Consider the following 276,530-nt stretch of genomic DNA (forward strand, 5'->3'; position numbering starts at 1 on the left):
AAAAGTAATTAAATTGACCACTTTCTTATATGCTTCAAATACTTGTTAATAAGAGAAATTAAAATAGTGCAGATAAAGTTGAATCCCCTTCTCCCTACTTTCAGTCCTGTTTTCCTCCCTCCCTCCTCAGAGGCAGTCATTACCATGAATTTATAAGTACCCTACTAGCCCATGTTTTTATACTTAAACTATATCTATATGTTTACATAAAGATTATACTATTTACACAACCACTTTCATGTTGCAATATGCTTTGTTTTCACTCAACATTATTTTCGCATATGTTGATACATACAGATGTAGTTTACTCATTTTATCTGCCAAGTAGCATTCCATTGAATGACAATGGCATAGTTTATTTATCCACTCTTCAGTTGATGGACACTTGAGTTGTTTCCAGTCTTTAACACAAAAAATACTACAGTCATCCTGTTACCTATCTCTTAGTGTACACACGTGAGTCCACTTCTGCATTCATCTTGATTCCTTCCCTAGAACTAGATGAAAAGCAAAGTTAAATCCTTGGTTTCTTGAGCCCTGTGGCTGGGTTTGTTTTTATTCCAGAGCATCCTAATAGTCCACAGCCACCCGACCACAGTGACAAAGATAAGTGACCTCACTGTTCAAGTGTGACCTTGGCCCTCATTGAGGAGGGGTGGGAGCACTGTCCTTCATGAGCCCAGAACCTTAATCAACCATAACATCCTTACACTGGGATTTATACACATCTCAGGTTCTAAAAGTTCATTCAGTCACACAGGTCACGTTCGAGAATAAAAACAAGGTAGCTTATGATTGTGAAACAGGACAATCACAATTTCTTACGTTTTTAAAGACTGGTTCAGTTGCCATCTGTTCCTCCTGTGCATTGTTAATCACTCTTTCCTTAAAACTTGTCCTGAATACTCACCCATGTAACAGCTTCACCTCATCATTCTTCTCAGGGCCCTGTTGAATCCCTCCCCTGTATGTGTAACTAAACTCTGAGGTTCCCTACAGGTCTCTCATTGACCTTTTCTTCTCTATACTCTTGCTGGGCCATCTCATCCTCTCTCAAGATTATAGCTAACATTTATAAGCTCTCAAATATCTATTTCTAGACCTGAATTTTCCCCCCTCAAGTTACTTATAGCCAATCACCTATGACTCTCTGCCTTTCTCTAAAGACACTCTGTGAAAGAAACTTCCAGTTGTTTCCTATATCAGATCTCCCCCTCCTATTTAGCAATAAACAGGTAGGCCCAGGGATTCCTGAAATAAAGATTTCCTAGCCTCCCTTGCAGTTAGGAGTGGTCGTGTGACTAAATTCTGGACCTTAGAGCAGAGGTATCGTATGCAAACTTCTGGAATGTATCCTTAAGGGAAGGAGGGCAGACGCCTGTTTTTTTTTCTGATGGATGGAAGGCAGGCATGAAGCTAGATTTTGCACCATGAGGTGGAAGACATGTACTGAGGATGGCAGCAAAAAGACAGAAGAAACCTGGGTCCCTGATGTCGTGGAGATGCCATACCAAAAATTCTGGAGTACCAACACATACATGAGAAAAATAAAATAAAATGTATGTTTTGGTTTATTTTGTGTAAGCCTCTCTTTGGGGAGTTTTTGACCCTCCAATTGAACCTAATTCTAATACCTCACACAAATCTCACCAGGAACTCTTCAATTCTGGATTTGTAAGTTTAAAAAACAGTCATTTTTTATTGCTTAAGCCAGTTTGAGTTGTATTTCAGTGACCATATCAGTTTTCTAGAGCTGCCACACAAGCTACCACAAACTAGGTGGTTCAAACAACATAAATGCATCCTCTCAGTTCTGGGGGCTGGAAGTCCAAAACCAAGGTGTCAGCAGAGTTGGTTCTTTCTGAAGGCTATGGGGAAGAATGTGCTCCATGTCCCTCTCCTGGCTTCTCATGGTTTAGTGCCAATATTTGTCATTCCTTGGCTATAGATGTATCACTTTGTAGATGAAGTCTGCCTTCATCTTCACATGGCCTTTCCCATGTGTCTTTGTCTATGTCTTTTCTCATTTTCTTGTAGGGCACCAGTCATGTTAGATTCGGGTCCACCCAAAGGTAAGTACGACCTCACTTTAACTTGACTGCATCTTCAAAGATCTTATTTCCAAATAAGGTCACATTTGCAGGTACTAGAGTTTAGAATGTCAACATATTTGGGAGTATTACAACTCAACCTAGATCAGTATGTAAAGCTCAAAGTTAACTTACAGTAACCAGAATCATCTTAAAGAATAGTTACACTACCTGATTCTAAGACTTTTCTATAAAGTCACAATTATTAAAATCGTGTGATATTGGCCAAAGATTGGCAAATAGACCAAATAACAGAATGAGTTCATAAATAGATATACATGTATGTCATTAATTGATTTATGAGAAAGGTGTAAATGCAATTCGATAAGGAAATAAAGGTCCTTTTAACAGCTGTGAATAACTAGCTATCTATACAGAAACATATGTACCATAACACCTACTACACCCTACACAAAAATTAATTTAAGATGGATCATAGCTAAACATAAAAGCTAAAACTATAAGTTTCCAGAAGAAAACAAAGGAGAATATCTTCACAACTTTGATGTATCTTGAGAAATCAGACTACATCAAAATTTAAAACTTTTTCATCAAAGATACTATTTTTTAAAAAAAAAGCAAGTCGTAGGCTGAAAGAAAACATTGCAACACATATATCTGACAAAGGACTTGTTTTTAGAACATGTAAAGACCATTTACAAACTAATAATAATAACAAATAACCTAGTAAAAGTAAAAGATGGACAAAACACTAGAACACACATCTCATAAGAGAAGATATGTGAATGACCAATAAACACCCAAACAGTCAAACCCCGTGATCTAGCGACTCTCCTGCATATTTTCCCAAAAGAAATAAAAGCCAATATAAGAATGAATTTTTATTCATAGTAGTCCAGCACTGGTAACAACCCAAATGCTCATCAACAGAGGACTAGACATACAACGGTGATGTGTTCATACACTGGAACTCTGCTCAGCAGCAGTAACGACAAACTACCGACACACACAAGGACACGGGTGAATCTTAGAAACATTATGCTTGCAAGAGCACTGTGGTAGGTGGAATAATAGCACCTCCAAGATGTCCAGGTTCAAATCTCTGTAATAGCATGGAAAAGGGCCCTTTGTGTGATAAAGGGTACAGACGTTGAGATAGGGAAATAATTCTGAATGAAGTGAGTCCTTAAAAGCAGAGAACCTTTCTTGGTGATGGTCAGGGACACTTGTGACTTAGAGGAATTGTCAGAGACGTTCTGTTGCTGGCTTTGAGGATGGAGGAAGAGGCCAAGGAATTCAGGTGGTCTCTAGACAGGAAAAAGGCTAGGAAAAGACTTTCCCCTACAGACCGCAGAGGGGAAGCCAGCTCTCCCAACATTTTCACTTTGGCCCACTGAGACTGTAGGACTTGTAACCTTCCCCCCAACAACCAGTAAAATAATAAATTTCTGTTGTTTTATTCAGTTAAGTTTAGGGTAATTTGTTATAGCAAACAACTAGGAAACTAATAAGGTGTACTCTTTTGATCCCATTTATATGAACCCAAGTCTAAAAAATAGGTAAAACTGATTTGTCGAGTTCTAAGTCAGAGCTGTAGGGAATGGTTACCTGTAGGGAAGGGCACACCCCAGTGAAGTGGTCGCAAAAGAATTTTCAGAAAATGTCTGTGACTTTATTTGGGTGATGGTTACATGGGTATATACATTTGTCAAAATTCATTGAATTGTACATATGAGACTTAGGTAGTTTACACAAAACAGGCCTCCATAAAAAGTAAATTGAAGCAGGCGCACCCATGCAGGTGGCTTCCCTGATGATTAGGATCTCCTATTTACAGGCTCCCATCTACTCTTTTCAAGGGCAAGCACGCACCCTTGTCACTTGCCAACCCATAAAATCACCATCCTACATCCAAAATACCATTGCTTTGATCATGCTAAAAAGTCCCAGGAAAGCATAGGATTTCTCTGGCAAACAGATGTAACTGGCATCTGTTTGGAGGAAAGAGAAGCAACTCCAGCACCTGACGTGTATCAGACATTTCGCATTCTTCCTATTCAGTCCTCTTGACAAACCCACAAAGGTGATATTAGGATCTCCATTTTACAAATGAGGGTACGGAGGCCCACACAGCTAAGAATCTTTCTGACATGACTCAGCTAACAGGAGACAACACTTCACTCTACATCTGTTTAACTCCCCGGGTTGACCCTTTTTCAATGATCCCAAGTTACCTCCCTCCCATACTTATTCCTTAGACCCTGGCACAGTACCCGGGCTTCCTGGCTCTAATCCACTTAAGCCTGAAAACCTGTGATGGGGGAAGCAGTGTAGCTCCTTCCTTGCCCGGCTAGAGCAGATCCAGGGTAATCGGTCATAAGAAAGAGTTCCTAAAAGTTCTGTGAAGCCTGCTTGGCTAAGAGTGCTTTCATTCAGGGACTTCCAATGACTTATAAGAAACAGAGAGATGAATGTAAGCAGAACAGTCCAAGGTTCAGGGCCTTCTGAAGAAGGCTCAGCTGAGACTGAAAATAAAACCCCAGCTTTTTTCATAATTGCCAAAACCTGAAAACAACCAAGATTCCCTTCAGTAGGTGAATGGACAAATAAACTGGTACAGCCACACTATGGAATATTATTCAACACTAAAAAGAAATGAATTATCAAGTCATGATAAAACATGGAAGAAACTTAAATTCATATTAGTAAGTGAAAGAAGCCAATCTATGACACCCTGGAAAAGGTAAAACTATGGCATAGAAAGACCAGTGGTTGCCAGGGGTTAAGGAAGGAGGGATGAATAAGTGGAACACAGAGGGTTTTTAGGGTGGTAAAACTGTTCTGCATGATTCTGGAATGGTGAATACATGTCATTACACATTTGTCCAGACCCATAGTGTGGGGGCAACTTTGCCAGCAACTCCCCCCGTCCACCACAGATGAAAGTAACACTACCAAGACATGATCTGCTTGGGGAGGAGAGGTGGCCAATCTCTCAGAGAAGAAAGGCTAGGAGCCCCTTCCTCAATGGCTTTTATTGGGTTGTAATACACAGGAATACAGGGGGTAAGGACCAAACAGTAGATAACATTTCAAAGAAATCTGAGGGCTTAGTCTGAGTCAGTGTCTGTCAGGAAAGGGGATTGCAGAAACTCTGGGAGACATACTCATTTCCTGCTCGAACCTTTATCATATGAATGAAAGCACTCTTAACAAAGCAGGCTTCACAGAACTTTTAGGAACTCTTTCTTATGACCGATTACCCTGGATCTGCTCTAGCTGGGCAAGGAAGGAGCTACACTGCTTCCCCCATCACAGGTTTTCAGGCTTAAGTGGATTAGAGCCAGGAAGCACTTCTCCCAGAGGACATGGGGACTTGGGCTATGTCCAAATAGCCAAGGGGCGAGGGTCCATCACTCTCTTCGTTGCAGCCCCCCGAATCCATCCATGATGGCCTCCCAAGTGATGGTGTCTGGCTTAGATTGCCCCTCCTCTGAGGAGTCGTACCTATCTCTGACTAACCAACTATGCACACTGGGGGCAGGGGGAGTAAGCAGAAGCAGCGTTCGCTACCAGAGACAAGCTTTGTCCCCTTATAGCTCGCATTCCTGAGGTTGCTCGCTCATCCTTAGCCATGGGGGGCAGTTACAGCTGCCCAGCATGAAACCAGGCAGAGCAGTTCCCAACACCATAGATTGTACAAGAGTGAACCGCAGTGTAAACTGTGGATTTGGGGTGAGGATGATAAGTCAGTGTAGGCTCCTCAGCAGTAACAAAAGTACTGCTCTGCTGAGGGATGTTGACAGTGGGCAGGCTGTGCTTGTGTGTGAGGGAGGTATCTGGAAAGTCTCTGTACTTTCCACTCAATTTTTCTGTGAACCTAAAACTTCTCTAAAGATTATTTTTAAAAATAATAAATAGGGTCATGTCAGAGAAAACAAGAAACATTTAGAAAAAGAAAAATACCTCAGTATGATTCTTTATAGCTTTTTCTCAATATGATTGACATACAATAAACTACAGATTTAAAGTGAACAGTCTGATGGGTTTTGACTTCTATTGACAAGATAGCGAACATAGGCACCACCCTCAAAGATTTCTTCCTGCCCCGTGACAGTCCTTTCCTGTGCTATCCTGTCCCTACCCCACTCTCAGGCACCACAAATCTGCTTTCGTTTCACTCTAGATTAGTGCATTTTCTAGAATTTTATATAAATGAAACACATAGTATGTAATCTCTTTCTGTAATTATTTAGAGATTTATCCATGTTGTTGTATATCAACAGCTCACTCCCATTTTGCTAAATAATACTGCATTGTATGGATATACCACCTGCTGACAGACATTTGGACTGCTTCTTATTTGAGCTATGACAAGTAAAGCTAGGATACAGCTATGGGCTGATGTTTCTCTTGGGTAAATACCTAAGAGTAGAAAGACTTGATCGTATGGTAGGTATGTGTTTAACTTTCAGCTCTTAAGGGAAGAACAGGACTTTAATGTGATTTTAAACCAAAACAGCCCACAGCATGTCTCAGGCACTTTCCAAGCAGAAGCTTCCCTACAGCCAGGTTCAACAACTTTTTGCTGCCACCATCTGGGGAGCAAAAAGAGAGGAGAGCCATTCCCAGAAATCTATTTCTAGGACAAGGATCTGCTTTCTCTTGCTCTCTTCAGTAATGCTGCCCCCAACCCCATCATATCCACAACCTATAGCCCTTTCAAGGACTACTTACCTCATTTGATTACAAGTGAGGAATTTCAGAGTAATTCAAACCACAAACATAATTCAGTGGGGAGGAAAAGGAATGTGGGCTTAAATCTACTTCTGACCAAATGTAGTATCCTAAGGTCACAGAGAAAGAACTTCAAATGCTAGAAATAAGCTAGCACCCTGTTTACAACCAAAACTAGCTTTGCAAGCTGTAAAATGTGTCAAAGATGTTTTTTCTCTAGTGCCTGGCACACTTAATTTCTCTAGTACCTGGCACATTTAATAGTGCCTGGTATATACTTAATTTGCATTTGAACGAGTGAGTAAGTACATGAATGACTACCATATATATTCCCCTAATTAGTCACAGTAACAGTGAAGATGCAGTTGGTTCGTGGCAAAAGCACTCAGTGAACTAGCAGTCAGAAGACCAGGACTGTGGTACTTACTTGCCTTGCTATTAAACTAGCTATGCACCATGGGCAGGACCTGGAACCTTTCTAAGCCTCAACTTCCTATATTTAAGGAAAACAACCTGGCCTTTTAAGCTTTAGGGACATTTAAATAAGATGACACATGCAAAAATCCTTTATAAACTGTCGGTGTGCCACAAATGTAAAATGCCTGGATGTACAAATTTATTTGCAAATGCATTAGCAAATAAAAACATTTATGCAATATGCCTTTTTCTTACACTGTCTTCTGAAAACTCAAATCTGTCTCATATTAGAGACTTCCGCCAAGATGGAGGCATAGGTGGATGTGCCGTGCCTTCTCACACAACCAAGTTTAGAGACAACTAAATATTAGCAATAGAAAACACAGTCAGAACACGGAAAATTGAACTTTTCGGAAGTCCGTTAACTATAAATTCTTCAGCCCGACCGGTAAGGGGCAAAACCAGCTGCTGGTGAAGCAGGGTTGCACAGGAGGACTCGGTCAGATGGACTCAAGCGCGTGGAATCCAGACGCGCAGAATCCAGGTGCAGGGTTAGACCTAGTGAGCGACCGAACAAGCCACCAGGCCTGCGACCGCGGGGGGAGACAGCGGGGGAGCAGTGCTGCGTGTTGACTGTGGTCGCACATTTGTGCGCGGGTGGACAGGCGAGGGAGTGGGCAGTTAGACCGGGGCCGGCGGGTCCCCGTGGCAGGCGGCAGTGGAGGGTGCAGCCATTTCCCTGCTCTGACCCCACCTCCACATTCAGCGTCATAACTCAGCGACTCTGAGTGGCCCGGCCCTAGTGAACCACCAAAGGCTCTGCTCCTACCCAGCGGTGCAAAACAGTAGAGGGTGCCGCCATTCCCCTGCTCTGACCACACCCCCACATACAGCATCACAACCCAGCGACCTTGGAGTCCAAGGCGCCGCTTCTCACACTTAAAGGACCCAAACAGACCAAAAATGGCGCAAGAAGATCTCAAAGCCCCAGAGCCTATAAATCTAAGCAACGAAGAAATAGCAAAACTCTCAGACGCACAGTTTAAAACACTGGTGATCAGGATCCTCACAGAACTGGTTGATTATACCCACAAATTAGACAAATATATGAAGGCGAAACTAATTGAAATGAATGGAATTGCACAGGACACCAATAGCAATGAAAAGGAAACTGGGACTCAAATCAAAGGAGTGGACCAGAAGAAAGCAAATAATGGCCAAACAGAAAAGAGTCAAGAAGCAAGAATTCAAAGAAATGAGGAGAGTCTTAGGAACCTCCAGGACATCTTTAAACGCTCCAACATCTGAATTATAGGGGTACCAGAAGGGGGAAAGGCACAGCCACCAGTGGAAAACTTATTTGAACAAATAATAAAGGAGAATTTCCCCAATCTGGCAAAGGGAAATAGACTTCCAGGAAATCCAGGAAGCTCAGAGAGTCCCAAAGAAGTTGGACCCAAGAAGGAACACACCAAGGCACATCATAATTACATTAGCCAAGATGAAAATGAAGGAGAGAATTCTAGAAGCAGCAAGAGATAAGGGGACAGTCACCTACAAAGGAGTTCCCATCACACTGTCAGCTGATTTCTCAAAAGAGACCATGCAGCCAAGAAGGGGCTGAAAAGAGGTATTCCAAGTCATGAAATCCAAAGACCTACATCCAAGATTGTTCTATCCAGCAAAGCTTTCATTTAGAATGGAAGGACAGATAAAGTGCTTCTCAGATAAGATCAAATTCAAGGAGTTCATCATCACCAAGCCCTTATTATATGAAATGTTAAAGGGACTTACCTAAGAAAAAGAAGTTAAAGAAACATGAACAGTGAAAGGACAACAAACTCACAGTTAACAACCACATCTAAAACGAAAGCAAACTAAAAGGACAGCTAGATCAGGAGTGGAAACATAGAAATGAAGATCTCAAGGAGGGTTAGCAACAGGGGAGTGGGAGGAGGAGAAGGGGGGAGAAGGTACAGAAAATAAATAGCATAGACTGTAGATAGAAAATAGAAGGGGGGGCAAGAATACCATGGGAAATATAGAATCTAAAGAACTTGAGACACATGGTCATAAACTAAAGGGAAGGTGATGGTGGGGATGGGGGGTAAGGTGGAGGGGAATGAAAGGGGGAATAGAACAACTGTAACAGCATAATCAATAAAAAAATAAAAATAAAAAAATCTGTCTCATATTTAGCATGACATTGTTAGTGAGTTAAGGAAGATCAAATTTTTGCCAACCATAGTAAACCAAGAAGCTGAACCACAAAGAGGTTAATTGAACTTCAAAGATCACACTTGGAATCATTTTTCAGACAAATCCGAAGCAGGCCTTACTTCCTGAGGGCAAGTTCATGTCCTTTGTCTACACAATTCCCCCAGTGTTGCTCTCCACTCTTGTACAACTGACACTCCCAAGTCTGGAGACTGGCTTAGTAAATCTACCTGGAAAGTGAAAGCTAATTTCTTCCTCACACCACAGAGGATTATTAACTTCTGTGCTTGATTATTTTGTAAGTGTGTTAGTTAAATCTTTTCAGATAAAGACCACCTAGTTCAAATACGCAGTCCAACATTATTAGAAGAAAATAAAACTAACAGCAAGAGATTCTTTCTGACACTGTCAGAAGAAAAAAAGAGACTATAAAATTTAAAATTCTTCAGAATGGGCCAGATCCTCATCTGACAATTCCTTGTCCTCCCCTGCCTCTCCCCACTACTCAGAATTAATTTAGGATGAATACCTTATTTGGGTTGTGGTTGGAGAACATCATTGTAGATGTGAAGTGGTAAATCATGACCTCCTAAGGACTAGACAGTGGATTCTCCATCTTCTGTATTCCAATGAGATTATTCTTCCCTGTGTTCTAACACAGGTGCTTACATGACTAGGAATTAATAAGTGAACAAACACACAAATGAGGCTTTGTGGAGAGAAGTATAGAGAAAAATGCAAATTTCCCTTTCCTTCTGAATAGCATCCTTCACCAGAATCTTCTGGTAGAGGAAACTTTGAGATCACCATACTAATTGCAATGATACACAAATAAGGCAATGATACGTTTTCAAAAACAAAAAAAAAAACAGACCAGCTACAGGGGTTCCCAGGGCTGTAGAAGCAACACTTCTCATGACCCACCCCCCACTCACCCCTTCACTACTCCAAGTGAGAGAAGGAATTCATCGTCAAACTGTCCCCATCTCTCCCTACATGATACATTTGTCCTCATGAAATACTATTCAAGGTGATCTTTTAAAAAAATATTCAATGATCTCTGAATTTTTATTGGCCTCCTACACCCCCAAGGGGTGCTCCTCTTCTACTGCCTTTGATGCCTCATAACTTTGGTGTCATTGACTGGAGACACCACCTTGCTCTCCACAATTCTGCAGGTGGTGGTCTTTTGGATGGATTGTATGGAGTGGCTGTTGTCCATGGCATCACCAAGATTTAAGTCCTCCCCTTCTTCCAATAGGTGGTGGTAGGTGGCAATCTCAGCCTCCAGCTTGACCTTGATATCAAGCAAAGCCTCCTATTCCTGTGCCTGGCACTGTCCCTCTGCCTACACCTGGGCCAGCTCTGACTCCAGGTACAGCAAGATCCCATTGAGCTGTTCCATCTGCCTAGCATAGCAAGTCTCCACTCCCTCAGGCTGTTCTCCAAACTGGTCTTCAGATTTCTCATCAAATCCAAGTCGATCTCCAAGAACTGCACCGTATGTCTTAGGTCTGTGAGTGTCATCTCAGCTTCTCTTATCTCAGTGGTCTTAGAGGTGACCACTGTGGTGCTCTCGTCAGTCTGCTGGGACCAGTACTTGTCTAGTTCCTCTGGGTTCCTCTGAGCCATCTCATCAAACTAAGCCTGGATGTCCACCATGATCTTGCCAAGGTCCTGAGATTTGGGGGCATCCAACTCCATGGTCAACCCAGAGTTGTCAACCTGGCTTTGTGGATCATTTACTTCCTCCTTATTGTTCTTCACGAAGAGCAGTTCCTCCTTAAGAGCCTCAAACTCCGTCTCCAGCTGCAGCCAAGTGACATTGATGTCATCAGTGACCTTTCCAAGGCCATTGATGTCACTCTCTGCAGATAAGCACATGGCCAGCTCTGTATCATACTTGACTCTCAAGTCATCAGGAGCAAGTCAGACATTGTCAATGTGCAAAAGGACATGGGCATTGTCCACAGAACTTGCAAAGATCTGAGCCCTCAGGTCCTCAATGGTCTTGCAATCATACCCCAAATCTCCAGCCTGGGGTTCCTTCTTCTCCAAGTGTTCCAGGATTTTGCTCTCAAATCTCTAGGTTTCTCACCCTCTCTAGGTAGGAGGCCAAGTGGTCATTTAAGCATTGCCTAGCCTCCTTCTTGCTCTGGGTTCCTCCTGTGCCTTCCAGGCCCCCAGTCATCCCCACAGCCAGGCCCCCGGATCTCCAGCCACCCCACATGCTGGTGGAGTGGGACTTGGAGATCCAGAAACCCGAACCCCTGGTACCACTATAGACACTGCACACATTGCTGGCCAACCAACCCGGTGGCTGAGCAACTGCATGGAGCCCAGGGTCCAGTAGTTTAGTGGAGAAGCTGAAGAAGATGCTGAAGTTTATATCCAGGAAGGAAGGCAAGAAGCCGAGACTCAGGTTGAAGCAGCAGTCAGAAGTACCTTTTGAGAGGAAAATGTAGTCTAACTAAAACTTTTTTTAAATCAAGAGTTTGGGTAATTTTGCAAGAAAAAGACACATTGAGGGACTTCTGGCCAAGATGGAGGCATAGGTGGAAATACTGTACCTCCTCGCACAACCAAATTTAAGGACAACAAAGATTTAGAAAGAAAAACACAACCAGAACAGACAGAAAAATTGAACTGTACTGAAGTCCAACAGCAAGGAACCATTCATCCAGACCAGTAAGAGGGACAGAGTCAGTGGCCGGCAGAGAGGGGTCGCCACAGGGAAAAGCAGTGACTGTCAGACTGACCCAGGTGCGCAGGCAGCAATTGGCAAATCCTAGGCACAGGGTGGCAAAGAGCAGACCCAGTGAGGGTGTAAGGTGGCTGGCTGAATGCGGTCACACATTCACACACACATAAACCAGGTGAAAAAAAAACGAACGGTGAGATAGACCGCACAACCCAGGGCCTCAGTGATGGGAATTAAAGCCTAAAAGCACCAACTGAAAAAACTTTCAGGGGTTGAGGTGCCTGGAGAGGATCCTAGCCTCACAGGAGAGTTCATTGGAGAGACCCACAGGGTCCTGGATTGTACACAAGCCCACCCACCTGGGAATCAGCACCAAAAGGGCCCAGTTTGCTTATGAGAAACTGCAGAAGGGACCAAAATCCAAGAGAGAGCAGAACAAACTCCATTGCTCCCTCTCTGACCCCACCCCCAGTCACAACCCAGCAACTGGGTTGACCCCCCCTGGTGAACACCTAAGATTTCAACCCTCATGTGTAACAGGCACAAACAGACCAAAATATTATATCTCAAGCAGAAGAACAGCTCAAAGCCCCAGAGCCAATACTTCTAAGCGACCAAGAGATAGCCAACCTATCAGATGCACAGTTCAAAACACTGGTGATCAGGATATTCACAGAACTGATTGCTTTTAGTTGCAAATTACATGAAAAAATGAAGACTCTGCTAAGTGAAATGAAGCAAAATGGACAGAAAACCAACAGTGATGGAAAGAAAACTGGGACTCAAATCAAGGGAGTGGACCAGAAGAAAGAAAGAAACAACCAAACAGAAAAGAATGAAGAAACAAGAATTCAAAAAAATGAGGAAAGGCTTAGGAACCTCCAGGACATCTTTAAATGTCCCAACATCCAAAAATTATAGGGGTACCAGAAGGGAAAGAGGAACAGCCATGAGTGGAAAACTTATTTGAACAAATAATAAAGGAGAATTTCCCCAATCTGGCAAAGGAAATAGACTTCCAGGAAATCCAGGAAGCTCAGAGATTCCCAAAGAAGGTGGACCCAAGGAGGAACACACCAAGGCACATCATAATTACATTAACCAAGATGAAAATGAAGGAGAGAATCCTAGAAGCAGCAAGAGATAAGGGGACAGTCACCTACAAAGGAGTTCCCATCACACTGTCAGCTGATTTCTCAAAAGAGACCTTACAGGCAAGAAGGGGCTGAGAAGAAGTATTCCAAGTCATGAAATCCAAAGACCTACATCCAAGATTGCTCTATCCAGCAAAGCTTTCATTTAGAATGGAAGGACAGATAAAATGCTTCTCAGATAAGGTCAAATTCAAGGAATTCATCATCACCAAACCCTTACTATATAAAATGTTAAAGGGACTTACCTACGAAAAAGAAGATAAAAAAGATGAACAGTGAAAGGACAGCAAACTCATAGTTATTAACAACCACACCTAAAACAAAAGCAAACAAAGAGGATAGCTAGATCAGGAGTGGAACCATAGAAATGGAGATCACATGGAGGGTTAGCAACAGGGGAGTGGGAGGAGGAGAAGGGGGGAGAAGGTACAGAGAATAAGTAGCATAGATGGTAGGTAGAAAATAGACAGGGGGAGGGCAAGAATAGTATAGGAAATGTAGAAGCTAAAGAACTTGTGACACATGGATATAAACTAAAGGGGGGAAATGGTGGAGGAGGGGTGTGCAGGGTGGAGGGGAATGAAGGGGGGAATGGGACAACTGTAATGGCATAATCAATAAAATATATTTAAAAATTTTTTAAAAGAAACAATGAAAATAAGTTCTATGCTGTCAACAAAGTAGAAAAATTTAGTGTTCAATAAAACCTCACACTGTAATAGGGTGCAGCCAAAACGGAGACTCCAAATAGGGATTTGTAATGGGATCCAGAACTCAAGGTGTCCAGGAAATATTAGAAAGATATAGAGCGTGTGCTCCCCTCCACCAGGTTTGAGTTGGGGCAAGGGAAACATGGAGTAGGACCATGCAGAACTATTTTGTACAGCCACAGCTTTGTAGCTAACCTCTTGCATGGTCATTTAACATATCTATAACTTTTAACTGGTTGCATAGATATGTTAAATAGTTGTGGCCCTGCTTTGAGACAGGGGGATGGAAGTGACTTCCACCCAAGATGTAACTGGGAGGCAACTCCCCTGGATGCAGCACCTGTGTGAGAGCTTGGAGATGATTGGCTTTATACCGTGGGGCCACACCTGCCCAGACTTACTGTGGCAGTCCAGAAAAGCTGAAAGAATATAGGAATGCTGGCAGGCATAACTGATTGTAGGAGGAATCAGAAATGGGGCTGCAGAGAAAGATTGGCACTGGGGATTTAAACCCAGGCATGGCAGCCATACTAGAAAGAATCACGCAGCTTTGGCAGAGTGGGGACCTCAAGGCTTTGGGGTGCTCCCTTTTGCCATGTGGCTTAGGCAGCAGGAGAGACTTTGCCTGGAAGAAAAGGAGTGAAAGGACTTTTGCTGGTGGGCCCTGAGAAAGTGCCACATAGCTTTGGATTAACTGGACATCATGTCAGCAACACAGCTAATGGTGCTCAGAGCCCAAATCAGGGACTTCTACTTCTTTTCCGGAGGTACGGAACCTCAGACTAGGGCAGAGGTGGAAGGAAGGACTGTGTGCATCTGTGGGTAGTCTAAAGGACTTAAGTATTTTAATGAAAATATTAAATCACTACTCTAAGTCCATGTATAGCTTTTAAATAAATAATTCCTTTCCTTTTCACAAATCTCTGGCATTGAGAGATGTCCTTCCTCTGGCAGTGGGCAAAACGAACCTAGTGGGGAGGACCCCCAGAGAAAAAAGGGGGCCCTTTTGTTAATAGTATATCATATACTGCCCCTTGGGTCTGCTCTGTAACAACACTATAAGTAGAATATAGTAACTTATGCTAAGTGGGAGAAAGAGGTCAGTGTGAGTACAGAAACTTTAAGCTCTCTCACTGAATGTGGCTCAACCCAGCAGTTGTTCTTAGATCACACTAGGACTTTGTTTTCTAATTTCATTAAATGGGAAAAGGACTCCTTGGAGAGTTGCTGATTAACTGTCTTAGGAAAGGGGAAAAATCACTTTGAATCTGGAATATCTTGTTTCCAGAAAGCAAAGATGCTTTTAAAAAATATCTGCATTTAAGTAACTCAGAGCAGGCTCCCGCCGGCCACGTGAGGGTAATGTAGGTATCAGCATCTTTGCATTCAGTGTAAGCTAATTGTCCTCACATTTGAGAAAGCATCAAACACACCTAAGTCCTCCAGAGTTTCTGATTCAGTAGGCCTGGAAGAGGGCCCAAGAATCCATATTTCTAACAGGTTCCAGGTGAAGCTGCTGCTGCTGGCCCAGTGACTGTACTTTGAGAACCATTGTATAACTTATCTTAATTGAGCTAGGTGGGTCTGTGAGCATCTGTGAGTTTGTTATGATACTCAACAGAAAAAAAGTCAATATAAAATGTATAGAAAGGCAGTTGTAAAAAAATTACATTTATTAATATACATGGATGGCTGTATCTCCTTTTAAATATATGTTGGTTTATAAGGTATAGTTCTTTTAAAATCTGTAAGCAATGAGTGGAAATCCACAAGTTAATGAAACAACTCCAGGAAAAGTAGGAACTGTACCAAAGCAGGAAAAAAATAATAACATGGTAGAAAGGGGTCTAGTCCTCAATGAGCACCAGTAACGCACAATAACCGAGCAAAATCCTATGTTCCAAGATGATGAACTAACAAAATGGCCCAACAGGAGAGTTAACTCTTTTCCTCATACCCTAAAAAAGAACACCTCTCAATGCTTCACTATGTTTGAGATGCTCATAAGGCAGCAATATATTTTCAATTAAAATATCAAACAAGGTTAACATATCATAATGGTAGTACAGTTTCTTCAGCAATTCTGGCCATGTGAAGCATAAACTGATTTCATTTCTGAGGAAGACATCAAGTTTCAATAAACTAAAATATATGAAAAAGTAGTAGAAAATTCCCATCAATGAAACAAGCTGCAACTTAAGTATAACAGGCACTTAGTTAATGACTTGGGTTTACGTTGTCCTGGATTGTGAAACCAAAGTGAAGTCTCAGCCAAGAACCCATCTGCTGACCACACAGCTCTAATTGTGTCCTGTTTTATTTTTACCTTTAGAATCTCTCATTCCTTCAAACTGACATTTTTTAAGTTGTTTTTGTTTGTGTTTGTTTTTTCACTCCTACGCTTTCTATCTCTGCTATTCTATCTGGAATCCATGCCTTCCTATGGCTCTCTGACCATTTCTGCCGCTTTTTCTCTTTCTCTGTTTGGTTTGTTTTCAGTCGTTTCTTTTCAGTTTGTTTTCTATAGCCATTCACTGCTATATATTTAAAATAGTGTATATATCTTATGGTGTTTATATTTTATCTCTTAAATCCTACATACTGCTTATAACCGATAATCATATGATTAATTTCCATATCTTAAAATATTGGTTTTTATTTTAATGGGTAGGTGAGTAAATTGCAATTTAATTCCTCATTTTTAACATTTAATTGTGTTCACTTTTTCACTTTTGTAGAAAGATACTTTTTTATTTAGTTATTTTTCAAGTACAGTTTTCTGTCTATTTCTCCCATCCCAGCTCACCCCGCTCCATGCTCCCCAACTCCCTCCCATTTCCACCCCCCTTAGTTCTTGTCCCTGTGTCCTTCATACTTGTTCCTCCAAATCCCTCACCTTTTTTTCCCCTTAAATTCCCTCCCCTCTCCCCTCTGGTCACTGTCCCCTTGTTCTCTATTTCAGTGTCTTTGCTTTTATTCTGCTTGTTTGTTTTGTTATTTAGCTTCCTGTTAAAGGTGAGATCATATGGTATTTGTCTTTCAGCACCTGGCCTATTTCACTCAGCATAGTGCTTTCCAGTTCCATCCATGTTGTTGCAAAGGGTAGTAGCTCCTTCTTTCTCTCTGCTGCATAGAATTCCATTGTGTATATGTACCACAAGTTTTTGATCCATTCATTTACTGACGAGAACCTAGGTTGCTTCCAACTCTTGGCTATTGTAAATTGTGCTGCTATGAACATTGTGGTGCATAGGTTCTTTGAAATTGATGTTTTAGGATTCTTAGGATATAATCCTAGCAGTGGAATTGCTGGGTCAAAAGGCAGGTCCATTTTTAGTTTACTGAAAAAATTCCATACTGTTTTCCATAATGGTTGTACCAGTCTGCAATCCCACCAACAGTGAACTAGGGTCCCCTTTTCCCCACAACCTCTCCAACATTTGTTGTTTGTTGCTTTGTTCATGATAGCCATCCTGACTGGTATAAAGTGGTATCTCATTGTGGTTTTAATTTGCATCTCTCTGATGGCTAGCAATATTGAGCATCTTTTCATGTGTCTCTAGATCCTCTGTATGTCCTCCTCGGAGAAGTGTCTGTTCAAGTCCTTTTCCCATTTTTTAATTGGGTTGTCTTTACTTAGAGCCTTGTAAGTTCTTTGTATATTTTGGAGATTAAACCTTTGTCTGAGGTATCATTGGCAAATATGTTTTCCCATATACTTGGTTGTCTTTTTAATTTAATAGTTTTCTTTAGCCATGCAGAAGCGTTTTATTTTGATGAGATCCCATTTGTTTATTCTTTCCTTTATATTCCTTGCTCTAGGGGACATACCAGTAAAAATGTTGCTGTGTGAAATATCTGAGATTTTCCTGCCAATGTTCTCCTCTAGGACTTTAATGGTGTCACGGCTTATATTTAAGTCTTTTATCCACCTTGAATTTATTTTGGTGTATGGTGTAAGTCTGTGCTCAAGTTTCATTTTCTTGCACGTAGCTGTCCAGTTCTCCCAACACCATTTGTTGAAGAGGCTATCTTTACTTCATTTTATGTTATTGCCCCCTTTGTAGAATATTAGTTGACTGTAGAGAGTTGGGTTGATTTCTGGGCTCTCTGTTCTGTTCCATTGGTCTATGTGCCTGTTTTTATGCCACTAGCAGGCTGTTTTGATTACAGTGGCCTTGTAATACAGTTTGATATCAGGTATTGTGATCCCTCCTACTTTGTTCTTCTTTCTTAAAATTGCAGATGATATTCATGGTCGTTTATGGTTCCATATAAATTTCTGAAGTGTTTGTTCTATGTCTGTGAAATATGCCATTGGTACTTTAATAGGTATTGCATCGAATCTGTAAATTGCTTTGGGTAGTATGGACATTTTGATGATGTTAATTCTTCCTATCCATGAACACGGTATGTGTTTCCATTTGTTTGTGTCTTCCCTGATTTCTTTCTTCAGTGTTGTGTAGTTTTCTGTATACAGGTCTTTTACTTCCTTGGTTAGGTTTATTCCCAGATATTTTATTTTTGTTTTTGCTATATTGAATGGAATTTTTTTCTTGATTTCTGCTTCTGCTGATTCATTGTTGGTATACAAAAATGCTTTTGATTTCCGGATATTGACTTTGTAACCCGCTGTTTTGCCAAATTCACTAATTAGTTCAAGCAGTTTTATGGTAGAGTCTATAGGATTTTCCATGTACACTATCATGTCTTCTGCAAACAGTGACAGTTTTGTTTCCTCCTTTCCTATTTGAATGCCTTTTATTTCCTTTTCTTGCCTGATTGCTGTTGCCAAAACTTCCAAAACTATATTGAATAGAAGTGCTGAAAGTGGACATCCTTGTCTTGTTCCTGATCTTAGTGGAAAAGCTTTTAGTTTCTGCCCATTGAGTATGATGTTGGCTGTAGGTCTCTCATATATGGCCTTTATTATATTGAGGAATGCTCCCTCTATTCCCACTTTGCTGAGTGTTTTTATCATAAATGGGTGTTGTACCTTATCAAAACCTTTTTCCTTGTCTATTGATATGATCATGTGGTTTTTGTCTTTGCTTTTGTTTATGTGATGTATTACAATTACTAATTTGCAAATATTAAACCATCCTTGCATCCCTGGGATGAATCCCACTTGATCATGGTGTATGATCTTCTTGGTATATTGTTGGATGCGATTTGCCAATATTTTGTTGAGAATTTTAGCGTCTATGTTCATCAGCCATATTGACCTGAAGTTCTCTTTCTTTGTTTTGTTTCTATCTGGTTTTGGAATTAGGATGATGCTGGCTTCATAAAAAGAGTTTGGGAGTTTTCCATCCTTTTGGAATTTTTTGGAATAGTCTGTGAAGAATAGGAGCTAGCTCTTCCTTAAATGTTCTGTAGAATTCTCCTGTGAACCCATCTGGTCCAGGGCTTTTGTGTGATGGGAGTTTTTTTATTACTGCTTCAATTTCTTTTGCTGTTATTTGTCTGTTCAGATTTTCTGCTTCTTTTTCATTGAGTTTTGGGAGATTATATTTTTCTATAAATGTGTCCATTTCCCCTAGATTTTCAAATTTCTTGGCATACAGGTCTTCATAGTAATTTCTTACAATCCCTCCTATTTCTGTGGTATCAGTTGTAATCTCTCCTCTTTCATTTCTGATTGTATTTATTTGTGTCCTCTGTCTTCTTTTCTTGATGAGCCTACTTAAAGGCTTGTCTATTTTGTTTATCTTTTCATAGAACCAACCCCTGGATTCATTGATTCTTAGCATTGTACTTTTAGTCTCTATGTCATTTAGTTCGCGTCTGATCTTGGTTATTTCCTTCCTTCTGCTTGCTCTGGGCTGTCTTTGTTGTTGTTCCTCGAGTTCTTGCAGGTGTAGAGTAAGGTTGTTTGTTTAAAATGTTTCTATCTTCTTTAGGTAGGCCTGTATTGCTATGAACTTCCCTCTCAGGACTGCCTTTGCTGTGTCCCATAAGTTTTGGGTTGTTGTGAGATCATTTTCCTTTGTTTCCAGAAACTTTTTGATTTCTTCCCCAATTTCATTCTTGACCCATTCGTTCTTTAATAGCATGCCATTCACTCTCCATGATTTTGGGTGTTTTGGGTTTTTTCCTTTGGGGTTGGTTTCCAGTTTCAGTCCCTTGTGATCAGAGAAGATGCTTGGTATGATTTCAATTTTCTTGAATGTGTTGAGGCTCGTTTTGTGTCCTATTGTGTAGTCTGTCTTTGAAAATGTTCCATGTGCATTTGAAAAGAATGTGTATTTAGCTTCTTTGGGATGAAGGGCTCTGTATATATCAGTTGAGTCCATTTCATCTAGCGTGTTGTTTAATGCCACAATATCTTTGTTGATATTTTGTTTGGAAGATCTGTCCATTTTTGATAGTGGGATGTTAAACTCCCCTACTATAATTGGGTTGCTGTCAATATCATTCTTGAAGTCCTCTAGGATTTTCTTATTATTTGTGTGCTCCTATGTTGGGTGCATATATATTTACGATGTTAATGTCTTCTTGGTGGATTCTTCCCTTGAGTATTATGAAGTGACCTTCTGGGTCTCTCTTTATGGCCCTTTTTTTGAAGTCTATTTTGTCTGATATGAGAATTGCTACCCCAGCTTTCTTTTTTTTTTTTTTTTCTTGTACGTTTGCTTGGAAAATTTGTTTCCAGCCTTTCGCTTTTAGTCTGTGATGGTCTTTTGTCCTGAGGTGGGTCTCTTGTAGGCAGCATATGTGTAGGTCATGCTTTCTTATCCATTGAGCTATTCTGTGTCTTTTGATTGGAGCATTTAATCCATTTACATTTAAGGTTATTATTGATAGGTACTTATTCATTGCCATTTTTGTACCTGTGTTCCTCTCTGTCTCTCCCTTTTCTTTCCTTTCCTCAAAGCAGTTCTTTTAGTATTTCTTGTAGGACTGGTTTTGTGGAGGCATAATCTTTTAGACTTCTTTGGTCTTGGAAGCTCTTTATTTGGCCTTCTATCTTGATTGAGAGCCTTGCTGGGTAAAGTAGCCTTGGTTGTAGGCCTCTGGTTCTCATTACTTGGAATATTTCTTGCCAATCTCTTCTTGCTTGGAGTGTTTCCATTGAGAAGTCAGTGGCTAACCTTATTGGGGTGCCCTTGTATGTTATTTCTTTTTTCTCCCTTGCTGCCTTTAAGATTCTCTCTTTGTCTTGGAATTTTGCCATTTTAATGATGATGTGTCTTGAAGTGGGCCTCTTTGGGTTCCTCTTGTTGGGGACTTTCTGTGATTCCTGGATTTGTGTGACTTTTTCATCACATTAGGAAAATTTTCTCTCATTACTCTTTCAAATATGTTTCCTATCCCTTGTTCTTCTTCTACTTCTGGTATTCCTATTATTCGGATATTATTACGTTTCATATTATCTTGTATTTCTCTTAATCCCTCTTCATTCTTTCTGAGCCTCTTTTCATTTTCCTGCTCTTTCTGTGAGATGTTTTCTACTTTGTCCTCCAACTCGCTAATCCAATTCTCCGCCTCATCAGTTCTACTTTTGAAACTTTCTACTGTTTTTTTCAATTTGGAAATTGTATTCTTCATTTCCTCTTGTCCCTTGCTGATAGCTTCTATTTCCTTTTTCATGTTGACATAGTTTGTGGTGAGATCATTGTAACTCCCCTGTGTTTTCTGGTAGCTCATTGTGAGCTCTTTGAACTTCCTGATAACCAGTGCTTTGAATTCAATATCTGACAGTTGATTAGCCTCTATTTCATCTAACATTCTTTCTGAAGTTTCTGCCTTTTCTTTCATTTGGGGATTGTTTCTTTGTCTTCCCATTGTTTGTGAGACTCTTCTTGTTAGCCTCAGCTTCTAAAATTGATGTGTTCTGACTCCCTGGGTTTATGTTGTGAACTTCTGTGGTATAATACCTATGAATTTCAGTGGTGCAGACTCCTTCAGGTATCTTGATGTTCTCCATTTTCACCTACTCCTTTTATCGTGTATGTGTAATCAGTTGGAGGGGGATGCAAAATGGTTTATGACAGCAGAAGAGTATTTTATAATATTTACAGTCACAGCTGGTAGAGAGGAGATAGGCGATCTTTAGACTATATATAGTGTTAACCATATTCTTCAACCCAACTTGCCACTTTTACGAAAGGATGGACAAAAGATAAGCCTCTTGTTGGGGAGGGAAGGCTTGTTAGTTGAAACTAGAAAGCAGTGAGGTTGCAAATGGTCAGATTTTGAGGTAAGGTGAGTGTAAGGAACAGTAAAAAGGTGTAGTGTGTGAGCAAATAGAGTTAATCACTACACTAATAGAATTCAGGGACCTGTACAATGGGCTAAGATCTGGGAGATGGGTTGTGAAGTATTTACAGTTGTATAGATCAGCTATTATTTACACTAATATTAGAGCAGCAATCATATAACAAACTTTATTTGATCTGTCTGAGTAGGGGGTATAGAGCTTTGGGTAGTGTGCTAAAGGAAAACAAGTGGCATGGAGTATAGTGGATCAGCAAAACACTGTGGAGGAAAGAACAGGGGAAACCTGTCTAATAATACAATCTAACCACCCAAGACTAAGAAGCCTATACAGAAAGAGGAGGAATACAGAGGTACTATTAAAATATAAAAGAAGTGAGAACAATGAAAAAATATGCAGCAACTCGTGGCTTCTCTGCTATAGGAAAGTGAAATTTGTCTCTCTGTCTCTACTGTTGAGATGCCCCCTCTTTGGTCTTACTCTGGTCTTTTCGCAGTTCCCAGTTGTTTGTGTCTCTTGTGGGTAAAAGAAAACAAAGCAACAAACAAACAAAAAGGCAGGAAAAGGGAGGTAAGAGCGGTAAGTTTGAGAGGAAAGGAAGAAGGACTAAAACAGGGAAAAATAAAGGAGAGGGACAAAGTATAGAAAGATAAAGCAATAATAAAATTTAAAAATATATAAGATTAGTAAACAAACAAAAAAGTTACTAAAAAAAGGGGGGGGAAATAATAACAACAACAACAACAAAAACCCTTCCCTTGTTTGTTTCAAACTGTCCAGACCAGTTTTTCTGGTTGCAGCAGTTTTTCTGGTTTCTCTGTGGGCTGGGATGCCGGTGCAAGTGCGCGCACCGGCCAGGCTACCAGACTGGGGTGTGGGCACCTGCACACTCGCCAAGCTGCTTGGGTCCCATGGGTTCTGGTAGGGTCCTTCCCAGTCTTGTGGCGGGGACTCAAATGCCTCCGCTTTCCCCCCTGACTCGCCGCAAGGCCGGGTGGAAAGAAAACCAAGCGGCCGTGGCAGGAGAACACCTCAGTCCACTTTCAAAAAAAAAAACAAAAACAACTCTCCAGACAGCCTGCCTCTCAGCCCAGCCCAGTCCCCAGCCAGACCAGTGATGTCAATGCGCCTCTCAATTCTCCCGGGCTGGCAACCACAGAGTCTGCAGTTGAACATGGCCCTCTGTCTTTGCAAGCAGGCAAAGCAGACAGGTCTCTGCCCAGTGTTGTACAGTTTTGCTTATATGAGGAGTGGGGGAGCTCCTGGCCCATGCTGGCGGCCACTGCGGCCGCTGGGTGCCCAGGCTCTTGTGGCAGACACCTCTTGTGCTGGTCTCAGACCAATGGCTCTGGACCCTGACCATAGAGGCAGCACCGGGGCCTCCTGGCCGGGGGTGCCAGCCTCCACCGCTGCTTTGTCTTTACTCTGGTCCCCTGAGACTCCACTGACCTGCCGCTGTCTAGTGTTTCAGCATCCATCACAATCTCTGGTCTTTTAACTTCATAAATGCTGGTTAACTGATGGTTTATTGAGCTGTTTCTCTGTAGATCTGCCAGGATTTTCACCCACTAGTACGGGAGCTAGAATCTGCTCTGTCCTACTCCGTCACCATCTTCCCAGCATCCCCCAAAAGATACTTTGATAAATAGTCTAGTAGCCACATTTTTAGGCATATCCATGATTGCTTCCTTAGAATAAATTCATACATATATTCATAGAATAAATTTGTGTTTACTCATAGAATAAATTCATAAATTGTTGAGTTAAAGATATAAAATTCTAAGTCAGTATGCATTTTCAATTACAACACAACAATTATACCAATTAGAGTAGAACTTTCTGCAAAAAACACAATATTATCACAACAGTTAATTTCCTTTACATATTGTCCCACAGAACAATCTTCACAAATAGTAATACTTTGAGCTGTTTTCCTGAAACAATACTATGAGCTCACATTTTAACAATCTGATACTAAAGAAGTAACTACTCTTCGAAATGTCACCTTTATTAAACCAATGCCAAGGGCACCTTACAATGTAGTGCCTGTTTTATGAGAGCACAGTTGTTTGATTTCTAGGTTTGTGTAGGAGCCTGGGGCATTCCCATCCTCCTTTATGCTCTGATTCTCCCTAGCAATGCTGACTAAGGCAATGTTGCCAGATTTGGCAACCAGCAATTTCTGGCTTTTCCTAAAACTAAAATCACCTTTGAAAGGGAAGAGATTTCAGACCATTGACAAGATTCAGGAAAATACAACAGGGCAGCTGACAGCAATTGGGAGAAGTGTGTGAGGTACCAAGGTGCCTACTTTGAAGGGGCACTGAGGCATCATTGTCCTGTGCACACTGTTTCTTGTATCTTCTTCAATAAATGTTTCTTTTTCATACTACATGGCTGGATACCTTCCGGACAGACCTTGTACATGCTCCATTTGATAATGGGACAAAGAGGCTGCAAATTCACAAAAATCAAGCTATCAGATGTTTATGACAAAAAATAATAACAATAGAATTGAAACTGAGTCCTAGTGTTATTTCAAAGCCAAGTTCCTGTAGATAAGAGAAAGCTAAAGGCATGCCAAAACACGGGACATAAATTTATGAGCATGATCTTTTTGTGCTCCAACTTCTTTAAATGTTAGTCTTTTTTTTTTTAATGGGGAAACTTGGGGACAAGCTGGGTTGTGGTGAGAGCTATAGCTAGAACAGGTGTAAGCCAAGGGGAGTCCTGGGAACAAATCATGGAGCTGGTGTGCACTTGGGTCTTGGGGTGCACTGGAGCAGCCTGGGGTGCACTGGGGCAGCCTTGGCTGCCTGGCTAGAGTGCCTGGTGCCTAGATTGTGCTCCTACTTGATTGATCAAGATGTGGGGAAATGTAACAAATGGCAACACTGGAGAGAGTTCCTGCAGTGCCTCTACCATTTAGCACATGTTCTAGAGTTAGTAAATGAGTTTCCTTCCCATAGGTTCTAGTTGCCTTTTTTTAAGGATACTTTTTTAAAAATACATTTTTTATTGATTATGCTATTACACTTGTCCCATTTTCCCACCTTTATTCCCTTCTGACCTGCACATCCCCTCCCACCTACATTCCCCTTCTTTCGTTCATGTCCATGGGTCATATATATAAGTTTTTTTTTGCTTCTACATTTCCTATACTATTCTTAACCTCCTCCTGTCTATTTTCTACCTACCATCTATGCTACTTATTCTCTGTACTTGTCCCCCCTCTCTCCTCCTCCCACTCCCCTGTTGCTAACCCCCCCATGTGATCTTTATTTCTGTGGTTCTATTTCTGTTCTAGTTGTTTGTTTAGTTTGTTTTTTTTAGGTGTGGTTTTTAGTAACTGAGTTTGCATCATTTTACTGTTCATATTTTTTATCTTCTTTTTCTTTGATAAATCCCTTTAACATTTCATATAATAAGGTCTTGTTGGTGATGATCTTCTCTAACTTGGCCTTTTTTGAGAAGCACTTTATCTGATCTTCCATTCTTTGCTGGATAGAGCAAACTTGGATGTAGGTCCTTGCCTTTCATGTCTTGGAATACTTCTTTCTAGCCCCTTCTTGCCTGTAAGGTCTCTTTTCAAAAACTAGCTGACAGTCTTATGGGAACTCCTTTGTAGGTAACCGTCTCCTTTTCTCTTATTGCTTATAAGATTCTCTCCTTCTTTCTAATCTTGGATAATGTAATTATGATGTGCCTTGGTGTGTTCCTCCTTGGATCCAACTTCTTTGGGACGCTGAGCTTCCTGAATTTTCTGAAAGTATTTCTTTTGCCAGATTGGGGAAGTTCTTCTTCATTATTTGTTCAAATAAGTTTTCAATATGTTACTCTTCCTCTTCTCCCTCTGGTACCCCTATAATTCAGAAGTTGGGACATTTAAAGTTGTACTACAGGTTCCTAAGCCTCTGCTTTTTTTCTTTTCTTTTTTTTGGGGGGAATTCTCATTTCTTCATTCTTTTCTGGTTGAATGTTTATTTCTTCCTTATAGTCCACATCATTGATTTCAGTCCCAGTTTCCTTCCCATCGTTACTGGATCTCTGTACATTTTCCTTTATTTCACTTAGCATAGCCTTCATTTTTTCCTCTAATTTGTGACCATATTCAATCACTTCTGTGAGCATCCTGATTGCCAGTGTTTTGAATTGTGCATCTGATAGGTTAGCTAGCTCTTCATCGCTTAGTTGTATTTTTTCCAGAGGTTTGATCAGTTCTTTCATTTGGGCCATATTTTTTGTCTTGACACACCTGTTATGTAGTAAGGGGCGGAGCTTTAGGTGTTCACCAGGGCAGCAACCCTGGTGGGTTGCTGTTTGTGGGGAAGGGGTCCAAGAGGGAACAATGCCACTTGTTCAGCTCTCTGCCTGTTTTCAGTCACTTCTGCCACTACCCACAAGCAAATTGGGCCCTTCTGGTGCAGATTCCCCAGTGGGTGGGCTTGTGTATGTTCTAATGCCCTGTGGGTCTCTGCAATGAACTCTCCTGTGAGACTGGGAGTTTCTCCTGATGCCATCTCAACCCCCACAGGTGTTTTCAATCAGAGGTTTGAGGCTTTACTTCCCTAAGCTGGAACCCAGGGTTGTGCAGTCTGTTTTGCTCCCTGGCTATTCCTCTCGGTTTATCTGCTCACAAATGGATAGCCTGCTCCACCAGTCACCACCTCACCGGGTCCACCAGCTGCTGCCTTGCACAAGTCCTCTCTATTGGCTGCCTGTCTCAACCTGTCCAACTGGTCAGGATGAATGTTTCTTCTTTAACTCCTTGGTTGTTGGACTTCTATACAGTTTGATTTTCTGTCAGTTCCAGTTGTTTTTTGTTTTAAAATTGTTTTTGGTTATGTGAGGAGGCCCAGTGTATCTACCTATGCATCCATCTTGGCTGGAAGTCCTAAATGTTAGTCTCAACAGAAGGTTATCTTACTGTTCTATGAAACTCCAATTCAACAAATATTTGTTGAGGTACTAAAGTATGCAGGCACTGTACTTGGATCTAGGAATAAAACAATGACAAGAAAGACAATAAACAGCCATGGCTATTAATAAACAACATTTAGTAAAATAAACATATTTCCATTTCAATTTTGAAAAATTGTATCATGCATGATATCTTTTATGGAGCTTTACTTGGCTTCACCTGGAAGGAACATCCAGGAGAGTTGATGGCTCCATCTGTGTCCACACTGGACTTCGCAGTGCTTCTTTTGTGCTATTTATCATGCTCACTTGCAATTATTTGTGTACATGTCTTCAGCAGTCATCTGTTCCTTTGTTCCTCCAGGATATTTTCTTCTCAGGAAGTCTCTTTTCCTCTTCTTCTAAGGTTGTTAGTTACATGGCCCCACCTTGCTCACCCGAAGGGAAGCACAAGGTGTAGCTGGTCTATAACTCAAGCAGAGCCCTTTTGGAAAGCTTGATTGAATCCTGGAAGAGAAAGAATTTGTCTCTCCTCCTAAAATTACTACTGTTAATATGAACACCTACATCTTTGCCTCCAGGGAAAAACCTAAGAATCCAGAAGAGAGCAAAGGTATGAGATAGAATTCCAATGATACCCTAAGCCTGAATCCAGCAGTGCCTGGAGTTCTCAGTTAAAAAAACTAGAAACTTGGTTTTTTTACTTTTAATTTAAACTTTGTTGGATTAAGTTTTATCACTTAAAACTGGGAAAGTCCCAACTGATACTGTGTGTGTTTGTGTCTCCTCTATGAGACTGTGGGCTTCTAGAAGCACCTGTGCTCAAGGGCCTAATTTGCACTGACATTGAACTGGTGGCAGCTGCTCTTGTAGCAGGCATATGTGCAGATGAAATTGCTCAGCTTTTAGAGCAAGTATATAAAACCCTAGGTCCACAAATTTTAGAAGGATTCATGAAAGGATGTTTCTACACAGATTTTTCAGGTGAGAAAGTTAATCATCATCAGAGGCTCAATGGAATCTCAAACTCAGCCCTGTTTTGGTGGTAGCCATGTTTCCATCATATCTGGAAACATGGAGTCAGAAAAAGTTTTACTTAGATTTTTCTTCAAGTCTAGAGAATGTAAAAGCTTGCTATATTCCAGGTAAAATCAATTCATGTCTGCTTGTTTTGTTTTAGTGAGTGAGGATGCTTTCTGGTTTGTTCTTCTAAGCCCACTGAGGGACACAGCTGGGAAACGTAAGATAAGATGAGAAATCCCCCGCCTTGACCACCATCCCCATACCACATCACAGCTGACAGAAGCCCTCCTGTGCGCTCTCCCAGTCCACGGGATCCCTTGAGCACTGGCTAAACCTCTCTAGCTTCCGTTCTTTTAGTTTATTTCCTTTCCTTTTTTTGTTGTTGTTGCTGTGATAAATACCTATAACATAAAATTTACTATCTTAACCACTTTTAGGTGTGCAGTTCAGTGGCATTAAGTATATTTATACGGCTGTGCAATATCACTACCACCCTCTCTAGAAATTGAGTTTCCTGTGGCTGCCACAACATACATTACCACAAAGTTGGTGTCTTACAACAACAGAAATGTATTTGTTCATCATTCTAGAGGCCAGAAGTCCAGAATCTACAGGGATGTGCTTCTTCCAAAGGCCCTAGGGGGAAATTCCTTCTTGCCTCTTCCAGCTTCTGGTGAATACAGGTGTTCCTTGGCTTGTGGCTGCACTCCAATCTCTGCATATATCTTCACATTGCCTTAACTTATCTCTGTGTCTTCTCCTTTTCTTCCTTTTATAAGGCCACTTGTCTTTAGATTTAGGGCCCCTCCTCAGCGGTAATTCAGAATGATCTCATCTTGAGATTTTAATTTGTACATTTACAGAAACTTTTTCCAAATAAGGTCATATTCATAGGTACTTTGGGTTAGGACATGGACATATCTTTTTGGGAATCACAATTCAAGCCACTACAGCTGACGCCGCAGAAGCATTGCCAAGATAAGACTTGAGTGTAAATGCTAAATTAAGGAGGTGATCCCAGGAAACACCAACAGGAGTGTGGGAAGTGATAGGAAAGAGGAGGAAGCCTATATAGAGTGTTTTCATGAGCAAGTTACCGCTCTGTGAGACATGACTCACCTCTTAGGGAACCCTGGGGTAGAACATACCTCAGGTATTTGTGTTCAGAATTTCATTTGTCACTGACTGAAAGCTGTTCCCAGGACCATTAATTCCCTGGCACTTGTTTCCCTCACACTCATGCAAAAAAGAAAGATTTTTTTTTTAGAAAACTATATAACATTATATAATGCCTTGGGGGGGTCAATCCAACAAGAATATATAACCCTTGTAAATATATACATACCCAACATAGGACAGTAATATGTCATCATAGCAGAACATCATCTCTGTGTCCTGAAATGCTTAGTTCCTCAGAGACATGGGCAGAGCATTTACAGCCTCTGCTCTATGGCTGTTCACTTCACTGATTAAAGAAGGAGCTACTAGAGGAGTGGAGGAGATAGAAAGAGTAGATTGATGTTACACTCACCTCCTCCCAAGAGCAAATTAAAATTACAACAAAAATATTAAGCAATTGATCTGAATAACCAACTGAAGGCTAGCTGAAAAAGAGTCTTATAACTAACAATTTACAGAACAAACCACAGGGAGACTAGTAGGAAGAGTGGAGACCAAAAAGGACTGGCCCTACTCCCACAGGTGGGCAGTGGCTGAGATTCCAAAGGGATATCTCAGCTGCAAAGTCCTCAGCTGAGGACTGTGGGCTCTCAATTACACAGTGGGCTCCTCATCCCAGAGCACCCCAGCCAGGATGAAGTGCACTCCCATAACATCCAGATGTGAAAATCAGCAGGGATTCTGTCTACCAGGGAGACACCAAAGTTGACTAAAGACACAGGCACCCTCTTAAAGGGTCAACACACAAAATCTTATTCACAGCCACTCCGCCTGGGATCTGGCAGAGGAAGGGTAGAGCAGATTAGAGTCATCTGAGAAGAGACTGGGATTTGTGATTTGGGGGTGATAGCTGAAGGGACAGCCATCAGGACCTCTGTGTACAGACTAAAAATAAAAAGATAGAAAAAGATGTTTTATGCAAATGGAAATGGAAAAAAGACCTGGGATAACAATATTAGACAAAATAGACTTCAAAACAAAGGCCATGACAAGAGGCAATGAAGGACATTATATAATGCCTTGGGGGGGGGTCAATCCAACAAGAATATATAACCCTTGTAAATATATACATACCCAACATAGGAGCACCTAAATATATAAAGCAAATTTTTATAGACATAAAGGGTGAGATAGATAGTAACACAGTTAAAGTGGGGAATTTTAACTCCCCATTGACATCAATGGATAAAATTTCCAGACAAAAAATTCATAAGAAAACAGTGGCCTTAAATAATACACTAAATCAGATTAATTTATCTGATACCCTAGAAGAAAACATAAACAGTAAAATTCCTGACATTTCTCATAGCAATATTTTTTCTTATATATCTCCTCAAGTAAGGGAAACAAAAGGAAAAAACCAATGGAATTACATCAAACTAAGATCTTTTTGCACAGCAAAGAAAACCATCAGCAAAATGGGAAGACAACCTAATGAACAGAAGAATATATTCACCAATGATAAATCCAAAAAAGGATCAATATTCTCTTTCAGTATAGTGAGCATGAATTTTCTATTTGGTAAAGAATGTTCATACAGCGCTTTATTTGTTTGTTTGTTTATTAGAGAGAGAAAGGAAGGAAGAGAGAGGGAAAAAAACATTGTTTTTTTGTTCCACTCATTTACGTACCCATGGCTTGATTCTTGTAAGTATCCTGATCAGGGATCAAACCCACAACCTTGATGTGGTTAAGACCTTTTAATATATTTAGTTTAATGTTGTTTCTCTGTTGTGCAGTATTATTACTGTGTGACAGAAAGTGCTGAAGGGGGGAACAAAAGTGTCATGGTTGGCAGCATTATTATAGCAGCTTGGAAAACTTAGATCTACAGGAGCAGAACTCCAGTTCAACCTGATAATATGATGTTTGTGCTAGAGCTTTCTGGTACCACTGCCCTGTAAACAATATTCACTCAATTTTCCCCCTTTTTACTTTACCAAACTACAGGTAAAGAAGACCCTAATTAATATGAAATAAACAAAAATAATTATTGTTTTTAAAAGGAGCTACTAGAGTTGTCCACTGATAAATAAATATCTGATGATATATTACTAAGTAATTTCTGGCATAAAACTGAGAGAAGTTCAAGAAATTGAGTAACAATATGCAAATTACCTACAGTCTCCTTTGCACACTTGTTTGGACAAAGTAATTCAGTATATATATTGGTTACAGGTATAAACAATATATAGCCGATAAAAATAAGGATATGTCATATTTGTCAATATTTATCATTGAATACATGAACTAAAAGTTTAAAAGGCCAATAAAATTTTACTGTCCATGAATGCTTATGAAAATATGTAGCATATTTAACTTCTTTTTAACATACTGAGAGCTTTATGCTCACTGCAAATTTTTAAATTTTTAATTCCAATTTACATAGGTATTTTTATTCTGGAAAAGTAAGATAGCCTGGTCAGCCCTGGCCGGTGTTGCTCAGTTGTTTGGAGCATTGTCCCGTGAACCAAAAGTTCATGTGTTTGATTTCTGGCTGGGGTACTTACCCGGGCTGCAGGTTCTATCCTTATTTGGGGCACTTGTGGGAGGCAACAAATCAGTGTTTTCACTCTCTGACATCAATGTTTCTCTCTCTCCCTTCCACTTTCTCTAAAAGCAATGAAAAAAGGTGTCCTTGGGTAAAGATAAAAATATATATAATGTGATAGATTAAAAAATGGAGAATTTGGAATTTAAACATAAGTTTAAAGAGAAAAAGAGTAATAAAAATATCCAGCTGTTAGTAAAATACTTTTAAAAAATGAATGTTAGGTGGGTGAATTTAGATTCCACTGGATAAGAGAAAAGAGAGTGATATTATTTTATTTTAAAATGTAAGAATTTATGGAACCCAGGAAATAACATCCTTTGAGATTTGAAAAGATTTTAGAAGTCATTCTAAAATTTTGGGGGGAAGCATATTAACTAATCTCTAAATTCAAATCCCAGATTTCCAGGAAAGAGGGTCTGATTGGCCCAATGCGGATCATATATCTTCCCCTAGTGGAATCCATTATGGCCAGTGAGGTAGGGTCACAAGGCTTGTTAGCCATTCAGCAGAGGCTACAAGGGATTGAGTAGTACATGATCAATAGTTCTCTAAAGCCCTGGCCAGGTAGCTCAATTGGTTAGAACAGTTTCTCAATATGCCAAGGTTGCAGGTTGAATCCCCTATCAGGGCACATATAAGAATCAAACCATGAATGCATAAATAAATGGAACAACAAATTAATGTTTCTCTCTCTCTCAAAAAGAAAGACAAACTGTAAATTTAAAAAAATTTTTTCAGAGAAGAGGATGGTACCTAAGAAAGCTTGACTACTTAATGAATGTTTTTATTTAATATGCAAGGTTTCTTTCTTAAAGATTTATTTATTTTTAGAGAGAGCAGGAAGGAGATAGAAAGACTGGGAGAGAAACATTGATCAGTTGGTTGCCTCTTGCACACCCCCAACTGGGGACCTGGCCCACAACCCAGGCATGTGTCCTGACCAGGAATTGAACCCCTGAACTTTCAGTCTGCGGGACAACACCCAACCCACTGAGATGCACCAGTCAGGGCAGCAAGTGTTTCTTACATATAGAACCCCAGTGAACTTATTTTTACACTTAATCCATTCTTTTGAAAAGTTTTGTTTTTTGAGAAAATGGACTGTGGCCACTCAAAAGTACATTGGCACCTACTTTCTCAAAAATCTGAGGCAGACTGACTTTCAGAGATAATTAGGGAGGCTGGGTGTGCAGCCAGCTGCCATGTGTTGGTTTGTTTCCATGTGGGATGAGAAGCAGCTCAGGCTCTTTGTTCAGTGAGGGAAACAGTCAGAACGTGAAGTATTGCATAAACCTCTCTCAAGACATAAATTTCCTTCCTCTTTTCAGGCAGTGGTCCACCGTGCATTTTAGATTCCTTCTTTAGCATCCATCAGCTTCCCTACCTCTTATTTCATAAGCTAACCTATATTTTGTTCTTATATTTTTATTTTTTTATATTTATTTTTATATTTATTTTTATTTTTTTTAATTTATTTTTTAAAATTGATTATGCTGTTACAGTTGTTCTATTCCCCCCTTCATTCCCCTCCACCCTGCCCCCCATCCCCACCATTACCCCCCTTTAGTTTATGTCCATGTGTCTCAAGTCCTTTAGGTTCTATATTTCCCATGCTATTCTTGCCCCCCCCATCTATTTTCTATCTACTGTCTATGCTACTTATTTTCTGTACCTTCTCCCCCCATCTCCTCCTCCCACTCCCCTGTTGCTAACCCTCCTTGAGATCTTCATTTCTATGTTTCCACTCCTGATCTAGCTGTCCTTTTAGTTTGCTTTCGTTTTAGGTGTGGTTGTTAATAACTGTGAGCTTGTTGTTCTTTCACTGTTCATGTTTCTTTAACTTCTTTTTCTTAGATAAGTCCCTTTAACATTTCATATAATAAGGGCTTGGTGATGATGAACTCCTTGAATTTGATCTTATCTGAGAAGCACCTTATCTGTCCTTCCATTCTAAATGAAAGTTTTGCTGGATAGAGCAATCTTGGTTGTAGGTCTTTAGATTTCATGACTTGGAATATTTCTTTCCAACTCCTTCTTGCCTGTAAGGTCTCTTTTGAGAAATCTGCTGACAGTCTGATGGGGACTCCTTTGTAGGTGACTGTCCCCTTAGCTCTTGCTGCTTCTAGGATTCTCTCCTTTATTTTAATTTTGGCTAATGTAATTATGATGTGCCTTGGTGTGTTTCTTCTTGAGTCCAACTTTTTTGGTACTCTCTGAGCTTCTTGGATTTCTTGGAAGTCTATTTTCTTTGCCAGATTGGGGAAATTTTCTTTTATAATTTGTTCAAATAAGTTTTCTACTGGTGGCTGTGCCTTTCCCCCTTCTGGTACCCCTATAATTCGGATATTGGAGCGTTTAAAGATGTCCTGGAGGTTCCTAAGACTCTCCTCATTTCTTTGAATTCTTGCTCCTTGACTTTTTTTCTGTTTGGCCATTATTTGCTTTCTTCTGGTCCACTCCATTGATTTGAGTCCCAGTTTCCTTTTCATCGCTATGGGTTTCCTGTGGAATTCCATTATTTCCATTAGTTTAGCCTTCATATGTTTCTCTAATTTGTGGCTATAATCAACCAGATCTGTGAGGATCCTGATGACCAGTGTTTTAAACTGTGCGTCTGAGAGTTTTGCTATTTCTTCGTTGCTTAGATTTATCTCTGGGGCTTTGAGGTCTTCTTGCGACATTTTTGGTCTGTTCTGGCCCTTTATTTATTTATTTTTTTTTATTTTTTTTTATTTAGTTACTTTTCAAGTACATTTTTTTCCCTTCCCCCCCCCCGCCCGGTCTCCCCCTCCCTCCCATTCCCCCCCACCCCCAGTCCTCAACTCTGTGTCTTTCATACTTGTTCCTCAAAATCCCTCCCCCTTTTTCCCCTTAAGTTCCCTTCCCTCTCCCCTCTGGTCGCTGCCCACTTGTTCTCTATTTCAGCGTCTTTGTTTTTATTCTGTTTGCTTGTTTGTTTTATTCTTTAGCTTCCTGTCAAAGGTGAGATCATATGGTATTTGTCCTTCAATGCCTGGCCTATTTCACTCAGCATAATGCTTTCCAGTTCCATCCATGTTGTTGCAAAAGGTAGTAGCTCCTTCTTTCTCTCTGCTGCATAAAATTCCATGGTGTATATGTACCACAATTTTTGGATCCATTCATTTACTGATGGGCACCTAGGTTGCTTCCAACTCTTGGCTATTGTAAATTGTGCTGCTATGAACATTGTGGTGCATAGGTTCTTTGAAATTGATGTTTTAGGATTCTTGGGGTATAATCCTAGCAGTGGAATTGCTGGGTCAAAAGGCAGGTCAATTTTTATTTTTCTGAGAAAATTCCATACTGTTTTCCATAATGGTTGTACCAGTCTACAATCCCACCAACAGTGAACTAAGGACCCCTTTTCCCCACAACCTCTCCAACATTTGTTGTTTGTTGCTTTGTTTATGATAGCCATCCTGACTGGTGTAAAGTGGTATCTCATTGTGGTTTTAATTTGCATCTCTCTGATAGCTAACGATATTGAGCATCTCTTCATGTGTCTCTGAATGTTCTGTATGTCCTCCTTGGAGAAGTGTTTGTTCAAGTCCTTTTCCCATTTTTTAATTGGGTTGGGTGTCTTCTTAGAGTGGAGTCGTGTAAGTTCTTTGTATATTTTGGAGGTTAAACCTTTGTCTGAGGTATCATTGGCAAATATGTTTTCCCATACAGTTGGTTGTCTTTTTAATTTAATACTGTTTTCTTTAGCCATGCAGAAGCTTTTTATTTTGATGAGATCCCATTTGTTTATTCTTTCCTTTATATTCCTTGCTCTAGGGGACATATCAGTAAAAATGTTGCTGCGTGGAATATCTGAGATTTTCTTGCCAATGTTCTCCTCTAGGACTTTAATGGTGTCACGACTTACATTTAAGTCTTTTATCCACCTTGAATTTATTTTGGTGTATGGTGTAAGTTGGTGCTCAAGTTTCATTTTTTTTGCACGTAGCTGTCCAGTTCTCCCAACACCATTTGCTGAAGAGGCTATCTTTACTCCATTTTATGTTACTGCCCCCTTTGTCGAATATTAATTGACTGTAGAGGGTTGGGTTGATTTCTGGGCTCTCTGTTCTGTTCCATTGGTCTATGTGCCTGTTTTTATGCCAGTACCAGGCTGTTTTGATTACAGTGGCCTTGTAATACAGTTTGATATCCGGTATTGTGATCCCTCCTACTTTGTTCTTCTTTCTCAAAAGAGCAGCTGCTATTCGGGCTCGTTTATGATTCCATATAAATTTTTGAAGTGTTTGTTCTATGTCTGTGAAATACGCCATTGGTACTTTAATAGGTATTGCATTGAATCTGTATATTGCTTTGGGTAGTATGGACATTTTGATGATGTTAATTCTTCCAATCCATGAACAAGGTATATGTTTCCATTTGTTTGTGTCTTCCTTGATTTCGTTCTTCAGTGCAGTGTAGTTTTCTGCATACAGGTCTTTTACCTCTTTGGTTAGGTTTATTCCCAGATATTTTATTTTTCTTTTTGCTATATCGAATGGGATTTTTTCCTTGATTTCTGCTTCTGCTGATTCATTGTTTGTATACAAAAATGCCTTTGATTTCTGGATATTGACTTTGTATCCTGCTGTTTTGCCAAACTCATTAATTAGTTTGAGCAGTTTTTGGGTAGAGTCTATAGGATTTTCCATGTACACTATCATGTCATCTGCAAACAGTGACAATTTTGTTTCCTCCTTTCCTATTTGGATGCCTTTTATTTCCTTTTCCTGCCTGATCGCTGTGGCCAAAACTTCTAATACTATATTGAATAGGAGTGGTGAAAGTGGACATCCTTGTCTTGTTTCTGATCTTAGTGGAAAAGCTTTTAGTTTTTGTCCATTGAGTATGATATTGGCTGTAGGTTTCTCATAAATGGCCTTTATTATATTGAGGAATGTTCCCTCTATTCCCATTTTGCTGAGTGTTTTTATCATAAATGGGTGTTGTACCTTATCGAAAGCTTTTTCTGCGTCTATTGATATGATCATGTGGTTTTTGTCTTTGCTTTTGTTTATGTGATGAATTACATTTACTGTTTTGCGAATGTTGAACCATCCTTGCATCCCTGGGATGAATCCCACTTGGTCAGGGTGTATAATCTTTTGGATATATTGTTGGATGCGATTTGCTAATATTTTGTTGAGGATTTTAGCGTCTATGTTCATCAGCGATATTGGCCTGTAGTTTTCTTTCTTTGTTGTATCTCTATCTGGTTTTGGAATTAGGATGATGCTGGCTTCATAAAAGGAGTTAGGGAGTTTTCCATCCTTTTGTATTTTTTGGAATAGTCTGTGAAGAATGGGGGTTAGGTCTTCCTTAAATGCTTTGTAGAATTCTCCTGTGAATCCATCTGGTCCAGGGCTTTTGTGTGATGGGAGTTTTTTGATTACTGCTTCAATTTCTTTTTGCTGTTATTGGTCTATTCAGGTGTTCTACTTCTTTTTCATTGAGTTTTGGGAGATTATATTTTTCTAGAAATGTGTCCATTTCCCCTAGGTTCTCAAATTTCTTGGCATACAGTTCTTCATAGTAATTTCTTACAATCCTCTCTATTTCTGTGGTATCAGTTGTAATCTCTCCTCTTTCATTTCTGATTGTGTTTATTTGTGTCCGTTCCCTTCTTTTCTTGATGAGCCTACTTAAAGGCTTGTCTATTTTGTTTATTTTTTCAAAGAACCAACTCCTGGATTCATTGATCTTTAGAATTGTACTTTTAGTCTCTATGTCATTTAGTTCTGCTCTGATCTTAGTTATTTCCTTCCTTCTACTTGCTTTGGGCTGTTTTTGTTGTTGTTCCTCGAGTTCTTGCAGGCGTAGAGTAAGTTCATTTGTTTGAAATGTTTCTGTTTTCTTAAGGTAGGCCTGTATTGCTATAAACTTCCCTCTCAGGACTGCCTTGGCTGTATCCCATAAGTTTTGGGTTGTTGTGAGATCATTTTCATTTGTTTCCAGAAACTTTTTGATTTCTTCCTAATTTCATTCTTGACCCATTCATTGTTTAATAGCATACTGTTCAGTCTCCATGATTTTGGGTGTTTTGGATTTTTTCCTTTTGGGGTTGGTTTCCAGTTTCAGTCCCTTATGGTCAGAGAAAATGCTTGGTATGATTTCAATATTCTTGAATTTGTTGAGGCTTGTTTTGTGCCCTATCATGTGATCTATCTTTGAGAATGTTCCATGTGCATTTGAAAAGAATGTGTATTTAGCTTCTTTGGGGTGAAGAGCTCTGTATATATCAGTTAGGTCCATTTCATCAAGGGTGTTGTTTAATGCCACAATGTCTTTGTTGATATTTTGTTTGGAAGATCTGTCCATTTTTGATAGTGGGGTGTTAAAATCCCCTACTATGATTGTGTTGCTGTCTATATCTTTCTTGAATTCCTCTAAGATTTTCCTTATATATTTTGGTGCTCCTATGTTGGGTGCATATATATTTATGATGTTAATGTCTTCTTGGTGGATTTTTCCCTTGAGTATTATGAAGTGACCTTCTGGGTCACTCTTAATGGCTCTTTTTTTGAAGTCTATTTTGTCTGATATGAGAATTGCTACCCCGGCTTTTTTTCTTGTCCGTTTGCTTGGAAAATTTGTTTCCAGCCTTTGATTTTTAGTCTGTGATGGTCTTTTGTCCTGAGGTGGGTCTCTTGTAGGCAGCATATGTGTGGATCATACCTTCTTATCCATGACGCTATTCTGTGTCTTTTGATTGGAGCATTTAATCCATTTACATTTAAGGTTATTATTGATAGGTACTTATTCATTGCCATTTTTGTATCTGTGTTCCTCTCTGTCTGTCTCTTTTCCTTCCTTTCCTTAGAGCAGACCTTTTAGTATTTCTTGTAGAGCTGGCTTGGTGGCAGCAAATTCTTTTAGACTTCTTTTTGTCTTGGAAGCTCTTTATTTGGCCTTCTATCTTGATTGAGAGCCTTGCTGGGTAAAGTTGCCTTGGTTGTAGGCCTCTGGTTCTCATTACTTGGAATATTTCTTGCCAATCTCTTCTTGCTTGGAGTGTTTCCATTGAGAAGTCAGTGGCTAACCTTATTGGGATGCCCTTGTATGTTATTTCTTTTTTCTCCCTTGCTGCCTTTAAGATTCTCTCTTTGTCTTGGAAGTTTGCCATTTTAATGATGATGTGTCTTGAAGTGGGCCTCTTTGGGTTCCTCTTGAATGGGACTCCTGTGAGATTCCTGGATTTGTGTGACTTTTTCTTTTGTCAAATTAGGGAAATTTTCTCTCTTTACTCTTTCAAATATGTTTTCTATCCCTTGTTCTTCTTCTTCTCCTTCTGGTATTCCTATTATTCGGATATTATTACGTTTCATATTGTCTTGCATTTCTCTTAATCTCTCTTCATTCTTTCTGAGCCTCTTTTCCCTTTCCTGTTCTTTCTGTGAGATGCTTTCTACTTTGTCCTCCAATGTTCTGGCCCTTTAAATGTGAGAAGCAGCGCCTTGGACTCCCAGGTCACTGGGTTGTGACGCTGTATGTGGGGGCGTGGTCAGAGCGGGGAAATGGCGGCACCCTCTATCACGGAGGCAGGTCCAACCGCCCACTCCCTCAGGCCGCCACAGCAGTCAACACGCAGCACCGCCTCCCCAATGTCTCCTCTGCAGTCGCTCACCCGGTGGGTCGCTCGGTCGCTCACTAGGTCCAATCCTGCGTTTGGAACCCCTGCGTCTGGATTCGCGTGTCTGGATTCCGCGCCCGGTCCGACCGAGTCAACCCCTCACCAGACGCCGGTTTCGCCCCTTACCAGTCGGGCTGAACAATTTGTTGTTAATGGACTTCCGAAAAAGTTCAATTTTCCATGTTCTGGTTGTGTTTTCTGATGCTAATATTTAGTTGTCCCTAAACTTGGTTGTGTGAGAAGGCACGGCACATCCACCTATACCTCCATCTTGGCGGAAGTCTTGTTCTTATATTTTTAATCAGATTGAGTATTACAGCTACCAGCCTAGGCCAAAATTGGACTGATTTTCTTGTGACTATGAATAACACAACAGTGAATAAAAAGGAAACATGTACAGACAGTGCATCTCCAGGGAGGTACATGAGATACCCTGAGGAATGTCAGTCTCCGATTCTGTGTTTCCCTGCTTCAGACATTTCTGAACTCATGCTATGAGTTTTGTTATATCCAGTTAGAGCCTGCATTTTTTAAAAAATAGCTGAATGGATATATAATTCATCATTTAAAGTGTATAACTTAATGTTTTTGATATATTCACAGAGTTGTGCAGTGATAATATAATCTCATTTTAGGACATTTTCATCCCCCACAAAAGAAAGTCCATACCTACCAGCAGTCACGTCCTATTTCCCCACTCCTACTCCCTAGCGCTAAGGAACTATTCATCTACTTTATGTCTCTATGGATTACCTACTCTGGACATTTCACATAAATAAAATCATAACATTTGTGACTGGATTTTCATGTATGTAATGTTTTCAACATTCATTCGTGTTGTAGCATGAATTAATACTTCATTTCTTTTTATTAGTAAATAATATTCCATTATATGCATTTACCACTGTATTAGTCAAGGCTATCCAGAGAAGTAAGACCAATAGGTTATGTATGTGTATGTATAGAGAGAGGAGAGAGGAGGGGAGAGGGAGAGATTATTTATTTTTAAGGAATTGGCTCATGTGATTGTAGGTTTGGCAAGTCCAAAATCAGATGGAAGAGGCTAGTAGGCTGGAGTCCCAGGGAAGAGTTTCAGTTTAAGCCCAAATGTTGTCCACTAGCAAAATTCCTTCGTACCTGAAGGAGGTCAGTCTTTTGTCCTATTCAGGCCTTCAGCTGATTGAATGAAGTCCACCCACATTATAAAGGGTAATCTGCTTTACTCACGGCTCACCAATTTAAATGTTAAATTATTTTTAAAAAATAGCTCCAAAGAAACATCCAGGATAATGTTTGACCACAGTCCAACCATCTTGGCACATCAAATTAACCATCATTTGACTTATCCATGCATCAGGGGATGGAAATTTGTGTTATCCCTGCTTTTTGCTTATTATGACCTGCTATGAATATTCATGTACAAATGTCTTTATTAATCTAGGAGTGAAATGACTGGGTTAGGACTTCTAGCCAAGACAGAGGCATAGGTGGAAACATTGTCCCTCCTCACACATCCAAGTTTAAAGACAACAAAGTTTTAGTAACAAAAATGCAACCAGAAAATTGAACTGTGTGGAAGTCCGACAACAATGAACCATTCAGCCAGACCAGTAAGAGGAGTGGAGTCAGCAGCTGGCGGAGCGGGTCACGCAGGAAAAAGTGGCCGGACCAACCTAGGCGCATAGGCAGTGGTCTGCAGATCCCAGCTGTGGGATGGCAATGGGCAGAGCCAGTGAGGGCGCAAGGTGACTGGCTGACTGTGGTCACACATTCACACTTCAGATAAACCAGGCGAAGGAGTGAGCAGTGAGACAGACCGCTCAGGCTAGGGCCCCAGCCACGGGAATTAGAGCCTAAAAGCACCAATTAGAAAAACTTTCGGGGTCCAGATGCCGGGAGAAGCTCCTAGGCTCATAGAGAGTTTGTTGGAGAGACCCACAGGGTCCTGGAGGGTGCACAGGCCCACACACCCAGGAACCATCACCAGAAGGGCCCAATTTGCTTGTGGGAAGCAGCAGAGGGGACTGAAATCTGAGAGCAGAACAAATGCCATTGCCCTCTCTGGCCCTGTCCCCACATACAGCATCACAACTCAGCAACTGGGTTGCCCTGCCCAGGTGAACACCTAAGGCTCTGACCCTCATACATAACAGGCATGAACAGACCAAAACATTATGGCTCAAGAACAGTGCAAAGTCCCAGAGCCAATAAATCTAAGTGACAAAGAAATAGCCAACCTATCAGATGTACAGTTCAAAACACTGGTGATCAGGATGCTCACAGAACTGATTTTAGTCACAAATTAGAGGAACAAATGAAGGCTAAACTAATTGAAATGAAGGGAAATGCACAAGAAACCAATAGTGATGGAAAGAAAACTGGGACTCAAATCAAAGGAGTGGACCAGAGGGAAGAAAAAAATGACCAAACAGAAAAGAATGAAGAAACAAGAATTCAAAAAAATGAGGAGAGGCTTAGGAACCTCCAGGACATCTTTAAACATTCCAACATCCAAATTATAGGGATACCAGAAGGGGAAGAGAAAACAGCAATAAATGGAAAACTTATTTGAACAAATAATAAAGGAGAACTTTCCCAGTCTGGCAAAGGAAATAGACTTCCAGGAAGTTCAGGAAGCTCATAGAGTCCCAAAGAAGTTGGACCCAAGGAGGAACACAGCAAGGCACATCATAATTACATTAGCCAAGATTAAAATGAAGGAGAAAATCCTAGAAGCAGCAAGAGCTAAGGGGACAGTCACCTACAAAGGAGTTCCCATCACTGTAAGCAGGTTTTTCAAAAGAGACCCTATAGGCAAGAAGGGGCTGGAAAGAAGTATTCCAAGTCATGAAATCCAAAGACCTACAACCAAGATTGCTCTATCCAGCAAAACTTTCATTTAAAATGGAAGGGCAGATAAAGTGCTTCTCAGACAAGATCAAATTCAAGGAGTTTATCATCACCAAACCCTTATTATATGAAATGTTAAAGGGACTTATCTAAGAAAAAACAAGATAAAAAAGATGAACAGTGAAAGGACAGCAAACTCACAGTTATTAAGAACCCCACCTAAAACAAAAGCAAACTAAGAGGTCAGCTAGATCAGGAGTGGAACCATAGAAATGGAGATCACATGGAGGGTTAGCAACAGGGGAGTGGGAGGAGAAGAAGGGGGGAGAAGTTCAGAGAATAAGTAGCATAGATGGTAGGTAGAAAATAGGGGGAGGCCAAGAATAGTATGGGAAATGTAGAAGCTAAAGAACTTGTCATGCATGGACATGAACTAAAGGGGGAAAGGTGGGTGGGAGAGGGTGTGCAGGGTGGAGGGGAATGAAGGGGGGGAATGGGACAACTATAACGGCATAATCAATAAAATATATTTTTAAAAAAATGACTGGGTTAAATGGCAACTCTATTTAACATCTTGAGGAACTGCCAAAATTCTTTTCCCAAGCAGCTGCACCATTTTACATTTCCACCAGAAAAGTGTCAGACTCCCAATTCCTCCAAAACTTTGCTAATACTTGTTATTATTTTTTATCAGCCATTCTAGTAGGTGGGAAGTGGTATCTCATTTCCATTTCCCTGATGCTATCAAGCCTTTTTTCACATGCTTATTGATTGGCCTTTTGTATATCTTCTTTTTAAAAACAACATTTTATTCATTTATTTTTAGAGAGGGGGGAAAGGAAAGAGAAAGAGAGGGAGAGAAACATTGCTGTGTGAGAGAAACATCTTGATCGGTTACCTCTTACACACCCTGCACTGGGGATCTTGCCTGCAACCCAAGCACGTGCCCTGACTGAGAATCAAACCAGTGACGTTTTGGTTCACAGGCTGGCACTCAATCCACTGAGTGACACCAGCCAGGACTGTGTATCTTCTTTGGAGAAATACCTATTTAGATTTTTTGTCCATTTGTTAATTTCTATTTTTAGCAAGTTGTAAGTTGTTATTTATGTGTTTGGAATACAGGTCCCATATCCAATGTATAATTTGCGAACATTTTCTCCCACTCTGTTGGTTGTCTTCCCATTTTCTTGATGATATCATTTGAACACAAAAGTTTTTACTTTTTAAAAAAAAATTTATTCATTTATTTTTAGAGGGGAAGGAGAGAGGGAGAGAAATATCAATGTATGGTTGCCTCTCATGTGTCCCCCGCTGTGAACTGGCCTGGAACCGAGGCATGAGTACTGACTGGGAATCGAACCGTGATTGTCTGGTTCACAGGCCCACACTCAATCCACTGAGCTACACCAGCCAGGGCAAAGTTTTTACTTTTGATAAAGTCCAATTTATTCATTTTTTGTTATTGCTATGCTTTTGGCTTTATATTTAAAAAACATTGCCTAGCCAATGTCTAAAAATCTAGTTGTAAGTTTTCTTATAAGGGTTTTATATTATAGCTCATATATTTGTGTATAGTTTTGTATGAAGAAAGAATCTTACTTCATTCTTTTGCATGTGGCTATCTAGTTTATCCAGCACTTGAGCTTATACTGTTATTTACCACATTTGTCCTTAATTAAACTAATCCTTTTTATATAAGTTACTTTAAGAGAAAAGGTTATAGCACTACCATAAGTGTACAACAAATGTAATTTGCCAAAAAAAGAAGAGAATATAAATACTAAGAAAACAAAACAAGACTAAAGTTTTACAGATATACATGAGTGTTGAAGGCCTTTTTTTCTTTAAAAGGGGGATGAGAGAGTGTTAGAAAGGTATTAAGGATATACCAGCACCAAACTGCGATGTCCCCAGGTAGAAAGAATAAAAGAAGGATTAAAAAGGAAACGTTTGTCTCCCTCAGTACTTTGAGGGGATTTAGGACTTTTCTATGAAAGAGTAGGTAAGTAGGGAATTTCCCTCAGTGTGGATCCTACCCTGTGGGAAACATTTCTCTTTATCACTAGCAACAAGAGTAATGGAAGGAACCTGGCTGGGGCGGGAGCTCACCTCGAGTGATCCCAGGTTTACTACTTATTACTTGGCCTCGAGGAACTTTGTTTGCTCATCTGTAGAAAAATCTCTTCCTAATGAGTGGTAGGAGGATTCAATACAATATATGGAAGGCAGTCCGACATAGGGTAGGCATACAGAAATATGAGTGCCCTCTTGGTGTTTTTGCCACTTTCAAAAAAATAGATAATCCAATACCCAAGCAGCATTCCCCAAAATGTGGCCACAGGCCTAGCAACATCAGAATTCCCTGAATTCTGAAGAGGAGCCACACCAACTCGGTGGCTCTATTGCACACAATCTGGGGACAACTCCCATAGACCTGCCTTAGATATCTATGGCTTCTTTTACTTCTGTTTTGACAGACTGGCCTTGGTGAATTTTCCCAGCTGAATGTGAATCCATCCCATTCCTGAAGACACAAGCTCTGACAACCACTGCCAAGGTAATTAATTCTCAGGACTTGGGAATCTGGTTTTACGAATGACAGCAGAAAACAACTAAAAGCACAGAGAATCTAAACATACCACCAAAAGTCCAACCTTCCCAGAGGCAGTGGTGGTTTCCATGGTCTGTCCCATCTCTTCTCTTGCCAACACCTAGCCACAGAAACACATTGCCAATGCCATGTGTGAGCTACAGAAAGGAGGGGTTAGGCAATCCCAATTAAGAATAATCAGTTCCTGAAAAATCGCAAGCTCGTTCAACGTCATGAAGAGCCCTTCCTGAGGTTGTGCCAGGCATGTGGGGTACAGATGTGTGAGGGGATACAGGAACCTGCACCTAGAACCTCACTTTCTGGGACAGGGAGATGAGCCACATGCCATGTTAAATATCTACACGGGAGAGCTCCCAAGGCATGACATGTAGTGTGCATTCAGAGGAAGGATAAAGAGTGGCTGGTACACTAATGAGGAAGGGGAGGGAGCATATGTTCCAAAAGGGGAATGGGGGAGGCTGGAGAGCTGAGGTACTCAGTGGGACAGAGAGTTGGGTGTAAGAATGGACACAGAATATTATAAACTTTGTGTTCTTTCTTTAAAACAACCAATCAATTCCCTTTTCATTCGCTATATAGTTCCTGTTTTTCTGATTTCAGTTGACAGATGGAATCGTGAATGTATCCTTGAGCCTACATACTCTTTCTAGTTGGTGGTTGTTAATTAAGACAGCTACTGACAGATGAGAGAAGCCATGGATAAGGATGCAAGAAGTAGACAAAATGCCAACTAGATCTAACTGATTAGATAAATCTAGTGGTAGAAAATATTCAGAAGAAAGGAATTCCCAGTAAAGGAATTTCTAAGAGTGCTTGCTTGACTTTCTGTAGTGGTTTGCCTGGAAAATGTGTACCTGTAACCATCCAGTTGTGTAGTTTGCATCCATGAAGTTATCCTGACAAGACTGCCTCTGACAAACCCCCTTGGGAGCATGTGGCCCTTTAAAGTTTTTGTTGTTTCCTGTTTTAATCTCAAAACCTTATGTGTGGGGTGACAGTGATATGGTAGTTAAGAGAGGATAGAAAAGCCAAGTGAAAATTTAAGATGTCTGGAATTTCATATATGATATTCCACAAAAAAGGAGTTGGGGGTACACCAGAATGGGCGAAGCCAATTAGCAGCCACTGAGGCAAAGTCAGCAGACATGGGCCTAATTTTTCAGCTTCTCCCCAATTCATCTCACTCAGTTGAAGCTGAGTGATGGGTACATGGAGGTTTGTTTTTCTATTCTCTCTACTTTTGAATATATTTGAAATTTTCCATAATAAATTTTTGTAATTTCTTAATTGATTATCATGTAGCTAGATGTACCAAATTGCATTTAAAATGTACTTAAGAGCTATTTGTTACTTCTAAATATTTCAAGTCTAAATTATTTTGTTCAACAGAAGACCCTTAAAACTTTATCTTCATCTCCTCCTTCCATGCAAAGAAAAATTTATAAATTGATTACTCTGGTAAACTCTTTCCTCAAAGCAATGAATTGGGAGATTTCATTTTCACTATAACATCTTGGAGCAGAGAAGCACAGTGTGGGGAGAGAAAGGGTGAAGCAGGCTAAGAAGGTTGGTACAGAATGTGGAAGTTGGATTTTCTGAGTTTGCAAGAATAAATTGATGTTTTAAAATAAAAGATGATACAACAACATTAACAGTTTTGGGAAGAAAAAAAGTTACCCATATTATACCACTACTAACATTATTTTATTTAAAGGTCACACAAGGACTTCCGCCAAGATGGAGGTATAGGTGGATGTGCCGTGCCTTCTCACACAACCAAGTTTAGGGACCACTAAATATTAGCATCAGAAAACACAACCAGAACACGGAAAACTGAACTTTTCGGAAGTCCATTAACAACAAATTCTTCAGCCCGACCAGTAAGGGGCGAAACCGGCGTCTCGTGAGGGGTTGCACAGGAGGACTCCGGTCGGCCGGACCCAGGCGCGGAATCCAGACGCACGGGTTCCAAACACAGGATTGGACCTAGCGAGCGACCGAGCAACCCACCGGGTGAGCGACTGCTGAGGAGACAGTGGGGAGGCGGTGCTGCGTGTTGACTGCGGTTGCCTGTCTGCGGGCGAGCGGACAGGCGAGGGAGTGGGCGGTTGGACCGGGGCCTGGCGGTCCCCGTGGCGTGCAGCAGTAGAGGGCTCCGCCATTTCCCCACTCTGACCACGCCCCCACATACAGCGTCACAACCCAGCGACCTGGGACTCCAAGGCCCAGCTTCTCACATTTAAAGGGCCAGAACAGACCAAAAATGTCGCAAGAAGACCTCAAAGCCCCAGAGATAAATCTAAGCGACGAAGAAATAGCAAAACTCTCAGACACACAGTTTAAAACACTGGTCATCAGGATCCTCACAGATCTGGTTGATTATAGCCACAAATTAGAGAAACATATGAAGGCTAAACTAAGGGAAATGAATGGAATTCCACAGGAAACCCATAGAGATGAAAAGGAAACTGGGACTCAAATCAATGGAGTGGACCAGAAGAAACCAAATAATGGCCAAACAGAAAAGAGTCAAGGAGCAAGAATTCAAAGAAATGAGGAGAGTCTTAGGAACCTCCAGGACATCTTTAAACGCTCCAATATCCGAATTATAGGGGTACCAGAAGGGGGAAAGGCACAGCCACCAGTGGAAAAATTATTTGAACAAATAATAAAAGAAAATTTCCCCAATCTGGCAAAGGAAATAGACTTCCAAGAAATCCAAGAAGCTCAGAGAGTACCAAAAAAGTTGGACTCAAGAAGAAACACACCAAGGCATATCATAATTACATTAGCCAAAATTAAAATAAAGAAGAGAATCCTAGAAGCAGCAAGAGCTAAGGGGACAGTCACCTACAAAGGAGTCCCCATCAGACTGTCAGCAGATTTCTCAAAAGAGACCTTACAGGCAAGAAGGGGCTGGAAAGAAATATTCCAAGTCATGAAATCTAAAGACCTACAACCAAGATTGCTCTATCCAGCAAAACTTTCATTTAGAATGGAAGGACAGATAAGGTGCTTCTCAGATAAGATCAAATTCAAGGAGTTCATCATCACCAAGCCCTTATTATATGAAATGTTAAAGGGACTTATCTAAGAAAAAGAAGTTAAAGAAACATGAACAGTGAAAGAACAACAAGCTCACAGTTATTAACAACCACACCTAAAACGAAAGCAAACTAAAAGGACAGCTAGATCAGGAGTGGAAACATAGAAATGAAGATCTCAAGGAGGGTTAGCAACAGGGGGAGTGGGAGGAGGAGATGGGGGGAGAAGGTACAGAAAATAAGTAGCATAGACAGTAGATAGAAAATAGATGGGGGGGGCAAGAATAGCATGGGAAATATAGAACCTAAAGGACTTGAGACACATGGACATAAACTAAAGGGGGGTAATGGTGGGGATGGGGGGCAGGGTGGAGGGGAATGAAGGGGGGAATAGAACAACTATAACAGCATAATCAATTTAAAAAAATAAATAAAAATAAATAAATAAATATCATCAGCTGTAGAACAAGTGAAAAAAAATAAAGGTCACACAAAATTTACTCAACTAAAAATGTAAACATAATTAAGTAACCTTATTATCACTAACACGGGTTAAAATCTGCCATGAAATCTGTACAATTATGTGAAGGTAAAGCAGTAAGATTTTCTTAAATCTTTAAGATCTTCACTTAAAGAAAAGCAATATAAAATATTCTATCATATACTTAAATGCCCCAACGCAATTTTCTTTCTATTTATACCAATAAAATTGTTAAATACATCCTGTTATTCTATTTTTGTGTTTTTCTGTATTTATTCCATTACTGTTTGCCCCCTCACAGCACCCTCTCACCACCACTGACTTTCTGACACCTTCCAGACCTGTCCACATGCAGGCAGAATTCACACCTTCTGAACACGATGCTAAATGTGCTCCGATGACTCTCTGCCGCTTTCACAATTGGATTTTGAAAAAGGAGACACAATTCTGTCATATGAATGTGCCATTACTTTTGAGTAGAAAAAATTCTTTTCTACTGTCAAATATTTTAGGTTGCCTTCAGGTTAGGTTTTGTTTCTGTTGTTGTTTGGCTATTATAGAGATAATGTCTGAAAACCATTTAGCACAGTGCCTGGCATATAGTGTGTATGGTGGTTAATTTTACTGTCAACTTGACTGGGCTGAGGGATGCCTAGATGGCTGGCAAACCAATCTTTCTGGGTATTCTATGAGTGTGTTTCTGGAAGAGATTAGCATTTGAACTGGTGGACCGATTACTCAGCCCTGTGAGCAGGCATCTCCCTTGACAGCCTGCACAGATAAAAAGGCACTCTTGTTTCTTGAGCTGGGTGATCCATGTTTCCCTGTCCCAGGACATCAGAGCTCCTGCTTGTCAGGCCTTTAGCCTCAGACTGAATTATACCACCAGGTTTCCTGGGTCTCCAGCTCACAGATGGCAAACTGTGTGACCTCTCAGCCTCCATAACCATGTGAGCCAATTCTGATTTAAAATAATATATTCTAGATAGATATGTAGATAGATAGATAGATAGATAGATAGATACCTCCCATTGGTTCTGTTTCTCTAGAGAACCCAACTAATATAGAGCTCTATAATTTTTTTCTATTATAAAGAATGTTAGACTAAATATCTTTATGAATGTAATTTTTATAAACTATATTTATTCTTAATAATCCATGTTTGCTGTAAATAAAACAATACAGAAAATACAAAAAAGTAAACATTATCCAATGCTAACACATGTATACATGTATATATGAAGGCAGAGATGTGTAATATGCTATATGTCATGTATATGCAATAAAATATATATGGGATGTTATATATGCTATTATATAACTGGCTTATCTCATTCAACAGTATGCCATGCAAATCTTTCCTCATCATCGTTATTAATGAATCTGTAATGTTCCGTTGCACACAGCACAGTTATCTTATCAATTTCTTATTATAGATATTTAAACTTACTCTTTTTTCAATTGTATAAAAACAAACTTACAGAGCTCTCTTTGCTTCTGATAATTTATATAATAAATTCCCAGGAGTAGGACAAGTTTTAAGTCACATGATCATTTTACAATTGTAAACAGAAGAGTACAATAGCTGATGGGAGGACACTCGTCTACAGAGAGTAAACCAAACCAAGTTTTATCCATCTTGGAGAATGGCAAGCCAGAAACACTCCCCGACACCTGCCACACACACACACACACACACACACACACACACACATACACAAGACATCCTGCCCTCAGGCTGACATATAGTCCGCAGAGCAGCACTTGCAATGGGTTCCATTACTAATTAGGGCCCTCAAAAGCTAGTCTTCAGGATTTCAGAACTTGTATTGAAAAGGGTGGATTTTGGAAATGATAATGGTAACTCTAAAGATCAGTAGAAAATTAAAATTATAAAAGACTTATTAGCAAAAATCATTTAAAGTTCAAACAATAGTAGAGATTGTAGATAAGAGAGAACAACAGACCAGAAACTGAGAGCTGTGGGATCTTTAGCTATCTCCACAGAGCTCTGAATTTGGTGTGTGTCTCTCTCCCTCTCTTCATTTTATGAGCACCAGGGTGCTGTGAGAAATACAAAGGTGCAGGTTTAGAATCCCCTGGCTTGAATTTTCTAGGCTGGCTCCAATTTGAAATAATCATATACTGCATAAAAACCTGAAATCTGTACATCCTTACCTTAAAAGAAAATTATAAAATACCACCTAAAGTCATTGAATTTTATCCTTTGATAACCCTTAAAATAAATATCCATAATTTTTAGTAAATTTTATAGGGTTTAGTCTGGCTCTTTAGTTCAAGCAACACAGTGAATGTGTCAGGAACAGTCCTCACCCAGGGCACTTCTAGGCTATGGGCAGAGCAAGTTGGAGGCTCTGATTACAACATCCACGTCATGTGGAAAGGGCTTTGATGAGGCAGTTGCCTCTTTGAACACATATGTTTTTACCAGTTACCTTGCAGAGAAATAAAAAAGACAAGACCCAAACATTTACTAAACTAAAGCCATAGCCTTCGTGCTAGGCAGGCTGCAGTCAGATGAGATCTCACAGCCACCGATGAGGCACAGTGGACAAATGACTTGTCCAAAGTCACCCAAACTGAAGGGTATAACCAAGCCTGTCTTACTCCAAAACCTGTGTTTTTTTCTCAGTGCACTAGCCTCAGATCATGTGCTGGGAAGTAATTTGGGGAGAACTGGGAAGATGTTCTCAAGAGAAGCGGTGAGTGACCTCCCATGAGTCTTCAGCTACTTCCCGCAGCACTGGCAGCACAGGGTCTGCAGCTCCTGGTTTCCTGATGAGCCTTCTCCCAGAGCTCAGGACCTCAGTGCGAAAGCTAGGTCCCTCTGTTTCTTTAGAGAGCTTTCAGAACGTGCCAAAGGCCAGGCCTCACCCAGATAAATTGAATCAGAAGTCTCTCAGGTGACTTTCATGTGCAGGTAAGGTGGAGAACCACTGTCCCAAAACCAAACACAATAGTTCTCTGCCTGAGCTGCGCAAATTTTTAAGAGAAATATTCTCCAGCCTCCATCCCAGGCCAGTCAAATCAGAATCTCTGAGTGTGCAGTCTTTCAGACTATACCACTCTACAGTGTAGCATAGGGTGTTGTTAGAATTGCTCTACTTTGTGTATCTGACTTCATGACTTGACTTGTGGGATATATTTAGACATTGATAATTAAGGAAAAAAGAATTCCTGTGAGGGGTCTGGTATAGCTTTCTTAAGCTCCCCATATGATGGCTGTGGACATCAGGTAGGGAGTCAGTGAATGCAATGCTGTTTCCTTCAGGGGAACAGAAAACAGAGGGCTCAAGGTCCCAACAGATGTGTTGGCCACAAGGCTCCTATTGTCTCGAAAGAAATTCCTCAAGGCACAATGGAAAGCCACCTTATTCTGTGGAATCCATCAGGAGCCTAAGTCCTGGTAGGAAGCCCCAGCAAGGTGTTGATGGAGATAAAAGATATGAATAATGGAAAATACTGATATGGCACTGACTTGTTCAAGAATTGTTCTAAGTGCTTTTCATGTGCACTCATTTAAAACTTGCTGCAGCCCTATGAAGAAGTTACTATTGCCCCATTTTATACATGAGGAAACTGAGAAATTGATGAACTTGCCAAAGATCATGCCACTGGTAAGTGGCAGAGTAGGGATCCAAACCCAGGCAGTGACACTCATGCCTGGGCGTGAGGAGATTGCAGTCCAATACTGGTGATGAGACAGGCATCCCGACAGTGCCCCAGCACAGTGGAGTGTGATAAATGTGGTGTTTTAAAAAATGCTATAAGAGGGCTCGATGTACATTTGGAACAGATTAGCTTCACTGGAGGAAACAGGGCAGCATTCCGGAAGGTGGTGGTACCAGAGCCGAGTCATGAAAGGTTAGGGCAAGGGCCCTCAAACTCTGTTCCTGAAAGATCTGGGTGTGACTTCAGTTAGACACGAGTGGTTTGCCACTAAAATGAAACACTGGCAAACTTATTCCATCAGGGGGAAAATTAAGCAACTAAAGGCGTCTTTTCCATTTCAAGTGTTTCTGTCACAAATTTCCCTAAATATTTGATGCCTGCCAATATGTACATGCTCATAAGTGAGAAGAGGAAAAAAGAATATGTAACAAATAAATATAAATGAAAGTAACATAAATCCTGCCTAATTCTGTTTCTTTTGTTGGTTGTCAGTGGTTGCCACTTCCTATTATATTGATCATTATCATTTCTGCTAATAAAATGATCCCTTTTGTAAGTGTAGAATTAAGTAGACCAGAATCTTTGCTCTCAAAGTGTTCTTTGACTCCAGGTTCCTCCCCATGATTCAATGAGAACCTCCACTAATGTAAGGCAGCATATGCTACTGACTAAGCCTCTCCCCCATCAGCAAAAATAGAGACGAGATGAGAGCACCTAAGAATCTAAGTTACTCAGTCACCCTGTGACAGTGACTAATGAACATCTGGTTTAGAAGAGGCTCACACGACTCTCAGGTCCCCTGGTAACCATGGGAGAAGATGTGCAATTGTACTGGACATGTTGCAGCAAAGTTTAAAGATTTGTGGGCACAAGGAGAGAACCTGGAATCCTCATGTGCATAATTATGCACAAGCAGCTAAACTCATGTATACAGTTTTCATTGTATTTTAATATGTGGAACAAGCTGAATTAGTGCATTAAAAGGCTTAGTTTACTTTTGTTCCACACTTAAAACTCCCATTGTCTATACTTCTGAGCCAGGAAGAGGGCTGATTTGACTATATGGTGCACAGAACCATGACTGCTTCTACCCCTTTAGTTAGGAGAAGGCTGCTGAAGCATATCTGCTCCTGTATTTCTGTATCCCCGGGGATTTATTTTGTCCCAGGGAAGGTAACTGTGGAGTAAGCAAAATAGGTCTGACATAATCCTTGAAGCTGAGGGCCTTCCAGTTTGAGAATACAGGCTCGTGGGATTCTGGTCAACTGGATAACCTTCCTCCTTCTACATATAAGAAGCAGGCCCAGGGTGATTGTGACCTACCTGAGACCAGTGCCCATTTTTCACTCTTAGATCAGGGCCCTCTCACTTACAAAACTGTACCACTTTGACAAACCACTGAGCAATGAACTTTACACTTAACAAAAGCTACATATGGGATTTTTAATCTCTATGGAGGGCAACTATCAGGACATACTGAATCATTAATTTATATATGACCCACTTTCAACACATAGAAACAATTTCATTTCCCTAAAACAATTAAAACACAGAAACCAGTTTAGGCCAATGTATATAGTAGTTCTTTTAATTCTTAAGGAATTGGAAAAGTAAGTGAAATTAACTTGGAAAGCTTGCCCTCCAGTGGGGAAATAGTGAATTAACCACATACTTCAGAGTTTCAAATAAACAGTTACTGCCCTGAACTACATGTATTGGGTTGGCCAAAAGTCTGTTTCATTTTTTCCATAAAAGACACATTTTTCGTTTTCACCAATAACTTTATTGATTTGGATATTTTGAGTACCAGCTATCTTCCATGTGGTATAACATTGATTGTTCTTAATTAATATGTTTTGGTTTTGTTTTGCATTTCAGTTGCATTTTTATCTTTCTTGAAATAATAAGCAAAATATGCTGCAAATATTGCATATCTTCTTCCACCTTCAATATTAAAATGGCTCCTCAAAAATTCACCAATTTTCAGTCATTAGAACTTTCAGCCAAGATGGAGACACAGGTAAATCCACTTTGCCTCCTTGCACAACCAAAAGAAGGTCAACAACAAATTTAAAAACCAAAAATAACCAGAACTTCCAGAAACTGGAACTGTATGGAAGTCTGAAAGCCAAGGAGTTAGAGAAACATATACCCAGACTGATAGAAGGAGTGGAGACAGGAATTCAGGGAGGAGAGGACTCTCAGCAAGGCAGTGGCTGGAGGACTGGGTGAGGCGATGGCTGGCGGAGAGGGTGGTCCGCATTTGTGTGCAGATAAACCAGGAGGAATAACTGGGGAGTGAGACTACGCAACCCAGGGTTCCAGTTTGGGGAAATGAAGCCTCTAAACCTCTGACTGAAAAACACCTGTGGGGGTTGAGGGAGCAGGAGAAACTCCCAGCCTCACAGGAGAGTTCATTGGAGAGACCCAAAGGGTCCTAGAATATACACAGTCTCACCCACCCAGGAATCAGCACCAGAAGGGACCAATTTGCCTGTGCGTGGTAGAAGAAGTGACTGAAAGCTAGCTGAGAGCTGAGCAAGTAGCATTGTTCCCTTTCTGACCCCTCCCCACATACAGTGCCAGCACACAGAGATGTGGTTTGCCCCACTCTGGCTAATACCTAAGGCTTGCTCCCCTTACTACATAACAGGCACACTGGGACAAAAAAAAATATGACCCAAATGAAAGAACAGATCAAAGCTCCAGAAAAAAATACAACTAAGCAATGAAGAGATAGCCAACCTATCAGATGCACAGTTCAAAACACTGGTAATCAGGATGCTCACAGAGTTGGTTGAGTATGATTGCAAAGTAGAGGAAAAAGTGAAGGCTATGAAAAGTAAAATAAAAGAAAATGTACAGGGAACCAACAGTGACGGCAAGGAAACCAGGACTCAAATCAATGCTTTGGAATAGAAGGAAGAAATCAACATTCAGCCAGAACAGAATGAAGAAATAAGAATTCAAAAAAAAAATGAGAAATTTAGGAACCTCCAGGACATCTTTAAATGTCCCAACCTCTGAAATCATATGGGTGCCAGAAGGAGAAGAGGGAGAGCAAGACATTGAAAACTTATTTGAACAAATAATGAAGGAAAACTTCCCCAATCTGGCAAAAGAATTAGACTTTCAGGAGGTCCAGAAAGCTCAGAGTCCCAAAGAAGTTGGACCCAAGGAGGAACACACCAAGACACATCATAATTATATTAGCCAAGATGAAAGATAAGGAGAAAATCTTAAAAGCAGCAAGAGAAAAGGAGACAGTTACCTACAAAGGAGTTCCCATTAGACTCTCAGCTGATTTCTCCAAAGAAACCTTGTAAGCAAGAAGGGCCTGGAAAGAAGTATTCAAAGTCATGAAAGGCAAGGACCTACATCCAAGATTACTCTATTCAGCAAAGCTATCCTTCAGAATGAAAGGGCAGATAAAGTGCTTCCCAGATAAGGTCAAGTTAAAGGAGTTCATCACCACCAAGCCCTTATTATATGAAATGTTAAAGTGACTTATCTAAGAGAAAGAAGAAGAAATATACAAACAGTAAAATGATAACTCATAACTACCAACAACTGAACCTAAAAAACAAAAACAAAGCAAACAACTAGAACAGGAACATATTCCCAGAAATAGAGATCACATGGAAGTTTATCAGTAATAAGGGAAAGAGGGAGAAGGGGGGAGAGGAATAAAAAGCACAAATGGTAAGTACAAAATAGACAGGGGAGGTTAGGAATAGTATGGGAAATGGAGAAGCCAAAGAACTTATATGTATGACCCATGGACATGAACTAAGGGGGGATGATGGTGGGATGGGGGTACATGGTGGAGGGGAATAAAGAGAAAAAAATGGGACAAGTATAATAGCATCAATAAAATGTATTCTTAAAAATTTAACAATTTTGATAAGTTTTTTAATGCATGCTGGTATGACAGCTGTCATGATACAATCTAACAAAATTGTTTCTAGGAAGTAAATATAACTTTGAAAAGGAATCTGAGCATGGGCCATGGGCTTACCGTGGACCCTGACCTCAGGGAACTGACTTTATTGTTGAGATAAGATTAAACTCCTGCAAGGTCAGCCCAGTGTGTAAGATACTACATGACTACTGAGCCTTCATGATAGAGAACAAAGAACCCAATGAAAAGTTGAAAGAAGTAGGTTTGGATTCTGCTCTACTATTGAAAATCTTTATAACCCTGGGAAAAGCTTGTATCCCTACTAGTTTAGTGTCATATAAAATGAGGATTATAATAATACCTCTTGCACAGGGAAGCTGTGAGGGTCACATGAGATTAGTGACAGAACTTAGTGACTGTAAGCATTCATCAACAATATCATGGACACTTACTTTGTGTTGGGCTCATGCTTCATACTCAAGACAGACCAAATTGGTGGCCTTAGGGAGCAAATAACAAGCTAAATAAATGAAGTACCCAAATAAGTGGGTGAACCCTAGCACATGTAGCTGTCTTGAAGGATTTTAAAAAGGCATGCCTCTGGTAAACCAATTAGAAAAAGATGTGCCTTGTGAGAAGAGCCATTAGACAGATGTTGCTAGCATGGTAGCCAGTATCCACCTGTGGCTATTTAAATTTAAATAAAATACCATTTAAAATCCAGTCCCTTAATGCACACTAGCTACTGTTAAAGTGCTGAATAGTTACATGTGTCCAGCACTACCAAATTGGATGTTGCAGCCTTATCCAGTGTGGCTCAGTTGGTTGGGTGTCATTCCACAAAGTGAAAGGCCAATGGTTGATTACTGGTCAGGGTACATGCCTGGGTTACAGGTTCACTTCCTGATCAGAGTGCATACAAGTGGCGGCCAATCAATGCTTCTCTCTCACATCAATGTTCCTCTCTCTCTTTCTCTCTCCCTTCCCCTCTCTCTGAAAATAAATAAAATCATTTAAAAATAACTGGAAATTGCAGCTTAGACAAATAGTTGGCAGATTAGAATTTTTTGGTCTTCAACTCTTTTTTAAAAAATATTTTATTTATTTATTTTTAGAGAGAGGGGAAGGGAAGGAGAAAGAGTGGGACAGAAACATCAATGCATGGCTGCCTCTCATGTACCCCCCACTAGGGACCCAGCCCGAAACCCAGGCATGTGCCCTGGTTGGGAATCGAACTGGCAACCCCCTGCTTCACAGGCCCGTGCTCAATCCACTGAGCCACACCACCCAGGGCAGGTCTTCTACTCTTTTTCATTAAATTTTCACCCAAGAACACGTTTACTGGTTTTAAAGAGTAAAGGATAGAGAGATACACAGAGAGAAACATCGATGTGAGAGAAATGTTGATCAGTTGCCTCCTAGACATGCCCTGACTGCAGATCAAACTGGACACCTAAGTGTGCCCTGGCTAGGGATCAAACCCACAACCTTTTTGTGTATGGGATGACACTCCAACCAGCTGAGCATCTGGCCAGGAATGGTCTGCTATTCTTTTTGTGTGTGTGTCTTCAAACAGAGTATTCCCAATTCCTCCCTCATACCTCTTATGATATTGTTGTTATTCATCCCACTTATCCATGTGCTAAATAATACAATATATTGCTATTATTTTGAAAAACTGTTTTTTGTTAGATTAATGAAAATAAGAATTTCAAAATAATAAAGGACAAAAAGTAAGAATAGTAAAATGTTTTATATTATCTTCATTGATATCATCTGTAACACTCCATCTCTTTTTATATAGACCTGAGTTTTTATAATTACATTTTATTAATTATGCTATTTCAGTTGTCCCACTTTCCCCTTTCCCCCTTCATCCAGCACCCCCTACTCTCTCAGGCAATTCCCCTACCATTGTTCATGTCCAAGGGTCATGCATCTAAGTTTTTATGCTACTCCATTTCCTATGCTGTACTTTGCATCCCTGTAGCCATTCTGTAATACCAATTTGTACTTCTTAATCCCCTTACCTCTTCACCCATTCACCAACACCACCCCCTCCCATCTGGTAACCATCAAAATGCTCTTCATATCAATAATTCTATCTCTATTCTTCTTGTTTGCTCAATTTGTTTTTAATTAGCAATAACCGTGCCTTGGATAAACCTCATTGGCTACGATATTGCCACTGCGCAAAGCTTCAATTTGTTTTTAGATTCAATTATTGATAGATATGTATTTATTGCCATTAAATTGTTCATAGTTTTGATTTTTTTCTTAAATAAAGTCCCTTAACATTTTATATAATAATGGTTTGGTGATGATGAACTTCTTTAGTTTTTCTTGTGTGGGAAGCTCTTTATCTGCCCTTTGATTCTAAACGGTATCTTTGCTGGCTAGAGCAATCTTGATTATAGGTCCCTGCTTTTCATCACTTTGTTTCTTTCCAATCTCTTCTAACCTGCAAAGTTTCTTTAGAGAAATCAGCTAACAGACTTATGGGAACTCCCTGTAGGTAACTAACTGCTTTTCTTTTGCTGCTTTTAAGGTTCTCTCTTTATCTTTAAACTTTAACATTTTAATTATGATGTGTCTTGAAGTGAGTCTCTGCTTCCATCTACTTTGGGACTCTGTGCTTCCTGGACTTGCATGTCTATTTTCTTCTCCAAATTAGTAGTGTTCTTTCATTATTTTTTCAAATAGATTTCCAATTTCTTGCTCTTTCTCTCCTCCTTCTAGCACCCCAATGATGTGAATGTTGGCATGCTGGAAGTTGTCCCAGAGGCTGCTTCTTAGATGATCCTTATTTTGGGGGATTCTTTTTCCTTCTTGTTTTTCTGATTGGTTGTTTCTTCTTCCTTATGTTTCAAAATGTTGATTTGACTTTCAGCTTCATTCACTCTACTGTTTTTTCCCCTGTAAATCATTCTTAATTTCAATTAGTGTATCCTTCATTTCAGACTGGAACTTCTTATGCTGTTGAGATCCTCACTAAGTTCCTTAAGCATCCTTAAAACCATTGTTTTGAACTCTGCATGTTGTAGATTGCTTACTTCCTTTTTGTTTAATTCTTTCTTACTGGAGTTCTGATCTTTTCTTTTATTTGGGCCATGTTTATTTGTCTCCTTATTTTGGCAGCCTCCCTGTGTTTGTTTCTATGTATTAGGTAGAGCTGCTATGACTCCCTGTCTTGGTAATATGGCCTAATGTATTAGGTGTCCTATAGGTTTCAGTGGCCCAGGCTCCCTATCACCCAAGCTAGGTACTCAAGGAGTACTCTTTGTGTGGGCTAAGTACACCCCCCTCTTGTAGTTAAATCTTAATAGCTGTAGGCAGGTTAACAGAATGGATTTACTTAGGCCAGTCAGTGGCAAGGAGTAGCTATGACCACTGACTACCAACCTCTGCCTTCTGTTGGAAGATCACCTGTGCATGGGAAAGATGGTGGTATTCCGACATGCGCTGCAGCTGTTCACTGAGTACACAGTATGGGAGCTGGCGGCTCACTAAGGCTCTGGAGTATCCTGGATAGTTCAGGCCAAAGTCAGCCCCCACTTGTATTCTGCCTGTGGCCACCCTGCATGAGCTATGAAGCAGTTTAAGATGGCTGCTACTTGTGCTGGTAATTCCCAGGTGAAGCCAAGCTGTGACTCTAAGCTGACTAGTGCTAGTGCTGCACCTGGGGGCCACCAGCAAGTGGTATGGGGGCTGGGAGGTCACTGAGGCTTGCTGTTGCTTGTTTGATAGGATTTAGGAAGTTGTGAAGACAGGTCTACTGTTTATGAATTCCCTCAATTTTTGTTTGTCTGAGAAAGTCTTGTTTCTCCTTCACTTTCCAAGAATACAATATTTTGATGTATATAATGCACAATTCTTTGCCCAAATTTTTGAGGGAAAAATAAGAATGCACATTGTACATGGGTAGTCCCTGAAACACCTTATATCCGTTCTGTTTTGTAATTATTTGTTAAATAAAATTTCTTGTGCCATAATATGTTAAAAATAAACGGTAAAATTTCTTTATGATACACAAAAAACAAGTGTCTAAATATAAATTAATAAATAATTGAAATAAAAAAATTAAATGAATGATTTTTTTTCTGAAAGTTTTGGCCAAAAATGTGGGTGTACATTATACATGGCAAAATATGGTATTTTTCTGGGTATAGAATTCTTGGGTGGTAGGGGTTTTTTTCAACCCTTAAATATTTCACTCTACTCTCCTCTTACTTGCATGATTTCTAAAGAGAAGTCTGATATAATTTTATCCTTGCTTCATTATAGATGTGTTTTCTTCATTTCTCTTATTCCAAGATTTTGTCCTTATTTCAATTCTGCAGTTTGAATATAATATGGCTAGGTGCAGTTTTTTCATATTTACTCTACTTGGTGTTCTTTGAGCTTCCTTTCTCTGTAGTTTAGTGCCTGTTATTAATTTAGAAAAAAATTTAAAACAAAGGATATGGCCAATGACTAGAAAAGTTACAAATATGGACAATATTAATCCAGCTATATCAATAATCACTTTATATGCATTTTGTCTAAATACACTAATTAAAAGACAAAGACTATTAGAATGTATTAAATAAATAAGACCTAACAATATGTTGTCTATAAGAAGCCCACTTTAAATGTAAAGACACAAATAGTTTAAAAGTAAAGAGATAAAATATACCATGCTAACAGTAATTTTAAAAAGCTGAAATAGCTACATTAATTTTAGACAAAGCAGACTTCCAATGAAGAAAAATTATCAGAGATAAGGTGGGGTGGGGGCATTATATAATGATAAAGAGTAAATTCTCCAAGAAGACATAACAATCCTGAATGTGTATGTACCTACCATCAGAGCATCAAAATACATGAGGTAAAACTGATAGAACTACAAGGGAAAATACACAAAACCACTGGTATAGTTGGAGTCTTCATCACCTCTCTATCAGTAATTAACAGATCCAGCAGCCAGAAAATCAGGGTATAGTTGAAGTGAACATCATTATGAATCGAATAGGTCTAATTGACATTTATAGATACAGTGACAACAGAATACACATTCTCTGAATTCACATAGCATATTCACCAGTATAGATCATATTCTGGTGCATTAAACATACTTTAACAAATCTAAAAGAATGAAAATTATACAAAGTATGTTATCAGACCACAGTGGAATTAAATCATTAGCTGGAAAATCCCAAAATATTAGATTAAACAACACACAAAGCAAAGAAGAAGTCTCAAGAGAAATTTTTAAATATTTTGAACTAAATGAAAGTAAAAATAAAACATCAAAGTTTATGTGATGCAGCAAAAGTAGTGCTTACAGGGAAATTTATACCAGTAAATGAAATTTATATCAGGAAGAAAGATCTAAAGTCAGACTTCTGGCCAAGATGCAGGTGTAAGGGGACACACTGTGCCTTCTCACACAACCAAAAGGACAACAACAAATTCTGAAACAAAAAACAACCAGAACTTACAGAAAATCAAACTGCATTGAAGTTCAACAACAAAGGAGTTAAAGAAGAAACATTCATCCAGACTCACAGGAGAGGTGGAGACAGGCAGCCAGGCAGAGAGGACTGGAAGCAAAGTGGCACCAAGTGGGCAAGGTGGTGGCTGGTGGACCAGGCAAGGCAGTGGCTTGCAGACTGGGTGGTCCCACATTCAAGTGCAGATAAACCAGAAGGAACAACTAGAGAGCAAGATAGATCACACAATCCTGGTTTAAAGTACTGGGAAAAAATGACTCAAAGCATCTGACTGAAAACACCTGTGGGGGTTAAGACAACAGTGGGAGAAACTCCCAGCCTCACAGGAGAGTTCACTGGAGAGACCCATAGGGTCCTAGAATGTACACAAACCCACCCACCTGGTAATCAGCCCCAGAAGGGCCCAATTTGATTGTGGGTTGTGGGGGAAGTGACTGAAAACTGGCACAGAGTGGAACAAGCAGCATTGTTCCCACTCAGGCCCCTCCCCCACATACAGTATCACAACCAGTGACTTGCCCCACCTCAGTGAATACCTAAGGCTCCATCCCTTAATATGTAACAGGCATGCCCGACAAAAAACTGAAATGGCCCAAATGAAAGAATAGTACAAAACTCCAGAAAAAATCCAACTAAACAATGAAGAGATAGCCAACCTATCAGGTGCACAGTTCAAAACACTGGTTATCAGGATGCTCCAGGAACTCACTGGGTACTTCAACAACATAAAAAAGACTCAGGCAGCAATGAATGTTGCATTATGTGAAATAAAGAAAAATCTACAGGAAACCAACAGTGACAGGAAGGAAACTGGGTCTCAAATCAATGGTTTGGAGAAGAAGGAAGAAACATTCAACCAGAACACAATGGAGGAACAAAAATTCAAAAAAAATGAGAAGAGGCTTAGGAACCTCCAGGACATCTTTAAACATTCCAACATTTGAAACACAGAACTGTTAGAAGGAGAAGAGGAAGAGCAAGACATTGAAAACTTATTTGAACAAATAATGAAGGAAAACTTCCCCAATCTGGCAAAAGAAATAGACTTTCAGGAGATCCAGAAAGCTCAGAGAGTCCCAAAGAAATTGGACCCAAGGAGGAACACACCAAGACACATCACGATTACGATGAAAGATAAGGAGAAAATCTTAAAAGCAGCAATAGAAAAGGAGACAGTTACCTACAAAAGAGTTCCCATTAGACTATCAGCTGATTTCTCCAAAGAAACCTTGCAGGCAAGAAGGGCCTGGAAAGAAGTATTCAAAGTCATGAAAGGCAAGGACCTACATCCAAGATTACTCTATCCAGCAAAGCTTTCATTTAGAATGAAAGGGCAGATAAAGCACTTCACAGATAAGGTCAAGTTAAAGGAGTTCATCATCATCAAGCCACTATTATATGAAATGTTAAAGGAATTTATCTAAGAAAAAGGAGATAAAAATATGAACCATAAACCCTCTGGTTCATATGAGAGCCCTCCCAACACAGCCACAAAGCAGTGAAATGGGTTGCCCTGCCTTGACAATTACCTAAGATTCCACCTCACACAACTTACAGGTACCTTTTCTACTTAAGCCATGCTACTAAGACAGGGAGTAAAAGCACCTCTACCTAATACACAGAAACAAATACATGGAGGCTGCCAAACTGCAGAGACAAAGACAACAAACTCACAGCTATTAACAACCAACCCTAAAAATAAACAAACAAAAAAAAACCTAAGCAAACTAGAATAGGAACAGAATCACAGAAATGGAGATCACATGGAGGGTTATCAGTGGGGGAGGTGGAGGGGAGAGAGTGAGAAAAGGCACAGAGAATAAGTAGCCAAATGGTAGGTTGAAAACAGACAGGGGGAGGTTAAGAATAATATAGGGAATGTAGAAGCCAAAGAAATTATATGCATGGCCCATGGGCATGAACTAAAGGGGAGGAATGCGTATGGGTGGGGCTGCGCAGGGTGGAGGGGAATAAAGGGGGGAAATGGGACAACTGTAATAGCATAATCAATAAAACATATTTAAAAAAAGATCTAAAGTCAATAACCTGTACTTCTAACTGAAGAAACTAAAAAAAGAAGATCAAATTAAATCAAAAGTAAGCAGAATAAACTTAGAGTAGAAATCAATGTCATTAAAAACAAGAAATTAAGACTCCTGGTCAAGATGGAGGCATAGGTAGACATATTTTGCCTCCTTACACAACCATAGAAAGAATTACAACCACATATCAAAACTAGTAACACCCCCCCAAAAAAAACTAGTAACACCCAAACCATCAGAAAATTTAGCTCTGTGGAAGTTTGACAACCAATGATTTAAAGAGGTCACATTCATCCACATGGGTAGGAGAAATGGTATTGTGGAGACAGGCAGAGAGGCAGTGGTGGTGGCAATGAACCGTAGGTTCCCACATTTACATATGGTGGATGAAAATCATGACAGACACCTTAGGAGCAAGTGATCCCAGCCCCAAGACAGACCGCACAGCCCAAGTTTCCTGCACTGGGAAGATAGATCCCTATTACCTCTGGCTGTAAAAACCAGTGGGGTTTGGCGCATTGGGAGAAACTGCTGGATTTTTGCCACTTGAAGGGCCCAAATTGTCTTAGAACATTTACAAACCCATTCACTCTGGGATTGAGCACTGGGGCATCAGCTGTAAAGGTGCCAGTTGCACACAGGAAGGGGTGAAGTAACTAGAAATGGGGCAAGGGCCAGGCAAGCCTCAGGTGAGCCTCCAGGGTTGCACTGCCCCCTCTCTGAGCCCTCCCAACACAGCCACAAAGCAGTGAAGTGGGTCACCCTGCCCTGACAATTACCTAAGGCTCTGCCCCACACAATTCACAAGTGCTTTTTCTACTTAGGCCATGGTACTAAGACAGGAAGTAAAAGCATCTCTACCTAATACACACAAACAAATATGGGGAGGCCGCCAAATTGCAGAGACAAAGAAATATGGCCCTAATGAAAGAACAGAACAAGACCCCAGAAAAAGAACTAAGCAAAACAGAGATATCCAACCTACAAGATGCAGAGTTCAAAATGCTGGTGATCAGGATGCTCAAAGAACTTAAGTATGGAGACTTCTGGCCAAGATAAAGGCGTAGGTAGACACACTGTGCCTCCTCGCACAACCAAAATAAGGACAACAAAAATTTAGAAACAAAATAACGACAAGCAAATTGAACTGTATGGAAGTCGGATAGCCAAGGAGATGAAATAGACGCATTCATCCAGACAAGTAGGTGGGGTGGAGTCCGGCGGCCTAGTGGAGAGGGTTCATGGAACAGAAAGTGGTGACACCAGGTGCGCAAGGCACTGGTTGGCAGACCCCGGGCACAGGATGACAACTGGCAGACCCAGTGAGGTGGCGATTGAGAAGCGGGGCACCGTGCACAAAACAGCTGGCTGACTAGGCAGTCCCACATTCCCATGCAGATAACTGGGGAGCAAGACAGATCCATGCAACCCAGGGTCCGAGCGCCGGGTAATAAAGCTCAAAACACTGATTGAAAATACCTGTGGGGACTGAGGCCCAGGAAGAGACTCCCAGCCTCACAGGAGAGTTTGTTGGAGAGACCAACAGGGTCCTAAGACACACACAAGCCCACCCACACAGGAATCAGCACCAGAAAGGCACAGTTTGCTAGTGAGAAGTGGCAGAAGGGACTGAGGTCCAACAGAGTGGAGCAAGCACCATTGTTCCCTCTTGGACCCAGCCCCCACATATAGCATCACAACCCAGCAACTGGGTTACCCTGCCCTGGTGAACACCTAAGGCTCCACCTCTTAACATAACAGGCACGACAAGACAAAAAAAAATGGCTGAAAAGGAAGAACAGATCAAAACTCCAGAAAAATACAATTAAGCAACCAAGAGATAGCCAACATATCAGATGAACAGTTTAAAGCACCAGTGATCAGGATACTCACAGAATTGGTTGATTTGAGTCACAAATTAGAGGAACCAATGAAGGCTAAACTAATTAAAATGAAGAAAAATGCACAGGGAACCAACAGTGATAGAAAGAAAACTGGAACTCAAACCAAGGGAGTGGACCAGAAGGAAGAAAGAAACAACCAAGCAGAAAAGAATGAAGAAACAAGAATTCAAAAAAAAAATGAGGAGAGGCTTAGGAACCTCCGGGACATCTTTAAACATTCCAACAACCAAATTATAGGACTACCTACCAGAAGGGGAAGAGGAAGAGCAACAAGTGGAAAACTTATTTGAACAAATAATAAAGGAGAACTTCCCCAATCTAGCAAAGGCAATATACTTCCAGGAAATCCCGGAAGCTCAGAGAGTCCCAAAGAAGTTGGACCCAAGAAGAAACACACCAAGGCACATCACAATTACATTACCCAAGATAAAAATGAAGGAGAGAATCCTAGAAGCAGGAAGAGATAAGGAGACAGTTACCTACAAAGGAATTCCCATCAGACTGTCAGCTGATTTATCAAGAGAACTTACAGGCAAGAAGGGGCTGGAAAGAAGTAAGTATTCCAAGTCATGAAAGACAAGGACCTACATCCAAGATTGCTCTATCCAGCAAAGTTTTCATTTAGATAAAGAGTTTCTCAGATAAGGTCAAGTTGAAGGAGTTCATTATCACCAAGCCCTCATTTTATGAAATATTAAAGGGACTTATCTAAGAAAAAGAAGATAAAAAACATGTATAGTAAAATGACAGCAAGTTCACAATTATTAACAACAACACCTAAGATAAAAACAAAATAAGGAAACAACTAGAACAGGAACAGAAACACAGAAGTGGAATTCACATGGAGAGTTAGCAATAGGGGAGTGGGAGGAGAAGGGGGGAAAAGGTACAGAGGATAAGTAGCATAGATGGTAGGTAGAAAGTAGACAGGGGGAGGGCAGGAATAGTATGGGAAATGTAAAAGCTAAAGAACTTAAGACACATGGACATGAACTAAAGCAGGGGGATGTGGGTGGCAGAAGCTATGCAGGGTGGAGAATAATGAAGGGGGAAATGGGACAACTGTAATAGCATAGTCAATAAAATATATTTTAAAAATAGAACTTAAATATGACAAAACAAATAAATAAAGAAGGAAATGAAGGTTATACTAAGTAAAATAAAGAAAAATTCACAGACAGCCAACAGAGAAAGGAAGGAAGCCGGGATTCAAACCAATGATTTCAAACATAATGAAAAAATAAACATTCAACCAGAACAGAAAGAAGAAACAAGAATTCAAAAAAATGAGGATAGGCTTAGGAAACTATGAGACATCTCCAAATGTGCCAACATGTGAATCACAGGGATGCCAGAAGAAGAAGAAGAAGCACAAGAAATTGACAACTTATTTCAATAAATAATGAAAACATTTCTAATTTGATGAAGGAAATAGACACACAAGTCCAGGAAGCATAGAGAGTCCCAAACAAGATGAACACAAAAGGACCACACCAAAATACATAATTAAAATACCAAAGGTTAAAGATAAAGAAAGAATCTTAAAAGCAGCAAGAGAAAGGTAGACAGTTACATACAAAGGAGTTCCCATAAGACTATCAGCTGATTTCTCAAAAGAAACTTTGCAGGCAAGGACTGGCAAGAAGTATTCAATGTGATGAAAAGCAAGGACGTACAACCTAGATTACTCTATCCAGCAAAGCTATCACTTAGAATGGAAGGGCATATAAAGTATTTCCCAGACAAGGTAAAGCGAAAGGAATTTATCATCACCAAGCCCTTATTACAGGAAATGCTAAAGGGACTTATTCAAGACAAAGGAGAAGACCAAAACCATGAACATTAAAATGCAACAAATTCACAACTATCAACAGCTGAATCTAAAAAAGAACAAACAAACTAAGCAAACAACCAGAACAGGAACAGAATCACAGATATGGAGATCATTTGGAGGATTATCAGCTGGGAGGGGAAAATGGGAGAATGGGGAAAAAGGTACAAGAATTAAGAAGCATAATTGGTAGGAACAAAATAGGAGGATGTTAAGAATAATATAGGAAATGGAGAAGCCAAAGAATTTAAACACACAACCCATGGATTTGAACTAAGGAGGAGAACTGCTGGAGGGAAGGGGGTAGTAGTCTGAGGGGGGCAAAGGGGGAAAAATTGGGACTACTGTAATAGTATAATCAATAAAATATGCTTTAAAAAGGAATAAATTAATAAAACCAAGAGCATATTATTTGAAAAATATCAATAAAATTAATAAAACTGTAGCCAGGATAACCAAGAAAGAGAAAGATACAGATTACTAATACCAGAAATGAAAGGGAGGAGCCATCTCTACTGATCCCATAGACATTAAAAGGTAAATAAAGAAATATTATGAGAAACTCTGCCCACGAATTAGTAACTCAGATAAAATGAAAGTTTCTTGAAAGATGTAAACAATAGAAAGATAGATGACACCTGTAATTACATTTAGGTTCCACTTTGACAACCAAGGATAATCTTCCCATCTCAGGATCCTTAATCACATCTGCAAAGTCCCTTTGCTGCATAAGGTAATACATTCAGAGTTTCCAAATATTAGGACATGGATATCTTTGGGAGGAGTGGCTACTCCTAAAGATATTATTCAGCCTACAACACATACCTGCTGTGAGGCAAGAAGGCCAGGCCAAATAGTGAGTGGAAAATTTTAAAAATAGACATTGAATGAGCCCTGCCCAAGTGACTCAGTTAGTTGGAGCATCCTCCCAATGTGCCAGGGTTGTGGGTTCAATCTCTAGTACGTTGAACCGCAACCCTGGCACACTGATTGTGGGTTCACAACCAGCGTGCCAGGGCACATACAGGAATCAACCGGTGAATGCATGGATGGGTGGAGCAGCAAATCAATGTCTCTCACTCTCTCTGTCTCTCACTCCCAAATAAATAAATTCTTTAAAAGTTGGGAAACAAAGAGTGGACTCACTGAGGTTTGAGACCAGTAATGTACATGCTTCAGTGGCTAAAGAACAAGTTGAACTTAACCACCATTGGCATTTTTTCCCTTGGCATATGGGCTGAAAGAACAATGGAACAAGAAAATTGTTGACAAGAGTTTTTGATCTGATGGAACTTTAAAATCAGGAAAAGGAGATGGGAATAATTGAAGATTGGTGGTAATGCTAATTGGAAGAAAGTCGCGGGAAGTTATGAAATTAAACAGCTACAAAAGGAATGACCAAGTAAGCAAATTAAAAGAAACACACTGTCAGAGTGGCTTTAGTTCATTATTTCAGAAGTAAAAATTTCTCCTGATGAAAAGAAGTGGATGTGGCCAGGGAGTTGGATAATAGATTATGATGAAGATGAAATTATTGAAGCAAGGGCAATCAAGGAACTGAGAACCCAGTATTAATTGGGTGCACGAAATAGATGCTAAACCCAGCTGAATTTCAGCATGGTTGGAGAGAAGAGGTTTGTGAGTCAGAACAGTATATTAATGATAGCAAGAGAGAGGGGTTTGGGATAATACATCCCAGTGGCATTAATCTCAAAGCACATGTTTTTGTAGTGGGGGAAGAGTAATGGGCTAGAAGCAGTGGTTGGTAGTGAAGATACTATGAACCTTCTTTCCCTATACATAGTGAGAAAATAAACAGCCTTCAACTGAAAGGGCTGCATAATGAGTGGAGATCTCAGTTAAGTTTTAAGTTAAGGTCAAAAGATAAAGGGAAATGTTGAGGAAAGAGACCGAAGATGTATAGAACTGTGATAACAATGGAGTAAAATAGTTTCAGAGAATAAGTTGCAAAGAATATAAAAAAGAGGCATAGGGGAGGGTATGGCTAAGGAAGAGAAAACAGAGGTCAGGATGAGAGTATGGGACAGAAGAAGCCAGAGAAGAGTATGCCTGAAGCGGCTACTGAGAGACTGACCATAGGTCTGCCAAGAGTAGATTCCCAGTAGATTCTTGGTGGATTAGATGAGGATAGAGTATCTTGAGCACTTTTATAATTCAGCAATCACCAAGGTAGAATACCTTTCAAAGGCAGTCCTAGCGTCTCATGATCAGAAAAACTCTAATCAGTCCTAAATCAACTAGGAGGTGGGCCAAATATATGGCTGTAGGTTCAGAGGCTCCCAAGAGCCAAAGGCAACATACAGTCCAATTCAGGTGCTATGAAGACAGTTTAGCTAGTGGAGATAAAGAATATTCACTTATCACAATAGTTACCTAAAATGCAAACTCACAAAGTACAGCTAAAATATTAACAGAAATTTGTGTTCTAGAATTAACATCTACACATACGAGGGAAGGAAGACTGGACCATTAGGCATACCATGGTGATTAAAACCACTTCCTTTAACAAAATGTTAAGAACCAAATCTATTAGTGAAACTACCCCCACATCTAAGCAATTTCACAAATAAAACTTTTCACACCTCATTAACTATCTTCTCAGAGGACAGGAGTCATTAGGCACTGAAATTGTTAAAATTATTTTTTTAACATTTTCATTATTTATTTTTAGAGAGAGGGGATGTAAGAGGGAAAAACAGAGGGAGAGAAACATCAATGTGAGAGAGAAACATTAATTGGTTGCCTGTTGCACACCCCTAGCAGGGAACCTGGCCCACAACTCAGGCATGTACCCTGACCAAGAATCAAATCAGTTTGATTCCTTTAAGTTTGCCAGGTGACACCCAACCCGCTGAGCCACACCAATCAGGGAAAAACTGTTATAATTCTTATATTATCATATTTTGCCATGTATATAATGTGTACTTTTTTTGCCCAAAGGTTTGAGAGAAAAATAAGGATGTACATTATACATGGGTAGTACCTGAAATACCTTTTGTTTTGTAATTATTTGTTACAAAAAATTCCCTGTACCATAATGTTTTTAAAGCTAAAATTCCTTTATAGTACAAAAACAAGTATCTGAATATAAACAAATACATAATTTAATTAAAAATTAATATGAAATATTCTTTACCTGAAAGTTTGGGCCCAAAACGTGGGTGCATATTATACATGGCAAAATATGGTAAGCTTCACAGTTACTTAAATCTACACCATCCTGTTTTTAGTCTATAACATATTAAAGAACTTGAAGAAACACACTGTCACCTAATCATCTATTAATCATTCTCACCTCAAGACCTTGAGCCTTTAATCCTTCTAGAATGATCTTTCTACAAGTATTCGACCTGCAAAGTTTTTCAATGTCATCTCATTAGAAATGCCTTCTTGGCCCATCCTATTTTAAAAAACTAAGCCCTTTGCAATCATTTTATTTGGCACAAGGTTCTACATGCCAACTAGCTAAAGCTAATGATAACTTTGCCTTGAATAACTGCTCTCTGCTTGAATTTCAGTCAAGTTGGTGGAGTAGGTAAATACCATACTTGCCTCCTTTCATGATGACATATTTTCCAATATGGTTCATTCCCTTTTCATTTTATTGCTCTCTTCTTTAGTGCAGAAGCTTTATTTTGATGAAATCCCATTTGTTTATTCTTTCTTTTATGTTCCTTGCTCTAAGGGACATATAGGTGAAAATATTGCTCTGTGGAATAGCTGATATTTTCCTGTCAATGTTCTCCTCTAGGACTTTTATGGTGTTGTGACTTACATTTAAGTCTTTTATCCATCTTGAGCTTATTTTTGTGTATGGTATAAGTTGGTGGTCGAGGCCATTTGTTGAAGAGACTATTTTTATTCTATTTTATGCTTATGCCACCTTTGTCAAATATTAATTGACCACCAGTATTACAAGAAATTTTAAAGGAGCTACTTTAAGAAGGAAAAAAGATTAAGTTATAAAAATAAAATGGCAATAACTACATACCTATAAATAATTACTTTAAATGTAAATAGATTATATGCTCTACTTAAAAGACATAGGTGACTGAATGGATAAGAAAACAACACCCATACATAAGCTGCTGACAAGAGGCCCACTTCAGATAGAAAGACACATAGACTGAAAGTAAAGGGATGTAAAAGATATTTCATGAAAATGGAAATTTTTAAAAAGCTAGGGTAGCAATACTTATATCAGACAAAATGAACTTTAAAACAAATGCTATAACAAGAGACAAAGAAAGATCCAGCAATTCCACTTCTAGCTGTTTATCCAAAGAAATGCAAAACATCAATTCCAAATGACAGGCATCCCTATGCTCATTGCAGCATTATTTACAATAGCCAAAATATGTAAGCCATTTAAGTAAGAGTCCATCAATAGATGAATGGCTTAAGAAATGGTACATATACAATGGAGTATTACTCAGCCATAAAAAGAGCAAAATCTTGCCATTTATGACAACACATACGGACCTAAAGGGTATTATACTAAGTAAAATAAGTTAGAGAAAGAGAAATACCATATGATTTCACTTATATGTGGAATCTAGAAAGCAAATTAAACAAATAAGACAGAAACAAACTCATAGATACCAAGAACTTTTTGACTGTTGCCAGATGGGAGGTGGGTTGGAGAGATGAGTAATAAAGGGGAAGGAATTAAGATGTACAAATTGATTGCCAGTTATAAAAACAGTCACAGGGATGTAAAGCACAGCAATATAGTCAATAATATTGTAAAAACTACATATGGTGTCAGATAGGTGCTAGATTTATCCAGGTGATCATCTTGTAAGTTATATAAATGTCTAATGACTATATAATATTGTATATCAACTGTAACTGAAAAATAATAAAAATCTAAAATTTTTCCCTGCTTAATTTTTCACCTTTTTTAAGGGGGAGAGAGGCGTTTTAAAATCTCCAAGTATAGTTGTTGATATTTCCATTTCTTTACTTGACTGTTTTTGCTTGATATAATTTAAAGCTATGTTAAGTGCACATAAGTGAAAATACATGTTATTTTTTTGTACTTTTTGATATACTTGACATATAACATTAGGTTCAAGTGTATAACAGGATTTGATATTTTATGTATTGCAAAATATCACCACAATAATTAACACCCATCACCACATAATTACAAACTTTTACTGTTAATTTACCATATAATTTTTATTGTTAACATTTGTGTTTTTTAACCAATGTACAATAATATCTCTGTGATATTTTGCATTAAATTCTATTCTATTTGGACTGCTTCTTCATCTTTATTCTTGTTCATATTAGCCTGTTGTATCTATTTACATTTTTTTATTTCAAGTTTCCTTGAAAGTTGAAAGTTCTTAAGAGAGTTTGTTGTACAATCTTTAATACACTCCAAAAATCTGAGTCTTTTGTTAACTTAATTCATTTACATTTTTTGGTAATCAGTGTTATATCAGAATTTCTGCCATCTTATTTTCCATTTACTGTAATCTTTGTTCCTCCTTTCTGCTTCGTCTTAGATAAATTGAGTTCATGTTTCATTTGTCTTACATTTTCTTTCTTATGGTAGTTTTTATAATCATAGTAATATTTATTCAATTTCTTAATCTTTTCAATTACTGTAACTTCCTCTTAACTGGAGAAGTATTTTAGTTCTCTCTTATGTCACAGTCTACATCTCCAACTCTAATCTGTGGGGGGAAAAGGAGTTCTATGGAGAGTAACCTCACAGGGTAATTGTAAATGCCTAGCTGGGTAGGTTAGCTGGGTAGTCATGCCTCGGGCCTATAACTTCAGTAAAAAGTTTTAAGCCAGCTCTGTCCATTGTTCTTGTGCAACTAGGTTAACACACCTTTGAAATACTAGAATACCCGTCAAAGCAAAGTATTAGTGCTCAAGAAAGGACTTACTTTTGTTGTTCTTTAGGAGCAAGCAGCAATTTTTTAACCAGTGTGCCACAAAAAAAATGTTTAAACATGCAATACCTGACTATTTAGTGAGGAGCACTGACTTCTTTTCCCCTACACTGTCAAATTAAAAATAACAACAGCCAACACAACAACAGCCATATGGTATAAATGAATCAAACTTATACCTAGGGTCAGAGTCAGTGGAAGATTTGAAAATGCTACACTGTTGCCTTTAAGGATGGCAGAAGGGACACCAGAAGCCAGAGAATTTGGGACCTCTACATGCTGCAAAAGGATACATTTTTGTGTTATGCAAGGACATGATGTGAGGAGTAACATCAGAGGAATGGCAGCATGAGAAATACTCCAGGTCTCGCCTGTTGAAGTTTCAACAATTTGAACAGTTACAACTCAACAAAGAATTCCCTGCTCAACACACAAAGAGATCTGTGCATTGAGACATCTAAAGGTGGGCAAGTGGAGCAAAAGGGGGAGATGAAAAGGAAGAGGGGAGGAATCTGGTTGTGTCTGACACACCTGTCAGTCAGGAGGAGCAGAGAGACTCAGCAGGCACTGCTGCGGGAGTGAGCAGTACAAGCTGCAGCTGATCCTATATCAGCATGGGAGTCAGGCGGTCAGCATTTCAGAAATAAAGCCATGTAGCCTGGCCACTTCCCCTTAGCTACCCCTTAACCTCCCAGGGCATACCTCCCTTTGCCCATGGTGTTGGGTTGCAAAGCCCATAATCTGCTAATCTGAGAACTATTATTACTGAATTATATTTCTCTTGAGCAAAGTGGGTAAGGGTATAGAGGGGACTCCAGAGAGCACTGAGGTCACCAATACTGGAGGAAACGAGGAAACAATAAAGAAGCTGGCAGGTTCCCCCAACCCTCCCAGCGCCTACACATCATAGCTACACTGATGGCAGCCAGAGACAGTGGGTCAACACTGGGATTTCACAGAGCAAAAAACAAAAATAAACAAACAAAAAAACCCTTGTGATTCAGCATCACCTATTGGAAAAGAATGGAAAGACCTCTTTGTATTAATCTGCTAGAGAAGTGCCACTCACATACAGATGCCTAGACAGAGAAGGAAACCATCAAATACCTGAATAATGAAGGTAGCAAGGCAGACCAAAAAAACTTTTTAAATCTCTGGAAAATAAACAATGACATGGAAATACGGGACATAAATAGCAAAGAATTCAAGATTGCAGTTCTGAAGATACTCCATGAAATGTGAGAAAATACAGACAGGAAATTTAGCGAGTTCAGAAAACAATGAACAAAACAAGTGCTTCACCAAGGAGATTGAAACTTAAAAAAAAAAACAAATAGAAATTCTAAAAATAAAGAATTCAATAAAAAGAGATCAGGAATGAACTAGTGAGCATAGAAAACAGAGCAAACCAAATGGAGAAATAGATCAGTGATATTGAAGATAGAGATATAGAAATGATGAAGAGGGGAAAAGAGACCTGAACATTGAAAAAAATTAAGTTCTACGAGAATTATCTGATTCCATAAGAGCAATATACAAATAATAGGCATACCAGTAGAAGAAGTGAGGGAGAAAGAAACAGAGAGTCTGTTCAAACAAATAACTGATGAAAACTTCTCAAACCTAGAAAAAGAACTAGAGCCTTGAATCCAAGAAGCAAACATAACACCTAGTTCCCTCAATCCAAAGACGCCTTCTCCAAGGCACATTGTATTAAAACTATTTAAAAAATAATGACAAAAAAACTCCTCTCAAAGCAACCAGGGAAAAAAAGAAAGTAGCCTAAAAAGGAAAGCCCATTAGGTTATCATCGGACTGCTCAGCAGAAACTCTACAAGCCAGAAGAGAATGGAACCAAATATTCAAACTACTGAAAGAGAGAAATTACCAGAGAAGAATAATACCCACCAAAGTAATCCTATAATTATGAAACAGAAATAAAGACTTCTTCAGACATACAGAAGCTGGGGAACTCATCACCAGAAGAATTCTTTCTATTGTAGAAAATATTCAAGCAGTTTATTCTACCTGAAACAAAAACCAAAAGGCCACAAATCTATGAATAAGATGACCAGCAAACTTACAGTGAAAACATGAATAATTTGTGACAACAAAAACATAATAGGGAAGGGAGAAAAGGTCTAGGGAGAGAGGGAGGATGGAGATCAAATGCATTCAAAACACAAAGCACTAGTGTATATATGAAGCTTCCTTTTTCATAAATCTAATAGCAACCACACACACCAAAAAACAAACTGAGACACATAGCATAGGAAAAGAGGAAACAGAGGAACAATGTATGAAAAACCACCAAACAAAAACTATAGACAGAAACACAAAGAAAAAGAATTAACAGAGACACAGATCTATCAGAAAACAAAAGCTAATATGGCTGTATAAAATCCTCATACATCAATAATTACCCTAAATATAAATGGACTGAATTCACCAATAAACAGGCAGAAAGCAGCAGACTGGATCAAAAAACAAAACCTAACTATGTGCTGCCTTCAGGAAACACATCTAAGCTGCAAAGACAAAAGTAGAATCAAAGTAAAAGGGTGGAACATGATTCTCCCAGCAAAATAAAATACACAGAAAAGCATGATATTTTGTCAGATGTAAGTAGCCATACTTGTATCTGACAAAATAGATTTCAAGAAAACAAAGGCAACCAGAGACTGCATCAAGAAGACATAACACTTCTTTATTTTATATACATATATACACACGCACACACGCACACACACACACACACAATCAGGGAGCACTGAAATATATAAAGAAACAACAAACAGTAATAAGGGAGAAATAGACAAGAACACAATCATAGCTGGGAACCTTAATACTCCATTGACAAATCTAGACAGGTCATCAAAACAGAAATCAAGAAATAGCAGCCTCTTAAATGACACTTAGACCAAATGGACATAATGGACATTTACAGAGCCTTTTATCCCAGAACATCAGATTATACATTCTTCTCCAAGTACACAAGGAACATTCTCAAGAACAGACACAGTTTGAGTCACTAAACTAGCCTCAACAAATTCAAAAAGACTGAATTATACCAAGTATATTCTCAGACCACAATGCTTTGAAATTAGAAATCAAATGCAAAAAAAAAGACCCAAAATAACACACACACACACACACATACACACACACAGACACTTCCAGCCAAGATGGAGGCATAGGTGGAAACTGTGCCACCTCACACAACCAAGTTTAAAGACAACAAAGTTTTAGTAACAAAAACGCAACCAAAACAGAAAATTGAACTGTACAGAAGTCCAACAACAACAAACCATCCACCCAGACCAGTAAGAGGGGCAGAGCCAGTGGCTGACAGAGCCGGGTCACATAGGAAAAAGTGGCCAGACCGACCCAGGTGTGAAGGCAGTGGTTGGCAGATCCCAGGCATGGGGTGGCAATGGACAGACACATTGAGGGCGCAAAGCGGCTGGCTGACTGTGGTCACACATTCACACTCAGACAAACCAGGCAAAGGAGCGAGCAGTGAGACGGACCACTCAGGCTAGGACCCCAGTGATGGGAATTAAAGCCTAAAAGCACCAATTAGAACAACTTTCAGGGTCCAGGTGCTGGGAGAAGCTCCCAGGCTCACAGAGAGTTTGTTGGAGAGACCCACAGGGTCCTAGAGGGTGCACAGGCCCACACACCTGGGAGCCGGCACCAGAGGGGCCCAATTTGCTTGTGGGAAGCAGCAGAGGGGACCAAAATCTGAGAGAGAGAGCAGAACAAATGCCATTGCCCCTCTCTGACCCTGTCCCCACATACAGCATCACAACCCAGCAACTGGGTTGCCCCGCCCTGGTGAACACCTAAGGCTCTGACCCTCGTACATAACAGGCACGAACAGACCAAAACATTATGGCTCAAGAACAGCTCAAAGCCCCAAAGCCAATAAATCTAAGTGACCAAGAGATAGCTAACCTTTCAGATGCACAGTTCAAAATACTGGTGATCAGGATGCTCACAGAATTGGTTGATTTTAGTCACAAATTAGAGGAACAAATGGAGGCTAAACTAACTAAAATGAAGGGAAATGCACAGGAAACCAATAGTGATGGAAAGGAAACTGGGACTCAAATCAAGGGAGTAGACCAGAAGGAAGAAAAAAATGACCAAACAGAAAAATATGAAGAAACAAGAATTCAAAAAAATGAGGAGAGGCTTAGGAACCTCCAGGACATCTTTAAATGTTCCAACATCTGAACTATAGGGGTTTCAGAAGGGGAAGAGGAAGAGGGACATGTGGAAAACTTATTTGAACAAATAATGAAGGAGAACTTCCCTAATCTGGCAAAGAAAATAGACTTCCAGGAAATCCAGGAAGCACAGAGTCCCAATGAAGTTGGACCCATGAAGGAACACACCAAGGCACATCATAATTACATTAGCCAAGATTAAAATGAAAGAGAGAATCCTAGAAGCAGCAAGAGATAAGGGGACAGTCACCTACACAGGAGTTCCCATCAGACTGTCAGCTGATTTCTCAAAAGAGATCTTACAGGCAAGAAGGGGCTGGAAAGAGGTATTCCAAGTCATGAAATCCAAAGACCTACAACCAAGATTACTCTATCCAACAAAACTTTCATTTAGAATGGAAGGGCAGATAAAGTGCTTCTCAGATAAGATCAAATTCAAGGAGTTCATCATCACCAAGCCCTTATTATATGAAATGTTAAAGGGACTTACCTAAGAAAAAGAAGATAAAAAATGATGAACGGTGAAAGGACAGCGAACTCACAGTTATTAACAACCACACCTAAAACAAAAGCAAACTCAGAGGACAGCTAGATCAGGAGCAGAACCATAGAAATAGAGATCACATGGAGGATTAGCAACAGTGGAGTGGGAGGAGGAGAAGGGGGGAGAAGGTCAGAGAATAAGTAGCATAGATGGTAGGTAGAAAATAGGGGGAAGGGCAAGAATAGTAGGGGAATATATAATCTAAAGAAATTGTAACACATGGACATAAACTAAAAGAGAGGGAATGGTGGGGGAGGGGGTATGCAGGGTGGAGGGGAATGAAGGGGGCAATGGGACCACTGTAATGGCATAATCAATAAAATATATTTAAAAAACAAACTTTGATGAGAGAAAAAAACACAAATATGTGGAGATCAAACAACACACTACTAAAAAATGACTTGGTCAAGGAAGAAATAAAAGGTTAGGTCAAATGATATATGCAGACAAATGAGAATAACAATATGACATACGAAAACTTCTAGCATGCAGCAAAAGCAGTAATAAGAGGGAAGTTTATATCATTGCAGACCTATCTCAGGAAACAACCTAAGATTACATCTTAAAGAAATGAAGACGAACGAAAGCAACCCAAAGTTAGAAGATGAAAGAAAATAAAAGAAATTAGAGCAGAATTGAACAAAATAGAGAAAAAGACTATATAAGAAGATTACTACAACAAAGAACTGGTTATTTGGGAAGAAAATTAATAAAATTAACAAACCTCTGGCTATACTAAGGGAAAAAGAGACTAGTGTGAACAAAATCAGGAATGAAAGAGAAGTTACCACAGATATCACACAGATACAAAGGATCACACTAGAATATTATGAATGCCTAGATACTATTAAATTCAATAACCTGGGGGAAATGAATAAGTTCCTAGAAATATATAACCTTCCTAGACAGAATCATGAAGAAATGGAAAACCTAAATAGAGTGATAAACAGTGAGGAAATTGAAACCATCAAAACCTCCCAACAAGTGAAAGTCCAAGACCAGATGGCTTCACTAGGGAATTTTACCAAACATTCAAAGAAAATCTGATACCTATCCTTCTCAAACTTTTCCAAAAAATTGAAGAAGAGGCAATACTTTTTAACACATTTTATGAGGCCAACATAACCCTGGTACCAAAACATGGCTAGGATGACACTGAAAAGAAAACTATGGACCAAGACCTCTGATGAATACAGATGTTAAATTCCCAAACAAAATACTAACAAATCAAATACAACAATACATTTTTAAAAAATAAATCAAAATCAGTGGGGTTCATTCCAGGGGCACAAGGATAGTTCAACATACACAAATTGATCAATGTAATATACCACTTAGTAAAAGATAAATATCATATGGTCTTATCAATAGATGCAAAAAAGTATTTGTAAGATACAATATCCCTTTTTGATTAAAACACTCAATAAAATAGGAATAGAAGGAAAGTACTTTAACATAATAAAGGCCATGTACGACAAATCCTCACTCTGATCATACTCAATGGTGAAAAACTGAAAGCTTTTCCTCTAAAATCAGGAACAAGACAAGGAGGCCCTCTCTTACCACTCTTATTTAACATAGCCCTGGAAGTTCTAGCCAGAGAAATCAGGCAAGAGAAAGAAATAAAAAGCACTCAAATTGGGAAGGAAGAAGTAAAAGTGTCACGTTTTGCAGATGACATGATTCTGTATATAGAATACCCTGCAGGCTCCATCCAAAAACTATTAGAAAAAATAAATACAGTAAAGTTTCAGGATACAAAATCAGTGTACAAAAATCCATTGTTTTTCTATTGGGTTGGCCAAAAAGTTCTATTATTTTTTTCTGTATGATGGCTCTAGTAGTGAGTAGTTGTTTTTAAATTCATTTGAAACAATTTTGTTAGATCGTACTGTGACAGCTGCCATGTCTGCATGCATTTTTTAAAAAACTTATCAAAATTGGTGAAATTTTGTGCAGCCACTTTAATATTGAAGGTGGAAGAATATATGCAACATATTTGGCATACTATGCTTTATTACTTCAAGAAACGTAAAGATGCAACTAAAACGCAAAAAAAAAAAAAACAAACTTATGCCATAAATGGAGAAGTTGCAGTGACTGATCAAACATGTCAAAAGTGGTTTGCAAAGTTTCTTGGTACTGTTGACATTTGGACAAATAATTTTTTGCTGTGGGGCTGTCTTATGCACTGGGAGATATTAAGCAGTACCCCTACCTCTACCCACTAGAAGCCAATAGCAGGAGATAGCTGACATACTCAAAATATCCAAATCAATAAAGGTATTAGTGAAAATGAATAATGTTTATTTTATTTTATGGAGAAAAACTAAATGGACTTTTTGGCCAACCCAATATGTACTAACAGTGAAACTTCAGAAAAATAAATGAAAAAAATTCCTTTTGCAATTGCATTCAAGAGAATAAAATACCTAGGAATAAATTTAAGGAATGGTGTGAAGGATTTATATACGGAAAACCTACAAACCATTATTAAAGAGCTTGAAAAAGATACAATGAAATGTACAGATATGTCATGTTTTTGGATTGGAAGAATCAACATAGTTAAAATGGCCATTATTACCCAAAATCATATAGAGGTATAATGTAATCCCCATCAAAATCCCAATGTCATTCTTTAAAGAAACTGAACCAAAAAAATTGTCAAATGTGTATGGAACCACAAAAGACCCCCAAAAGCCAAAGCAATCCTGAGGGGGAAAAAAAAAGAATGAAAGCATAGGTATCATACTACCTGACTTCAAATTATACTACAAAGCTATGATATCAAAACAGCATGGTATTGACAGAAGATCAGACATACAGACCAATGGAACAGAACTGAGAACCCAGAAATAAAAGCACATGTATATAGGCAAATAATTTTTGACAAAGGAGCCAAAAAAACACAATGGAGAAAAGAAAGCCTCTTCAATAAATGGTGCTGGGAGAATTGAAAGGCTGCATGCAAAGGAATGAAAACTAGATTGGTTTGTTACCATGTACAAAATCAATTCAAACTGGATCAAAGACCTAAATATAAGATCTGAAACAATAAACTACATAGAAGGGAACATGGGTACTAAACTTACAGACTTCGGTTGTAGAGGACATTTTTTTAATTTGACTCCAAAAGCAAGGGAAGTAAAGGCAAAAAGTAAATGACTGGGACTATATCAAAACCAAAAGCTTCTGCACTGCAAAAGAAACTGCTAACATACAAAAAGGCAAGCAACCAAATGGGAGATGATATGTAAATGACAGCTCTAACAAGGGGTTAATAACAAAAATATATAAAAGAACTTATATAACTCAACACCAAACAATCTAATTTTTAAAAAATGGGTAGTGGACCTGAACAGACACCTCTTCAAAGAAGACAAGCAGCCAACAAGTATACGAAAAGATGTTCAACTTCACTAGCTATCAGGGAAAAGCAAAGCAAAAGTATATCATCTCACACCTGTTAAAATGGCTATTATCAAGAAGACAAATAATAACAAGTGTTGGAAAAGTTGTGGAGAAAAAGGAGTCCTCATTCCCTGCTGGTGAGAATGTAAATTGATACAGCTACTACAAAAAGCAGTATGGCAGTTCCTTAGAAAACTAAAAATAGAGTCACCATATGACCCAGCAATCCTCCTTTTGGGTACATACCAGAAAAACTCAGAAACATTTATTTGCAGATTTACACACCCCTACATGAAGACAACCCAAGTGTCCTTCAGTAGAAATTGGATAAAGATGATATGGTACATATATACTCTGGAATACTACTTAGCCACAAGAAAAGATGAAATACTGCTATTTGCAACAGAATGAATGGACCTTGAGAATATTATGCTGCCCTGGATGGTGTGGCCCAGTTGGATGGAGCATCATTTCATGCAGAGAAATGTTGCAAGTTCAATTCCCAGTCAGGGCATGTACACAGGTTAGAAGTTCAGACCCTGATCGGGGTATGTACAGGAGGCAACTGATTGGTTTATCTCACACAATCAGTGTCTCTTTCTCTCTCTCTCTCTCTCTCTCTCTCTCTCTCTCTCGCTGAAGAGAAAGAATATATTATCCTTGGGTAAGGATTGAAAAAAAGAGAGATTGTGCTAAGTCAGTCAGAAAAAGTTAAGAAACATATAATTTTACTCATGTGATATATAAAACTGAAACTCATAGACACAGAAAACAGTATGGTAGTTACCAGAGGGAAAGGGTCGGGGGAATATTAAAGGGTAAAAGGTAAAGGGGGCCAAATATATACTGAGAACAAAGACTATTTGACTTTGAGGAGTGGGCACACAATGTGATATACATACCAGGTATCACAGAAATGTACACTTGAAACCTCTATGACCCTATTAACTAATGTCACCCCAATAAATTATTTTAAAAATTAAACTTTTTGTCAGATTGGCAAGAAATTCATTTTTTGGTGTGCCACAGAATTTTAGTAATTTATGTGCATCATGAGATGGAAAAAGATGGAAATTGCTGTCCCAAAGTATTTTCTTTCTTAACACGGGAGAGCATGACAGTCCCATGCACTCCAGTCTCTCACACTGGGAAAAAATCGAAGGGGTCAGCACATTCACAGAACAATGGACAAGTCTCGCCCCGGGAAAACCACCTTTGTGATCATGGTACCTCCCCTGCCAGATAACTATCTTCAGTATTTTCTTGAAGGCCCTTGTAAGGCCAATCTTCTGAGGTTTGTATACTTAAAAATATTTTAAAATGTTGTCACCTTCTAATGCTAATTTGGCTGAAATTTTTAATCATTTTTTCTTTCATACTTACATTCAATAATGCTTTTGAGAAATCTGATGTCCAATTCATTCCTTTGAGAAAAGTCTTTTTACCTGTAATGTTTTAAACTATTCTTTGAAATTTTAAAATTTCACTATAACCAACACTACTCTCTATATTCATACTGTGCTTGAGTTTTCTACACAGTAATTAACACTCATATTTTCTCTCTCCCCCCCACTAGAATAGAATAAGGTCTTGGTTTTGTTCACTATTGTATATGTCATACCTCAAAGTCTGAAACAAAATAGGGATCAATAAATACAGATTGAATCATGGTTTTCTATTCTGTAGGCTTTGCCCATTAAATTCATTTCTCAAGAAAAATCACAAAAACCTGAAGCCAAATTCAATTTTCACACTATGCCTTGAATCTTGGTGTTTTGTTTCCAATATGTTCTGGTAAACTTTGCAGGACAAAGGCCTTTTTGGTCTTGAGACTTCTTTTAAGTACTTAATTTTTTAAAAAATATTTCATTGATTATGCTGTTACAGTTGTTTCTATTTTTCTCCCTTTGTACCCCTTTACCCAGCACCCTCCACTCCCTCAGGCAATCCCATGACATCGGGTCATGGGTGTAAGTTCTTTGGCTGCTCCATTTCCTACACTGTATACTACATCCCCACAGCTGTTCTGGAACTACCTATATGTACTTAATACCCTCACCTCTTCACCAATTCCCCCACACTCACCTTCCGTCTGGCAACCATCAAAACACTCTTCATATCCATGATTCTGTCTCTGTTCTTTTTAAGTGCTTGATTAAGATATCTCTCCTTTCTTTATTCTTTCCCTTTACAAAACTAAAAGCGCCCTCCTCCCTTATCTAAAAAGAGATCCCTGACCATATTCCAGGTTTATTCTAGATGTAGGGAAAAAAATAAACACAACCTCTATACACTGACTGACACTACTGGATTTCACTTATCCATGCCACTAACTATCCTGCCTTCTTCCTTACCTTGAACCAAACTTCTCACATCTCAATTGTATCTGCCTATAACTCTCAGAAACTTAATGATCCCAATGGAATACTTTAAAAAATACTATACCTGATTCCATATCCTGGTTATTGCAAATATCACTGCAATGAACACAGGGGTGCTTATGTTCTTTTAAATTGTGTTTTGGGTTTCTTAGGATAAATTCTCACAAGTGACTTATTTCTGTAGTGGCTGCACTAATCTGCATTGTCACCAACAGTGTAAAAGTGTTCTCCTTCCTCATAGAGGAGTGGATAAAACAACTATGGGATATTTACACAATGGAATTCTACTCAGCCATAAAAAAGAAGAAAATTCTACCCTTTGCAACAGCATGGATGGAACTGGAGAACATTATGCTAAGTGAAAAATGCCTGTCAGAGAAAGACAAATACCGTATGGTTTCACTCATATGTGAAATCTAATGAACAAACTGAACTAATAAGCAGCACAGAGACAGACTCATAAAGAGCAGGCTGACAGCTCTGGGGGTGAGGCAGGGTAAGGGGTAGAGGGATCAGACAAGAAGGAAAATGATTCATGAACATGGACAACAGTGTGGTGATTGTGGGGGTGGGGGCAGGGAAGGGAATATAAGGGGGACAAATGGTAATGAAAAATATATAAGAAAAAATAAATTAAAAAAAATAAAAGACTACAGCTGGAAGCACAATTTCACATTAACTATGAACTGCCATCTTTTATGCAAATGGCATCTTGCTGAAAGCAATATGACAAATTACATATTTAGTAACAAAGACTGTCTACTCCTAAAATTATTAAAACAGTAAAAGGATAACAAGCTGCTATAGCACCAGAATATATTGGTGGGTGATTTTTTAAATAAACTGGTAAGAATTAAGATGATTAAAAGTTTTACTCCCTCAAAAAAAACCATTTTGGCCCTGGCTGGTGCAGCTCAGTAGATTGAGTGTGGGCCTGTGAACAGCAGTTCAATTCCCAGTCAGGGCACACACCTGGGTTGCAGGCCAGTTCCCAGCAGGGGACCCAGGAGAGGCAACCATACATTGATATTTCTCTCCCTCTCTCCTTCCCTTCCCCTCTAAAAATAAATACATAAAATCTTTAAAAAAACATTTTGCACAATATTTTGATAGTGTGCAGCAATAACAGAAACACAAATAAGCAAGTGTGTACAAAATAATTTATTATAGCATTATCTAGGTTGACATTGTTTTACAGTGAGTGTTTTTCTCAACAATTATGAATCTAAAATACCTTAGAGTGAAAGAAAATCATTTCAACTAGAACTGTTTTTCTAAATAAAATCTCCCTTTTTGAATTTATATTTGCCTTTAAGCCTTATTATACATATTTACAATTCTGAAAGAAGCATATCAAATGATGTCATTACTGTTTTCTATACAAGACAGAAAACACTATCCCTCCCCCGAAAATTGCCCAACAATACTATGTTTTAATAATTAAACTGAGTTTAAATTCTCATTCTATTGATATAAAAACATATTTAATAGTCAATGTATGACTTTTAAGAATAAGAATGCTTCATTATAATTTGTATTCTGCCTAGTTACACTCCCTTGATATACCACTCAAATATAAACTATTTAATAACACGCAAGTCAATTTAGCTGAGAAAGCATAATTCTTGCACCTATGGGTCTTTAAAACTAATCTAGGGGAAAAAAAGGCTAATCTGGAGACACAAATTTACCAGTGAATTTCAGTGATTAAAAGGCAAACCAATACCCACATTCTAAAATCAACAGGAATTATCATTTTCATGGATATTAAAAAGAAAATGAGAAATCAGAAAAAATTAAGGTGGACAAAAACAGCAAACTAAATTTTAAAATAAACCTCAATATCTGCCAAAGGAGTTCCATATTGGTTTTTTTACATATATTTAACACATTAAAACTGATGTACTTTAATTAAAAAGAAAGTAAATGAACAATAATAAAACAAACCAATAAGGGATTGAAACATGGATTCTAAAACCAGAGCAATAAAAAATATATTTAAAAAAACCAACCCTGGAGTCTTTATATAATTTACCAAAATAAGAAATTGTCCCATTTATGATATAGAAGTAACAGCACCCATCACAATGCTGATAATTCTAAAGTTTAAGAAACCTGTACAAGTATAAACAGGTAAGTTTAACTGATGTTTATGTATACTGGCAGAGTCAGATAAAGAATAAAATAAGCTTACAGAATACTCTGTTGAAAAATTCTAACCAATTGTTTCATTTCATATCTATATACATTCTGGAGAAGAAACTCTGACCTGAAGTCAGCTTTGAATCTACAAAAGTCAATTTCCTATGGGATTTCAAATTTCGTTTGCCAAGACATCATAGTTAGCCGTGTTGTTTAGGGCCACACGGTGACTGCTGACTTCATTCACAGCAGGCAGGAAAGCAGATGTGAAAGGAAGCAGGTTATGACAGGCCATCCTGTATTCTTCATATTGGGAATTACAGCTCCCAAAGCTGCCATCAAGCAGTGCCTCAGAAACCTTTACTAAAGTCTATGGAAACAAAGAGAAACAATTTTTTTTTAAGTTTGGTACTAAAGTCTATTGAAACAGAGAGAAACAAAAAAATTTTTTAAGTTTGGTTAATAATCACTTTAATCAAGATGTAATCTGTTAACTAAGAGAAGGCCAACGAGTCCTAGTCCAAAATAAGTTCTTCCTATCTATAGTAAGTACTTGCCTCAAATAAGGAACATTTTAAAAATCAGTTCTGCAAAGCCTTAAAAAAGCAGTAAAATTCTGATACTTGTAAAGGTGACTCCCTGAAATATATGTAAACTGATCACTAAAATAAAAGTGTCCTTTATTAATAAACTAGCTCCTATATACTAAGTGGTTTCATGTGCCAGGCAGGTAGTAATCACTTCAGTTTATTATTTCGGTTAACCCTTATACCAACTCCATGACAAGGAAGCTAAAAGACATGGGTTACTTGTCTAAAGTGACAGAGCCCATAATAGTAGAACTGAGATTCAAATCAAAGTATAACTCAGAAAGTCCACTCAAGAATTATGTTATAAAGACATGTTTTGTTAGATCATTCAATATCCGTAAGTTTAAGGAAATCAGTCTTTTGAAGAATTTTTAAAATTTTTAATTTTTATCTTAATTGTTGGTCAAGTACAGTTTTCTGCCTTTTACCCCCATCCCAGCCCACACCCACCCAGCTCTCCCCTCATCCCTCCCATTTCCAACACCCCCTTGTTTCTGTCCATGTGCCCTTTATTCTTGTTCCTGCAAACCCTTCCCCTCTCCCTCTGCATTTTCCTCCCCTCTCCCTCTGGTAACTGACAGCTTGTTCTCAATTTCAGTGTCTTTAGTTATGTTGTTTGTTTGTTTTGTTGATTAGAGTCCTGTTAAAGGTGAGATCATAAGGTATTTGAAAAGTCTTACCTTTACATTTTTATCTTTTATAGTTTCATCTAGTCTAGTGGCAATGGCAATTGCTTTCTCTTGCCTTGACTTGTCCAGAAAATACATCATTTTAGCACCTGAAATAGCATGACATTTCAAAATGAGTGAACTCCTGTGGCTACATTTGATCTGATCTACACTGACCAGTGACTTACAATATGATTCCAAGTGGTTAATCAGCAGTGGCCTGGAGTTGGCTCCCACCTGCTCTCTGGAGGCAACTGTCGTATCTCTTCCCACTCCCCCTTCAATGACACCCCACGGGTAGCTTGGGGGCACAATGAAAGTATTTATATTATATCAAAACACTACAAACCAGGCTTTTCCTGTTACAAAGTGATGGTTGTTAAACATTTAACAGGAGACCACATTTAATACTCCCCCCTCCAGGAAATGATATAACTCAAAATGTAAACACAGGTTACCCTGTGGCATTTTTTTAAGTGATACCCTAAAATAAAACATCTAAGAAACAAATAATTACCAGAGTGTGGTAGAGGGAAAAAGGAAAGTGTTTGCATATTCATGAAGAAAATAATTTTTAAAGTTTTAAAGAAATAAAATCCAGTTTATATTTCTCCAATAAATTACATGGTCCATATTCTGTGCTCATTTTACTATTGGGCTTTATTAATTTATATTAATTGTCCATTTATAAGACTCCATATATATTATTAGCTTTTTATCAGTTGTATACAGTCATCCCTCGCTATATTATGGTTCACTTATCACAGCTTCACTGTATCACGGGTTTTTAAAAAATATATATATATCTAATTCTGTATCAAGGAGTTTTCACTATATGGCGGGACTTATATAATATTTATTATTTTATAATAGGTATTTATATAATATTTATTATTTTAATTATTTTTGCCTAAAAAATTTTAAACAATATAAAAAATGTTAATTCACAGCACTGGTCTGTTTGCTCTTCTGCACTGTGCCCATATGGTCCCATATGTTGCACATCTCTCCTTGTCCACTTCACACCAACGTCTGATCGCTGCACGTAGTGTGCTCTGCAGTGTTGTGTTCTTGTGGAATTTTTGTAAAAGTTCAAATTTATTTCAAGCCGTACAATGCCACCCACATGTTCTACGCCTTCTAAGGCTTCTGGCAGTGAATCCAAGCACCAGAGGAATATGCTTACCATCAGAGAAAAGGTGGAACTTCTCAACATGTTAAAGGAAGGCAAAAGCTATGCGGCTGAAGGCCGCCATTATGGGATCTACTGTTTGCTACATAAAGAAAGACGAGACTATTAGGTCTATGGCAACAGTGACTTTTAACAAGACTGCAAAGAGGGTGGTCACTTCCTGCAATAAGGCCACTGTGAGGATGCAGCCCTGTGGATAAATGACTGCAGGAAGAAGATCTCGCTGGATACCAACACCATCCAGACAAAGGCCAAGAAACTTTATGAGAGTCTTGTGGAAAGCATGGACATTCACGACAGTGACAAGGATGATGAGGACAACAATGCAGAAGCAGGACTATCGAGTGCTTCTCCCACGAGACCAACCCCATTCAGTGCCAGCAAGGGGTGATCTGACAAATTACAGAGACACTTTGGACTCAATAGCGTTTCTCTGCATGGAGAAGCTACCTCTGTGGATAAAAAGCAGTGCCAGCAACTCCCCATAACTATGTTCATCACTCGGATGAAGAGATCAGTTACGCCTACGCCTTTAGCAGAAATAGAAGTTAAGGCCCAGGGTAAAGATACTGCACCAGCTGATGAAACGCCTGATGCAGTGGTGCCTTCAGAAGAGCTGTGATGCTCTTCTTGGCTGTGCAGCACATTCATCTCATCGTCATCACTTTCATCGCCACCAGTACTGCACAGCTGCATAATTCATGATCTTCATCACTCAAGTTGGAGTATACTTCACTGGTGAGTACCCATATAGAATTTTGTATGTTGTTAAAATTATGTAGGTTTAAGAGTGTAGAAAGTGTTTAAGAGCATATGAAGTGTTTATAAGAGTGTGGGAAAGGGTTATAGGAGTGTGGGAAGAGTTTATAAAGCCTTAAAACATATATAAATAATAGAATAAACATAACACCACTTTTCAGATTTTCACCTATCTCAAGGGTCTCTGGAACATAACTCCCACGATAGGTGAGGGATTGCTGTATCCGTATTTCTTTCCCATTAGTCTTTTGACTTTACGCTGATTGTATTTTATAAATTAATTTTTAAAGTATATTTTTTGATTAAGCCATTAGTTTTCCAAATTTTCCCCCTTTACACTCCTCCACCCTCCAGCATCCCCCCCCAGTTCATGTCCATGGGTTGTACATATAAATTCTTTGATTTCTGTTTCCAACATCATTTTTTACCTTTCCCCATCTACTTAATACCTACCAATTATGCTTCTTCTTCCCTGTACCTTCCCCCCCCCATTCCTCCCCTCCTTCTCCCCACTGAAAACACTCCATGTGATGTCTATTTCTCTGATTCTATTCCTGTTCTGTTTGCTTAGTCTTTGTTTTTGTTTTTTTTATTGTTTTGGTTCATTTGTTGATAGTTGTGAGTTTGTTGTCATTATACTGTTCATATTTTTGATCTTCTTTTTCTTAGATAAGTCCCTTTAACATTTCACATAATAAGGGCTTGGTGATGATGAACTCCTTGAACTTGACCTTACCTGGGAAAAGCATTTTACCTGCCCTTCCATTCTAAATGATAGTTTTGCTGGATAGAGTAATCTTGGAAGTAGGTCCTTGCCTTTCATGACTTCAAATACTTCTTTTCAGCCCCTCTCTCCTGTAAGGTTTCTTTTGAGAAATCAGCTGATTGCCTTATGGACACTCCTTTGTAGGTAACTTTCCTTTCCTCTTGCTGCTTTTAAGATTCTCTCCTTCTCTTTAATCTTGGGTAACTTAGTGATGATGTGCCTTGATGTGTTCCTCTTTGGGTCCAACTTCTTTGGGACTCTCTGGGCTTCCTGGGAGTCTATTTCCTTTGCCAGATTGGGGAAATTCTCCTTCATTATTTGTTGAAGTAAGTTTTCAATTTCTTGCTGTTGTTCTCCTCTGGTACCCCTATAATTCGGATATTGGAACGTTTCAAGTTGTCAAAGAGGTTCAAAAGTCTCTATTCATTTTTTTGAAATCTTGTTTCTTCATTCTGTTCCAGTTGGGTGTTTGTTTCTTCCTTTTGTTCCAAATCGTTGCTTTGAATCCCGGTTTCCTTCCTGTCACTGTTGGTTCCCTGAATATTTTGCTTTATTTCATTTTGGGTATCTTTCATTTGTTTTTCCATTTTTTGCTCAAGCTCAATCAGTTCTGTGAATCTTTTGACTACCAGGACTTTATATTCTGCATTATCTATCTTCATTGTTTAGCTCTCTTTCTGAAGTTTTGCTCTATTCTTTCATTTTGGCCCTATTTTTCCGTTCAGGGCCCCTGTTAAGTTGTAAGCTGTAAGGAGGCGGGGCCTTACATATTCATCGGGGCAGGGCAACCCTCCTTGCTGTGCTGCAGGGATGCTAGTGGGAGGGGGGCCAGAGAGGGAACAATTGCAGCTTTCCTGCTCATCTCTAGCCCACTTTTCACTGAGCTCTCATGTGAGACTGGGAGTTTCTCCTGCCACAGCAACTGCCATAGTCCACAGCCTGCTCTAAGTCTCAGTTTACTCTTAAGTAGGCCCCACCCAAACAGTCCACCACCTCGCTGCAATTTCTCTCTGTCCAGCACCTTACTTGTCTAGTTGCTCTGTTTGACTGTTTCCTTAATTCTGTGGTTGTTGGAGTTCCATGAAGTTTGATTTTCTGGCACTTGTAGTTGTTTATTGATTTTTTTTTGTTTTGGGGGTTTTTTTGTTTACTAATTTTAGATTGGTTGTTATCCTCCTTTTGGTTGTGCAAGGAAGCAAAGGGTTTTTATATATACCTCTATCTTGGCCAGAACTCCTGACTTTATGGTGATTGTATTTTTATGTGGCAATAATGATCTTTTCTTTAAAATTTCATATGTTTGAAAAGGCATTTTCCATCATTCTACTAAGGAAATGTTGTCCTCCATTATTCTATGTTCTTAAAGAGAAATTCTTACCTGCCTTTACCACCAAGAAGTATAATTTCTCATGTGAATTAACTCTTTTCCATAAATATCAAAACCAAAAAGTTTCCCTTTACAATAAAAAAGCTTAGGTTAAAGTATTTAAATACAATATAAAAGTAGGAGCAGTTATATACTTTTATGTCTCCAATTCCCTTCTATAATCTTTTATTCAGTTTGCACTTATGCCGTCTTGTCATTTTTTTTGGAGGGGGGCTTTATTTTATTTATTTATTTTTACATTTTATTTGGTTATTTTTCAAGTACAGTTTTTTGTCTGTTTCTCCCATCCCAGCCCCCCCGCCCCCCACCTCCCTCCCATTTCCACCCCCCTTTGTTCTCATCCCTGTGTCCTTTATACTTGTTCCTCAAAATCCCTCCCCTTTTTTCCCCTTAAATTCCCTTCCCACTCCCCTCTGGTCACTGTCCCTTTGTTCTCTATTTCAGTGTCTTTGTTTTTATTCTGCTAGTTTGTTTTGTTGTTTAGCTTCCTGTTAAAGGTGAGATCATATGGTATTTGTCTTTCAACACCTGGCCTATTTCACTCAGCATAATGCTTTCCAGTTCCATCCATGTTGTTGCAAAGGGTAGGAGCTCCTTCTTTCTCTCTGCTGCATAGAATTCCATTGTGTATATGTACCACAAGTTTTTGATCCATTCATTTACTGATGGGCACCCAGGTTGCTTCCAACTCTTGGCTATTGTAAATTGTGCTGCTATGAACATTGTGGTGCATAGGTTCTTTGAAACTGATGTTTTAGGATTCTTAGGATATAATCCTAGCAGTGGAATTGCTGGGTCAAAAGGCAGGTCCATTTTTACTTTTCTGAGAAAATTCCATACTGTTTTCTATCCATCTTGTCATTTTTTAAAAGATTTTACTTATTTATTTTTAGAGTGAGGGAAAGGGAGGGAGAAAGAGAGAGAGAGAAACATCAATTGGCTACCTCTCACATGCCCCCATTCAGGGGCCTGGCCTGCAACACAGGCATGGGCCCTGACCTGGAATTGAACCAGCAACATTCTGGCTTGCCAGACAATGCCCAACCTAGCCAGGGCATCATCTTGTCATTTTATAAATTTATATAAATGGCCTAAATTTCTTCCTGTAACAAGGCAGAATATAAATAAATTCTCAAAATACAAAATATATAAAGTAATAAAAGTACAAGAAAAAATAAATCACTCATAACCATAACACCTAAAAGCAAAAATTAAAGCTTTGGTATAACTTCTTTTTAGCCTTTATCCTATGTATATTTTTACATAGTTGATATTATTTTTTATGTTAATTCTGCATACATATTAAAAAGTATTTGCTCTCTTCAAAATAAACATCACTTTATAAAATTACCTGATATTTCATCCTACAAATCTATTACTTCTCCTTATTATTGGACATACATTAAATTTGTTTACATTCTTTTCCCCACACTTACACACATTTTAGTTAACATCTTTGCACTTAAAGTTCTTTTTTTGCTTAGGAATAATTATTTAAAAATATTCACAAAAGACACTACAAAATGACTACAGCAAGACACAGGTAATATGAAATCCTTGCTAAGAATGACAAATTGCTTTCTTAAATGGCCAGGCAAATTTACACTGTAGCAGCAAAATACAAGAGTGGTTGTTAACTACAACTTGACTAAACTTTTTAATCTCTTTTAAATAAACAAATAAAAACTTTCCTAATTTGAAAGATCAAAAATGGCATTGTGCCCTGGCTGGTTTGGCTCAATGGACTGAGGGCCAGCCTGCGAACCAAAGGGTTGCCAGCTTGATTCTCAGTCAGAGCACATGCCTGGGTTATAGGCCAAGTTCCCAGTCCAGGATGCATGAGAGCCAACCACACTTGGATGTTTCTCTCCCTCTCTTTCTCCCTCCCTTCCCTTCTCTCTAAAAATCAATAAATAAAGTCTTTATAAAAATGGTATTGTGTTTATTTACTCTTCTTTGATAATTAGTGAGGTTAAACATTTTTCCAAAATGTTTTAAAAAAATCGCAATCTAACTTTTTCCCATAAACATTTTAACCCTGGGAGCTATATACCAACCTGAAAGTAGATGCTGAAGAGAGGCAGCATTACGTTTGAGAAAATCCTCATTAAAACTTTCCAAATCCTTATTCAAAAATATTTTCTGCATTTCTTGAGACAGAACTTTACTCACAATGTATGGAAGATTACTATGATTAGACACTATAAAAACAAAATATTTGAAATTTTTAAAAATTCAGGTCTGTCCTTTGAAACAAAATCACTTGAAATACATTTATTTAAGTTCTATATATTTTACATAGTAAAAAATTATTGCTTCTTTCAAATATAAGTACATTCTAGCTTAAAAATGTACTAGTTTCCAGCATATCTTTGCTAGCATGTTTAATTTATAATCATGCCTTCATTTAAATACTACATATAAACATTTTTTTGCTTAACATTTTTAAATCTCTTTTAATGTGCACCTTAATGGAAAAAAGCTAAATGGTTACATTTGCTTTTATATAATATTACCTTATTTATACTTACCAGATTTAGAAAATTTAATTAAACATTCATGCAACCATGGGTTATCACTGTTGATAGCAAAAGCTCGTTTGACAGATTGCAGCATTAACAGAAACTTTCCTGTGTGTCAGAAAAAAAAACAAGATCAATATTTATGTATGACATTTTATTCACTTTATTTTAGCCTAGCTTAAAATCCAGTAACAAAGTGCTACCTTTCCTAAAACATTTGTAAGAAAAATTCGAAAATAATTTTGGTTATCAAAGGTAACTTTTATTTTCTTAAGAACACCTTGAACAATCATGAAGAACTGCTTCAGATACATGATTTGTGTGATTGCTCAAACTATTCTTAAAACAGATTTGATCATAATATTCTAATTTATTACCCAGTATAGTTTTATGTAGCAAAAGAAAAAAAGGATTAAGAGCCTTTGTGGAATGCTGAGATGGAATGCTAAACCAAAATAAGTCTAACTAGCCCTGGCTGGTGTGGCTCACTGGACTGACACCAGCCTGCAAACCAAAGGTCATAGGCTTGATTCCCAGTCAGGGCACAGGCCTGAGTTGCAGGCCAGGACCCCAGTAGGGGTCACTCAAGAGGCAACCACACATTGATGTTTCTCTCCCTCTCCTCTCCTCTCCTCTCTCTAAAAATAAATAAATAAAATCTTAAAAGAAAAAAAAGGTCTAACTAATAAGATTATACTGAATATGGTCACCAAAATAACTAAGAATTAAAAACTGAATTCAAATCATTACCTTTTCTAAAATATATTTCAAATGCTAATAGATGAGTGTCAATGTTATCAGCAACAAGGTTCTTAAGAGGTATAAGGAACTTGATAGCTTCTTCCAGTGGATTTTCTATCTATTTTAAAACAGAAAGGAAAATTATTACATTTAAAAAACAGCTACACAAGTCAAATTTCTCCCCAAATTTTATACTAATATACATCTGAAATAATTTTGACAATGTGAAGAAGGAAAAAAACTTTCCTCTACCCTCAAGGTATTTTAGTTGGTCTAATAATCAAGTAAACACGAGACAAATTAACAATAGAAAATGACCAAATTTAATTACATATACAGACACATATGGAAAGGACCCCACATACATAAGATAGTTAGAGACCCCACATACATAAGACGTTCAGAGAGAAAGGACAAATGAGGTACACATGTACATATGCCACTCTAAGTTAAGGATCACCTTGGGGCTTCAGAAAGGAGGAAGGTAAGAAGATCAGATGTTCAATAATTAGTTTGTCCTGCCCTATAGAAAGGTCAAAAAAGGTTATTTCTGATAATGTCCTATTGTGGGAAAGGCCCCTAATTCAAATTCTTTTAGGTAGTTAAGGAAGGAGTAGTTAAAGAGTTCCTCTTAAGCTCACAAGGTCCTGGTTGCATCTAGGCACATCTTGGAGTGACTTGTTCTGAACTCCTACAACACTTCTTTTTATATAACCATGTGGTCTGGAGTAAGGAGGTGCTATACTGTTTTGAATTAATAGCTGGAGTAAAAAACCCACTGGGGTTTTATTATCTGGGAGACCCACTGGGAAACCTGCCTGGAGAACACAGGCAGAGTGAATGGAGCTGTGTGGAGACCTGACTGGAATGCTGAACTGTGACTGGGAATGCTGGGCCGCAGATTTCTGCTTTACTGAAAGCCAGTACCTCTGGCTGGTGTACTCTGGCCTGGGTGGGCAAAGAGGGGCAGAATTATGTATTTTGGGGTGTTTTAAAGGCAGTGGGACTTAACAGCAGAAATCCACCATTATTCTGAATCTGTATAACCTGTAAATAAACAATCCCTTTCCTTTTTCACCGAACTCTTACACTGGGAGTCACACTTCCTGGGGGTGGGTGAACCCCATAGCTGTTCCAGAACAGCATAGGTGGGGTTCTGTAAATTTATTATCTTGCAGTTCTAAAGGTTAGAAGTTCAACACTGGTCTCGCTTAACTTAAAATCATCAAGTGTCAGCCAGACTGCATTCCCTTCTGGAGGCTGTAAGGGAGACTCCATGTTTCAGTGTCCTTTTCAGCTTCCCAAGGCTGCCTTACTTCTTTGGCTTATAGCCACCTCCTTCCCTCACCTCCCTTCATCTTCAAAGGCCATCACCAGGGATGAAGCCCTCACACCACTACTACCTACTTTCCTCCTCTATTTTCAAGGCCTCTTGTGATTTCATTAGGCCCTCCTGGACAATCCAGGCTACTCTCCCTATCTTTAGGCAAGCTAATTATTGGGTTGGTCAAAAAGTCCACTTAGTTGTTTTCTGTAAAATAAGACACATTTTTCATTTTCACTAATAACCATATTAATTTGGATATTTTGAATATGTCAGTATGTCAGCTATCTCCCGCTATTGGCTTTTAGTGGGTGCTAGGGGTGCTGCTGAACATCTTCCAGTACATTATTAAGTCAGCCCCACTGCAAAGAATTACCTGGCAAAAATGTCAATAGTACCAAGAAACTTCACAAACCACTCTTAACATGTTTAGTCAGTCACAGCACCTTCTCCATACACTGCACAAATCTTTTACTGTGTGTTTCAGTTGCACTTTTACCTTTCTTGAAGTAATAAAGCATAATATGCCAAAAATATTGCATATTTCCTTCTATCTGCAATATTAAAATGGCTGTACAAAATTTCACCAATCTTAATTTTTTAAATGCACACTGATATGACAGCTGTCACTATACAACATAACAAAATTATTTTGAATGAAGCTAAAGACAACTAAGTGCTACTGGAGCCATCATACAGAAAAATTAAATGACCTTTCTGGCCAACCCAACACCACCTTGAATTCTATTTACCACCTTCATTCCCCATTGCCATGTAATGTAACACATTCACTGGTTTCAGGGTTTAGAACATGGACATCTCTGGAGGGTCATGATTCTGCCTACCACAACTACAATTCTATGTATATGATGCATTAGCAAAAGTTGCATGCTATCATTCGAAAATAATTGATGACTATCATAACCTTAAAAAATCATAAATGGATTATTTATAAATTTAAATAAAACATTTATGACTAGCACAGAACTAAATAACTTAAATTTTACCAAATCAACATAGTAAATTCATCTCACCCTTTCTAATTGTTCAGGTATAAGTTCTTCTTTGAGACCACCGGCTTCTTCTTCATCATCATCTCTTTTTTTCTTTTGATTTTTTTGTTGACGTTCCCTTTCTGTGTGCTTTCTCTCTTCTTCTAATTTTGCCTTTTTCTGAGCTCTTCTCTGCTTGCTAAGCATTTTCTTCAATTCTTTGGCTGACAGGTTTTCTACAAATATCCAAATGCATAAGCATTCTGAGTAAATGTTTCCATTCTTCCTCATATTCTTGTGCAATACATACGATTAGTATAGCTCTTTGGGGGAAAGGGGGGAAAGGCAACTATTTAAAAAGTTTTAGAAAGTATATTCCTAATGATTAGCACTAAACATGGCACACAAAAGACAACCGGCACATGCTGCATTGACTAAAATAAACCAATTCTAGCCCAGTTCTATCTCCTATACAATACATGACTTTGGGCAAATCATCTCAGTATCAAGTTTCAAACTGTATAAAGTGGGGCTGATAATACCAACTATTCTCTCAAGAGTATATCAATGATACAGACACACTTATGCTCTCTAAACACTGCATACATATTACGAATGAAAAACAAATTTTTCTCTATGAAATATTTTCTCTATAGGAATATTTTCTTAAATATTCCTAAATATTAACATTTTAGTGAATAAAAGCTGTATTATTCTCATTAGCATTATTATTCTCAATGAAGTAGGTACTAGAAGTTGTAAGAAAAATTATTGTTCCCTGTAAGGCTTAATACTATTTTCAGTGACAATTAAAAAAAAAAAAAGAACCCAGTTCACAGACATTTCTATTTTTCATGAATTGGTCTTAGTGAAGATAAAAATAAAAAAAGATTGCAAGTCATTCCATCAGTATGATTTAGAAGCACCAGCTACAGAACATCATCTTGCCAGCCTTTTATAAGTCTTGCCCTGCATTTTTTTTCATACAAACAAAGGTATACTGTCTTCGCATCCATTGACAACATACTTTTCTATGTACTGTTTATGTTAATGACATTCTGAAAATTAGTATTCTTTTCAAATTTTTAAAAATAGTTCCTTGTCAGTTACCTGAATTTATTTCTTGTTGTTTGCCTTCACTGGTTAAGGGGTTATCATACAATTTCAAGTATATTTCAATCGCTGATCTAGCAGCCTTGAAATAGAAGGCATGTCTTCTGAGCATATCTTCTAATCTTAGAAGGTCGACATAGGCACGAAGGGTCATCTTTCTCATGCAGTATGTATGGAAGTCAAATTGATCATCAGTTATCTCCAAAAAATGCTTAAAAAACAAAACGACAAAATTATCTCTTACATTTTGTCAATAATATCTTCTGAAAACCATAAAAAGCCCCCCCAAAATTTTTAAAAATCATAATTTTACTTAGTTGCCACCCTCTCCAGTGTTTAACACTGTGAAGGACATCAAGTTGTTCTTTGCATATAAAGTTTCTCTTTTTACAATTGATGATCATTCAGTATAAATCATGTTTGTGATGAAACTCAATTTCTATGTAATAAGTCAGATTTTTAAGCCTGGAAATGAGTACATATTGATATTTTAGTTTTAATTAAACATTTCTCCTCAGTGTTCCCCCAAAATGAGCATGGCAGAGTTAAACAGACCTCCGACTGAAGGCTAAAATATATACTACTATAGGTTCACACAAAATGTTTACAAATCAGACTGCTCTGCTCAACTGTGAGCCAGCTCTTCAAGGGCAAGCCTTGTAACAACGTCTATCCCCACTGACTGGCAGAGGGCCTAACATAGCAGACATTCAGTAAGCACAATATTTGCCAATGTAAGAGATGAGATGCTTATCAGACATATGACCTCAATTATCTTGAGCCTCCATTATTTTACTTAAGTTAGGAATAAAGAAATCTGTACTGTCAATTTCATAAGGCTATTAAAGATCATATAAGAACATATTTCAAAGTTCATTTTAAACCGTAAACTGCTATACAAACAGAGCATTATGGTTTTCTCTCACTTAATAAGCTACCATTAAATCTACCAATATTTCATTTAGCAAAGGTTCTTAGTCTGGACTCTAGGTATAAACATAGCATTTTGAGGCTTTTATCCAATTCTCAAAGGGCCCATAGCTCCCCAAAAGTTTAAGAACTAATCTTTTACACAGAAAGGAGAAGATTAACTCCCTACAAAACAATTTATACTTTTATTTTCTTCCCTACATGTGTCTCTACCAGTTCTTTATTTTCTCCCACTTTAGCTTCTCCAAATGTATATATTTAGAAAAATAAACTCAATATAGCAATACAGAACAAGCTGTTCTATCACTGAGTTTTCCTCTGTTCTGGGACCTAGTAACTCATAATTATGCAGAGGACACATTAGTAAGTGTCCGTATCATTTGATAATTGTTGTTGTCTTAGTAATTAGAAATACACCATATACAGAATGACATTAAATACCTGAGACTTTTAAAAAAAAAGAATTTTAAGGTAAAAGTACAGTGTGGAGGGAAGGATGTAGAAAAAAATGAACATATTAGTTTGTATTTACTACTTCAAGAATCAATCATGCTTTAATAATTATATTTGAAAATTACACTCTTCCCATCAATAAGACAAATCAATTCAAAATAGTAACAAACTCATTTTTAAAAGATTACATATTTCATAAAGTTGTTCATGGTCCTCCTTATGTCAATCAAGTTATATCTAGCACCGTAAGAATATCTTAAAATTCAATACAGCTGACTAAGAAAAACAACAGTGTCAAAAATCATGGAGATGAAAACTTTTGAGATTACAGGACCTTTCTGAGGTTGAGAAACATTTATGTATAAAAAGGCAGACATAGTTTTAAGAAATATTCCTAGCAGCATTAGTAAATAGATTTTAAGTCAAATCTTAGAGGGAGCCTTTGGAACCACAAACATTTAAGCCTCCTCTTTATCAGTAATAGCCCACAGGCTGCCTCTCTCCAGTAATTGTCTTCCATAAATAGGGTAACCAACTTATTCCACTTTGCCCAAGGCTTTCAGTTTTTCCATCAAAAGCCTTGTCTCAGGAACTTGCTGAGCCCTACAACCCCAGATGTTGATCACTATATAATAAGATAACGGTGGTGGACCAGACTTGACTAAATTAGAAAATTTAAGGTATAACAAGATAATTTTGCTTTTGGAAGAAATGATGTTTACAGAATCCTACTTTAAAACAACTAATCTTGGTTGATTTTCTTTTTTAACTTTTTATTTGGAATAATTATAGATACAGAGGAAGTTGAAAGGTAATATAACGATGTTCTGTACACTTTTCCCTTCGCTTCCCCAAACACAGCCTACATAACTGTAATATGACACTGGTACAACCTGTGTGTACAGTTCTATGTGATTTTATCTTGTGTATATTTGAGGAACTAATACCAAACAATCAAGATACAGACTGTCACATTACCACAGATATCTCCCTTGTACCACCCTGCGGTGATTTTTAGGTCTTCAAATTCATAAAACATAAAAATATGTTAGATAATATAAACATGTAAACAAGTTAGTTTCCCTGAACTTTGGCCAAACAGAAACGTGTTAAGACCACTTAGCTTACTGTAGACTATAGGTACTCAAATTTTAACAGACTGCTCATGCCCTTAACTCAGTGTTCCCCTCATCACAAACACTAGTTTTCTTTTTCTTAGGAGCAGGAGAGTTGTAGTGCAGGAATTGCTCAAATGGTCAAAATTAGGCTTCAATCAAAGTAAGAGAGGTCGGCAAAGAATTAAAAAATGCTATTCACAGCTTAGAGTACAGTTTTTGCCCTAGCTGGTGTGGCTCAGTTGGTTGGAGTGTCATCCCATAACTGAAGGGCTGTGACTTTGATTCCAGGTGAAGGCACATTATCTAGATTGCAGGTTCAATCCTCAGTCCACATAGTCTGGGTGCATACAATCCCCAGTTGGAGCACATACGGGGGACGACTAGTTGATGGTTCTCTCACATCCATGTTTCTCCCTCTCCTTTCCTTTCTCTTTAAATCAGTGAAAAAATGTCCTCTGGTGAGGATTTAAAAAAGAAAAAAGAATGTGGAATTCCCTATTAGGCCCTCTCTTCTGACCCAGATTATTCTACCCATTCCATATTAGTTCCTGGAGCAGACTAATATGAAGTATGACAAAAACCTCTGGCCTTAAAAAAAATCAATAACTAGACCAAAGAGGGTAATCAACAACCCTATGTCCTTTGTAGAGAATCTGCCATTATAAAGCATGTGACAATTTGATAAAAATTAAGATGCACTAGAAGATAAAGTTATGAACTTCCTATGGTTTTGAGCTATCAGAAATCCTGTATCTTATCAAAAAGTTTTAAGGAATATGTATTTTTGTTCTGTTTCATATACAAATTAGCACACTAAAATAATAAGAAATCAATCATCTGAAAAGGGGGAAAAGAAAATTCAGTTCTTGAAAGATAAAATAGTTTTAAAAATTATTCTGAACACAAGTTTATAGCCAAATTTTTTTAAAGACAGTTGTTTTGCTTTCCTTTGAATAAAACTCAGTTTCTAAACATCGGACTGGAATATATATACATCTCCTGTACATACAATCCTATGGCAGAGGGCAAGATAAAGACAGAGGAGTACTACAGTAGGCTGTTCCAGAGTTCTAACATTTCAAATCCAGTTACTAAGAGCTCACAGCAATATGTATACTAGCTGAAACTGCTTTCAGTGAAAGAATTCTGGAAGGAGTTCTTGATGGCACAAGACTTGGGCTTTATTTGAATTTATGTCTCTATTCACTGACCACCTATTTAGAAAGAAAACTGAAAAGTTTTTTAAAGTGCTCATTTCTTTACTAAAGTATCTTAAACTTAGGTACAAAGTAACTCTTGCAGATACCTCTCATAATAAACCTTTAAATTCAGTATTTACTCCTAAATCCTTACAATTATATTATAAAAATTTTTCTTTTAGATTACATTTTACTGGAAATTAATTTCAGAAGCATTAATCAGTCAGAAAATATTTAATCATCCTATTTGTACTAAGCACTCACACTTCAACATATAACTATTAGACAAGTCTTACTTTTGGTATGAATTTGCTATTTTTTTTACTAATGTGTAAGTAATATGCTCTTGCATTATGTTTCTAGTTTTTCCTATTCTTAAGCACCAACAGCAAACCCTAAATAAAGATAGTAAAGAATCTAACAATAACTATGTAAAATGACCAGACAGTGACGTGTACTAGTCAAATCATGTTTTTTGAACTACAAGTACAGTTGATTCTTGAACACAGGTTTTTATAATTAAATATTTTAAGATTTTATTTATTTATTTTTAGAGACTGGAAGGGAAAGAGAAAAAGAGGGAGAGAAACATAGATGTGAGAAAGAAATACCCACTGGTTGCCTCTTGCATGCACCCTGACTAGGAACCAAACCTGCAACCCAGGCATGCTCCCAGACCCAGAATTGGACTGGCAACCTTTTGCTTTGTGGTGTAACACCCAAGAGCCATACAGATCAGGGTGGTTTTTATAAATTTCAAAAATCTGTGTATAAAAGTGGACCTGTGCAGTTCAAACCTGCGTTGTTCAAAGGTCATTCTATTTTTCTATTTTTGATCCCTGATTGGAAATCCACAAATGCAAAGGACAGATTGTAGTTACACAGGATTTTAGACTACACAGTAGTTAGAGCCTCAATCCCCTCATTGTTCAAAGGTCAACTGATCTAACATTACAGAATTTTACTTCATGTTCCTCAGCCAAAAATCACTAAAAATTTAAGGGAAAGTATAATCTAAATAAAATGTAGTAACTGAATAGCTATTAATCATAGTATAACAACTGTCAAAAATGCTAAAAAGAAATCAGTAATATAGCTATTAACATTAGGAGGAATGGAATTGAAGCTGGAGAAGTTCACAATTATAATGATCTTAAGGATACACAGAAAATCTGATAATTTCCAGTTATGGTCCGGCTAGAATTACTGATCCATAAGTAAACAATCTGTCAATTCACCAAGAATGTCCTGGTTAATAAAAATGTATCTTTCCTAATAACAAATAGAATGTTTTAAGTGACAGTCATCAAGTTAATGATCTCTGATTTTATCATAGAAGAGCCTGACTTATACTTCAATGCCTGAATACTTCACTTATTATCCAAGGGCTTTTTATATTTTCAAGATGAGAATTTTTCCCAGAGATAGCCATGAAGCCCAAGCTAAGAATAAAATCAAAACAAAACAAAACAAAGCAAAAACTATGTTATTTGTAAAAGGGCTCATATATAATCCTAGTTCCAGTTCCCATCAAAAGCCACCCCCTAAGGTTTAGCCTTTCTTTTGGGTAATCTCAGAAGTTTCACATGGGAAAAAGGCCAAAGTGACTGCCGGAGAGCAGACATCAGGCTCACCTGACTATGATGCCTGTGGTTTTATACTGCGTCAGCATGGGAACAGTGGTGCCGATTGACCCCAACTGAGGGCTGCTGAGGACTGCCTCAGGGGTGCATTTGTGGCTCTTTTCCTCCTGTTGTCCATTGGAAGGAGAGTGCTTCAGAGATGACAAAGAACAGGAAAACAAAAATTCACACAAAGGAAAAGAAAAGGCCCCTCACTAAGGCAAATCACACACATCATCCTAAAAGCAAGTGATAAAATAAGGCTGCGAACCAGACCCAGACTGCTGTCCAAAGTACTGAAGTGAGAACAAATATCCTGGGAAGACAAACTGGAGAGAGGCTGACTACTGAGCAGATCCTGATATAAAGGGGAAAGAGGCAGCCATCTGCTTGTGTATCCTTCATGGCTAGTGATGAAAACCAAATAATGGCCCGATTAGGGAACAGATATTTTGAATATATGTTACTAACAGCCACGATGGCTTACTAAATTTATCTCTTACTTGTTCCTTCAGATAAAGACATGGAGACATGTTGAAATCACAACCATCTGAGGATCAAACAAAAGCAACCATTTATTCACAACCTCTGAATGTTTGAAAGAATTTTTCACAATGAAGTTTCCAAAGTAAATAAAAGAGGCAGATGTTACACTGTAGAAAAAAATCTGCTTTTTTCATCTACTTACCAGAGAAAAATAAAGTCAAAATTCTATCAACTTACTCTTTCTACTTCATGGCACTTTTTTAAGGCATCCCCGTATCTCCCCAAACGCTGATAAGCAGAAATGCACTCTGTTTGAAACCACATGCACTGCATTTCATTCAGATTTTCCATGGCAGATGTTCCTTCCTGAAATAGAAGCATTCATTAATATAAGAAGCAAATAATAAAAGGGATCCTAAAAATCTCATTTTCTCTTTTACAACTATAGCTACAAATATCTTGACAACAGTAATTAACAAATATACCGAATACTACCAAAAAGCTCCTATTGATTTAAAATTGTACGTCTTATTTATCCAGCTTTGTTGGGGTATTCAACATTCTATATAAAAAAACTCCAGATTACTGAAGCTAGTTTTTAAACAACAAAGCTTCTATTTAAACCACAGGTAGCAAACACAAGGCCAGAGGACTGAATCCGGCCCTCCACCTTGTTTCTACCCAGAAGCAGTGCCAAGTTCCTTGCCCCTAGTTAAGGAAGAGTTACATTTATACAGTCCTGAAATTATATTCGGCCTTTTGAAGGCAGCTGCCCCAGTGAAAAGGAGTTTTACACCCCTGATTTAGACTATTTTAGATAGCAACCCTGTGAAGTACTGCCTAGCTTCTGCTTATTAAGTAAAAGCTAGTTAACCTTTCTTTGCTGACACAGGGCTATGTACATCCACTACTGCCAAATCCATCAGTACTAGGGTCCAAGCCTGCTTTTCCGTTTCCCAGTCCCCCCGCCGCACATTAGGCTTAGGCTATCAGTTGTCGCTTTTTTGTGCCCATGTGTCTGCTTCTAACAGCATTTCCTATTCTATGCCAACTCTTCCCCTTGAAGCTGATAAAATCAAATAACAGAATTTGTTAAAAATGTTTGTCAATTCAGGCTCAGTGTGAATTCTGAGAACAATGTAAGTCATAAAGTACCTACTTTCAGGGCAGGGGCACTGGAGTGTTGCCACATTTTTAAGGATATTTCAAATATATTTTATATGACCCCAGGAAAGATGGCAATGGTATATTTAGATATGTAATTTTAATCTTCAGTTCTCTGTCACACCCATTTTGTGTTATCAGTTCAATTTTCAGAATTTTCATTAAAAGGATAAAAACCGGTTAGGTAAAAATATGAGCGTATTTCATTGTTCTTTATGGTTAGATATATTTTACATTTGTTGATGACTACCTATAAGAAAACTACATTGTATTTCATTTCAAAATCGTTACAAACTAGAACTATACAACTTTCATCAACAACCTCATACAAGAATTTCAAACTGTGAAAAATCTTCAAGAAGAAATCTTCAAACTGTGAAATATGAGCACTTCATTCAATGAACAAGCAGATACAAACTGGTTACTCAAGGTCATTAGCAGTTTTCCTGCTCTGGCTCACTATGCTTATCTATCACGTCAGAGACATATCTGGCCAAGGAACCACTTTGGATAAATGGAATACAAGCTCTCCATATAGCATGGCAACTTGTCAAGAATGGATGACTGAGAGCAATTATGATGAGCAAACTAGATTTTGGTGACTACTCTCAAACAGCCCAACTTTCCCCTTCTTTCATTTCCCTGTGCTTTTTCAGACAGTTGTCTCTGGTTTAGGGTGTGTATGTATGTGATTAGACTTATTACCTAGTTTTAAAAGTTTCGTGTATTCATTTGTAATTGTACTTTACTTCTAATCTCCATAGTGGCTTTCCAGGTGGTGGATACTTTTCTCTACAAACATCACTGTTTTTATATCTATACTTGAACTGTCTTCTAACCTTCAAAATTGTGACTCAGTGGGAAGGGCACTGAAAAGTCTGAGCCCCAACAATATTCACTATGTGACCAAAGATGATTCAAGTAACCTCTTCAGAAGCCCAATCAGACTGCTATAAAATTTCAGACAAACACATAAAAAAAGTGCCACATGAACATAAGCTGCATTACTATCTTCCTAGTTTTTTTCCTCCCAATACTCATCATTCTTGCTAATACTTCTTGCTAACATTTCAACTGCCCCTTTGTATCTACTGTTGATCCTATGGCTTCTGAGCTTTAGAACACTAGTCACTGCAGTTTCTGTTCCTGAAACACAATCCTAAAACATAGGTTTTAGAGTCAGAGACACCCAGTCTAGAATCCTGGCTCCAAATAAATGACTAAGTGGGTGATCTCCAGATGCCACAGTACTTGACCTCTCTAAACATTTCCTTAACTGTAATATGAGGGTAACGATGTCCTAAGATTGTTAAGATTAAGTGACATCATATACATATATATGTAAAACATATATAAAGAATATGTAAAACATATTATTTGTCAATACCTAGTAATGTTCAGACTTACACTTCTTAAATTTAATGTGTACAAAATGGTATCTTATAATTTCCCTGATTACTGTTGAAGACATCTTTCTAGGCCATTCCATTTACCACTTATGTGAACTATTCATACAGTGGTAACTTATGCTCATCCTGAATACCTCACCTGTGTTACATCAGCACAAAAGTCCTCTACTTTGTATGTAATGTGCACTTGGACATACATTTCTTTCAAAGAATCTTAATTAAAATTTGGAAATCAAACTTGCAGCAATGGTTTCCTCATGATGCCTCAATGTTACATTCAATATGTGCTATATAACTACACCAGTGAATTCTCTGGAATTTATTATAAATTCTTTTCTCATTATATAGATTAGAAATATCTTCTCTGATTAATTCTGTAGTTTATCTTCTCACTTCACTATGGTTATACTGTTATACCTTATCTTGATTTTTTAATAATTCTATTTAGTTATTTTTCAAGTACAGTTTTTTTGTCTATTTCTCCCATCCTGGCCCCCCCCCAGCCCCATGCTCCCCTCCTCCCTCCCATTTCCACCCCCCTTAGTTCTCGTCCCTGTGTCCTTCTTATCTTGATTTTTAATAGTCAAGTGTTTCAATTTACTCACATACTTTACACTTGTGGTGTCCTAAGAAATGTTCCCTACCTCAGGCCCTAAAGATAAACTTCTATACCTTCTTCCAAAGATCTAAAAACTGTGCTTTCCATACTTAGATCTTTAATCCATCTGGAATTGATTTGTTTGCAGCACAAGATAAGAATGTCATTTTATCCTTTTCAACACAAATAACTAATTGTCCCAGCAATATTTTTTCATCTGATTTTTAATGCACCTCTGGTGATATACCAAGTTTTCCAATATATATGTGCTTCTGAGCTTTCTATTCTGTTCCATAGTCTACTTATATTTTTTATCATAAACATGTAAAATATTTTTATAAAACAGGAAGTCTATGTTGAAAGGATATAAAAGGACTGCGAAAGACAAAAAGGAAAGGAACAACACTGAGTCCAAGCATTTCAGTGAACTTAAATTCTCAACTGGCACAGAGACCAGTAGTCCATGAACCTTAATTTTACATAGAAGAACTTTATGGACAATTCTGAAGTAACAATGTAAAAGAGAAATTAAACAGCAGTCACAAATTCCTAGCAAGACAAAAGAACTATAAACTGAATATTACACTTAAGTATGGCATATTGCTTATTTTTGCACACAGGTATTTGCTCCTGCTGTTGCTTTTTAACCAACTCTCCTGCCCCCTACCCCGGAAGCACATGTACACACACTGAAATCTCAGTAAGAACCCATGCTTAGGATATGAACCAAATGGGATTAAAAAAATAACAAAAATGAATTCTTAAAAATTTCAGTGGCAAACTTCACAAATCATCACAGAATGGAAGTTTAATGCTATTTCCTACCCTTGTGAACTTGGAGCACATTTCCTCTGCTTCTTTTATCATATTTGCTCGAAGCATGTACTTTGCACATTTGGAATTGATGAACCTATCAGCCGTGTCTAAAGACTGTGCTTCATCCATCCACTTTGCAGCTTCTTTGAGATTACCTATATGCTTTAAGAGATGAAAGTGTTTAAAAAGAAATTACAGTTTATGATTAAGATAATATGGAAGCACTATGAATAGCAACAGTTTATGAAGACAAATTAGAAGTTTGGTACCAGTTCTGTAAAGTTTATCTAGAAATCTTTAAATTAAAATTCACCTTTACTAAGAGTTGAGTCAATGATTAACACTGAGTTCAAAACTATGCAACCTATAACTCTTTAAGATTTTTAGAGTATTAGAAATAGATTATCAAAGTACCATAAAAGTTATTTCTGCACAGAAATAATTTCAAGGGTTCTTAAGTAGCTAAATTCTTCAATTATTAAAAAAACATATCTAGGATTTTACCTTGTAAATTTTTGCTTTCATATAGAATAATTCTATTAGAGTTGGAGTACTAGCAATAGCAGCATTAATATAATCCAAAGCCAAAGAATATTGCCCAAGTTTATCAAAGTGCTGTGCCAGGAAATACTGAACCCAGAGCAGTGTTGTTGGGGGTTCCTTTTCCCCACTCTCTGCAATCAAACAAATATAAAATTATTGTAAGGAAGAAGGCAAAGTAAAGGATATCACATACACTCTCTCCCCCAAATCATAACAAAATTAATAGTTATTATAATAATAAACAGTAAAAACCCAGCAAAAATGACAAATTTCAACAGAAAGAGGTATGACTGCATGCCATCGAGTTCAAAAAGTGGCAGCCAAACAGAGAAAGAAGATGCTACTTTCAAAGGCTTCTAAACCAACCGCCATCTCACTCCAAAGAAACAGTGCTGAGGATAGAAGATAATCTATGAATCCCCAGGCCGGGGGCATAAGGCAGCAGACCCAGAAAACATCTTGGAAAAAAGATGTCCCTCACTACCACCACAAGATTTCCACAAAGGCAAGAACTGCCAAGCTTTGTCTAGGCCTCAACACTAAATCAGGGAAAGATGGATATGAAGAAGATACATTCCTGGTAAGGTAGAAAGAAGTAACCCTATGTGTCAAAAGCAGTCACACACTATCTGCTAAGCTCTACGCTGTTCCCCATCCTGTACCCTCAAGCTACAAAGAGTAGAGAAATACCAAGCTCTCCAATTAGATTTCAGAAGGGAAGACCAACAGGTACAAAATGAGGAAGAAAGGGTGAAAAAAGAGAATTTACCCACACTACATCAGAAAAACACAGGTCTCCTAGACTAGGTGACCAAATAAAATGACAACATGCAGACAAATAAAGGCAAAGAGTTTATCTTGCTCCTCTTCCATGAAGTATAGTTCAGGGAAACCAAATAGCTGATGAGGGCAAATTTTTTACTAATAAATACATGAAATGATTGTATTTGATGAAATGATGTCTAACTAACAAATACAGATGAAATGATAACTTGAATGAAATAAGGGACTAGGACAATGATTTGCATTGACTGCTAAAATCATTAGGTGAGAGGCCAATGAGGAATCCTTTAATGGGCAGATGGCTAACAACATCTGAACCCTGACCAACCTAAACAACATAAAAAGAGAAACAAACAGAATGTCTTCTGCCTCCAGCTGTGATATAATGGGAAGTACCATACATCACGTATCAAGTACTCATATGAAACCTGAATCTAATCAAGTCTGTAAATCTTACTGAGTTTAGAAGAAATATGTTAAATGATACCATGAGAAAGCAAATCAGCCAAATGCAGAATATGGGACATTCCACAGACAAATAACCTGTTAACAAATAACATTTTTTAAAAGGGAGGGGAGGACACTACTCAAGATTAAAAGAATATCAGAGACATAAAAATCAAGTTGGATCCAAATTCAAATAAACAAATTATACAAAGATAATTTGTTAAGATAATCAGGGAAATCTGCACATACACTGGATGTTAAATATTATAGTATGAGAATTAATTTTGTATAAGATAGCACTGTGGTTACATCATTTGCTTAAGTGTTTTAAATAGTGATGTATACTAAGGTACTGACAGGTAAAAATATGTCTGCTTTAAAAATACTCCAGAAAAACTAGACAGAAGGTACTTCAAGTCTAGGAAAATGTTGTAACAGAAGCTGGGTGATGGAGACACAGTGTTCATTATTCTACTTACTTCTATGTCTGTTCTCTTACATGGAATTTGTTTCAAACTAACAAAGACAAAAGAGCAATGACATGTAAAAAACACATGAAAAAAACAGACTAAAGTCAGCATCTGCATGAATGAAAGCAATCTACAGTGCTTTCTACAGTTGCCTTGATTTACATATGCCCCTACAAAAAGAGAAACAAACAAATTTTACAGGATTTAAAGTAAAAAAAAAGTAAAAAGAAAAGTAGAGATTCAGTAAAAGTACATTTCACTATAAACTAACTGCATCATCTCTGGTAAGCCACTCAATCTCTCCAGTCAATTTACTTGTGTTAAAATAGGGTTAACTCCCATCTCGCAATATTATGGATAATTTAAATTAAACTAAACTGAAATGCACTCTTCGCATTTTAAAAATTATTCTTCACAAATTCAAAAACTATTCGGTAAATACCTATCATGTAGTATTTACATAATAAACATTAAGATAGTTTTACTGTGTGTGATTAAAAATGGACAGAAATGAGTAACTAAATTCCAACAGAAACTAATTTAAACTTACCATAAAGGCTAAAAAAGTCACATGTTTTGAGAGAGGCTTCATAATTAGTAACAAGTTCCTGGATTATAGAAATCTGTTAAAAAAACATAACATAGTTTTAAAATTTAAAAACATTTTATTAAAGGTATTTATATTTATTGTGGATTAAATTAAATTTGGAAATAATATACATCTTATTTCAAAATTATAAATTAACTTAACTATTAGGGTGTCCACTCTCCCTGCCTGTAAGTTAATTATATTGTTAAATAAACTTGATTTCCTATTTCAACTTTTTCCTTTTTGTAATGTAAACATTACAAAAATCTAAAAATAAGCAAATATAAAATTAACAAAGATATTTGTTTATGAATCACTGTTAGCATGTCTACAAAATATGAAAAAGTTTTGAAAAGTGTAAGTAAAATTTTAAATGATTCTAGTTGGCTTGTTATCATCAGCAGCCCTGCAAAAAGGCAGAAAGTGAGAATGTGTATCATACAATAGGTTTTCCTACCAAATTCACTTACCTACCTACTAAATAATAAGGTCTGACACATTACTTACTATTTTGTGAAAATGAAATTTAAACACTTTTATTTTCAGGAACATAATTGTTTCTTTTCTTCCCTAGGCCCATTTAAAAACTAAAATTCACTACAGATCCATTGCCATTGAAGAGCAGACCATTTATCACAAAGTCCTGAACAGATTTTTATGTGTATGTATCATAGTCATATATATGTATATGTGAATGTATATGTATGTGTAGCACATATACCATATATGGCTAAAAAGAAACCTCTTCACACTTTCCATAGGTGGTGATGTGAATCATTAGTTTAATTCTGAATGCAAATCAGAGCACCACCCACCAAGTCACATAGTACACAGTATTCAGGAAGCCACTGACCATCCCACTGGCACCAGTCAATAAACAAAACAAACAAAACACTGCTCAGACCTACATGATGTCTTTCTGAGATAATGTTGCATGAATTATGGCATAATTCTCTAGGATACAAAGGCAACAGGGAAATGGGTAGGACTATATACATTAGTAGTGGGGAAAACATGTTAAGTAAATTAATAAAACAACATGAAAAGAATTTACACACAATATAACTTGATTAAAACATGTATGTATAGACACATTCTCAACAAAAATATAACCAAATGGATTAGGGCAGTAGAATATGCGTATTCTTTTGAAACACAGTAATAATGCTGTACTGTTTTAATACTAAGACTTTTAAAATCAAGACTATTTTAAAACAATGATTCTTAAAATCTGAATAGACCCATAACTAGTAAGGAGATAGATTCAGTAATAAAAAAATCTATGAACAAAGAAAAGCCCAAGAACCAATGACTTCACTAGTGAATTCTACCAAACATTTAAAAACACCAAACTTTTCAAAAAAATAAAAGAAGATAAAGAAGGGAACATTTTTAAACTTATTCTATGAAGCAATCATTACTGTGACACCAAAGCCAGACAAAGACATCACAAGAAAAATACTGAACAATATTCCTCATGAATATGGGTACAAAAATTTTTGACAAAATACTAGCAAATCAAATTCAGCAGAATATTAAAAGGATTATGTACATGACCAAGTGGGATTTATTCCTGGAATGTAAGGATAGTTTAACATGTGGAAATTGAGCAATGTAACACAGCACATTAATAAAAGGACAAAGAAAAAAATACATGATCATCTCAACCAATGCAGAAAAAAACATGAAAAAATCCAACACCCTTTCATTACAAAAACACTCAACAAACTAGAAATATAACTACCTCAACATAATGAATGCCATATATGAAAAACCCACAGTAAACATCATACTCAATGGTGAAAGACTGAAAACATTTCCACTAAGAACAAGAAAAGAATACCTCCTTTCATCACTTCTATTCGACACAGCATGGTAAGTTCTAGCCAAAGAAGTTAGGCAGAAAAAGAAAGCCTTTTAACTGTAAAAGGCATTCAAATTAGAAAGAAGTAAAAACATCTTCTTGCAGATGATATGATCTTATTTATAGAAAATCCTGCCCTGGCTGGTGTAGCTCAGTGGATTGAGCGTAGGCCTGTGAACCAAACGATCGCAGTTTGATTCCCAGCCAGGGCACACGCCTGGGTTGCAGGCCAGTTCCCAGCAGGGGATGCATGAAAGTCAACCATACATTGATATTTCTCTCCTTCCCTCCTTCCCTTCCCCTCTATAGATAAATAAATAAAATCTTTTTTAAAACCCTAATGATTCCATTAAAAAATAAAACCTGTTAGAATCAACAATTTCAGCAAAGTTATATGCCAATTTTCTGGCAGTTTTGGGTATTTTTGTTTTGAGGTTAGCTATGATCTTTCTTATGATTGTGCAAGGTAGCAAAGCATATTTACCAATGCCTTCATCTTGACCAGAAGTCGGGCATTTCTATAAACAGTATTTTTTCTTATGTATATCCTCTGGCAGAGGAAACAAAAGAAAAAATTAACAAGTTGACTACATCAAATTTAAAAGGTTTTGAACAGCAAAGGGAACCATAAACAAAACAAAAAGATAACCTACTGAAAGAGAAAAGATATTTACCAATGATACATCTGATAAGGGGTTAATACCAAAAATTCATAATGCAACCAATCCAATTAAAAAATAAGCAGGGACCTGAACAGACACTTCTCCAAAGAGGACATGCAGATGGCCAATAGACATATGTAAAGATGCTCAATGTCATCAATTATCAGAGAAATGTGAATTAAAACCACAATGAGGTATCACCTCATTGTGTAAGAACTGCTATCATCAATAAATCCACAAACAAGTGTTGTCAAGAAAAGGGAACCTGCCTTCACTGTTGGTGGGAATACAGACTATGCAACTACTGTGGAAAGCAGTACAAAGGGTCCTACAAAAAATTTAAATTACTGTCGCTTTATGACCCAGTGATTCTATGTCTCAGCATTTATCCAAAGAAACCCAAAACACTGTATCAAAAGAATATATGCACGCCTAGGTTCATCGAAGCATTATTTACAATAGCTAAGCTGTGGAAACAACCAAAGTGCTCATCAATAGATGAGTGATAAAAAGGCAGTGGTACATATATACAGTGGAATATTATTTGACCATAATAAAGAACGAAGTCTTACTATTTGCAAAAGCACGGATGGACCTAGAGGGTAGTATGCTAAGTAAACTAAGTTAGAGAAAAACAACTCATATTATTTCACTTATATGTGAGCTGTAATGAAAATATAAACAAACAAAGAAATGGATTCATGGTTGACTGAGTTGGGGTTAACAGAACTGGGTGAAAAAGTTGAAGGGATTGAGAAGTACAAACTAGTGGATACAAGACAGTCATAGGGACATAAAGTCCAGCAAAGGAAATATAGTCAATAACATTGTGGTAATTGTCCAGTGTCTCTTGAGTACTGGAAATATCAGGGGGAACACTTTGTAAAATATATGATTGTCTAACCACTATGCTGTACCCCTGGAAGTAATGCAAAATAATATTGAATGTAAACTGTAATTTAAAAAAATTTTTTAATAAAAAATAAAAATAAACATTGAAAACTTTAAAAAATCTACAAGCAACAAGAGTTGGCAAGCGTGCAGAGAAAAGAGAACCTCATCTGTTGGTAGGAATGAAGATTTGTCCAGGTATGATGAAAGACAGTATGGAGAATCCTCAAAATATTAAAACTAGAACTGCCTTACAACTCAAAAATTCCACTTCTGGGTATTTATCCAGAAAACTCAAAACACTAATTCTGAAGAATATATGCACCCCTATGTTCATTACAGTGTTACTTACAAGAGCCAAGCTATGGAAACAACCCAAGTGCCCATCAATAAATAGACAATGGAATCTATACAATAGAATATGACTCAAACATAAAAAAAGAAATCTCACCATTTGAGAGAGCATGGATGGACCTAGAGAGTGTTATGCTAACTGAAATAAATCAGACAGAAAAAGACAAATATGATTTCACTTACATGTAGAATCAAAGAAAACAAACAAAAATATAGTAACAGATTCATAGATATACAGAACAGATGGTTACAAGAGGGGAGAACATAGGGGGGTGAGAAAGGTGAGGAATTAAGAAGTACAAACTGATAGTCACAAAACAGTCCCAAGGATATAAAGTACAGCATAAGGAATATGGTCAATAGTATTGCTAAAAACCATGTAGGTGCCAAGAGGGTAACTGAATATTGGCAGTGGTGGGGGGGGGTGCAATGGGGTAGCTTTGTTAGATACATGACTATCAAACCATTATGCTTATACCTAAAACTAATACGAAATAATATTAAATACAACCTGTAATTTAAAAAAATAAAAATACTAAAAAATAAATTAAGATCTAAATAAATGGAAAGACATCAAATGTTCACAGACTGAAGACTTAATGTTGTTAAGATGGGAATACTTCTCAAAGTGATCTATGGAGTCATGCAATCCCTATAAAATCCCAGCTGGCTTCTTTGTACAAATTGAAAAACTGTTCCTAAAATTTAAGCAGAAATTAAAAAATCTTAAATAGCCAAAAAGAATTTGTAAAAAACCAAACTAGGCACATTCATACTTCCTGATTTCAAAACTTACCCTAGAGCTATAGTAATCAAGATGAATGTACAGATGATGTATGGCAGAAATGTATACCAGAAAACGATATATTTTTATTAATAAATGTCACTCCAATAAATTCAATTAAAAAGAGAAAAAATAGAAAAGATGAGTGTTACTAGCATAAGGATAAGCATACAAATCAGTAGAACAGAACTGAGAGCCTAGAAATGAACCGTTAAATTTTTGGTCCATTTACTTCAACAAGGCTGCCAAGATCTTTTAATAGAGAAAGAATATGATCTCTTCAACAACTGGCACTGGGAAAAATGAACAGTCACATGCAAAAGAAGCTGGACTCCTACTTCATACCATACACAATGATGCATTCAAAGTGTATCAACGACCTCAATGTAAAAACTAAAAGTTAAAACTGTTAGAAGTAACTATTAGAAGTAACTTCATGAACTTGGATTTGGAAATGATTTCTCACATACAACACAAAAGCACAAGCAACAATAGGGAAAACAGGTAAGTTGGACTTCATAAAAATTTAAATTTTGCAAGATGGCAGCATACGTAAACATGGCTCGTTCTCTCACTCAACCACATCAAAATTACAACTATATTATAGAACAATAATCACTAAGAACTGTCAGTAATTGAGTTCAGTGAGGTCTGACAACTACAGAATTAAAGAAATCACATCCATCCAAACTGGCAGGAAGGGAAGAGACGTGGAACAGGCTGGTCCTATATCAACATGTGGACCACAAGTAAATTCAGAGGATAAAAACCTTAAAAGGAATTTACATGAAGAATGTTTTTTTAAATATATGTGTTTTTTAATTTTTATTTATTTTAGAGAAGGGAAGGAAAGGAGAAAGAGAGGCAAAGAAACATCAATGTATGAGAGAAACATCCATGGGTTGCCTTTCACATGTCCCCAACTGGGGACCTGGCCCACAACCCTGACATGTGCCCTGTCTGGGAATCAAAATGGTGACGTTTCAGTTTGCATACTGGTGCTCAATCGACTCAGCCATATCAACCAGGGCAAAGAATGCTCTTAATAGTCTTAAATTGTATATTCATGATTTAAAATGCTGAAGACATTTTAAAAAATACTTTACAATCATGCTATATCCTGAACTAACTTCAAAAGATTATTTTATTTTCATGCTACCTGATGTGGCTTGTTCTTTAGACTTGGAAGGTTGTAAGACCATAATTGTTTATCAAACTTAATGTCTTTGAAATCCTTCCTCAACTGTTAAAATGCAGCCCTTAGCTTAAAACAGGACTCACTGCTGATTACAAATATGCACATTTTGAAATGCATTTATAAGTAATCACAAACATATGTGGCCGTAATTATTTGAGAAGTATTTCCTGTACTTGTGAATTTTTTCTCACTGTACTAAGTCCTGATAACTAAAATTCAATTTTCAGAGTTTAATTCAATTCTTAAAAGCACTTGGTCCTGGGTGTACCTCAGTGGATTGAGCATGGGCCTGCGAACAAAAAGATCGTGGTTCGATTCCCCATCAGGGCACATGCCTGGGTTGCAGGCCAGTTTCCAGCAGGGGCCAGTTCCCAGCAGATGATGCACCAGAAGCAACCACACATTGATATCTCTCCCCTTCTCTCCTTCCCTTCCCTTCTAAATATAAATAAATAACATTTTTAAAAAATTACTTTTAAAAAAAGCAATTGGTAAAATGTCTGTTGTGTGCTTTAAAAACTAAAGAAATGTCAGCTCTGGCCAAGTAGCTCAGTTGGTTAGGGAGGGCATGGACCTGAGATACAAATATTGCAGGGTCAATTCCCAATCAAAGCAAATACAGGAATCAACCAATGAATGAATAAATAAGTGGAACAACAAATCAATGTTTGTTTCTCTTTCTCTCCCTTGCACCCTCTCTCTAAAATAAGCAATAAATTAAAAAATAAGAGCTCTGCCACCTTAAAAAAAAAAGGCCAATGGTTCCTATATAAATACATTATCAGTGCATCCCTTAAAAATGTAAATCCCATACTTTATAAAATACCAACAAATACTTAACACCTTTATGATGGTAATTTTGGATCAATGTTGGAAGGATTTGAAAAAAATAAAAAGCCTATGCCCCTTGTGATAACTGAGAAAAGCCAGAGAAAGTACAGGAAACATGTTCTTTAATGACCATTGTATTCAGTAGTTGCTGCAAGAGTATGTTTGTTATAAAAGCAGTATTCTAGAGGAGAGGAAGATGGCGACGGAATAGGACAGAAGGTACTCCAGCTCCCGTACACGTGGGGGAAAAGCCTGGCAGAGCTACTGAGAAACAGCGGAATTAAGTAATAGATCCACAGCATTTATGAAGTTGGGAGAGCAGCGATTGTGACAGACGTTGAGGTTCAGGTCAGCGGCAGGTTAGTGGTGCATAGGGGAGTTGAGTGGAGACAGGAGCGGTGGTGGCCGGTGGCCGAGGCCCTGCGGCCCCAGGGCTACAGCCGCCGCAGCAGGGCTGCGACCGGCACAGGAGGCGTCCCTCTCGGGAGCAGGGATACCAAGCGGCCCCAATAGGCAACCAGCGTGGGTCAGCAGTGTTCGCCCTCCCCGTCTGACCAAGTTTACACAAAGAACAGAGAACAACTCGAGAACACTGGGCCGAGTTCATCTTTGGATCCTGCTCCTTGGAGGTCGGGGTTCAGGGACACTGGTCTGGGACTAGCGCAGGAGGCCTCCTCATCGGGAGTGGGGGTACCAAGCGGCCCCAGTAAGCAACCAGCAAGGGTCAGCAGTTTTATCCCACACCTCCCATCTGGGCAGCGCAGGCAGAGGCCTGTGCGACTGAATTTACACAGAGCAGAGAGCAACAAAAACAAAGGGCCGTGTTCATCTGCGGACTCTGTGGTTGCCAGCCCAGAAGAATTGAGAGGGCTCTGTGGATGCCAGCCCTGGAGAATTGAGAGGCGCATGGTTGCCACTGGTGTGGCTGGGGATTGGGCTGGGCTGAGAGGCAGGCTGTCTAGGGAAGCTTTATTATTATTATTATTATTATTATTATTATTATTATATTTTTTAAAACTTTTTTTATTGATTATGCCATTACATTTGTTCTATTCCCCCCCTCCATTCCCCTCCACCATGCATACCCCTCCCCCACCATTTCCCCCTTTAGTTCATGAACACGTGTCTCAAATTCTTTAGATTCTGTATTTCCCCTACTATTCTTACCCTCCCCCCTATCTATTTTCTATCTACTGTCTATGCTACTTATTTTCTCTATCTTCTCCCTCCTTCTCCTCCTCCCACTCCCCTGTTGCTAACCCTCCATGTGATATTCATTTCCATGGTTCCGCTCCTGATCTAGCTGTCCTCTTAGTTTGTTTTTGTTTTAGGTGTGGTTGTTACTAACTGTGAGTTTGCTGTCCTTTCACTGTTCATCTTTTTTATCTTCTTTTTCTTAGGTAAGTCTCTTTAACATTTCATATAATAATGGCTTGGTGATGATGAACTCCTTGAATTTGGTCTTATCTGAGAAGCACTTTATCTGTCCTTCCATTCTAAATGAAAACTTTGCTGGGTAGAGCAATCTTGGTTATAGGTCTTTGGTTTTCATCACTTGGAATACCTCTTTCCACCCCCTTCTTGCCTGTAAGGTCTCTTTTGAGAAATCAGCTGACAGTCTGATGGGAACTCCTTTGTAGGTGACTGTCCCCTTATCTCTTGCTGCTTCTAGGATTCTCTCCTTCATTTTAATCTTGGCTAATGTAATGATGATGTGCCTTGGTGTGTTCCTTCTTGGGTCCAACTTCTTTGGGACTCTCTGAGCTTCCTGGATTTCCTGGAAGTCTATTTCCTCTGCCAGAATCGGGAAGTTCTCTGTTATTATTTGTTCAAATAAGGTTTCCACTCGTGACTCTTCCCCTTCTGGTACCCCTATAATTCGAATGTTGGAACGTTTAAAGATGTCTTGGAGGTTCCTAAGCTTCTCCTCATTTTTCTGAATTCTTATTTCTTCATTCTTTTCTGTTTGATCATTTTTTTCTTCCTTCTGGTCCACTCCCTTGATTTGAGTCCCAATCTCCTTTCCATTACTATTGGTTTCCTTTGTATTACCATTCATTTCAATTAGTATAACTTCCATATGTTTCTCTAATTTGTGACTAAAATCAACCAGTTCTGTAAGGATCCTGATAACCAATGTTTTGAACTGTGCATCTGAAAGACTGGCTATTTCTTCATCGCTTAGATCTATCGGTTCTGGGGCTCTGAGTTGTCCTAGAGCCATTTTTGGTCTATTAGTGCCATTAAGTAAGCGGAGCGAAGCCTTAGTTGTTTACCAGGACGGGGCGACCCAAGTCGCTGGCTTGTGACGCTGTGTGTGGGAGCGTGGTGAGAGAGGGAGCAATGGCGGTCCTCTCAGCTAGCCCAGTCCGTCCAGTCACACCACTGGCCCCGGGCCTGTTTATCGGATCGGAATTGTGCCAGCCTGCTGCCCCGCGCAGGCTTCCCTCCTCACTGGTTTATCCGCAAGCAGATGTGCGACCAACCGGAGACAGCCCGCCGCGCCTCTTCCCTGTGTGCTCCCGTAGCTAGCTCGCGATCTGCGCCTTTGGCTGCTCGCGCACCGCGCACCACCCGTTCGGGGATTTTTTCTTGCCAACCTGCTCCGCTGCTGACTTCGCTCCTCTTACCGGTTTAGCTGAGCATTTCGTTGTCTTTGGACTCCGTATTGTCGATTTTCTGTGTGGCTTGATTGTGTTTATTGTTGTTCAAAATAGTTGTTCTTAGATTTGGTTGTGCACAGAGGCAAGGTGGTTCCACCTACATCTCCATCTTGGCGGAAGTCCTATTATTATATATTTTTTGAAAGTGGATTGAGGTGCTCTACTGCGACGGCTTGGCTTGCTTACCACCCAGCCTGGCAGTGAGTATGTATTGCGCCAGAGAGCAAGGGAACCAGGCAGCCTGGTGGGAGAGCAGGCACCTGCATCCCAGTCTGGTAGGCTTGCTGGCGCGCGCTGGCAACCCAGCCCACAGAGAGGTCCTGCTGCAACCACAAAAATCGGTTTGGACAGTTTAAAACCAACAAGGGAAGTTTTTTTGTTTTGTTTTGTGTGGTTTTGGGGGGAGTAATCTCATTTATTTTGAATTTTATTATTGCTTTATCTTTCAATACTTTGATCCTCTTCTTTCCTTTTTCCTGTTTTAGTCCTTCCTCCCTTCTTCCCAAACTTACAGCTTTTTCCTCCCTTCTCCTGCCTTTTTTTGGTGCTATTTTCCTTTGTTTGTTGCTGCATACTTGTATTATTTTTTTTCATTATTCTGACTTCTTTTATATTCTAATAGTATCTTGGTATTCCTCCTCCTCCTGTATAGGCTTCTTAGTCTTGGCGGTTTACATTGTATTATCTGACAGGTCTCCTCTGTTCTTTCCTCCACAATGTATTTCGCCTCTTCTTTTCCTTTAGCACACTACCCGAAGCTCTACAATCCCTATTCAGACTGATCTCATAGAGCTGGTCACAGGATTGTTGCTCTAATACTACTATAAATAATAGTTGTTCTATATAACTGTAAACACTTCACATCTAATCTGCCAGATCTTAGCCCACTTTACAAGTTCCTGAATTCTATTACTGGAGTAATTAACTCTATTTGCTCACACAATACACCCATCTGCTATTCCTTACTCTCACCATACCTCAAAATCTGACTGTCTGCAACCTCACTAGTTTCTAGTCCCAACTCACAAGCCTTTGCTCCCCAATAAGAAGCTTATCTTTTGTCCATCCTTTCGTAAAAGTGGCAAGTTGGGTTGAAGATTACGGCTAAAATTATATATACCCTAAAGATTGTCTATGTCTTCTCTACTGGCTATGATTGTAAATATCATAAAATAATCTTCTACTGTCATAAACCATTTTGCCTCCCCCTCCAACTGATTACACACATACGAAAAAAGGAGTAGGTGGAAACAGAGAACATCAAGATACCTGAAGGAGCCTGCACCACTGAAATTGACAGGTATTCTACCACAGAAGTTCACACCATAAACCCAGGGAGTCAGAACAGACCAATTTTAGAAGCTGAGGCTAACAAGAAGAGTCTCACAAACAATGGGAAGACAAAGAAACAATCCCCAAATGAAAGAAAAGGCAGAACCCTCAGAAAGAATGTTAGATGAAATAGAAGCTAATCAACTACCAGATATTAAATTCAAAGCACTGGTTATCAGGAAGTTCAAAGAGCTCACAATGAGCTACCAGAAATTACACTGGAGCTACAATGATCTCACTGCAAACTATACCAACAAGAAAAAGGAAATAGAAACTTTCAGCAAGGGACAAGAGGAAATGAAGAACACAATTTCCGAATTGAAGAACACAGTAGAAAGTTTCAAAAATAGAATCAATGCAGCAGAAGACAGGATCAGAGAGTTGGAGGACAAAGTAGGAAACATCTCACAGAAAGAGCAAGAAAAAGAAAAGAGGCTCAGAAAGAATGAAGAGGGATTAAGAGAAATGCAAGACAATATGAAATGTAACAATATCCGAATAATAGAAATACCAGAAGTAGAAGAAGAACAAGGGATAGGAAACATATTTGAAAGAGTAATGAGAGAAAATTTTCCTAATGTGATGAAAAAGTCACACAAATCCAGGAATCACAGAGAGTCCCCATTAAGAGGAAAGCAAAGAGGCCCACTTCAAGACACATCATCATTAAAATGGCAAAATTCCAAGACAAAGAGAGAATCTTAAAGGCAGCAAGGGAGAAAAAAGAAATAACATACAAGGGAGCCCCAATAAGGTTAGCTACTGACTTCTCAATGGAAACACTCCAAGCAAGAAGAGAATGGCAAGAAATATTCCAAGTAATGAGAACCGGAGGCCTACAACCAAGGCTACTTTACCCAGCAAGGCTATCAATCAAGATAGAAGGCCAAATAAAGAGCTTCCAAGACAAAAGAAGTCTAAAAGATTATGCCTCCACCAAGCCAGCTCTACAAGAAACACTAAAAGGTCTGCTTTAAGGAAAGGCAGGAAAAGAGACAGACAAACACAGGTACAAAAATGGCAATGAATAAGTACCTATCAATAATAACCTTAAACGTAAATGGATTAAATGCTCCAATCAAAAGACATAGAATAGCTGCATGGATAAGAAAGCATGACCCACACATATGCTGCCTACAAGAGACCCACCTCAGGACAAAAGACCATCACAGACTAAAAGTCAAAGTCTGGAAACAAGTTTTCCAAGCAAATGTACAAGAAAAAAAAAAAAGCTGGGGTAGCAATTCTCATATCAGACAAAATAGACTTCAAAGAAAGGGCTATAAAGAGAGACCCAGAAACTCACTTCATAATACTCAAGGGAAGAATCCACCAAGAAGACATTAACATCGTAAATATATATTCACTCAACATAGGAGCACCCAAATAGGACTTCAAGAATGATATTGACAGCAACACAATTATAGTAGGGGATTTTAACACCCCATTGTGAAAAATGGACAGATCTTCCAAACAAAATATCAACAAAGATATTGTGGCATTAAACAACACCCTAGATGAAATGGACTTAACTGATATATACAGAGCCCTTCATCCCAAAGAAGCTAAATACACATTCTTTTCAAATGCACATGGAACATTTTCAAAGACGGACCACATGATAGGAGACAAAACGAGGCTCAACACATTCAAGAAAATTGAAATCATACCAAGCATCTTCTCTGACCACAAGGGACTGAAACTGGAAAACAACCCCAAAGGAAAAAACCCAAAACACCCAAAATCATGGAGACTGAATGGTATGCTATTAAATAACGAATGGGTCAAGAATGAAATTGGGGAAGAAATCAAAAAGTTTCTGGAAACAAATGAAAATGAACTCACAACAACCCAAAACTTACGGGACACAGCGAAGGCAGTCCTGAGAGGGAAGTTCATAGCAATACAGGCCTACCTAAACAAGATAGAAAAGTTTCAAACAAACAACCTAACCCTACGCCTGCAAGAACTCGAGGAACAGCAACAAAGACAGCCCAGAGCAAGTAGAAGAAAGGAAATAACCAAGATCAGAGCAGAACTAAATGACATAGAGACTAAAAGGACAATTCTACGAATCAATGAATCCAGGAGTTGGTTCTTTGAAAAGATAAACAAAATAGACAAGCCTGTAAGTAGGCTCATCAAGAAAAGAAGACAGAGGACACATATAAACACAATGAGAAATGAAAGAGGAGAGATTACAACTGATACCACAGAAATAGAAAGGACTGTAAGAAATTACTATGAAGAAGTGTATGCCAGAAAATTTGAGAACCTAAGGGAAATGGACACATTTCTAGAAACATATAATCTTCCAAAACTCAGTGAAAAAGAAGCAGAAAACCTGAAGAAACCAATAACAGCAAATGAAATTGAAGCAGTAATCAAAAAGCTCCCATCACACAAAAGCCCTGGGCCAGATGGGTTCACAGGACTATTCTACAAAGCATTTAAGGAAGAGCTAACCCCTATTCTTTACAGACTATTCAAAAAAATCCAAAATGATGGAAAACTTCCAAACTCTTTTTATGAAGCCAGCATCATCCTAATTCTAAAACCAGACAGAAACACAACAAAGAAAGGAAACTCAGGCCAATATCGCTGATGAACATAGACGCTAAAATCCTCAACAAAATATTGCCAAATCGCATCCAATAATATATAGATAATATCATACACTATGACCAAGTGCAATTCATCCCAGGGATGCAAGGATGGTTCAATATTTGCAAATCAGTAAATGTAATACACCACATAAACAAAAGCAAAGACACAAACCACATGATCATATCAATAGACAAGGAAAAAGCTTTTGATAAGGTACAACACCCATTTATAATAAAAAATACTCAGCAAATTGGGAATAGAGGGAGCATTCCTCAATATAATAAAGGCCATATATGAAAGACCTACAGCCAACATCATACTCAACAAAAACTAAAACTTAGGGCAAAAACTAAAAGCTTTTCCACTAAGATCAGGAACAAGACAAGGATGTCCACTCTCACCACTGCTACTCAATATAGTATTGGAAGTTTTAGCCACAGCGATCAGACAAGAAAAAGAAATAAAAGGCATCCAAATCGGAAAGAAGGAAACAAAATTGTCACTGTTTGCAGATGACATGATACTGTACATGGAAAATCCTATAGACTCTACCAAAAAACTGCTCAAACTAATTAATGAATTTGGCAAAACAGCAGGTTACAAAGTCAATATCCAGAAATCAAAGGCATTTTTGTATACCAACAACGAAACAGCAGAAGTAACAGAAATCAAGGAAAAAAATCCCATTTGATAGAGCAAAAACAAAAATAAAATATCTGGGAATAAACCTAACCAAGGAGGTAAAAGACCTGTATGCAGAAAACTACACAGCACTGAAGAAAGAAATCAAGGAAGATACAAACAAATGGAAACATATACCGTGTCCATGGATTGGAATAATTAACATCATCAAAATGTCCATACTACCCAAAGCAATTTACAGATTCAATGCAATATCTATTAAAGTACGAATGGCATATTTCACAGACATAGAACAAACACTTCAAAAATTTATATGGAACCATAAACAACCCCAAATATCAGCTGCAATTTTAAGAAAGAAGAACAAAGAAGGAGGGATCACAATACCTGATATCAAACTGTATTCCAAGGCCTCTGTAATCAAAACAGCCTGGTACTGGCATAAAAACAGGCACATAGACCAATGGAACAGAACAGAGAGCCCAGAAATCAACCCAACTCTCTATAGTCAATTAATATTCTACAAAGGGGGCAGTAACATAAAATGGAGTAAAGATAGCCTCTTCAACAAATAGTGTTGGGAGAACGGGACAGCTACGTGCAAGAAAATAAAAATTGAGCACCGACTTACACCATACACCAAAATAAATTCAAGGTGGATAAAAGACTTAAATATAAGCCGTGACACCATTAAAGTCCTAGAGGAGAACATAGGCAGGAAAATCTCAGACATTTCACACAGCAACATTTTTACTGATATGTCCCCTAGAGCAAGGAATATAAAGGAAAGAATAAACAAATGGGATCTCATCAAAATAAAATGCTTCTGCATGGCTAAAGAAAACAGTATTAAATTAAAAAGACAACCAAGTGTATGGGAAAATATATTTGCCAATGATACCTCAGACAAAGGTTTAATCTCCAAAATATACAAAGAACTTACACGGCTCTAAGTAAAGACAAATAACCCAATTAAAAAATGGGCAAAGGACTTGAACAGACACTTCTCTGAGGAGGACATACAGAGGATCCAGAGACATATGAAAAGATGCTCAATATTGCTAGCCATCAGAGAGATGCAAATTAAAACCACAATGAGATACCACTTTATACCAGTCAGGATGGCTATCATAAACAAAGCAATAAACAACAAATGTTGGAGAGGGTGTGGGGAAAAGGGGTCCTTAGTTCACTGTTGGTGGGATTGCAGACTGGTACAACCATTATGGAGAACAGTATGGAATTTTCTCAGAAAAGTAAAAATCGACCTGCCTTTTGACCCAGCAATTCCACTGCTAGGATTATATCCCAAGAATCCTAAAACATCAATCTCAAAGAACCTATGCACCACAATGTTCATAGCAGCACAATTTACAATAACCAAGAGTTGGAAGCAACCTAGGTGCCCATCAGTAAATGAATGGATCAAAAACTTGTGGTACATATACACAATGGAATTCTATGCAGCAGAGAGAAAGAAGGAGCTCCTACCCTTTGCAACAACATGGATGGAACTGGAAAGCATTATGCTGAGTGAAATAGGCCAGGTGTTGAAAGACAAATACCCTATGATCTCACCTTTAACAGGAAGCTAAACAACAAAACAAACAAGCAAGCAGAATTAAAAAAAAAAAGACACTGAAATAGAGAACAAGGGGACAGTGACCAGAGGGGAGAGGGGAGGGAATTTAAGGGGAAAAAAGGGGAGGGATTTAGAGGAACAAGTATGAAGGACACAAGGACAAGAACTAAGGGGGGTGGAAATGGGAGGGAGGTGGGAAGCATGGGGCAGGGGGGGCTGGGATGGGAGAAATAGAAAACTGTAAATGAAAAATAACTAAATAAATTTTTTTTAATGCAAAAAAAAAGTTATTTATTATTTCTGACTTTCCATCTCACCTTTCTTTCCTGTCACATTTGCCAAAGGAAATATGGCAAAAGTAATTTTAAATAACCCACAGAAATTTTTGGTAGTGACTACTACATGTTTTCCTAAGAATCAATCTCTACTTACTAAAAATCAACAGTACCATTACAGTTAAATAAAGCATACTACAGATATTAAAGAAATATAATTTCTTAGATGTAAATGACAATTTCTACTAATGAGTACTAGATACAATCAATTGTCACTTTTAGTTCATGAAACCTACTGCCATGAAGAAGAAAGTGCCAATAAGTTATACCTATTATTGACCTTGTTTTCAATAGTTTATTATTCACAAATAATATGGGTTGAAGCTAAATAAAATGACACAGGGTTAACTAAAAGCATCATGAAATCTTTTTCTCATACACCAGTAACTTTCAAAAACTCTTAGCTACAGAAAACAAAATTTTAGAACCTAAATAAGAAGCAATGATTTGAAATAGAATTACAACTTACCTTGTATTGTTTTAATTTTCTAATCATCTTTCTAATTTAAGACCAAGTGCCTCTTTTCTCATTGAAAAAAGCAGAAAAGTATTATCCTCTTTATTCAAGAACTACCTAAGTTGTATTTATTAAAATGTAGCCTTACAAGTTAAAACCAATAGTATGAAATGGCATTTTACTGTTGTACTAACTCAATTATTCATGCTCTCTAATTTTAAAAGCATACATAACAAGTTAGAAAGTCCACAATCATACTATAAAAATAATAAATGATTAATCACAAAATAGTTAAATATAGAACTCTGGTGACAATATGTCAAATTCACATAAAAGTATAGCCATTAAAAATAACAACAATCTTTAATCTTTACAGTGCTTTTATAAAGCCTTTACTCTGTAAACTTCAAATTGACATTCCTCTTGATAGAACTTACACCACATGCACATAATTTCAAGTGAATAACATTATTAAAACAGAAAATTATTAAACCATAGCTTATTATTTACTTGGAAATCTTTCTAAACAATTTAGTAAAAAGACTACAGCAAAACTGAATGAAGACCAAAATTTACCTTTTCTGTATTGTAATATAAAGATTTCAAAGTAGTAAACAAGGGTGGGCAGCCTTTACTGAAGTTGGCCCTCAGGAACTTATCCATTAGTTCTCTAAATTTTTCACCTAGAAACAAAAGTGTACTTTGTTATACTTTGATCAATGCAAACAGTTCTCAAAATCATTTTATAAATAAAAATCAATTCAGCAACAATTTTAAAACCCAATCAGCATGATTTCTATCTTTTTACAACCAAAAAAATCTAATACCAAATATCTCAGACAGCAGCTATAGTTTTCCCTAGACCTAGGTTCAAAATAACTTCAAGGAACACTTCCAGAGATAAACAAAACTGTACAGCCTTGAGTAAAAGTAACATACTCTATCCATTCTAAATACAGTCCCCATAGCAAATATCTTTCCTAATCTCAATGACCAGCACAGACTCAGTTCTACTATCAGCAGTCAACTCATAAAGCACTCTGAAGACTATAAACTGATTCTACAGTAATGTGTACTGTATTCAAGCAGCAGCAAAAATACATTTTAAAAAACTAAAGCAGTATTTACAAATATTTTCAAAAGTAACTAGTGATTACTTCAATATTCATTCACTCCACAAACATCTAAAAAGCACCTACTGCCCTAGCTGGTGTGGCTCAATGGACTGACTGCCCATCTGCAAACCAAAGGTCGCCAGTTCGATTCTCCAGGTCAAGGTACATGCCTGGTTTGCAGACCAGGTACCCAGTTGGGGGTGTGTGAGAGGCAACCAATCAATGTGTCTCTCGCATATCGAAGTTTTCCCTCTTTCTCCCTCCCTTCCGCTCTCTGTATAAATGAATGAATGAATGAATAAAATTTTTTATTTTTTTAAAGCACCTCCTTTGTGGCAGGCACTGTTCTCAGTATTGGTGATAGAGCAGTGATTAAAATTTAAAAATCATGAAATTAGTATTTCAGGGGTAAGAAGGCAATAAGTAAAAATAACAACAACAACAACAACATAGGCATTAGATTGAACCCCTGGGCATTCTAACACTAGAATTAAAATATCCTATTGGTGGCAACATTGGATAAATAATTATATAATTGTTAAAACCTTACCAAAAAGTTTTGAAAATGAAAATTCCTTTTTGAAAGTGGAAAAAAAATTTAAATTGTAATATTAAATACAAAGGCTCTAACCCAGATATATGAACTTTTTGACAGTTATATACATACACATATATATATACATATATATATACATATATATATATGTCTTTATATATATATATATATATATATATAAAGACATGGATTAGTCTTCTCATTTTTAAAAAGAGATACATATATGTCAGAAATGATTTTAACCAAAAGTAAGATTAAGGAAATGAACTCTTAAGGTTTCTTTATGAATCACAACACTTTATTAAAAAATACTCAAAGTGGTTATTTCTATTTTTGACGAATCGTACTGAACAAAATATACATATATTCAATATTAGATGTCATAAAATTTAAGAGAAATTTTAACTTTGAGTGGAAAATTTATCAAATATAAAAAACCACATTTGTTAACTCAATTTACTATACAGACTTTTCAGATTATCATTAATCTTTTATTAGAGCATATACAAAGAATAGGTCTTCTGAAAATCACAAATTACCAATACAAAATTTCTCTTTGTTAGCTCTGGCTAGATCTCAGCTGATTAGAGCATCATCCCAATATTCCAAGGCTGAGGGTTTATAATCCCCAGTTGGGGCACATAAAATAACCAACCAACATAAATAAGTAAAACAGGAAATTGATGTTTCTCTCCTCCTCTCCCTAAAAATCGGTCAATAAAAAAATTTTAAACAAATCTATTTGGGTTAAATATATATCATTACTTCCTTTAAAATTCAAAAGTAACTTCACAGATCAAATCTTTCCAGCACTTCCTCTGCTATAAAGCAAGTTAATACTGTAGTAGACAGTAAAAGATGATGTTGCTTACAGAAATGCATAAATCTCCAATTATTCTGTATGGCCTTGTGCAAATAACTGTCCACCAAAAACCTCACTTTCTCCAGTGTGAAAGATAAGGATTACACCACCACTAGTCTCAAGATATTGTTGTATCGCTCAAACAAGTTCAGTATACAGAGATAAGCAGTGTGTATGGCACACAGTAATCACTCGATACATGTTGTCTATCATTATATGCCTTGATATCTGACAGCTATTCTATTTCTGTGGTTAAGAATCTCTTCCATATTTGCTATCATCCACTATAAAAACAAGCATTTTATCTTCATGTCAGAGGCTACTCTAAATTCTACTTCTCAAATTTCAGTCTATGCAGATCACACTGGCAAATTTGATTTAAAATACTACAATATACTCAACTCCCAATTATCCACAACATTAAAAGCCTCTTTTCCCATTAAACTTTTACCTGTGCAGCTATGAAGAATAAAGGTGAGGAAGCTCTTATGTGCTCAAATACAACTAAACTCCAGATAGTGAGTTAAGTGGGGAGAGGGGAGAAACAGAGCAATCTATGTATATACTACTATTGTACAAAAGGGAAGGGAAAATGTATAAATAAATTTGCTGTACATATTTTTGTTTGTATGAGCACAATGTACTTCTGGAACTGCACACCATCCACTGGTAACCATGGCTATCTCTAGGGAAGTAAACTTAGTGGCCAGAGAACAGAGGCAGAAATAAAGACTTTCACTTAAAAAATCCTTTTGTACCCTTTTTTTTTTTATTTTATTTATTTATCTTTAGAGGGGAAGGGAAAGAGAGAGGGAGAGAAACATCAGTGTATGGTTGCCTTCGTGCGTCCCCTGCTGGGAATTGGCCTGCAGGGAACTGGCCTGCAACCCAGGAATGTGCCCTGACTGGGAATGGAACCGTGATTGTCTGGTTCTTGTCTGGTTCGTAGGCCCTCGCTCAATCCACTGAGCTACACCAGCCAGGACTTTTGTACCCTTTTATTTAAACTGCATGAATGCATTATCTAAATAAGCCAACACAACTACTCAACTGTAGGAGACCATTCTGCGTGGCATGGGCCCAGCTGCCAATTGGAGAGGCACAGGACCCACGCCCATGGATAGGTTCTCCCATGGGGAATCAGGCAACCAGGCCTGCAATACACCTAGGCCGCTCTGAGTCTTGCTTTTTGCTAAAAACTCCCTCACCTGGATTTGTGGCAAACATTTACTGCAAATTAACTTCCTAAAATCTGTGCTAACCCTTGACAAGTATAACTGGTTCAACCACTTTTGCCGTTTTCATTTGCAAATATCCCTCTTCTGTGATGCAATTAGAGGCACTGGCTCCTTTGTTTTCTGTAAAAGGTAACCACCTAAAGCAACCTGTGCATAGTAAAAGAGGACCATCATGTAATGTGCCCAGAAAAGCAATAAAAGCTGGTCAGGGCAAGGGCCAAGGCTTCTGCTCCCCTTGAGAGAAATGCCATGCTGCTCCTTTTTCTCCACCGGACTCAGTAGTCCATGTGAATGTCTCATTTCATCCATAATGACTCAGACACTGCGGGCCAGTGTCAGCATCACTCAACTACTCAGTCACACACTGTGTCCAAAAATTACTATCTACCCATCTTACAATTTTTTACCACAGGTTTAAGAAAAACCCTTTCAAAAGCCAAATAATCTCCTTGCTTTCTGGTTATTTTAAAATAACTTTTTAGTAACTCCATAGTCTTTCCTTGGGAGGGGAAAAATGCCCATCAATCATTATATGCCTGCTTAGCATTACAGTTTACGAACCAGTTATGTGACTACATAGATGCTATAATAATTCTCCTAAGATGTGTGGCACAGATTCACAAAAAAATTGATGTCCCCAAAATGACTGTTAAAATAATTTAACATAAACATTAATATGAGACTGTATCTGATTCACTGAAAACTTACTGTATATTATGGAGCATGCTCTCACCTTAAAACAAAAATAATTATGTAACCAGATAGAGGTGTTAGCTAACATTACACTGGTAATATTGCAATATAGAAATATACCAAATCCATAATCCTGCACCTCAAAACTTCTCCAATGTTATATATAAATTACATCTTGAAATAAATAAATGAAACAAAAATCAACAGAGCAAAATTTGACCAGCATTCTGTGTTTAATACTCTCCATTATCTTCCCTCTCTCTTCCAGAGGAAGAGGATTTAATACCTTCCCTCTCTCTTCACCTTGGCCAGTGAAGACTAATAGAACATGATGACTAATTTTTTTTAAAGATTTGATTTATTTTTAGAGAGGGGAAGGGAGGGAGAAAGAGAGAAAGAGAAACATCAATGTGTGGTGGCCTCTGACAAGCCCCCCATCGGGAACCTGGCCTGCAACCCAGGCATGTTCCCTGACTGGGAATCAAACCAGCAACCCTTTGTTTCACAGGTTGGCACTCAATCCACTGAAACACCTCAGCCAGGGTTAATTGTTTAAAAAAGTGGCTGTATCTCTGCATTCATTTCTCAGCACTTAAAATTCTAGGTTATTGGAGGACTGCCTCAGGAATTCTGCTGTATTCACTATACTGTACATATTACAACTTCATAGTTAAAAACTGGAAAGCCTTTTTCAAAAGTTACATCTTGTGTTCTTGAGTCTTATCATGCTTTTCAGAAAAGCTCTTAATTTGTTTTTGATAATGGTGAGATGCCTTTCTTATTACATATATATATACTTTTTTTGTTTCTCAATTTTTTAATTTATTTTATTGATTATGCCATTACATTTGTTCTATTCCCCTTCATTCCCCTCCACCCTGCACGCCCCCTGCCCCCACCATTCCCCCCCTTTAGTTTATGACCATGTGTCTCAAGTTCTTTAGATTCTGTATTTCCCATACTATTCTTGCCCCCCCATCTATTACCTACCTACCGTCTATGCTACTTATTTTCTCTACCTCCTCCCCCCTTTTCCTCCTCCCACCCCCCTTTTGCTAACCCTCCATGTGATCTTCATTTCTATGGTTCTGCTCCTGATCTAGCTGTCCTCTTAGTTTGCTTTTCTTTTAGGTGTGGTTGTTACTAACTGTGAGTTTGCTGTCTTTTCACTGTTCATCTTTTTTATCTTCTTTTTCTTAGGTAAGTCCCTTTAACATTTCATATAATAAGGGCTTGGTGATGATGAACTCCTTGAATTTGGTCTTATCTGAGAAGTACTTTATCTGTCCTTCCATTCTAAATGAAAGTTTTGCTGGATAGAGTAACCTTGGCTGTAGGTCTCTGGATTTCATGACTTGGAATACCCCTTTTCCAGCCCCTTCTTGCCTGTAAGGTCTCTTTTGAGAAATCAGCTGACAGTCTGATGGGAACTCCTTTGTAGGTGACTGTCCCCTTAGCTCTTGCTGCTTCTAGGATTCTCTCCTTCATTTTAATCTTGGCTAATGTAATGATGATGTGCTTCTTGGGTCCACCTTCTTTGGGACTCTCTGAGCTTCCTGGATTTCCTGGAAGTCTATTTCCTTTGGCAGATTGGGGAAATTCTCCTTTATTATTTGTTCAAATAAGTTTTCCACTGGTGGCTGTTCCTTCCCCCCTTCTGGTACCCTTATAATTCGGATGTTGGAGCGTTTAAAGATGTCCTGGAGGTTCCTAAGTCTCTCCTTATTTTTTTTGAATTCTCGTTTCTTCATATTTTCCTGTTTGGCCATTTTTTTCTTCCTTCTGGTTCACTCCCTTGATTTGAGTCCCAGTTTCCTTTTCATTACTATTGGTTTCCTGTGCAATTCCCTTCATTTCAATTAGTTTAGCCTTCATATGTTCCTCTAATTTGTGACTAAAATCAACCAGTTCTGTGAGCATCCTGATCACCAGTGTTTTGAACTGTGCATCTGACAGGTTGCCTATTTCTTGGTCACTTAGAGTTTGGGCTCTGGGGCTTTGAGATCTTCTTGAGCCATTTTTGGTCTGTTCGCACCCATTAAGTATGAGGAGCGGAGCCTTAGTTGTTCACCAGGGCGGGGCCTCCCAGGTCGCTGGGTTGTGACGCTGTATGTGGGGGCAGGGTCAGAGAGGGGAAATAGCGGCCCCCTCAGCTGCCTCTCGCCGCTGGGGCCTGCTCGGTCCTATCTCACTGCCTACTCCCTCACTGGTCTATCTGTGCACGAATTTGCAACCAGTCAACCTGCTGCCCTGTGCCCTCCCTGGGTCCGCCGGTTGCTCACTGGGTCGATAACTGGGTCGCTCACTGGCTCCATCCGTTGCAACCCCACACCTGGGATCCACACGCCTGAGTCCATCTGACTGAGTTTTCCTGTGCAACCCGCTCCGCCAGCTGCTGGCTTCGCCCCTCTTACCAGCCAGGCTGAAGAATTCATTGTTATCAGACTTTCGAAAAGTTCAATTTTCTGTATTCTGGCTGTGTTTTCTGTTGCTAATATTTTGTTGTCTCTAAACTTGGTTGTGTGAGAAAGCATGGCGTCTCCACCTATGCCTCCATCTTGGCGGAAGTCTCACATATATTTTTTGTAGAGAGGCTAAAAACCTTTATGAAGTATTCAGTTTTTCCACAGGTACAGTTAAGTATTTGAACAACTGTATATACATTCACTAGAACGTTGTAAATATATGTATGTTATAACCTCACAGTGATCACCTTTGAAGCCATGACATCAGACCCCTCTACTGAGACCTATCTTGTAAAATCTGATTCCAGAGGATACAGGATGATTCCACTTTAACCTATGCACTTCACAATCAACAGCTGGTTCCAGGCTATCTTTCAATAAAAATACATTTCCTTTCATGTACGGAGAGCTTTTAGCAAACATCACTGACTGAAAATAAATCTAGGCAGTATAAACTTGAAGCCCCATATTCCATAAAGGAATAACAGAAGAACTCTTTTTGTAATCTTAACATTATAGGTTTTTTTCATTTCCTAAGAAGCACGGAAATGCATCTGAAAGTTCCAAACTATGAGAATATTCCCAACTACCATTGTGAAATATAAAACACCCCCTAAAACTCATTTAAAAGAAGGAAAAAACGGCCACACAAAACAGCCAATTATCACAGGGATGAAATGTCCAAAAGAGGCAAAAACATAAGAAAGTAGATTTAGTGCACTGCCTGGTTGTGAGGGAGCATGGTGGGGAGGTTTGAACACTAGGGATTGGGGTGGGTAGGTAGGTGTGACTGTTATTAGGTACAGGTTTCTTTCAGGTGTGAATAAAACATTTTACATTATATTTTATTGATTGTGATATTATGGATGTCCCAATTTTTCAGCCTTTCTCCCTCTCCACCCAGTACTGTCCACTCCCTCAGGCAACCCCCATACCATTGCTTATGGCCATGGGTCATGTGAATAAGTTTTTGGCTACTCCATTTCCCATATTGTACTTTACATCCTTGTGGCTATTCTGTAACTATATATTTGTATTTCTTAATCCCCTCACCTTTTCACCCATTCCTCCCCTCACACCTCCCATCTGGCACCTATCAAAACGCTCTCCAAATCCATGATTCTGTCTCTGTTCTTGTTTTCTTAGTATGTTTTTTAAGATTCAACTGTTGATAGATATGTATTTACTGCCATTTTATTGTTCCTAGTTGTGATCTTCGTTTTCTTAAATAAGTCTCTTATTTAACATTTCATATAATAATGGTTTGGAAATGATGAACTCCTTTAGTTTTTTCTTGTCTGGGAAACTCTTTATCTGCCCTTTGATTCTAAATGGTATCTTTGCTGAGCAATCTTGGCTATAGGACCCTGCTGTTGACTTTGAATATTTCTTGACAATCCGTTCTAGCCTGCAAGTTTCTTTTCAGAAATCAGCTGACAGTCTTATGGGACCTCCCCTATGGATAACTAACTGCTTTTCTCTTGCTGATTTTAAAATTCTCTTATCTTTAACCTTTGAAATTTTAATTATGATGTGTCTTAGAGTGGGCCTTCCTGCATCCATTTTGTTTGGGACTCTCTGTGTTTCCGAAAATTGCAAGTCTATTTCCTTCACCACATTAGAAAATTTTTCTTTCATTATTTTTTCAAACAGATTTATAATTTATTTCTCTTTCTCTTCTCCTTCTCAAACCCCTATGATGCAGATGTTGGATCTGTTGAAGTTGTCCCAGAGGCTGTTTATACTGTCCTTATTTTTTGGATCCCTTTTTCTTCTTGTTCTGATTGGTTGATTTTTCTTCCTTATGTTCCAAATCATTGATGTGATCTCAGCTTTTCCCCCCTCTGCTGTTGTTTTCCTGTAAATTGTTCTTTATTTCAATAGTATATCTTTCATTTATGACTGGATCTTTTTTATGCTATTGAGATCCTAAGTTCCTTGAGAATCCTTCTGACCAATGTTTTGAACTCTGCATCTGACAGGTTGCTTATCTCCAATTTGTTTAGTTCTTTTTCTGGAGTTTTGATCTATTATTTCATTTGGATGTTTCTTTGTCTCATTTGGGAAGCATCCTGTTTGTTTGTACGTATTAGGTAAAGCTGCTTTGGCTCCATGACTTTGTAGTGTGGCCTAGTGTTGTCGGTGTCCTGTAGAGTCCAGTGGCACAGGCTACCCTACCGTTCAAGCTGGGTACTACAGGTTTGCCCTTCGTGTGGGCTGAGTACACACTCCTCTTGTAGTTGAGCCTTGGTTGCTGTAGGCAGATCAATGGGAGGGATTTACCCAGACCAATCAGACCACTGACCATCAACCTTCATCCTCTTTGTAGGATCAGCGGTGCAGGAGCAAGGTGGGGGTGTTCTGGGTGATCAGGCTTGAGATTTCCCAGGTGGTGCAGGCCAAGGCCAGCCCCCACCTTTATTTTGCCTGGAGCCACACTGACTGGGCTATAAAGCAATCTCAGATGGCTGCTACTTATGCTGGGTTTGGTGGTTCCCAGCCAAAGCCAAACTGTGGATCTAGACTAGCTGCTTCTAATGCTGGGCCTGAGGCCACTTAGCAAGAGATACAAGGGCTGAGGGCTTACTCAGGCTGGCTGTTGTTTGTTTAAGAGGATTTAGGAATTTTTGAAGCATGAGCCAAGACCAGCCACTCATATGGAAAAGTCACAGTTAACAGTTTGGGTGGGCCCACAACTTGGGTGGGACTGAGTCTCAGGGAATCTCCAGGGCCAAGCAAAATGTGTTAACCAGGTTAGCAGAGTCTCAGATATGGCACTTGTCTGCTGGCTTTGTGGATCTGTGTGGGGAGGGTTCAGAAAAGGGACCATGGCCTCTGCCCACATTTCTGTCTGGGAGAAAGCTATCTTCCCTGCTCCCATCTTGATGCCAGACATGTCAGCTCCTCCCTGTATGCCACTGGGGCCTTTCAAGCTATCCCAATGCTGGAGCTCTGAGGAAGGGAGTCTGAGTAAGTCCATGTGTGGCTCTTTAATAGGAACTGCTTGGGATTCCAGAAGTTTCTTCCACCAACTCAGTCCCCACTGGTTTCTGCAGTCAGAAGTTGTAGGGACTTATCCACCTGACACCGGAACCCTGTGCTGGGGGGCCTGGTGTGGAGCTGGGACTCCTTGCTCCCTGAATATCTCTCTTGAATTTCTATCTACCACACACCGATGTGAGACCAGCGTATTCCATGTCTCCTCACCTCCTACCAGTCTGGATAGATGTGTTTTCTTTAATTCCGCAGTTGTCAGACTTTCACTCAACTTGATTTCTATTGGTTCTAAGTGATGGTTGTTTTTTTTTTAATATTTTCATTGTAATTTTGATGTGGTTGTGTGAGGTGGCAAGCCACGTTCACTTATGCCGCCATCTTGACTGGAAGTCCTGGAAAATTTTCTTCAACTAGACAGTGACCATGGTGGCACAACTTCATGAATATACTAAATCACTGAGTAACACACTTTCAGAATTGCATTTTATTTTACGGGAATTATGTTTCAATTGTTGTAATGTTTTTTAAAAAGGAGATACAGAAATGAGAGCCCAAGCATCCTCCATGAAACACTTTTATTAGGAAAATGCTCCTCTCTGCACAGTGCATCCCATCTTGGAAATTCACAATGCATACAGGGTAGGGCAAAATATAGGTTTACGAATGGAAAATAATACAATAGTTAATAAATAACAAGAATAAACTCTTGTTTCCTGTACTCACAACTGTAAACCTACTTTTACCCCAACCTTTATACTAAAGTTTCTAAGAAGTCCTTAAAAAACCTGATTTTGTGTTTAATCCAGTTTCCCAAATGCACTTAACTAAAGAACATCTCAATATACCAGTACCCTCCCCACCAAGCCTATCAATACACATTTGGACCTAATGTTCCCTGGAAAACATTAGGAATATCTGCTCAGCATTTCAGAAATACAAAACAAAAAAAGATCAGAAGACTATTATTTATCATCTGTGGAACCTATATGTACCAGTGGAAATGTTTTTAATAAATCTATATTTACTATCTAAACCAATACATTTCTAAGAAGCACTTCATATATTTTGTAAGCCAGTTAATAACTAAAGTGCTTTCAATTTCCATGAATCTTTTGATAAACAGAAATTACAGCCCAATTATTTAAACAAATACATCTTCTGTAAAGAAGAAATCATTAGAAAATACACTTTTTCTTTACCCCATGCTTAGAATAGAGATTTTTTAAAGTTTTATTGGCTTTCTAGGGTCTGACTTGTATCAAAAGACATATCAGAAGTCCCAATAAATAAATCGATATCATAATACTTCCCACTAAAAATAAAAATGATTTTTTTAAAGGTAAAATTTTGTATGAAATCATCAACAAAGATATCAATTATCTGAAGACCTCTCTTCTCCTATACAGTCCAAAAGTGAATGAGTTCAGTTTCATGAAACAACTTGTATTCAAGATCATTAACATACTATTGTTCAATAAAAGCAAACTGCAGAATACAAACCACAGTACTCCAATTCACAAAAAGTTCAAAAGCAAGGGGTTTTTGAATTTTTGTTTCTAGGAATATATATATATTCCTAATATATTTTGTTTCTAGGAATATATATATATTCCTATATATATATATATGGAGCTCTATAAAAAGAATGTCATGATAAAAAGCAAATTTCAGAAAAATGGTTAACTCTAGGGAGAAAGGACCTTACATAGGAATGGTGGTGATTGAATACTGTCGGCACAAAGAACTTGCAAGTCTTTGAATTTATACTATAAAAAGATCCAAAACTTCACATTTTCTACCACTGAAATCATAATACCACATGTGACATTTGTCATCAACCTCAGCAAATTTATCTTCTAAATATTGCATTTAATTTTGAAAGTCACATAAAATACTTTATATAACTTGATAACAATTTTATACATAAAACCAGCATAGCTATACACTGAACTCATTAACATATGCATAGTATATTCATAACTGACCATTCTCATCCCCAAGAATAGTATAGATATAACAAAATAAACTCTATACAAAAACAAGTTTTTAAAATGTAAATAGTGTTGAGTAATTCTGACAAATAATTATTAGTATTACAAAAGATATCCTAATATTACCTGGGACAAGATTCAAAGGTAATCTTCTAGGTGAAATTGCTCTGGGGTGCTGCTTACTAATTTCTTCATAAATCTGAAGCCTCTCTTCTAAAGTGCCTGTTGTCAGTAAATATGTGTGAGATTCAAAGCATCAAAACTTGTCTATGATGGAACACTAATACACTTTAAAAATTATGTTACAGAAATTGCATTAACAACATTAAAGCTGCTCTCAATTTTTATAAGAATAACATTAAAAATTCTGTGGTGGTAAAATAATATAATCAGTATATTGCCATTTTAAACCCAATCTGGAAAAATTTGAAGTTTTTTTTTGTTACAATGGATTCTATATCCAATTCAATTCATATACACAAGATGCAAAGATTCAAGATACCTCGCACTGCATCTTATATTCCTTACTGCAGAACTTATGGAAAAGAAAATGTTTCTTTACAAGAGCAATTTTCAACTGATGTGCTGTGAGAATTTATAAAACATGCAATACGTGACTATGTAGTCAGGAGCACTGACGTCTTTTCCCTTAGATGATCAAATTAAAACATGACAACAGCTGTCCAGTGTGAATGAATCAAAATTATACCTTTTTATCTGTCAGACTGGCAAAAAATATATTTTTTAGTGAACAGCAGAATTTTAGTCATTAGTTTATGTGTGTCATATAACAAAAAATATTTTTCATTTATAAAGCAGTGAAAATACCTGCTTTATAATATATCTTACATAAACCCTCTAGCCCAATGAAGACTACACACATCCCCACAGAAGTTTATAACCCATTGATTAGGCTTAAAGAACCAACACCTTTAAGATCTTGAATGCAAATGTTTCATATGTAGAAGGATACATTAAATATCTAAGGTAGCTTTGACACTTAATATCTTCAATGAAACTCTATTATAAAGAACCCCATTACTACAGATCATGTTTAAAGGAGCAAAGTATCATTCCTCCCAAATACAATGTATAGAGTATACTTCTAACAGAAAGTTGTATCTTCCCTTCCCAAGACCAACCTAATTTTATAGAACTAATAAGAGGCTCTACATACAAACTATATAATACTCTGCAACAACGATTTCCAGATTATAATCTTGACCTGGTTTGCTATTCTAAAACAACATCCTGCATAATTTACAAAGAGACTACATGCATTATTTTACATAAACAATAAGCCAACTTACAGCAGAATTTCCAGAAAAGGCAAAAAACTTGTTTTTAAACTATAAGGTTTAAAGAGGATTTTAATTCAGACCATAGAAATACAATTATTTTAAGAATAACCTTTGGTGTTAGCAATCAAAGTATCTCCATAATAAACTATGAAGTGTTCAGTATCATGATTATAAACACTGCACTTGTCTCATTTTAAGACTCTTTCCTTCCCCCAATAATATGTTTTGGAGCTCCAATGTGGTTGCATTTTTAGAACTTGGATATGTGAAAAATAATTTTCACAATTGGAGACTGCATGGAATATTAAGGACCCTTCCACTAAAATTCAAATAAAGGTTTTTTTAAAAAGCAATCCTCATAGTCAGGCCTAATGTTAAAAAATGACAAGCTGTAAGTATTAACATAATTTTTTCACTACAACAGATATAACAAGTCTTATAAATGTAGTTAAATTAACATTAAGCGAAACCAAACCATTTCAATGCCCTATTTCAAGCCACAAGTTGGAGCTCCAGAACTTACCATGGGGGAGAAAAGGTCCTAAGGAACCTAAAAAAATAAAGTAATGTAATTAGTTTTGCAAACAATACATTTTAGATTAAGTATGGATCTTGACATAAGGATTATAATATATTCATTTCACTAAAGCATGTAAATAATCTATACTATTAACCACATGTACAGTAACTGGTGGTTTAAAGAAAAATCATAGTCTTCTTACATTTCCAACTTTCAGATATTATGATTTTAGTCCTTTAAAAAAAATTTGATGTAACCAAAAATTAAATTTTCATCATTTCCTTTAAAATTTTAAGTACTTTAAAAATTATAATATTAAATCCTAAATAAAAACTGAAAACTTGAATTAATTTATAACAGTGACTGGATACTACAAATAAACTCTTCTTATGGTTCACACTACCATAAATGACTAAGGGTAGCTACGTATTTAGCACACTTTTTAAATTTAAAAAGTTCTGCTGTTAGAACAGCCCTGAGCCATATATTTATCCATAAGTAATATGATTTTAGAAATAATAACTCCTAACAACATCTAATTATGAAAATATTAGGAAAAATACTGCTACTACATATGTCTGAAAAGGGTCAGGGTCATATAATTTTAAAATATGTAAAATATTTTCTGCTACACAAATTAACTTAATCTGACATTAAGAGAATAACTTTCATGCCAGTGCTGTATACTATATACTCTCAGTAAAATTTCTTTGGCCCAATTCTTATATTAAGAGATTGAGCCCTGGCTGATGTGGCTCAGTGGACTGAGTGCCGGCCTGTAAACCAAAAGGTCGCTGGTTCCATTCGTAGTCAGGGCCTATGCCTGTGTTGCGACCAGGTCCCCAGTGAGGGACGTGCAAGAGACAACCAATCAATGTTTCTCTCATACACTGGTGTTTCTCTCGCTCTTTCTCCTTTTCTATCCCTCTCTCTAAAAATAAATAAAATCTTAAAAAAAAAAGGTTGAGAATAACAGACCTCCTCTAATTCTTTAAAAACATTAATTATGACATTTCTCAGAAAGAGCATACTCATTTTCTTTCCCAACTCTCTAGTCTAAATAGGTAATATTATAATCAGTCAAGGAACGTGAAATTATCTGTACACATTTATCACCTAAGTATAAATATTTTAATTAATTTTCACTTTCGTGTTTAACCAGTAATTTTTCCTACACTAAAAACTGAATCTTAGGGCTAACCATATTTGTTCTCAAATATTATTACAACTTAAATTTTATTATACTTCAAACACTAAATGTAGGTAGAGGAGAAAAATCATTACATACTAAGCTGTAGAGCTTTTTCCAAGCCTTCATAATAACACCAATTTTCTGCATTCCGATCAATCAAGTTTTTGAATACTTCACTGGCTTCTTTTAATCTTCCCAATTTCAACAGCATTTCCCCTAAAATTAAATTTAAAGGCACACTCATTTAATTTAAACATTAAATATCTTTCTGATCCCAGAGACTGCACTAAACATTAGGATAATAGATGTTTATGAAAGACAGAACTGGATATGCCTTCCTCTGGGACATACTGCAGTTTATGTAACTAAACATAAATCGATTTACAGCTTGCCTTCAGAAATAGACTTTCATTTACACATTCTGCTATACTAAAATTCATTTTTGGTTCCCTCCAACATCCCAAATATAAACACAGAATATTAATTTATTAGAAAACTCCCCTGCCTGGTGTGGCTCCATAGATTGAGCACTGGCCTGCAGACCAAAAGGTCACTGGTTCAATTCCTAGTCAGTGCACATGCCTGGGTTGCAGGCCAGGTCCCTGGTTGGGGAAGCCTGAGAGGCAACCACACATTGATGTTTCTCTTCCTCTCTTTCTCCCTCACTTGCCCTCTCTCTAAAAATGAATAAATAAAATCTTTTTAAAAAAGAACTAAGTCAGTCAGTGGCTACACATTGACGAGTAAGATTTCAGTTAAGATGGCTGCATAGGCAGGCATGGCTCACCTCTTTGCACAACCACATCAAAACTACAACGAAAATATTGAACAACCATCACTCAGAACAATCAGAAATCTAGTTGAATAGAAGTCTGACAAGTATGGAGTTAAAGAAACCACATCCACCCAGACTTGTAGGAGGGGAAGAGATGTGTAACAGGCTGGTCCCTCATCCATGTGCAGTGGATGAAAATTCAGAAGGTATATCACAGGATCAAGGAGTCCCAGCCCAAACCAGGCCCCCAGCCCCGGGTTCCAGTGCCAGAAAGGTAACTGCCCACAACTTCTGGTGACAAAAACCAGCAGGGATTGAGTTGGTAGAAGAAACTTCTACAGCCCCAAACAGTTCCTCTTAAAGAAGCCACATGGAGAAGACTCCCTCGGACTCGCTCCCTCTGAGCTTCCATACTGGGGTAGCAGCTTGGAAAGCACCAGTGGCATACTAGGAGAAACTATCCCATGTGTCTAGCTAGCATCAAAGTGAATGCAGAGTCCTTTGTCCCTTTTCTAAACCCTCCCCCCCCCATACCCAGCAAGATAGTGCCATATCTGAGACTCCCATCAACCTGGCCAGCACTCAGAACTGTTTAACCTGCCTTGGACATCCCCACAGACTCTGCCTCACCCAACTTATGGGCCCACCCAAACTGCTTTTCCTTATGAATGGCTGATCTTGGCTAAAGCTTCGCAACTTCCTAAATTCTCACAATCAAGCAACAGCTAGCTTCAGTGAGCCACAGGCCTGGCATTCGCAACATCCATCCTAGATTCACACCTTGGCTTTGTGTGGGAATCTCCAAGCCCAGCAAAATTAGCAGCCATCTCAGATTGCTTTATAGCTCAGGCAGGATGGCCCCAGGCAAAACACAGGTGGCAGCTGACCTTTGCTTGCACCACTGGGGAAACCACACAGCCAGCGCACCCAGTGTGCAGTTACAGACCATGTCAGAGCACCACCACCATGACTCTATACAGCTGAACCTCCATAGAGGGCAGAGACTGGTGGTCATAGCCAGTGGTCATAGCCAGACCTTGCAGGTAACCATTGATCTGCCAACAGCAATCAAGAGGAGGGTGTACTCAGACCACACGAAGGGCAAGCCTCAAGTATCCAGCTTGGGTGATAGGGGAAGCTGTGCCACTGGACCCTACAGGACACCTACCACATTAGGCCACATTACCAAGACATGAGGTCAAAGCAGCTTTACCTAACACACAGAAACAAACACAGGGAGGCTGCCAAAACGGTAAGACAAAGAAACATGGCCCAAATGAAAGAACAGATCAAAACTCCAGTAAAAAAGCTAAATGAAGTGGAAATAAGCAATCTTATCAGAGGCAGAGTTCAAGAAACTTGTTACAAGGGTGCTCAAAGAACTTAGTGAGGACCTCAACAGCATAAAAAAGATATAGTCAGAAACAAAGAATACACTATTGAAATAAAGAATGATTTATAAGAAAACAATAAAGTGGATAAAGCCAAGAATCAAATCAATGACTTGGAACACAAGAAAAAACAACCACTTGGAACATAAGAAAAAACAAACAATCAGAACTAGAAGAAAAAGGAATCCATTAAAATGAGGACAGTATAAGCAGCCTGTGGGACAACTTCAAGTGGTCCAACGTTCACATCATAGCGGTGTCAGAAAGAGAAGAGAAAGAGCAAGAAATTAGAAATCTGTTTGGAAAAATAATGAAAGAAAACTTCCCTAATTTGATGAAGAATAGACATGCAAGTCCAGGAAGCACAGAGAGTCCCAAACCAGATGGACACAAAGTGGCCCACTCTAAGACACAACACAATTAAAATACTGAAGATTAAAGACAGGGAATCTTAGAAGCAGCAAGACAAAAGCAGTTAGTTACCTACAGAGCAGTTCCCATAAGACTGTCAGCTGATTTCTCAAAAGAAACTTTGCAGGCTAGAAGGGATTGGCAAGAAACACTCAGTCATGAAAAGCAGGTACTTACAGCCAAGACTGCTCTACCCAGCAAAGCTATCATTTAGAATCAAAAAGCAGATAAAGTGCTTCCCAGATAAGAAAAAACTAAAGAAGTTCATCATTATCAAACCATTATTATTTTAAATGTTAAAGGAACTTATTTAACAAAAAGATCAAAACTATAAATATTATAATGCCTAAAATACATATTTATAAACAACTGAATCTAAAAAACAAATTAAACAAATATGAAGAACAGAGACAGAATCATGGATACACAGAGCCTTTTAATGCTTGACAGATGGGCAGGGGTTGTGAGTAATGAATGAAGAAGTGAGGGAATTAAGAAGTATAAATATGTAGTTACAGAATAGCCATGGGGATACAAAGTACAGTATAGCAAATGGAATAGCCAAAGAACTTATATGCACAACCCATGGATATAAACAATGGTGGCAGGCTACCTGAGGGAGTGGGGAGTGGTGGATGGAGGGCAGAAAAGGAAGAAAAAAATCAAGACAACCCTAATAGCATAATCAATAAAATATAATTAAAGAAAACAAGAGTAAAGTAGAGCAATTAAAAAGGGCTCATGAAAAGATATGAAGAAAACTTAAATGCATATTACTATGTGTAAGAAGTCAATCTCAAAGGGCTGCATGTTGCATAATTCTAAATACACTGACATTCTGAAAAAGGCACAACGATGGAGACAGTACAAAGATCAGTGGCTGCCAGGGTTGGGGGCAGGGCAAAACAAATAGGCAGAGCACACAGGATTTTTAGGGCAGTGAAAGCTAATACTCAGTATGATACCCTAGTGGTAGATGCATGTCATTATTCATTTGTCAAAACTGAGAAGGTGTACAACATCAAGAGCTAACGGCAATGTAAACTATAGGCTTCAGGTGGTAAAGATGTGTTTGTTCAGTGACTGCAATAAATGTACAACTCTGGTGGGAGATGCTGATAGTGGAGGACACGATGAATAAGTAGGAACATACAGTACATGAGAAATTTCTGAACCTTCAAATCGATTTTGCTGTAAAATTAAATCTATTATAAAAAAGTCTATTAAAAAAAATTTTTTAAAGGGCTCCGCCCTGGCTGGTATAGCTCAGTGGACTGAGCGCAGGCTGTGAACCAAAGGGTCGCTGCTCGATTCCCAGTCAGAGCATATGCCTAGGTTACAGGCCCAGTTCCCAATGGGGGCCATGTGAGAGGCAACCACACATTGATGTTTCTCTCCCTCTCTTTCTCCTTCTAGTCCCCTCTCTCTAAAAATAAAACAAAGAAATTTTTTTAAAAAGTAAGTGCTCTGAAGTCAGAAAGATGGGCAAGTCCTTAATATCTCTGAGCCTTAGTTTCCTCAGCTATTAAATGGAGATAGTTAATAGTACCCACATCAGAAGTGCTAAACTTTAAATTAAATAGAACAATTCAATTACCATACTCTGAAACACAGGAGGATAATAGATAAACAAATGTTAGCTATTATTTTTATTAAGCTTTAGAAGTCCTACAACTATACTAAATTTAGTTTTAAGCTAATTATCTCAGCTGGACATTCTATAATAGAGTATTGCTTATGGAATGGGTAATTGATGAACAAAACTTTAAGAAAAAAATGTGCTTGACCCTTTGTTGACGAACATTATTTAACAAAATATTAGAATCCTGCTTTCATAATTAGGCCATGATGAATCTTGCTTTCTTGATGATCCCAGTCATTTACTAGTCTCATTATATTTTACTATACACAGAGATACACAAGTATATATAGATGGATGGACAGACAGACAGGCAAATAGAAAGACAGATAGATAAATAGAAAGACTGACAGACAGAAAAATAGAAAGACTGACTAGCTCTAAAAGCAGTAAAACATTTTGCTTAAGAAAATTAAACCTGGCCCTGGCTGGTGTGGCACAGTGCTGGCCTGCAAAGCAAGGGGTCGCTGGTTCAGTTCTTAGTCAGGACACACACCTGGGTTCTGGGCCAGGTCCCCAGTAGAGGGCATGTGAGAGGCAACCACAGACTTATGTTTCTCTCCCTCTCTTTCTCCCTCCCTTCCTCTCTAAAAATAAATAAATAAAATCATTTTTTAAGAAGGAAAAAAAAAGATAATGGAGTCTAGAGTCAAAATTCCTGGCATCAAACCAGCACTATCCAGCTTACATAGCTGTGTGACTATGGACAAGTCACTTAATCTTTCTGTTCCTCAGTCCCCCAACTCTAAAGTGAATAAAAGAACACCATTATAAGGTTGTTATGAAGATTAAATTAATCAATAATGGCTTAATGATTAATGGTTTAGAATGATGCCTGATACATAGTAAGTCTTATTTAAGTGTTAGAATAAAGTACATGATTTTTGTTTTCTTTAACTGAGGCCATGAAAAAGAAAAAACAGGTCAACTAACCTTTAATTTCTTCCACCAAAAGTTTATCACATATATGTTTCTCATATGTTTCTATATGTTCCAAAGATTCCTGAAACAGATCTGCTTCTCGCATCACTTGATTCTGGTATAATATCAATTCACTGTACTCATAGTCTATTTTGTTAAGAGGAACCTAAAAAAAGAAAGGACCAAATTATCTTCTTTATATAATTACATAAAGCAGTTTCAGATCTTTAATTTCCTACTTTCTCAGGAAAGTAATTCACGCAAACTTAAAAAAGCAACACATGCACAAACAATTACAAATAGAACAGTGACTAACAGCAAAGATTAATACACTTTTTAAAATTTCATTTATTTAGAGAAATGAAGGGGAAGGGGGGGAGAAAGAGAGGGAGAGAAACATCAGTGAGTGGTTGCCTCTCACACACACCCCAAGTGGGGACCTGGCCCACAACCAAGACATGTGCCCTGACTGGGAATTGAACTAGTAACCCGTGGTTTCACCGGTCAGTGCTCAATCCACTAAGCCACACCTACCAGGGCTAATACATTCTTTAAAATGAATGAAGGGGTAAGACTTCAGTATATAGCAAAGCAAATAGGTCCTATGCCCCCAGAAAGTATAAAAATGATTAAAATCCTATGGAATCCATATTTAAAAAATCTATTAGAACTCATTGAAGAATTAGGCAAGGTGATAGAAAACAAACCAATATGTAATACAAAACCCATTACGTTTCTATACACTAGGAGCAAACAACCCAAAATTAAAATAATTTCATTCGCAATAGCATTAAAAAGAACAAAATATTTAGGAATAAATTTAAGAAACAAGATCTATATACTGAAGACTACAAAATATGCTGAGAAAAGTTACAGACCTAAATAAAAATGATGAGATAGTGCATCTATGTTTTTGGATCACAATACTCAATAATATTTTGGTGGCAATTCTCCCCAACTTGTTCTATAAATTCAATGCAATTCCCACCAAACTCTCAGCAAGCCTTTTTTTTTTAAAAGAAATTTATAAGCTAATCCTAAAATTCAGATGGAAATAAAAGAACCCTATGTGGCCAAAAGAATTTGAAAAAGAAGAACAACATAAAAGAACCTATGTTTCAAATTTCCAAGTTAACCATAGTTATAGTAATCAATACAGTGTGACACTGGCATAAGGATATACACATGGAACAGAACGCAAGGTCCAAAATTATGTTTTTATATTCTGGTCATTGATTTTCTACAAACATGCCAAGCCAATTCAATGGGGAAAGGATAATCTTCTCAACAAATAATGGTGGGACAATTAAATATCCATATGTAAAAAATGACCTTACACACACAATTCATACCATACACAAAAATTAATTCACAGTGGATCACACACCTAAACATGAACACTGAAACTATGAAAGAAATCTTAGAAGAACAGAATAAATTCTTTGTGACCATATGCATAAAAGAAAAAATTAGTAAACCAGACCTCATCAAAATGATAAAAGTTTTCTTCTTCAGAAGACACCACTAACATGAGAACTCAAGTTACAGACTGGGAGAAAATATCTGTAAATAATATATCTAATAAGAAACTTATATTACAAATATAAGGAACTCTTACAACTCAGTTGTAAGACTACTAACTCAGTTAAAAATGGCACAAGATTTGAATAGACATTTCACCAAAGAAGAAATATACATGGCTAATAACAACATAAAATGGTCAATATCATTATTTGTCAGGAAAATGCAGAGAAAACATTAAAATAGATACTATTACGCACACACTAAGATAGCTATCATCAAAAAATTAGACAATAAATAGCTTTAGCTGGTGTAGCTCAATGAATTGAGTGCAGCCTATGAACTGAAAGGTCATCAGTTCAATTACCAGTCAGGGCATGGGCTTAGGTTGCAAGCCAGGTCCCCATTTGGGGGCATATGAGAGGCAACTAATTGATGTATCTCTTGAACATTGATGTTTCACTCCCTCTTTCTCCCTTCCTTTCCTTCTCTCTAAAAATAAATAATATTTTTTATCAGACAATAACTGTTGTTGGGGATGGGTAGAACTGGAACCCTCATACATTGCTGGAGCCACTTAGGAAAACAACTAAGCAACTTATTAAAAGGTAAATATATAGTTACCAAAAAAACCCAAGAAATTTCATTCTTAGATATATACCAGAGAGAAATTAAAACATAAGTACACACAAAAATTTGTGCATGGATGCTCATAGCAGCATCATTCATAACAAACTAAAAATGATCCTTATGTCCACCAATTAAATAGACAAGCAAAGTGTGGTATATCTATAATGAAACAGTATTCAACATTAAAAAAGAATGAACTACTAATATATTATCTAATATGGATGGATCTCAAAAAGATTATAGGAAATAACAATCTAGGGACAAAAACGCTACCTTATGATTGACTGCCTTTATATTATTGCATATACATTATTTATACATATGGAGAACTACGTTATTCTGTAAGTCTTCTCTGAACTTGGCTCTGGGCCAGAGATAGAACAAAGGACTAACTATACAAACTCTTTTTATTAATTAATGATAAATAAAAAGAGAAATTCTATCTCTCTAGCAGGTAAAACTACTTTGGCTATCATTTTTAAAAAATACCTTGCTTTCAGAGTGAATGTCAAAGAAAATACTTTCATCGAGAAACTATAAAGAGGATGATTTTAGCAAAAATACTTCCGAAAATCATCTTTCCATAAAAGCAATAAAAAGCTGACAAAAAAACTTCTCAGAATCACCTTTTTCGGAACTCTGGAAATTAACCAAAGGCCTACAGCAACCTGGGGAGCACTTATTGAAGAAAAATGGCTGGATCTTGGTAAGACCAGTGAGCTCTCTAGTGTTTTAACTTGTCCTAGTTCTATCCCATGCTCTCCAGCTATTGATAAACAGTAGCTTTGAAAAATATGGCCCTGACTGGTGTGGCTCAGTGGATTGAGCGCCAGCCTGTAAACCAAAGGGTTGCTGGTTCAATTCCCAGTCAGGGCACCAAAAAAAATTTTTTTTTAACTTTGTATTCCCAGAGCAGCCACCAGAGAGAACAGAATAAAGCTGGAACTCTTTCAAAGCCTCCTTCACAACAAACTAATTAATGGACCCATCAGGTGGGGCCCTGCAAGACCCCACATTCAAGGCAAACTCAGAGTATGCCCACAGTAAAAAGCTTTAGGGGCAGAAGAGGGCCAAAGACTTTTGTCAAAAACAATTATACACAAGTGTTTACCTTTACAGTGTCTGAAGTGATGAATAACAGTCTGTGCGAACAACAGACTAACCAAAAATCTTACAGAAGCTAGGAAATATGATGTCCACAGAGGCTCTGAAAAGCCACACACACACAGAGGTATGTACACGATCAGGAAAGATTTCATGAAACCCTGAGTTCTCACCTCTTGCTGACCTCAACACAACAAACAAGAAGCAAAATCTGACTGAGTGCTAAAGGCATACCCCAACATACCCACAGAGAAAATTAACAAAATTACAAGCTGGTTCTTTGAAAAATTAACACAAAGGACAAACCTAGAATAACCAAGAAAAAGAAAAAAACTACTAAAATAAAAAATAAAAAAGAGGGGACATTACCACAGACCCTACAGAAATAAAAAAGGATTATAAAGAACTATTATGAAAAGTTATAAGCCAACAAATTAGAAAACTTACACAAAATGGACTAATTCCTAGAAAAAAAACACAAGCTACTGAAACTGATTCAAGAAGAAATAAAAAAAGTTGAATAGACCAATAACAAGTAAAGAATAAGTTAGTTATCAATGAACTTCCAATAAAAAAAAAGCCCAGGACCAAATGCCATCACAGGTAAATGCTACCAAATCTCAGAAGAATACCATGTTTCACAAACTTCCCCAAAACAGGAGGGAACACTTCCCAACTCATTCCATGAAGCCAGACACAGACAGCAAACAACAACAAAATGACTTTGACCAGCATGGACCAATGGGTTGGGCATTGTCCTGCAAACCAAAAGGCCACGAGTTTGATTCCCAGCCAGGGCACATGCAGGGGTTGCAGGCCAGGTCCCCAGTTGGGGGCATGTAAAAGTCAACCGATTGATGTATTTCCCACACACAGATATTTTTCTCCCACTCATTCTCCTCCCATTCCCCTTTCTAATGATAAATAAAATCTTTAAAAAAAGAAAAAACTATAGGCAATAGCTATTATCCTAATAACCCTTAACCTCACTAATAATCAAGGAAACACAAAAGAAAAACAGGATATACTTCTCCATATCCAGATTAGAAAAACTAAAAAAGCTGACAGGTGACAGCAAAGACATTGAGGAAATAACTAAAACCTTGCTGGCAGGCATATAAGTTAGTGTCAGCTACTTCAGAGTGATGACAATACTAAGGATAAAAACACACAGCCACAGCTCTGTAATTCTAGTTTTAGGTATATACTGAAGAGAAACTCACAAATATAACAGACAAGAATATTGATTACAGCCCTGTTTTTTAATATAGAGCCATGGACAAACTGACATTTCTATAACAAAAATCAACTAGCAATTAAAAATGGATAAACCAGCTAACCCTACATGTATCAACATAGACATATCTCAAGAAAAGCTGAATGGAAAACTGTATTTTCATAAACCTTTTTAAGTAAACAAAATAGTGACTTTCACGAACTTATGAACATAACGTAAATGCACCGTAATGATTTATACCGATTCCAGAATAGTGACTACCTCTAGGGAGGTATATAGGAGGACCTCAGCTATTTCTGTAAACTTATTCCTTTAAAAAATAATAAAATTTGGAATATGACAAAATGTTTACATCTATTTATCATGTTTTGTACTTTTCTATTTTACATATATATTAAAATGTACTTATTAATGTTCATATCAAATATAAAGCAACATATTTTAGAGAAACAATTCCCACAGTCACAAAACTACTTTTGTTTTTCTGCAGTCTTTTATCACTTAAATATTGCTGAAATTATAGTGTACAAAAATTTTTATATACATTTTGAATTAAGAATTGTTTTTCCCTCCAACCACAGTTTACATTTAATGCCATTTCACACCAGTTTCAAATGTACAGCAAAATGGCCATAAAGCCATGCAGTCTAGGGTATCCCCCCATCTTACCCTGCCACTGCCCCAAGCCTCCACCTGATCCCATACCAGTTATCTCTACATTACTGACCTTATTCTCCATGCAGCAATTTATGTCTCTGTGGCTGTTCTGCAACTACCAATTAGTAGTGCTTAATTCCTTTACCTTTTTCACCAGCCCCCAATACCACTCCCACCTTCCTATAGATGTCAGTCTGTTCTCTGTTATCTATGAATCTATCTTGTTTACTTTGTTCATTAGAGTCCGCATATAATGAAATCATATAGTATTTGTCTTTCTCTGACTGGCTTATTTCACTGAGCGTAATACCCTCTAGGTCCATCTATGTTGTTGCATAACATAAGATTTCCTTATTTTTAACGGCTAAGTAGTATTCCATTGTATAAATGTACCACTACTTTTTTATCTACACATTTACTGATGGGCACTTGAGTTGCCTCCAAATCTTGGCTATTGTAAATAACATTGCAATGAACATAAGGGTACATATATCCCTTGAATTAGTATTTTGGGTTTCTTTAGATACATTCCCAGAAATAGAACCTCTGGGTCATAAGGCAATTCCATTTTTAATTTTCTGAGGAACCTACACACTATTTTCCATAGTGGTTGCACCAAGAAATTACATTGTTTTAACTTGTCAAATTTTTTTCAAGTTTTTTTCCATAGGTCTCAGACTTTAATTTACATTTGGGGGTGGGAGTATAACAGTGCAGCTCAAGAGGGATTTGTAATAGGCTCTGGAACTCAGGGTGTCCAGTAAATATAAAAATGTAGGATATCCTTACCCCCACAAGTCTGAACTGGGAGATGGGACACATGGAGCAGGGCCATTGAGTTATTTCGCATATCAACAGCTGGCCAGCTTCATAGCCAATATGCAAAAATAGATATTTTATATATGTATAACAGCCAGGCAGCTTCACAGATCTGTTAGTAGCTGTGGCCAAGCTCTGAGCCAGGAGGATGGGAGTGACTCTGACCCATAAAGTAACTGGGAGGCAGTTGCTCCTGGTTACAGCACTTGTGTGAGAGCTTGGACATGGTTAGCTCCATGCCAGGGGGCCATGCTTGCCTGGACTAACTATGGCAGCCCAGAGAGGCTAGAAAAATACAGAAGCGTTAGCAGGTGTAGCCAATTGTGGGAGGAGTGAGAAATGGAGTTGCAGAGGAAGATTCCCACAGTGATTTAAACCCAGGCACAGCAGCCATGTGGGTGGGAACCTTGAAGTTTTGTGGGGGCTGACCATAAAATTTTGGGGGCGGCGTGGGGGCTACCTTTACCACACAGCTTACGAAGCAGCAAAATAAGATGTAGCAGACGTGCAGAGCTCTCTCTTAGCTGTTCAGAAGAACGCAGGAGAGATAATGTGGGAAGGAAAGGGGTGAAAGGACTCTTGCTGGTGGGCCATAAGAAGGTGCCACGTGGGTTTGCATTAAGAACTGAATAAAGAAGGGACACAGCTCATAGTCCTGGGAACCTCGGAAGGCCTGCCAGCCGAGCACAGATTACTGGGAAGAACTGGGAACTAGCCAAGCCATGGACTTCTATTTTTTTCCTTCTTGAGATATGGTACCCCCAACTGGCCTGACTGGGCAAAGGGTGGGAAGGAAGAACTCTGTGTGTTTGTGGATGTTCTAAGGAACTTTGGGACTTTAACGAATACATTAAGTCATTACTCAAAACCTGTATAACTTTTAAATAAATAGTTCCTTTTCTTTTCACCGAACTCTGGCATTGAGAGCATTAATTCCTGAGGACAGTGGGTAAGATGAACCTAGTACAGAGAGACCCTGGGAGGAGGGCGATCCATTCAGTAACAGTATCTTGTCCCCTGTCACAGGTCCATTCTGTAACAGGGGCAATACTGAAATCAGCTATTTTATCTGTGAAGGTAGGAAAAAATGTTAAAATTAATTCCTTACTTGCTGAGTTTGCCTGAATTCTTCCAGTAGTTTTAGTGCCATATCATAATCCTTCAACAAATGGTACGCAACAGCATATCCAATCCAGGAAGCACGCTGTGTTGGGCGCAACTGAAGAAGCTGATACCTTGTTTCCTTAAAAAAATAATAATAAAAAATAAAATAATTGTCTTTTTTACTTTTTCACTTTCTTTAAAATATTTATTAAAGCAATACCTTTAATTCCTTTCTAATAAACTCAATTAAAAAATATAAGTTCCACAATAAAATATACTTTTTGAGCTTCTTATCTAAATTACTTAAGTTGTATAATACCCCATCATGCTCATTGTAAAGCTGTCACAAAAACAGTTGTCCTTGGTGCCCATGTTTTGGGGCTGACTTATAAAATCAGCTTTACATAAAGAATTTCTTTTGGTAATTACACATCTTAGAAGACAGACTAAGATAGTTTTTTATTGAACTAAATTTTGCTATTTATAAAATTATTATATGAAACTACAAAGGACTTGCACTGTTACAGTAGACCCCAGAGACAGGATGGACACAGTCAAGGGGAAATGCCAGACATCTGACAGGACTCTGCAAGCAGAAACACCACTGCTGCCACTTTCAGATAGGTCAGTATCCATGACATTATGAACACCAGAAGTTCCACAATGCTGCCCTAGAATAATCAAGATATCTTCACTAGCAGAAAATTCAACCTGCCTATACAGGCCTCACTTCTTTGTTGCTCATACCCGCCTCCAAGTTTTAGGCACATGCAACTGCTTGGAGGAACAGGATCTCATGAAGAACACCAATAGCAATGGAGTTTTGAAAACGTAGTGTTTAGCTTCCATGACTCTGTTGTTGGAATGGGTACCATCCATAGTATATGCCAAAAGGAGAAACATGATCAGATTTTTTTTTAAAAAGGTATCTTTGACAAAAAACTGGGTACCACTCCTCTACCTTCATGTGTGTCTAGTTCCTTTTAGGCACATTAATTTCATATGCCTAATAGCTCTAAGGAATGAGAGTTATTATCACTCTCACTCCTTATTTTGACTATTGCTCCTGTCACTCCAATCCTTTATTAAAGTCTGAATCAGTTTTCCTCACTCTGCCAAATCCTACCATCATCCTAACCAAAGAAACATTACCGATTACCCATCCAACAACCTATCTTCTTAGATCCAAGAGTTCCTCATCTTTAATGAGCTCCTCCACTGCTTTTCAGAAACCCACTCCCACAACCACAGCCTAGACCAGCAATTTTCAACTAGTGTGCCACAAGAATTTTTAAAACATGCAATACCTGACTATTTAGTCAAGTGTACCAATCTCTTTTCCTTTATACTGTCAAATAAAAAAAAATGACAACAGCCAAAACAAAAATAGCTATCCAGTATGAATGAATAAAACTTACACCTATTTTTATCAGATCAGAAAAAAATACATTTTTTGGTGTGCCACAAAATGTTAGTAATTAGTTTCTGTGTGCCATGAGATGAAAAATGCTGAAAATCGTTGCCTTAGGTTGTCAAATAAAAAAGTGACAACAACCAACACAACAATAGCTGAACACTCTGTCTTGAACCATAAATATATAGGTAATAAAATAGAGTTGCATAATCAAGTTGCATCTGACTGGTAATTCTTGGTACCAGAAATTGCCATATATAAGTACAGGCACCTGCCTCTTTAAAAAGTCACTTGGGAGCAAAAAGGGTAGATAATTATCATTTTTTTTGGTGTAGCAATCAAAATTATACCTTTTTGTCAGATCATCAAAAAGTATATGAGTGAGCCACAGAATTTTAGTAATTTATTTACATGTGCCATGAGATGAAAAGGGTAGAAAATCACTATCCTAGGCCTTATTTGCCCAGAAATCATGAATTCAAATATCTCACTCTGGCCATAGTGCCTATGCTGTCAATATTTTTCTCACTTAGTGACATTCCTACCTTTGTTCTGAAGAGGACACCACCGTAACTCTAGTTCCTTGGGTCTTTCACTTATAACTGCTGGTTCTTTTATCTTAATTTATTTCACCCTCCTTCTTAGGAACCACTCTCTTGCCAGTATTCTTAATTTCTTTGCCTCATAGAGAAATATAACTAATTTTAACTCTTGCCATACCCAAGTTGCTAAATACTGCTAATGAAAAACTCCACAATGGTGAAGAATATTTATTATTATTAAGCTCAGCAAGACTCTAGAAACTTCTGTAAAAATCTAGGCATAAGGTATAAAGACCTGTATGGCAGTAGAGGGCAAAAGTAAAAATTAAATGAAAGGAGATTAAGGAGAACTGTTAAGAGTTGAGTTGGTTGATGGCCTCCTTCATATAAGAAAGTAAAAGAACTCCATTTTGAACAGAATGAATTTAGGATACACAGAGATGCCCTGCAGAGTTCAAGATGCCAGTTTGAGGAGATCTGGACTATAGATAGACTGATGTATGGCAATCCTCACATTATTTTATATTTACTAACCCATAATTTTAAAAAAGCTAATTAATCTTTACTTTTAGATTTCAAATATAAAAGTTGTTTACCAAATTTGGTCACGTTTAGTCAAACCCACAAAGACTCTGGCACAGCATTTGCACACAGGAGATAGCCTAATGTTGTAAAAAGCATTAAATAAATAAAGTTATCCTTTTCTGATGATCAAGTATATGCAGTTCTATAACTGTAATTGGAAGAAGGTGCCAAGTGACTTTTCCCTTCTACAGACTATCATGAACAATCAAATCTTCACGAACACATGCTTTTAAATTATATCTATTGTAAAAATGTGTACACTTAACAACTAAAGTACTTACTCGGTAACCTTCAAGGTCTCTCATTTGGATCTGCAACAGAGAGAGATCCCTCAAAATTTGCAGATTATCTTTATCTAATTTGAGAGCATTTCGGTAACACTTAATAGCTTCATCATATTTCTTATCAGAACGCTGCAAGAGTCCATACACATGCCAACCTATTAAGTTAAAGAAATGCAAACATTCACAGGTACTAGAAAATACTATGCTGCATATCCATCTAATATAAAGCTTTAATAAAATAGTATGTTGTCTGAAATTTACCTCAGGATGATCTAGGATCAGAGGGAGGGGGACAGTAAGCAAGTGGTAAAAGATAAAATGAGATCAGCCTTGATTGACAACTATTAAAATTATTGAAGCTGGGTGCTTCAATAATTTTGAGGCACATGAGGGTTCATTATTCTATTTGTGTATATGTTTGAAATTTTCCATAATATTTTTAAAGTAACCTTGGAAAATTCTTGGTAAAATTCTTCACATTCCCTACCTTCTACCCCTCACTCTTCTACCCAAGTACCTCAGTGTTCACTCCCTACGTACTGAAACCAAATATATACAAAAACTGTAATTTTAAAAAAGATTTTATTCATTTATTTAGAAAAAAGGCAATGGAGAGAGAAAGAGAGAGAAACACCAATGTGCAAAAGATACATCGATCAGTCGTCTCTTGCAAGCCCCCAACTGGGGGCTTGGACCACAACCCAGGTATGTGCCCTTGATTGGGAATCTGACAGGAAACCTTTTGGTTCTCAGGCCAGCACTCAATTCACTGAGCCGCACCAGCCAAGATGAAATTATCTTTTAAAACAAGTTTATAGTCAGTCAATTCTAAAACACTAGTCATTAGTTAATTCACTAGTAATATTAAAAACCAACAAGATTAAGTTTTTATTTACTGTAATGAAATTCTTAGCATTTCTTGGAGCCAAAAAACCTGTCACACTTATATGCACTCTCTCTTTACTCAGGAGTAAGCACTGGGATAAAGAAATAAGTATTTACTATTTTGAGAGAACTCTAAGCTAAATATGTGAGAACACTACTAAGACTACTGATATTCAATACTGGCCCGCAAATAGATAAATTAAGTGTAAAAAATTAAGAAACAGGACAATACATGAAAAACTTATGAATAAACATATAGATACGCAAAACAGAAATGAAAATCATTTTAAAAAGCATTTTTGTTTTCTTACAAGCTGGGATACTAGACATAGGAAAATATAATTATGACTATTGGTGAAAATAGCCATGTCCCTGGGCAACTGAAACAAGCTGCAGAACCAATACAATATCATACTTAACACTAAATAAAATGTTTTAAAACAAATTTCTTCTAAATTTTCTTCTTAAATTTCTAAACAAAAGTTTAAAAAATATACATTTTACTATACAAGTTTACTATACAGGTTAAGTTATTTAAAATGATGGGAAAGTATCACTCACTTTATGGAAGTATAGGAAAAACAATGGGTTTCAAGTCACATATAATTACCAAAGTGAGTCTTCTCACCCTGGCCAAGTGGTGCAGTTGGTTGGAGCAACGTCTTGTACACCAGAAAGGTTGCTGGTTCAATCCGTGGTCAGGGCACATACCTTGGTTACAGGTTTAACCCCCCCAGTGGGGGAGTGTCTAGGAGACAATCAGCTGAGAGAGTGAGACCGCTCTCACTCTCTCCCGCTGATGTTCCTTTCTCTTTCTCTCTCACTCTCTCCCTCCCCCTTATTCCCCCACCAATCAATGAAAACGTGTCTTCAAGTGAAGATTACTTTTCTCTCACACTAAGCACAACTGAAGTAAATACCATATATACTGTATAAAGATTCTCTTTAAAATATTCCAATAAATAGAAAATGAGGCATAGGGCACAGATTAAACCAATACTACAAAATGTTAATAATTACTGAAAGTGAGTAATCAATACACAGAGTTCATTAAATTCTCATCTCTCATAATAAAGTTTTTAAAATTTGGATTAGAAAAAACTAGTAAATGAAAAATACACATATGAAATTAAAGTACTCAACCACTGCAAAAGGATACAGACATGACTCTTGACATCGTTACGAAGTCCTTTACGAACAAATTCATATGCTTCTTCTTTTTTTCCTAAACAGTTCAATGTTAAGCCTTTCATAGCCAAAGTCTCTGAAAAATATTTTAACTTCTATTTACACATGAACGTTTCAAATTATCTTAACAGTACTTTAACCTTTGAGATCTGCCATGCTTATAATATTAACCTTTTTAATCCCATAGTTAAAACTTCTTTCCAAAAACTACATTTTAATATTTGCTTAAAGTTTAGCCCAAGTCCTCTCCTGAAATTCCTCAGTGTGAGACTAAGTTGCTCTAGTGCTTATTGCTCTATAGAAGACTCTTTTTAAAGGAGGCTGAGGTTATTCTGCTGAGAAAAGGCAACAGGGCAGGCACCTGAACCCTGCTAAGTTAAATCTACTCCATCAGTCCACACCTTTCACCTGAGATCAACACCAATCAAGATTCCAATCTGATTTACATCCCACAAAACAATCTACCTTAACAAAGAGACATACACAATTTAAAAATAACTACTCAACATTGGAACAGACTGCATTTTTGGCAAGTGTATTCCAACCAATCCTAATTAGGCTAATTAACATTATTTTGCATTTCAAGGATACAACAACACTCAGACTACAGGAATGACAACCCCCAAAAATGTTTAAGGTAGTTAATGAAAGATGGTTTAGAATGAAATAACTGTGAATGATCCACAAGAAATAATCAACAAGGGGATTAGACATGAACAATTATTTTCAAATTGATCTCTGTGGATTCTGGTTTCCAGAACATGGTGATACAGCAATCCAAACCCCTATAACCAAACATTTCTTTTATCTGTTGATACATAAAGAGCTTCCCCACGATTCCATTTAAATAGTGGTTCCCAAGTGAAAAAGCTTGAAAACAAGCTTTAAATTTCTAAAATTTATGAAATGAAGAGCTCTTTCCATTTACTTTAAAGAATGTTGTTACAAAGCTGAGCCAGGTCAGCCTATTTTCCCAATAAGGTAGTCTCAAGAATTACCCAAGCCTAATATTCAGAGATCCCAGTTAGCTATGCTTCGCTATAGGATTATAATTTGCGTATCTAACCTGATCCATCCTTTTAATAGTGGTCACCAGTGAAAAAGAATGAGACAAGCAAACATAGACTTATTAATACCAGACTAAAAAAACTTCTCAAGATAAACAATCTAATAATAAATCAATAGTGTCATATTTATATATATAAGGTCAGCAAATATAAAAAAGATGTCTACCAAAAGACAAAATACATTTGACTATATCTTTATACTACTTCTATATTGCAAATATTGTCCTAATTTCATACATAGGAAATCAAAGAATAAACTTCTAGTCAAAGTAATAGATGAAATCAAGTCTATGAAAATACTAGTATATATTCCAGCTGATCTTCAACTGACCAACCAAACACTTCCCATCTAATAGTAAATCAGACTATACATATATAAACATAATAGAAGTAACCTAGAATAAAACTGATATGAGACATAACTAAGAATGTTAAATATTTATATACTCTAGTAGAGAGCTACAAGGCCATGGAATCTGGGAAGTATTCTTCTTTCACTGTTACAAGTCCTATATGTCTGATTTTAGAATTAGACTTCCCCAAAGCAGTATCTCACAGGTAAGACAATACCTCCATGTTCAGCAAATTTTGGATTTGAAAGAATCATCTTGCAAAACTTGAGGCCATTTTTGTATTGCTTCTGTTCATAACATTTCTGTAAAGAAATATGAACAAAAATTATTTATAAAATTAAGATACATGGAGCAACTTTTCATTGCCATAATTTAACTTCAAGATCCAAAATGAGGTCTAGAAACACGTGATGGAAAAGTCTTATGTCAATTCATATCACTTATAACAAGAAATGTACTTCTCTTTTCTAATCTTTGCCAAATCTAGTGTGTATTTTTCCTTTTACAGAAGATAAAGGAAAAAAGACGCTTAAAAAAAGAAAATTTTTTTAATTTATTTTTTATTGATTATGCCATTACAGTTGTTCTATTCCCCCCTTCATTCCCCTCCACCCTACCCCCCATCCCCACCATTACCCCCCCTTTAGTTTATGACCGTGTGTCTCAAGTTCTTTAGATTCTATATTTCCCATACTATTCTTGCCCCCCCATCTATTTTCTATCTACTGTCTATGCTACTTATTTTCTGTACCTTCTCACCCCTTCTCCTCCTCCCACTCCCCTGTTGCTAACCCTCCTTGAGATCTTCATTTCTATGGTTCCACTCCTGATCTAGCTGTCCTTTTAGTTTGCTTTTGTTTTAGGTGTGGTTGTTAATAACTGTGAGTTTGTTGTCCTTTCACTGTTCATGTTTCTTTAACTTATTTTTCTTAGATAAGTCCCTTTAACATTTCATATAATAAGGGCTTGGTGATGATGAACTCCTTGAATTTGATCTTATCTGAGAAGCACTTTACCCTCCATTCTAAATGAAAGCTTTGCTGAATAGAGCAATCTTGGTTGTAGGTCTTTGGATTTCATGACTTAAAATACCTCTTTCCAGGCCCTTATTGCCTATAAGGTCTCTTTTGAGAAATCTGCTGACAGTCTGATGGGAACTCCTTTGTAAGTGACTGTCCCCTTAGCTCTTGCTGCTTCTAGGATTCTCTCCTTCATTTTCATCTTGGCTAATGTAATTATGATGTGCCTTGGTGTGTTCCTTCTTGGGTCCAACTTCTCTGGGACTCTCTGAGCTTCCTGGACTTCCTGGAAATCTATTGCCTGATTGGGGAAGTTCTCCTTTATTATTTGTTCCAATAAGGTTTCCTCTCATGGCTGTTCCTCTTCCCCTTCTGGTACCCCTATAATTCAGATGTTGAAACGTTTAAAGATGTCCTGGAGGTTCCTAAGCCTCTCCTCATTTTTTTGAATTCTTGTTTCTTCATATTTTCCTGTTTGGCCATTTTTTTCTTCCCTCTGGTTCACTCCCTTGATTTGAGTCCCAGTTTCCTTTCCATCACTATTGGTTTCCTGTGCATTTCCCTTCATTTCACTTAGTTTAGCCTTCATTTGTTTCTCTAATTAGTGACTAAAATCAACCAGTTCTGTGAGCATCCTGATCACCAGTGTTTTGAACTGTGCATCTGACAGGTTGGCTATTTCTTATTCGCTTAGAATTATTGCCTCTGGGGCTTTGAGTTCTTCTTGAGCCACGTTTTGGTCTATTGGAGCCTGTTACATACGAGGAGCTGAGCCCTAGGTAATCACCAGGGCGGGGCAACTGAGTCACACAGTTGTGACGCTGTATGTAGGGGCAGGGTCAAAGAGGGGCAATAGAGGTCCCCTCTGCTGCTTCCGTCTGCTGCTTCCCACCACTGGGACCTGCGCAGTCTGTCTCGCTGCTCGCTCCTCGCTCCTTCGAGGTTTATCTGCTCCCAAATGTGTGCCCGAGAACAGCCTGCCACCTTGCGCCCTCACTGGGTCCACCCACTGCTACCCCACACCTGGGATCTGCCAATGGCTGCCCATGTTCCTGGGTCGGTCCAGGGGATCTTTCCTGCCCAATCCCACTCGCTGCTGGCTCCGCCCCTCTTACTGGTCTGGCTGAAAGGTTTGTTGTTGTCGGACTTCCATATTGTTCAATTTTCTGTGTTTTGGCTACGTTTTTGTTACTAAAACTTTGTTGTCTTTAAACTCGGTTGTGTGAGGAGGCACAATGTTTCCACCTACGCCTCCATCTTGGCCGGAACTAGAAACAGGGAATTTAACTGTCAATCAATGCTGCTACAGCTCTTTAAAATTCAAAGTCCAAAAGCAAAAGCATATATGATAACAACAAAGAAAAATACTAGAAACTGCATTAAAAGCCTTTGCTACTTCAAGAATGGAACAAAAAAATACACAAAATACTGTCTCTACAGAACTTGTTATGACTCATATTAATCCCTTATAGTACCTGTCATTACTGCCACCATACAGATGTGGAAGATGTTCATAAAATGTGTGAGTGACTCAGCTTAGCTGCAAACTCTGGTGTTACTCCAAAGATCATGGTCTTTCCATTGCTTGTCTAAGACAACTCGAAGCAACCTCTTTATTCCTAAATTCCACCAGACAGGCTAAGCAATCAGTGACTGTCCTCTACAACCAGTGATTATGAGAACATCTCATCTCCTTTCACTTGCATGCTCGCTTATGTTGTTATGGTTGGTTTTCTCCAGTTTTAAAGCAGTCGCTATTTATTAATGGACCAGATAACAAAAATAACCAGGGTAGACACCTTAGTTCATCCTTCTAATAAGCCTGTTGATCTAGTCTTCCCTGTTACCAACACATCTACCTTCTACAAAATGGGTGGTCTGTTTCTTCATTCCATCTCATGGAAGAGACAATTTGAAGGGCCAGAGGAAGTGGTTTGCCTCTTTGAAGCATTTTCCAACAGTATGTATCTCATGAATCTGATCCTCCATGCAGGTGATGACATATTTACCAAGAGATCTAGCAATCAACTATGTTATCTTTCAGGGCAATTTGGTTCTTGCTGATTTGTTGTTATGGTTATTCTTTCTATTACTTACATGCCCAGCTTATTACCACCTTAGGGCCTCTGCACTTGTGTTCCTTTTACCTGAAATATTCTCCCTCAGATTTTCCTGGAGCTAGTTCCTTATGATCTCAGTGTCACAGATCACCTACCTGACCACTCTATCTAATATCAACAGCCTCCTACCGGCCCCCAACAAACACATTCTCTATCATATTACTTTATTTTCTACACAGCACTATCAACTCCTGAAATTTCTATTTAGGTGATTACTTATTTAGTATCTTATTATTACCATATTGCAAGCTTCTTGAGAACAGGGATCTTGACTATTTTAAACACCCCTGCCATTCACAAGTTCTAGATAAATAAGCACTGCTCAATAAAACAGCCTACTAAATTCAAAGAAAAACAATACTAGCAAAGGAGGAAGAAGTGCTTAATCTTTGCAGCAGGAGTGGAATGTGGAGAAGAGAACTAGAAAAGTATTAATAGAAAAAAATGTTTATATTAAGACTTCTTGAGTGCCTCTGGGAAGGAAACTTAGTGATTGGGAGAAAAGAATAGAACAAAAACCTGAATTTTGAACCACACAAATATATTACTATTCCAAAGATATTTTAAAGTAAAAATTAAAACATATCTGAGTTTGACTATAGGAATTCACCTGACAAATGACAAGAACAAAAAAGAAGCAGAAGGAACTATGAGGGAGATGAAAAGAAATGAGTTTTTTCCCCAGAAAAGTGGCCTTGAAAGTAATAATCATCACACTACCAGTAACAGAAAAAAATAACAGTTAACATTTATTGGAACCATTTACTATGTGCCAGGTGCGGTTCTGATTTCATCTGTATTTAAATCCCAGGAAAGCCTATGAGATGCATGTTATCTTCATTTTAGATGGAGCAGCTGAGGCAGTTATTGAGTTTTCATGGCTAGTGTCAAAGCCACAATTCAAACCGAGGTAGTCTATCTCCAGTACTCAAGTTAAAGAAAAGTCTTAAGTTCAGTAAGGAATACATACTTGGCACAAAAGACAAATTCTAGTTTTCGACTTTGTTACTAACCAGAGAACCTTACCCACTTAGTCATTTACCATTCCTGGATTTGATTTTCTCAACTGCAAAAGAGAATATGAAGTAGAGCTCGAATATTCAACAAAATGTAATCCCACTGCCAGTTTGGGTAATAAGATAGGAAGGCATAAGCCACACAGATCCTGTAATAAGCTAGCTGGTAAATTTGTATGGCTGTGTTTATATACACTGATAATTAATAAAAATGTACTGTTGTTGACAAAACACTTTGGTCTATCAACCAAACTTAACAATAATTTTATTATAGAGACTTCAATTTGCCATGGAATTTGTTGTAGCAAAATTTACCCACATTTATTGCAATTGTCACATGATGAAAGCATTCACTTTTGCAGTACCCTCCTAAAGTCAAGTAACCTTGTAATAAACATTACATACCCAGATAATAAAATGTTTCGCATTTCCCAATTTATTTGAAGATAAAGTTAACTCAGCATCAGCTTTAACTTTCCTGTAACTAAAGAATAAATCATGAAATTGTTGTTATTCTACTGATAACATGATTTGAACTACAAGTATCCACATATAGAGAAAGTGTTGTCATCTTTTAGGTATGTCAAATGTCCTGAAATCTAACAAATTATAGATGATTTTTCATTAACATATTTCAGATTCCCTAAAAATAAAAAATAAAAATAAATCCACCTGAAAAGGGAACTTCTCTAATTCCATACTGTCAAAAACATAAATGTGTGAAGAAAAAAATTAATTTTTTAGAAAAAAGTATACTACAAAGCCAAGCAAACAATCTGCCACAATGCATTAATTACAATTTTTTGCTTTTACGCTTGCCTCATTTATTTGCTCAACACTAAGCACTATTTAAAATTAAGACAAAGTTTTTATCCGATCTATCATGTAATGCATCGTTTTTTAATACTCTTGAGTACTAAGTGTGAAGTTTCTATTGACTAGAACAGAACAGCTCCTATGAATTTTTATCTGCCGTTGCTAATACTTATAATAATGTTCTATATTCGGTGATTTTAGTAAAGGTAAGCAACAGCTAAGTTACATAACACAATCTCTCAATAATAAATTCACCCTTAAAATCTAAACACTTATGTTCAGATGAAAAGACAAACTAGGAAAAAACAGGTATTTACGATATTAGTTTAAAAGCCACGGTCCCCAGTGTATTATAATATATTGAGAAAAACAAAAGCATGCTGCCTCTCCTCTCGGGAAGAACGGGAACCCCCGGAAAACCTTGAAGGCACTCGGGACGCTGGCCCTCAACCTACAGAAAACAGTGTGTTCTGTAGAGCAGGGCCACTATTCAGGTCACTGCTCGCAGAGTAAACGGGTCCCTCAAGTGCAACAGCACCAGCCAGTTCGTAAAGCAGTTAACCACGTTCTCAAGGCACGGACTGTGTGAGTTAAAAGCAATCAGAATCATGTTCGCCTTCATAATTTAGAAATGCAGTTCAAGTCACCTTTTCACTTCCTAAAGAAAACAGGTAAATAAGAACAGGCTAAGTCTCACCCAACAAAAAGCTTGGCCTCCCAGCGCTCCCTATTTTTGCCCTGGCCAGGATATATCCGAGCCCTGCTCGGATATATACAGGATCACTCCAGCTTTAAGGGGTATCGGGGCGTGCAGTTCAACAGATGAAACACAAATCAGGGAATGTACACCACGCCGAAGAGAGCCTGGCAAAATACACCAACTGCGGAGGACAGGAGGAGGTTGCGGGCCCGGCCGCAAGGCTCCGCAGAGGGCACGGGTACCGCCGGACGCGCCCTTGCCGGGAGTGACAGCGGAGGGCGACGTGAAGTTTCTGGAAGGAGCGCAGGGGCACCTGGGCGAGCAGCCGCGCCTAGGCGAGCCGCGGCGGAGGGAGGAGGAGCGCAGAGGAGACGCGGGCTGTCAGGCGGGGCCGGCAGAGGCGGGTAGTCCGATCTCGCGGGCTCCAACGCAAACAAAGAACAGAACTGGGGGTCCCCCCGGCCCGCGCAGACGCCGCCGCTTGACCAGTCGCGCGTGGAGACCCAGGCTCCCGAGGGGCGAAAGCGCGGCCTCCCGCCACTTACCAAGATGCGTTTGAAGAGGTTGCTCTCCTTCGGCGGCAGCTGCACGTTCGGCATTGCGGCGAGGACTGGGAGGCTGGGTGACTGGGCGCTCCGTTCTGCGGGGTGGGCACCGGGAGGAACTGCTGCCGAAAGTCGGTGCGTGCGATGGGTCAGTTCATTGGCCTGGAGTTTGGGGTGGGCAGATTCTGCTGGGCAGATTTGGCTGGACTTCTGCGCAGCGCTGGGAATGGAAAGAGGAACGCGGACTGAGCAAGGGACCCACAGCTCCTGCCCTGGTTTGGGTTAAGTAGCGGCTGCTCCGCTGCGCTGCAAGATGGCACCCAGGGCCCGCCCCCGCTCGAGCAGGGCGACGTGCGCTTGCGCGAGGCGCTGAGCTGCCCGGGCCTGCGGGGAGCTGGTGAGGTAGGGAGGACGGTGGTGGGAGCAAGGAGTTGTCAGATCGCTCTTGTCTTCAGAACCTTGACGCCAAGAAGGGTTCATGCACCTAGCCCCTCATAAATCTACTCTATTGTGCTCTCATTGTTAGTGTCATGGCCCAAGACAGTGTTACTTACATCGGAGTTAGACTTTGGATTTCTCTCCACTCGAATTTAAAACAGTGCTCCAACTCAAAGTAAATGTTTGATGTAGGATGAAGTTGTGGAGACCAATGAGGTTATTCACCATGTATGTGAGGTCGTTGGGCAGACTTTGACATGAGCTGATGTAAAAGGACGTTTGAAATATCTCAGTAGCCCTGGCTGATGTAGTTCAGTGGATTAAACTTGGGCCTGTGAAGCAAAGGATCGTAGTTCGATTCCCAGGCAGGGCACGTGCCTGGGTTGCAGGCCAGTTCCCAGTGGGCGACACATGGGAGGCAACCACACATTAATGTCTCTCTCTCTCTCTTTCTCCTTCCCTAACCCTCTTTCTGAAAATAAATAAATAAAATATTTTAAAAAAGGATAATATACTATTTCAGCAAGTAAACATGTCATTATTTTAAAGAAAGAAAGAAATGTCTTAGTAAAAGAGTATTCCCAGCAGTTTAGAACACCTAACACTGTCAGTGAGAATTGTGGTGGTTTTATGGGGCCACTGATTCCCCAAGTCTACCTACCCTGTCTCATCAGATGGTTCATCTTTACACAACACATATAATAAGGAAACAAGATTCAAACCCAGGATCTTCCAACTCTGGGACACTTTCTATCATACATAGAAGGTAGAATATATCAAAACAAAAACAAAGCAGGAAAAGGTAAAATAGTAACATAACATATGTGAGTCCAGAAAGATATGGATATGTGTAGTTGACAATAATAGTCATACTGTTAGAGAACACAGGGCCAAGGGGGCTACGATATACAATTACCCAGAGGAACCCCCCCACTAGGTTCGCATTGTCTGCCGCCAGAGGAAAGATGTCTCTCAATGCCAGGGATTTGTGAAAAGGAAAGGAAATGTTTATTTAAAGATATACAGACTTAAAGTAGTGACCTAATGTCTTCATTAAAATATTAAAGTCGTTTAGGATACCCACAGAAGCACACAGTCCTTCCTGCTCCCTCTGCCCTAAACTGGGGTACTGTATCTCAGGAAAAGAAGTAGATTCAGGCTCCTGACACCATCAGCTGTGTCGTCAACAAGGATCAACCTGCGTGGTTTTCCTTGGCAAAGCTGCAAGATTATCTCCACTCTGCCAAGACCGCATGGTTCTCCCCTTAATGGCTGCCGCGTTTTGGTTTAAATCCTCATGCCAATCCTCCTCTGCAGCCCCTTTTCTGACCCCCCCCCCACAATCGGCTACACTTGCTAGCACTCCCATATCCTTCCAGCTTTACTGGGCTGCCATAGTGGGTCTGGGCAGGCGTGGCCCCATGGCATGGAGCCAATCATCTCCAGGCTCTCTCTCATGCAGGCACTCTAACCAGGGGGAGTTGCCTCCCAGTTACATCTTGGGTGGGAGTCACTTCCATCCCCCTGGCTCAAAGCATAGCCACAGCTATTTAACACATCTATGCAACCAGTTAAAGGTTATAGATATGTTCAATGACCATGCCAGAGGTTACCTGCAAAGCTGTTGCTATGCAAAACAGCTTTCCATGTTCCTGCTCCATGTATCCCTTACCCCAACTCACACCTGTTGGGGAGGAGGGGTGAGGACATCCTATATATCTGTAATATTTCCTGGACACCTTGAGTTCTGGTCCCTATTTCAAATCCCTATTTGGGGCCCCCCTCTTGGCTGCACCCTGTTACAATACATACAATGTAGGTTTAATTTTAAGGAATATGTAGCTCTGACCAGTGTGTCTCAGTTGGTTAGGCATTGTCTCACAAAGCAAAAGGTTGCTGGTTCAATTTTGGCTAGGATACATTGCCTGGGTTGCAGGTTTCATTTCTGATTGGGAGTGTGTGAGAGACAACAGATTGATGTTTCTCTTTCATGTAAATGTTTCTCTCCCATGTGAATGTTTCTCTCCCTCTCTTTACTTCTCCCTCCCCCTCTCTGTAAAAATGTTTTATAAAGGAATATGTAAATATTAGGTACAGAAACTTATTTGTACATGTTCTGGATATTGTACATGGTTGTGAGACTACAGCATAATTGATGGATAATTGCATTAAATGGTCTGTAATTAGAGCCAGGTTTCAGCTTATTTAATTTTTTCTCCTCTAGCCTTATTTGAGATGGTAGAGGTAAGAGTTCTAGGAACCCATCTCCATCAGTGTACTAGCTGTCATTCTTGTGAGAGGCTGGGTTTGGCTGCAGTGAAGTTTTTCTGAAGACCCTTTTAGTACATTTGCCCATTTCATGATGGCTGATTTACAAGTGCACCTGCCCACACTGCACTGAGTGTTAAGCAATTTTTGACCAAAAACAGGCATGACTTCCATGCTCCACCCTCCCTATTCACCTGATCTCTGCCTGAGAGATCATTATGTTTGTGTGTGTGTGTGTCTGTGTGTGTGTGTGTTTTTCCCTGATGAAAAAAGTCCTCAAAGGGAAATAGTCTGCCAATATGGAAGGGGTGAAACAAAAAAATGGTAAAAGCACTAAAAGACATCAAGATCAACAAGTTCAAAAACTGTTTTGAGCAGTGGAAAAAACGTCTTCATGAGTGTAGTGCATCCAATGGAGCATACTTTGAAGGTGACTAAAGTTTAAACATGTAAGAATAAATACACAATTTTTTATAAATAAATTCTGGGTTTTGGGGGGACACCCCTTATATATATATACACACATACACACAGTATAGATTACATTGTATTCCTCAATTTAGAACACAGTATGTAAGTTGGAAAACACTTTATAAAGAAAAAAATTTTTTAAACTTTAATGCTCATAATGGTTATTTGAAAACTACTTACGAAGGACATTTGAAGGAGAAAAACATAGGAAATAAAATTATTGAAATAAAGGTTTGAAAATGTACAATTTAAAACCAAAGTAAATGATTTTGGACTTCCAGCCAAGATGGAGGCTTTGGTAGACATACTGTGCCTCCTCACACAACCAAAAGGACAACAATTTAAAAACAAAAAGCAACCAGAACTGACAGAAAATTGGACTGTATGGAAGTCCGACAACCAAGGAGTTAAAGAAGACACATTCATCCAAACTGGTGGGGGACCAGAGACAGGCAGCCAGGCAGAAAGGACACACAACAAGGTGGTGGCTAGAGGACGGGAATGGGCAAGGCGGCGGCTGCCAGCGAGGCAGCAGATTGTGGAGTGGGGCAGGCAAGGCTGCAACTGGCCAGCAAGGCAAGAGCTGGTGGACCTGGTGAGGCAGCAACTGGTGGAGCAGGTGGTCCCACATTGGTGTACAGATAAATCGGAAGAATAACTGAGGAGCTAAACATACCACACAACCCAGGGTTCCAGTGGGGAAATAAAGCCTCAAACCTCTGATTGAAAACCCCTGTAGGGGTTGAGACACTCCCAGCCTCACAGGAGAGTTCATTGGAGAGACCCACAGTGACCTAGAACATTCACAAACCCACCCACCTGGGAATCAGGACCAGAAGGGCCCTTTTTGATTGTGGGTAGCAGGGGAAGTGACCAACAGAGAGCAGAGCAAGTGCCATTCTTCCCTTTGGAACCCCTTCCAGACATACAGCATCACAACACAATGACGTGGGTTACTCCACCCTGGGGAACACCTAAGGGGCTCTGCCCCTTACTATGTAACAGGTGTGTCCAGACAAAAAGAAATGGCCCAAATGAAAGAACAGATCAAAGCTCCAGAAAAAACACAACTAAGCGATGGAGAGATAGCCAACCTATCAGATGCACAGTTCAAAACACTAGTAATCAGGATGCTCACAGAATTGGTTGAATTTGGTCACAAATTAGATGAAAAAATGAAGGCTGTGCTGTTAAATAAAGGAAAATGTACAGGGAATCAATAGTGATGGGAAGGAAACTGAGACTCAAATCAATGGAGTGGATCAGAAGAAAGAAAGAAACATCCAACCAGAAAACAATGAAGAAACAAGAATTCAAAAAAATGAGGAGAGGCTTAGGAACCTTAAATGTTCCAACATCCAAATTATAGGGGTATCAGAAGGAGAAGAGGAAGAGCAACAAGTGGAAAACTTATTTGAACAAATAATAAAGGAGAACTTCCCCAATCTGGCAGAGGAAATAGATTTCCAGGAAGCACAGAGAGTCTCAAAGAAGTTGGACCCAAGGAGGAACACACCAAGGCACATCATAATTACATTACCCAAGATTAAAATAAGGAGAGAATCTTAAAAGCAGCAAGAGAAAAGGAGACAGTTACCTACAAAGGAGTTCCCATAAGACTAACAGCTAATTTCTCAAAGAGACCTTGCAGGCAAGAAGGGGTTAGAAAGAAGTATTCCAAGTCATGAAAGGCAAGGACCTACATCCAAGATTGCTCTATCCAGCAAAGCTTTGATTTAGAATGAAAGGGCAGATAAAGTGCTTCCCAGATAAGGTCAAGTTCAGGGAGTTCATCATCACCAAGCCCTTATTATATGAAATGTTAAAGGGATTTATTGAAGAAAAAGAAGATTAAAAATATGAACAGTAAAATGACAACAAACTCACAGTTATTAACAACCACATCTAAAACAAAAGCAAACTAAGCAAACAACTAGAACAGGAACAGAACCACAGAAATGGAGATCACATGGAGGAATAGCAACAGGGGAGTGGAAGGAGGAGAAATGGGGAAAAGGTACAGAGGATAAGTAGCATAAATGGTAGGTAGAAAATAGGGGGAGGGTAAGAATAGTATGGGAAATGTAGAAGTCAAAAAACTTACATGTATGACCCATGAACATGAACTAAAGGGGCAGAATGTGGGTTGGAGGGGAGATGCAGAGTAGAAGGAAGTGAAGGGGGAAAAAATGGGACCACTGTAATAGCATAATCAATAAAATATATTAAAAAATAAATAAAACCAAAGTAAATGATTTAAGCAAAATACTTAGGGTGATAATGGAAAAGAAACTTAGGATAATGGAAGAGATGAAATTGCCAAGAAGTTGTGAGAGACAATACTAAATGATCTTGTTAACAAACCAGACTTCAAGCAAGGCTAATACTAGTTTAGAGGGAGTTACAAAGATTATTATTGAACTCTTTATTTTTTGAGTAAAAAGAAGGTAGTTGACCTTTTCAGCCCTCTTAAACATCTTGACAGAAAATTGTTTCAATAATGCCAGCAGGTGGCGCATTTCATGTCTTTTTTTTTTTTCAAGCTAAGGAAAAAATTTGAGAACAAGTATAAAAATGCTGCCTTTTTATCCTTTATATCCTGCTTGTCTCAGGAAAAATAATAATAAAATTGAGAAAATAACCTTGGTTTGCTACTTCCTTTCCACCTTAGTGTTACCTTGAATTTTGTATTAAATTGCTAAATAATTCCCAATTTCATTTTTTTCTATAGGAAAATAAACCTGATTAAAATCCCAAGGTATTGCTAATCTTCACATTGTGGGATTCTAACCAAATAAAAATCTAGCAACTTGCTGCTATGAAACTCAATACTCAAGAGGCAAGTGTTGATGTAAAAGAAAGTGGTTTATTTGTAGATGCTGGCCATCTGGAAGATGTGGGACTCATGTCACAAAGCCCAGCTCCACTTCTCAGTGGAGGCAGAGGTTTTTTTAAGGAGGGAGAGGGCAACAGAACAAAGAGGTTAAGGGAGGCGAACATAGTCCATTCCAACAAGGCAAGTGATTGTCCAGTGTTCATCATTCTGGTTTAGTCATCCTGGCTCCACAGTTGAAGGTCAGCAAATCTCCCAGAGCTGGAATGCCTGAAGGTGTTTTGAAACTAGTTCCTAGGATTCTTATACAAACATGCTGTTCATCTATAAGCTACATATTTGTCAGAGTCGGCACTTACAAAAACAATGTCAAAAGAATTGTTGGTTGGGTTACAATTTCCCACTGTTAAAATTTTTCATCATTCCAGGATGCCTCAAGATGTGGTCAAGAGCCTAAGCTCCAGGGAACCAGAAAGCCAAGCGCACTTCACAATGTGCCATGAGCTATATCCCCATAGTGCTATGGCCTATGTGCAGGACTTTATGTTGCTTTGAGTGCCTCTGAAAATTTCCCAAAGATTTCAACTTAGCCTGGTCTTTACACCCACTCTTAATCGGTTTCCTCCCCAAAATTGCCAGGAGCTGAGGAAGTCCTAATGCTATGCTTCTCTCAGAGAAAGCCCTGTGGACAAAAAAAAAAAAAAAAGAAGTTGCCTGGGAAGTAACTTCTCAGGGTGATATGATCATAAAGTCCTAACTGGGCAGGTAGTCACACACAGGCAGTCACGCCACAGGCATATAACTTCTTTAGTAAGAGAGTTTGGGGGGTTGTTTTTTGCTTTTTGCCTATAGTAAGCCCTGTCCATTATTTCTGTACACCTAGGTAAACACACCTTTGAAACATCTCTTCAATATAACATATAATTTTGTTAACTAACCTGTAATCTAGTCTCCATCTTCATGCACTTCCCTCCTTAATTTCAAATGCATAAAAGAAACTGCAAAACTGTATTCTTGGGAGCATTTTAGATCTCACTTCCCAGCATATGTCATCAGTTTGGCTCAAATAAACTTTATAAAAATTCTTTACAGCAGCTATTTTTTTTACTTTTGAGAGGACATTTATTAAAGTTGGGGACAGTGAAACAAGGAAGGGCTTAGGATAGAAGAAGCAACAGGAGAGCCCAGGCAGAGTTGTTTTGGCTCTCTGTAGATGTTATAGGGGGAAAAATGATCACAGGCAGGGCCGCTTTGGCTCACTGGTAAATCCAAGAAAAGTGGGCCTTGGAGACAAGTTCCAGGGCTTAGCCTGAAATGAGCTACTGCTGCCCATTGCTCCCCTGGTTCGAAGTCTTGTGGGGACCCTTAAAGTTTAGGAAATGCTCGCCTTTGAGGGAAGAAAGTCATTGGTGTGCTCCCTGGAGGAAGAGCATGCTATACAACAGCAATTTTCAAATGGTGTGCCGTAAAAAATGTTTAAACGAGCAGCACCTGACTTATTAATCAGGGACGCTGACCTTTCCCCTTAGACTGTCAAATAAGAAAATGACAACAGCCAACACAATAGCTGTCCAGTGTGAATGATAATTTTTTTGGTGTATGCGGAATTTTAGTAATTAGGTTATGTGTGCCATGACATGACAAAGGTTGAAAATTGCTGCTCTACAGCCCGAGGTGGACGCTTTATTGATGCAAAATCCCTGCAGAAGGATACAAATCAACCTTCTGTTACTACTGCAAACATGAGTGTCCTTGAAATCTTTAAAGTGATCTGAGGGTCTCCAAGAGTGAAAATTTGTTAAAATCCCTATTCTCTACTTTTTGGTTTTGGGGCTGAGTTTGCGTTAAATGGACCTGAAAAACAGCCCCACCTATTGTTGTTTTAGATCGCTTCCCTTTGGAAGCGGGGGACAGAGGACATTTAGTTTCTCAAGAGGATACCAAATTGTCAGTGCCCATCACAAATTCATTCAACAACAGCAGGAAAAAAAAAAACATAGTCAACTTTACTGTGAGAAATAGTTCAGAGATCATAGCTCTTATTTGTATCTTAGTCAACTGTTATTCTAATTAAATCAAAATTTAAATTATTTATTCAAATTTTTATCCTGTAATATGAAAGACTCTTTAGAAGTTTTTTTCCAGTTAAAAAAAATTCCCAAATCAATACATGGGTTTTTTGCATCTTTAAAATATAACAAGTAGTTCTGGCCAGTGTGGCTCTGTTGATTGGGCGTTGTCCTGTAAACGAAAGATCAAAAGTTCAATTCCTGGTGAGGGCACATGCCTAGGTTGCATGTTAAGTCTCCAGTGGGACCATGTGTGAAAGGCAACAAATAATGTTTCTCTCTCATGTCAATGTTTCTTTTCCTTCTTTCTCCCTCCCTTCCCCACCAAAATCAATAAGCATGTCCCTGAGTGAGGATAAAGTATAAAGATATCTATGAGGAATCAGTCGGCATCTTTTTTTTTAATATTTTATTTATTTATTTTTCGAGAGAGGGGAAGGGAAGGAGAAAGAGTGGGAGAGAAATATCAATGTATGGTTGCCTCTCAAGCGTCCCCTGCTGGGAACTGGCCTGCAACCCAGGCATGTGCCCTGACTAGAAATCGAACCGCGATACTCTGGTTCGCAGGCCCGTGCTCAATCCACTGAGCTACGCCAGCCAGGGCAAGTCGGCATCTTAATGTTTCTATAGCTGGACAACTTAGATCTTATTTCCTGCTGCACTGTTTCTTTTTCAGAAACATAGATAACATCCAAAAAGTATCTGCTCTCCTGTTTTTAACTGTTGTGGCTCATTCAATCAAAGCAGCTCAATTTGATACAGGTTCATTGTCATTTCCTTTAATAATCAACTGATCTTTCTGGGCTTGAGATACTGAACAAGCAATGCCTGGCCTCATCCAAACCCTACAGATGTATTTTTTCACTCAGGAAATTTCTGACTTCAACAAGAGAACCATTCTCCTGAAGAACAACATTGATGGGGAAGTGAGCATTCACAGACCTCATCTTATAACCGAAGCCCAGTATAACACCATTGATCATGTTCTGTGCATGACTGCAGATAGTTTGAACAGCAGCCAGTTCCATATTATTTCCCCACCATTTGTCATCCCAGAGCCTCTTCTTTTTCTTTCCCAGGAGACTCAGTTCTACACTGATGTAATTACAGTCCTGCAGGGTGCCTCTGGGGCCCTTCACAATAACTGCATCCCTTCAGAGTGACGTCAACATTTCCTGGAATGTTGACAGTCTGGTTGCTGAGGGTGGTCTTCATCCTTGTAGTTGATCAGGCAAAAAGAGCTAGAAGTTATTTAACTTCATAAAACAATTCAATAAAAATAACTTTCATAAGTCTTTTTCAAACATTAAAGAATACATTTTCTTTTATAGCTTTCTTATCCACAATAATACTCATTACAAAACTTCAGGAAATCCAGAATACTTTCAGTGTTACCAAACAGAGGCCAAGGGGGTACAATATACTATTACCAAAAGGACCCCCTACTAGGTTCACATTGTCTGCAGCCAGAGGAAAGACGTCCCTCAGTGCCAGAGATCCATGAACGGGAAAGGAAATGTTTTTTTTTTTTTTAATTTATCCTTAAAGGGGAAGGGAAGGAGAGAGGGAGAGAAATATCAATGTATGGTTGCCTTTCGTGGGTCCCCTGCTGGGAACTGGCCTGCAACCCAGGCATGTGCCCTGACTGGGAATCGAACCGTGGTTGCTTGGTTCCCCGGCCCTCACTCAATCCATTGAGCTACACCAGCCAGGGCCAGGAAATGTTTATTTAAAGCTATACAGACTTAAAGTAGTGACCTAATGCCTTCATTAAAATATCAAAGTCCTTTAGGATACACACACACACACACACACACACACACACACACTGCTTCCTTCTCCCTCTGCCCTGATTTGGAGCACCATAACTCAGGAAAAGAAGTAGATTCAGGCTCCTGACACCATCAGCTGTGTCATCGGCCAGGATCAAGCCGAGTGGTTCTCCTTTGCAAAACTGTGGGGGTCTCCACTGTGGCCAAAGCCATGTGGTTCTCCCCTCCACCAAAGCTGTGGGGTCCCCACTCTGGCAAAACTGTATGGTTCTCCTTGGCAAAGCTGCGGGGGGCCCCACTCTGGCAAAGCCCCGTGGTTCTCCCTCACTAAGGTGTGGGGGGTTGCCACTCTGCCAAAGCTGAGTGGCGATTCTCTGCTAAAGCCGCATGGTGATTCCCCCTACTAAAGGTGCGGGGGTCCCCACTCTGTAAACTTCGTGGCTCTCCCTCCAATGGCTGCTGGTCTGGGTTTAAATTCCCACACCAGTCTTCCTCTGCAGTCCCATTTCTGACTCCTCCCACGATCAGCTATACCTGCCAGCACTCCTGTATTCTTCCAGCTTTACTGGGCTACCATTGTGAGTCTGGGCAGGGGTGGCCCCTTGTCATGAAACCAGTCTACTCCAAGCTCTCACACAGGCACTATCACCTGGGGGACCTGACCCCAGTTACATCTTGGGTGGAAGTCACTTCCATTCCCCTGGCTCAAAGCATGGACACAGCTATTTAACATATCTATGCGACCAGTTAAAAGTTATAGAAATGTTCACTGACCATGCCAGAGGTTAGCTGTAAAACTGTTGCTGTTCAAAACAGCTTTCAGTGGCCCTGCTCCATGTGTCCCTTCCCCCAACTCACACCTGTAGGGGTGGGGGGTGGGGGAAGGGGTGAGGACATCCTATATATCTTTCTAATATTTCCTGGACACCTTGAGTTCTGGACCCCATTCCAAATCCTATTTGGGGCCCCACTCTGGGCTGCACCCTGTTTCATAAGGAGAAAAATATTACCTATAATTCAACCTGACTTTTAAATATATATGCATCACATATGGCTTTTAAAATGAAATAGTTTGCTGAATTTTTGAACACCCTCTTTCACTTAATATGTTGTGGCTATCTTTGCTTATTAATAAATATATCACATTAGTTTCTTCCTTAAAACATGGAGAAGAAAGTAGTATTTATAGTACCAAACGTAAATGTCTTAAGGGATTTTTAAAAATTAAGGAATAACACAAAGTTCATAAAGTTTCATCATTTCAATAAATTTTTGTATATGTGTTTTAGTTTGCTTGGGCTGCCATAACAAAATGTCATCTATTGGGTAGCTCAAACAACAGAAACTTATTTCTCAGAGTTTGGGAGGCTAGAAAATCCAAGATCAAGGTGTTAGCAATGTATGGTTTTGTTTTTTTTTAAGATTTTATTTATATATTTTCAGAGAGGAGAAAGGAAGGAGAAAGCGAGGGAGAGAAACATTGATGTATGACAGAAACATCAATCAGTTGCCTCTTTCATGCCCCCATATTGGAACCTGCCCACAACCTAGGCATGTGCCCTAAACAGGGAATTGAACCAGTGTGACCTTTCAGTTCACAGCGGCATTCAATCCACTGAGCTACACCAGCCAGGGCTGGGAAGGTATGTTTCATTCCGAAGCCTCTTCTCTTGGTCTATAGTTAGTTGCCATCTTGCTGTGTGTTTACATGACCTCTTTGTGCTTGGCAGGGGTTGGGGAGAGGACAGAGACTGACCAAAAAAGCCCTTTGGTGTCTTATAAGGGTATCGATCCTATCAGATCAGGGGTCTACCTTTATGATATCATTTAACCTTAATCACCTCCTTAAAAGCCCTATATCCAGTAGAGTCACAGTGAAGTTAGCGTCCATATATTGAATTTGGAGGTGAGGGTGGGGCACAGTTCAGTCCTTAGCAGTCTGGAGATTAAAGCATTATATACAAGAGTTTTTATATCTACCCACATCAAAATAAAGAAATAAAGGATTTTGTTGTGTAATTTAGGAGAATGATTTGTACGGTCTTTTGGAATTTGTTTCCTATTGGAACATGAGTGCTATGTGGACAAAGATTTTTTTTTCTTTTCTACTCATTGCTAAATTCTTATGTCTAGAACAGTAAGGAGCACATAACTGGTGTTCACTATTTACTGAATGAGTATTTTCTTTCTTTTTTTAAAAAAGGTTTTATTTAACCACCCTGGCTGGTGTGGTTCAGTGGATTGAGTGCTAGCCTGCAAACCAAAGGGTTGCAGGTTCGATTACCACTCAGGGCACAAGCCTGGGTTTCAGGCGAGATATCCAGTACGGGCCACATGAGAAGCAACCACAAGTTGATGTTTCCCTCCCTCTCTTTCTCCCTCCCTTCCCCTCTGTAAAAATAAATACAATCTTTTAAAAATTATTTTAAAAGATTTTACTTATCTGGAGAGGAAGGGAGGGAGGAAGAGGGTCAGAAACATTGATTGGTTGCCTCTCGCGCAACTCTCATGTGCCTCCCCATTGCACCTCTACACGGCGCAGTCCAGGCATGTGCCCTGACTGGCAATCACACCTGACCCTTTGGTTCGCAAGCTGGCACTCAATCCACTGAGCCACACCAGCCAGGGCCCACCCCTTCCTTCCTTCCTTCCTTCCTTCCTTCCTTCCTTCCTTCCTTCCTTCCTTCCTTCCTTCCTTCCCTCCCTTCCCTCCCTTCCCTCCCTTCCCTCCCTCCCACAGATCATTGAGACAAATCGATTGCCATGTCTGCTCTATCACTTACTTCTAGTTCTTTTATCTTGGAAAAATTGTTACTAAAGGTCTCTGTACCTTAGTTTTCACTTATGAAAAATGGGTATTCTAAGGTTGTTGTAAGGATCAAATGAATTTATAGGTTTAAATTATATAGAATAGTATGTAACATGTTGATAGAAGTAAATATTTTTAAGTAGGTAATAAAGATATTCACCTTTATGGCCAGTTCTCCTTCTTATATGTACAGTCATAACCTAAGAAAATATTCTGGGAAGTTGGTAATATGAGATCCTTTTTGCCTGTGCTTTTTAGGAAGAAATATTGAGGCACACAGGTCAGATGACTTGTAAATGTGGTTACTAAAGGTTGTCTCACATTGGAATATTTAAAGTAAGGTAATATGTTTGCATTCTCCTGGAATTATTTGGATTTTTAAATTCTTTACTTAATTGGTCATTTACAATCTATGAACCTAAGGTGAGCTCCTAAATTCTGTATGTGCATGCAACATCTATAAAATCATTGATTTGTGATTTTGGATCACAGTCTATACTTTGGATCCCATTATGACTTTTAAAAATACAAATTTATACACTCATCTAGTCATTAGGTATTTTCTCAGGCAATGGAAGCTGAAAGTACAGCTATTAACATGCAGAATCCCCTAAATTTTTGAATGCTGAAAAGGGGGATCTTCATAAAAGAAATTAAGGAACCACTTTACTGCTTCCATATATAAGGAAATTCTTGTAACTACATTAATATATCGTAAATCTTGATCTCTTCATCAAAACTGTAGATTATATACCCTTCTGGTCCCAAGATTATGGCCAGAGGGATAACAAGGTCACCAAGAATAACTTGGAAGTTGCCAAGGACTTGTTTTAAAGTGTTTTCAAGTCTGACCCAGAACTCTGACATTTAGGAAAAATTAAGAAATAAACTGTAGAAAACTCTTTCATGGATTTTCCTGAACCTGAAAACCAAACCTCCACCTTCGGCCCAGAGTGTGGGAGCACGGCGCCTGTCGGGAGGTAAACTACAACTCCCAGGATTCCTGGGTGGACGCTGCGGGGAGTTCCGGTACTTTCTGCCCTCCGAGCCCACAGCCGTGCACCCCCGCCCCTCCCACGCCCCCTCCCGCACGCCTTGTAACGTAACCCGTGCCTTGGCTCCTGTTCTGGGTGAGTACGCTGTGAGGTCGCTTCAGGGGAACTTTTCTCCTTTTTTTTTCTTTCTGGCTGTCATTCTCTTGTCGAGACCGAGGTGGAGCCGGGAATCAGTGCTAATCCGGAAGAAGTTATCAAGGAAGTGAAAGTGATTCCGTGCCTCTCCGGCTGAACTGTAGCGAGTTAGAGAAGGTTCCGCCTAAGTAAGGAAAGCTGACTTCTTTTTCATTGTAGGTACTCACAAATCGTTTCTCTTTTATGATCTTAAAAAGTCTTTTCTTTCTCCAGTTTATTTTCCGTGTTCCGTCCTTATGGGATTGTTCCCTACACCGAATCACATAGTATGGCTTACACGTGCTGCTCTCGCCCAGGGTTAATGTCACTTCTGTTATACCCACGCTGAGAATTGTTCTAAGAGTTATCAGAGTAATCCTGTTAACTGGCGGGTGGTTGAGAAAACTTGCTGTTCTCAGGTATAGTACTAGAGAGTAATGTCTTGGGTTTTTTTCCCCCGTTAAGGGTTCAAGTTGAGGCTCATGACCTTCAGAATTACTCATTCTACTACTGTTCGGAAAATGGAAATTTTAGCTAGAAATGTGCTAAAAAAAACTGTAAAACTGTTTACTATACTTTTATTTTGTCCCTTTGCAAATAGACACACCTCTGATGTGCTTAAGACTCGATGTAAAGGCACACAGAAACTCCTGGAGAACTGTAACATTTGTAGTTACTAGGCATAGATGTATTCTTCCACAGTCCTTTTCTGCATGTAATTCGGTGTGTTAATGTTCATTAGTAGAACCCTGCAAACTTTGAATATTTTAGAGACAATTCTCAATATTTTATTTCCTCGGTGATAATGTAATGATTTATAAGTTAGTAGATTTATAATGATCAAATGAGCTAATATATGAATGCATCTCCTTGCATAGGGACACCAGAGACTCTAAAGGTTGATTTTGATACATTTTGACCTTTATTTCAACTTTGAACCACAGAATTTTAGGGGCAAGATGTTATTCTTAGAACCTGTCTTAATAAAACTGCAGTGTACTTTTGTTAGCTCTTGATTATCTCTGTTAGAGGAGAGGACAAATAATTATTGTACACAGCCAGTTTCACCTAACCTGTAATTTTTAAAGTAACTTTTTTCTTGATTGTAAAAGTAATACATGCTTAGTATAGGACTTGGAAAACACTAAAAAGTAGAAAAAATAGCAAACAAGGGGTATCCATAATTCCACAACTAGGAATCATCTTAACATTTTGATATATTTAATTTTTAGTTTTCTTTTTAAAAATATTTTGTACCTTTTTCACATTTATATCATATAATGTGGAAAAACTTTGAAAACAAGTTGATCCTTGACCAAAGCAGGGGTTAGGGGCAACAACCCTCCTAGTCAAAACATTTGCATATAGCTTTTAACACTCCAAAAACTTAATTAGTCATCCTGATTACACTTGTTAAATTGATTCTAGGACCCCCACAAATATCAACATCCCAGATGCTCAATCATTGATATAAAATGCTGTAGAACAATGCATGTAGTTGGCCATTTGCCTTCACAGATTCCCAACAATTGATTGAAAATACGTTTTCAGCTGCAGTTGGTTTAATCTATGGACGTGAAATCAGGGGATACAGAGGACTGATTATATATTTATTTGAAAAATTCAAAGTGTAGATGGACCTGTGTAGTTCGTACCTGTATTATTTAAGGGCCAACTGTAATTATCAATCACCATTGCCCTTTATTACCATACCTTCTACTTTCTATTTCTTAAATTATATTTTATTGATTATGCTATTTCAGTTGTCCTTATTTTTCCACCTTTGCTCCCCTCCACCCTGTGCTTGCTACTCCCTCACACAATCCCTCTACCAGTGTTCATGTCCATCGATAATTCATATGTTTTTTTGCTACTCCATTTTCCATACTGTATTTTATATCCCCATGGCTTCTGTAACTACCTATTTGTACTTCTTAATCCCCTCACCCATTCTGTCCCACCCCCCTCCCATCTGGTAACCTTCTGGTAACTAACTTCTTTTCTCTTGATTTTAAGAGTTCTCTGTCTTTAACCTTTGGCCTTTTAATAATGATGTGACTTGAAGTGGGCCTCTTTGCATTCATCAAAACTGGGACTCTCTATACTTCCTGGACTTGCATATCTATTTCCTTCACAAGATTAGGGAAGTTTTCTTTCACTATTTTCTCAGATAGATTTCCAATTTCTTGCTCTTTCTTTTTCCTTGTGGCACCCCTATGAGGCAAATGTTGTCCCAGAGACTGTTTATACTATTCTCATTTGGGGGAGTTGTTTTTTGCTGCTTTATGTTCCAAATCATTATTTTTATTCTTGGCTTCATTCTACTGTTGTTTCCCTGTAAATTGTTTTTTATTTCAGTTAGTGTATCCTATGTTTCCGACTGGGTCATTTTTATGCTGTTGAGGTCCTTACTAAGTTCCTTGAACATCCTTATAAACATCGTTTTGAACTCTGAATGATAGACTGCTTACCTCCATTTCATTTAGCTTTTTTTCTGGAGTTTTGATCTTTTTTCATTTGGGCCATGTTTCTTTGTCTCACCATTTTGGCAGCTTCCCTGTGTTTGTTTCTATTTATTAGGTAGAGCTGCTTTGACTCCATTTCTTGGCAATGTGACCTAATGTAGTAGGTTTCAAGTAGTGACCAGTGGCACAGCCTCCCTATCATCCAAGCTGAGTACTCGAGGTGTGCTGTTTGTGTGGGCTGAGTACGCCCTCCTCATGTAGTGGAGCCCGATTGCTATTAGCAGATCAGTGGGAGGGATTTACCAAGGCCAGTCAGCTGCAAGGTCTGGCAGTGACCACTGACTACCAGCCTCCACCCTCTGTGCAGGATCAGCTATACAAGAGTAGGACAGTGGTGCTCCTTTGTGGTCCCTGAGATTTCCCTGATGGTGCAGGCCAGGGTCAGCCCCCATCTGTGTTTTGCCCCAGGGCACTCTGCCTGAGCTTTAAAGCAATCTGAAATAGCTGCTGCTGGTGCTGGGCTTGGAAATTCTCCAGTGAAGCTAAGCTGTAACTGTAATCAGCCTGCCCTAGGGCTCACTGAAGCCAGCTGTTGTTCAATGGTTTGATCGGATTTAGGAGCCAAGACCAGCCATTGCTATGGAAAAGCAGCTTGGGTGGGCTCATAAGTTGGGTGGGATAGAGCCTCTGTGGATCTCCAAGGTGGGTCACACAGTGTTAGCCAGGTTGATGGAGTCTCAAGATATGGCACCAACCTATAGGCTCTGTGAGGGGAGGGCTCAGCCAAGGGACAATGGCTTCTGTTCACCCCAGGGCCAGACACTTCGGTCTCTCCCTGTATAGCACTGGTGCCCTTCAAGCTGCCACCCTGGTGCTGGAGCTCAGAGGGAGCAAGTCTGAGTAGCTAAGTACATGTGTGGGTTCCCCAAGAGGAACCACTTACAGCTCCAGCGGCCTCCTTCACCAACTCAGTCCTCACCGGTTTTCTCATCTACAAGTTGTGGGGACTTAATCTTCCTGGCACTGGAATCCTGGACTGGGGTGGGGCCTGGTGTGGGTCTGGGACTCCTCACTCCCGAGATATCTTTCCCAAATATTTATCCATGTGGGTGTGGGGCTAGTCCATTCTGCATCTGCACCCCTCCTGCCAGTCTGAATGGGTGCAGTTTCTTTAATTCTGTAGTTGTCAGTCTTCATTCACCTTGATTTCTGACATTTCTGAGTGATGGTTGTTGTATATTTTAGTTGTAATTTTGCTGTGGTTGCATCAAGAGGTGAGCTGTGTCTACCTATGCCGCCATCTTGACTAGAAGCTGAGACCTTCTACTTTCTTTTTGTAAATATTTGAAGTTTTCTTCATTTAGGATTTCAGCTAAAAGGGAAGTAAGTATCTTTGAAGAGTGTGGAATTGAAAATAAAAAGCACTGAGCTCTGGCCCTGGTCCATGTGGCTCAGTTGGTTCAGTGGTGCCCTGTGTCCCATAAACTGAAAGGTTATGGGTTCGATTCCTGGCCATAGCACATGCCTAGGATATGGGTTTGGTCCCTAGTTGGGGCACTTACAATAGGCAACCAATCAATGTTTCTCTCTCTCTCTCTTTCTCCCCCCGTTTTTCTCACTCTAAAATTAATAAGCATGTCTTTGAGTGAGGATTTTTTTTTTTTTTAAAGAAAGGAAGGAAAAGAATAACCCTGAGCTCTGAATAGGGAACCGGAGTTCTAGAATCAGCTCCGTCTCCCTGGCTGAGTGAATAATCATGATAAAGTTACTTGGCTTCCTTGGACATTTGGATACCTAAAATTAAAGAATTAAACAAGAAAATAGTTATTATTTACATCATACTTTAGAAATCTATGAATATAGAGATCACCTAAAGTTTGCATGATTATTTTACACCTTTCAAGTACTTGTTCACACTCTAAATTGTACATTCTGGATACTTTCTAGAAAATAGCTGATTTAACCCAATCTGTTGATACATTTATTGGTTGCACTCCTACTCATTCCTAATTATGTATATTGAGTGGATAAAAAGCAGTGCTTTCTTCATTTATTTTAACACATTCCTTTCAGAAGTTGGAAGAGTTATTTTCTTTTTGTGAGTTATGGGATTTAGGGACCATGTTGGGAACTGGCTGAGACAGTAAACTGAGCAAGATTTCTTAAGGCTCCTTCCAGCTTTATTATATCTGTAGAGTTTATTTTTTTTCCAGAACATGGTTTTTTATTATATTTCAGATGCTGAGATGAATCGTCACATCAGTGTTTGGCTTTTTAGACATCTGCCCCTTTACTGCCAATGCCACATGTACCCCCTTTTTCATCAGTTTACACGGATGTATCTTGATACACAACGGTGGGGTTTTAGACAAAACTGGAATCACATTCTCCAGCCGTTAAGTAAGAATTGCTCCAGGAGATACTGTCATCAAGACACCAGGATGCTCTGGAAGCATAAAGCACTACAGAAATATATGGAGGACCTGAATAAAGAGTACCAAACACTTGATCGGTGTTTGCAGCATATCTCTGTGAATCAAGGGGACCAAAGGCCCTTGAATCAAAGACATGCCGAGTTGGCACCACTTGCAGCCATTTACCAAGAGATTCACAAGGCCGAACAAGCGATTGAAGAGTTAGAATCAATGTGTAAAAGTAAGTAAAAGATGTGTGTGTGTTCAAGTACAGGATCGATTTTCTAAGTTAAACTTCTACTGAACTCAGTCTTTAAAAAGCCTACAAGTAATAAGCTCTGTACTTGGAAAGGATAGGACTCTGTACTCTGGGTGTTTGAAGTATTTTAGTAGTTGTTATTTAGTAGCTGAGAGACTGAACTCCTTGTGGTTCTTGCCAACAAGTTTTAGGGTCTGGGAGACCGACTACTGACCTCTTCAGAAGCTTTAATTTCTTGCATAGGCCTTTACTGAGCACTGTCCTACAGTGCTATATACCAGGGACTCAAAAATACAGTGCCTACCCCATTAAAGGGTTTATTTGGTGTAGGTATTTCATCACCCTCCAGCCATCTCATCCCAGTCCCTCCCTGCCCTACCATCCCTAGGCAACCACTAATCTACTTTCTGTCTCTGTAGATATACTTACTTCAGGCATTTTATATAAATGGTTGAATCATATAGTATGTTGTCCTTTGTGACTGGCTTTTAAAAAAATTATTGACTATAGAAAAAGAGAGCGGGGGGAGAGAGAAAGAAAAAAAAGCACATTGATTTCTTTTTCCACTTATTTATGCATTCATTGGTTGCTTCTTGTATGTGCCCTGAGCAAGGGATTGAACCCACATCTTGGCATATCAGGACAATATTCTAACCCACTGAGCTACCGGCCCTGGCTGTGCCTGGCTTTTTTCCCACGTAGGATAATACTCTAAAGGTTCATCTCTGTTGAAGCCTATATCCATACTTCTTTTTCTATCTTTTTTAAAAGATTTTATTTATTTATTTTTAGAGAGATGGGAGAAAGAGGGAAACATCAATGTGTGGTTGCCTCTCACATGCCCCCTACTGGGTATCTGGCCAGCAACCCAGGCATGTGCTGAAAATTGAACCGACAACCCTTCGGTTCGCAGGCCAGTGCTCAGTCCAGTGAGCCGCACCAACCAGGGTGCATACGTCATTTTTTTTATTGCTGAGTTATATTTCATGGTATAGGTATACCACATTTCATTTTATTTATTCATCACTTGATGGATATTGAGTTGCTTTCACTTTTTGATCATTATGAACAGTGCTGCAGTGAACATTTGTGTACAAGTTTTGATGTGGCCATAGATTGCTGAGTTGTATCATAACTCCATGTTTAACCTCGTGAGGAACTGTCAGACTGTTTTCCAAAGTGGCTGCACTATTTTCATTCTACCCCTGTGTGAGGGTTCTAATTTCTCCACATCCTTGCCTATCCTTGTTATCTTCCCCTTTGATTCTACTGATCCTACTGGGTGTTCAGTGCTATCTCCTCATGACTTTCATTTGATTTTCCCTGCCTCATTAATGATATTGAGCTTTTTTTTGTGTGCCCAATTGCCTTATCATCTTTGGATAAATAACTGTTCAGATCCTTTGTCCATTGAGTTATTTGTCTTTTTAGTATTGATTTGTAGGAGCTCTTTATATATTAGACATAAGTTTTTTATCAGATATGATTTGCAGAAATTTTTCTCTTACTCTGTGGATTGTTCTTTAAAACATTACACTTTAAAATTTTGATGTTGATTTATCTTTTTATTCTTTTGTTGCTCGTGTTATCAGTGTAATATCTAAGAAAATACTATATAATCTAAGGTCACAAAGGTTTGTATCTTGTTTTCTTCCAAGAGTTTTATATATTTTTAGCCCTTACATTCAGGTCTTGATTTACTTGAGTTAATTTTGTTTATGATGTCAAAAGTATTTATTTTTAATTTTAGTACTATTTAGTACTTAACGTTGCTATTGGCTTAATATTTTTTCTCTAAGGAAAACTTTTCAGAATATGCAGAAGTTGAAAGAAGCATAATGGACTAACCTAGGATTCAACATTTATCCAGATTTTGCTATTGGCTTTTAGTTACTAAACTTTCTTCTGTGCTCTGTCCTATTTAATTAAGCCTTAGAAATGTTAAGCAGTATCAAGGCTAGTCATAATTACACCTGTGAAGTCCTGTGTGTTCAGAGCCTTATATTTTTCTGTCTTCTGTGGGTTGCACCACAAATATCTCACCCACACTTACTGAGGATTATTTTTTACTCTTTTTGCATAATGCCACTCAAGTTTGTAATTAATTTTGGGCAAGTTCCTCACACATAATAGGAGCTTACTGAATGCTTTCTACATTGAATTACAATAACTTCTTTCAGCTTTGGTTGTATCATGTATAAGATCAGATTGGATTAGATTGTTCCTAAACTCCTCTACAGTTCTGCTACTGGCTACCTTTACTCTACAAAAATGGAGGCGTTAGCCATGCTGGATTATTCACAGTGTCCTGGGTGATAGTTGCCACCTTTAGACAAGAAGTGGTCACCCCAATTTACTCCAAAACTTATGTTTTGGGGGTTTATATTTAATTAGTCCCTTTTTAAACCCGTTTGATTAGTTACTAATTTCTATAATTACAAACATTCAAATCACAAGCTTCTGGGTCAAGATCATGCTTCTTTTCATACTGGATTTTTTTTGGGAAATACTTTACAAATGCTTGTTTATTGACATTCTCTTAACTATTCTAACTTCTTTTATATAATCTCTTACCTTCGCAACTGAAATAAAGCTCAGTAGTCAGATATTAGGTAGCTATTTAAGAGATTCTCTGTATTTAAAAACGTTTACCATTATTACTGTTGTTGGTTTGTAGGTCTAAGTAAACAAGATGAAAAGCAGTTACAAGAACTTGCATTGGAAGAGAGGCAAACCATTGCTCAAAAAATCAATGTGTTATACAGTGAGGTATGTTTTAGGAGGTAAACTAATCTTCATACATAGTGTTAATATAAAAGAATATTTTTCTCGCTAGATTATGCATTGGTGCTCAAAGTGCTTTCCAAACAGCAATTTGTTAAGTCTTCTCTTACCATAAGTGATTAGTTGGGGTTTAGTGCTGTAATTTGCTATAGAGTGAGATTGAAGAGATTGTGATAGATATCAAAGAATAAAACACTCCTCCACCCCCTAGCAGCAATATTCTAAAATTGAATTTACTAACTTGCCAGGCAAAGGAACACATGCTCATGAAGAAATTTTGTTCACCAATGGGGAGCATTAGGGGTTTCTAAGTCTTAGAAAGGGGGTATGGTTCATGGTGATTGTGTTAATTAAGGGTTGAAAATTTACATTCTGGATAGAATGGAATGAATACAAGGGTATAGAGACAGTTAACACAAGTACTTATTGTAGCTTCTTCCAGCTCAATGGATGATTTGTCTGAAATCATAGAACTGTATACCATGCTCCCCTCTGTCACATTTGCCATCTTCCTGACTTCAGTCTTTCCTACTCTGGGAATCCAATAGAGGAGTTTTTTAGGAGCTGAAGGCGATGAGGTGTTGGTTATTTTTGTCACTGATTTAACCAGCAAATCAAAGATGTCTGACTCTAATATATTCTGTATTATATTCTAATACTCTCTTCCATTACTAGTAGAGATGGAGGATGTATTTCAAAAATCAACAGTAGGGAGTATCATGACAAATATGTGCTTTTAGTTGAATTTGAAAGACTTTTTAGTAATAATACAAATAAAATTCCCTTTTCTTTCTAAGAGGAAAGTTGGTTACTTTATTAGGATGCCCCTTTTTCTTGTCACAGCTAAGAAACTATTTGAGCCTCATCTTGGGATTCCTCAACATACTCTTTAAACAAAGTAATTACTGAGGAGTCAGGGCATAGCCTGGTGTTTTGCTGTCATTTATGGCAGAAGAGAATATGCAATGATGTAAAAAGAAGACTCTCAAAGCTTTACTTCATTCACTAGATGAAAGAAGCTACTGTTCAGAACTAATGACAGGCAAAACCTGAAGAAAATTGAATGGGACACTGTACTTTGATCTAAATTTCTGTATTTTAGAAAATTAAGTTAATCTGATAGCATTGTGGAGAACATCCTGACAAGTAACTTCATTGTTAATGTGAATTGATGACTTATTTTAGGTCTAATTAGGTCTACTTATTAAAGCACTTTAGGAGTTGACTTCACTGGTGTACTATGTGATTTTTGTTAATTACTGAATATTTTTTAATATTTGGGGGTCTTTTATCAAAGTTCAAGTAATAATGGTATATATACCATGGAACATATAGATACTAATACTTATAGTTTTTCCATTTTTTAGCTTATCCGGAATCTAGTGCCAAAGGAGAAATATGACAAAAATGATGTTATTTTAGAGGTGACATCTGGAAGAACTACTGGAGGTCAGTAATTTTCTTAATAAATAGTCCATGAAATAATCTAAATTTTACTTTGATTAGACACACTGTCACTTTAAACATTTCACTTTTGAAGTAGTTAACAGTTTCCTAAGGGGCCTAATTAAGACTGGTTCTCTTGGAAATAATTGCTGACTGAATATTTTTTGTATTTTGTTTTAGGTGATATTTGCCAACAATTTACTCGTGAAATATTTGACATGTACCAAAATTATTCAGGCTATAAACACTGGAAATTTGAACTTCTGAATTATACACCTGCTGATTATGGTAAGTGTATTTGAGGATTTGTCCATAGATGATGCTGGAAATTCTTTTTCCTCTAAATTTGATTATATTCATGTTGTCCTATATTCTGATTTTAATTTTGTTGTTTAAAACATTTTTGTCTTTATTGATTTTGAGAGAGGAAAAAAGAGGGAAGAGGAGAGAAGAGAGAAACATTGACTTCTGTTCACTCATTGGTTGTTTCTTGTATGTCCTCTGACCAGATATGGGACCCTTAACCTTGGTGTGTGTAGTGGGATGACACTCTAACCCACTGAGCTACCCAGCCAGGGCTGTCCCATTTTTTTAAAACATTTGACCTACATCTGCTAAATACTGTGACATAGGTTCATCAGTCACAGTGGCTTACTATAGTAGAGTTTTTAACTGGGAGAAAGGAGTGGGAGGGATTGCATCCACTGATAGAGCTTGAAAAATCTAACATTGTTCTTTTGGTTTGCACTAGGATGCAAAAGGAAAAAATCCCTGTGCTTTCTGCCTGTCTTTGTGGCAGCCCAGATTGAATAGGGGACTACATCTGCCGCAGAAAAAAAAAATGAGTGGGAGGGAGGGAGATATCCTCATAGGAAGGAATATCTAAGTAAGAGAAAATGTCCAGAATAGGTATGTACCTTGCCTGGAAAGCATTGCTTTGTTGTTCAAAGATATAGTAAGGTTGTTACTCAGAAGAACTTTATCTAATTAGAAGATTTATCAGACTAAGTGGCTAATGATTTATCAAATTTTTATGGGAATATAGAAAAGTTAACTTCTCTTTATTTTCAAAAAGCTTCCATTTAGTTGAGCTGGTAAGAGCTTAATACAACATAAACAATAACAATGCAAGTCTTTAAACTTGCAAGTATGTTAACTCTGTTAAATCATATCTTCTGGTAATAATTTTTTTTCATGCTTTTAATTTCTCTGGAAGTAGTTTTCTGCTTGGTTTCACAGTGATACACTGTGGTAGACAGAGGATTATGAATAATGAACCACAAACTATCAAAGTGGAGAAAGAAGATTAATGCAAGTTAAATAATCTAGGGAAATGAAAACCAGTATACAGCATGTTGTGCTTGGTATAGATTTTATTTTATTTTCCTTTTTTAAAAATTATATTTTATTAATTATGCCATTACTCTTCTCCCAGTTTTTCTCTCTTTGCTCCCTTCCACCAAGCATCCCCCACTCCCTCAGGCAGCCTCCACACCATTGGTCATGTCTGTGGTTCATGCTCAGAAGTTCTTTGACTGCTACTCCATTTTCCATATTGTACTTTACCTCCCCAAGGCTATTCTGTAAATACCTACAGGTACTTCTTAATCCCCTTATCTGTTCTCCTGTTCCCCCACATTCCCCTCCCATCTGACAATCATCAAAATGCTCTCTGTATCCATGATTCTGTCTCTGTTCTCCTTATTTGCTTAGTTTGTTATTTTTTTATTCAGTTCACAGTTGTTCACAGGTATGTGTTTATTGCCATTTTATTGTTTCTAGTTTTGATCGTTTTCTGTTTCTTAAATAAGTCTCTTTAACATTTCATGTAGTAATAGTTTCGTGATCATGAGCTCCTTTAGTTTTTCTTGTTCGGGAAGCTCTTTATGTGCCCTTCCATTCTAAATTATATCTTTGCTGGGTGGCAAAGTCTTGGCTGTAGATCCCTGCTTTATCTTTAACCTTCAGCATTTTAGTTATGATATGTCTTGTAGTGGGCCTCTTTGCATTCATCTTGTTTGGGTGTCTTTGTGTTTACTGGTGGACTTGCATGTCTATTTCCTTCACCAAAGTAGGGAAGTTTTCCTTCACTATTTTTTCAAATAGATTTCCAGTTTCTTGCTCTTACTCTTCTCCTCCTTGCACCCCTATGATGTGAATGTTGGAATGTTTGAAGTTGTCCCAGAGGCTGCTAACACTATCCTTGATTTTTGGATTTTTTTTCCTTTTTCTGATTGGTTGTTTTTTGTTTCCTTATGTTCCAAATTATTGATCTGATAATTGGCTCCATCCACTCTACTGTTGTTTCCTAGTAAATTGTCCTTTATTGCAATTAGTGTGTCCTTCATTTCTGACTGAATCTTTTTTATGCTGTTGAAGTTCTCACTAAGTTCCTTGAGCACCCTTATAACCAGTGTTTGGAACCCTGCATCTGATAGATTGCTTGTCTCCATTTCCTTTAGCTCTTTTTCTGGAGTTCACATCTGTTCTTTCATTTGGGCTATATTTGTCTCCTTGTTTTGGTAGCTTCCCTGTGTTTGTTTCTGTGTATTAGGTAGAGTTGCTTTGACTCTATGTCTTGGTAGTGTGGCCTAACATAGTAGGTGACCTGTAGGGTACAGTGGCACTGTCTCCCATAACACCTAAGCTGTGTGGTCGAGTTGTACCCTTTGTGTGAGCTTAGTACACCCTCCTCTTGTAGAGGAGTCTTGGTGCTGTTGGCAGGTCAATTAGAGGAATTTGTCTAGGCCAGTCAGCTGCAAGGATTGGCTGGGACCATTGACTATCAGCCTCTGCCTTTCATGTAGGATCAGCTGTGCAGGGGCAGGGTGGTGGTGCTCCAGTGTGTCTGTAGCTGTACACTGGATGCTTAGACTCTGGGGTTTCCTGAGTGGTGCAGACCAACGTCAGCCCCTAGCTGTGTTTTGCCTGGGGCCATTCTACTGAGCTGTAAAGCAATCTGAGTTGGCTGCTACTTGTGCTGTGCTTGGAGATTCCCAGGCAAAGCCAAGCTGTGAATCTAGGCTGGCTGCTGCTAGTGCTGAGCTTGGGGCCATGTAGCAAGAGGTACAGGGCTGGAAGGCTCACTGAGGCCAGCTGTTGCTTGTTTGAGAGGATTTAGGAAGTTGTGAAGCATGAGCCAAGATCAGCTATTTATATGTAAAAGTTTAGGTTAACAGTGTGGTGGGCCTGTATGTTGGGTAGGGTTATAGTGTTAGCCAGGTTAATGGAATCTCAGATATGGCACCTACCTGTGGTAGGTGCCATATCTGAGATTCCATTAACCTGGCTGTATGGCTCTGTGGGGAGGAGGGTTCAGAAAGGGGCAATGGCCTGACTTTCTGTCTGGGAGAAAGCTATCCCCCTGCTCCCACCTTGATGCCAGACACGTCAGTTCTTCCTCATGCTGATGGTTCCTTTCAAGCTGCTACCCCATGCTGGAGCTCAGAAGGAGTGAGTCTGAGTAAGTCTATGTATGGGTTCTTTAAGAGGAACTGCCAGAATTTTCTTCCACTGACTCAATTCCTGTTGATTTTTGCAGCCAGAAGTTGCAGGGATCAATTTTTCTGGCACTGGAACCCTGGGCTGGAGGTGGGGCTGGGACCATTTGCTTCTAAATATCCCCCCTGAATTTCTATCCATCACACGTGGATTTGGGACCAGACCTTTCTGCCTGTACCTAGTAGTCTGGATAGATATGGTTTCTTTAATTCCATAGTTGTCAGATTTCCATTCAACTTGATTTCTGGTAGTTCTCAGTAATGGTTGGTCTATAGTTGTAATTTTTTTTTTGCTTGCAAATCTGTTTTTCTTTAATTGTTACTATTTATTTTTTTCATTTTTTTATTGATTATGCCATTACAGTTGTTCTATTCCCCCCCCTCCGTTCCCCTCCACCCTGCACACCCCTCCCCCACCATTCCCCCCCTCTTTAGTTCATGAATACATGTCTCAAGTTCTTTAGATTCTATATTTCCCCTACTATTCTTACCCTTCCCCCATCTATTTTCTATCTACTGTCTATGCTACATATTTTCTGTACCTTCTCCCCCCTTCTCCTCCTCCCACTCCCCTGTTGCTAACCCTCCATGTGATCTTCATGTCTATGGTTCACTCCTGATCTAGCTGTCCTCTTAATTTGCTTTTGTTTTAGGGGGGGTTGTTGATAACTGTGAGTTTGCTATCCTTTCACTGTTCATCTTTTTTATCTTCTTTTTCTTAGGTAAATCCCTTTAACATTTCATGTAATAAGGGCTTGGTGATGATGAACTCCTTGAATTTGGTCTTATCTGAGAAGCACTTTATCTGTCCTTCCATTCTAAATGAAACCTGCTGGATAGAGCAATCTTGGTTGTAGGTCTTTGGTTTTCATGACTTGGAATACCTCTTTCCAGCCCCTTCTTGCCTGTAAGGTCTCTTTTAAGAAATCCGCTGACAGTCTGATGGGAACTCCTGTGTAGGTGACTGTCCCCTTATCTCTTGCTGCTTCTAGGATTCTCTCCTTCATTTTAATCTTGGCTAATATAATGATGATGTGCCTTGGTGTGTTCCTTCTTGGGTCTACCTTCTTTGGGACTCTGAGCTTCCTGGATTTCCTGGAAGTCTATTTCCTTTGCCATATTGGGGAAGTTCTTTATTATTTGTTCAAATAAGTTTTCCACTTGCTCTTTCTCTTCCCCTTTTGGTAGCCCTATAATTCAGATGTTGGAGTGTTTAAAGATGTCCTGGAGGTTCCTAAGCCTCTCCTCATTTTTTTGAATTCTTGTTTCTTCATATTTTTCTGTGTGGGCATTTTTTTCTTCCTCTGGACCACTCCCTTGATTTGAGTCCCAGTTTCCTTTCCATTACTATTGGTTTCCTGTGCATTTCCCTTCATTTCAATTAGTTTAGCCTTCATATGTTCCTCTAATTTGTGAGTAAAATCAACCAGTTCTGTGAGCATCCTGATCACCAGTGTTTTGAACTGTGCATCTGAAAGTTTGGCTATTTCTTCATCACTTAGATTTATTGGCTCTGGGGCTCTGAATTGTTCTTGAGCCATGTTTTTATCTGTTCGGGCCTGTTAACGTATGAGGAGTGGAGCCTTAGTTGTTTACCAGGAAGGGGCCACCCAGGTTGCTGGTTTGTGATGCTGTATGTGGGAGTGGAGTCAGAGAGGAAGCAATGGCGGTCCTCTCCCCTCGCCCAGTCCGCCTCACCACTCACCCCCACCTGTTTATCTGAGCACAAATGCGCCGGGACCTGCGCAGTCTGTCTCAACGCTCACCTCTTCACTGGTTTATTTGCACGCAAATGCTTGACCGACCACAGACAGCCAGCTGTGCCTCTTCCCTGTGTCCGCCCGTAGCTAGCCCGCACCTGGGATCTGAGCCCTCGGCTGCCTGTGCACTGCCCCGGTTGGGGTTCTTTTTTGCCCAGCCTTCTCCGCTGTTCCCTTTGCCCCTCTCACCGGTTTAGCTGAGCATTTCATTGTTTCCGGACTCCGTATTGTCATTTTTCTGTGTGGTTTGGTTGCGTTTATTGTTGTTAAAACTTTGTTGTTTTTAGATTTGGTTGTGCAGGACCCAAGGTGTTTCCACCTACGCCTCCATCTTGGCGGAAGTCCACCTATAGTTGTAATTTTGATATGGTTGTGTAAGTAGGTGGGCCGTGTTTACCTATGCCATCATCTTTGGTATAGAGTTTAAATACAGCTAGTGAGAGCAGAGGGAATGGACAACCTGAGCTGTAGCATGGTGGTGGGAAAGATCTTGGTGTATGAGTGGAACAGTGAGTAAGCCAACTACTCCGGACATATTTGTGAAGGGAAGTAATAGGAAATAGATTTGAACATCTGTGAAAGCTGAATAGGCCTTTATTGTTAGGGAATAGAAAGCTATTGAAGCCCTGGCTGGCATGGCTCAGTGGATTGAGTGCTGGACTGTGAAGCAAAGGGTCTCCGGTTCGATTCCCAGTCAGGGCACATGCCTGGGTTGTGGGCTGGGTCCCTGGTTGGGGGCACACAAGAGGCAGCCACATATTGATGTTTCCCTCCCTCTCTTTCTCCTCTGCCTTCCCATCTCTCTAAAAATAAAGTAAAATAAAATCTTTAAAATAAAAAGAAAGAAAGCTGTTGAAGATTTTATTAAAAGAATTTGACTTGATAAATACACATTTTAAGAACATTTTGGTTCTAGCCACTGTGGCTCAGTTGGTTGGGTGTTCTCCCACAAACCAAAAGGTGGTCAACAGTTCTATTCTGATCAGGGAACATACCTGGGTTGTGGATTCGTCCGTAGTCAGGGCTTACAAAGGGCAGCTGATTGATATTCCTTTCTCACATCAATGTTTCTCTCCCTCCTTTCTGCTCTAAAATCAATAAGAATGTCCTCAGGTAAAGTGTAAGAAAAAAAGATTATTTTGACACAATCAGAGAATGGATTGAGAGCCCTGGCTAATGTGGCTCAGTGGATTGTCAGCCTGCAAACCAAAAGGTCACCTGTTTGATTTCCAGTCGGCACACCTCTGTGTTGCAGGCCAGGTCTACAGTTGAGGGTGTGTGAGAGGCAACCAACCACATGATCTCTCCCTCTCTCCCTCCCTTCCCCTTTCTTTAAAAATAAGTAAATAAATAAATATTTTTTAAAAAGAGTAAAATACTCTATTAAATCAGTTATTGATGCACTAGTTTCTCAAATACAATGTCAGACATCCCACTACTTTTATGTTGCCTCTTTTCTTTTACTTTTATAATAAAAAAAGTTAAAGAATAGATTTTACAGGTTATATTTAAAGCAGACTGCAGAGAGGTTATAACTTGGAGTAGGGGGACATGAGGCACCTTCAAGGGAAGAACAGGGAAAATTTGGTAACTGATCGAATACAAGAAGGGGTATTGCTTGCCTGCTGTGTCCTCTATGCAGTGTAGGTTGTTTGATGTGTCCTGTGAGAGAGATATTATTAATCATATTTTACAGATGAAGATCTAGGCTCAGAGAGTAGGCAACTAATCCAGTATCACACAATACGTAATGGCAATCCTGGGATTAAATTTAAGTCTGTCTGATCCAGAGCCACACTACATCTGGCTAATCTCTTCTGACATAAAGGAGATGAGCCACAAGGATTCTAATCTTTCCATCTAGCAAGACTGTGACACTCATATGCTACTGAATGGATAGAAGTTGAAAGGCAGAGCCAGCCCTTGTGGGAAGAATAATGATAACTGGTTTTTGAATTATTAAGTTTGTGTTTATACTAAGCATTTATTTAGAAACATCCAGTAAATTGTAAAGTTGTATAAGCAGAGCTTTAGTGAGAGAACAGAATTGAGGAGATTTTTTATAGCTGTTAGCACAGAGATAATGTCTGATACCGAAAGAAAAAGAGAGGGAGAGTCCATGGAGAGAGAAAAACATCCAGGGCACCAAACCTTGCAGAATGTCCACATTTAGAAACATAGACTAGTTGACAAAAGAAAAGGAGTCGATTAAGCAGAAAAAGGATGAAGATGGCATAATATTATGTAAGCGGAGAGAGTTTCAAGAAAAATGTAGCATTATAAAAGACAGAATAGTGGGAAATGTCATCAGTGACCTCTGAGATGTATATTTTGAATCCAGCTTTCAAGAATGAAAGGGAGATGCATGGAACAGCAGGGAGACTGAGTTTCAAGTGTGCAGAGCAGGCTAAACTGTGGGTGAGGAACCTTTCTTTTAGATACACTGACTCACTGACAAAATAATTTTAAAAAATAAAATGAAACTTTCAAAACTATTTTTAAATATTTTACTCATACCTTTATAATTAAAGACTAGGAATAAAGCTCTACTGAAATTAGAAAATAATTTTTTAAAATCAATTTATTTATTGTAATTAGAAGAAAATGATGCAGATAGAAAAAGACTAAAATAGAACGAGGGGGGAAAGCACTCGCCTTTAAAATATATAAAATTACTTATGTCTGTGTATATCTATATAAAGTTGTTATTTAATTTACATAGAGATGAGTTCTACAGAGATATACACGGAGACATAAGCTGTGTGAGAGGAGACACCTCCATGCAAAACTTCATATATCAAGCGACTTAAAGTCTTATAGGTTTGTCACTTTTGGTACAAATAGGGACAGTATTCAACCATTACATAAATATTCCAAAGTAGATGATTACCAGATAGTCTTGGTGCAAGCAGTGGAGGGTGATACTCTTGATATGCAGTACAGATCCAATGGTGTTACTCTCTATACCTGGTATCTAATGAATTGAAATGTTTTAAAGTTAAAGGAATTCTATGGCATGTATTACATTATCTCCTCTCCTCCAAAAGATTAATGTTTATAATTACGTTTTGTTATTGACACTCTTTTAAGGCTATCAGCAAATTTGTCCTTCTCTCTGGAGGGAGACATTATCTCCAAAGCTTTTCACTATACAAACACCCTTGAAAAGATTTTCCGGAACAAAGGGGCAGGCAGTGCCTCATTTGCAAGATTTGCAGAAACAAAAGACTGATAGAGAATTGTCTCCCAACACCAGTATGAACTCATGAGGTATTTCCTATCTCTGTCCACTGAAAAGACCTAGAAACAGTGACCAGTCCAGTTGCAGTGAACGTCCCTAGCAACCAAACGTGTTCTTGAAATATTATTTCTCTTAGAAAGGAATCAGGGCTTCTTGGAGAAATAGCTGATTCCAGTGTGGGTCAAGAAGTATTCAAGATATTCATGGAACATCTTGTTATACCATTGCAAGAGCCATGTCCAAAGAACACAAAACTTAATTTAGAGAGGCTCCCACTGGCCAAAGATGGGAAAAGTAGAGTTTCAATAATAAATAATTGATTTAAACATATTGGATGTGTTACCTTGAGTTCATAATGATATTTTTAAAAAATATCATTGGTCAGAGGATTAAAAGGACCTTAATTCAGCCCTGGCTGGTGTGGCTCAGTGGTTGAGTGCTGGCCTGTGAGTCAAAGGGTCACTGGTTCAGTTCCCAGTGAGGGCACCTGCCTGGGTTGTGCCAGCACCCCAGTAAGTGACGTGGGAGAGGCAACCGCATATTGATGTCTCTCTCCCTCTGTTTCTCCCTCCCTTCCTCTCTCTAAAAAATAAATAAATAAAATCTTGAAAAACAATAAAGGACCTTTATTATATTGACCAAAAAAAAGGTATTGGTATGTTAGTAAAACTGGTAAATAAACAGGATCAAGCATTAGAGGAAATGTCTCTTTATAAATATATTTTAATTAAAACAGAAATGATAGAATTAGACTGTCACCATTTTACAACCCCATGAAACAGTAAGTATCAAAGGCTATCAAGACCATAAAAAGAGAGACAACCAGACTTACCAAGGAGCTCAAGCTAGTGTCTGATCCAGTCTTTGGATATAGCTGCCAACTGCAGTCAATAGAGAGGGCAGCAGAACAGGTGGAATTTTTCCAAGAGTATGCAGTCAACAAAAATCAGACTGAGAAATTCTACAGGTCAACAGTCCAGATTCCTCAACAGATAATTTGTAGAAAACAAAAGAGATGGATGGAGAACCTTTAGATTAAGGGATTTACAAGACGAAATCAGCCCTGGCCAGAGTGGCTCAGTTGGGTGTTGTTCTGCAGTCTGAATGGTCATGGGTTTGATTCCTGGGTGGGCACATGCTAGGGTTGCAGTTCATCCATAGTTGGGGCACCTGGGGGGGCAACTGATCCATGTTTTTCTCCCTCCCTTTTTCTCTCTCTAAAATCAAAGAACATGTCTTTGGTCGATGATAAAAAAAAGAATTTAAAAGACGTAATCAGCTTTTTTAAATGGACAAGACTAACTAGTACTTAAGGCAGCACATTTAGGTAATACAATTGTTTTTTTAAAAAGGAATAAATCTCAGAATAATGATTATGCATGAGAAACAGAGGAGATTGTAACTGGGAAGAGGTATATGGGAGGGCTTTCAAGGTGACTGACAAAGTTCTTTCTTTTGATCTTGTGGTCATTAAGCTATATGTTTGATTCATATGGCTTTCTATATCTGTATATTATTGCATAATAAAAACATTTTTTAAAATGTATTTGATAAGAAGCTAGCTTAGGCATTAACATCCTTTTGTGATAATCTTCCCACTCAACAGAGCAAAGCTAGAGCTACATTTCAGTAGATCCTCGAAAACTTGGGAGGACCTTTCCAGTTGTTCATCATTATCCAAATGCTATGTAATTAAGCATGCTTTTATTTATGGCACCATATAGCCCAAAATGGGATCGGATAGTTCAAGCAGAAAATGTCCTAATATTATTTTCTTATAGTCTTTTTATAAAAGTAAAATTTATTATAGAAAATTTAGAAACATAAAAAGTAAAATAAAAATCTGCTGTTATTCTGTTTCTAGGGATAACCATACATATTTTGTTATGTTTCCTTTTATTTATTACTCCATTTACATTTGGAAAATATGGTTTTGTACCTACTTTATGTTCTTATCTCAGTCTTTAGTTCATGTTCAGACCTTAGATTACAACATTTAAGATCTTTATACTTTTCAAATTAGAATTCATTAATAGCTTTGGATATTTTTTCCTAGGTGGGCTACATCACGCAGCTGCCCGAATTGCTGGTGACAATGTCTATAAGCATTTGAAGTATGAAGGTGGGATTCACCGAGTTCAGCGAATCCCTGAGGTGGGCCTGTCGTCAAGGATGCAGCGTATTCACACGGGAACAATGTCGGTTATTGTCCTCCCTCAACCAGATGAGGTAAAGTCACCAGGAGACATTGAAACTTACTTCTTTGTAAATGGGTATTATGCTAAAAAGCATTAGCTTCTTGGAAATTATGTGATTTTTAGGATTATAGATTGAATTCAGCAGTCACTTTTGGATTTTCCGAGTAAATCCTTTTCCAGGTAAAGTTGCCTATCTTATCCCTGACCAAAATGTTTTGTTTTGTTCTAAATAGAAGTCACTTCTCGTAAAACAAAACCCACAAAGCTTTTTAAATGTTGTTGCCTAAGTTTTATCTTAAGAAAAAAATGAATTCCACAGATAATATTTTGAAGGCAGTGATATGTCTATATAGGGGTAAATGGCTTATTGGTTGAATATATTCATATTCCCATATTTTTAATTCCTAACTTTTAAAGAAAATTTATAGTAAATGTATAGAAAATGGAAAAAATAGCACACTGAAAACTTTTATAACCTTCACCTGGAGTCAGTTGTTCACATTTTGCCACATTTTCTTTATTCCTATGTATGTATATATACACACACATGTATGTATGCATATATCCTTTATACATAGTAGACACTATTGGGCCTTTAACTCCCTCCAAATCTTTAACTTAAATGTCCTAAAAATAGGAATGCTCTTATATAAGCTCAATACCATTACCTATGAAAATTACACATATTTCTGTAATATTATTGTCTAGAAAAAAACTCCTATGTATTTTGTCTATTCACAGAATACCTGTACTTCAAACATGTGTTTTATTCTTCCCATCAAACAATTCACCAGTTCTCTACAGACACCAAGTGGGTGTCCTAAAATTTAGTTAAGATTTTCTGCTATTTACGTGGAGTTAGCATCAGATCTCACAGGCTAAAGGCTCAATCCACAAGACTGCCTCCCTTCTTCCTTCAGAGGCCGGTAGCAAGCCCAGGTGTTACTTATGCTTCTGACCAGCTGGTTATATAAATTGGAAGGTTCCTACAACCCCTCCTTGGGTTTGAATAATTTGCTAGAGTGATTCATAGAACTCAGTTCACTTAAGAGATTTCTAGTTTATTACAAAGGATACTCATAAGAAATACTCAAATGGAGGAGAAGCCTGGGGCAAAGTACATGGGAAATGCTGCGGAGCTTCATACCCTCTCCAGGCATGTGACTGTCTGGCACCACCACAAATTCCCCAACCCGGAAGCTCTCTGAATCCTATAATTTGGGAGGCATCAATATGTAGTCATGATTGATTATATAATTGGGGGTTAATTCAGTCTCCAGCCCCTCTCTCCTCCCTGGTAATGGGGGAGGGAGGCGGTGAAAGTTTTAACCGTCTTAATCACATGGTTGGTTCCCCTGGCAATCAGCCCCCATCCTATGTAACCAAGGGCAGCAGTTTTTTTTTCATCTCGTGACACACATGAACTAATCACTAAAATTTTGTCACGTACCACCTCCTACCCCCCAAAAAACAGGTGTAATTTTGATTTATTCACACTGACAGCTACTGTTGTGTTGGCTGCTGTCCCTGTTTTATCTGACAGTTTAAGTGAAAAGAGGTTGGTGCCCCTAATTAATCAGGTATTACAGGCTTTTAAATTTTTTGAGGCAAACAAGTTGAAAATAACTGATCTAGGAGCTTTCCAATAATTACATTAACATAAACTCAGGTTGAAAGGGCTTGTTATGAATAACAAAAGGACAGCCATATCACAGATAAGAAATTCCGAGGGTTTTAGGAGTTCTTTTGCCAGGCATTGGGCAAAGACCAAGTATATATTTCTTATTAAAAATCACAATGTCACAGTTGTCTAATATCTACTCCATATAGTTTTCCCAAGTCATATTAAAAGTAATTTTGCAGTTTTTTTTAAAACCAGGATCCTGACTTACGGCCAAGATGGAGGCGTAGGTAGATACACTGTGCCTCCTCCAGCAACCAAAAGAAGGACAACAACAAATTTAAAAATAAAACACAACCAGAACTGCCAGAAAATCAAGCTGTATGGAAGTCTGAAAACCAAGAAGTTAAGGAAGAAACATTCATCCAGACTGGTAGGACGGGCAGATAGGCAGTTGGTGTGGAGAGGACTTGAGGCAAGGCGGCAGTTGGAGGACCTAGGCTGGACAGTGGCTGGCAGACCAAGCAGTTCCATATTTTCGTGTGGACAAACCAGGAGGAACAAGTGGGGAGCAAGACAGGCCAAGCAACCCAGGGTTCCAGCCCAGAGAAATAAAGCCTCAAAACCTCTGACTGGAAAAACGTATGGGTGTCGTGGCGGCAGGAGAAACTCCCAGCCTCAAAAAAGAGTTTGTTGGAGGAGCCCAGGGATCCTAGAAGATATATACACCAACCCTCCCGGAATCAGCACCAGAAGGGCTCAATTTGCCTGTGGGTGGCAGAAGAAGTGACTGAAAGCCAGCTGAAAGCTGAGCAAGCAGCACTGTTCCTTCTCAGACCTCTCCGCCACATACAGCGTCACAACGCAGCAAGGTGGGTTGCCCCACCCTGGCCAGTACCTAGGGCTCCACCCCTTACTATGTAACAAGCATGCCAAGACAAAAAAATGGCCTAAACGAAAGAACAGATCAGAGCTCCAGAAAAATACAACTAAGCGATGAAGAGATAGCCAGCCTATCAGATGCACAGTTCAAAGCACTGGTAATCAGGATGCTCACAGAAATGGTTGAGTATGGCTGCAAAATAGAGGAAAAAGTGAAGGCTATGAAAATTGAAATAAAGGAAAATGTACAGGGAACCAACAGTGATGGGAGGGAAACTGGGACTCAAATCAATGGTTTGGAGCAGAAGGAAGAAATAAGCATTCAACCAGAACAGAATGAAGAAATAAGAATTAAAAAAAAATGAGGGGAGGCTTAGGAACCTCCTGGACAACCTTAAATGTTCCAACATCCAAATCATAGGGGTGCCACAAGCAGAAGAAGGAGCAAGAAATTGAAAACGTATTTGAAAAAATAATGAAGGAGTTCCCTAATCTGGCAATGGAAAATAGACTTCCAGGAAGTCCAGGAAGCTCAGTCCCGAAGAAGTTGGACCCAAGGAAACATACACTAAGATATATCATAATTACATTACTTAAGATTAAAGCTAAGGAGAGGACCTTAAAAGCAACAAGAGAAAAGGAGACCTACAAAGGAGTTCCCATCAGACTGTCAGCAGATTTCTCCAAAGATACCTTGCAAGCAAGAAGGGGCTGGAAAGAAGTATTCAAAGTCATGAAATTATAGACTTACAGATTTGTTTTTTAAATTTAGTGATTTATAATCATTGTTTCTGATGTTCACATTGTCCCAGGTTTAGCCACTAGCAGCCTTCAAAAGAGTAACACTTTTGAAATGACCCTATCAGTCTTTGAGTATATCTTTCCTTTCTGGTATAATTACAAATACCAGGCCCACCTTATACTCCTCTGCCTCTGACTTGAGGTCAGACTTCATTCCTTTTAGTGGGGAATGGACCTAGAAATCAAGATCTGGGTGTGTGCTTACATCTAGACTCTTCAGTGGACAGAGCTAAGAAACGTATGATTTTAAATCACAGGTTTATTTAATTATTAGCAATTCAATTTAACAGGGAGCTTTGCTTCCTCACCTTGAATTTAGTATCTCTTCCCACTCAGAGTAAAAATCTTGTTTTTTAATTAACATGTTTACTTTTTCCTTTATTATACAACATATATAAAATAGTTTTAAAATTATTCAGTAAATTGCAAAGTAAAATAATCTACAAAAAAAGCGTAGTCAGAATACTATGTTGAAAGATAATCTGAAATAATGTTTTTCTGTATGGTTATACTATTATTATGGTAAATATTTTGGTTCATTTGTTTCTGTTTATATGTAATTTTAAGATTTAATCTTTCATTTTTTAAATTTACTTAAATTTTATTTATTTACCTCATTTTATTTTTGCTATATATAAGCATTTACATGATTCAGAAATCAAAACCATACAGTTGTCTTGCTTCCCTCTTTATTCTTCCAATTCCATTTCCACCTCTTTGTTTGTTGCCTTCATGATATTAAAAATTAAACTCACTTAGAGAAGTTTTATTTTTCTAAAAGAACAAGGTCTTATTCCCTTAATTGACATTAAAAATTTTTATATACTATTAAGTCACTGTTTCTATATTCAGAATTTCCCTAAAGTCAGTAGGTAGTTTCTGTAACATTTGGGAGAATATCACAATATAATATCTACATACTTGGTATGTAACTACTTCATGTACTGTAATCACAAAAAATAAGACATTACTCTTCCTCTCTTTAGTGTGTGTTTATTTAGGTACCCAACACTGGTATATATTAACAAAGTCTATATACTGTATTTTTTGAACTATAAGACACATTTCCCCCCCAAATTTGGGAGGAATAATGGTTGTTAATGCTGCTATTGAGTTCTGTTTACATTACATTGGTGAAATATTATGTTATTTATGTTTTATAATATTTTACCACATTTTTTGCTTCAAAAAATTTTTCCCCTATTTTTCTCTAAAACCTCGGTGCATCTTATGGTCTAAAAAATACAGTAATCTTTTTCTTCACAATATTGTACTCTCTATAGAGGAAATAAAAGAACAACCAACTAAGCCGTATATTAGATTGTAACCTTGACCTTCTGTTAATGTACTTTTCAAAGAGAAAAGTCACACTTACTCTCTGTCAAACAAGTGATAAATGTGGAACAGAATGTTAAATCTCCCCTCAAAAACAGCATATTTTTTTGACTTATGGATGGGTATGGGTGAATACATATGAGGTCTGTCCAGAAAAAGTCCAACTGTTGTTAATATGAGAATGGTTTTCATGGTATCTGTGTAACCTGGCAGCCAGGGAGAGTAGACTGGAATGTGCATGTATGACCAGTGACTTCACTGTACTAGTCAGTGGGGGCAATAGACCCTTTTGAGTGAGCATATGTACCTTGTGGCTGTTGCATTCAAAATGACTGAGCAAGTAGAGCAACGAATCTGCATCACATTTTGTGTTAAGCTTGAACATTCCTCTGCAGAAATTATTCAGATGATTCAGAAGGCTGCAGCTATGGGCAACTGGTGATTGGTAGCTTCACCAGAACAACGTGCCTGCTTATGCATCACACCTCATGCAGAGTTTTTTTGAGAAACATCAAATCACCCACATGACTCATCCTCTTAACAGCCCAGATTTGGCACCCTGTGACTTCTGGCTTTTCCCAAGACTAAAATCACCTTTGAAAGGGAAGAGATTTCAGACCATTGATGAGATTCAGGAAAATACAGTGGGGCAGCTGATGGTGATTGGGAGAACTGTGTGAGGTCTCAAGGTGTCTACTTTGAAGGGGCTTGAAGCATCATTGTCTTACATGTACTGTTTTTTGTTTCTTGTATCTTCTTCAATAAATGTCTTCGTTTTTTCATACCTACATGCCTGGAAAGCTTGGACAGACCTTGTATATCTCCAAAATTAAGGTATTGGTAGGGCTGTGCTCCCTACAAAGCTTTAGGGGAGAATCTTCTCTTGTACCTTCTTGCTTCTGGTCCTTGTGTTGAAGCTGTATAACTCCAGTTTCTGCCTCTCAATTCAGGTTCTGTCTCCTCTAGGTGTCTTTTCTAAGGACACATTATTGGATTTAGGGCCTATCTAAATAATTCAGGATGATCTCATCTTAACTCAATCACATGTATAAAGGCCCTTTTTTCAAGTAAGATTCCAGTGTTTAGAATATGAACATATTACTTGGGTACCTCCATTCAGCCCAACAATTAATGTACATGTGCACACACACAGATACTCAATTCTCATTCTTCATAGTTTGTTCTATAAAGTCACAGTGAACACTGACTTAGCAAATACTGAACCATTTCTCCTAGGGGAAATATATGTAGCCCATATAGATTATAACCTTAAATCCTAAAAACAACCCATCCTGGTAGTCTATTTATTATATAAAATGCAAAATGAGGTTCAGAGTGACTCTCCTGAGTCCACCTCACTAACAGGTCCCAGAGTTAGGATTCAAACCATGTTCAACTAGTCCCAGAGTTGGAGCTTCTTGTGCCACACTGCCCTTTTCCCTTCTTGTCTTCATCCTCTGGTCATACTAAAATAAGAAAGTAGAGTCTCATCATTTTGTTTGTCCTCAGCTGAGAATATACACACATAAAAGCAACTTGAACTTTTTGCTGCATGTGCATGTCTTCTAAAGACTGTGAAAGTGCTATAATAATTGATTTTGGGGAGCAAATAAATTTTAGTGAGTAGGTGAATTTTCAAATACAGGATCAGGAAATAATGAGGATTAGCTTTATATATAGGTACATATATACATACATATATTTAATATATTTTCTGTGTGATGTATCTTGTAGGATGATGGATGATGAAATATGAAAGATTGCATAATGTAGTGACCTCAGAGCATCTTACATCAGTGTTAAAAAAAATAGCATCCATTGAAGTAGGGAGTTTATTTCACCTCTTAGTTTAATAGCTGTGATACAAAGGAATGCAGCTCATTTGAAAAATTGTGAATAAATTTAATAGGAAAGTGATTCATTGAGAGTAGAATTTACTTATGTTATACTTTCTGTTGTAGGTAGATGTGAAAGTGGACCCCAAGGATTTGCGAATAGATACATTTCGGGCCAAAGGAGCAGGAGGCCAGCATGTTAATACAACTGATAGTGCTGTCAGACTTGTCCATGTCCCCACAGGTAAGCAAATCCCTTTGCTTTTGTACTTTTTAAAACTTTTATAACATAAAATAATTTAGCATTTAGAAGGAAAGAGTCCATGTTAGTGTCTCACGCAAACCCTTTAAAAGTGTCTGTTTGGAAAAGGCACCTCTCTAAAAGGAGGCAGGGAATGAGTGAACCTATTCAGAGAAGCTGCTACAGGAGTAAGCAGCCAGAGGCACCCCATCCTAAAAACAAACTTAAAAATAGTATTGAACATGCCACTGTGATGAATCTTTTATCATTTTATAGATTGACTGCTAGTTCCATTAGGCTCTGTTGCATGAACACTGTTACTTATTTTTATTTTTTTATTTTTAATGACTGAAACAAAAAAGATCTAAAACCACAGCTTCTGGAAGAACCATTTGTTCTTGCAAGTCTTGTACTTGTTTTTGAACTTGCCCTTGGCCTCCCATCAGGCCTTACTTTTCAGACAAGAACTCTGAAGATGTCCTTGTCGACAGCAGTTTTGTCCAAAGAGATATCCCCAAGAGGACTTTGTGGGCATGAGTTGATTGTAGTTATAAACTTTTACAAAACACTTGATCTTTGACCTCTTGGCAGTTTTCTTCTTGCCCATGGAGGCTGTTACTTTGTGGGGTTAGGTGGTCAATTCCAGCCACCAGAGCATGGCTGTAAGGCAGTCTGGTGCATTACTTATACATTAATTCTCCCAATGAGCCTATAAGGTAGCAACTATGATTACTCATTTTACTGATGAGAAAATGGAGATTAGATCACCCAGCCCAGGTCACAAGGCTTAGAAGAAGCAAACAGGCCAGATTTAGGCTGGCTCCTCATCACTATATTTAGTTAGTATAACCAGCTATACTAGGTTATACTGGAGATCATTCCTGGTACCTACCCTTGCTCCGGCAGCCATCTGAGTGTAGTGTCTCTCCTTCCTCCTCCTCCGCCTTTCTTCACCTCTTTTTCCTTCTCCCCATCTCTCTCACCTCAGTCGTCATCAATGTTCTTCATGATGACCCCTTTGTGTCCAGAGTAGCATCTGGCCAGGACCAGTACCACCTTCCCAGGTTTCATAAACTTGCCCATTTTGACAGCAGCTGAACACATTTAGATACTGGTTATTTTGGTCCACTGTGAGGTAGTTTTGCAGTCCTTAATGTGGTTTTCAATATTTCTACCATTTTCCAACTTTTTAAAAAATGCATTTTATTGATTATGCTCTTACAGTTGTCCCAATTTTTCCCTTCCCCCCTCCACCTGGTATCCCCATTCCCTCCAGCAATGCCACCCTTACTCATGTCCATGAATCATATATGTAAGTTCTTTGGCCACTCTATTACCTATACTGTTCTTAATTTCCCCCTGTCTGTTTTGTACCTACCAATTTGAGCTTAATCCCTGTACCTTTATCCCCATTGTTGCCCTTTCCCCTCCCAGCTGATAACCATCCAAATGATCTCCATATCCGTGATTCTGTTTCTGTTCTGCTTGTTTGCTTAGTTTGTCATTTGGATTCAGTTATTGATAGTTGTGAATTTATTGCCATTTTAATGTTCATCGTCTTGATCTTTTTTTCCTTATATAATTCCCTTTAGCAATTGGTATAATAATGGCTTGGTGATGATGAATTTCATTAGTTTTATCTCGTCTGGAAAGCACTTTATCTACCCTTCCATTCTAAATGAAAGCTTTGCTGGATAGAGTCATCTTGGATGTATAGGTCCTTGTTTTTCATCACTTTGAATATTTCTTGCCAGCCCCTTCTAGCCTACAAAGTTTCCTTTGAGAAACCAGCTGACAGTCTAATGGGAATTCCTTTGTAGATGACTTTCTGCTTTTCTCTTGCTCCTTTTAAGATTTTCTCTTAATCTTTAACCTTTGGCATTTTAATTATGATTGTCTTAGTGTGGTCCTCTCTGTGTTCATCTCTTTGGGACTCTCTGTGCTTCCTGGACTTCTTTCACCAAATTAGGGAAGTTTTCTTTTATTATTTTTTAAAAATGAGTTTTCAGTTTCTTGCTCTTCCTCTTCTCCTTCTGGCATCCCTATGATTTAGACATTGGAATGTTTAAAGATGGCATAGAGGTTCCTAAGCCTCTCCTCATTTTTTAAAAATTCTTTTTTCATCCTGCTGCTGATTGGATGCTTTTTCCTTCCTTGTGTTCCAAATCATTGATTTCATCTTCGGCTTGATACACTCCACTGTTGGTTCCCTGTAGATTTTTCTTTATTTCACTTAATACAGCCTTCATTTATGCCTGGGTCTTTTTTATACCATCAAAGTACCCAAGTGAGTTCCTAGAGCATCCTGATCACCAGTGTTTTGAACTCTGCATCTGATAGGTTGCTTATCTCCATTTCATTTAGTTCTCTTTTTGGAGTTTTGTTCTGTCCTTTCATTTGGGCCATATTTCTTTGTCACCTCAATTTGACAGCTTCCCTGTGTTTGTTTCTGTGCATTAGGTAGAGCTGCTTTGAATCTCTGTCTTAGTAGTGTGGCCTATTATAGAAAAGCACACCTTTTAAGTTGTATGGCGTGGAGCAAGCTGTGTTACAGCTCTGTTGTTTTGTGTTGGGGAAGGCTCACTGTGGGGAAAATACCTCTGCCTGGCCTCTGGAGTTTTGCCTGGGAGGAAGCTGTCTCCCTGTACTCACACTTCACTTTCTCCCCATATGCCACTAGTACCCTTCCAGCTATTGCCCTGGTGCTGAATCCCAGAGAGGGTGGGTCTGCGTGAGTCCTAATTCTGTTGTGTACCCTTTAAGAGGAGTCTTGTGAGAATTCCGCAGTTTCTTCTACTGCCCCAACCCCCACTTGCTTTTACAGCTAGAATTTATGGCAATTTATCTTCCTGGTGCTGGAACCCTGGGCTGGGTGGTCTGGACTAGGGCTGGGATCCTTTGCTCCCAAGGTATCCCTCCTATTTTTTATCTACCACACATGGATGTGGGACCGCTTGTTTCTGTCTGCATGCTAGTCTGTGTCTCTAAGACTTTCTGCACCTCTCTGCATCTCTCAGCGTATCCACCCCTCCTGCCTGTTGGATGAGTGTGGCTTCTTTAAATCCTTGGTTGTCGGACTTTTACACAGCTCGATTTTCTGACAATTTTGGGTGATATTTGTTTTGTAGTCTAGTTTTATTTTGTGTTATAGTTGTGTACGGAGGCAAAAAGTGTTTACCTATGTCTCCATCTTGACTGGAAGTCTCATTTCTCAGATTTTTTAACTTGCTTTAATCTTTTAAATCTCAGATTTTTTAACTTGCTTTAATCTTTAATCTTTTTTAAAATTCATTTCTACATTATATGTATATGGTTTTAAAAGTCCAATGGTGAAGTCCTATAACAAAAGACAGCAGCTCCCTGGACTTCTTCCTCCCCTCCTTTCTTTCCTTGACCCTAAAATTCTGTTACTCAGACACAACCACTTTAAGCTCTTTTAGCTATTTTTTCTGGTAATCATCTCAGTGTTTCTAAATAATAGTCAGATTTAATTAAGTAATTATAAGATTATATATTGACTAATATAATAGATGAGGATTTTGGCTCTCTCATAATAAATATCTTCCCCTTCCTAATATATTTGTATTTTGGCAAAATTAATCTTTAATGTTTTTATATAAAAAGTAGGTAGATAGTGTTCACTGCTGAGCCAAGTAATGTACTGTGATTTCAATTCCTAAAGTTAATAATTACCTCATTGTTTTTTTTATTTGCTTAGTTGTTATTTTCTTTTGACCCAAAGTCTTCCTATAACTTCCAAAAGCTGTATAAACTGAAGTTAACCCAGTTTTCTTCAGGGCTAATGCTTTTTTATAAAAAAAAAAAAAAAGATTTTATTTATTTGTTTTTAGAGAGAGGGGAAGGACAGGTGAAAAAGAGGGAGAGAAACATTGATTGGTTGCTTCCCATATGGACCCCTCACGGGGGACGAAACCCACAACCTAGGCATGTGCTTGACCAGGAATCAAACCTGCAACCCCTCCACTGTGAGGGATGACACCCAGCGAGGCCACACTGGTCAGGGCACAAGGCTAATGCCTTTTCTTGGATCCCATCTCATCTTTCTTGGTTTATTCCCCAATTTTAGAGAAACTCATATTTAAGTTGCTCCCTAAGAAAAGATGCATGAGATGTAAATATTTTGAGACTTTCAACCTCTGAATACTTTTATTCTCACACTTCATTGATCATGAACACTTGTTGAAAATCATTTTCACTTAGAACATGTAAGGCTTTTATAATTCATCGTATTTGTTACTTTCAGTTTGGAAACTCATGCTATTTTATTTTTTATTGGATTTATTGGGGTGACATTAGTTGATAAAATTATATAGGTTTCAGATGTACAACTCTGTAAGACATCATCTGTATATTGTATTGTGTATTCACCACCCCAAGACAAGTCTCCTTCCATCACCATCTGTCCCCCCTATGCCCTCCTCCACTTCCCCTTCAATCACCATACTGTTGTCTGTGTCTATGAGTTGGGTTTTTTTAATGCTTAGTCTCTTCACCCTTTTCACCCAGACACATAACCGCCCCTTCCCATCTGACAGCTGTCAGTGTATTCTATCTAGAGATCCATGCCCTTTAATTCTGGAAATTTTCTTCAAAATAAATTTTTTCTCACCATTTTTTATCCTCCCCAGAATTTTTATTACTCAGATGTTAGACCTCTAAAATTTATTGTTTGATTTTCTTTTTTCTTCATACATCATGTATCCCGTTGTTTTAATTTTTTTTAGACTTTTATTCTCTGAACTGTCTCTTTTTCATAGCACCTTTTTGTTATCTTGTTGATGCATTTTTCTTACTTTATTGCCCAAGTGTACAGGGTCTGGCACAAATAACACCCTTTTTTTTTTATTATAAAACCTTTTATTACAAAATCATGAGCATGTAATTCTGTAACATAACAATATCACACTCAAGCACACCATACCACATTTTAGGCGAAATGTTCAAATTAAAAGTATAAATTATTATACCCGTATTTTTACCCTACCAACCATACTCAAGTAAGCATTACTTCTGCCAGACTCTGTATTAATTTTAGTTTCCTTGAAGTTTTTTTCTGCTTACTGCAGTGTCTCCATTTCCTCTGAGTTTATTTTTCTTGTTTGTTTCAGTCTTACTTTCACTTTGGAAATGTCTAGGAATCCGTGGCTGCCTGTACACATTTAACAGTGAGGTTCTAAAAGCTTTGAGTGCATGTGTGCCACTTACCCACTAGTAAGTTTTACTGCAGGGCAGTTAAGTGATTAATCAGATTTTTTAAAATTAGGAACCCCCAAATGCCAGTGTTTGTAGATCTTTTTCTTTTGTATAGTTTCTCCTGAGAATGATCATCCAGGGTATAACAGAATAAGGACAAGATTTCACTATTCAATAACAAACTTTTACTAATCTTGTTTTCAGTGCCATGCTTCTTATTTGCCCTTCTTTGTATCTAGTCTCAAATCTAGAACGTTCCTTATTTAATTCTCTAAAGACTACCTCCTGCCTCCTACAGATTGAGAGAGGAGACTTGAATTTCTATTTTAAGACTGTTTTTAGTCCCCAAATCCTTAACTCCAACTTCTGAACTAACTTGATGCCTCAATTCCTAAACCTTTCTGACACTCAGCAGGGCAAATAGTTTCGTTTCTGATCATCTCCGTCAACAGGGAGCTAAGTTTGACCTTGCTCCTCTCTACTAAGCCATTGACTGTTCTTCCATTTGCTTTTTCTCTGTATATACTGTGTTTGGAGAGGCAGCCGATCACTGTTATCTCTTTCTCCTTCTCTTCCCTTCTCTCTGAAAATAACTAAATCTTAAAAGAGTTAAGACAGAAATATGCAAATTAATGGATATTTGTGTTTTATTTTGTGAGATACTGTTCTGTATTATAAGCAGTCTGAAACAGTAATAATTAGCTTAAGATTAATTAAAATAAGAAAAAGTAGGGTAAAAGGTGATTAAAATTCTGATGAAATGAGCCAGAATACTTTAAAACATATTAAAGGATTATAAGACCATCCTGGGAAGCCATAAATTATTTAATTTACAAAAAGTGTCTGTTGTTTGTTTGCCAAACTTAACCTTGGGCCAAATTATTTTTTAGCCACTTAGACCTGGTTCTTTGATGTAAAACAGGCCTCAAGGCTTAACCCTCAAACCTTTCCTAGACAAGGCATATCAAGGCCTATTAACTCTTATGAATCCATATAGTTATGAGCAAGTGACTTACGAGTCGTTGACTTCCTACTTTAAAGTTTGATATGATTTCAACACCTACTACAAGGAAAACAGCCTTTCTGCTATTTCTTTCATTCCCAAGACCCTTAGAGTGGAAAGTATATTCCTGAAGAACTGTGGGTCATTCTTCCATTTTCTCCATGCACGTGGACTCTGAAGAATCACATTTTTTCTAACCTACTGCTTCTATGTAACTCCATTTTTATTTAACCTTTGATTATATATAACATATCATCTAAGAACCCATCAATTGAAAAACAAATGACTTTTATTCCTATGAAGAAATATAAAAAATACAGTTAATTAAACTATGCCAGTGATTGTAAGGTGCAATTCAAAGAGGTTAAAAATTTTTATATGGTATTTTTCTCACTTGTAATTGAAAATCTTTTAAATACTATATGTAGTTACACAGCAGATACCATTTGGTACTATTACTACCTCCAGTTTTGGAATCTCCTGTAGAGTACTGAAACAACACTGAGAAAACTTATTTTTTCCAAAAGCCCTTTTATGGTTTTTTAACAAGCTCAGCACCTTATTTTAACTGGTCCTCTATTATTTAGCACAGCTCTTCACCCCCCCAAATCCTCTATTTTTGAGGGAGTACTTATGATTAAATACTCCCATATAGGAAGGTACTGATAAGATAGGATAACAAGATTCTTTTAGGAATTACTGAGCTGCTGAGTGAGAGTGTTATGCTATATGAGTTCATAGTGCAGGAGTCTAAGCAAAAATCAGTACAGGTCCCCTGACAAGGAGATAAATTTCAAAGAAATCTTATGACTGTCTAGCTATCTTGAAATGGAAATTTTCATATTCTTTTAGGCGGTAAAAAGATACCAGATTTAAGACAGTTCCAGGTAAATGCCTGGAAGATGGAAGCCAGTTAGTACTCCAGCTCAAACACATGACTGCAGTAAAGCTGTCAAGAGATATGTTTAACCCTGGCAGGATGGCTCCGTTAGTTGGAGCACAGTCTTGTACACCAAAACCTGGGGTCCTTAAAGGGTTAGTTAGTTGGTGTAGATTGTAGCTTATTTAGACAGGGTGAAAACATAGTGTCACCAACCTTTGTGGATCAGGGACCCAGAATCAAGGTCCTTCCATCCAGTGTCTCTCATGCCAATAAAACAATACAGAGTTCAGTAAAGCAGAACAGAAACTTTATTCTTTGATCAGGGAATGGAGGAGGTGAGTTTGCACTCAGAAAGCACCTTCTCACCCTAGTGAAATAATTGGGTAACTTTAAAGGATCAGGGAAAGACTAAGAAACATATCAAGAACCTAGAGAATCAGATTTCTTCAAGGAGGTACACATTCCATAGGAAAGGGAGCATATGTGCAGTTACCCCTTCCTTCTGCACACCACCCAGAATATGCCCAGCAGAGCTTTCCTCCCACCTCCATTGTGATTTTAATATGTCAGTTAGTCATAGATCATCTGAAGTTCACTTATCTTTCATCATGATGGTATTTTCCAGCTTAAACAATTTTAGTTGTGGTTCTTGAGTTTCTTATCTGGTTCCTACCTACAACCTTGGCTCACTCTATTAAACCCATGACTTTATAGTCAATATTTGACAGGAGGCAAAAACATACAATGGGCTAAAGACAGTTTATTCAATAAATGGTGCTGGGAAAATTGGACAGATTCATGCAAAAAAATGAAATTAGACCACCTTCTTATGCTACACATAAGAATAAATTCAAAATTCATTTTGAATTTAAATATTAAATTCAAAGACTTAACTATTAAACTCAAAACCATAAAAATTCTAGAAGAAAATATAGGCAGTAAAATCTCAGACATTGCTTGTAGCAATATTTTTTCTGATATATCTCCTCAGGCAAGGGAAACAAGGAATTACATCAAACTAAAGTTTTTCACTACAAAGGAAATGAGCAACAAAATGAAAAGACAACCCACTGAACAGGAGAACATATTCTCTAATGATACATCTGATAAGGAGTTAATATCCAAAATGTATAAAGAACTCATAAAACTCAATGCCAAAAAAAATAGTCTGCCCTTTCTTGATTTCAGCCTGCTTTTTGTCGGGATTATGTTAGAAAATTAAGGGAAAACAAGAAGAGAAAGTCATTAGGAATTTCGGGGTTGAGAATTCAGGTGGCACAATCCCTTGGCAGTAGTTTGGACAATAGAATTTTATAGACATTTTTAAATCTGTAGCAAAATAGTTACTGCACTATCAGTGCAGTGGACCCTCTGATGTACCTGGGAGAAGGATTGCACACAGACCTTCCAACGGGTAGCTGCGAAGTTTAAAACAGCAGCCTAAAGTTTCAAGGTGTCACTGTTCCAGGGCTAGATTTGGGCTACTTACTAGGCTCCACAATGGGCTGAACTCACCCAAATTCAGAAGTTGGCTACATGAAGCATGATTAGATGTGTTGATTAGCTGGATTTAGAACCAAGACAACTGAGAAATATTGACTATAAACTCTTCCTTTGAAAGAATTTGAGCAGTTTCTTTTCAATGGTTTCTATACTTAAAGTCATTTTTAAAACATAGCTTCGTGTGTATTTGTGATTTAAAGTGGAAAAGCGGTCTACTCAGGACAGAGAATGGAATACTACATAATGCGTGACAGTATTTTGCTCTTTGTTGAGCTACAAAAGTAGTATCTGGATGAGCTGGGCTGGAGAGGCAGAGTTCTGAGAATGAAAGTATGTGTAACTACCATCAGATGCTACTGCTTTCAGTCTTCTCATGTAACATATCTCATTTAGATATCAGAATCTAAATGGCTATCTACTGCTATTACCATGGTAACCCAGGTGTGGTTTCTGAAGCATGCTAAATCCAAAATGTATTTAATCCTTTGTTATCTTTTCCTGATTAACCTTTCCCCCTTTAAAATATTCTTCAAGTCTGTCTTTTTTTTTCTAGTTTTATTGAAGTATAACTGACACCTCACTTCTACCTTAATTTGGCTTGTGAAGGCTACAGTTTACCTCTGATCTCTGTTATTTTTTAGGGCTTGTAGTAGAATGCCAACAAGAACGATCACAGATAAAAAATAAAGAAATAGCTCTGCGTGTGTTGAGAGCCAGACTCTACCAGCAGATTATTGAAAAAGACAAATGTCAACAACAAAGTGCTAGAAAACTGCAGGTAAGATTTATTTAGTATGATAATTTAACCTCTGTACCAAAAGTTGTGTTATATAGAAAATGTAGTATTTGTTTTTTATTTAATGGACTTATAATAGAGCATAAGGAAATATGCTTCTTTGTAAATGAGCAATATTTTAAATGCATTTGGACTGACAGATTATGACTAAAATTGGACATGCAAGCTTGTGAATGAGTAGATGGCATATGCATAAATTAAAAATTATTTCCCAGTTGTTTCTCTCCAGCGTTTATATGATAGCTGTCTTGAGAGGAAATTAGTATAAAAAATCAAGTAATTTTCTGGAAATTAAGAGATTTTTTAAAATCTAAAAAACCTATGCTTCATAACTGTGAGATCAAAAATGACATTGCAAAAAACTGGTAACAGTGATTGCTACGGATGGAGTCTAGGGCAAGGGGTAGAAGATTTATTTTTCATTATATACCATTTTGTACTTTTTAAATTTTGTACTGTATACAAGAACAGTATTATTTATTCAAATATGTAAATAGGTTGTAAGCACAATGAATAGATGTCATTGTTTTAGGTAAACAAAGTGTTTTATGATTTTAAATCCTAAAAAACATCATTTGTATTTGAGACACATTAGAAGAGAAAGTGAAACCTAGAAATAACTGTGCTTTTGGGTTATTTGGAGATTGGTATGCAACAGTAAATTTGGAAGATTTTGTGGCTTTATGGGATAATCAATTCCATAAAACTAAAGATTCTTTTTGCTTAGATGTCCTAGTCTTTTTATACTTTATTCCTTCTGGTTTCCCTTACCCACATTCTAATCTGCAAGTAGTTAAAAGCAACAGGATAAATAATATGTTACTCTTCTATTAGTGGTAATTCTGGATTGTAGCACAGCATCAGTGTATACATTTACAGATAAGAAAGGTCATTTATGAACCATTACTTCTTGACAAATTATCAGTAATATAAACATTGTGAAATCTGCCACATTTGATTTAATAAAAGACATTGGATTTACTTGCCATTTGCTGTTTCAGCACTAGAAGTTTCACATACTAATTTTTTAAAGATAGATTATTTATTTATTTATTTATTTATTTATTTTTAGAGGGAAGGGAAGGGAAGGGAGGGAGAAACAGAGGAAGACATCAATGTGAAAGACAAACATCGATCAGTTGCCTCTCATCACGTGCCATCTGGGTATCAAACCCACAACCCAGGCATGTGCCCTGACTGAAAATCGAATCAGTGACCTTTCACTTTGTGGGCCAACATGCAACCAACTGAACCACACCAGCCAGGGCTCACATATTAATTTTTAAAATAAGTACTTAAGATTGGCCTTATAAGAATTGTATATGTATATCAACTTTAGTTGTCTGGTTTGAAAGGCCAGAAAAGACCTCCATGCTTCCCAATTAACCTGTCCATCTGTTTGAAATTTCTTAGTCGGTATTTCTAATGCTTGGAAATTTTTCTTCAGTTAATATACACAGTAGCTTTTATATGGAAGGCATTATGCCAGGTTCTCAACCCTGGCTCCACTTATTACCTGAAGAGCTTTGTAGATGTCTAGGCCCCACCCTCAGAGATTCTGATATAATTGCTGTAGGTGGGGCCCTGGGCATTGATACCATGCTTTGGGATAGCAGTTTCCAAACCTGCTGGTTCCAGAATGGATGGCCTAAGGAATGTTTTTAAAATGCACAAATCGGTGCCTTGGCTGGTGTGGCTCAGTTGATTGGAATGTTGTCCCATACACGGAAAGGTCATGGGTTTGATTCCCTGTCAGGGTACATGCCCGAGTTGTGAATTCAATCCTTGGTCGGGAGCCTGTGAGAGGAAACCAATTGATGTTTCTCTCTTACATCGATGTTTCTGTCTCTCTCCTCCACCCCCTTTTTCTGAAAAAGGCAATGAAAAAAGTGTACTCCGGTGAAGATTTTTTTAAAATTTACATAAATAAGATACACAATTCCTGATTCAATATACCTGAGCTTGGGCTATGGAATCTTTAATTCTATAAAACTCTCCTGATGATCAGCCATATTTAAGAGTTTAGTTTCATATTATTTACTTTAGAAAATAAGCTATAGAAATGTCTCTTTTTATCTTAAAAGGTGAAAGGAAGTGAGAGGGTATTGTGTGTATCACATGTTGAGGTAAGAAGAATATAAATAATCATAGCATAAAGTAGACTTTGGTGTGCCATGAAGATTCCAAAGTGTGGAGTTTCAAAGGAGGCAAATAACATATTTCAATTTTGGGGACCGTGAGTGGCAAAGATGGTGGGAGAGTGGTAGGGAAGGGCACCCCTTGAGATGATTTAGCAAAGTTCACAGACACACATAATAATAATAATAATAATAATAATAATAATGTATAATAAATAGCATTAAAGAGGTACATATCATTTTCAGAAATCATTGGGAAAGTTGGCCACATTATGAAGTGCCTTGAAGTCTAAGGTGAGTTGTGTCTGCTTAGTAGATAAAGAACCAAAGAAGAGAATTGATCAGAAAACTGCTTGAGGAAGACTAAGCAGGGCAACACAATGTAAGCAGAGAAATGGAAGATTAACCAGGAGATTTTGTAAGAAGTAAAGAGCCCTGGCTGGTGTGGCTCAGTGGATTGAGCACCAGCCTGTGAACCCAAGGGTGGCTAGGGATTCGATTCCCAGTCAGGGTATGTGCCTGGGTTGTGGACCAGGTCCCCAGTAGGGGGCGCCCAAAAGACAACACACATTGGTATTTCTTTCTCTTTGTCCCTCTCCTCCCTGTAAATAAATAAATAAGTAAATAAATAAGAGAAAATCTTTTAAAAATACTTAAAAAAAAAGATGTAATAAGAGATTCTTAAAACCTATGGAAATGGGCAGGTAGAGAATGGGATTAGTTTAAGGTGATTTTCAGTGTCTGTATCAAAGCCTGGCAGAATAGTAAGGTCTCATGAAATGTTTGCTAAATTGCAGGATGTCATTTTCTACTTGGATCAAAGGGAACATTGTGGTGTCATTTATAGAAACTAAGGAAGAACCAATTGGAGTAGAAAGATAATTGGTTTTATATCATTGGAGTTTGAACTATCAAAGAGACATAAATTCTTATTCCATAACTAAGCTTTAAAACTTAAGTTCTGTCTATTCTTGTTCTTTGCTACTTTGTATATATAACTTTAGAAAATATTTAAACTGTCAAAATACAAAAGTAATTTATAAGTACTTTTTTCATTGTAAAAAGCTAATTATAAAGTTAAAATGTGAATTGCTTTTCATTATGGCACAGGTGGGAACAAGAGCCCAGTCAGAGAGAATTCGGACGTATAATTTCACCCAGGATAGAGTCACTGACCACAGGATAGCATATGAAGTTCGTGATATTAAGGTAATATCACTGAGTATGCTTTATGTAACTTAACTTTCAACTTTTGAAGAAAGTATAGTCAAATTCTAGAGTAATATCTAAAAACTCAGCAAATAATTTAAAGTCATTAAGCCAGTTAGTACCATAAAATTTGCAAACATTTTTATTACTTTGCTGGTAAGAAACATGGTCTTTATGTCCGTTTGAAACAGCTATCTTGTAAATTCTAATTTCTTGGTTGTGCAGTGACAATATATTAACATATTTTAAATATAGCCATATGCTACTTTACAGGGATGTATTCTGACAAATGCATCAATATGCAATTTCATCATTGTGAAAACATCATAGGGAGCACTTACACAAACCTAGATGGTATAGCCTGCTACACACCTGGTTATATGGTGTAGCTTATTGCTTCTGGGCTATAAGCCTGTTCAACGTGTTACTGTACAAAACAACATGAGATTAAATCAAACACAAAAGAAAGTGCTGCAATCAAGAGACATGGTAAACACCAGATGAATGACACTGCTGCCAGAGTAACAGGGCCTACTGCTTTACAACAAACATTTTTTTAATAAGTGGAAAAAGTACATTCTAAAATAATAAAAAATATGGTATAGGAAATAGATAAACCAGTAAAATAGCTTATTATTATCCAGCTTTATGTACTGCACAAAATTGTATATGCTATTGTTATAAGATGGGCAGTACAGTAGGTTTGTCGGTTTGTTTAAAGGAGCATCACCTCAAATGTAATTCTTTTTTTTTTTTTATTGAATTTATTGGGGTCGCTGGTTAACAGAATTATACAGCTTTCAGGTACATAATTCTACAGCATGTCATCTGTACACTGTATTGTGTGTTCACCACACCAAGTGAAGTTTCATCATCATTCGTCCCCACGATACTCTCCTCTACCTCCCCCACTCCCCTCTCACTGGCAGTCATCATATTGTTGACTGTGTCCATGAGTTTTTTCTTTTTTGCTCAGTCCCTGCACTGCCCCCTAGCACCCCACCCCACATAGCTGTCAGCCTACTCTCTCTGAGTCTGTCTTTGTTTCTTATTAGTTTATTTTGTTCCCTCATGAGTGAAATCACATGGTACTCATCTTTCTATCGCTGCCTTATTCAACATGAGTAATTCATTGTGCTCTGACCTTACAAGGACTACAATGTTACAATTTCAATGATAAGGAATTTTCAGCTACTTTATCATCTTATAGGGCCACTGTTGAATATGTGATTCTCTATTGACTAAAAGGATGCCATGCAGCACTTGACTGTATGTGTGTGTGTGTGTGTGTGTGTGTGTGTGTGTGTGTGTGAGTTTTCTACTGCTGCATAACAAACTACCACAAATTTAGTGGCTTATATTGATACCCATTTATTTTCTTATTGTTAGTGTAGTTCAGAAATCTGGGCACAACACAGCTGAGTTCACTGCTCTACATCTGACAAGGCTGAAATCAAATTGTTGGCCAGGCTGCATGCCTTTCTAGAGCTTCAAGCCCTCTTGCAAACTCATGTGCTTGTTTGCAGAATTCCATTTCCTTAAGCTATAGGACAGAGATCCCCATTTTCTTCCTGGCCATCAGCTGGGCAGTACTGCTGTCAGCTCTTAAAGACCCATGCAGTTGCTAGCAACATGGCCCGGGACTTTTTAAAGGCTCATGTGTTTAGGTTAGACCCACCTGGATAATATTCCTCTTTAACTTAAAGTCAGCTTTAGTCACTGGAGTGATATTCCACCATATTCACAATTTCTGCCTGCCCTTAAGGGAGGGAGTTATACAAGGTATGTGCACTAGGGGGCATCTTACATTTCTGGGTACTACAATGTGTATTCATTAGATTGAGGTGTTAACAGTTGTACATATGAGGAAAAGACCGTGTCATTTTGGTTTGAGTGTTAACCTAACTAAATCCCATCTAGCCAGGACCACTGACATTCATACGTTAATGATGAAGCACAGAAAAATTTCCCTTTTCCTCCCACTGATCAGGGAAGTGAACTAGTTCCCATATAGGACTATATGGAAAAAACAGGAGACAGAAGATTTTCATCCTTTTTCTGGGTGCCATGTGATACCTATAACTTCTTTCACTTGATTCTGTTTCATTTTGTACTCAAAGTCCTAATTTTACAAAGGAAATGTCTACATTTTTAATATTTAGAAATTTCTATATGTCTTACACCATTTCCTCTGTTTTCTCAGCAATTTAAGGCTGTCTTGCATAGGAACATAATTGCCTTGTTGAAAAGAAGAAAATATTTGCTAACTTCCCTTTGCTCAGGAAACACAGTAAAAACCAAACACATTTGGTCACATTGTTCTAATTACACCATGATCTTTCAGTTATTTTCCTAGTAGTGGTGATGATTTTCTATGAGACAGTGATATTTTTTTAGAAGAGCAAATAGGTGCTCGGTATAATATTCAGTTATAAAACAGTCAGTTATAAAATATCTGACTTTGGCTGAAATAGAAATGTATTACTACTAACCAAATAAGAATGTCAGACTCAGAAATGATAAGGAAAATCATATTGGTATGCTCTAATAATCACTAACCAACTTACTGGAAAAAAGAAAATGTTCCATATTAGTGAAAGAAACACGTTTGAAAGTAGCATTAGAGATGTTGTAGTGTCTTGACTGGTGAGGCTTGGTTGAGCATTGCCCCCAAAGCAAAAGGTCTCTGGTTCAGTTCCTGATCAAGGCACATGCCTGGGCTATAATCCTGGTTCCCAGTTTGGGCGTATGGGAGACACAGCAGCACAATGTTTTTCTCCCTTTCTTTCTCCATCCCTTCCCTTCTCTCTAAAAATAAATAGTAAATAAAATCTTTTTTAAAAATGTTGTAGTAAAACATTAAAATCTGCATGCAGGGCAGTAAAAACACTAGTGTAGGAATTGAATAATAGTTAAGTAACTGAATAGTTGTAAAAAAAGTTAAGAAAGCCCTGGCTAGTGTGGCTCAGTGGATTGAGCACAGGACTAAGAACCAAAAGGCCACTGGTTCAATTCTAAGCCATGGCACATGCCTGGGTTACAGGCCAGGTCCCCAGTTGGGGGTGTGAGAGAGGCAAGTGATTAATGTCTCTCTCACACATTGCTGTTTCTCTTCCTCTCTTTCTTCATCCATTCCCTTTCTAAAAAAGTAAATAAAATCTGAGACTTCCACCAAGATGAAGGCGTAGGTGAAAACATTGTGCCTCCTCGCACAACCAAGTTTAAAAACAAGGTTTTCGTAACAAAAACGCAGCCAAAACACAGAAAATTGAACTCTACGGAAGTCCGACAACAACGAACCATTCAGCCAGACCAGTAAGAGAGGCGGAGCCAGCAGCAGAGTAGGATCCGGCAGGAAAGATCCACCAGACCGACCCAGGCATGCAGGCAGCTGTTGGCGGATCCCAGGTGTGGGGTAGCAACTGGTGGACCCTGTGAGGGTGCAAGGCTGCAGGCCAACCACGGTCACACATTCTTGCGCAGTTAAACCAGCAAAGGAGCGAGCAGTGAGACAGACCACACAGGCTCCAGTGGCAAGAAGCAGCAGGGGGGACCGCCACTGCCCCTCTCTGACTCCACCCTCACATACAGCGTCACAAACCAGCAACCTGGGTGGCCACGCCCTGGTGAACATCTAAGGCTCCTCTCATACATAATGGGCTCAAACAGACCAAAACATGGCTCAAGAAGAACTCAAAGCCCCAGAGCCCCTAACTCTAAGCGAATAAGAAATAGCAAAACTTTCAGATGCACAGTTCAAAACATTGGTGATCAGGATGCTCACAGAACTGGTTGATTTTAGTCACAAATTAGAGAAACAAATGAAGGCTAAACTAATTGAAATGAAGGGAAATGCACAGAAAACCAATAGTGATGGAAAGGAAACTGGGACTCAAATCAATGGAGTGGACCAGAGGAAGAAAAAAATGACCAAACCGAAAAATATGAAGAAATAAGAATTCAAAAAAGTGAGGGGAGGCTTAGGAGCCTCCAGGACATCTTAAATTGCTCCAACATCCAAATTATAGGAGTACCAGAAGGGGAAGAGGAACAGCCACAAGTGGAAAACTTATTTGAACAAATAATAAAAGAGAATTTCCCCAGTCTGGCAAAGGAAATAGACTTCCAGGAAATCCAGGAGGCTCAGAGAGTCCCAAAGAAGTTGGACCCAAGAAGGAACACATCAAGGCACATCATCATTACATTAGCCAAGATTAAAATGAAGGAGAGAATCCTAGAAGCAGCAAGAGATAAGGGGACAGTCACCTACACAGGAGTTCCCATCAGACTGTCAGCGGATTTCTCAAAAGAAACCTTACAGGCAAGAAGGGGCTGGAAAGAAGTATGCCAAGTCATGAAAACCAAAGACCTACATCCAAGATTGATCTATCCAGCAAAGCTTTCATTTGGAATGGAAGGGCAGATAAAGTGCTTCTCAGATAAGGTCAAATTCAAGGAGTTATCATCACCAAGCCCTTATTATATGAAATGTTAAAGGGACTTACCTAAGAAAAAGAAGATAAAAAAGATGAACAGTGAAAGGACAGCAAACTCACAGTTATTAACAACCACACCTAAAACAAAAGCAAACTAAGAGGACGGCTAGATCAGGAGCAGAACCATAGAAATGAAGATCACACGGAGGGTTAGCAACAGGGGTGTGGGAGAAGGAGAAGGGGAGAGAAGGTACAGAAAATAACTAGCATGGACAGTAGGTAGAAAATAGATGGGGGAGGGCAAGAATAGTATGGGAAATACAGAATCTAAAGAACTTGAGACACATGGTCATAAACTAAAGGGGGGGAATGGTGGGGAGGGTGTGCAGGGTGGAGGGGAATGAAGGGAGGAAATAGAAAACTGTAATGGCATAATCAATAAAAATAATTAAAAAATAAAAGCAAAAAAAGGTAAATAAAATCTTTAAAACTAAAAAAAATTAAAATCTCCTTTAGAAAAAGAAAAGGCAAAAAGAAGTTGCCTTAACCCCAGGGAAACTTCTGTAAGAATGGAAAGAGGAAATAAACTGGATGTCTGAGGGGCTCTGCATCTCTCATTATTCTAGACGCTGACCTTCTCTCTACTCCTCCCACAGATCTTGATGGAACTCTTCTGTTCTTATGTGAGCATGCTCCTGACCCAGGGCAATAACCCAATTTGTTTGGGAGGATTTCCAGACAAGCCCCAACCAATGAGTTCCTTCATGGTTTTTTTTTTTTTTTTTTTTTTTTTTTTTTATTTATTTTTAGAGGGGAAGGGAAGGAGAGAGGGAGAGAAATATCAAGGCATGGTTGCCTCTTGTGGATCCCCTGCTGGGAACTGGCCTGCAACCCAGGCATGTGCCCTTACTAGGAATTGAACATCGATCCTTTGGTTTTCGGGCCCCTGCTCAATCCACTGAGCTATACCCACCAGGGCCCTTCCTGGGTTTTTTAAACTGAAAACATAGAGGATCATCCTCTCCCTTGATGGCTAAAGCTGAAATACATAAAAGTTTACAAGAGTTTAGAAGCTACCTTTCCAGTCATGGGGAGAGAGGAATCTGCAGCAAGAGAAGAATGGAGCTGATATATTGCAAGGAGCAAAAATGAAAACTGAATGAAACATATCCTGGTAATATGAATCCTCATATTTATTTATTTCCGAGACCCAGCTTCATTGCCAAGGTGATGACAACAGCCCTGTACATTCTTATCCTTGGAGTCTGTAAGGTCACCCTGAATTCTTACAAATTCTGTTGAGGGTATTGTTATTTTTATTTATCTAGATAATAAGCACAGACTACCATGTAATATATAGTTTTGTATTTTTATTGTTTTCTCAAAGTTCTTGTGCAGATTTCTTAGCATCGGCCTATCTCCTGCCCTGTATTCCATTTACATTGGAAATTTCCCCTTGCCCTAGGCTTTAAATGTACAGGTGACCTCTCACAATGCAGGGGTTGGAGGGCTCACTCCTCCCACCCTGTGCAGTTGAAAATCCATGTTGGGTTTTTGATAGACTCCCCCAAAAGAACAGTAACAGCCTACTGTTGACCAGAAGCCTCACTGATAACATATGATGCATCAATTAAGTAACATATAATTAATTAGAGTAACACATAATACATCACATGCATTGTATACCATGTTCTTAAAATAATGTAAGCTAGAGTGTGGGGGCGACTTCCCTCGCAAGTCCCCCCAGTGCCACAGATGAAGAGTGAATATGACTGAGATATGACGTGATCTGCATGGGGAGGAAAAGTGAGCAGTGGCCAGTTTCACAGGGGAAAAAGGCCAGCAGCGGCCAGTTTCTCTGAGGAGAAAAAAGCCTCGAGCACCCTCTTCCAGGGCCTTTTATTGGGTTGTAATACACAGGAATACAGGGCGGCAAGGATCAAACGGTAGATAACATATGAAAGAAATCTGAGGGCTTACTATGAGTCAGTCTGTCTGGAACAGAGTTTTAGGGTTTCTTGCTCGAACTCTTAATATATGAATGAAAGCACTCTTAGCAGAGCAGATTTCACAGGTTTATCAGGAAGTCTTTGTGATGCCAGGTTTTTCCCCAGGACACACTCTAGCAAGGCAAGGAGCTACACCTCTCTACAACAGGTATTCAGGCTTAAGGGGATTAGAGCCAGGAAGCACTTCTCCCAGAGGACTTAGGGACTCAGGCTATATCAAAGCGGGGTGGGGGGGGGGTCTATTGCTCTTTGTTGCAGCCTCCCTCCCCCCCTCCAGTCCTTCCATAAAGGCCTCCCAAGTGATGGAGTCTGGCTTAGGTTGCCCACTGCTGTGAGGGGTCTTATCCATCATTGACTTCCGACCAAGCTTTGGGGGAAGGGAGAGGAAACTGAGGCAGCGTTTGCTATCAGAGACAAGCTTTGTCTCCTTCTGCTCGCATTTCAAAGGTCGTCCCTTGCCCTTAGCCACAAGGGGTCGAGATACATATAACCATGGCAGAGTGTTCTACAACACTAGAGAAAAGTGCTATTAAGAAAAGCGTAAGGTTCATCTGTGAGGTTCTTTTTTCAAATTGTAGCAAATATCAAAAAAGTTTGCCAATATATTTATTGAAAAAAAATCTGTGTATTAGTTGATTCATGCAGTTTTAACACATGTAGTTCAAGACTCAGCTGTACTTTGTTTCCAGTTTGAAAAACCGGAAAAAGAATGAGTATGTACTTTCTTCATACTTGTTTTTCCTATCTCTATTGGAGAAATACTATTCACTTTTTAAGATCTAATTCAAATTTGTTTCTGTCCTGAACTCTTTCCTGATGTCACCTTCTTTTCAAAATTGATGGCTCCCTTAAAACCCTTTATTTTTAAACTTCTTGCATTTCTAGCTCCCCCACTAAATTATGAGCTCTTAAAAAGTAGGATCTATAACTCCTTCATTTTTTATCTTTTGCACTCAAGTTAATCCTATTGAACTGTGGATGTGATTATTAATAAGAATAATCAGTTGCATAATTTCCAAATAATGATGTCACCCTGGCAATACTATAATAATATGAGCTTCAGGAACACTAATTTTATAGAAAATTTTCATATTATGCTCAAAATGATAATCTTAAAAATTTCATTTTAGTGCTTTTACTTTGTTTTAAGTTTAAGTAAAACTTTAGGTTTTACTATATACTTGTGTTTTGTGGAATACAAAGATAGTAAGGCATATCTTCTCCCCTATAGTTTAACTTGAGAGATAAGTGTGTGTGCTTAACCTAAAATTCAACTTTTAAGACCCTTTAAGAAAGACTAAATATAAGATTAATTCATGCCAACATCAAAACTTTAAATGTTATATATTGTAGATGCCGATGTTAGAATATTTCCATTAAGCCATTGTCTAAATTTTGAGCATTTCTAAAATATGAGAATTTTCTAATTTACTAATCCCAACACCTTTATTCCACCAAACTTCTATAACACAGGAAAGGAAGTCATCATTTTAGTCATTTCTCATGAAGGAACTTTATGGAGGACTATAGGGAAGTCTAACTGAAACAGTTTTCATTCAGTGGAACTATTTGGAGAGTAATAAAAGAGAAAAAAATCGTCAGAAGTTTTTATTTTGAATTTTTGAAGTACATGTGTAAAGACAAGTTCAATATGCACCCTATGTCTAGATTCAAGAGTTAACATTTTGCTGCTTGCCTTCTCTTCCTCTTCCACCTCTCTTTCTCTCCATATATACACCTGTGTTGCTATTGAATCATTTGAAAGCAGGTTGTAGACCTCAAGACCCTTGTCCCTTAAATATTTCAGCATATTTTTCGTTATACAGGACTTTTAGATTTTAATACTGTATTTCTAATTTAAGGGAAAAAATTATCATAAACCACTTATGGATTAAGTAATTTAAATTTGGGGGGTTGGAATAAGAAGTGTGATCTGGAATGTTCTGGGGAGGTTTAGCTAAGCCAGGTCCCCATTATTTGGTAAGGCAGAGAATGTCAAGGAGTGGTCTGCCCATTCGCCTGAAATTTCAATCTTTTTTCCCTTGTGAAGTAATGTGATATTAATGAAAAGGGTTGAATTTTCAGGACAAGAATAAAAGGCCTTACTTTTTTTTAGGGTACAAGAGGAGAAAAGGATTCTGCAAAGCCTTCCTCTTAAAGATGGTTTGAGAAGTTAGAACTGTGTTGTCAGAAGAATCAAGCAGTGAGGAATTTTAAAGAGAGGGAGGTGATAAATTTCAGAAGTTGATTCAGATCTCTGTTTTGTTGTCTCCTGAGTTATTGGAAAAATCCAAATCCTACAAGATTGATTTTTATACAAATGCTAATTTAAACAATTTAAGATAGACTATAATTCCATTTACTATTTGGGATTCACTTTACATAAAGAGCCATACTAACCAGAATTATGTGGTAGAGGACAAGTTCGCTTGTTCTCTCTGTAAGCATTGTTTAAACTATCTCTAAATTAATTTAAACGTGTTTTTTCATCTGTCACTTAGGAACTTTATAACATTGTAAAATTTAGTGTAACAAGATTTATAGACTTCTTTGTAAATTCCTATTTAAAGAAAAGCATTATTAATTATGGTACATTTAGGGCTTAAACTGCTACTTTTCAATAGAAGTAGAAGTTGTGAATGATTTGTGTCAGTAACAATGAGCATCCTCCCAGTTAGCAGTTGTATTCATTTACTGTGTATTAGTGATCCTTTGCTGCTATTAAACAAGTACTATAAAGAAATGACACAAATACACATTTAATTCTTTGCTTCATTTCTCCTTTTTTTTACTAATCAGATTTTCATAATAACTCTTTTACCAGAAGTTTCTATGTGGGGAGAAGAACCTGGATGAGCTGATTCAGAGACTGCTTCAATCAGCAGACGAAGAAGCCATTATTGAAATTTTGGATAAAAACCTTAAATCAACAAGATGCTGATTTATTATTACATAAATAAAATGGACCTATGACAAGAAGCTGACTGAGACATGGAAATCTTAGAGAATGTTCTTAAAGAACAGTTAAAAATACACAGTACTCACAAATGTATTTTTTAACGAATTGAATCATATTTCTTGACCTAAGAGTTTATTTTAGGTTTTTGTAAAGTAAAATTTAACTCTTCAAGGAAAAAACAAACACGCATAATTGAAAAGAGAAATAAGGTCTTCAGAATTAGGTCATTTTGGACAGGTCACTTGTTCTTTTTATAGACCCTTTTTTAAAAACCATCTATAAATTTAAACACATTTTTCATCTATTACTTTAGGACTTCATAACATGGGAAAGTTTAGTGATGAGAAGAACTATGAACTTCTTTGTAAGCCCCTACTTAAAGACAAAGTGTTGTTAATTCTGTTACAGCTAGGGCTAAACTTGCTACTTTTCAATAAAAAAACTAAGTTGTGAAGAATGTGAGTCAATAGCTGTAGGGGACCGGCTTGTTTTGGTCTGGCAAATGTGACTCAGCTCCGTATGGAAAACCTGCAGAAGTCAAGTGGTGGGCAGGAGCCAGACCTTCAAACCGAGTTTTCCCATGGGAATCAGGCCTAGAAAATGCATACAAATTGTTATGGCTTGCTCTTGCTAAACCCTGGTCTAAAACAACAAATGTGTATTATCTATCTTCAAGATGATTTCCAAAGCCTGTGTGAATTTCCCCAAGGACAGAGCTAATCAGCTTGCCGCCTTTCCCTTCTGCATATGTTACTTTCATTTCCTTGATTGTACCTAAAATATAGACAGTGATATTCTACGTAATAGATAATAAATCCTTCTTTGATGTGAAACCTGAGAAAAACAATAAAAGCCTGTCTAGGCAGGGTCAGGGCGCTCTCCTCTTGAGAGAGTGGCCATGCCGTTTGTTCCCTTTTTCTCCACAGGGTTGCTGTTGCCTGACGCCTCATCATCAGTTACAACATCAGTTACCAGTCTGCTGGTCAGAGTCTGCCACAAATAACCACGAGTATCTCTAGGATACAGATCATAAAGCTCTTTGAGAGCTGAATGAATTCTGTGCTGTACAAACTGCAAGCCAAAAATCAAAGTAGAGACTCTGCTTGGCTTCTGTTTCTTATTGTTCTTTAGCTTAATTTAGTGAATATCAACAGATGTGGTATAAATTGAGTAATTTACTGCTATCAGTTTTGTGCACTGATATATAAAACCTAGTCCTTACCTCACAGAGATTCCAGTTGAGTGAGGAAGCCAGAATATAATCATACAAAGTGGCATGGTATACAGTAGTCCATATTGTCCAAAGAGAAGTATATTCCAAGGCCCCCAGTGAATGCCTGAAACCATGGATAGTACCAAATACCTATATAGCAGGTCCTCAAATAATGTCATTTTGGTATAATGTTGGTGGAGAAAAAAGAATTGATTCCTGGCCAAGAACACTGTGTGGAGTTCGCACATTTCCCCCATGACTAGGTTTTCTCTGGGTACTCTGATTTCCTCACACATCTCAAAGGTGTGCATGTGAGATGAACTGGCATCTAAATTGTCCTGGTCTGAGTGGGTGTGAGGGTGCCCTGTAGTGGAAAGGTTTCCTGCAGGGGTGGATGCTCACCTTTCACCCTGGTATAGGCTCTGGCCTCCTGTGACCCTGAACTGAAATAAGCAGGCTGGAAAATTGTAATCCCTTGTTTTTATTAATCTTTCTTAAATTTATATATAGTTTGTATTTATTTCAATGTTTAATATTAGAAGTATTTTGGGTTTTTATTTAGAAGTTTGGTGATGTGTTTATGACCAGAAATATGCTGTAGAAACTTAACTCCTGCTTATATCACTTAGCCTATGATAAAATGGTTTTGTCATAAATTGTTTCAATTTGAAGTTTTCAAGAACCTATTGATGTTAAGTGAGGACTTACTGTATATACTATTTTTTTCTATACTTATACATAGCTATAATAAAGTTTAATTTATAAATTAGGCACAGTGAGACATTAACAACAACAATAGTAAAATAGGACAATTATAACAGTATATTGTAATAAAAGTTATGTGAATGTCGTCTCTCAAAAGATCTTATGGTACCGAACTCACCACTCTTGTGATGATGTGAGATCATACAATGCCTGCATGATGAGATGAGTGAGGTGAATAACAGGCAATGTCATGTAGCATTAGGCTACTATAAGGGCTACTTGAACATAAAGCAATACTTGACAGTCTTATCTGGTAACCTAGATGGCTAGGCTAAGTGAGGTATAATTTTCACTAAATTAAATGCGCACATCTTCAGAGATAGTTCATTCAATTTGGCAATTACATATACCTGTAACCATCAGCCCAATTAAGAAGAGAACATTTCCATCACCCCTGAAAGTTTGCTTGTGTTCCTTTCTAATCAGTCCAGAAATCCACCAACTCCCACTCCTCCAATAGTGGCATACCCTGTTCAGACTTTTGTTCAGAGGAGTTTATTTTCATTCTTTAAAATTTCATATAGACGGTCATACAGTACGTACTCTTGTATATCTGGCTTCTTTTGGTCAACACAACATTTTTGAAATTCATTTACATTATTGTGTGCATCAAAGGTTTTTTTTTTAGTAGTATTACATGCTATGAATATAACACACCTAATTTTTATCATTCTATTGATATACATATGGATTATTTTCTGTTTAGGCTATTAAGATTAAAGCTACTATGAAAATTGTTGCACGAGTCTTTTTGTGAACATGTTTTAATTTCCTTTGGGCAAATGCTTAGGAGTGAAATTTTTGGCCATTTTACATTCAAAGAAACTACCAAAGAGTTTTTGAAAGGGGATATACCACTTTACATTCCTTTTATTAATATATAAGGGTTCCAGTGGCTCCGTAGCACCACCAACATTTGGTATTGCTGATCTGTTAAGTTCAGCCACTAGCAGTGTGCAGTGTTTCTTGTGAATTGAATTTACATTCATCTGATGAGGAATGATAAAGGGCAGGTGTTCATGTTTATTGGCCATTAGCTATACATATTATGAATATTTTTTGCAGTTCCATGGCTTGCCTTTTTGTTTTCACTGCTTTTTTATGGGCGTAGCTTGTTATTTTGTTGAAGTTATTTTTATTAAATTGTTTAATGTTAGCATTTTTTGTGTCCTAAAAAATTTTGTCTACCTCAAAGTCACAAAGATAGTCTTGTATGTTTTCTTTTAGAAAATTTATATTTTTCACTTTTTAGTTTATTAAGAACTATGACATATTAATTTTTGTTTTGGTATAAGGAAGGGGTTATGGTTAATATTTTTTTCAACTGTGATCCAGTTGTTCCAACACCATTTGTTGAAAACACTTTTCTTTCTCCACTGAATTACATTGATACCAATTTTTGTGTTTCTAAAATTTAAACACATGCACTAGCTGCATTCATATATACAAGAGGTTTTGGAGAGTAGGGAAAGAAGAATTACTGTGAATGGGTACACAATTTCAGTTTTGCAAGATGAAAAGAGTTCTGGACATGGATGGTTGTGACAGTTGCAAAACAATGTAAGTGTACTTAATGTCAAATGATTTTGAAAAAATTGTTAAAATGATAACTTTTATGTTAGGTATATTTTACCAATATTAAAAAAAATTAAATTGCTTTTCCACCTGCTGGGGTTTATTGCATGTAAAAAAGCAACCGGTGTTACTAATGACTTAATTCTCTCTGCTGTATTTGATGGATACACAATAGAGGTATAGAGGAGATATTGAACCCAGAGACTCAGTTTAAAGTGTCTTACCTGGAGAATTTCCAGTACCCTCACTTCAACTAACAGGAAAGGGAAAAAAGCAATCTGAGAGTTATTCTCCTGCTATATATTACCCACCTATTCATGTAATACCTAAGATTTCATTCATTAGGTAATGGTAACACATGGCAAACTAGCAGCACGAGCAGTCTGGTTTTTAAATAAAAATTGCCTAACTAGGGACTTCGACCAAGATGGAGGCATAGGTGGAAGCACTGTGCCTTCTCACACAACCAAGTTTAAAAACAACAAAGTTTTAGCAACAAAAATGCAGCCAAACCACAGAAAATTGAACTATATGGAAGTCTGACAACAGCGAACCCATCAGCCAAACCGTTAAGAGGGGTGAAGCCAGCAGCAGAGTGGGGTCGGGCAGGAAAGATCCACCAGACCTACCCCGGTGAGCAACCCAGGCACGCAGGCAGCTGTGGGCGGATCCCAGGTGTGGAGTAGCAGGCGGACTTACTGAGGGCAGACCACAGTCACACATTCTAGAGCAGATATACTGGTGAAGGAGCGAGCAGTGAGACAGACCGTGCAGGCCCCAGTGGTGGGAAGCGGCAGAGGGGACCGCCATTGTCCCTCTCTAACCCCACCCCCACATACAGCCTCACAAACCAGCAACCTGGGTGGCCACACCCTGGTGAACATCTAAGGCTCCGCTCCTCATACCTAACAGGTGCAAACAGCAAAACATGACTCAAGAACAACTCAGAGCCCCAGAGCCAATAAATCTAAGTGATGAAGAAATAGCCAAACTTTCAGATGCACAGTTCAAAACACTGGTGATCAGGATACTCACAGAACTGGTTGATTTTACTCACAAATTAGAGGAACATATGAAGGCTAAACTAATTCAAATGAATGGTAATGCACAGGAAACCAATAGTAATGGAAAGGAAACTGGGACACAAATCAAAGTAGTGGACCAGAAAGAGAAAAAAAAATGACCAAACAGAAAAGGATGAAGAAAGAAGAATTCCAAAAAAATGAGGAGAGGTTTAGAAACCTTCAGGACACCTTTAAACGTTCCAACATCCAAATTATAGGGGTACCAGAAGGGGAAGAGGAACAGCCACAAGTGGAAAACTTATTTGAACAAATAATAAAAGAGAACTTCCCCATTCTGGCAAAGGAAATAGACTTCCAGGAAATCAAGGAAGCTCAGAGAGTCCCAAAGAAGGTGGACCCAAGAAGGAACACACCAAGGCACATCATCATTATATTAGCCAAGATTAAAATGAAGGAGAGAATCCTAGAAGCAGCAAGAGATAAGGGGACTGTCACCTACAAAGGAGTTCCCATCAGACTGTCAGCGGATATCTCAAAAGAGACCTTACAGGCAAGAAGGGGCTGGAAAGAAGTATGCCAAGTCATGAAATCCAAAGACCTACATCCAAGATTGATCTATCCAGCAAAGCTTTCATTTAGAATGGAAGGGCAGATAAAGTGCTTCTCAGATAAGATCAAATTCAAGGAGTTCATCATCACCAAGCCCTTATTATATGAAATGTTAAAGGGACTTATCTAAGAAAAAGAAGATAAAAAAGGACAGCAACTCAGTTATTAAGAACCACACCTAAAACAAAAGCAAACTAAGAGGACAGCTAGATCAGGACCAGAACCATAGAAATGAAGATCACATGGAGGGTTAGCAACACTAACCCTCCATGGGGAGCGGGGGAAGGAGAAGGGGGGAGAAGGTACAGAAAATAAGTAGCCTGGACGGTAGGTAGAAAATAGGGGGGAGGGCAAGAATATATGGGAAATATAGAATCTAAAGAACTTGAGACATGTGGTCATAAACTAAAGGGGGGGAAGGGTGGGGGAGGGGTATGCAGGGTGGAGGGGAATGAAGGGGGGAAATAGAACAACTGTAATGGCATAATCAATAAAATATATTTTAAAAATTGCTTAACTAAAAAAATCACTAAGCACTTGATTTTGAAAATTCAACTAGCAGACAAAGCTAAATATATATTATATTAACATATATATGTAAATGAGGGGGACCTCTCCATCAGAATTTATTTATAAAAAATTGTGCATTTATTCTTATATGTTTAAACTTCAGTCACCTTCAAAGTACTCTCCATTTGATGCAACGCACCTATGGAGACATTCTCCACTGCTCCAGTTTTTGAACTCATTGATTTTTATGCCTTTTAGTGCTTCTGGGTTTTGTTTGTTTGTTTGTTTGTTTGTTTGTTTCACCACTTACATAGTGGCAAAATGTTTCCCTTTGAAGACTTCTTTCATCCAAAGAAAATAAAAAAGTTGCTTGAGGTGAGATCTCATGCATAGTGTGGGTAGGGCAAGGGGGTCATGCTGTTTGGGTAAAAAACTGCTGAACAGTCAGCATGGTGTGGGCAGATGCATCATAAATCAGTCATCATGAAATGGGCAAATGCGTTGAAAGAATTTTCAAAAAAAATTCACTAAAGCCAAATGCGACTTCACAACACCACCATCTGGTACACTGATACAGGTGGGTTCCTAGACCACTCACCCAGCAGGGGGAAGCTTGTATTACAAGGGACCTCCAGAAGATAATTCTGGATTTTGGGGGGATCCCCCTCATTTATACATACATATACATGCACAAGCATTAACTCCACTATATAAATTTAAAGTACTAACTCTACTATATAAATTTAAGAAATGTCAGGGCATATATGAATACCAAGCTCTGAGGATCTTGTGCTTTTGTACAATGCAAGGTCTGTTTGTTAAAATATTTTAATTTAAAATTCCCATTAAAACTTAATGGGAGGACTTCGGCCAAGATGGCGGTGTAGGTGGAAACACCTTGCGTCCCCGCATAACCAAATCTAAATAGTTTTAACAATAATAAACGCAACCAAACCACACAGAAAATCAACAATATGGAGTCCGAAAACAATAAAATGCTCAGCTAAACTGGTGAGAGGGGTGAAGCCAGCAGCGGAGTGGGTTGGCCAAAAATATCCCCGACCAGGGTGGTGCACAGGAAGCCGAGGGCGCGGATCCCAGGTGCCGGGTAGCCACGGGCGGACACAGGGAAGAGGTGTGGCCGGCTGTCTGTGGTTGGTCGAGCATTTGCACACAGATAAACCAGTGAAGAGGCAAGCGTTGAGACCACATGGCCGCAAGCTCTCACATTTCCGCTCAGATAAACAGGCGGGGGCAAGCAGTGGGACGGCCAGGGTGAGCGGAGAGGACCGCCATTGCTCCCTCTCTGACCCCACCCCCACATACAGCATCACAAACCAGCAACCTGGGTGGCCCCTCCCTGGTAAACAACTAAGGCTCTGCTCCTCATACTAACAGGCACAAACAGATAAAAACATGGCTCAAGAACAACTCAGAGCCCCAGAGCCAATAAATCTAAGTGATGAAGAAATAACCAAACTTTCAGATGCACAGTTCAAAACACTGGTGATCAGGATGCTCACAGAACTGGTTGATTTTAGTCACAAATTAGAGGAACATATGAACGCTAAACTAATTCAAATGAATGGTAATGTACAGGAAACCAATAGTAATGAAAAGGAAACTGGGACTCAAATCAAGGGAGTAGACCAGAAGGAAGGAAAAAATGACCGAACAGAAAAGAATGAAGAAAGAAGAATTCAAAAAAATGAGGAGAGGCTTAGAAACCTTCAGGACATCTTTAAATGTTCCAATATCTGAATTATAGGAGTACCAGAAGGGTAAGAGGAACAGTCACGAGTGGAAACCTTATTTGAACAAATAATAAAAGACAACTTCCCCATTCTGGCAAAGGAAATAGACTTCCAGGAAATCAAGGAAGCTCAGAGAGTCCCAAAGAAGGTGGACCCAAGAAGGAACACATCAAGGCACATCATCATTACATTAGCCAAGATTAAAATGAAGGAGAGAATCCTAGAAGCAGCAAGAGATAAGGGGACAGTCACCTACAAAGGAGTTCCCATCAGACTGTCAGCTGATTTCTCAAAAGAGACCTTACAGGCAAGAAGGGGTGGAAAGAAGTATTCCAAGTCATGAAATCCAAAGACCTACATCCAAGATTGCTCTATCCAGCAAAGTTTTCATTTAGAATGGAAGGACAGATAAAGTGCTTCTCAGATAAGATCAAATTCAAGGAGTTCATCATCACCAAGCCCTTATTATATGAAATGTTAAAGGGACTTACCTAAGAAAAAGAAGTTAAAGAAACATGAACAGTGAAAGGACAGCAAACTCACAGTTATTAACAACCACACGTAAAACAAAAGCAAACTAAGAGGATAGCTAGATCAGGAGCAGAACCATAGAAATGAAGATCTCCTGGAGGGTTAGCAACAGGGGAGTGGGAAAAGGAGAAGGGGGGAGAAGGTATAGAAAATAAGTAGCATAGACAGTAGATAGAAAATAGATAAGGGGGAGGGTAAAAATAGTAGGGGAAATACAGAATCTAAAGAACTTGAGACACGTGTTCATGAACTAAAGGGGGGGGAATGGTGGGTGAGGGGTGTGCAGGGTGGAGGGGAACGGAGGGGGAAATAGAACAAATGTAATGGCACAATCAATTAAAAAAATAAAATAAATAAAAATTAAAAATTAAAAAAAAACCTTCTTAATGGAAGGTCCTCATTAGAGAGCTCAGTTGGTTAGAGTGTCATCCAGAGTTGACCAATGAATGCATCAATAAATGGAACAACAAATCATTATTTCTCATACTGCCTCTTTCTCTCCCCCTTCCTCTGTCTAAAACAAACAAAAACAAAAATAACAATAACAACAATAAAAATAATTGCAAATAAATGGTGTTGGAAAAATTGGACAGATACATGCAGCAAAATCAAACTAGATCATTTTCTTATACTACACACAAGAATAAATTCAAAATGGGTCAAAGATTTAAAGTTAGACACAAAACCATAAAAATCCTAGAAGAAAACAAGTCAGCAAAATCTCAGACATTGCTCATAGCATTTTTTAATCAGATACATATCCCCAGGCAAGGAAAAGAAGAAAAATAAACAAATGGGACTACATCAAACTAAAATGTTTTTGCACAGCAAAGGAAATCAGCAAAATAAAAAGACAACCCACAGAATGGGAGAACATATTCACTGATACATCTAATAAGAGTTTAATATCCAAAATTTATGAAGTACTTACAAAACTCAACACCAAAAAATAAATAAATAAACAACCCAATAAAAAATAGGCAAAACTGAATACACATTTCTCCAAAGAGGACATGCAGATGGCCGATAGACATATGAAACGATGCTCAACATCACTAATCACTGGGGAAATGAGAAAACCACAATGAGGTGCCATCTCACACCTATCAATCAGAACGAGTGTCATCAACAAACAACAAGTGCTGGGAAGAATGTGAAAAAAAGGAGATCCTTTTGCACTGTCAGTGAGAATGCAGACTGGTGCTGCTACTGTGGAAAACAGTATGGAGATACATCAAAAAATTAAAAAATGGATTTGTCTTTGATCCCAGCGATTCCACTTGTGGAAATATATCTGAAGGAGTCCAAAACACTGATTGGAAAGAACATAAGCACCCTTATGTTCACTGCAGCATTGTGTACAGTCACCAAGATATGGAAGCACCCCAGTGTCCATCAACAGATGAGTGGATAAAAGACCTATGGGACATTTACACAATAGAATACTAGTTGTCCATAAAAAAGAAAATTGTACCCTTTGCAGCAGTATGGATGGACCTGGAGAACATGATGCTAAATGAAATAAGCCAGTCAGAGAAAGACATGTAGCATATGATTTCATTCTTATGTGGAATCTAATGAACAAACTGAACAAGGAAAATGGGGACCAACCCTTAGTTGAAGAGCAGGATGATAGCTGGCCAGGGGGTGGTGTAGGGGATGGAGGGATTGAGCAAAAGGGAAAAGGGACTTATGGACATGGACAATAATGTGTTGATTGCTAGGGGAAGGGGAGCATAAGGGGACTAAAAGGTAATGTAAAAAAATGCAATAAAAAACTATTTTAAATCTCCAAAACAAAAAGTTCCATTCATAAGGGGAGTAAAAATAATTGTGAAGTATTTAGCAACTTCCAATGCAGTTACAATACCTTGGAATGCTAAAAATTGGAGTTTGGTAGAACATTACTTAAGTTAGAGTAAAAAATAAAGACATACCAAACAGAAATTAAAAAACAATTTCAGAATCTTCAACTGATTTATAGAAAGGGAAAGGAGCAGTATTAGACAACTTAAAAACACTCATATTAAGAGGCTATAAAAGTAATCGTGTTCCCTGGAAGAAGTGTTGATTTGGTGAGATACTGGCCCAATCTATTTATATCCTCTATTTGTATATTTGAGGCCATCGATTTGTATATTTGTTTTGTTTTGAGGCCGCTCTAGGACCTGTATATTCTGAGACGTCTTAACCTATGCATAGTGTTCAGTATTGAAACTATTGTTAAATGCCCTTCACAAACTTTCAAAAGAAGCAACACGAAAAAGTGAAAAATTCCTTTACAGAAATTCCTCACGGTTTCAAATAAGGGGGTGTCTCATTTCTATAAATTCTAAAAGTAAAGCTAACAATAATTAAATCTTTATATACCAGGCATGGTGTAAGCACTTAATTACTGTTCTAACCAACAAACATTTATTGAAACTTCTTGTGTCTTATGCAATTTATCTCATTCTATCCAAACATGATCCTATGAACATTTTCCTTATTTTACAAAGAGAGAAAAGTTCTTAAAGACAAATGACATAACGTAATGAATACTAAAACGGGGCTGCTAGCCTCGATTTCAAAGCCGAGGCTTTAAACTATAAAATCTTCAGGTAATGCTTTTCTGATTCTGCTAGCCAAAGTAGTTTCTACCTAAAAAAACCTCGTGCTGTTACTCAACTACTACTCCCAACATGCAAAGCGGCTTTTGCCCATCAGCCCCCGCAAACCTCGAGGCGCGAAAGGCAACCTGGGAGTCGCAGTTCAGGATTTGAACCAGTGTTGCCAGTGCGGCTGCGGGTGCTCTCAGGGTTTCGCCCACCGGGTTCAGTGAGGGCGAGCGGAGCCGAGGCGGAGAAGGGCGTGAAACTGGAAGAGGGTGAGTCAGGCGGTCCCCACGCGATAAAGGGAGGCGGCACTGCTGTGTGGGGTTGAGTTAGGTAGGTGCGGCCCCTGCTCCGCGGAGTACTCAGGGACGCCGGGGCTTTTGGTTTTTGTTTTGTTTTTTTGTTTTGTTCGTTTTTTGTTTTTTTGGACTGGCGAGAGCTGGGTGAGGAGAAGCCAGAGCCCGGCCCTTAGCAACGGTTCTCGGACTCAGCTCCCGCCGCCATCTCCACCATGCAGTCCCGGGAAGACGCCCCGCGCTCTCGCCGCCTCGCCAGTCCCCGTGGTGGGAGGCGACCCAAAAGGGTTTCCAAACCCTCGGTCTCGGCTTTCTTCACGGGCCCGGAAGAGCTGAAGGACACTGCTCATTCTGCAGCCCTGCTGGCAGAGCTCAAGTCTTTCTATGATGCGCGCCTGCTGTGTGATGTGACCATCGAGGTGGTGACGCCTGGCAGTGGGCCTGGCACAGGCCGTCTTTTTTCCTGCAACCGCAATGTGCTGGCTGCCGCATGTCCTTACTTCAAGAGCATGTTCACCGGCGGCATGTACGAGAGCCAGCAGGCGAATGTGACCATGCACGATGTGGATGCCGAGTCCTTTGAGGTGTTGGTTGAATATTGCTACACGGGTCGTGTGTCTCTGAGTGAAGCCAACGTGCAGCGCCTCTATGCCGCCTCTGATATGCTACAGCTGGAGTATGTTCGGGAAGCCTGTGCCTCCTTCCTAGCCCGCCGCCTTGACCTGGCTAACTGCACCGCCATCCTCAAGTTTGCCGATGCCTTCGACCATCATAAGCTGCGATCACAGGCCCAGTCCTTTATAGCTCACAATTTCAAGCAGCTCAGCCGGATGGGTCCGATTCGGGAGGAGACTCTGGCAGATCTGACTCTGGCCCAGCTGCTGGCTGTCCTGCGCCTGGACAGTCTAGACATTGAGACTGAGCGGACAGTGTGTCATGTGGCCATGCAGTGGTTGGAGGCGGCTCCCAAGGACCGGGGTCCCAGCGCGGCAGAAGTCTTCAAGTGTGTCCGCTGGACACACTTCACTGATGAAGATCAGGATTACCTGGAAGGGCTGTTGACTAAGCCCATTGTGAAGAAGCACTGCCTCGGCCTTATTGAAGGAGCTCTGCAGATGCGATATGGTGACATGTTGTACAAATCTGTGGTGCCAAAGACTGACAGCAGCAGCAGCAGCAGCAGCTGTATTGTATCCGCAGTAGAAAATCCTCCCCAGCGGCTGGGTATGTGTGCCAAGGAGATGGTGATCTTCTTTGGACATCCCAAAGATCCCTTTCTCTGCTATGACCCATACTCGGGGGACATTTACACAATGCCATCACCTTTGGCCAGCTTGGCTCACACTAAGACTATCACCTCCTCCGCTGTCTGTGTCTCTCCAGACCATGACATCTATCTCGCTGCCCAGCCCAGGAAACACCTCTGGGTATATAAACCAGCCCAGAATAGTTGGCAGCAACTTGCAGATCGCTTGCTCTGTCGTGAGGGCATGGATGTGGCCTACCTCAATGGCTACATTTACATTTTGGGTGGGCGAGACCCTATCACTGGGATTAAATTGAAGGAAGTGGAATGCTACAGTGTCCAGAGGAACCAGTGGGCACTGGTGGCTCCTGTACCACATTCCTTCTATTCCTTTGAACTAATAGTGGTTCAGAACTACCTTTATGCTGTGAACAGTAAGCGCATGCTCTGTTATGATCCTAGCCACAATATGTGGTTGAACTGTGCTTCTCTTAAACGTAGTGATTTTCAGGAAGCTTGTGTCTTCAATGATGAAATCTATTGCATCTGTGACATCCCAGTCATGAAGGTCTATAATCCAGCCAGGGGAGAATGGCGGAGGATTAGCAATATTCCCTTGTTCTCAGAAATTCACAACTATCAGATTGTCAGTCATGGTCAAAAGTTGCTCCTCATCACTTCTACCACCCCGCAATGGAAAAAAAACAGGGTGACTGTGTATGAATATGATACTAGAGAAGACCAGTGGATTAATATAGGTACTATGTTAGGTCTTTTACAGTTTGACTCTGGCTTTATTTGCCTCTGTGCTCGTGTTTATCCTTCTTGCCTTGAACCTGGTCAGAGTTTTATCACTGAGGAAGATGATGCACGGAGTGAGTCTAGTAATGATTGGGACTTAGATGGATTCAGTGAGCTGGACTCTGAGTCAGGAAGTTCAAGTTCGTTTTCTGATGATGAAGTCTGGGTACAGGTTGCACCTCAGCGAAATGCACAGGATCAGCAGGGTTCTTTGTAAATATTTTGAAACATTAAGATGTCTCTACTGCTATGTAATATATCTTTAAAAAATATTCTTTCTTTTTCCCGAAAAAGAAAGAATTTGATTAGGACCACAGATTTGGTATAGAAAGGCTGATGTTTGAAATTAAGAAGCTGATGAAATCAACCTATACAGTAATTTACTGTGTTGAAATCAAGATTAAAATGTGCAAAATGAAATATATAATAAATTAGAATGCATGGTAGTTTTTTCTTCATTCAAGTATTCATTGTATTGATTAGTTGCATTGTTTATATTTTAATTATATAGTCTGTTAACTTTTTAATTTAGTGCCATGGGAATTTAACTTTAATTTTTAAAATAGAAAATTGGACTGGAAACTGTTAATAGGATTTTGAGGGTTCATACTATCCTTCAAAATAATGAAAGTAGTAAATTTAACAAGTTTTAAAGTAATCAGCTTTTAGTATTTTAAGTTAATATAATTTGTTAAAATTGGGTTTGGTTTTCTTCCCTTTTGCAAATGAAATAAATTGAACATGTAAAGCTTATTAAATAGTGATTTCATTTGGATACAGTCAAAGTGTAAGAGCTCAAAGAAAGTTTTTAAAAAAAGGATTGCATGGTTTTAAAAGAAATTTAGCTTTTACTTTTGAAATATAATGTATTTTTGCTAAACATGACCATTTTTCTATCTTCAAAAACATCCATTCTAGTACTGTCACCAATTATTTAAATACCCTTCTAAACCCTCCCACCCCCCAAAAAATTGGTGATTTGTAAGTTCATATATAACCTGATACATATTTCATTGAATCAGAGAAACAATCCTTTTTTTCACTGGACATATCATCAGGTAATGTGAATTTTATCCATTGGTCATACCCTGTCTTAAAAAGTCTATGTGCTATTTTGAAATATTTTAGCTGTATACTTTTGGTGTTTTTCTTAGAGGATTCTTCAGCAGGGAGTGATTTATTCTTTACTGTTTTGTGAGGTAATAATTGGTTTTGAAAATATGTATAATCTAAAAATGTATTTCATTGAGATCAGTAGTTACCGTGTCCATAAACTATAAAATCAAGGGTCAGTAGAGAACTTTAAAACTTTAAGCTATGTATAGAACTGTTTTGTGTAGCATTGAAATATTTTGTCACTTTTGTAAGTTACTATAAATGATTATCAGCTTGAAGGTATTTTTGTATTAAAAGTGGAGAGTTAAAGAACATAAGTGGATGCTGGCAACAGTGAAAGTACATTTCCTCCAAAATATTTCCCTAAGCAGTGGTATGCATGATTATTTTATTAGAGTATTTGTATCTGTTCTGTAGTTCTTTGTGAACCAACACTCCAAACTTTGGATTCTGTTTTTAATTTTTATTTATTTATTTTTGTATATCACCATAATGTAAGAGAAAGTCCAGAAGTAGAAACTAAATTGCACAAGATTGATATTGTTAAATACAAGAACATATAGGTGCTTACCTTTTAAGAGGGTCTGTAAATATATGTGATTTTCATAATAAAATGGTGTACATATTATTCCACTCAGAATTATTTGAATCTTTGTTCAGATTCAAATTCTTTTTCTCTGTTTATTCTCTAGTGACCAAATGCTAACATTTCTTATACCCTGGTAGTCTTGAGGAGTGTCCATTGATAACAGGGAAGGTAAAAGCACTGCTCTTAACATAGAAAGCAATTTCTCTATAGTGGGTTGGTTTTTTGGATTTTTTGGCTTTTTATCACCCCTAACTTCTTGATAGCCTTTTGTTTTGTAAGGTTGAAATGAGACAGTGCTTATCTCAACCAGATTATCCATCTGCAGAATTAAGTTATACAGCTGACTGATAAAAGATAAGTTCTCTAAATTGTCATTCTCAGCCTTTAAGATAGCTTATAAGCTAATTAGTAGTAAAATCTTGGTATACAAAGAGGTTTTCTTGGGAAGGGTTTTGGTTTGGTCATATGTTTGTGAATTAGGGAATAGATGTTAATCATTATTTTAAAGATAAGTGATCTGTACGTGGTTAGTTACAAATAAAACTAGCACTAGAACTCAGGCCTTTTGATCTCTTTAATTGTTTCTCCTAAATGTGAAACCCTTACTTAGGCGTTGAGCAACACAACCAACAGTGTTGAAATCCCTTTCTGACAGGAAAATACCTGTCTCTCAGGTTTAAAATTAATTGGCACATTTTTAAACAAATGCTCAATATAATGTCATTTTCAGGACCACTCTTTGTAAGATTTAGAATAATCTTAATTATTTTTTGTATCTATGTGCTTCTAGTCTGAAAACCTTAATTCAATTTATTTCAATACTTTAAAAATTCAAATGATAAAGTGGCATTGGTGGTTTTCAAAGGGTAAAAGACTAATTTAGCAAATAACTTGTTTAATTTAGGTTTAGGGTTAAATTTAAATTACAGTTTGCTTCTCACTGCTCATTAAACTAGTGTTTGCCTGATGTGATTTTTACCAGTCTGTACTGAAATGAGGAAAAAATACAAAACACGGTGAATGAGTCGTAAACTGAAATTATTTAATTAAATTTTTTAATGTTCAGAAATTGGAAATATAAAAAGTTTGCGGCCATATGTCAGTCCCTAAACTTTAAAAGAAGTTTACTTGTCTTTTTTTAAAAAAGATTTTATTATTTTATTTTTAGAGAGCAGGAAAGGGAAGGGGAGAGAGAAACCTCAGTGTGTGGTTGCCTCTCTTATGCCCCTACCTGGGGACCTGGCCTGCAACCCTGACAGAATCCAATCAGCAGACCTTTGGTTTGCAGACTGGCATTCATTCCACTGAGCCACACAAGCCAGGACAGTTTACCTGTCTTTGAAATCCTTAAATGTGATGCCCAGAATATAATAGTCTGCTTATATGTGTACTCTATAGTCTGCTTTAGATTTGTACTCTTGGAATCATTTATGTTGCATACCTCTTAGCAGTTTTACTTTACTTCTGTCATCTCATCAGGTAACTCCTGTAGCTTTTTGTTGTTTTTTAATTTTAATAACCTATTTTATTTAACCCAATTTATGCAAAATATTATCATTTCAACAAGTAACCAATACTGTGTGAAAGCCAGATATTTTATATTCTTTTTCCACACTAAGTCTGAAACTCTGTATTTTACAAGAACTATAACACACCTTATTTTGCATAAGCAGTTTTTAATAGCTGTGTGTGGCTACTGTATTAGAGAGCATAGATCTAGATTTTATGACTTTACTCTAAAACTGAAGTTATTCCTTTCAATGCAGGGACACTGAGGTCCTGGTCCCTAGTGCTCTCCCATAGCCTTTTTAACATTTCAGTACCTTTTCATCATTACACCTTTAAAAGAATATTCATTATAACAAATATGATAAAGCATTAGGAGGCAAAATTATAGAAAATGTGACTACCAATCTTAAGAGAATTAATTGATAAGTTATTTTTAGAACCATTGAGATGGTTAAATATATACAAACCAGTTTTTTAACAAAGAAAAAAAGGGTACGCAGAAACTGCCAAGTCTTAGAGTACCAGACAGGCAATGGGTTTTGTGTCCTCTCGACTCGGGGCCATGTGGTCGCCCATTCCCGCCAGCTCCTGTTTCTCATTTCTTTAACCTTGTGGACTAAACATGGTCCAAGACACAGTGTAGGGAACAGATACTGTTGCATACCATTCCCTCCATTTTAGACACATTTTCTCAGAAACCATCCTACTTTGGGCAGTTGCCTCTTTCCCATTGAATCAATGTTTTATATTTTTATAGTTTCCAAAGCAATTTTAGCCACTTGTAACCATATTTATTTTAAAAGTTTTACAGCACAGAAGTTATTTATTTATTTAAGATTTTATTTATTTATCTTTGGAAGGGAAGGGAAGGAGAGAGGGAAAGAAATATCAATGTATGGTTGCTTCTCGTGCGACCCCTGCTGGGAACTGGCCTGCAACCCAGGCATGTGCCCTGACTGGGAATCAAACCGCGATCCTTTGGTTTGCAGGCCCGTGCTCAATCCACTGAGCTACACCAGCCAGGGCTAGCACAGAAGTTTTTAATAAGCACTACATTAGTATGGAAAACACAGAGCCTGTAGCTTATCCTTTAAAACCAAAATAACCAACTGAAAGGTCAGTACAGGTTCTTATTTTTTACTTAAATCTAAGGTACACATTGGGAATTGAACTACTATGATTTTTCTTTCTAGAGCTGTGACATCTATGTTTTGTGGTCAGTAATGTTCTATCAAACATGCTAAGCTAGCAATTTTCAGCCTTTTTCATCTCATGGCATACATTAATTAATAAAATTCTGCAGCACACCAAAAAATACAGTTTTTGCCAATCTGGTCAAAAGGGGGTGTGTGTGTGTGTGTGTATACATACACATATATATTTTTTTCTAAATCCTCACCCAAGACATGCTTACTGATTTAGAAGAAGGGAGGGAGGGAGAGGGAGTGAAACATTGTTGTGAGAGAGAAATAATGGATTGGTTGCCTCTTTCTTGTGCCCTGACTGGGGACTAAATGCACCTGGTTTGTGGGGTGATGTTCCAACCAATTAAGCCACATTAGCTAGGGCAAAATTTTGATTCATTCATACCAGACAGCTATTGTATTGACTATCATCGTCTTTTTTTATTTGACAGTCTAAGGGAAAAGAGGTCAGTATCCTGGACTAAATAGTCAGGTATTGCATGTTTTAGAAATTCTTCTGGCACGTCACTGTGCCTCTTATGACACACAAGTTGAAAACTACTGTGCTAAGTCAAAGCAGATAAATGAGCTATGTCCTATTCCTGCTGAGCTAGACCAGTAGAACACCATCTTAGTAGAAAGATTTTGACAGGAAGAAGGAATTGTAGAGCCCCTATCCCAACAGAAAAATGAACAAACTGATTTATACATAAAGGGTTTTAAGCAAACCTGCACGAACACTTAACATGGTATTAGGAGAAAAAGATACCTTTAGCTTGTTTGCAGCATAAGCACACATTCACTGGTACCCAGTAAAATAGCAGTGCTGACAGCATTTTTGCTTTCATAACATGAACAAAAAACACAGCATATACTTTGATGTTGAAGTGGGTGATTCTGTTAGGTTCCAATGTTATATCCACTTAGGTTAGTGTGAATATTCATCTATATTTTTTCAAAAATGCTTTAAAAAGAATCCTAGAAACTGGACTACATCATGACCAGCAGAAGAGAGAGATACTGGGATGGCAAATTAAGACTAGGAATTAATTTTCACATGTAGCTTTTAAGTAAAGGACATCTCTCAGTTGTTCCTACAGCCAGGACTAGCTATGACAGTGGGAGCTCCAGAACTCTCAAGATAGACTGCTGACTTGACTAACACCATAAATAAATACCCCCAAACAGTAAAAACACCATTTAGGCTGAGGACTGAAATTTTTAAGCATGGAAAAAGCTGTATGTGCACAAAAAGACTCATGCAAAGCCTGCTGGGACAGAGAGGGCGGTGATGTGGGTGCTGACACACCAACACATATGCTGGAGAAGGCCCCCAAGGTGGGATGCTGGATGTGGACTTGCTCCAGTGGAGCCTGGCTCAGAAGACCCTGAAAGAGGTGTCCACTTGGGGAGGAGTAGCAGTTACTGAACACAAGGTTTTTCTGGAGAAACAGGTCCCAGGAAGATCAGGTAATTTTTTTTAACCCATCAATACTTAATGAAGAGTTGCAGAACAGAGCCAGCCTTTCCAAGATGCATACTTCTGTCATTATCTGAAGGCTTTTACAGTATACTGAACTGACAATGTCCAGAACAATCTCATTTCCTGGAGGTGGGAACTAGTGCTACTGGTCGTTCTGGGAAACTGGCATAGAGAATAATTTACACAATGAAGTCACCACCAAACCACTACTTAAATCCAGTCCTGGCCTTTTTCTGCTCTGTAGTCCAGAATCGTTTCTTTAAAAGCCAGAAAATCAGTACACATTAGCAGCATATAGAGTACGTCATCAGCCACTTCATCTTTTGGTGCTGTTACATTGTTGTGAAAGCTGCCATGTTAAATCTAGGAACCTGCTCCCGCAGCTGTTATTCAATATACTTTTCTACCAAACATATTTTTGTTTAAAATAGCACATAGATGAGTTTATTCTATTACCTGTTTTCAAACTCCTGATAGTACTTGTCCATGAAATTTCTCTATAATAACTAGAACTCATTATCCATGATAATGTCCTTTAAATATCCAACCACAGCATCAATTCTACATCAGAGGCCAAAGAAAAATGAAAGAGCATAAACTCTTTCCTCTAGGGCAGCAATTTTCAACCAGTGTGCTACAGGAATTTCAAAAACAGGCAATACTTGACTAGGGTCACTGCCCTCTTTTCCCTTAGACTGTCAAATAAAAGAAAATGACAACAGCCAACACAACAATAGCTGTCTGGTGTGAATGTCCCGTCTTGAACTATAAATATATAGGTCAGATAATAGAGTTGCATCTTATTGGTCATGTCACATAATAAAGGTGAGCCTGATTGGCTAACCCTTGGTACCAGAAATCTTTATGTACAAGTATAGGCACTTGATTTTTTAAAAAGTTGCTTTGGAAAAAAAGGTAGATAATTGTGTTACTATTCTTTAAATCAATCAAAATATACCCATTTTTGTCAGATCAGCAAAAATGTATTTTTTGGTATGCCACAGAATTTTATTATTTAGTTTTTGTGTATTATGAAATGAAAAAGGTTTAAAACCATTGTTTTAGGGCTTCTATCTCCTCCACCACACAGGCCAGCCAGCAGATTGCCTTCTTCCCCACCTGTGGGCAGGGCCCAACCTCAGTCTGCTCCACAGAGCCCCAACTCACAAGGGGAGGCCTGGCCTCCAAGGTGGCAGCAGAGTCAGAGCTCAGCCAGGTCAGGGCCTGTTCACCAGGCCCTGATCTCAGGCTCCCCTGCTGCAGCCTCTCCCCTGCCATCCAGGCTTCCATGGTGGACCAGGCTCCTGCCCCAGGTTGGGGCAGTGTGCAGTGTTGTTTACTGACCTCAACTATATCTTAATCAGGAAGATTTTGGAGGTGGGGTAGTGGGACAAATACTTTGTTAATTCTGGGGAAACCAGAAAATACCAATGGTCCAGAGTCTCAATGAACTTAAAGCTTTCTCTGTACAGAGAAGAAAACAGGGCAATATTTTCCTCTCACTTAATACATTAGTTAGGATGTAGGTGTGATTATGCAAAGGGAAGTTTTGCACATTGCTTCCAGTCACATGACACTGGCCAGATCTGAACTATGTGGTCACACCTTGCTGCAAGAGTGCTTGGGAGAGGCAGTTTTTATTCTGCTTCAATATCTAGTAAAAATTTAGGGCTTTCTTCTTGTAAGATGCTGAGTAAACATAGTGTGGTTATAAATAGCAATCTCTACTACACCATCTGTCTGGTTAGAAGCATCATGTGGCAGCCAAAATAATTGCCAGGACTCCAAAGACCCATATTCCAGCAGCCTAGAAAACCCAGAAAAAGGTGGTATTTCCTGATACCACTGGCAGATAATTCTGTAGGGGCCTAGGACTCAGAATAGCCAAGTTTCGTCACTTGTAATCCTCATATATGAAGTTGGGGGATGAAAATGTTGAGGAAGACAGGTAAAATAACCTCAGTTTAGGATTATAGTTCCTACTGTGGCAGACTATAGAGGTTGCAGAGTTCCAAGGATGGGAATGTTGAGGTTATAACATGTATTTTGACCTAATCCTAGGATGTGTGGGAAAGCTTGGGGTGGGAACATCCCAAGCTGGCAGAGTTGGTAAACATCAGATCTTGAAGACTTTGTAACTTTATATGTCATACCAAGGAGTTGGCTTTTTTTTTGGCATACAGTATGAATTCATGGAGAATTTTTAAGAAAGTACTTGACAATTGAATATGTTCTACTGAGACTCTTCACCTTATAATTGACAGCATAAGATTATAAGGGCAAGAATAGATAAAGTAATGGCTGTTATAGTCTAGACAGTGAGATGATGTGGTATTCAATATGGGCAGTTGTGGGTTTGGTGAGGAAGGAACAGACAGAGAGGTTGAAGAAACTGAGCTGGACCTATAGTTGTAAGTTTGGGGGTGATGGATCTCTGAGGTGTGTAAGAAGGACTTTAAGCTATTTCCCAAGTTTCTTGCTTGGATATTATATTAAGGTATAGGCTAAACTTTTATACCAAAGAGAGCCTAAAATATAAGAAAGACGATTATTTCTCTCCATTCAGTGTAGAAGTGTGTAGTCAGCTGCTGGAAGGGTGGTGTTACCTAATAAGGTTGTTCATAAACCCAGGTTCCTTCATTATTTGTTTCCTCCAACTGCTAGTGACTTGTCCTTAGCTTCATGTGCAAGAATTATATGTAATGCCCCAGAATTATATCTATGTTGCAACCTGCAGGAAAGGGGAAAGAAAGGAAACGGAGGACAAAAACATTTTAGAGGACCTTTACATCACTTTTGCCATTTTTCCCCTGGGGACAACTAAATCTTATCACTACATCTAGCTGCAAGGTTGACTGGGAACTATTGTTATTAGATGGATAGCTATGTGCCCAGCTAAAACTCAGGGGATTCTATTACTAAATCAGTTAATAACCTAATATACTTTAATATAGAAGTGTCCAGGCTTCCTCTGTTCAAGTGAAGACAATTTGCAACAACACGCAGACTTTATTGCTTTGAGGTCATTTCAGATCTCTCTAATCCTCCTTCCACATTAAATTCACAGCCAAAAGTTAAATTCTATATGATGCTGAAAGATGCTTTTTCACAAAGTGAAACACATACATACACACATATGAACATTTATCCCATCTTTGCCGTTAAGTCCTGTCTCAGTACAAGTATTTCTAGAAATGGTGAAAATTAAACCTCCAGAGTGTCGGTTCTCTCTTTAAATGCCTAAGCTGTTTTCCAATCATTTCTCCTCCTCTGGGAACCTACCAGCCTAGCCCTCTCACTCATCCCACACCCCAACAACTCTCACTATTTATTACTAAAAGGGAAAACAGGAGAATGAACTGGGGGTGTGAATTGGGGGTCTCTGTCATGGTTAACCAAGTGGGTAGTGCTGTTATTCAGTGTGTTTGAGAATATAGGCATCAAATCAGAATTGAAGACACTTGTTGATGCATGTGGTATTCCACGTCACAACCTGTTGGCCACCCTCCGGTTTCAGCTGCAACTAAGGGGGACATTCCCAAACCATGGTACCAGGCAGCTTTGCTTTTCTGATTCAGGGTTTTCTCAGAAGGATTGTTCTCTTAGCAATGCTTCTGCAACTACAACACAGGAGTTCAAGGGGAAGTTAATCATGCCCCCGGGCAGTCCTTAAGCAAAAGAGAGCGTGAATTGGTAATACATACCTCAACATCAAAAATTTTAAAAAGGGACATTTCTGAAATGCATTCTATGTGGATTCACAGAGAATCCCTCCTGGACTGAACCCTAGTCTTTCACAACAGTAATCAAATCATTAATACACTTTCCCTGTATCACTTTTGGGGTTTTGGGGTATGGGCAACCATGTCACACCACAGAAATTTGACTTGACAGAGGGTCATTGGTGGTATTTTGCAAAGAAGTTGCAAAATACTAAGGTTCCCTTTCTCCACATCTTCACCAGCACTTGTTGCTTGTTGATTTATTACTGGTAGCCTTTCTGACAGGCATCAGGTGATATTTCATTGTGATTTTAATTTGCATTTCTCTGATGATTTAGTGACACTGAGCATCTTTTCATATATATATTGCCCTTCTGTATGTCCTCTTTGGAGAAGTGTCTGTTTAGTTACTGTGTCATTTTTTAATTGGATTGTTTTCTTCCTGGTATTGGTTACTTAAGTTCTTTAAGTATTTTGAAATTAACCCCTTATCAGATATATCATTAACAATATGTTCTCCCAAACAGTGGGTTCCCTTTGCATTTTTAATTTATTTTTAAGATTTTTATTCATTCATTTTTATAAAGGGAAAAGGAGGGAGAAAGAAAGACAGAAAAACATCAATGTGTGGTTGCCTCTCACATACTCCCTACTGGGGACCTGGCCTGCAGTGCAGGCATGTGCCCTGACTTGGAATTGAACCAGCAACCCTTGGTTTTGCAGGCCAGCACTCAATTCACTAAGCCACACCAACCAAGGCCCATTTTATTTTTTGATGTTTTCTGTTGTGCAGAAGCTTTTTAATTTGATGTAGTACCATTTTGTTTATTTTTTTTCTTTGTTTCCCTTGCCCTTGGACATATATTGGCAAAAATACTGCTATGAGTGATGCCTGAGATTTTACGGCCTATGTTTTCTTCTATGGTTTTGCAACTTAAATTTAAGTCTTTTGTTTTTTTTTTGTCAATTCTAGTTTATGGTATAATTTGGTCATCTAGATTCATTTTTTTTGCATATATTTGTCCAATTTGTTCAACACCATTTATTGAAGAGACTACGTTTACTATACTCTGTGTTTTTACCTCCCTTGTCAAATATTAATTGACCATAAAAACATATGTTGGTTTCTGGGTTCTCTATGATGTTCTATTAATCTGTATGCCTGTTCTTATGCTAGTATGAGGCAGTTATGATTAATATAGCTTTGTAAAAGGGTTTGATATCAGGTACTGTGATACCTCCAACTTTATTCTTTCTCAAGATTGCTGAGGCTATTTGGGGTCTCTTTTGGTTCCATATAAGTTTTTAAAATATTTCCTCTAGGTATGTGAAATATGCCATTGGTATTTTAATAAGTATTGCATTGAATCTGTAGATTTCTTTGGGTAGTATGGACATTTTAAGAATGTTAATTCTTCTGGTCCATGAACACAGTATATGCTTCCACTTATTTGTGTCTTTCTCAGTTTCTTTCTACTGTATCTTATCATTTTTCAGTACAGTTCTTTTATATCCTTGGTTAAATTTATTCTTCAAAGCAGCAAGAGAAAAACAGAGAGTTACCTACAAAGGAGTTTCCATAAGAGTGACAGCTGATTTCTCAAAAGAAACTTTGCAGGCAAGAAGGGAGTGGCGAGAAGTATTCAAAGTGAAGAAAAGCAAGGACCTACAACCTAGATTACTCTATCTAGCAAAGCTATCATTTAGAATGGAAGGGCAGCCCTGGCTGGCATAGCTCAGTGGATTGAGTGCGGGCCTGCAAACCAGAGTATCGAGGTTCAATTCCCAGTCAGGGCACATGCCTGGGTTGCAGGCCAGTTCCCAGCAGGGGACGCATGAGAGGCAACCATACATTGATGTTTCTCTCCCACTCTTTCTCCTTCCCTTCCCCTCTCTCGAAAAATAAATAAATAAAATATTAAAAAAAAAAAAAGAATGGAAGGGCAGATAAAGTACTTCCCAGATAAGGTCAAACTAAGGGGGTTCATCATCACCAAGCCATTATTACAAGAAATGTTAAAGGGAACTATGTAAGAAAAAGAATATCAAAACTATGACCATTAAAATGGCAACAAATTCACATCAACAACTGAATCAGAAAACAAGCTAAGCAAACAAACAGAACAGAAACAGAATCACAGATATGGAGATCATTTCGAGGGTTATCTGCTGGGAGGGGAAAGAAGAAGAATAGGGGATAAGGTTCAGGGAGTAAAAAGTACAAATTGGTAGAAACCAAATATGGGCATGTTAAGAACAGTATAGGAAGTGGAGTAGCCAAAGAACTTGTATGAATGATCCCTGGACATGAACTAAGGGAATTGGTAGAGGGATTATTAGAGGGAATGGGGGTACCCTGCAAAGCAGGGCAAAGTAGGAAAATTGGGACAACTGTGATAGCATAATAAAATATGTTTAAAAATAAAAAATAGGTAAGTTGAACTTAATCAAAATTTTATCCTTTGCTACATCAGGGATTGACCTGGAGAACATTATGTTAGTGAAATAAGCCAGTCAGAGAAATACAAATACCATATGATTTCACTTATATGTGGAATCTAATGAACAAACTGAACTAACAAGCAAAAGAGAGACAGACTCATAGGTAGAGAGTAGATTACAACTATTGGGGTGAGGTTAGGGAGCGGAGGGATTGAGGAAAAAAGAAAAAAGGACTCATGGACATGGACAACAGTGTGGTAATTGCAGGGGGTGGGCATATAAGGAAGTTAAAAGGTAGTAAAAATACAGTAAAAATTTTAAAAAAATTAAATTTTGTGCTTTCTATGATATCATCAATAAAAGGAAAAGAGAAGCCATGCAAGGGGAAAAACCATTGGCAAAGGATATATCTGATAAGGTACTTTATTTTTCTTGTTGCTATAGCAAATGATATTTTTTACCTAATTTCTGATTCTGATATTTCATTGTTGGTGTATAAAAATGCCTTCCATTTCTGAATATTGGCTTTGAATCCTGCTGTTTTGTCAAATTCACTTATTAGGTCGATTAGTTTTTTGGTGGAATCTATAGGGTTTTCTATGTACACTATCATATCATGTGCAAACAGTGACAGTTTTACTTCCTCCTTTCCTATTTGGATGCCTTTTATTTATTTTTCTTGTCTGATTGCTGTGGCTAGGACTTCCAAAACTATGTTGAATAGAAGTGGTGAAAGTGGACATCCTTGTCTTGTTCCTGATCTTAGTAAGAAAGCTTTTAGTTTTTATCCATAGAGTATGATATTAGCTGTAGTTTTCTCATATATGGCCTTTATTATGTTGAGGTATGCTCCCTCTACTCCCACTTTGCTGAGTATTTTTATCACAAATGGGTGCTGTACCTTATCAAATGCTTTTTCTGCATCTATTGTTATGATCATGTGATTTTTGTCTTTCCTTTTGTTTATGTGATGTATTACATTAATTCATTTGCAAATATTGTACCATCCTTGCATCCCTAGTATGAATCCCATTTGATCATGGTGTGTGATCTTTTTAATGTATTTCTGGATGCAGTTTGCCAGTATTTTGTTGAGGATTTTAGCATCTATGTTTACCAGAGATACTGGCCTGTAGTTTTCTTTCTTTGTTGTGTCTTTATCTGGTTTTGGAATTAGGATAATGCTGGCTTCTTTAAAAACAGTTTGGGAGTCTTCCCTCTTTGATTTTTTGGAGTAGTCTGAGAAGGGTAGGAGTTAGCTCTTCCTTAAATGCTTCGTGAAATTTTCCTGTGAAACTCTCTGGTCCAGGGCTTTTGTGTGAAGGAGAATTTTGATTATTGCTTTGATTCCACTAGCTGTTATAGATCTGTTCAGGATTTCTGCTTCTTTATTCAGTTTTTGGAGATAATATTTTTCTAGAAATTTGTCCATTTCACCCAGGTTTTCAAATTTTCTGGCATGTAGTTGTTCATAGTAATTTCTTACAATCTTTTGTATTTCTGTAGTATCGATTGTAATCTCTCCCCTTCCATTTCTGATTTTGTTTATTTGGGTTCTCTCTCTCTCTCTCTTTTTTTGATGAGTCTGCTTAAAGTCTTGTTGATTTTGTTTATCTTTTCAAAGAACGAGCTCCTGAATTCATTGATCCTTAGAATTATTCTTTTAGTCTCTGTGTCATTTAATTCTGCTCTGATCTTGGTTATTTTCTTCCTTCTACTTGCTCTGGGCTTTGTTTGTTGTTGTTCCTCGAGTTCTTGTAGATGTGGGTTTAGGTTGTTTGTTTGAAATGTTTCCATTTTTTTTAGGTAGACCTGTATCACTATGAACTTCCCTCTAATGGCTGCTTTTGTTGTGTGCCATTGATTTTGGACTGTTATGTGTTTGTTTTCATTTGTTTCCAGAAACTTTTTGGTTCCTTCCTTGATCTCATTCTTAACATATTCATTATTTAATGGCATAGTATTCAGTCTTCACAAATTTGAGTGTTTTTGAGTCTTTTTCCTTGAGGTTGGTTTCTGGTTTCAGGCCCTTGTGGTCCAAGAAAATGCTTGATATGATTTCAGTTTTCTTGAATTTGTTGAGGCTTGTTTTGTGTCCCATCATGTGGTCTATCTCAGAAAATGTTCCATGTGCATTTGAAAAGAAGGTGTACTTTGCTTCTTGGGATCTATATACATCAGTTAAGTCCATTTGATCTAGGGCATTGTTCAATGCCACAATATCCTTGTTGATATTTTCTTAGAAGATATCCATTTTTGACAGTAGGGTATTAAAATCTCTTAATGTAAATGATTGCCATCTATATCTCTCTTGAAGCCCTCCAAGATTTTCTTTATATATTTGGGTACACCTATGTTGGGTGTGTATATGTTTATAATGTTGGTGGATTCTTCCTTTGAGTATCATGAAGTGTCCTTCAGTATCTCTTTTTATTGCTTTTTTTCAAAGTCTATTTTGTCTGATATAAGTATTTGTACCCTGGCTTTTTTTCCTGTTCATTTTCTTGGAATATGTTTTTTTTTAACTCTTCACTTTCAGTATGTATAAGGTTTTCTTACTGATGTGGGTCTCTTTTAGGCAGCATATGTGTGGGTCATATTTCCTTATCCATGCAGCTATCCTCTGTATTTTGATTGGGGCATTTAATCCATTAACCTTTAAGGTTACTGTTGATAAGTACTTACTCATTTTTCCCCCTTTGTACCTGTGTTCCCCTCTCTTGCTCTTTTCCTTTCTCTTCTTATAGCAGTCCCTATAGCATATCTTACAGTGCTAGTTTGGTGGAGGTTCATTCTTTTGGCCTTCTTTTGTTTGGAAAACTCTTTATTTCACCTTCCATTTTAACTGAGATCCTCACTGGGTGGAGTAGTCTTGGTTACAGGCCTTCGATTTCCATTACTTGGAATATTTTTTGCCATTCCCTTCTGGCTTGCGGTGTTTCTGTTGAGAAATCAGCTGCTAGCCTTATTGGAACTCCTTCATATGTTACTTCTTGTTTTTCCCTTGCTGCTTTCAAGATTCTCTCTTTGTCTTTAAAACTTGGCATTTAATTATGATGTGTTTTGGAGTAGGCCTCTTTGAATTCATCTTCATTGGGACTATCTGTTCTTTCTGAACTTATGTGGTTTTTCCCTTCTCCAAATTCAGAAAGTTTTCTGTCATTTTTTTCAAACAGGGTTTCTATCCCTTGCTCCTTTTCTTTTCCTTCTGGTATTCCTATGATTGAATGGTGTTGTGTGTCATGTTGTCTTGCAGTTCTCTTAAGCTATCTTCATATTTTTTTAGTCTTTTTTCATGAAGCTGCTCTACCTGGGTATTTCTGTCTACCTTGTTTTCCAGCTCACTAATTCAGTTCTTGGCTTTATCCAGCTTGCTTATAATTACTTCTAGTCTGTTTTTTTTTATTTCAGAAATTTTATTCTTTATTTCTTCCCAGTTCTTATATATAGTTTCTATTCCCTTTTTCATACTGTTGTAGTTCTCACTCAGTTCCTTGTAGTTGTCTGTGAGTTCCTTGAGCACACTTATAATTATTCTTTTGAATTCTATATTTGATACTTTTCTTGCCTCCATTTCACTTAGCACTTTTAGTGGAGGGTCTTTATTCCTTTCTACTACAGGTTCTTTCTTTGCCCGTTTTAGGTGAGTCTTTTTGTTTGTTTCTGTGATTCCCGATGCTCTGCTTTGGTAGCTATCTTTGTAGGGTGAACTTCTATGGTAGGAGTTTTGTGGGACTCAGCGGTGTGGTGTCTTTGATCCCCTTGTCTGGATGCTCTAGGTTTGCCCTTTCTTCCATTTTTGTGGGCTCTCTTGTTGTTTTGAGATATACCTGTTGGCAGCTCCTTTGTCGGTGGGTTCTCTCCTCCGGTGGGTTTACTGGTATGCACAACAACCACCTTATCTTGTGTGTGATCATGGGCTGGGCAAAGGTGAAATGGATTAAGACAGCAGGAGAGTATTCTATAAGATTTAAAGTACCAACAAGTAGAGAACAGACAGGAGATCATTTGGAGAAGTAAAGTGTTAACTGTGATATTTCACCCAACTAGCCACTTTTTATAAAAGGTGAAAAGGAGATAAGACTCTTATTAGAGGAAGAAAAGGAATGTGAGCTGATTTTAGAAAGCAGGGCACTTACGTGAGGTTAGATGGTGAAATATAGTGAAAATAAGAGATAGAATCTTGGCATCATGTGTGAGAGAATAAAGTTAACCACAATAGTAATAAAGCTCAGGAAGACAGCGAAATGGAGGAAGTCCAGGGAAGGGTGTTGTGTGGGAACTGGAACAATAATATTAGAAGGAATATATGGTCATCTGGGTTTTTTTTATTTTTTTTTAAACTTTTTTATTGATTATGCCATTACATTTGCTCTATTCCCCCCCTCCATTCCCCTCCTCCCTGCATATTCCTCCCCCACCATTTCCCCCTTTAGTTCATGAACACGTGTCTCAAATTCTTTAGATTCTGTATTTCCCCTACTATTCTTACCCTCCCCCCATATATTTTCTATCTACTGTCTATGCTACTTATTTTCTGTACCTTCTCTCCCCTTCTCCTCCTCCCACTCCCCTGTTGCTAACCCTGCATGTGATCTTCATTTCTATGGTTCTGCTCCTGATCTAGCTGTCCTCTTAGTTTGCTTTTGTTTTAGGTGTAGTTCTTAATAACTGTGAGTTTGCTGTCCTTTCACTGTTCATCTTTTTTATCTTCTTTTTTTTAGATAAGTCCCTTTAACATTTCATATAATAAGGGCTTGGTGATGATGAACTCCTTGAATTTGGTCTTATCTGAGAAGCACTTTATCTGTCCTTCCATTCTAAATGAAAACTTTGCTGGATAGAGCAATCTTGGTTGTAGGTCTTTGGTTTTCATGACTTGGAATACCTCTTTCTAGCCCCTTCTTGCCTGTAAGGTCTCTTTTGAGAAATCAGCTGACAGTCTGATGGGAACTCCTTTGCAGGTGACTGTCCCCTTAGCTCTTGCTGCTTCTAGGATTCTCTCCTTCATTTTAATCTTGGCTAATGTAATGATGATGTGCCTCGGTGTGTTCCTTCTTGGGTCCAACTTCTTTGGGACTCTCTGAGCTTCCTGGATTTCCTGGAAGTCTATTTCCTTTGCCAGATTGGGGAAATTCTCCTTTATTATTTGTTCAAATAAGTTTTCCACTGGTGGCTGTGCCTTTCCCCCTTCTGGTACCCCTATAATTCGGATGTTGGAACGTTTAAAGATGTCCTGGAGGTTCCTAAGCCTCTCCTCATTTTTCTGAATTCTTATTTCTTCATTCTTTTCTGTTTGATCATTTTTTTCTTCCTTCTGGTCCACTCCCTTGATTTGAGTCCCAATTCTCTTTCCATTACTATTGGTTTCCTTTGTATTACCATTCATTTCAATTAGTTTAGCTTCCATATGTTTCTCTAATTTGTGACTAAAATCAACCAGTTCTGTAAGGATCCTGATAACCAGTGTTTTGAACTGTGCATCTGAAAGGCTGGCTATTTCTTCATCGCTTAGATCTATCGGTTCTGGGGCTCTGAATTGTCCTAGAGCCATTTTTGGTTTATTCGTGCTGTTAAGTAAGCGGAGCGAAGCCTTAGTTGTTTACCAGGACGGGGCGACCCAGGTCGCTGGTTTGTGACGCTGTGTGTGGGGGCGTGGTGAGAGAGGGAGCAATGGCGGTCCTCTCAGCTAGCCCAGTCCGTCCAGTCACACCACTGGCCCCGGGCTTGTTTATCTGATCGGAATTGTGCAAGCCTGCTGCCCCGTGCAGGCTTCCCTTCTCACTGGTTTATCCACACGCAGATGTGCGACCAACCGCAGACAGCCTGCCTCGCCCTTCCCTGTGTGCTCCCTTAGTTAGCTCGCAATCAGTGCCTTCCGCACCAAGCACCACCCGGGAATTTTTTCTTGCTAACCTGCTCCGCTGCTGGCTTCGCTTCTCTTACCGGTTTAGCTGAGCATTTAGTTGTCTTTGGACTCCGTATTGTCGATTTTCTGTGTGGCTTGGTTGTGATTGTTGTTAAAAATAGTTGTTCTTAGATTTGGTTGTGCACAGAGGCAAGGTGGTTCCTCCACCTATGTCTCCATCTTGGCGGAACTGGTCATCTGTTTTTAAACATCTTCTGCAATCTTTGGCTTCCAAATTTTATTTAATCTGGGATTCTGTTGGTTGTTCACTCTGCTCTTCAGAAGATTGGCTAGGTGTCCCAGTGGGGTGCACAAGCAAGTGGGTTCAGCTCCCACCTCTCTCACTGCCAACTTCTGAAAGTAAAAAAAAAAAAAATTCAAAATGCAGTAAGATTCACTTCACACCTACTTGAATACTATATTCAAAACAAACAAACAAACAAACAAACAAAACAAAACAAAACAAAAACAAATAAGCAACAAAAAGTGCCTGGAAAATAACAAGTGTTGGCAAGGATAAGGTAAACTGAAACCCTCATAACCTGCTGGTGGGAATGTAAAGTGGTGCAGTTGCTTTGGAAAACAGTTTGCAATTCCTCAAAACATTAAACAGAGTTACCATGTGACCCAACAATTCCACTACTAGGTATATACCCAAGAGAATTTGAAACATACATCCACACAAAAAAACCCTACCTGGTAAAAAAAACATTCATAACTAACAAAATAGGCACGCTGAACTTAATCAAAACTAAACTTTTGTTTCATATGATAGCATCAGTAAAAGGAAAAGACAATCCACACAAAGGGAAAACATATTGGCAAATGATATATCTGATAAGGAACTGGTGTCTAAAATATATAAAAACTCATATAAGTCAATAATAAAATAATCATAACTAACTAGAAGCAGGGGAAAAAATCCAAATGCCTATCAACTAATAGGGATGAAAAAATGTCAACATTAGTGAGATGGAATATTTGGCCATAAAAAAGGGGTAGAGTATTGACCATATTGGCCATATTGACCATAATTGACCATATTGACTGAAGGTCAGCCTTCAGTCAAGAAGGCTGACCTCCTTGCACAACCACATCAAAATTACAACTAAACTACAGAACAACCATTATTCAGAACTGCCAGAAATTGAGCTGAATAGAAGTTCTACAACTACGGAAATAGAAGAAACCACATCATGATTGGTAGGAAGGGAAGAGAGTTGGAATGGGCTGGTCTCACACCCATGTGTGGTAGATAAAAACCAGGTGGGATATCTTGGGAGCAAGGGGTTTCAGATGCACCCCAGACCCCCTCCCCCAGGCCAGTGTTCTAGTGCTAGGAAGATGAATCTCCATAACTTATGCTGTAAAAGCCAATAGGGATTGAGGCTATGGAAGACAGAAAATTTTGGAGTCCCAGGCAGTTCCTCTTAAAGGGCCCATGCACAGACTTATTCAGTCTCACTCAATGTGTGTCCAAGAACCAGGGCAGCAGCTTGAAAGGTACTGGAGGCATACGGGGAGGAACTGAAGTGTCTGGCATCAGGGCAAAAGCTGGAGGGGCAGCTTTCTTGCGGACAGAAGTGCTGGCAGAGGCCATTGTTCCTTTTCTGAGCCCTACCTTCACAGAGCTGGCAGGCAGGTGCTATATCTGAGACTCCATCAAATAGGTTATTACACAATAGTCATGGGGATGTGAAGTAGCACAGGGAATATAGTAGCCATAGAGTATGTATGCATGATCGCTGGACATGGACAATGGTATAGGATTGCTTGAGGGAGTTGGGGGGATCTGAGTGAAGGGAGGCAAAGGGAGAATATTGGGACAAATGTAATAGTGCAAATAATAAAATATAATTTTAATTTAAAAAAAGGAAAAAATGAACAGAGTTCTAATACATGCTACAACATGGACGAACCTTGTTAACATAATTTAATTAAAATAAGCCAGTCACAACTGAGTGCTGGCATGTGAATCATAAAATAAGCCAGTCACAGAAGAACACATGTCATATGATTCCATTTATGTTAAATATCCACAGAGGAATTGAACAGTGAGGGCTTAGGTATGGGGGGGCAAGGAAAAAGTTTTGAAATTAGTGGTGATTGTTGTACAACAACTAAATAGTTTGATATGAGACAATACCCATTAAAAACCACAACTTTATTTTCATATTGAACCCACCCCATTCAGAAGAATTCAAGCTATAATAATAGTAATAATACTTCAGTTAGCAGTTCCTTTAAGGTTTATTTTCATTAATAAAGATTGTAAAGCTCCATTCTTTACTCCTTCACTTTACTAAAGTTCATAAACCTTTAAAGTCAAAATTTATGATAAATCCATATTTTGTGCTAGAAAACCCATTTTTTGCTTTGTCTAGTATCAGGGTCCATTGTTTTACTTCCTATAGGGCTTTTCTCACATGCTAGAATTATTTAATGTATTGATTTATCTGTCTTCTCCACTACAATGTGCACCTTATCATAAAACGGACCATGTCTGTCTTTTTCACCCATTTCAAGCATAGTGCCAGAGATGGAGTTGGTACTCATGAATGAATAACAAATGAGACTTCCAGCCAAGATGGAGGCATAGGTAGGCACACTGTGCCTCCTTACACAACCATAAGGACAACAATAAATTTAAAAACAAAAAACAATCAGAATGGCCAGAAAATCAAACTGTGTGAAAGTCCGACAACCAAGGAGTTAAAGAAACATTCCTCCACACAAGCAGGAGGGGCAGAGATAGGCAGTTGAGGTGGAGAGGATGTGCATCCAGGTGGTAGAAGGCAGACTGGGTGAGGCAGTGCCTGGTCCAAGGGGGAGAGGCAGCAGCTGGTAAAGCAGGTGGTTCCACATTCGTGTGCAGATAAACTGGGAGAAAAAACTGGGGAGCGAGACAGACCACACAACCTGGGGTTCCAGTGTGGGGAAATAAAGCCTCAAAGCCTCTGAAAACACCTATGGGGGTTGCAGTGGCAGGAGAAACTTCCAGTCTCACAGGAGAATTCGTTGGAGTCCTAGAAGTCCAACAGAGTCCTAGAACATACACAAATCCACCCACATGGAAATCAGCACCAGAAAGGCCCAATTTGCTTGTGGGTAGTGAAGGAAGTGAGTGAAAGCTGGCCCAGAGCAGAGCAGATGACATTGTTCCCTCTCAGACCCTTCCCCCACATATAGCATCACAATGCCGCAACCTGGGTTGCCCCATCCTGGTGAACACCTAAGGCTCCACCCCTTACAATGTAGTAGGTGTGCTGGGACAAAGAAACATAGCCAAAATGAAAGAACAGATCAAAGCTCCAGGAAAAAATAAAACTAAGTGATGAAGAGATAGCCAACCTATCAGATATGCAGTTCAAAACACTTGTAATCAGGATACTCACAGAATTGGTTGAATATGGTCACAAATTAGAAGGGGGAAAATGAGGGTTATGCTAAGTGAAATAAAGGGAAATGTACAGGGAACCAACAGTGATGGGAAAGAAATGAAGACTCGAATCAATGGTGTCCAGAAGGAAGAAATAAGCATTCAACCAGAACAGAATGAAGAATCAAGAATTCAAAAAAAATGAGGAGAGGCTTAGAAACTTCCAGGACATTTTTAAATGTTCCAACATCTGAATCATAGGGGTGCCAGATGGAGAAGGGGAACTTATATGAAAACATAGTGGAGAAGAACTTCCCCAATCTGGCAGGGGAAAGAGACCTCAGGAAGTTCAGGAAGCTCAGAGTCCCAAAGATGTTGGACCCAAGGAGGAACACACCAAGGCACATCATAATTACATTAGCCAAGATTAAAGAGAAGGAATCTTAAAATCAGCAAGAGGAAAAGAGACAGCTACCTACAAAGGAGTGCCCATCAGACTTTCAGCTGATTTCTCAAAAGAAACCTTGCAGACAAGAAAGGGCTGGAAAGAAGTATTCCAAGTCTTGAAAGGCAAAGACCTACACCCAAGATTACTCTATCCAGCAAATCTATCATTTAGAATGGAAGGGCAGATAAAGTGCTTCTCAGATAAGTGTGGGGGCAACTTTGCCAGAAAGTCCCCCCGTCCACCATGGATGAAAGTGAAATTACCAAAACATGATCTGCTTGGGGAGGAGAGATGGTCAATTTCTCAGAAGAGAAGGACCAAGAAACTTTTCTTCAATGGCTTTTATTAGGTTGTAATACACAGGAATACAGGTAAAGCTCATCAATCAATGTCAGGTGGCAAGGATCAAACAATAGATAACATTTCAAAGAAATTGAGGGCTTAATCTGAGTCAGTGTCTGTCAGGTAAGGGGGTTGCAAAAACTCTGGGAGACATACTCATTTCCTGCTCGGACCCTTATCATATGAATGAAAGCACTCTTAGCAAAGCAGGCTTCACAGGACTTTGTGAACTCTTTCTTATGCCCGTTCACCCTGGAAACCGCTCTAGCTGGCAAAAGGATGCACCACCTTCCCAGTCATAGGTTTTTAGGCTTAAGTGGGTTAGAGCCAGGAAGTGCTTCTCCCAAAGGACATGGGGACTCAGGCTATGTCAGAATAGCTGGGGGGCGAGAGTCCATCACTCCCTGTTTCTTGCAGCCCCCCTGAGTCCTTCCTTGAAGGGCTCCTAAGTAATCATGTCTGGCTTAGGTTGCCCCTCCTCTGAGGGGTCTTACCTGTCTCTGACTAATTGACCAAGCGTTGGGGACAGGGGATAAAGCAGAAGCAGTGATGCTGCCAGAGATAAGCTTTGTCTCCTTAGTGGCTCACAGTCCGGAGGTCGCTCACTCAGCCTTAGCCATGGGGGGCAGTTACAACTCCTGAAACCAGGCAGAGCCGTTCCCAACAGATAAGGTCAAGTTAAAGGAGTTCATCATCACCAAACCCTTGTATGAAATGTTAAAGAGACTTATCTAAGAAAAAGAATATAAAAAATATGAACAGTAAAATGACAACAAAATCACAGTTATTAGCAGCCAAATCTAAAACAAAATCAAAAACAAGCTAAGCAAACAATTAGAACAGGAACAGAATCACAGAAATAGTGATCACATGGAGGGTTATCATTGGGGGAGTGGAAGGGGGAGAGAGTGGGAAAAGGTACAGAGAATAAGTAGCATAAATGGTAGGTAGTAAGTAGACAGGGGAGGTTGAGAATAGTGTAAGAAATGTAGAAGACAAAGAAGTTATATGTACAACCCATGGACATGAACTAAAGGGGAGGAATGGAGGTGGGAGGGGGTATGCATGGTTGAGGGGAATAAAGCAGGGGAAATGGGACAACTATAATAGCATAATCAATAAAATATATTTAAAAAAGAACCAAATGTACAAAAGTCATTATACTGATGTATTAACTTATAATTAGAAAATATGTAATTTCAAACTGACTAGATAGATACTGTTGATTCCTGACCAGCACATATTTTTGTGATTCAATTTTTATGAGACAAATTACTGTCAGAAGGTTATTTCATAGACTTGGATTCAGAATTTACAGAGTAAGCTGGACAATTTTAATGACCAGTATTAAGCCAGAGTGGAAGGTAGGTGCATTTCCCTTCCCTGCAGTATTAGACCTGGATGGACAACCTTTGACTAGAGCTGGATCTACAATGCACAGAATGACATGGCCAAGTCTTTCCTAGGCTTTCATGCTTGAACTCCTCCCCACTGCTCCTGGCTTCCACATACTTACTTTTACCATTGCCCAACCCCTGCATTATTTCTGTAGCTACATCATTTGCTTAATGAGATTAATAGTAAACTTGTGGAGTAGGACCTATTCTACCTCTTTAAGATTATAAATCTTCTCTGATTATTTATTTTCTTTATAATTTAATTCTTTAAAAGGCACCATATATATTCCAACTTCCAATTTTATTCCATATATATTCCAATGTGTGTTTTGAATATTGGGGTAACATGCATATGTTTCTAGCCTCCTTGTACTACTTAATCTTTAACCAATGGTCAGTATATCATTAACCATAGATCACTGATCTGGTTATCTAAATGTTGTTAATTTTTATGAAATGGCAATGTGCAGAGGGTACAGAGAAGGACATCTTTTATGATATGTTTATGGTGAATTTCATAAATTTGAAGGTGGACAAACTATATGATTTCTGGTGTAAGTTCAGAGCAGTATTGAACATAATTCCATCCTGTTTTTTTTCATGGTTGGAATGTGTAAATATTGAAAGATTAATTACTATGCTGAGCTCAATTTAAAATTAAAATTTAAAAACATAATCTTGATGAAGTTAAAGACAACTAAGCACTATTAGAGCCATCATATAGAAAAAATGTAATGGATTTTTTTGCCAACCCAATGCTTAACTGCCTCTGATGATTGCCCAGCTAGCCAGAAGCAGAAACTGATGTCTTTCCACTTATTTAGGATTCCTTTCTTTCAGAAATGTTTCATAGTTTTCAATGTACAAGTTTTGCACTTCCTTGGTTAAATTTATTCTTAAACCTTTTATTCTTTTTGATGGTATTGTAAATAGAGTTTTTAAATTTCTTTTCGGTTTATTCATTGATAGTTATAAAAAATAAAACTGCTATTTTGGTATTAAATTAAAAGAAAGTATAGGCTTTGGCTGGTGTGGCTTAGTGGATTGAGTGGTGGCCTGCAAACCAAAGGGTCACTGGTTAGATTCCCAGTCAGTGCACATGCCTGGGTTGCTGGCTGGGTCCCTACTAGGGGGTGTGCAAGAAGCCACCACACATTGATGTTTCCCTCCCTTTATCTCCCTCCTTTCCCCTCTCTCTAAAAACAAACAAATAAATAAAAAGTATAAAGCAAAATTGTTCTTTTTGTAGACATTCAATAACAGTACAAATTTCAGCAAAACCTGTTTTTAGATTTCAGGCTCTTTAAGTAAAATGATATATTGATAGCATATAATTTAGTGTTTAGCACAAAGTGGACAATCTGTATATGTCAGTGCCTTATAGTATTATAGGCAAAATGTTCAACATAAAATAACAGGTATCAGTCATACCGAGAACCAAGAAAAATCACAACTTGAGTAAGAAAAGATAATTAACTGATGCCAACAGGTAAATCAGATGTTGTAACTATCTCACAGACTTCAAAGCAGCTTTTAAAATTGTTCAGTAACCTATAAATTCTCTGGAAACAACAAGGGAAAAAAGGAAACCTCAGCAAAGAGATTGAAGTTATTAAAAAAATGAAGTGAAAATTATAAAACTGAAAGATACAATAACAGAACTAAACTAACAGCTCTACTTCAGTGGTTTTCTTTTTTTTAATTTTTTAATTTTAATTATTGTTCAAGTAGTTTTCTGTCTTTTTGATTTTCAATATTTTTAATCTCATAGCACACATAAACTAATTATTAAAGTTCTGTGGCATACCAAAAATATATTGATTTTTTTTTTTTGCTGATCTGACAAAAAATAGGTATACTTTTGATTCATTCACACAGGAAGTTATTGTTGTGTTGGCTGTTGTCATTTTTTTTACTTTGACAAACTAGGGTAAGAGAGGTCAGTGCCCCTGGCTAAACAGTCACATATTGCATGTTTTTAAAATTGTTGTGTAGCCCTGACTGGTGTGGCTCAGTGGATTGAGCACTGGCCTACAAACCAAAAGGTCTCCAGTTCAATTCCCAGTCAGGGCACATGCCTGGGTTGTGGGACAGGTTGCCAGTTGGGCAAGTGAGAGGCAGCCAGTGTGAGAGACAACTGATCAATGTATCTCTTGCACACTGATGTCTCTCTCACTACTGTACTGGATGGGCCGAGTTATAGAATAGAGATGACAGAGGGTACCAATCATTTTCCTTCAAGAAAGATCAATAGAATTTACCCAATCTGAACAACAGAGAGAAAAATAAACTAGAAAAAAATAACTGTGGGACAATAATAAAATAACCAACATCTGTATCATTTGAAGTCTCATGAGAGGAGGAAGAGAGTGAGATTGAAAGAATTTTTGGAGAAATAATTGCTGAAAACTTCTCAAATTTTTTAAAGTAACTTACAGATTCAAGAAGCTAAGCAAACCGTAAATAAGATAAACCTAAATAAATACACTGCAAGATACATTGTAATTAAAGTTCTTGAAACTAAGACAAAGAAAAAATCTTTTAAAAAAGGGAGAGAAAGGACACATTACCTGTAGGACAATATCAATTTGAAGAACAGTGTATTTCTCATCTGAAACCATGGAGAACAGAAAGAACTGTCAACTGTAAAACTTGCATTCGGAAAAACCATCCTTAAGGAATGAAAGGAAAATAAAGACATTCTCAGATGAATGAAAAATGAAAGAATTTGTTGCTAGCACACCTATATTTAAAGATTGCAAAAGATATAATAAAAGAAAGTATCTTGCCCTGGCTGGGTAGTTCGGTTGGTTGGAGCATCCTCCCATACATTAAAATGTTGTGGGTTTGATCCCTGGTCAGGGCGCATTCAGAGGGAACTGACTGATGTTTCATTTTCATGCCCTCTCTAGCCCTTCTTTGCTCTTTAAAATCAATAAACATATACTTGGGTAAAGATTTTAAAAAGTATCTTGTAGTATTAGGAAGGATTAAGGAACAATAGAAAGCGCAGAAATATGAGTACATACAAGAGTATGTTTTATTAATTATACAATGGAATATTTTATAATTCATGACTTTTGTAGATCATGTTTGATGGTTGAAGCAAAAATAACACTGTCTAATCGCTAAGATAATAATGACTAAATACAGGGAAGGTAAAGGCTAAAGGACCTAAGGGGAAGTAGGTCCCCATTATCTTGAAATGGTAAAATGTTGATTATAGTAGACTGTGATAAGTCACATAGGTATATTTTAATACCAAAGCAACCACTGAAAACCATACAAAGAAATGAAACTCAAAAATACTACAAATAAATACAGACTAAACCCCCCAAATGTTGAAGTAACTCACAAGAAGTGAAGAAAGAGAAAAAGAGGAACAAAAACCAGAGGAAACAAAGAAAATAAGTGGCATAAATGCTAGTACATCAATAATGACCTTAGCTGAAAATGGTCTAAAAACAGCAAGCAAAAGAAAGAGATAACTGGAGTGGATTTTTAAAATGTCCTAATCATCTATTGTTCATAAGAAGCTCACTTGAAATTCAATGACATAGGTTAAAATAATGGAAAAAGATATACTATGCAAATATTAATTTTTAAGAACCAGGAAAGACAATGTAAAAATCTGAAATAGTAGACTTGAGAGCAAAGAAAGTTACTAAAGTGGAGGTGAGATGACAAAGGATGACATTAAATAATGATAATATCATCAATGGACTAAGAAGACAGAATGATCTTAAGTGTGTAGGCACCAAACAACAGCCTTAAAATACATGAAGCAAAAACTGATAGAGCTGAAAGGGAAAATAGGCAGCTGCACAATTGTCACTGGGGAATTCAACATGACCTCTCAGCAACTGATATTATTAACAGACAGAAAACACAGACACACAGTATTTGAACAATAGAACTGAGGCAGTATAATAAGAATCTAGGGAAATTCCTTGACAAGTAGAATAAGGGAAACGGACAAAATAATTAAACAAGGCTAAACAATTTGAGCAATTTACAGCCAGCAAGTGAATCACAAGATTTTATCTTCCCTAACCAAGGACACTTAGGAGCAAATGGTTTACACATTCAAGACTGTCCTAGAAAAGACTGGCCTCGATCTTGGTCCCTCTTCAATAATGTTCTTTAAAAAGAAAGCTACTCAGAAAATAACTCTGATCCCTCTATACACATATTTCAATGAATTAAACATATGGAACACACCTGAAAAGCTAATGAATATTCTGTTAAGATCCTCCCCTGAGACCTCCCCTAAAATTCTGGCTGGTCAAAGAAAGACAAAAAAGGGGAGGAGGGAGAGGAATAACAGGGGAAAGAAGGGGAAGGGTCAAGTCAGGAAACATGTATAAAGGACCCATGGACGAAGAAAAGGGTGAGGTAGGCAGGACTAAAAGTGGAAGGTGAGGGTGGGTAGCACCAGGAGGAGTAATGGAGGGAAGATGGGGACAACTGTAATCGAACAACAATTTTAAAAAGATAAATAGAATTTAAAAATTAAAAAAAGGATAAAAGCCCCAAGGCAAAGAATCCACAGCAGTGCGTTTTCTAGAGCATGCCCACCCTTTTTATCTCTGCTATTTTATATTTAAAGATTGTATTTATTTTTACAGAGGGGAAAGGAGGGAGAAAGAGAGGGAGAGAAACATCAATGTGTGGTTGCCTCTCACACGCCCCCTACTGAGGACCTGGCCCACAACCTAGGCATGTACCCTTGATACAGGGTGCAGCTGGCGGGGGGGGGGGGGGGGCAAAAAGAAGATTTGGAATGGTGTCCAGAATTCAAAGTGTATAGGAATATTGGAGAGACATATAAGATGTCCTCACCGTGCCGCACCCCCCCCCAAAGGGACGAATGGAGCTGGGCCATTGAGAGCTGTTTTGCATAGCAACAGTTCTACCACTAACCTCTGGAATGATTATTTAACATATCTATAACCTTTAACTGGTTTCATAGATATGTTAAATAGCTGTGGCCAAGTTTGGAGCCAGGGAGAAGGGGAGTAGCTGGGAACTCAGGATGTAAACTAGGGGCTATGCTCCTGAGTGAGAGCGCTTGGACTCAGAGCATGAAAAGGATCTGTGCTCCGGGAATGAGAGGACTGCCTGGTGAGGGAGAGAGCCACGCGGTTCCAGGGCAGAGAGGACCCTTGCAGCCAGGTGAAGGGGAGAGCCACTTGGTTTCAGCAGAGTGAGGAACCCCTCTTGGCCAGGTGAAAGGGAGCCATGTGGTTTTGGCAGAGTGCAGACCCCCTCTTTCCCAGGTGAAAGGGAAAAACCACGCAGCTTTTCCAGAATGGAGATCCCTGCAGCCAGGTGAAGAAGAAAGCCACATGCTTCTGGTGGAGTGCAAGCTCCTGCAGTTTTGGTAGAAGAGGCCCACGCGGCTTTGGGGTGCCCCCTTTGGCCGCGTGGCCTGGAAAGCAAAGAGACTTTGACTGGAACTGGGTACAAAGGACTCTTGCCAGTGGACCATGAGAGGGTACCACAATATTTTCCATTAACTCGAGATCCTGCACAGTGACACAGCTGACAGTGCCAGTGGCCTGAAACACAGACGTGTGCTCTTTTCCTGATTTACGGTACCCGGAGTTGGGACAGTGGGAGAAGGGAGCGCTGTGTGGGTGTAGGTGTACAACCTAAAGGACTTTGATATTTTAGTGGAGGCATTAGGCCTGAATAGCATTAAATAAACATTTTGTTTCCTTTTCACAAATCTCTGGCATTAAGAGATGTCTTTCCAATTGGCGGCGGACAGAAGAGCCCAGTAGATTTTAGTATTTTGTTTTTTTTTGGAGGGGCCCCTGTTGTATAGAAGTTTTGGGCATCCCTAGGTGGGCCAAATATTGTATTGCCCATCCCTCGGACCTCTTGTTCGGTAACAGGTGTATACCCTAAAGGACTTTGATATTTTAGGGGAGGCGTTAGGCCTGAATAGCATTAAATAAACATTTTGTTTCCTTTTCACAAATCTCTGGCATTGAGAAATGTCTGTCCAATTGGCCGCGGACAGAAGAGCCCAGTAAATATTAGTATTTTGTCCTTGGGAGGGGCCCCTGTTGTGTAGCAGTTTTTGGCATCCCTAGGTGGGCCAAATACTGCCCCCTCTCCCGGACCCCCTGTTCTGTAACACCCTGTTGACTGAGAATCAAATGAGGGACCCTCAGCTTCACAGGCAGGCACTAAATCCACTGAGCTACACCAGCCAAGCCTCTGCTCATTTTCTCCTAAACCCTAACAGACCCTGTGAGACTTTCAACCCAGGGGAGCAATAGGCAACAGTAGCTTGTCCTGTCTTTACCCCCTGAAAAGTTTCAGGGGGTAAAGGGTCCCCAAAGCCCCCTTTTTCTCTGACTTCCCAGTGAGCTCACTTCTTTTATTGTGACTTCTATTTCCTAAAGAGACAAAGCAGCCCAGCTTGGGCTCTCTCTTGATGCTTCTTCTATCTTAAGCCCTTCTCTTTTTTTCCCCAGTGTCCCCAGCTTTAATAAACATAGTCTTGACATCACTTGTTCTCATATAGTAAAATCTTTCCTGCATGAAGTCAAGAACCCACACACTACCAGCAGGCCCAAGGAAGGCCTGCCCTGGCTGGGCACAATCCCTGTCCAGCAACACAACCAGTCATAGAGTGACATATCACTCCACTAAATATTAACAGAGCACACATATCTTGTCATTTGCCCATGGAATATTCATCAAGATATACCATGTCCTGTATCGTAAAACAAACCTGAAAAAACACAAAAGTTGCAACACACATTTATATTTTCTGATCAATTTGGAATCAAGCCACAAATCAAAAATAGAATGACAATAAGAAAATATTTAAACACACAGAAAGTAAACAACACAATTGAAAATAATCCATGCATCAGAGAAACAGAGTGCAGCTTGAACATCGGAAAGCAAAAGAAAACAAGGGAGTAAGTGACCATGAAGGGGATGCTTAGTCTCAGAGATCAGAGACCTTAAAGAAAATGATAGGAAAACTTAAAGGAAAGAGAATCCCTCTACACCTTTCAGGCTTACTGTTCCAATATAATCATAGCTGGGCCCAACTTATCACATCCTGGTTCAGACCAACTTTACCAACTTTTCCATTAAGGCTAAACTGGACTTAGTGCAGTCAATGACAGACTGTCTATATGCCAGATGTACCCCTTGTATAAACTGGCTGTGTAATGGTGGAAGTTGAGAAATTGGGGCAGAAGTATCAAGGGGCTCTAATGATCACCACAAACCCAGGATCTGAACAACATGCACAATCAAAGGGAGCCTATGCTGATGACTGCTTAGTACAGAGAGTAACTCAGCACAAGTGTTACATTGTTGCCCTGGTTGACCTGATCCTTAAGCAAAAGTCAGGAAGATACCTGGAGTTCCCATCATGTACATTTCTAACCACAGGTGTAACACTGAGTGGATGTCAGATGATTATGGAGCACCTCAGTTCTAATTCTTAAAAGACAAAGTTTCTCTGTTTTTCTCTGTTGTTCTTCAAACAAATTTCTCTGTTACCAGTTTATTAAACATGCTACAGCATGAATTATCATTCTACTCAACCATTTGCTCTGTTAGGAGTTGAGTGTAGTTAAAGACACTCACTTTTTGATGCTGTTTTGAAAATAATATTTTGCATCATTTAAAAAGAATTGACTTTAAAATAAAAATATTGGATAAAACATAGCAAAATAAGTTGAATGCAGCTAACCCATTCTTGAGAGTGAAATTTGCAAGACTAAATGCTTATATTAGACATGATACAATAATGGAAGTAAATAATCTAAGCTTCTGCCTTAAAGCACTAGAAAGAAGGAATAAACCCGCACAAGTAAAAGAAGTAATTAAAAGGAACAAAAGATCAGAAGAGTTGAAACTGAAAATAAGAAACAGAGAAAAATTAATGAAATAAAAGATTGCTTCATTTTAAAAATCAAGAAAATTGATAAACTTCTAGCAAGACTGACAAACATTAAAAGAGAGAAACACACATTACAATATGAGGAATGAAGCCTAACATGTCTCCATATATCCTGCAGCCATTAAGATAATAATGGAATACTGCAGAAAACACTGCATTCATAAATATGACAACTTAAACATATTGGACTCCTTTTCAAAAACACAAACTATCAAACAACTAAGATGGAATAGATTATCTCAATAGCTCTATAAACAATAAAGAAATTGAATGACTTCCCCCCAAAGAAATTTCCATTCCAGATGGTTTCACTGGAGAATTCTACCAAACGTGTAAAGAGGGATTAACACCAACTTTACATAATCACTTTCAGAAGAGGAGAGAACACTTTCCAATTCATTTTTGAAGCCAGTATCACTCTGATATCAAAACCAGTACAAAATCAGTACAAAAAGAAAACTACAGACCATATCTGTCATGAACAAATATAAAAACACAACAGATAACAAATGTATACAATATATAGTCACCAAGGGGGATTTATTTCAGCAAATGTATACCATATATAGTCACCAAGGGGGATTTATTTCAGCTATGCAAGGCTGGTTTAAAATGTGAAAAATTGATGTCACTTGCCAAATCAAGAGACTAATAAATAAAAATCATCTCAATTGATGCAGAAAAAGCATTTTACAGATTTTAACACCTATTTATGATTTAAAAAAATTTTTTATTGAACTTACTGGAGTGACATTGGCTCCCAATAAAACATCATCTGTACACTGCATCATGCATGCATTGCCCCAAGCAAAGTATCTTTTTGTTTCCATTTCCCCCTTTTACCCACCTCCACCTGCCCCAAGCCCCTTTTACCTCACCATGTTGGTGCCTGTGTCTATGTGATACACATATATACATATATATACACATACACACACATTAATGGTTTTTTTTAATAATTAATTTTATTTAGTTATTTTTTTTTCTTTTTTTTTTTTTTTTTTATTTAGTTACTTTTCAAGTACATTTTTTTTCCCATCCCACCCCCCCCGCCCGGTCTCCCCCCTCCCTCCCATTCCCCTCCCACCCCCTTAGTTCTCAACTCCTGTGTCTTTCATACTTGTTCCTCAAAATCCCTCCCCCTTTTTCCCCTCAACTTCCCTTCCCTCTCCCCTCTGGTCACTGCCCACTTGTTCTCTATTTCAGCATCTTTGTTTTTATTCTGCTTGCTTGTTTGTTTTGTTCTTTAGCTTCCTGTCAAAGGTGAGATCATATGGTATTTGTCCTTCAGCACCTGGCCTATTTCACTCAGCATAATGCTTTCCAGTTCCATCCATGTTGTTGCAAAAGGTAGTAGCTCCTTCTTTCTCTCTGCTGCATAGAATTCCATTGTGTATATGTACCACAATTTTTGGATCCATTCATTTACTGATGGGCACCTAGGTTGCTTCCAACTCTTGGCTATTGTAAATTGTGCTGCTATGAACATTGTGGTGCATAGGTTCTTTGAAATTGATGTTTTAGGATTCTTGGGATATAATCCTAGCAGTGGAATTGCTGGGTCAAAAGGCAGGTCAATTTTTATTTTTCTGAGAAAATTCCATACTGTTTCCCATAATGGTTGTACCAGTCTGCAATCCCACCAACAGTGAACTAAGGACCCCTTTTCCCCACAACCTCTCCAACATTTGTTGTTTGTTGCTTTGTTTATGATAGCCATCCTGACTGGTGTAAAGTGGTATCTCATTGTGGTTTTAATTTGCATCTCTCTGATAGCTATCGATATTGAGCATCTCTTCATGTGTCTCTGAATGTTCTGTATGTCCTCCTTGGAGAAGTGTTTGTTCAAGTCCTTTTCCCATTTTTTAATTGGGTTGGGTGTCTTCTTAGAGTGGAGTCGTGTAAGTTCTTTGTATATTTTGGAGATTAAACCTTTGTCTGAGGTATCATTGGCAAATATGTTTTCCCATACAGTTGGTTGTCTTTTTAATTTAATACTGTTTTCTTTAGCCACACAGAAGCTTTTTTTTTTTTATGAGATCCCATTTGTTTATTCTTTCCTTTATATTCCTAGTTCTAGGGGACAAATCAGTAAAGATGTTGCTGCGTGAAATATCTGAGATTTTCTTGCCAATGTTCTCCTCTAGGACTTTAATGGTGTCATGGCTTATATTTAAGTCTTTTATCCACCTTGAATTTATTTTGGTGTATGGTGTAAGTTGGTGCTCAAGTTTCATTTTTTTTGCACGTAGCTGTCCAGTTCTCCCAACACCATTTGCTGAAGAGGCTATCTTTACTCCATTTTATGTTACTGCCCCCTTTGTCGAATATTAATTGACTGTAGAGAGTTGGGTTGATTTCTGGGCTCTCTGTTCTGTTCCATTGGTCTATGTGCCTATTTTTATGCCAGTACCAGTCTGTTTTGATTACAGTGGCCTTGTAATACAGTTTGGTATCAGGTATTGTGATCCCCCTACTTTGTTCTTCTTTCTCAACAGAGCAGCTGCTATTCGGGCTCGTTTATGGTTCCATATAAATTTTTGAAGTGTTTGTTCTATGTCTGTGAAATACGCCGTTGGTACTTTAATAGGTATTGCATTGAATCTGTATATTGCTTTGGGTAGTATGGACATTTTGATGATGTTAATTCTTCCAATCCATGAACAAGGTATATGTTTCCATTTGTTTGTGTCTTCCTTGATTTCGTTCTTCAGGGCTGTGTAGTTTTCTGCATACAGGTCTTTTACCTCCTTAGTTAGGTTTATTCCCAGATATTTTATTTTTCTTTTTGCTATATCAAATGGGA

At 38.4% G+C, this 276,530-nt stretch overlaps 3 protein-coding genes, 1 non-coding gene and 5 pseudogenes across 12 annotated transcripts; 4 read left to right on the forward strand and 5 right to left on the reverse strand.

Annotated features, from left to right (window-relative positions):
• Positions 1-10,527: 10,527 nt before the first annotated feature.
• Positions 10,528-16,329, reverse strand: LOC119062439 (keratin, type I cytoskeletal 18-like; annotated as a pseudogene).
• Positions 16,330-58,195: 41,866 nt separating this feature from the next.
• Positions 58,196-58,318, reverse strand: LOC119062442 (uncharacterized; annotated as a pseudogene).
• A 26,724-nt stretch (positions 58,319-85,042) lies between these two features.
• NAA16 (N-alpha-acetyltransferase 16, NatA auxiliary subunit) lies at positions 85,043-166,912 on the reverse strand. 2 transcript variants are annotated; one of them, XM_053665406.1, is made up of 21 exons: positions 166,587-166,912; positions 160,588-160,672; positions 158,922-159,026; positions 156,875-157,032; positions 154,057-154,191; positions 146,993-147,146; positions 141,940-142,059; positions 140,655-140,681; positions 138,957-139,052; positions 127,490-127,596; positions 110,673-110,745; positions 108,384-108,553; positions 107,889-108,041; positions 104,130-104,258; positions 98,082-98,295; positions 97,014-97,207; positions 94,665-94,773; positions 93,924-94,022; positions 93,450-93,593; positions 87,301-87,398; positions 85,043-86,400 (listed from the first exon to the last, which is right to left on the reverse strand). In XM_053665406.1, the coding sequence occupies exons 1-21, from the start codon at positions 166,638-166,640 to the stop codon at positions 86,203-86,205; spliced, it is 2,622 nt and encodes an 873-aa protein (XP_053521381.1). In that variant the 5' UTR covers positions 166,641-166,912; the 3' UTR covers positions 85,043-86,202. The 2 variants fall into 2 exon arrangements, with proteins under 2 accessions (XP_053521381.1, XP_053521383.1); XM_053665408.1 differs by lacking the exon at positions 140,655-140,681.
• LOC119064596 (60S ribosomal protein L9-like) lies at positions 166,869-175,880 on the reverse strand (annotated as a pseudogene).
• Positions 175,881-180,315: 4,435 nt separating this feature from the next.
• On the forward strand, positions 180,316-232,064 carry MTRF1 (mitochondrial translation release factor 1). Of its 8 annotated transcripts, none has more exons than XM_053665439.1 (11): positions 180,316-180,376; positions 185,119-185,535; positions 188,231-188,322; positions 189,705-189,786; positions 189,964-190,071; positions 200,341-200,513; positions 207,083-207,200; positions 216,442-216,578; positions 219,845-219,943; positions 225,036-225,146; positions 229,213-232,064. In XM_053665439.1, exons 2-11 carry the CDS (start codon positions 185,127-185,129, stop codon positions 229,327-229,329), a joined length of 1,446 nt encoding a protein of 481 aa, XP_053521414.1. In that variant the 5' UTR covers positions 180,316-180,376; positions 185,119-185,126; the 3' UTR covers positions 229,330-232,064. The 8 variants fall into 8 exon arrangements, with proteins under 8 accessions (XP_053521414.1, XP_037022281.2, XP_053521411.1 ...); XM_037166386.2 differs by lacking the exon at positions 180,316-180,376 and adding an exon at positions 180,462-180,591 and having other exon boundaries at positions 229,188-229,337; XM_053665436.1 differs by lacking the exon at positions 180,316-180,376 and adding an exon at positions 180,463-180,595.
• Positions 190,479-190,608, forward strand: LOC119064605 (small nucleolar RNA SNORA31). Its single transcript, XR_005085437.2, has one exon. It is a non-coding gene; the product is annotated as a small nucleolar RNA SNORA31 (small nucleolar RNA).
• LOC119064603 (60S ribosomal protein L27-like) lies at positions 207,562-208,280 on the reverse strand (annotated as a pseudogene).
• An 8,014-nt stretch (positions 232,065-240,078) lies between the features above and the next one.
• LOC119064601 (kelch repeat and BTB domain-containing protein 7) lies at positions 240,079-244,676 on the forward strand. The gene has a single exon (XM_037166385.2). It carries the CDS (start codon positions 240,435-240,437, stop codon positions 242,481-242,483), a length of 2,049 nt encoding a protein of 682 aa, XP_037022280.1. The 5' UTR covers positions 240,079-240,434; the 3' UTR covers positions 242,484-244,676.
• Positions 244,677-272,719: 28,043 nt separating this feature from the next.
• Positions 272,720-273,259, forward strand: LOC119064597 (rRNA-processing protein FCF1 homolog; annotated as a pseudogene).
• The last annotated feature ends 3,271 nt before the right edge of the window (positions 273,260-276,530 follow it).

The sequence above is a fragment of the Artibeus jamaicensis genome, unplaced genomic scaffold, assembly GCF_021234435.1.
Source record: "Artibeus jamaicensis isolate MK-2021 breed Jamaican fruit bat unplaced genomic scaffold, CSHL_Jam_final contig_414, whole genome shotgun sequence".
NCBI lineage: Eukaryota > Metazoa > Chordata > Mammalia > Chiroptera > Phyllostomidae > Artibeus > Artibeus jamaicensis.

Excerpts from the sequence above, each read along its gene's own strand:
- MTRF1 (XM_053665439.1), top strand. The coding sequence starts at position 185,127 with ATGAATCGTCACATCAGTGTTTGGCTTTTTAGACATCTGCCCCTTTAC. Across the intron at positions 188,323-189,704 it reads TCAATGTGTTATACAGTGAG|CTTATCCGGAATCTAGTGCC; the intron begins GTATGTTTTAGG and ends TCCATTTTTTAG. Across the intron at positions 225,147-229,212 it reads AACCAATGAGTTCCTTCATG|AAGTTTCTATGTGGGGAGAA; the intron begins GTTTTTTTTTTT and ends CTCTTTTACCAG.
- NAA16 (XM_053665406.1), bottom strand. The coding sequence starts at position 166,640 with ATGCCGAACGTGCAGCTGCCGCCGAAGGAGAGCAACCTCTTCAAACGC. Across the intron at positions 139,053-140,654 it reads AGGACCTTTTCTCCCCCATG|GCACTTTAGAAGAGAGGCTT; the intron begins GTAAGTTCTGGA and ends TACTGACAACAG. Across the intron at positions 97,208-98,081 it reads ACAACAAGAAATAAATTCAG|AAAACCTGTCAGCCAAAGAA; the intron begins GTAACTGACAAG and ends GGATATTTGTAG.
- LOC119064601 (XM_037166385.2), top strand. The coding sequence starts at position 240,435 with ATGCAGTCCCGGGAAGACGCCCCGCGCTCTCGCCGCCTCGCCAGTCCC.